The following is a 247,094-nucleotide window of genomic DNA, read 5'->3' on the forward strand; positions in this document are numbered from 1 at the left end:
TTGGCCATGCTAAATTGCCCCTTAGTGGCCAAAAGGTTAGGTTGGGTTACGTGAATAATAATTTATAATAATAATAATAATCTTCATTATTGTCACAAGTAGGCTTACATTAACACTGAAAAGAAGTTATTGTGAAAAGCCCCCAGTCGCCACATTCCGGCGCCTGTTCGGGTACACAGAGGAAGGATTCAGAATGTCCAATTCACCTGACAAGCATGTCTTTCGGGGCTTGTGGGAGGAAACCGGAGCACCCGGAGGAAACCCATGCAGACATGGGGGGAACGTGCAGACTCCGCACAGACAGTGACCAAACCGAACCCGGGACCCTGGCGCTGTGAAGCAGCAGAATAGAGTCGGGGCTTGGACCTAGATAGAGTGCTGTTTCCAAGGGTTGGTGCAGACTCGAAGGGCCGAATGGCCTCCTTCTGCACGGTAAAGATTCTATTCTATATGATAATCATTTTTTCCAAATTATATCATAATTTAAACTTTATAATAATATAATAATTTAAACTTACTCATAATATATTAATTTAAACTTTTCAATTAATTAAAAACGAAATTTTAAAATTATATCATAATTTAATATTTCAAATTATTTCATAATTTAAACTTTCCAATCATTTAATTCGAATTTTCAAGTTAATCATATATTTTAACTTCCTAATTATATGATAATTAAAACTTTTTAATGGTGTAACTCTCTGACACTTTAAGTGGAGAAGCACAGAGTATGAAGGAATCAGGTTACATTGGCCCAGTCAGGCAACCTATCCATTGTCTCCGTCACAAAATAGAAACTTGCATTTATATAGCACCTTCCACAACCACCGGGTGTCTCAAAGTGCTTTGCAGCCAGTGGAATATATTTGAAGTGTGCTTGGGGTGGAAATGTAGGAAATGTGGTCGCCAAATTGTGCACAGCAAGCTCCCACAGCAACTTGATAATGACCAGCTGGTCTGCTTTGGTGAAGCAGAAAGAGGGAATCAATATTGCCCAGGACACATCGTGCCCAGTACCATTCGGCCCATCGAGTCTGCTCTGCCATTCAATAAGGTCATGGCTGAGCTGGTGGGGGTGTCAGCTCCACCGTCCGGTCTGCCTTCCCAAACCCCCAGAACCCTTGGCTCCTTTGACTAAGAAAAATCTGTTTAACTCCACCGCGAATAAATCCAATGATCGAGCCTCCTTTGTTCGCAAGGAGAGAGAGAGAGTTCCACAGACTAATGACCCATTGAGAGAAAAGAAGTGCAGGCTTCTCCGGCCCCGCCAGCAGCGAGCTCCTCCGTCCTGGCAGCCGGCCAATGGGGTTTCCCAAGGTGGCCACCCCCCCCCATGCCGTCAGGAAACCCGTGGGCGTGAGTGCGCTGCCGACGAAAGGGGGGATTACACCTCGGAGAATCCCGCCCAAATTTTCCTCACCTCTGCCTTAAAAGGGAGTCCTCATTCTTAAACTGTGTGCCCTTAAACTAGTCTCCCTTACAAGTTGTAACATCCTCCCAATATCCACCCTATCGAGTCCCCTCAGGACCTTATATGTTTCAGTGAGATCACCTCTTGTTCTTCTGAACTCCAATGGGTAACAGGCCCAACCACAGTTCAACCTTTCCTCAAGAGATAAGCCCTTCATCCCAGGAAGGGGGCGAGTGAACATTCTCTGAACGGCTTCCACTGCAATATTTTGTTTCGCAAAAGGAGAGGATGAGATCCACAGAATCCGAGATCCCGCGCATAGGGTGGGGTAACGATTCGCTCACTCTGAGCCCAGCCCTTCAGAGAGGCTGAAAGCTCGCTCCCGCTCACATACTCTCACCCTCAATGCCCTTGGGCTGAGCGGCTTGCTGGCGGGACTGAGCTGACAGCAGGAAAACTGAATCGCGACGGCCGGAGAAATCCGGCCCGGATTGCCAACTGGGCTTTCCCAACAATCACCCACGGTCGCCATCAGACGAGTCGTTTTATTCCCAACTTTTCTTCTGAATTGAATTCAAATTTCGCCATCAGCCCCGGTGGGACTTGATCCCCCGTCCCCACATTACGCTGGGTTGCTAGCCCTGCAGCAATACCACTACGTCATTGCCTCCCCGTGCTGCCAACTGCAGTAAATTCTTTACACCAGGTAAATTGTGAAACTGTAACGGTTAAAGAGACTTAACAAGACTCGAGGGACAAAATATATCTCCCGTGGAAATGAACTTTCGAGGAGGTGACAGGGTTTCTTTGCACAGGAAAATGATTGAACAGTCAGCCAGACAGGACTGCTTCAGCATCTCCGAGAATTTGGGGCAGCAGGGTCGCATGGTGGTTAGCATAAATGCTTCACAGCTCCAGGGTCCCAGGTTCGATTCCCGGCTGGGTCACTGTCTGTGTGGAGTCTGCACGTCCTCCCCCTGTGTGCGTGGGTTTCCTCCGGGTGCTCCGGTTTCCTCCCACAGTCCAAAGATGTGCGCGTTAGGTGGATTGGCTATGCTAAATTGCCCGTAGTGTCGTACAAAAAGTAAGGTTAAGGGGGGGGGGGTTGTTGGGTTACGGGTATAGGGTGGATACGTGGGTTTGAGTAGGGTGATCATGGCTCGGCACAACATTGAGGGCCGAAGGGCCTGTTCTGTGCTGTACTGTTCTATGTTCTATGTTCTAATTAACGCTTAATCTCCTGGCACTGCTGTGAGCCATACCTAGAAATACAGAATTTGAAAAAAAAATAGTGTGAATTTATTGATTTTATTCGAATAGTTTCATTTATTACATATAAGCATTTGCTCACAAAGGGGGGGGGGGGGGTGTTGCGGGGGGAACCAATCAACTGTCTGACCACGAAAGGTCAAATGGAGTGGGAGGTCATGTGACGACACCTCCAGGAATATGTCCGACTGGAGTTGGTAACCCAAAACTGGATTGTACAGCGATCACTCAAGATGGAGGAACGTCTCGGACTTCAAGCAGCATTAAGGTTAAGGCTAAGCCAGTCGCAGATACAAAGTGCCTCCACATCAAATGGAGTTGCATTGACTCACATGGATTTAGAATCAATCGACGGGTTTAAAAAGAAAACGATAGGTATTTCCAAGGGAAGAGTGTTGTAGTTTCCGGGGAATGGGGAGGGCACTGGGATGAGGAACATGACCCGGCAGTCACTGACCTCAAAATGAGGGACATGCAGTCCCCGTTAACGGGGCAGAATTGGAACGTGGGAGTAAAAGGGATAAAGGGAGCCACGGAGAGCGATGGAGCCTCTTCCTCTCATGTTCTATCATCCTTGTCATTCTCTTTGTTTGGGTCCTTCTCTGGCCTCAACCGTTCCCATTTCCGTAAGCTTCCTCCTGCCCTGCATGCCTCAGAGAATTATGGGTGGGATCATTCCCCGCCTCCCCCCCCCCCCCCCTCCCAGTGAGGGGGCTCACCATCACCGGGGCCGGAAGATCCGGCTGGCAGGAAGGGCTAGAAAATTCTATCTTTGTCTCTCTCAATTCTTTTTTTTTTAAATATACATTTAGAGTACCCAATACTTTTTCCAACTGAGGGGCAGTTTAGCGTGGCCAATCCACCTGACCGGCACATCTTTGGGTTGTGGGGGTGAGACCCACGCAGACACGGGGAGAATGTGCAAACTCTACACGGACAGTGAACCGGGGCCCGGGATTCAAACCCGAGTCCACAGCGCCATAGGCAGCAGTGCTAACCACTGGGCCACCGTGCCACAATGCCCCTCTAAATTCTGACCTCTTGGGCAACCCTGACGTCTTTTTCCCCACCATTGGTGATGGACCCTAGACTCTGCGCATTCCTCCTAAACCTCTCCCCCCTCTCTGCCTTTCACCGAGGTGCTCCTTTTGAAACCTACCTCTTGGTCTAATTTCAGTGCACCTATCCCCACATCCCGTATGATATAGTGTCCAAAAAACATTTGCCAAAGTGCGCGGCACGGTAGCACAGTGTTTAGCACTGTTGCTTCACAGCTCCAGGGTTCCGGGTTCGATTCCCGGCTTGGGCCACTGTCTGTGCGGAGTCTGCACGCTCTCCCCGTGTGTGCGTGGGTTTCCTCCGGGTGCTCCGGTTTCCTCCCACAAGTCCCAAAGCACGTGTTGTGAGGTGAATTGGACATTCTGAATTCTCGTTCCGTGTACCCGAACAGGTGCCGGAGTGTGGCGACTAGGGGCTTTTCACAGTAACTTCATGGCAGTGTTCATGTAAGCCTGCTTGTGACAATAATAAAGATTATTGTTATTATTATTATTATTAATAGGCTTTCGGATGGAAAAGGGCCTATATAAAGGCAGATTGTTATTGGTAGCTGAAGTAAGTAGTTCTGTCAACAACATTTTACTGCAGTTATGTAGCACCTTCAATATAGGAAAGCCTCGCAAAATGCTTCGCAGGTGTGTTATCGCTCAAAATTTAACACTTGACACTGAGCCACTTAAGGATATATTAGTTTTTCTATTTGATCATAAGTATTTATTGCCCATCTCTAATTGCCCCTTGAGAAGGTGGGGGCGAGCTGCCTTCTTGAACCACTGCAGTAATTGTGGTGTAGGTATACCCACTGTGCTGTTAGAGAGAGAGGGTGTTCCAGGAGTTTGACCCAGTGACAGTGAAGGAACGGCCGATATATTTCCAAGTCAGGATGGTCAGTGGCTTGGATGAGAAGTTCCAGGTGGTGGGGTTCCCGTGTGTCTGCTACCCCTTGTCCTTCCCAATGGTAGTGGTCATGAGTTTGAAAGGTGCTGTCGAAGGAGCCTCGGTGAGCTGCTACAGTGCATCGTGCAGATGGTACACGCGGCTGCCACCTTGCGTCGGTGGTGGATGGGGTGCCAATCCAGCAGGGCTGCTTTGCCCTGGATGGTGTTGAGTTGCTTGAGTGTTGTTGGAGCTGCGCTCATCCAGGCAAGTGGAGAGTATTCCATCGCACTCCTGACCTGTGACTTGCAGATGGTGGACAGGCTTTGGGGAGTCAGTAGGTGAGTTATTATTTGCAGAATTCCCCTGACCTGCTCTTGTAGCTGCAGTATTTATATGGCTAGTTCCATGGGAGAATTTCAAAGGGAACGTCCCAGCATCCGCAACATTCCACCTTTTTGTAAGAATTTAATAGTTGGGAACTTGATGCAAAGTTGAATGCACGGTGCAGGACCCGAGTTATATTGTGGCTGCGAGTCCCAATCTGCTGCCTTGCCCAGATTGCCAACGTCTGCCCGGAAATTATTTGAATACCCGGAGAGACTGTCTGCTGTTGGCATGGGGAGAGGTCAGCAGGGGCGAAGGATCCTTTTAAACCTGGCTCCAGTCTGCAGTGGAATTCCAATTCATCCTGTGCCAACCACAGGGAACGACAGGCAGACCACTCAGAACTCACACTGCAATAGAATTTAGAACATAGAACAGTACAGCACATAACAGGCCCTTCGGCCCTCGATGTTGTGCCGAGCAATGATCACCCTACTCAAACCCACTGATCCACCCTATACCCGTAACCCAACAACCCCCCCCACCCCCCCACCCCCCCCCACCCACCCCCCCCCCCCCACCCCCCCCCCCCCCCCTCGAGAGTGTCTGAGAGCCCGGGGGATATAAACGGTTCCGGGATACTATCGGCATGAAGAGCAACGGAGTTCCCACCGCAGACCTTTTTTATTAATTTTTTAAAAATAAATTTAGAGTACCCAATTATTTTTTTTTCCAATTAAGGGGCAATTTAGCGCAGCCAATCCACCTACCTTGCACATCTTTGGGTTGTGGGGAGGGCACTGGGATGAGGAACATGACCCGGCAGTCACTGACCTCAAAATGAGGGACATGCAGTCCCCGTTAACGGGGCAGAATTGGAACGTGGGAGTAAAAGGGATAAAGGGAGCCACGGAGAGCGATGGAGCCTCTTTCCTCTCATGTTCTATCATCCTTGTCATTCTCTTTGTTTGTGTCCTTCTCTGGCCTCAACCGTTCCCATTTCCCTAAGCTTCCTCCTGCCCTGCATGCCTCAGAGAATTATGGGTGGGATCATTCCCCGCCTCCTCCCCCCCCCCCCCCCCCCTCCCGGTGAGGGGGCTCACCATCACCGGGGCCGGAAGATCCAGCTGGCAGGAAGGGCTAGAAAATGCTATCTTTGTCTCTCTCAATTCTTTTTTTTTGGGTTGTGGGGGTGAGACCCACGCAGACACGGGGGAGAATGTGCGAACTCCACAGGGACAGTGACCCAGGGCCGGGATCGAACCCGGGTCCTCAGGGCCGTGAGGCAGCAATGCTAACCACTGCGCCGCCGTGCCGCCTCTCCCCGGAGTCCTGACGGGTATTTCACACTCCACCAGATCTCTCAAAAAAACACACATTGGATGGAATTCTTTGGTGGTTGGGATTGTTTGTTCCCGCTGGCCACGAACAATTCCCCCCCCCCCCAGATCTCCCCCCCCCCCACCCCCCCCCCCCCCCACCCCCCCCCCCCCCCACACCCCCCCCCCCCCCAAGCTCCCCCCCCCCCCGGATTTCCCAGGGGTGTGGGATGGCTGCAACGGGAAATCCCGCTGACAGGGGGGGGGGGGGGGTAGAGAATCCCGTCACCAGCGAATGGAGCACCGCCGAGAAACACGCGACTTGGGATCGGAGAATCCCGCCCCATTATCAGGTGGTAAATCCCGTTGTTGTTTGTGGGATCTTGCTCTGCACCGATCCACGGCCCTGTGTCCTCCTGGCCCAGCTGCGGACCCGTTCCAAAAGAGCTTCGTTGACTGCAAAGCACTTTGGGAAGGCCCAAGGTCGCACAGGGCGCCGCGCAAATGCAAGCATTTACTTCTCAATGCCCCGAATCGGCGTGATTCTGAGCCAGGTGTAGGATCTCGGACCAGGGAGGAGGCCACTCGGCCCCGCCCCCCCCGAGCCAGCTCCGCCATTCAATAAGATGGCGGCTGATCAGATTGTAATCCCCATCCCACATTCCCGCCCGCCCCCAATAACCTTCTCCCCCCCCCCCCCCCCTCCCTTTTGCTCATCACGAATCTACCGAGCTCTGCCTTAAAAATATTCCGAATCTGCTGCCGTCGCCTTTGGATGAGGAAAGATCCAGAAACTCGCTGCCCCCTCTGAGGGACATGACTTTTTCTTCACCTCCGTCCCAAATGGGCGACCCCTTATTTTTAAACAGTGACCCCCCCGCCCCCCCAAGTTCCAGTTTCTCCCACCAGACCCAACACCTTTCTCCACATCCAACCTGTCGAGCCCTCTCAGGGTCTTAAAGGTTTAAGACCGTGGGGCAGCACGGTAGCATGGTGGTTAGCATAAATGCTTCACAGCTCCAGGGTCCCAGGTTCGATTCCCGGCTGGGTCACTGTCTGTGTGGAGTCTGCACGTCCTCCCCGTGTGTGCGTGGGTTTCCTCCGGGTGCTCCGGTTTCCTCCCACAGTCCAAAGATGTGCGGGTTAGGTGGATTGGCCGTGCTAAATTGCCCGTAGTGTCCTAAAAAGTAAGGTTAAGGGGGGGTGGGTTACGGGTATAGGGTGGATACGTGAGTTTGAGTGGGGTGATCATTGCTCGGCACAACATCGAGGGCCGAAGGGCCTGTTCTGTGCTGTACTGTTCTATGTTCTATGTTCTATGTTCTATGTTTCTCTGAAGCCGCCTCGCACTCTCCTAATCTCCAGCCTAATAGAAGCTGCTATTGTTTTATAGAGGGGGGGGGGGGGGGGGGGGGGGGGCTGGCATTGTAATTGTGATGGATGGTGTGTACACAGCAGTTTGGGTGTCGCACAGGGCTCAGCTGGCTGCGTTTGGATTAAAGGAGGGTTTGTATTGTTAGCAAAGCTACAATCTGGCACAAAACCGTGAATGAAAAGTGAAGCACTGACTGTGAGTTGGCGAAGCCAGGCCTGTAGCCGCCAAACAAACACAGCATGAGGGAAGCAGTTAAAACTCAAGCAGCAACAACAACAGTTTGCGTTTGTCTGGCTCTTGGACGCAGTAAAACACCCCAAGGTGCTCCGCCAGAGCATTGCAATGCAAAGCGTGCCGCCATTTCCCATCTGGGGCTTGTTCAAGGGAGTTTGTGGGGCTGGAGGAGATTCCAGAGATTTCCCTGGGCCTGGGTACAAATGGAGCCATTCCCTCTTTAAGGGGAAACTCCTGCCAGGGATTGTTGGTTTGTAGTTAAGGGTAAGTTAAGTTGACTTAGTCCCAGGTGACCACAGCCTTCTTTCCCCTTTGAGGGAGAGAGCTGACCGGTGGTGATTTAACCTGAGGATCCATCATTGCGCCCGCCGTGGGGTCGGGACAAGACCGTTAAATCGCCGTGAGAGGCCTCTCGTGCGATTTGCGACACTCAAACTGTCTCGCGAGATTTAACGCAGTCTCTTGGGAAGTCACAATCTGGATCTGGCCCCTCGCTGTGTTTTTGGGGATTCTGCCGGCACCCAGGACCTAACGTCTGAACCTGGGAGAACCTCGCCAGGGCTATGTTTAGTACCGGTTCCTCAAAGGTTGACCAGCTGTAATGGCACCCCCTGAGGTCATTAGAGATCCCCCCCCCGGGTGGTTGGGGCCAGGGTAGAGTAGCAACATGGCAAACCCTCTGGAACCTGGGCACTTTGGCACTTCCACCTGTGATAGTCACCGCTGTTGTATTGTATATACTGCATACGAGGGTATTACGATAAGGCCCTTGTACTACAGGTGCGGGGGTAGATCCCTGCCTGCTGGCTCCGCCCAGTAGGCGGAGTATAAATGTGTGGGCTCTCCGAGCTGCAGCCATTTCGGCAGAGCTCCACATCTCTGTGTATTAAAGCCTCAATTACTCTCTACTCTCGTCTCGTCGTAATTGATAGTGCATCAATTTATTACGCAGAGATTGTACAGCGATGGATCTCCGCATCAAGCCTGATCGCCTGCAGCTGCACCCTCAAGCAGACAACGCCAAGTCGGCCTTCGCACATTGGCTGGCCTGCTTTGAAGTATACTTCGGATCTGCGCCAAACCCAATCCCGGAGGCACAGAAGCTCCAGATCCTCTACACGCGGCTGAGCTCCGATGTCTTTCCCCTCAACCGGGACTCACCGACCTACGCTGACGCATGGCAATGCTGAAGGAGAACTACACTCAGCAGAACAACAAAATCTACGCCAGGCACCTCCTGTCCACGCGGCATCAAATCCCGGGTGAGTCTGTGGGAGATTTCTGGCGTGCCCTGCACGTCCTGGCGAGGGACTGCGATTGCCAGGCCATTTCGGCCGCTGAACATTCTGACCTGCTACCTAGAGACGCGTTCGTTACGGGCATAGGGCCGGCCTACATCCGCCAGCGCCTCTTAGAGGGGGGCTACCCTCGACCTCGCGGCAACCATGAAACTAGCGATCTTGCTCACAGTCGCCTCATGCTCAATTGCAAGCGTATGCCCCCGCCCGCCCGCCCCCGGCACATCGTGGACCCCGCCAGCGAACACCCCACCATGGACTCTCTACTCTCGTCTCATCGTAATTGATAATGCATCACCACCCTAAGCACCCTGGTACTGCCAAGGGGGCCAGGTTGACGCTGCCCGGGATCAGGCCTACAAGGGCCTTACCAGGTGGAGGGGGATGAGGAGTTGTTCCCAGCTGCCTCCCTGAGGTTGGAGGGAGGAAAGGGGGGATTGGAAACTCCGGGGGGGGGGGGGGGGGGGGGGGAGGAGGGGGTTGCTGAAAAGGAGGGGGGGAGAAAACCGGGGCACCCAGACAAAATGGCGTCCCAACCTGCTGGCCAGCCTCTTCTGCTGGTCAGCTTCAGCGCCCAAAACTGGATCGAGATGTTTTCCGGTTAAATCGGGCCACAAATCTCTGCTGGCCACTTGAACTGTTCTGCTGTTTCCTCAACTTTTTTCTTGTAAAGATTAAATGATTCGCATTTCCTTCTCCACTGCTCCATTCTCTGGAGCCTCGATTTGCTCCAACCCCCCCCCCCCCCCCCCCCCCCCCCCCCCCCTCCATCCTACCTCGTTCCAGCTTGCTGGAGTTACCTGTGTGAGAAGGATTGTGGATCTTTAAAATCCCTACGGAGCAGGAGGAGGCCATTCCACCATCGGGTCGGCACCGACCCTCTGAAAGAGCACCCCATCCATCTAGGCCCACTCCTAACCCCGTGAAACCACCTAACCCGCATATCCCCGGACACGAAGGGGCAATTTATCACGGCCAATCCACCTAACCTACACATCTTTGGTCTGTGGGAGGAAACCGGAGCACCCGGAGTTCTCTACGCAGACACGGGGAGGACGTGCAGACGCCGCACAGACAGTGACCCGATCCCGGAATCGAACCCGCTGGCGCTGCGAGGAAGCCGTGCTAATCATTGTGCTGCCGTGGTGGGATTCGAGCGCCGGTCCTCCAGGACGTTACCCTGGGCCTCTGGATTACTAGTTCAGTGACGATACCGCTTTGCCAATGCCTCCCGCTGAGGCGGACCTGGGACCATGGCTGCCTCTCAGGCTTTTGAAACTCTGAAAAGTTTTTGAACTGTTGCAATCGGACCGTTTCCCCTTAATCGCTTGTCTGTGCGGTTGGCTTTGAATGCCTGCGTCCACCGGTCAAAAGCGAGCTGTTTAATTCTTTCAAATTCAAGACAGATTTGAGTGGGATTTTTTTTGCGAGAATTCCTAGATCTCTGACGGAATGTTTCTGGCACTAATTCACAGCCACTTAGCCGATCACTTCTCGCCTGTTTAAAGCTTGCAGAGCTCTCTGCAGGCAGCGTGGTATAAACCTCCCAGGTTTTTCCTAACCCGCGATTTTGCATTCAGAGAGTCCAAGGGCCGGATTCTCTGTTTTTGGGACTATGTCCCCCATGCCGGGGTCAAGGTTGCGGCCTTTCACGCCAGAAGAACTAGGCGCGAGCAAGGGACCCGGCGTAGATCTGGCAGCTTTTGATGCAGATACAGGCCTCCGCACTGCCCGGATCGGACGCAGTGCATGCGCGTGGCGGTGGTCTCCAGCGGCTCCATGGGCGGACCCGGACAGCGGAGCTGGACCCTACAAATAGACCTCCCGATCGGCCGCTCGTCCAAACATTGCCCGGCCGTGTATAATGAAAATGAAAATCGCTTAATGTCACGAGTAGGCTTCAAATGAAGTTACTGTGAAAAGCCCCTAGTCGCCACATTCCGGCGCCTGTTCAGGGAGGCTGTTACGGGATATTGAACCGTGCTGCTGGTCTGCTTGGTCTGCTTTCAAAGCCAGCGATTTAGCACTGTGCTAAACAGCCCCAGCCCCCCCCCCCCCCCCCCCCCCCGCCCTCCGATTGGCTCGCCCCTAACCAGGGCGGCCGCGGACTGAGTCCGCAGGACCACATTGGCGATGCGGCGTGTTCAGGGTCTGCAGAATCGGGGAACCGGAGCCTGTCCTGATTCCGTGCGTGGAAATGGATTTTCCACCCCGGCGCTGGTTGCGATTTCGGTGTGGTGGTGCTGAGAATCCAACCCCAAATCTCTGCCGGCCACTTGAACTGACCGGCTGGTTCCCCAAAGGAGGTTCCAACATCACCTTCTTCAAATTTGGGTCCTGATAGGGAACACTTTAGAGAAAATGCTTTTAAGAAATCAAAGATTGTCTCCGTGCCAGGGTTTGAATATCTTCCCCACGAGGTAAAGACAATTTCTCCTGAGCTGCTTCGCTCCATCTTCTTTCCCTATCCTTCTGTCCTTGAAACTCCTACTCAGGCTTCTCCAGCTGAAAGGCCCGCTCGCGCTCTCCTTCCGGGGAAGCCTGACTCTCGCCTCCACTCTTGTCGGCGAATGTCGGCGAGGGATTTTAAAGTCATGGGGGACGTGGGCCTCACTGGCACGACCGGCATTTATTGCCCTTCCCTAATTGCCCTTGAAGGGAGCGCATTTACGAGTTGCTGTGGCTCTGGATTCACACGTAGGCCAGGCCGGGTAAGGACGGCAGATTTCTTTCCTCGATGGGGGCATTAGTGAACCAGATGGGATTTTGTAACAATCATTGTTCATCACTAGGTTGTTATTCCAAATTTTTATCGAATTAAAACTTCAGCGTTCGCTACGGTGGGATTCGAAGCCGGGTCCCTGGAACATGACGTTGGGTCTCGGGATTACTAGTCCAGTGAAAGTCGGCCAGTGAAAATATATTTTTGTTGCCCATCACCCGCCGAATGATTCCCCCCCCCTCCCCCCCTCCCCCCCTCCCCCCCTCCCCTCCTCTCCCCCCCCCTCCTCTCCCCCCCCCTCCTCTCCCCCCCCCCTCCTCCTCCCCCCCCCCTCCTCTCCCCCCCCCTCCTCTCTCCCCCCCCCCTCCTCTCTCCCCCCCCTCCTCTCTCCCCCCCCCTCCTCTCCCCCCCTCCTCTCCCCCCCCCCTCCTCCCCCCCCCCCTCCTCCCCCCCCCTCCTCTCCCCCCCCCTCCTCTCTCCCCCCCCTCCTCTCCCCCCCCTCCTCTCCCCCCCCCTCCTCTCCCCCCCTCCTCTCTCCCCCCCCTCCTCTCTCTCCCCCCCCCCTCCTCTCCCCCCCCTCCTCTCCCCCCCCCCCCTCCTCTCCCCCCCCTCCTCTCCCCCCCCCTCCTCTCCCCCCCCCTCCTCTCCCCCCCCCTCCTCTTCCCCCCCCTCCCCTCTCCCCCCCCTCCCTCTCCCCCCTCCTCTTCCCCCCCCTCCTCTTCCCCCCCCTCCTCTCCCCCCCCCTCCTCTCCCCCCCCCCTCCTCTCTCCCCCCCCCTCCTCTCTCCCCCCCCCTCCTCTCCCCCCCCCCTCCTCTCCCCCCCCCTCCCTCTCCCCCCCCCCTCCTCTTCCCCCCCCCTCCTCTCCCCCCCCTCTCCCCCCCCTCCCCCCCTCCCCCCCTCATGAGATCTTCAAAGATGTCACGTTGGCGAGGTTTCCAGCAGGTTGGGCCAGGCCTGAGGCAGTCAAGGAGATGCCAGGTTATTATTGAATTCGCATTTTGCCGTGCCCGGATTTGAAGTCGGCCCGGTTTGTCACTCTGGGCCTCTGGATTACTAGCCCCAGTAACAATACCACTGGCCCAACACCTCTCCGGCACCAGGCGAGAGCAGTCCCATCCAGCTAGAGGAAGGCAGGGAAGGCGGGGAAGGTGGATGGGGTGGTCAACCGCGTCACAAAGAACAATAAAGAAAGCAAGAACTCAAATTTATATAGTGTCCTCCACAGCCTCAGGAAGATGCCAAATGCTTAATAGCAAATGAGGTCCTTCTCAAGTGTAGTCACTTTTTTAGGAAATATGGCGACCAATTTGCGCACAGAAAGCTCCCACAAACAGCACTGACCAGATTATCTGTTTTGGTAATATTGGTTGAGGGACAGGTGTTGGCAGAACACCAGGGATGCCTTTGAATCTTCCCCTTCATCTGAGAGAGCAGACACAGCCTTTTGTTTAATGCTCCTCTGAAAGTCAGTGCCTCCGACGGTGGAGCACTCCCTCAGTGCTGCACTGGGAGTGTCGGCCTAGACTACCGTCCCGCGCCTCTAGATTGGGAGCCCGATCACCGGGACCTCCAACCTGAGGTCAAAGGGCGCTGGCCAAATGAGCGGCAACTGATTTGGGTTAAAAACTATGTCAAAACCTTCAGCTCAGGGGTTCACTGGTAGCTGTAGTACATCCAAAATTAGGAAGCTATCATTGAAACACAGCAGGGTGCATTTTAATCTAAGGCACCAGACAGATCCATTTCGGTCAACAGAGTGCACAATGGGGTGGGGTACGAAAGAGGCCTCTGGCCCAACCCGGGCCTCCTCCCAGCGATCAGCTCAGGTTAAAACAACTCCCTGGTGTATTCAAAGTGTACAAAATGATCTTTCTAACGCAGTCTGGGACCTTGCACATGTCCTTCACACTTGGGGCAGAATTCTGCTGCCACATCACGGCCGGGGTCGAGATGGGGGGAGCCAGGGGGGTTGTCTACAACCAGGGACACAGTCTCAGAATAAGGGGCTGCCATTTTGGGCAGAGATGAAGACGGGTTCCTTCACGCAGAGGGTGGTGAAACTTTGGAACTCTCTTACCTTCCCCCCCCCCCCCCCCCCCCTCCCCCACCCCCCCAGAGGCCTGCGGAGGCTCAGCCATTGAGTTCGCTCAACACTGCGATGGATAGATTTCTACATCTTGGATTTCTACATGAAGGGATACGGAGATAGTGCGGGAAAACAATGCCCAAGTGGATAATCGGCCGTGATCCCGTTGAATGGCCAAGTGGGCTGAATCGGCCTCCTCCTGCTCCTATTCATAGCCAGAGGGTTTTACAGCACAGGTGTGCAGGTTAGGTGGATGGGCCATGCTAAATTGCCCCTTGGTGTCCAGAGATGTGCGGGTTGGGTGGGGTGCGGATAGGGTAGGGGAGTGAGCCTAGGTTGGGTGCTCTATCAGAGGGCCAGGGCAGTCCCGATGGGCCAAACGGCCTCCCTCTAAACTGCAGGGATTTTATGGAATTCCATGCTTCAGTTTCAGAAAGAGGCCCTTTGGCCCATCATGTGAATGGTAGACATCAAGCACCTTTCTATTCTAATCCAATTCCCAGCACTTGGTCCGGTCCGAAGCCTTGTGTAAAGTACCGCTGTACAAGGCACAATGGCGCAGTGGTTAGCACTGCTGCCTCACAGCGCCAGGGACCCGGACTCGATTCTGGCCTTGGGTGACCGTATGGAGTTTGCACTTTCTCCCTGTGTCTGCGTGGGTTTCATCGAACATACAGTGCAGAAGGAGGACATTCAGCCCATCGAGTCTGCACCGACCCACTTAAGCCCTTATCCCCGTAACCCAATAACCCTTCCTAACCTTTTTGGTCACTGAGGGCAATTTATCTTGGCCATTCCACCTAACCTGCACGTCTTTGGACTGTGGGAGGAAACCGGAGCACCCGGAGGAAACCCATGCAGACACAGGGAGAACGTGCAGACTCCGCAGGCAGTGACCCAGCAGGGAATCGAACCTGGGACCCTGGCGCTGTGAAGCCACAGTGCTATCCACTTGTGCTACCATGCTGCCCGCGTGCTCCTCCCACAAAGGTGAGCGGGTTAGGCGGATTGGCCATTCTAAATAATTTTAACTACATACAAAGTTCTGCGTAAAGCAGCATCTCGTTCCCAATACGATCCTTGGTGCGAGGATTAATCTGGCTAGGCCTCGCTTTGGGCCAGTTTTTATATCAGTACTGGCGGATGGCCTCCACCCCCTATCTGGGGAGCTCGCACTCCGAGAGTCCCACGGGGACATCGATAAGGATATCCCCGTGGTCCTGGTGGGGGCTATGATACAGCCTTTGACCCCATTCATTTCCCCAGCACCATTTTCTTACTAATACTAAATCCTTCAGTTCCGCCCTCTCACTAGACCATTGATTCCCTCATATTCCTGGGAGGTTATTTATTCCTCTTTTATGAAGATAGAACCAAAGTATGTGTTCAATTCTCCTGCCGTTCCTGTCTTCCCCATTACGATCTCTCCGCTTCTGACTGTAAAGTGACCTTTGTCTTTGCTAATATTTTTCTCTTCGCACATTTATAGAAACTTTTACGGTCAATAGTGCTCATTCTCTGTTCATTGACAGTGTCCATATTAAACATGCCCTCAGACAGGAATACTGTAGGTCCAACGCAGTTCTTCTAACACAGCACGGCAGCACGGTGGCATGGTGGTTAGCAAAAATGCTTCACAGCTCCAGGGTCCCAGGTTCAGTTCCCGGCTGGGTACTGTCTGTGTGGAGTCTGCACGTCCTCCCCGTGTGTGCGTGGGTTTCCTCCGGGTGCTCCGGTTTCCTCCCACAGTCCAAAGATGTGCGGGTTAGGTGGATTGGCCATGCTAAATTGCCCGTAGTGTCCTTAAAAGTAAGGTTGGGGGGGTTGTTGGGTTACGGGTGTAGGGTGGATATGTGGGGTTGAGTAGGGTGATCATTGCTCGGCACAACATCGAGGGCTGAAGGGCCTGTTCTGTGCTGTACTGTTCTATGCTAACCCTAACAGTGTGCCTGAACTTTAATCTCAAACGTGAACACTCAACCCCAGAGATTTTACGTTCCAATCCTTTACATGACCTCTTCCCACACTGTATCGAGCCAGTTTGCGTTACATTTGCACCCTCAAGGGATTTGTTTCAGATTTAGGAACCTCGCCCATTATAGGTACAGCTTTGTGTGCTGACATAAGCGACTTCTAAATAGTTAAAGACTGGTACAAATCTCACCACAAAACTCATGTGTTAATTTACACAATTGTTTCCAGCTGTCTGGTTTGGCGTGGTGATGTCAGCTGAAAGCTGGACTGTGGTGAAGTTTAAAGGGGTGTTGCGAATTCAGCGGTAATGGCCAAATATGAAGCCGTAATCCTCACTACTGACTCTCCGGGCAGTACGATGCTCCCTCAGTACTGACCCTTCAACAGTGAGGCGCTGCCTTGCTGCAGACCCTCCAACAGCGAGGTGTTGCCTCAGTATTGACTCTCCGATAGTGCTGCACTACCTCTGTTCTGACGCTCTGACAGTACAGCATTCCCTCAGTACTGACACTCTGACAGTGCGGCACTCCCTCAGTACTGACCCTCTGACAGTGTGGCACTCCCTCAGTACTGACCCTCTGACAGTACAGCACTCCCTCAGTACTGACCCTCAGACAGTGCAGCACTCCCTCAGTACTGACCCTCTGACAGTGCGGCACTCCCTCAGTACTGACACTCTGACAGTGCGGCACTCCCTCAGTACTGACCCTCTGACAGTGCAGCTGATCCCTCAGTACTGACCCTCTGACAGTACGGCACTCCCTCAGTACTGACCCTCTGACAGTGCAGCACTCCCTCAGTACTGACCCTCTGACAGTGCAGCACTCCCTCAGTACTGACCCTCTGACAGTGCAGCACTCCCTCAGTACTGACCCTCTGACAGTGCGGCACTTCCTCAGTACTGACCCTCAGACAGTACGGCACTCCCTCAGTACCGACACTCTGACAGTGCGGCACTCCCTCAGTATTGACCCTCTGACAGTGCAGCGATCCCTCAGTACTGACCCTCTGACAGTGCAGCACTCCCTCAGTACTGTCACTCTGACAGTGCGCACTCCCTCAGTACTGACCCTCTGACAGTGCAGCACTCCCTCAGTACTGACCCTCTGACAGTGCGGCACTCCCTCAGTACTGACCCTCTGACAGTGCGGCACACCCTCAGTACTGACACTCAGACAGTGCAGCACTCCGTCAGTACTGACCCTCTGACAGTGCAGCACTCCCTCAGTACTGTCACTCTGACAGTGCGGCAATCCCTCAGTACTGACCCTCTGACAGTGCAGCACTCCCTCAGTACTGACCCTCTAACAGAGCGGCACTCCATCAGCACTGACACTCTGACAGTGCGGCACTCACTCAGTACTGACCCTCTGACAGTGCAGCACTCTCTCAGTACTGATCTCTGACAGTGCGGCACTTCCTCAGTACTGACCCTCAGACAGTACGGCACTCCCTCAGTACCGACACTCTGACAGTGCGGCACTCCCTCAGTACTGACCCTCTGACAGTGCAGCGCTCCCTCAGTACTGACCCTCTGACAGTGCAGCACTCCCTCAGTACTGACCCTCTGACAGTACGGCACTCCCTCAGTACTGACCCTCTGACAGTGCGGCACGCCCTCAGTACTGACCCTCTGACAGTGCGGCACACCCTCAGTACTGACACTCAGACAGTGCAGCACTCCCTCAGTACTGACCCTCTGACAATGCAGCACTCCCTCAGTACTGTCACTCTGACAGTGCGGCACTCCCTCAGTACTGACACTCTGACAGTGCGGCACTCACTCAGTACTGACCCTCTGACAGTGCAACGCTTCCTCAGTACTGACCCTCTGACAGTGCGGCAATCCCTGAGTTCTGACCCTCTGGCTGTGCACAACTGGGAAGGGGGAATAGGATTATTCAAAAGGCCAAACACTCTTTGTATCAATGGCCGGAATCCTTCGATGATCTAGATTCAACCATGGATTGAATTTCCTATTTATCACCATGGTAACAGGAAGAAAGACTGTGACCAGACAGACTTGACGGTGACCAATAGCTGGAGGTGTGGACTGCTCATAGATTAACCTTTCAGCGGAGGTAGAACTGGGCCATCGCCTCGGCAACCACAGACCTGTTTTCCACCTCAACATCTCCTCGATTGAACCAACCAACAGCTTACGTAAATATTTCCATATATAAAACAAAGATCACAGAAAGCCTGAGTACGAAAATTAATCTGGAAGCACTCTATTTTAATGTTGAAAATAATAAGACCAGTTAGGACTCCTCGAAAATAAGAGCTGTAAGTGAGATTTACAGTAAGAGGCAAAGCAACAACCCCAAGGGTGTCTGCACAAAATATTGCACCATCTCACGCATCAAAGTCAAGATTAACAACAAAACGTTTCGACTGCTTTGAAACCTGTTAATATTACACACAAATATTTGGATGCGAACTTGGTCAGCCTGATTATTTTTAAACTTGAAATGGGGACCCATTTTAATCGGGTTTGGTATTCCTGTCAAGGTTCTAGAGAGAAGGATGGCACCAAATAGATTCACGAAACAATATTCAGATTGGGTGAATCAAGGTTTTTCTCAATCTTTGGGACTGATTTTTGCTCCCCTTGTGACTGGCCTATTGCAAGTGCTTCCTCGCAGAGCCAGGATTCGACCTCATCAAAATGTGGCGATGGATTCTTCCGCCTCGCCCGCCGCAAGACCGCCACGGCCAAGAGGCCCGGACGATGGGCACGTCCATTGACCTCGGGCAGGATTCCCCGATCGCCGGGCAGACGTGGCCGGAGAATCCAGCCGCCAGCGTCTCCTGACCCGCACCACGTCCCCTTCCATAACCCCCAGCCTTGGATCAACTCAGATTCACGGTCCCTGCTCAGGTTTTCAAACCCCCTCCCGTACTTTCAGAGAATTTCGTGGCTGCCTACGATGCAGAAGGAGACCATTCGGCCCATCGGGTCTGCACCGACCCTCCAAAAGAGCACTCCGCCCAGGCCCACTCCCACACCCTATCACCATAACGCTGTAACTCCACCTAACCTGCACATCTTTTTTTTTTATAAATTTAGATTACCCAATTATTTTTTCCAATTAAGGGGCAATTTAGCGTGGCCAATCCACCTACTCTGCACATTTTTGGGTTGTGGGGGCGAAACCCACGCAGACACGGGGAGAATGTGCAAACTCCACATGGACAGTGACCCAGAGCCGGGATCGAACCTGGGACCTCAGCGCCGTGAGGCGGTTGTGCTAACCACTAGGCCACCGTGCTGCCCTAACCTGCACATCTTTGGACACTAAGGAGCAATTTAGCACGACCAATCCAACTTTGGACACTTAACATGGTCAGTCGACATAACCTGCGCATCTTAGGACTGTGGGAAGAAATCGGAGCACCCGGAGGAAAGGGGAGAGCGTGCAAACTCCACACAGCCAGCCACCGAAGGCTGGAATTGAACCCAGGCCCCTGGCAACATTGCTAACCACTGTGTCACCGTGCCGCCCCACGTGATAAGATATCTACGTGATAAGAGGGAGTGGCGCAGTGGGTAGGGCCCCTGCCTGAAGTCCCGGTTCAGGACGTGATGGTCATGGCGTTCTTAATGTGGCCAAACGGGTTGATTCTCAGCCTGTGAATCCTTCCAACACGCCTGATGTCAGGTGTGAATGGGAGAGTTTCCTGGCCAGCCGCAATGCAGAAGGCAATGGCAAACCACTGCGGCAAATCGTTGAGCATAATCAGGGCGCGATCTTGACTCTCGGGGAATTATACATGGAGGAGCAGGACATGGAAAGAAGTGTCTCAGGCAGGCCTCGATGTAACGATGAACGACACTTTGAACATTCATAACTTTACTCCCTCTTTCGAATTTACAATGTTGGTGTTGACATTGCAATGTCAATGAATACGTACAAACATTCATAGGTTTGCGTCACTGTCTGTGCAGCCCACCTGTGCAGCTGTACAAAACTCTGGTACGGCCGCATTTGGAGTATTGCGTACAGTTCTGGTCGCCTCATTATAGGAAGGACGTGGAAGCTTTGGAACGGGTGCAGAGGAGATTTACCAGGATGTTGCCTGGTATGGAGGGAAAATCTTATGAGGAAAGGCTGATGGACTTGAGGTTGTTCTCGTTAGAGAGAAGAAGGTTAAGAGGGGACTTAATAGAGGCATACAAAATGATCAGAGGGTTAGATAGGGTGGACAGTGAGAGCCTTCTCCCGCGGATGGAGGTGGCTAGCACGAGGGGACATCGCCTTAAATTGAGGGGTAATAGATATAGGACAGACGTCAGAGGTAGGTTTTTTACGCAAAGAGTGGTGAGGCCGTGGAATGCCCTACCTGCAACAGTAGTGACCTCGCCAACATTGAGGGCATTTAAAAGTTTATTGGATAAGCATATGGATGATAATGGCATAGTGTAGGTTAGATGGCCTTTAGTTTTTGGACTTCCCATGTCGGTGCAACATCGAGGGCCGAAGGGCCTGTACTGCGCTGTATCGTTCTATGTTCTATGTTCTCCCTGACTCAAGACACTCAGTTGCTGTTATTGTCAAACTTTGACTTTGTGTTTCCAAACTTTTCCTCAAAATTTATATTTTATCATTCCGTTTATTGTCATATTACTTATTTATAATTGATTGACTGCAAAATTTTGGGTTATTTTTCTTAAATTCATCTTGGTTCAGTAACCAGTCCCCAACACATCAACAGCAAAATATGCTGGGATCAATGTTGAGACCGGGAAATATAGATTGTGACCTTTCTCTTCCAATGTGAACCCCTTTTTAATAAATATCCCGTGCATGTATTGCCTCAATGCAACCCCCCTCCCTCTCCCACACAAGGTCTTTGTCCTTGAAGTTGCTACTTGTTGTTGCTCGCTTCCCGCTCCCTTTAGTTCTGATGAAGAGCCACAGGACTCGAAATGTTAACTCTTTCTCCTAACAATGCTGCCAGGCCTGCTGCGTTTTCCAGCATCCTCTGTTCCTGTCCCCGATCGATAACATTGTTCTTACGGGAACGCTGATTCCGACTTACGATGGTTCAACTTAAGATGCAGTTTCAGGAGCCAATTGCCAAAAGTCCGAGAATTGCCTGCACCGAAGGAATTGGCCCTCTGGCCATTATCAAGGCCATTACTGATCGAAGGAAAGGGACCAAGTAGAGTGAGAACTTGCACAAACATAATTTGTGGAGAGAAAACAGGATTGTTGTCTTTAGAGCAGAGAAGATTATGGGGAGATTCAATAGAGGTGTTCAAAATCTACAGGGGTTTTATCGGAGGTTACTGATTTAACACAATCTGCAAAAAGAAACAGGCAACACGAGAGAGAGAGAGAAAGAGAGAGAGAGAGAGGAAAAGAGAGAGAGAGAAAATGAGAGAAATAGAGCAAGACAAAATAAATTATGCAGTGAGGAAGAAAGATAAAGCGAGTAAGAGAGGAGGAAAGAGAAAGAGAGAGAGAGAAAGAGAGAGAAAGAGAAAGAGACAGATAGAGAGAAACAGAGACAGAAAGAAAGAGAGAAAGAGAGAGAAAGAGAAAGAGAGAGATAGAGAGAAACAGAGACAGAGAGAGAGAGAGAAAGAGAAAGAGAGAGATAGAGAGAAACAGAGACAGAAAGAGAGAGAGAGAGAAAGAGCAAGAGCAAGAGAGAAAGAGAGTGAGGGAAAGAGAGAGCGAGAGAAAGAAAGAGCAAGAGAGAAAGAGAAAGCAAGAGGGAAAGAGAGAGAGAATAGGAATAAATTATTCAGTGAGAGAGATAAAGAGAGAGTGAGAGGGAGAATGAATTATGCAGCGAGATATGATGATTGGGGATTTTATTCCTGAAAGGATGCTGGAGATTCATTCACAAGGACTAGGATTGGAAACATGTAGAGGGTGGTGCAATGGATTGAAAGAGCTCTTTCAAAGAGATGGCAGAGGAAGGATGGGCTGAACGGCCTTTTGTATCGTTCCATGAATCGCAAAAAGGCAGTCCACTTCTCACTCCAGTCCTGGGCGCACCTGTTGGTCCAACACCCGATCTACCCAATCCCGAAGCAGAAACCTTCGAGGTTGGCACCAAACCAAAACTGGCACCACCCGCCTCACTGGCTTCCATCCAACCCCGCTTGCCCATCGCCCGTACTTGCCCCACACGTCCGACCAACCTCTTCTCATCTCACAAGCAATGCTGACGGAGATGGAATAAGCGGAAGAAAGTGACGTTTGTGTTTGCCAGTTACCTCATCTCATGACCTCATGACAGCCCCAAGTGTTGATCAGCTAAGGAAGTATTCTTGCCATGTGGGCACTGCTAAAATATTGGAACCGCAAGAGCTAATTTGTGCTCAGCAAGATAATAATGACCAGTACATGTGCTTTTAGCCGTGTGTTGAGGGATCAATATTGGCCAGGGCCCTGCTGGCGAACTCCTTCTTTGACCTTCACTGGGGAGCGTAGACAAGCACCGATTTCACATCACGCTGGGCAGGCACTGCTGACAGAGCAGCACTCCCTCCGTACAGCTCTGAGTTGGCAGCGTAGGTTTTGTGCCCATGTCTCAGGGGTGGAATTTGAACCCACAACCTTCGTACCCAGAAGCGGGTGCTCTGCCCTCAGAGCCTTGGCTGAGCTCTTAAGCCGAGACACGGCAGTGATATTTCCGGTTACTTCTGCCGCCAGCAATAAGTGCTCTGGCGGTGAACCCACAGCGCCCGTCCACCCGCAGGATTTCCGCCAACGCATGATGGCTTCATTTGTAATTCCCATGGACAAGAATAGAGCATCCCAATGAACGGTGTGCCGCCGATAAACACACGGCCGGGGGACCGGAGAATCTAGCCCCATGTCCATGTTTAGATGGAACATAACATTTTGGGTTGATGTACCTGGCTTAGTTGCTACATAACCATTATCCGATGGGTTGCTCTTATGTTGCAATGTCAGCAAAACTAAGAAACTGGTCATCAACTTCAGGAAGCAAAGCACTGTACACACCCCAGTCTGCATCAACAGTGCCAGGCAGGAGATGGTTGACAGCTTCAAATTCCTAGGTGTGCACATCACCAACAATCTGTCCTGGTCCACCCACATCGACGCTGGGACCAAGAAAACACAACGGCGCCTATACTTCCTCAGGATATGAAGGAAATTCGGCATGTCCACAGTGACTTTTAACAACGTTTACAGCTGCATCATAGAAAACATCCTATCTGGCTGCGTCGCAGCTTGGTATGGCAACTGCTCGGCCCAAGACAGTAAGAAACTACAGAGAGTCGTGAACACCGCCCAGTCTATCACACAAGGTGTCAGGATGGCCGAGTGGTCTAAGGCGCCAGGCGTAAGCAGTGTCCTTCATTGACATTGAGGACCTCATGATTTCTGGGCTGCATGGTAGCACAGTGGTTAGCACTGTTGCTCACAGCACCAGGGTCCCAGGTTCGATTGCCAGCTTGGGACACTGTCTGTGCGGAGTCTGCACTTTCTCCCAGTGTCTGCGTGGGTTTCCTCCGGGTGCTCCGATTTCCTCCCACAAGTCCCGAAAGACATGCCGTTAGGCGAATTGGACATTCTTACCCAAACTGGCGCTGGAATGTGGCAACTAGGGATTTTCACAGTCACTTCATTGCAGTGTTAATGTAAGCCGACTTGTGACAATAAAGATTATTATTATTATCACACAAACCCTCCTCCCATTCTTTGACTCTGTCTACGCCTCCCGCTGCCTGGGGAAAGTGGGCGGCATAATCAAAGACCCCTCCCACCCGGCTTACCCACTCTTCCAACTTCTTCCATCGGGCAGAAGATACAAAAGTCTGAGAACGCGCACTAACAGATTCAAAAACAGCTCCTTCCCCGCTGTTACCAGACTCCTGAATGACCCCCTTATGGACTGAACTGATCTCTCTACGCATCTTCTCTACACTTGTAGTACCACACTCCCTATGCTTTACCCAAGGCCTGTGTCTATGTATTTACATTGTGTATTTATCGTATGTCTTGCGTTTTTCATGTATGGAGCGATCTGTCTGTACTGTATGCAGAACAATAACTTTGCACTGAACCTCGGTACACGTGACAATAAATCTAAATCTAGAACGAGCAGGGACATACAAAGCGGGCCAGCAACAGACAAGGACTTCCTCTTCAAATATCCAAACTGAATCCACTCCGGCAGGACGTGAATGTTTGGGTGGGGGAAGCCGCTGAAATATTTTCCGACTTTCCACCCAGCCCCAACGGCAAGCGGGCCCGGTGAGCAAGCAGTGTGGGCCAGACATAACAGAGGACTGCTCCACCCAAACTCCCTATCTCAAACCACAAATAGGCCCCTGTCGCTGTGGATAATCCCCTGGTGTGCACCATTTTTTTATCTCTGGGAGAAGCTCAGAGAGTCATTGTGGAACTGGCAGGCACTCTATTAGCTAGGGACAAGCACAAGACACCACGGCACCAGATATGTCAACAACGCGGGGCAGAAAAGGGTGAAATTGTTTGGTCCTTACGCCCCGTCAGACTGCGCAATGGGGCCTACACTTTTATAGCCAGATTGTTTGTGCAGTATTTTCCAGAACAGAACAGAAAAAGCTTCACAAAGATTTTTTGTTTTCGGGGAGATGGTGCTGTGGTGAATGTAATATATGTTAATATATACGTAATTCACACTGTTGTTGTAAGCGCAGTAGCGTTGTCCTACCACTAGGGGGAGTAGCGCTGGGAGCACCTAGGAACCTGTACTGGGCTCCACCCTTGGTTCCGCCCACGACTCCTCCCCCTAGTGCAGCTGTATAAGCACCCGTGTCCAGAGTCAGCCTGAGTTCACTACGAGTTCATCGACAGGTAACAGGCTGGCTCTGAAGTAAGTCGATTAAAGCCTAGATTCACATCGGAAACACGTGTTTGGTGAATTGATGGTTCCATCAGGTGCCGTCGTGGTAATGTCACTGGCCTAATAATCCAGAGGCCCGGGCTGGTGCTTTGGGAGAGATGCGGGTTCAATTCCCGCCAAGGCAGCTGGTGGAATTTAAATTCAGTGAATCAAATCTGCAATTGAAAACTGGCCTCAGGAATGGCGACCACGGCAGCTGTCATTGATTGTTGTAAAACCCATCTGGTTCTCTAGTAGGGCAGGAAATCTGCCGTCCTTACCCGGTCTGGCCTACATGCGAATCCAAACCCGCAGCGAATGTGGTTGACTCTTAACTGCCCCTTGCAAACGGCCAAGCGCGATATTCAGTTCAAGGGGCGCTTAGGGACGGGTAACAAATGTCAGCCCAACCCAATGGCGCCCACATCCCAAGAAAGAATAAATTTTAAAGAATTTAGCCCTTATTAAAATAATGCCGAAAGGTTTCAGAACTTTATTGTGTTCAAGCAAAGGGAAGGGACCAAGTAGAGTGAGAACTTGCACAAACATAATTTGTGGAGAGAAATCAGGATTGTTGTCTTTAGAGCAGAGAAGATTATGGGGAGATTCAATAGAGGTGTTCAAAATCTACAGGGGTTTTATCAGAGGTTACTGATTTAACACAATCTGCAAAAAGAAACAGGCAACATGAGAGAGAGAAAGAAAGAGAGAGAGAGGGAAAGAGACAGAGTGAAAACGAGAGAAATAGAGCAAGACAAAATAAATTATGCAGTGAAGAAGAAAGATAAAGCGAGTAAGAGAGGAGGAAAGAGAAAGGAGGAAATTATCATAGAATTTACAGTGCAGAAGGAGGCCATTCGGCCCATCAAGTCTGCACCAGCTCTTGGAAAGAGCACCCTACCCAAGGTCAACACCTCCACCCTATCCCCATAACCCAGTAACCCCACCCAACACTAAGGGCAATTTTGGACACTAAGGGTAATTTATCATGGCCAATCCACCTAACCTGCACATCTTTGGACTGTGGGAGGAAACCGGAGCACCCGGAGGAAACCCACGCACACACGGGAGGATGTGCAGACTCCGCACAGACAGTGACCCAGCCGGGAATCGAACCTGGGACCCTGGAGCTGTGAAGCAATTGTGCTATCCACAATGCTACCGTGCTGCCCTTATCTGAGGTTCTCCTGCTGGATTGAGGCCAAGTGTCAGAGGTCGTATTGCTATCTTCTTTTTCCTGGAGTGAGAGTGATTGTAGGAATGGGGAGGCTAGCATGACGGAGAAATGGCAATGGCAGGTAAGGGAAGAGGTGGGATGAGAGGAGAAGGAGAAGGGTCAAGGCGGCAGGGTGGCACAGTGGATGGCACCGCTGCCTCACGACGCCAGGGACCCAGGTTCCATTCCGGCCTTGGGTGACTGTCTGTGCGGAGTCTGCACGTTCTCCCGTGTCTGCGTGGGTTTCATAGATCATAGATCATAGAATTTACAGTGCAGAATGAGGCCATTCGGCCCATCGAGTCTGCACCGGCTCCTGGAAAGAGCACCCTACCCAAGGTTAACACCTCCACCCTTTCCCCATAACCAAGTAACCCCACCCAACACTAAGGGCAATTTAGCATGGCCAGTCCACCTAACCTGCACACCTTTGGACTGTGGGAGGAAACCGGAGCATCCGGAGGAAACCCACGCACACACGGGGAGGATGTGCAGACTCCGCACAGACAGTGACCCAAGCCAGAATCGAACCTGGGACCCTGGAGCTGTGAAGCGATTGTGCTAACCACAATGCTACCGTGCTTTCCTCCGGGTTCTTCCCACAGTCCAAAGATTAGTTGGATTGGCCACACTCAATGCGCAGGGTTACAGAGGTAGGGCGGGGGAGTGGGCCTAGGTAGAGTTCTCCTTCAGAGGGACGGTGCAGACTGGATGGGCCGAACGGCCTCCTGCTGCACTGTAGGGATTCTGTGAGCGCTGTACGAAAATGTCAGGGGACTGGAGACTTACTGATCAGCTGCTTCAACGAGCGTGGCCGGCGAAATGGTCCTCCTTCTCTGATGTATGGTTCTCTCGAGCTGTACCTTCCCCAAACTAGGATCAGCCGAGGTCAATCTGCAATGCTCAAGTGTCAGCTTCCCTGAGCACCGGCCCAAACCCAGAACTAAATGATTGAAAGGCCCGGCCAACTGAGGCACTAAGGAAAAGTGATAGTTAACTCATCAAGGGGTATAAACCTGTCCAATTGCCCACCTATTTGGGGGAAATGTGTATATTCTGGACACTGAATCCCTTGTTTCAAAGGCATCATCAATGCTGCACAGTGTGTCAACTCCTTCACAAAACCCCCCCTTTCCTTTCACGGATTTACCTCACTCTGGTAAGGCTGAAGCATTGGAACGATTTGCGGACTCTCTTCAGGTGGAGCAGAGGGCTTCGGCTCAGAAACACAGTGAGGTCAGTCAGCGACCAGAGACTGGCAGGTCTCGCTGTAAGAGAGCAGTTGGATGGGACGTTCAGAAGGAAGAAGGTGGCCACCCCTACCAGATAATTGAGACAAGGTCAGGAGAGACAGTTGGCTGAGGTGGCAGGAAGGACAATGGATGGGATTTACCAGAACTGATCCCGAGGTGAACGATTGTAGCTAAACGTTAATCATAGATCATAGAATTTACAGTGCTGAAGGAGGCCATTCGGCCCATCGAGTCTGCACCAGCTCTTGGAAAGAGCACCCTACCCAAGTTCAACACCTCCACCCTATCCCAATAACCCAGTAACCCCACCCAACACTAAGGGCAATTTAGCATGGCCAATCCACCTAACCTGCACATCTTTGGACTGTGGGAGGAAACCAGAGCACCCGGAGGAAACCCACACACACACAGGGAGGATGTGCAGACTCCGCACAGACTGTGACCCAGTTGGGAATCGAACCTGGGACCCTGGAGCTGTGAAGCCATTGTGCTATCCACAATGCTACCGTGTTAAGTTGGGGTTTCTCTCCTTGGAGTGGTAGGAGGCTGAGGGGGAGATTTGGGAAGAGGTGTACAAGATTATGACCAATTTAGAAATGGTACCAGCCTCCCCGAACAGGCGCCAGAATGTGGCGACTAGGGGCCACGCTAAATTGGCCCCTTAATTGGAAGGGTGACTAGGGGCCACGCTAAAACCAGGGGTTTTCACAGTAACTTCATTTGAAGCCTACTTGTGACAATAAGCGATTTTCATTTCATTTCATTTCATTTCATTTCAAAGGGCGGGACTGACTGCCCCCCCTCCCCCATCCCACCTTCCCCTGCCCTGCCCCCACCCTGCGTGGCCTGAGGTAGGCCACCATTAGTCCCCGGTAATTGTATTTTGCTTTGCTTCATTAAGTTTCCTTTTGACGTTTCATTTGAGTTCCAGTGGCCACTAGGGGGCATCACCCCTGTCACTTTCGCTTAACTTATTGATTATTGTTTTGTTGAAAAAAGTACAGACAGGGGACAGCTGGGGTGAGTGAGAGGAGAGCCATGAGACTGAATATCAACTCTCTCAGTAAAGAAAAGCTCCGGCCTCGGGTGACTGTCTGTGTGGAGTCTGCACGTTCTCCCTGCGTGGGTTTCCTCCGGATGCTCCGGTTTCCTCCCACAGTCCAGAGATGGGCCGGTTAGGTGGATTGGCCATGATCAGTTGTCCCTTGGTGTCCAAAAGGTTAGGTGGGGGTTATTGGATTGCGAGGATGGGGTAGAGTCATGGGCCTTGGCGGGTGCTCTTTCAGATGGTCGGTGCAGACCCGATGGGCTGAATGGCCTCCTCCTGCTGGGCAGCGATTCTCCAAATCTATAAGCTGAGACTTTCATTTTATATGGTGAGTATCATGAGCACCGAGTGTTTTCCCACGAAGAGATACTTTTGAAGTGTAGTGACTGCTGTGATGTGGCGAACACGGCAGCTAAATTGTACACAGCAGGATCCCACACACAACAACATGATAATTTTAAAATAAATTTAGAGTACCCAATTCATTTTTTCCAATTAAGGGGCAATTTAGCGTGGCCAATCCACCTAGCCTGCACATCTTTGGGTTGTGGGGGCGAAACCCACGCAGACACGGGGAGAATGTGCAAACTCCACACGGACAGTGACCCAGAGCCGGGATCGAACCCGGGACCTTGGCACCGTGAGACAACAGGGCTAACCCACTGCCCCACCGCGTTGCCCCTCAACAATGTGATAATGTCCAGACAATCTGCCTTTGGCAAACTGATTGAGGGACGGACGTCGACGACGGCGCCAGGAGTAAATCCACTGCCCTGCTCAGAAAATGGGCTCTTTGGCATCCAGCTCACTGTTTCATCCGAAAGACGGCACCGATGACAATGCAGCACTCCCCCCCCATACTGCACTGGGCTGCCAGCCTGGAATATTGTGCTCATGTCTCAGACTGGGAATTGTACCTGGAGCCTGATGGCACCGAGGCGCGAGTGCGACGAACTGGAGCACAGCTGACACGCGTCAATATACATCGAGATGCATATTGATCAGAAATGAACCAATTGGGAAGGCTGGAAGGGTAACTGCATTGCGCCCAAGCTTTCTTGATGCAAAGATTGCGATTTGCCAGTCTGTCCCTTATTCAGGTTTTCTAAGCGAGCGTGGGGTGGAATTTTCTGATTTGTTCGCAGAGTGGAGCAGTGTGTGGGGTGGGGTGGGGGGAGGGTGGGGGGGGTGGGGGGGGTGGGTGGGGGGAGGGGGGGTGGGGGAGGGGGGGTGGGGGGGGGGTGGGGGGGGGGGGGGAACGACATTGAAGCTGCTGGGCCCAAGGGCAACTGGCTCTGCCACAATGTTAGAGGCTGTTAGGTAGCACAAGTGGATAGCACTGTGGCTTCACAGCGCCAGGGTCCCAGGGTCCGATTCCCCACTGGGTCACTGTCTGTGCGGAGTCTGCACGTTCCCGTGTCTGCGCGGGTTTCCTCCGGGTGCTCCGGTTTCCTCCCACAGTCCAAAGACGTGCAGGTTAGGTGGATTGGCCATGCTAAATTGCCCTTAGTGACCCCAAAAAAAGATTAGGAGGGGCTATTGGGTTACGGGGAGAGGGTGGAAGTGAGGGCTTAAGTGGGTTGGTGCAGACTCGATGGGCTGAAAGGCCTCCTTCTGCACTGTATTTTCGATGTTCTGTGTCAGCCACAATCGAATGATGCAGCAGACCCGATGGGCCGAGTGGCCTAATTCTGCTCCTATATCTTCTGGTCTGATGGGATGTCGTTCCCTCTGGCCTGGGAGGGGCATCTAGAGTCGGAGAGTCTGGATACGGGGCAGGACATTTCATGCCGCGAGGGGGAGAAACCTCCACTCGCAGAGTGGTGAACCTCTGGAATTCTCCACCACAGCAGGCGAGGGAGGCCAGATCGCTGGAAGGAAACAGATAGACTCTCAAGGTGTCAAGAGATACGGGGAGAAAAGCGGGAGTGTGGTGCCGGGAGAGAGGATCATCCCCAATCAGGATGAATGGCGGAGCAGGCTCGAAGGGCCGAATTGCCTACTCCAGCGCCTTTTTCTGTGTTTCTAAGATTCTCGCCGGCTAAGGAAGGTGGGACCTCATTGTAACACATGGCCCATACATTTGAGCCCCTCACACCGCAATCCTGGTGGAGTGTTAGCTTAGATTGTGCCTCCCGCTGATTCAGAAGTGAGAGAGCTCGCGCTTTATTTACTTTTTCATACATTTATTGAAAGAGAAATTGGAGCAGAAAAGTAGGGAAGGTGCAGAGGAGATTCACCAGGATGTCGCCTGGGGTTGTTTTCCGAAGAGCAGAGAAGGCCCGAGGCCCTACTCTACAGGGCCTGAGTGGGACCACGGCCGGGATACGGTGTGCAGTTTTGGTCTCCTTGTATGAACATAGGACGTAACGGCTTTGGCAGCAGTTCCGAGAAGGTTCACCCAGCTCGTCCCTGAGCTGAAGTGGTTTCCCTGTGACGGAAAGTTGACAGATTGGGCCTAAACCCCATCGGAGTTTCGAAGGATAGAGGGCGATCTTATCGACAGAGCTAATCTCCTGAGGGGACTTGACAGGGTGGGTACTGGGAGAATGTTTCCACTTGTGGGAAGAGATTAAAACTAGGAGGCACACTCGCAGGGGCGGGATTCTGTGACCCTGAGGCGAAGTGTTGAGGCCGTCGGAAACGCCGTCGGGAAACGCGACGGCATCAACGCGGCCTCAGGATCAGCAATTTTGGTCCCGACAGGGGGCCAGCGCGGCACTGGAGCGGTTCACGCCGCTCCAGCTGCTGATCCCGGCGTGAACTGGGCGCCGCGGGATCCTCCAGCGTCAACGCGCCCATGCACAGTGACTTTCTTCAAGGCGCCGGCCCCGACGCAACATGACGCAGGACTGCAGGGGCCAGGGCGGGAGAAAGGAGGCCCCCAGCCAGAGAGGCCTGGCCCGCCGATTGGCGGGCCCCGATCGCGCGCCTGGCCACATTGGAGGCCCACCTCGGGGTTGGACTCACCCCCCCCCCCTCTCCGCCCCCCACAGGCCGCCCCCCGACCCTTCCACCCGCCGGCTGAGAACAGGTGTGGACGGCGCCGGCGGGACTCGGCGTTTTTACGATGGCCGCTCGGCCCACCCCGAGTCGAGAATCGGCGGGCCGCCCGCGTAGAGCGGCCCCCGACCGACGTGGCGTCAACCATGCCAGCGCCAATGGCGCGGATTCTCCGCAGAATCGCTTGCCGGCGTCGGGGCGGCGTGGCGCGATTTGCGCCAGTCGCAGGGATACTCCGGCCCGGCGTCGGGCACCGCACAGAAAGAGGCCCTTCAGCCCATCGTGTCTGTGTTGGCCATCAAGCACCTATCCATTCTAATCCCATGTTCTAGTGCTTGGACGTAACCTTGTACGCGAGGGCGTTTCAGCTGCTTATCAAAGGCTTCTTAAATGTTGTCAGGCAGCGAGTTCCAGATTCCCACCACCCTCTGGGTGAAAATGTTTTGCCTCAAATCCCCTCTAAATTTCCTGCCCCTCACCTTAAATCCATGCCCCCGGCTATTCACCCCTCCGCTGACGGAAACATTTCCTTCCTATCCACTCGATCTACTGCCCTCATAATTTTGTCCACCTCGATCAGCTCGCCCCCCCCCGGCCTTCTCTGCTCCTAGGAAAACAACCCCGGCCTAACCAGCCCCTCTCCAGAGCTGAAAGGCTCCGGCCCAGGGCAGCATCCTGGTGAATCTCCTCTGCGCCCTCTCCAGCGCAATCACGTCCTTCCTATTTGTCCAGCCATGATATAACTGTAAGAAGTCTTACAACACCAGGTTAAAGTCCAACAGGTTTGTTTCAAACACAAGCTTTCGGAGCACGGCTCCTTCTTCAGGTGAAGGAGCCGTGCTCCGAAAGCTCGTGTTTGAAACAAACCTGTTGGACTTTAACCTGGTGTTGTAAGACTTCTTACTGTGCTCACCCAGTCCAACGCCGGCATCTCCACATCATGATATAACTGAACAGTGGAATTGGGTTCAATGCTCTGGATTCTGACAGTCCAACAGGACCCGGCCTGCAAAATAATGACCTCTCAGTAACACCCCCCCCCTCGCCACCCCACACCAGCCCTCACCGAAGACCCCCCCACCCCCCGGCCAGCGGCATGGATCCTAGCCCCCCCCCCCGTGTCTACCCTGAACACAGTCCGTAGCCGCCACACGGGGTCGACTAAAGAAAATAGATTAAGTGTTCCGAGCCGTAGGGAGCTCTGCCCCATCGGGACGCGGAGCATCGGGGGAGGGGCTTCCGATGCCCCGCCAACTCCTTTCCAATTAGCCCTTGCTAATTAAAAATCCGTCCATCTCAGCCTTGAACACACTTAACGCCCCGGCCTCTACAGCCCTCTGCGGTGAAGAATTCCACAGATTCACTCCCCTCTGAGAGAGGAAATTCCTCCTCATCTCCGTCTGAGATTGTGTGAGTTATTGGGAACTTCCAGCCGAGCTACCCTCCATCTAACATGACGGAGGACTCGGGAAAGAAATATCTACGACCGTTTATTTTGCTTTCCCAAGAGCTGGAAATAAGTTTGGGAAGTACAGTGTTTTCAACATTGAATTATTGACATTTCTGGAATAAGGTTAAAAATCAAGGAACATAAAACATAGAACAGTACAGCACAGAACAGGCCCTTCGGCCCTCGATGTTGTGCCGAGCCATGATCACCCTACTCAAACCCACGTATCCACCCTATACCCGTAACACAACAAAGCCCCCCCCCCCAACCTTACTTTTTAGGACATTACGGGCAATTTAGCATGGCCAATCCACCTAACCCGCACATCTTTGGACTGTGGGAGGAAACCGGAGCACCCGGAGGAAATACACGCACACACGGGGAGGACGTGCAGACTCCGCACAGACAGTGACCCAGCAGGGAATCGAACCTGGGACCCTGGTCCTGTGAAGCCGCAGTGCTAACCACTTGTGCTCCCGTGCTGCCCGCATTCATTCCTACAATTTCAACAATGAAGGCTCGCCCAGTCACTTGTTGACCATTTTGAGTCACCCAATCACAACGATCCCATCCTCCGCTCCTTCCTCTTTTGAACTCCGATAATTGTTCTGCCTTGACCATTCTTCCAGGTTTCTCAACGACTAACATGAACTCGGGTAGCACGGTAGCACAGTGGGTAGCACTGTTGCTTCACAGCGCCAGGGACCCAGGTTCGATTCCCGGCTTGGGTCACTGTCTGCGCGGAGTCTGCCCGTTCCCCCCTGTGTCTGCGTGGGTTTCCTCGGGTGCTCCGGTTTCCTCCCACAGTCCTGAAAGACGTGCTTGTTAGGTGAATTGGACATTCTGGATTCTCCCTCTGTGAACCCGAGCAGGCGCCGGAATGTGTCGACTGGGGGCTTTTCACAGTAACTTCATTGCAGTGCTAATGTAAGCCTACTTGCAGGGCAGCACGGTGGCCTAGTGGTTAGCACAGCTGCCTCACGGCGCTGAGGTCCCAGGTTCGATCCCGGCTCTGGGTCACTGTCCGTGTGGAGTTTGCACATTCTCCCCGTGTCTGCGTGGGTTTCACCCCCACAACCCAAAAATGTGCAGAGTAGGTGGATTGGCCACGCTAAATTGCCCCTTAATTGGAAAAAATAATTGGATAATCTAAAAAAAAATTTAAAATGTAAGCCTACATGTGACAGTAAAAATATTATTATTATTTATTCTTATTAACAATTATTATTAAAAATTATTATTATAAATTAATATTATTTTAAAATAATATTATTAGAAATTCTTATTATTAGAAATGATTATTATTTAAAACCTCTTCCTTCAGGTACGATGATTGAAGAGAGTGTTGACGGCCATTGACTTCAGTTCAATTGGTCCACAATTATGCTCGGAGTCGTTTGCCGTTGTCTTCTGTAGTGCACCTGACTAGAAAGTACCCCCACCTTTACCGCCTGCCACCAGGCATATCGGAGGGATTCACAGGTTGGCACTTCAACCTGCATGGCCCACGTTACGTCCCGTGATCATCGAGTCCTGAATTGGGGACTGTGACCCGGAGCCTGTGGCCCAGAAGTCGGGACGCTACCCACTGTCCCACAAGAACCCCCCCCCCCCCCCCCCCCCCACTTCTGCTAACGGACACGCAATTCTGCCCTGAATTAAAAATCACAGCATCAAATATTCTCAGGATTACTATATCCAGAACTCATTCAGCCCAACGTCTCTGCTGGTGCTTACGCTGAGCACTTGATGGGCCAAATGGCCTCTGAGTGGCTCTGAACATCCTGTTCCCACCTCTCTTTTCTATCCCTATCAATAAGTCCATCAGCCGGACAGGCGCCGGAATGTGGCGACTAGGGGCTTTTCACAGTAACTTCATTGAAGCCTACTCGTGACAATAAGCAATTTTCATTTTCATTTTCATTTCATTGTGTCATTTGCCTCAACTCTCCACGTGATGGTGAGTCCCACATTCTGACCACTCACAGTTTATTTTTCTTCCAAATCACCCGTTGGGTTTATTGGAGACCACCTAATGTTTATAACTTCTGCGAGTGAAAGTATTCTCTCCATGTCGATCCCATCAAACCATTATGATTATCTTGACGATGCCTAGCTGGTCACAACTATTAGCCGCCTATTTTAATCACAGGAGTCCCGAATAGATCCAAACGTAAAGGTTTATTCCATGAAAGACATGCAAGGCCACAAGGCACAAGGCAGCAACAGTAATAGGAGATTCAATGGTTATGGGAACAGATAGGAGATTCTGTGGTCGCGAGCGAGACTCCCGGAAGGTATGTTGCCTCCCGGGTGCCAGGGCCAGGGATGTCTCGGATCGTGTCTTCAGGATCCTGAAGGGGGAGGGTGAGCAGCCAGAAGCCGTGGTGCACATTGGTACCACCGGCGTAGGTAGGAAAAGGGGTGTGGAGGTAATAAACAAGTTTAAGGAGTTAGGCTGGAAGTTAAAGGCCAGGACAGACAGTTCTCATCTCTGGTTTGTTGCCGGTGCCACGTGATAGCGAGGTTAGGAATAGGGAGAGAGTGCAGTTGAACACGTGGCTGCAGGAATGGTGTCGGAGGGAGGGCTTCAGGTATTTGGATAATTGGAGCGCATTCTGGGGAAGGTGGGACCTGTACAAGCAGGACGGGTTGCATCCGAACCAGAGGGGCACCAGTATCCTGGGAGGGAGGTTTTCTTCGGGAGGGTTTAAACTAATTTGGCAGGGGAATGGGAACCGGATCTGTAGTCCAGCAACTAAGGTAGCCGATATTCAGGACGCCAAAGCATGTCGTGACGCAGTGGGGAAGGTAACACTGACAAAGGAGAGTACTTGCAGGCATGGAGATGGGTTGAAGTGTGTATACTTCAACGAAAGAAGCATCAGAAATAAGGTGGGTGAACTTAAGGCATGGATCGGTACTTGGGACTACAATGTGGTGGCCATCACGGAAACTTGGATAGAAGAGGGGCAGATATGGTTGTTGGAGGTCCCTGGTTATAGATGTTTCAACAAGATTAGGGAGGATGGTAAAAGAGGTGGGAGGGGTTGCATTATTAATTAGAGATAGTATAACAGCTGCAGAAAGGCAGTTTGAGGAGGATCTGCTTACTGAGGTAGTATGGGTTGAAGTCAGAAATAGGAAAGGAGCAGTCACCTTGTTGGGAGTTTTCTATAGGCCCCCCAATAGCAGCAGTGATGTGGAGGAACAGATTGGGAAACAGATTTTGGAAAGGTGCAGAAGTCACAGGATAGTAGTCATGGGTGACTTCAACTTCCCAAACATTGAGTGGAAACTCTTTAGATCAAATAGTTTGGATGGGGTGGTGTTTGTGCAGTGTGTCCAGGAAGCTTTTCTAACACAATATGTAGATTGTCCGACCAGAGGGGAGGCCATTTTGGATTTGGTACTTGGTAATGAACCAGGGCAAGTGATAGATTTGTTAGTGGGGGAGCATTTTGGAGGTAGTGACCACAATTCTGTGACTTTCACTTTAGTAATGGAGAGGGATAGGTGCGTGCAACAGGGCAAGGTTTATAATTGGGGGAAGGGTAAATACAATGCTGTCAGACAAGAATTGAATTGCATAAATTGGGAACATAGGCTGTCAGGGAAGGACACAAGTGAAATGTAGAACTTGTTCAAGGAACAGGTACTACGTGTCTTTGCTATGTATGTCCCTGTCAGGCAGGGAAGAGATGGTCAAGTGAGGGAACCATGGTTGACAAGAGAGATTGAATGTCTTGTTAAGAGGAAGAAGGAGACTTATGTAAGGCTGAGGAAACAAGGTTCAGACAGGGCGCTGGAGGGATACAAGATAGCCAGGAGGGAAATGAAGAAAGGGATTAGGAGAGCTAAGAGAGGGCATGAAAAATCTTTGGCGAGTAGGATCAAGGAAAACCCCAAGGCCTTTTACACATATGTGAGAAATATGAGAATGACTAGAGCGAGGGTAGGTCCGATCAAGGACAGTAGTGGGAGATTGTGTATTGAGTCTGAAGAGATAGGAGAGGTCTTGAACGAGGACTTTTCTTCAGTATTTACAAATGAGAGGGGCCATATTGTTGGAGAGGACAGTGTGAAACAGACTGGTAAGCTCGAAAGATACTTGTTAGGAAGGAAGATGTATTGGGCATTTTGAAAAACTTGAGGATAGACAAGTCCCCCGGGCCTGACGGGATATATCCAAGGATTCTATGGGAAGCAAGAAATGAAATTGCAGAGCCATTGGCAATGATCTTTTTGTCCTCACTGTCAAAAGGGGTGGTACCAGGGGATTGGAGAGTGGTGAATGTCGTGCCCCTGTTCAAAAAAGGGAATAGGGATAACCCTGGGAATTACAGGACAGTTAGTCTTACTTCGGTGCTAGGCAAAGTAATGGAAAGGGTACTGAGGGATAGGATTTCTGAGCATCTGGAAAAACACTGCTTGATTAGGGATAGTCAGCATGGATTTGTGAGGGGTAGGTCTTGCCTTACAAGTCTTATTGACTTCTTTGAGGAGGTGACCAAGCATGTGGATGAAGGTAAAGCAGTGGATGTAGTGTACATGGATTTTAGTAAGGCATTTGATAAGGTTCCCCATGGTAGGCTTATGCAGAAAGTAAGGAGGCATGGGATAGTGGAAAATTTGGCCAGTTGGATAACGAACTGGCTAACCAATAGAAGTCAGAGAGTGGTGGTGGATGGCAAATATTCAGCCTGGAGCCCAGTTACCAGTGGTGTACCGCAGGGATCAGTTCTGGGTCCTCTGCTGTTTGTGATTTTCATTAATGACTTGTTTGAGGGAGTTGAAGGGTGGGTCAGTAAATTTGCAGATGATATGAAGATTGGTGGAGTTGTGGATAGTGAGGAGGGCTGTTGTCGGCTGCAAAGAGATATAGATAGGATGCAGAGCTGGGCTGAGAAGAGGCAGATGGAGTTTAACCCTGACAAGTGTGAGGTTGTCCATTTTGGAAGGACAAATATGAATGCGGAATACAGGGTTAACGGTAGGGTTCTTGGTAATGTGGAGGAGCAGAGAGATCTTGTGGTCTATGTTCATAGATCTTTGAAAGTTGCCACTCAAGTAGATAGAGCTGTAAAGAAGGCCTATGGTGTGCTAGCGTTCATTAGCAGAGGGATTGAATTTAAGAGCCGTGAGGTGATGATGCAGCTGTACAAAACCTTGGTACGGCCACATTTGGAGTACTGTGTGCAGTTCTGGTCACCTCATTTTAGGAAGGATGTGGAAGCTTTGGAAAAGGTGCAAAGGAGATTTACCAGGATGTTGCCTGGAATGGAGAGTAGGTCTCACGAGGAAAGGTTGAGGGTGCTAGGCCTTTTCTCATTAGAACGGAGAAGGATGAGGGGTGACTTAATAAAGGTTTATAAGATGATCAGGAGAATAGATAGAGTAGACAGTCAGAGACTTTTTACCCGGGTGGAACAAACCATTACAAGGGGACATAAATTTAAGGTGAATGGTGGAAGATATAGAGGGGATGTCAGAGGTAGGTTCTTTACCAAGAGAGTAGTGGGGGCATGGAATACCCTGCCTGTGGAAGTAGTTGAGTCTGAAACATTAGGGACCTTCAAGCGGCTAATGGATAGGTACATGGATTATGGTAGGATAATGGAGTGTAGATTAATTTGTTCTTAAGGGCAGCACGGTAGCATAATCGAGGACAAAAGTTCGGCACAACATCGTGGGCCGAAGGGCCTGTTCTGTGCTGTATTGTTCTATGTTCTATGTTAACCAACTTAAACAAATCCCAGAATCTGGAAGGTGAGCAAACGTTTTGTCACAGTCGGTGGGGCAATCGATAACCCCTGGCTGCATTTGCGCTGAAAATTCCTCCTGGTAATCTATATATGGGGAGCATGGTAGCACAGTGGTTAGCAGAGTTGCTTCACATCTCCAGGGTCCCAGGTTCGATTCCCAGCTGGGTCACTGTCTGTGCGGAGTCTGCACGTCCTCCCCGTGTGTGCGTGGGTTTCGTCCGGGTGCTCCGGTTTCCTCCCACAGTCCAAAGATGTGCAGGTTGGGCGGATTGGCCGTGATAAATTGCCCTTAGTGTCCAAAATTGCCCTTAGTGTTGGGTGGGGTTACTGGGTTATGGGGATAGGGTGGAGGTGTTGACCTTGGGTAGGGTGCTCTTTCCAAGAGCCAGTGCAGACTCGATGGGCCGAATGGCCTCCTTCTGCACTGTAAATTCTATGATTAAGACACACAGCGTCTGGTCACATCTGTGAAAGGTTAACATTACAATTAGACCACATTTGTCCTAAACATCTGCATTGTTAGACTAATTTGCATTACAAGTGTGATGAGATCTCCAAAGGGCCCTCGGCATCCCGTAAGGTTGCTGTTTCAATAAAAAGTATGTTATCCTGTTGACAACCAGGAGCATCCAACAGTCCCAGAGTTTGCTTTATTTCCTTATTATCTCGTTACCAGAATGACAGACAGGATGCAATAACCTTTATATTTAAATCAACATATTTTCCTTGCAGAGTCCTGCTTTAGAAAGTTGAAAGAGGGAATGTGAATGGCCCAATGTAAATCTGTAACTCAATCCGCATCTAAAGAGGCAAACATGTAACACATTAGCGCTGTTTCCTGCACTATCCTGGTGTCTGTTTATGTGCAGGCCACCAGATTCCATGCCTCAGCGTTGGGCGGGGGGTGGAGTGTTACCGCCACCTGCTGGAAAATGGGTTCACCCTCTGGCGCCTTCGGGAAAGTAGACACTTTGCTGAAACTGGGAGAAAACTGGAAGGCGATAAGACCAACGCAAGGATCAGTGTAATTAACACAGCACCCAGTCACCCACTGTAATTAACACAGGACCCAGTCACCCACTGTAATTAACACAGGACCCAGTCTCCCAATGTAATTAACACAGGACCCAGTCTCCCAATGCAATTAACACAGGACCCAGTCTCCCAATGTAATTAACACAGTACCCAATCACCCACTGTAATTAACACAGGACCGAGCCTCCCAATGTAATTAACACAGCACCCAGTCACCCACTGTAATTAACACAGTACCCAATCACCCAATGTAATTAACACAGCACCCAGTCACCCACTGTAATTAACACAGGACCCAGTCACCCACTGTAATTAACACAGCACCCAGTCACCCACTGTAATTAACACAGCACCCAGTCACCCACTGTAATTAACACAGCACCCAGTCTCCCAATGTAATTAACACAGCACCCAATCACCCACTGTAATTAACAGAGGACCCAGTCTCCCAATGCAATTAACACAGCACCCAATCACCCACTGTAATTAACACAGCACCCAATCACCCACTGTAATTAACACAGGACCCAGTCACCCACTGTAATTAACACAGTACCCAATCACCCACTGTAATGAACACAGCACCCAGTCACCCACTGTAATTAACACAGGACCCAGTCACCCAATGTAATTAACACAGGACCCAGTCACCCACTGTAATTAACACAGGACCCAGTCTCCCAATGTAATTAACACAGCACCCAATCACCCACTGTAATTAACACAGGACCCAGTCTCCAAATGCAATTAACACAGCACCCAATCACCCACTGTAATTAACACAGGACCCAGTCTCCCAATGCAATTAACACAGCACCCAATCACCCACTGTAATTAACACAGCACCCAATCACCCACTGTAATTAACACAGGACCCAGTCACCCACTGTAATTAACACAGTACCCAATCACCCACTGTAATTAACACAGCACCCAGTCACCCACTGTAATTAACACAGCACCCAATCACCCACTGTAATTAACACAGCACCCAGTCACCCACTGTAATTAACACAGCTCCCAATCACCCACTGTAATTAACACAGCACCCAGTCACGCAATGTAATTAAGGCAGCACCCAATCACCCACTGTAATTAACACAGCACCCAGTCACCCAATGTAATTAACACAGTACCCAATCACCCAATGTAATTAACACAGTACCCAATCACCCAATGTAATTAACACAGCACCCAATCACCCACTGTAATTCACACAGCACCCAATCACCCAATGTAATTAACACAGCACCCAGTCACCCACTGTAATTAACACAGTACCCAATCACCCACTGTAATTAACACAGCATCCAATCACCCAATGTAATTAACACAGCACCCAGTCACCCAATGTAATTAACACAGTACCCAATCACCCACTGTAATTAACACAGCACCCAATCACCCAATGTAATTAACACAGCACCCAATCACCCAATGTAATTAACACAGCACCCAATCACCCACTGTAATTAACACAGCACCCAATCAACCAATGTAATTAACACAGTACCCAATCACCCACTGTAATTAACACAGCACCCAATCACCCAATGTAATTAACACAGCACCCAGTCACCCAATATAATTAACACAGCACCCAGTCACCCACTGTAATTAACACAGTACCCAATCACCCACTGTAATTAACACAGCACCCAATCACCCAATGTAATTAACACAGCACCCAGTCACCCAATGTAATTAACACAGTACCCAATCACCCACTGTAATTAACACAGCACCCAATCACCCAATGTAATTAACACAGCACCCAATCACCCAATGTAATTAACACAGCACCCAATCACCCAATGGAATTAACACAGTACCCAATCACCCCTGTAATTAACACAGCACCCAATCACCCAATGTAATTAACACAGCACCCAATCACCCACTGTAATTAACACAGCACCCTGTCACCCAATGTAATTAACACAGCACCCAGTCACCCAATGTAATTAACACAGCACCCAGTCACCCAATGTAATTAACACAGTACCCAGTCACCCACTGTAATTAACACAGCACCCAATCACCCACTGTAATTAACACAGCACCCAGTCACCCAATGTAATTAACACAGCACCCAGTCACCCAATGTAATTAACGCAGCACCCAATCACCCACTGTAATTAACACAGCACCCAATCACCCACTGTAATTAACACAGCACCCAATCACCCACTGTAACTAACACAGCACCCAATCACCCAATGTAATTAACACAGCACCCAATCACCCAATGTAATTAACACAGCACCCAGTCACCCAATGTAATTAACACAGCACCCAGTCACCCAATGTAATTAACACAGCACCCAGTCACCCAATGTAATTAACACAGTACCCAGTCACCCACTGTAATTAACACAGCACCCAGTCACCCAATGTAATTAACACAGCACCCAGTCACCCAATGTAATTAACGCAGCACCCAATCACCCACTGTAATTAACACAGCACCCAATCACCCACTGTAATTAACACAGCACCCAGTCACCCACTGTAATTAACACAGCACCCAATCACCCACTGTAATTAACACAGGACCCAGTCACCCACTGTAATTAACACAGCACCCAGTCTCCCACTGTAATTAACACAGCACCCAATCACCCACTGTAATTAACACAGTACCCAGTCACCCACTGTAATTAACACAGCACCCAATCACCCACTGTAATTAACACAGGACCCAGTCACCCACTGTAATTAACACAGGACCCAGTCACCCAATGTAATTAACACAGCACCCAGTCACGCAATGTAATTAACACAGCACCCAATCACCCAATGGAATTAACACAGGACCCAGTCACCCACTGTAATTAACACAGTACCCAGTCTCCCAATGTAATTAACACAGCACCCAGTCACCCACTGTAATTAACACAGCACCCAGTCTCCCAATGTAATTAACACAGCACCCAGTCACCCACTGTAATTAACACAGCACCCAGTCTCCCAATGTAATTAACGCAAATAATGATCACAGGCTGAATTTTTCGAGCCTGTAGTCAATGGAAAGATGGAGGGAATAACACCCAGGTAGTTATGATCATTAGGGACACATTGCAGCGCTCAACGGTGAAAGCGGGCCCCATTTTACTCTCCCCTAGCCAGGATGAATGCAACTCCAACACTCAAGAAGCTCGAGACCATCCAGGACAAAGTTGCCCTGCCAGATTGGCACCTCATCCACCACCTTCAACATTCACTCCCCCCCATCACCGACGCACAGTGGCAGCCGTTTCTACCATCTACAAGGTGCACGGCAGGAACTCACCGAGGCTCCTTCGGCAGCACCTCCCACACCCACGACCGCTACCACCTAGAAGGACAAGGGCAGCAGATACCTGGGAACCCCACCACCTGGAGGTTGCACTCCAAGCTTCCCCTATCTCCTCTGATTCCTGCACGTCTTCACATAAGCCAAACCTGCATTTCGTTTACCTGTCCTCTGTGAGATTGACGCTCCCCAGCTTCAACGGTATAACTCCCATTCCCAACAAATGAACGCTTCCTCTTCCCCTTTGTGGATCGATCCCTCCCAACATTATCAGGTGAGGCTTCAGTCACCTATTCATCCTATCCTGTGATTCCCTCCCTAATGCCCTTCCCCTCTATAATGCTCTCATTAAGCCCTCGGTCGTCTTTCAGAATAGTTCTTTGTTTGGATGTTTTTGTAACAATTATTTTTTTTATTCATTCATGGGATGTGGGCCCCGCTGAGAAGGTCAGCATTTATTGGCCATCCCTAATTGCCCTTGAACTGAATAGCTTGCTGGGCCATTTGAGCGTCAACCTCATTGTTGCTGGGTCCGGAGTCGCATGTAGGCCAGACCGGGTAAGGACAGCAGATTTCCTTCACTAAAGGTCATTAGTGAACCAGGGGTGGGATTCTTCGGAAGCTGGCGGGGCGGGCAACTCCGGCGCGAAGGCGTGGCGCGAACCACTTCGGGCCGCCCCAAAGGTGCGGAATCCTCCGCACCTTCAGAGGCTAGGCCAGCGCTGGAGTGGTTTGCGCCGGCCGGCGCGGAAGGGGCTTGGCGCCATGCCAACCGGCGCTGAAGGGCCTCCGCCAGCTGGCGCGGGTTGGCGCATGCGCGGGGGGGGGGTTTCATCTCCGCACCAGCCATCGCGGATCGATACATCAGCCCGCGCGGAGGAATAGAGTGCCCCCACAGCACAGGCCCGCCCGCGGATCGGTGGGCTCCGATCGCGGGCCAGGCCACCACGGGGGCACCCCCCCGGGGCCAGATCCCCCCCCCCCGTGCTTCCCCCTGAGTATCCCGGAGGCCGCCGGCGGAGCCAGGTCCCGCTGGCAAATACCTGTCGTAACATTCGCTGGCGGGACCCGCCGAAAACGGACGGCCACTCGGCCCATCGCGGGCTGGAGAATCGTTCGGGGGGGTGGGGGGGGTCCACCGACCGGTACGGCGCGATTCCCGCCCCCGCCAAATCCCCGGCTCCGGAGCATTCGGCAGGATTAACGCCGCTTCCCGGTGATTTTCTGACCCGGCGGAGAATCCCGCCCCAAATGTTTTTTTACGACAATGGCCAATGGCTTCATGGTCATCACGATTAGAACCTGAGGTCTCGGGATTATTAGTCTGGCGACTATACCATAATGCCCCTGCCTCCCCTTGACCCTCATCCCCACTGATTACCCATCTACACAAAGCACAAATAAATAAACACTTGTATCGTGCCTCCAATGAACATCAAAACTTCTTCATTGGTTGTCAAGCCCTTTGGGACGTCTGAAGTGTTGTAATGTCGGAACCAAGGCAGCAGTTTCACACAGCAAGATCCCATAAGCACCAACGTGCTAATGACCAGAAAATCGGTTATTTGTGATGTTGATTTGAGGGATGAATATTGGCCAGGACCCTGGGGCACCTCACCTGCTCCTCTTCGAGATAGTTTCTTCAGATCTTCCACATCCACCCCAGCAGAGAGCTGACAGGAAAGCACGGTAGCATTGTGGATAGCACAATCGCTTCACAGCTCCAGGGTCCCAGGTTCGATTCCCGGCTTGGGTCACTGTCTGTGCGGAGTCTGCACGTCCTCCCCGTGTGTGCGTGGGTTTCCTCCGGGTGCTCCGGTTTCCTCCCACAGTCCAAAGATGTGCAGGTTAGGTGGATTGGCCAATATATATTGCCCTTAGTGTCCCTTAGTGTTGGGTGGGGTTACTGGGTTATGGGGATAGGGTGGGGGTGTTAACCTTGGGTAGGGTGCTCTTTCCAGGAGCCGGTGCAGACTCGATGGGCCGAATGGCCTCCTTCTGCACTGTAAATTCTATGATCTATGATCTTTGACCTACGTTTCACTGTCCAAATGACATTGGCGCAGTCCCTCAGTGCATACCTTGAGTGTCAGCCTTCATGTTGTTGCTCAAGCCCCACACTTGAACCCGACACCTTGTAGCTCTGAACTGCAGCTGGCGGGTGTCGAATATAAGTTGTTGCCGAGCCCTCAGCTTCTGGTGAAACTGCTTCCCTTCATTCCACCTCTGGCAGCCATCCCTTCTGTTATCAATGCCACCCTCCCCACTGGCCCTCCCACCCCCTGCAAGCTCCGAAACTTCCTCTCTAGCTGCATCTCCCCTGACCTAAGATGCTCCTTCAAACCCAACACCCCGACCAAGTTTGCATTCGTATCTCCTAATACCTCATTCTATGGCTTGGAGTCCAACTCCAACAGATAGGACGGCCGCCAATGGCGGTTAGGCCTCTGCAGAGGATCATGGGACATTTTTTGGTAACAACAGTGCCGGATAAATGGAAGATGGGGTTATTAAGGGGGGCCATCAACCCTCCATTGCAGCGTGAGGAGTCAATTTTGCATTACACGCCGAGTTCAGTTTGGACTCCGGGTTGGTTTGTGGTTTGTGACTGTGGGCCCTGGGGAAGAATGAGTTGTCAGAATCGACAAAGGAAAAGTGGCCAGGTCACTATGAAAGTTGCCTTGTAACACGTAGAGGAAAGGTTACACATATCACCGGCCAACACAACAGACAGTACACAAAAAGTCCTCCTCCCGTACCAGTGTTATGGTTATTCCTTGTCAGTGTAGGTACCCAGTGGAAATGATTCTAGCGTCTCTGCGGTTCTTCTGATTGTGGGGTGGGGGGGGGGGGGGGGGGGGGGGGGTGGGGGGGGGGGGGGGGGGGGTGGGGGGGGGGGGTGAAGGGGGGAAAAAAATGGATGTTGCAACTTCTCATCCGGACTTGGACTGACTTTCTCAAGATGTGTCCATGCTTCCTGTTGTGGTGTCCGGTCACGATGTCACTTCCTTCCCCTCTTGCTTCACTGGAGCTCCTTCGCAGAGTGGAGGCTCTGACTTTTGAATTCAGCGGTGAGGGGGGTTGGGGGGTGGGTGGGTGGGGGGGGGGGGGTGGGTGGGGGGGTGGGGGGGAGGGGGGGTGGGGGGGAGGGGGGGTGGGGGGGGTGGGGGGGTGGGGGGTGTGGGGGGGGTGGGGGGGTGGATTGATGAGGAGACAAAGACTGATGATTCAGGTGAGGAGGTATTGTCACACGACTATTAATGCTCCGGGGACGCCGGTTCGAATCCCGCCGTGGTAGTTAGAAATCTGGGATTTAAAAAACTCTTAACGATGACCCATTGTGGTAAAAGCCTACCGGGATCACTAATGTCCCCCCTTTAGGGAAGGAAATCTGCCGTCCTTACCCAGTTTGGCCTACATGTGACTCCAGACCGGAGTCGCACCAAGGCCGGAATTGAACCCGGGGCCCTGGCACCGTGCCGACCACTGAGACACCCAACGTACGGAAACCCGCAGGAAGAGGCCCATTTCAAATCACTTGCATTTGCACAAAACGCCAGTGCGTCAAATCCCACTGCCATCGAACGGCCGGAGAATTCTGGCCCGACATTACTGCCACAAGGTCATGCTGCAGCTGTACATAACTCTGGTGCGGCCGCTCCTGGAGTACTGCGTGCAGTTCTGGTCACCACATTATAGGAAGGATGTGGAAGCTTTGGAAAGGGTTCAGAGGAGATTTACTAGGATGTTGCCTGGTATGGAGGGAAGGTCGTACGAGGAAAGGCTCAGGGAATTGAGGTTGTTTTCGTTAGAGAGGAGAAGGCTGAGAGGTGACTTAATAGAGACATATAAGATAGTCAGAGGGTTAGATAGGGTGAACAGTGAGAGTCTTTTTCCTCGGATGGTGATGACCAACACGAGGGGACATAGCTTTAAATTGAGGGGTGGTAGATATAGGACAGATGTCAGAGGCAGTTTCTTTACTGCGTGGGCAGCAGGGTAGCATGGTGGTTAGCATAAATGCTTCACAGCTCCAGGGTCCCAGGTTCGATTCCCGGCTGGGTCACTGTCTGTGTGGAGTCTGCACGTCCTCCCCCTGTGTGCGTGGGTTTCCTCCGGGTGCTCCGGTTTCCTCCCACAGTCCAAAGATGTGCAGGTTAGGTGGATTGGCCATGCTAAAATTGCCCGTAGTGTCCTAATAAAAAGTAAGGTTGGGGGGGGGGGTGTTGTTGGGTTACGGGTATAGGGTGGATACGTGGGTTTGAGTAGGGTGATCATGGCTCGGCACAACATTGAGGGCCGAAGGGCCTGTTCTGTGCTGTACTGTTCTATGTTCTATGTTTACTCAGAGTAGTAGGGGTGTGGAACGCCCTGCCTGCAACAGTAGTAGACTCGCCAAATTTAAGGGCATTTAAGTGGTCACTGGATAGACATATGGATGAAAATGGAATACTGTAGGTCAGATAGGCTTCAGATGGTTTCACAGGTCGGCGCAACATCGAGGGCCGAAGGGCCCGTACTGCGCTGTAATGTTCTATGTTCTCTGGGGTCTTGCTGTGCCTAATTGGTTGCCCACGTCTCCAGCTCTTCAGCGGGGACCTCACTCCCTTACATTGGCCGTGTAGCATTTTGAGATGCCTTGGGGTAGTGAAAGGTGCCACAGAAACGCTCCAGGCAAATTCTTTATAAATCACTCCGGTTATCAATCCACAGGTAGATGTGAGGTCGAAATTACCGGCACCAATATTGGTGGACCAGCACTTAATAGGCTCGACGACATTCACCTGCCGGAAATTGACCCGCCGATTTGAAATGGCACAGGAGGATTCTGGGAGCTCCCCCGTGGGCTCACCGACTGCCCTCAGGGTAAAGCCCGAGGTCCGGTCATCTTCGTCTGCTTCATCAAGGACCTTCCTCCAATGCAGAAATCAGAGGAGGGGATGATCTCTGAAGGGTACGCAGTGTTCAGCACCATTCATGACTCCACATACACTGAAGGAGCCTGGGTCCATATCCAACAGGATCTGGACAATACCCAGGCATAGGTTGACCAAGTGGCAAGTGACTTAGATTTAGATTTATTGTCACGTGTACCGAGGTACAGTGAAAAGTACTGTTCTGCGCACAGATCAGACAGATCGTTCCATACAAGAAAAAAAATAGGATACATGATAAATACACAATGGGCAGCACGGTTGCACAAGTGGATAGCACTGTGGCTTAACAGCGCCAGGGTCCCAGTTTCGATTGCCCGCTGGGTTACTGTCTGTGTGGAGTCTGCACGTTCTCCCTGTCTCTGCGTGGGTTTCCTCCGGGTGCTCCGGTTTCCTCCCGCAGTCCAAAGACATGCAGGGTAGGTGGATTGGCCATGCTAAATTGCCCTTAGTGACCAAAAAGGTTAGGAGGGGTTATTGGGTTACGGGGATAGGGTGGAAGTGAGGGCTTAGGTGGTTCTGTGCAGACACGATGGGCCGAATGGCCTCCTTCTGCACTGTATGTTCTATTTTCTAAATACATCGACATAGGAGTGTAGAGCTACAACAGTAGAGAAGATGTGTAGAGAGATCAGTTCAGTCTATAAGAGGGTCTTTCAGGAGTCTGGTAACAGCGGGGAAGAAGCTGTTTTTGAACGTGTTAGTGCGCGTTCTCAGACTTTTGCATCTCCTGCCCGATGGAAGAGGTTGGAAGAGAGAATAACCCGGGTGATTATGCTGCCTGCTTTCCCAAGGTGTAGGAGGTGTAGACAGAGTCAATGGATGGGAGGCGGTTTCACGTGATGGATTGGGTTCTCTGAAGTTTCTCGCGGTCCTGGACCGAGCAGTTGCCATACCAGGCTGTGATGCAGCCAGATAGGATGCTTTTTGTGGTGCATCTGTAAAAGTTGGTAAGAGTTAATGTGGACATGCCGAATTTCCTTCGTTTTCTGAGGAAGTATAGGCGCTGTTGTGCTTTCTTGGTCGTACCGTCGATGTGGGCGGACCAGGACAGATTGTTGGTGATGTTTACACCTCGGAATTTGAAGCTGTCAACCATCTCCACCTCGGCCCCGTTGATGCAGACTGGGGTGTGTACGACACTTTGCTTCCTGAAGTCAATGACCAGCTCCTTCGTTTTGCTGACGTTGAGTGAGGGATTGTTGTCGCTGCACCGCTCCACTATCACCCCGAACTGAGATATTCATCGTCGGCCAAAATGTAACTGTGTTACTCACGGCAGCCACTAGATGGTGGTCTTCTACAACGCGTGTAAAGTTGCCCAGCCTGTGTTTTATATTTAATAAACTCCTCCTGTGGGCAAATGACTTCGTTATAGCTGTTTTGTTTCAACAAAGCCTTGTGCATAATAATAATGATCTTTATTGTCACAAGTAGGTTTACATTAACACGGCAATGAAGTTACTGTGAAAAGCCCCTAGTCGCCACATTCCGGCGCCTGTTCGGGGACACTGAGGGAGAATTCAGAGTGTCCAATTCACCCGACAGCACGTTTTTTGGGACTTGTAGGTGGAAACCGGAGCACCCGGAGGAAACCCACACAGACACTGGGGGGACATGCAGACTCCGCACAGACCCAAGCCGGGAATCGAACCTTGAATCGAACCGTGGTGCTGTGAAGCAACAGTGCTAACCACTGTGCCAACATGATTCTTGCCCCCCCCCCTCCTCAGCAGTGGCTCAGATGATCACACTTGGCTTGGGGTCCGCAGGTTGAGGGTAGGACCAGTACAGCCATAAGGGGCAGGCCATTTCGGACTGAGGTGAGGAGGAATTTCTAGCAGTGGTTAGCACCGTTGCCATTCTGGCCTCGGGCGACTGTCCGTGCGGAGTCTGCCCGTGTCTGCGCGGGTTTCCTCCGGGTGCTCCGGTTTCCTCCCACAGTCCAAAGGCGTGCAGGTGAGGTGGATTGGCCGTGCTAAATTGTCCCTTGGTGCCCAGGGATGGGCAGGTTTGTTGAGGTTACTGGGTTGGGTGCTCCTTCAGAGGGTCGGGGCGGACCCGATGGGCCGAATGGCCTGTCGGAATTCTATGGATTCACTTTAGGGTAAAGAATTCCGAAGGTACATCACCCTCCCAGGGCTGTGAGGATCAGTCCTTGAGCAAGTCCAAGGCAGATGGGATAGTTTCTGAGATAGTGAGGACACCCAAGGGATTTGTGGATAGTGTGGGGAAAATGGCATCGAGGCACGAGGCCTCCTCCTGCTCCTATGTCCCTTGACTGCACTTCGAAAGTGTGTCATTGACCATCAGGCTCTCCAGGATGTCCCAAGGTGGCGAAAGGCGCTAGATCAATGCAAACCTCCCCCCCCCCCCAAATAAGCAAAACAATGCCGTTCAGATGTGAGCTAAGTGTCATAGGTCACCCGAGGTCAAGAGACCAAAAGGTCACTCGTTGAGAATGATAAAAGCTACCCTGTTTTGTGGATTAAAGATGTGGCGGAAAGCATCACGACTGAAAACGGGTGACGGAGGAGGCACCGATTGGAAAATGCTTTCAGTTCAGGACTGGGGAGCCAGTGTTCTGTTCCTGTTACTAAGCTACGAAGCCTCGGGTTCGACTGTGAAGTCCACTTTGCACTGTTATGCAAATGTGACACGGATGGCTGTGTTAAGAAGCTGAGGCGAACTCTCGAGGCTCAAAGTGCTTCTAATTGAGTCGAGATGGCTTTCAGCAAATTCATCAGGGACCCAATTCAACATGGCCGTGCTGCCCCCGTCCTCCGCAACCATTGTTCCGAACTCATTATCTGCTCTCTGTTCCCCCACTTCTCCTCCATTACTTCCCTCAGATGGACGGTTGAAGAGCTGAGCAAAACTGGTTGGACCGTGCTGAGGCTGCCCTGCACACGTCGCTGTGATGCTGACAGCTACAAAGGTCCATTGAGCTCGAGGGGAGAACTGGAATTGTGCGAGGTTTCCTGAACCCCTGCTGGGCTGAATCCCACTTTGTCGCGGAATGCCGACGGTGCAGAAGGAGGCCATTCGGCCCATCGGGTCTGCACTCCAAAAGAACACCCTACCTGGGCCCACTCCCCCCACCCTATCCCCTTAACCTCACCTAACCTGCACATCCACAGACAATAAGGGGCAAATTTAGCGCGGCCAATCCACCCTAACCTGCACATCTCTGGACTGTGGGAGGAAACCGGAGCACCCGGAGGAAACCCACGCCGACACGGGGAGAACGTGCAGACTCCGCACAGACAGTGACCCAAGCCGGGAATCGAACCTGGGACCCTGGCGCCGTGAGGAAATGGTGCTAACCGCCATAATGCCCGACTCTCAAAGGAATCGCCGCACTATGGAACTCTACGCCTTTAGGCAAGCTGTTTGGTCAATGGAATGTATCGCTGCACAACACTCTGGCCATCACCCACCAGCAGGTACTGTGCACCTGTCTGTAAACAGCCATCACACACACACACTTTGTGGACACTTTGTAAGACCGTAAGAAATAGGAACAGGAGGAGGCCGTTCGGCCCTTCGAGTCTGTCCTGCCATTGAATAAGATCGCGGCTGATCCAACACTCACCAATCCACTTTCCTGCCTTCTCTCCGTAACCCTTGATTCACCCACTGATTAAAAACCTACCGATCTCGGCCTTGAAAGTGTTCGAGGTCTCGGCTTCCAAAGCTCCCTGGGGTAAAAAATTCCAAAGATTCACCTCTCTGTGAGAGGAGGAATTCTTCATCAAATCCGCCATAAATGAGCTCCCCCTTATTCTGCGGCCGAGTCCTCGGGTGCCTGGTCCCCAAGCTCTGGAAGAACCCCCGGGAGAGTTGATCGTCGAAGGCGCCATGTAAGTTGTTGTTGTGGGACAATGCCGGCCTTTCCTTCATCTGCCGCCGAGTTCAAACCCTGGCTCTCCATCCCTGACAGCACCGTGGGTGTACCTGCATTAGATAGGCCGCAGAAGCTGGCCTCTCACCATCCCCCGCTCAGGGGAAATTAGGGATGGGCAGCACGGTAGCATTGTGGTTAGCACAATCGCTTCACAGCTCCAGGATCCCAGGTTCGATTCCGGCCTTGGGTCACTGTCTGTGCGGAGCCTGCACATCCTCCCCGTGTGTGTGCGTGGGTTTCCTCCGGGTGCTCCGGTTTCCTCCCACAGTCCAAAGATGTGCAGGTTAGGTGGGATTGGCCATGATCAATTAGGTGGAGTTACGGGGATAGGGTGGAGGCGTGGGCTTAAGTAAGGTGCTCTTTTCAAGGGCTGGTGCAGACTCGATGGGCCGAATGGCCTCCTTCTACGCTGTAAGTTCTATGGTCAGGGGCCAGTGTGGGTCAGGGAGCACGGAGTTGGGGGGCGGGATAGGTGAGCAGGGCTTGCTTCAAATCAGGACACGGGAATCAGGGTTTTGGTTAAGTTTTACTTCCTGAAGGATGGAAGGTGGGAATCCTGCCAGAGCACTGGAATATTTGAGTCTTGTGGTTATAAAAGCGGATAGCGTCCTCTGACATCTCACACTGGAATGTCAGCACACGACGCAAAAGACTTTCAACCACAAAGCCACACACAGCCCCGTACTCATCACAAGATATTGTATTCCCGGAAAAAGACAAAGTATTGGGCCAGAGCAGCTGATTCTTCAAGGGGAGAGGATTAAACAAAAAAGAAAAGGGTTTGATAGACGTCACCAAAAGAAACAATAGCAAAGGGGCCCTGGTAACGGCGCCGTGGCCGTTCCCTCCCACGAGGTATACCACGAGTCCGGTGGTGGCGGCTACCCTGAAGATTTGGGGGCAGTGGAGGCGACATAGGGGAGAAGTGGGGGGCTCGATGGAGGCTCCATTAAGGGGGAACCACAGGTTCGTCCCGGGGAACATGGATGGGGGATTTCGGGGATGGTATAGAGCAGGCATTAGACAGCTGAGGGACCTGTTTATCGACGGAAGGTTTGCGAGCCTGGGGAGTTGGAGAAATTTGGGCTCCCGCCGGGAAACATGTTTAGATATCTGCAGGTAAAGGCATTTGCTAGACGGCAGGTGGAGGGATTCCCTGCGCTCCCCGCGAGGGGGGTGAGCGACAGGGTGCTTTCGGGGGTCTGGGTCGGAGAGGGGAAGATATCCGATATCTACAAGCTTATGCAGGAGGTGGAAGAGGCGTCAGTAGAGGAGCTGAAAACGAAGTGGGAGGGGGAACTGGGGGAACAGATCGAAGACGGGACATGGGCTGATGCCCTGGAGAGGGTAAATTCTTCCTCCTCGTGTGCGCGGCTTAGCCTCATCCAATTCAAGGTGCTGCATAGGGCCCACATGACTGGGACGAGGATGAGTAGGTTCTTTGGGGGTGAAGACAGGTGTGTCAGGTGCTCGGGGAGTCCAGCGAACCATGCCCATATGTTCTGGGCATGCCCGGCATTGGAGGAGTTCTGGAAGGGGGTGGCGAGGACGGTGTGAAGGGTGGTGGGATCCAGGGTCAAGCCAGGCTGGGGACTCGCGATATTTGGGGTTGGGGTAGAGCCGGGAGTGCAGGAGGCGAAAGAGGCCGGTGTGCTGGCCTTTGCGTCCCTAGTAGCCCGGCGAAGGATCTTGCTACAGTGGAAGGACGCGAGGCCCCCAAGCGTGGAGACCTGGATCAATGACATGGCGGGTTTCATTAAGCTTGAGAAGGTCAAATTCGCCCTGAGAGGATCGGTACAAGGGTTCTTTAAACGGTGGCAACCTTTCCTCGACTTTCTGGCTCAACGATAGGGTACTGGGACAGTAGCAGCAGCAACCCGGGGGGGTGGGGGTGGGGGTGGAGGGGGGGGGGGGGGAACGTTGATTATGTTTCCTTATTTTATTTAAATTTGATTTATTTAATTTTAATTTATGGTTAGGTTCTCTTGTTGGGGGGGGTGGGGGTGTGTGATACATGTGATGTTACGGTATGGGGGGAATTGTGGGTGTTATGGGGCTGTTAGTTGCATATTACTGCTTGTTGCTATACTTGTTGTTATATTTTTATATTTTCTGTAAAAAGTTCCAATAAAAATTATTTTAAAAAAAAAAGAAACAATAGCAACTCTGCTTCTCTTGGCCTTTGCCTTTAGCCTGGCTCAGTTGACCTTTGCCGGGCACAGTTAACCTTTGCCCTTTGCCTGGCACTGTTGACCTTTGCCTGCCACAGTTGACCTTTGTCGTCATGACTCAGCCAATCCCACGAGAGCTCCAACCCAATCCCAAGGTCAGTCGCCCACAACCAACCCGTGAAGGGAATTTAACGGCAGCGCAAGCCTTCAGCTGAGGACGCATGTTGATGTTGGCGCCCGCGTGCTTGGCGTGGAGCCCAGGTGCCCTCCCTCCGATTGTTAATTAAAACGGCAGCCAACGGAAAGTTCCACGGCTGCCGTTGTGCCTCCTCACCTCAACGTTGGAACAGCGGAGCCGCCACGTTGACGAGGTGCGCCGTCAGCGCTGCCGCCAGTCGGGCAGCGGGCAGAGGCAGGGTCCACGTGGTGCCAGCTTGCTGCACCGCCGCGGGCCGGCACGTCAGGAAGTTGCAGGTTGGGTTTCAACGCCTCTCCTCAAAACGGACGAGAGCCGCGAGACAGAAGCCACAGGATGGGTGAGGTGAAGCAATTCAGAGGGTGAGTCAGCCCAGGCTGCTCTCACTTGTTTTCCTAGCAACGCAGTTGGGCCACGTTCTTGCCTGTGAGTCAGTGGGCCGTGGTTTGAAGCCCTGCCTCTGAACTTCACACACATGGCCCAGACTGAATCGTCACCCCGGGGAGTCCAGGCACCGGCCTGTCCTTTCGCTGAGGGTTCAGGTTGGACACGAAGGAGGGCAGCAGGGTGGCGCAGTGGTTAGCGCTGCTGCCTCACGAAGCCGAGGTCCCAGGTTCGATCCCGGCTCTGGGTCACTGTCCGTGTGGAGTTTGCACATTCTCCCCGTGTCTGCGTGGGTTTCGCCCCCACAACCCAAAGATGTGCAGAGTAGGTGGATTGGCCACGCTAAATTGCCCCTTAATTGGAAAAAATGGATTGGGTACCCTAAATGGGATTCAGGGATGGGATTCTCCGGTACCCCCAGCCGCGTGTTTCTCGGTTCCGCGGCGTTCGCCAGCGGCGGGATCCTCTCTTCCCAACATTTGCCAATGGGATTTCCCCCGGAAAACTTGTGGGCGGGGATACGCTGCCGGTGGGTACAGAGAATCCTAATGGCCGGAGAATTCTGGCCCAATGTGTGCAGAAGGGCAGGGGTGTTCTCTTGGTGTTCTGGCCAATATTCGTCCCATAACCAAGACAACAAAGCCAGGTTGCCTGGGCATTACCCCGATGCAGCTTGTTGGGAGCTTGCTGTGCACAAACTGGAAGAATTGACCACACTCCAGAAGCGATTCGCTCGCAGCGAAGCATTTTGGGACATTCTGAGGAACCGTAGAATGGTTACAACACAGGAGGGAGCCGTTTGGCCCATCATCTGCCTGCCAGCCCTCCACAAAAGCAAGTCATTATACATGAAATAAATGGCACCAAACACACCAACCATGCCCACGACAGACTTGGCAGCAGGTGCTATATAAATGTAGGCTTCTTCCTTTCCATCATAGTTCATTAGCTGACTGGCAGGATCTCCAACTCCAGCGGCTAGTTGAGCATGGAAGGGCTCGAAGATCTCAATGCAAAGTCTTCCTGGCCAATTAGAAAGTTGCAAGGGAAGAAGTGGGAGGTCACGAAGGAACTCTTCCGCCGTGGCCATCAGGGATCAGACTGCACTGCGCCAGCTGGCTATCCATCCTCGAAGGAGCAGCCTCAGTCATCTCGAGCTCAGTTAATACAGCAGCATTGAATTTCCAACCAGCTCTCTCCTGCTCTGTCACCCTAGCCTCCTTTGCGATCGATAACCTTCTCAGATCGCCCTGTCCTTCCGACTTCCTTTGTCCTCAGCTCTGGAATTCCCTCCCTAGACCGTTTTGTCCTATTGCCTTTTCTGTGATGTGCTGTAACTATGGCAATCAGTGAGGTTGCCCTCCTTTCTTTGATATCTGCATTCTAATGCTCAGAGTCACCAGGTATCAAATGATACCACCACAAGGTTCAACCGGCTATCGATCAAAGAGCCAAACACCAGTTAGTTTGTTCAAGTTCAAGGGTACTTTATTTACACACACAATTAATCATGCAACATAAACACTACTAGTTAACTACACCTATCGACTATGACAGCCTGTACTTAACTTCGGGCACCTGGCTTAGGTCAGAGGAACAGTGGTCGTTGTTCGATTCTGGATCTATCGAGTCTGAAGGAGTAACTGCTGCTCAACTAGGCTCATCCGTCTGGTAGCGGCCGTTGAACTTGGACTTGCTTCTGGTGTTGCTGCACTTGGAGATGGCCGTGACCAGGGCGCCAGGTCCAAAAGAGGACGAACATGTGGCGAACTCTATACTCGGGGGCTTTCGCTCTTTCGGGCGGTCCTTCAGTTTGGACCCCACTGATTGGGTGATCCCTGATCACTATGTTCAATTCGAACCAATAAATGGGCGGGTGCCTGGAAGGCCGGGCGTGTCCCAAGCGGTCACTGACCCCGTTGTTTACGCTTCCCCAAAACAGGTAGTGGCACCGAAATGTCTGGGGCTGTACCGGTCACTCGAGTACCAGCCCTTTGTCTGGCAGAGGTGGGCCATCAAATGCTAATCGGTCGGGGTTTCGATACCATCTGGATTCCTCACTCACAAATATACATTTCAGGCTCTGAGCCTGCCTGAATCCCGCCTTGTCCATTTTACCCATCATGCTTTGCGAGCTTCTCTGTTCCTGGTTGTAAGTGGCCATCTCAGTTGGCTACTGTCCATCTCCAGCTTAGTTGCAGATTAGAACTCACCGCTTGAAGCAACAGGATGATGCTCGGCTGTCCCAACCTCTCCTTCTTTGCGATCAGCATCGACTCTTGTCCGGCTACTCGCCCGAGAAGCGCCTTTGGACATTTTTTATGCATTAAAAGGCGCTATATAAATGCACATTATGGTTGTTTATTCACTGCGCGAAACAATTTCCTGACCAGATCTTCCTCAAACCTTTTTTTCAAATTCATTTACGGGGATGTGGGCGTCGCTGACTCGGCCAGCATTTGTTGACCATCCCTAATTACCCCTTTGGAAGATGATGTAGGCCGCCTCCTTGAACCCGCTGAGATGTAGGTACAGCTGCAGCGCTGTCAGGGAGGGAGTTTCAGGATTTTCACGCAGCGACAGTGAAGGAACGGCCGATGTATTTTCAAGTCAGGGTGGTGAGTGACGTGGGCAGAAAATGCTGGGCACTCTCAGCAGGTCTGACAGCATCTGCGGAGAGAGAAGGGAGCTAACGTTTCGACTTCGGACAAGTCTTTGTCAAATCTAGAGAGAACTGGAAATAGGGTCAGACTAATTCTGTTGTGTGGGGGGGGGGGGGGGGGGGGGGGGGGGGCATGTGGAGCAGTGGGGCTCCATAGAGGGACAGCGATAGGTGCGGATTGACAAAGACGTCGTGGACAGAAAGACAAAGGGAATGTAAATGGTGGTGATAATGACTAAAGAAATTCTCTCTCCACGTATACTGCCCGACCTGGTGAAATTGTTCAGCATTTTCTGTTTGTGTGTTGGCGTGTGACTTTGAGGAGAACAGGTAGTGGAGTGCCCATACATCTGCTGCCCTTGTGTTTTTAGCGCTTGTGAGATTGGAAGGTGTTTCCGAAGGTGCCTTGCTAACTTGCTGCTGTGCATCTTATAGATGGCTTCACCTCAGTGATGGTGGAAGCCAATATATAAGGCAGTGGCGTTCAGAGGAAGCCAATGTTTAAGACGGTGGAGTTCAGTGATGGAGGAAGCCAATATATAAGGCAGTGGCGTTCAGAGGAAGCCAATGTTTAAGACGGTGGAGTTCAGTGATGGAGGAAGCCAACATTTAAGGTGGTGGAGTTCAGAGGAAGCCAACATTTAAGGTGGTGGAGTTCAAAGGAAGCCAACGTTTAAGGTGGTGGAGTTCAGAGGAAGCCAACATTTAAGGTGGTGGAGTTCAGAGGAAGCCAACATTTAAGGTGGTGGAGTTCAGTATTGGAGGAAGCCAATATTTAAGGCGGAGTCCCAGCACTGAACCCTGTGGTACCCCACTAGTCACTGCCTGCCACTCTGTAAAGGACCCGTTTATTCCCACTCTCTGATGTGCAATCTTCAGTTGACACCTCCATGCCTGACTTCATGATGGAAGGGAGGTCATTGATGAAGCAGCTGAAGATGGTTGGGCCTAGGAACCCCTGCAGTGATGCCCCAGGACTGAGATGATCGACCTCCAACCACCACAACCATCTTCTTTATGCCAGGTGTGACTCCAACCAGCAGAGAGTTTTTCCTCTGATTCCCACTGACTCCAGTTTAGCCAGGGTTCCTTGATGCCACACTCAGTCAAATGCTACCTTGATGTCAAGGGCAGTGACTCTCACCTCACCCCTGGCATTCAGCTCTTTTGTCCATGTTTGAACCAAGGCTTTAATGATGTCAGGAGCTGAGTGACCCTGGCGGAAGCCAAATTGGGCGCAATTCTCTGCCCCCCACGCCGGGTGGGAGAATAGCGGGAGGGCCTCCCGACATTTTTCACGCCCTCCCGCTATTCTGCCCCCCCCCCCCCCCACCGCACACACGACCCACGCCACGAATTCTCCGAGGCCGATGGGCCGAGCGGCCGGGCCTTCACGCCCGTTTCAATACGGCAGCAAACACACCTGCTCGCTGCCGTCGTGAAACGGGCGCCAGATGCCCGTTTGGGGCATCTAGAGGCCCGATTGGCACGGGAGCACCACGACTGTGCTCGGGAGTGGACAGGCCCGCGATCGGTGCCCACCGATCGTCGGGCCAGCGTCCAAAACAGACGCACTCTTTCCCCTCCACCGCCCAGCAAGATCAAGCCGCCACGTCTTGCCGGGCGGCTGAGGAGAAAGACGGCAACTGCGCATGCGCGGGTTGGCATTGTCCAATCTGCGCATGCGCGGCTGGTGTCATCGGCCGCGTCAGCCGCCGTGACACTTGACGTGCAGCCTTGACGACCGCCGCCGTGACGCACGTGGCCCGCTCCTAGGGCAATGGTTCAAGATGGGTGACGCATGTCCCGAAGCGCGGTACATTGGCGAGACCATGCAGACGCTGCGACAACGGATGAACAGATATCGCGCGACAATCGCCAGGCAGGAATGTTCCCTTCCAGTCGGGGAACACTTCAGCAGTCAAGGGCATTCAGCCTCTGATCTCCGGGTAAGCGTTCTCCAAGGCGGCCTTCAGGACGTGCAGCAACGCAGAATCGCCGAGCAGAAACACGTCGGCAAGTTCCGCATACATGAGTACGGCCTCAACCGGGACCTGGGATTCATGTCGCATTACATTCACCCCCCCACCATCTGGCCTGGACTTGCAAAATCCTACCAACTGTCCTGGCTTGAGACAATTCACACCTCTTTAACCTGGGATTACCCCTCCCTCTGGATCTGTAAAGATTTAATTACCTGCAAGTGCTCACATTCAAAGTATCGTCTTGCATCTTTGACTTTGTCTATATATATGTTTCTGGAGCCCACATCTTCATTCACCTGAGGAAGGAGCAGTCCTCCGAAAGCTAGTGTTTCCAAACAAACCTGTTGGACTTTAACCTGGTGTTGTCAGACCTCTTACTGGAGTTTGTTTGTATCTAGATGGAAGAGCGGTTCCTGACAGCATTAGTTCCTGTAAATGGAACTGTGCGATAATCTCGGGTCAAACTGGCACTATGAGCTTTGCCTTCATCTAGCTGGGGAACTGCGCCAGGCCATCTGGGGGCGTATCATATTGATCATAAAATGGGGTGAAGGCCCTTCAGCTTCTTTCAATGCCAATCTTCTAAAATGTTGACCCTTGACCTCCCTCACCATTACAGCATCCAGATGCCCCCCCTGAATTAATTCTGTACCAGGGTCGGGCTGATCCATTCGGCAAACCCACTCCAGCCGCTGTCCACACTTGACCAAATTTTCCTCCACCCGTCTTGAGCCATTGCCCCCTTGCACCTCCCCCCCCGCCCCCCCCCCCCGGTTTTGTATCACGTTGGCCTGGCTTTCTCCACCCCACCTGGGAAGAACTTGCATTAATACGGCGCCTGCAACAACTCCAAGATGCCCCAAAGTGCCGCAGAGCCAATGCGGTGCCACGATCGGACCGTGGCAAAGACCGGACCCAATTTACGCGCAGCAAGCTCCGGCACACTGCAGTGCGACAGAACCCGGTTTCAGTGAAGCGGATTGATTGGCCAGTACACCAGGAAGATCGCCCTTGCCGATTTTCCAATTGCCCCGCCCAAGAACCTAGAACTCGGGGGGGGGGGGGGGGTCACTGTTTAAAAATAAGGGGTCACGCGTTTTAAAACGGGGAGATGAGGCAAAATATTTTCTCTCAGAGGGGGGTGAGTCGCTGAAAGTCTCTTCCTGAACAGGCGTTGGAAGCAGAGTCTTTGATTATCTTTAAGGCAGAGGTGGATAGATTATTTGTAAACAAGGGGGGGGGGGTAGGTTATCGGGGGGGGGGGGGAGGGTACGTAGGCAGGATGCAGAGTAGAGATCAGCCATGACCTCATTAAATGGCTGAGCAGACTCGAGGGGCTGAATGGCTTCCCCCCCCCACTCCGTGTTTGCATGTTAGCCTCTGAGCGAGAGGCCTGACGGGGCCTGGGGTCAATTTTCCATCTGAAAGGCAGCCGTCCCTCGGCGCTGCTCTCGGAGGCCTCCATTTCCTGTCCCAAGTGTCTGGGGCAGAATTTAAACCCTCGAGCTTGGGGCCAAAGAGGCGTGAGTCCGACTACCAGATCCCTGGAGGTCAGTTGAAAAACAGAGGAAGAGTGGAAGGGGGACAGAGTCCCGAGAGCATCGGGTGAGGGCGAGGGCTTGCTTTGGCGAAGAGAGAGAGAAGCGAGTGAAGGGGTGGGTCAGTAAGGAAGTGAGATTTAATGAGGATCAGAGGCAGGGTCGTATCCAAATGTCTGAGGGATTGTGCAGGTGAGCACTGACTCGATTGAGAGAATCAACCCTTTCAATCAAATCGATTCAAATGCTGGAAATGCATCCACTGCGGCGAAGTGCCGACGACGGCGTGGCTCCCGTGTCGCGTTGTTTCACGACCGGCAAATCGGGGCGAATGATTCCGGTACCACTGAGAGGCCAGCACCGGCGCCACGGGAAACGCCTGCTGATCGTGCCGGAAACGGCTGGAGAATGGCCGGGTCCCGGGCTGCGCATGCGCGCGGCTGACGACCTGCGCTGGTCGCGACCCCAACCCGCCAACCCACAGCCCCACCCCCTGGCCACCCCCACCGGTCCCCCCCCATCCCTCGCAGGAGCACCCCCCCCCCTCCAGCCAGCGACATGGATCCCAGGCGGGTGTGGCGGCGGTGGACACAGTCCGCAGCGTTCACGCCGGGTTCCTGACGGCCGAGACCTCACGTGACCCGCGGCGTCGGCAGCTCGGCCCGTCGGGGGGCAGAGCATCGCGGGTGGGCCGGCCGATGACACGTCAACGCCATTGAAACGGCCGGCGCTGCGCGTCACGTTGGCAGCAGTTTGGAGGAAGCGGCACATGAGACTGAAATGAAAATCGCTGATTGTCACGAGTAGGCTTCAATGAAGTTACCGTGAAAAGCCCCTAGTCGCCACATTCCGGCGCCTGTTCGGGGAGGCTGGTACGGGAATCGAACCGTGCTGCTGGCCTGCCTTGGTCTGCTTTCAAAGCCAGCGATTTAGCCCAGTGTGCTAAACACGGTGGATCAACGTAAACCCGGCGGATCAACGTAAACCCGGCATCGACCCCAATTTCGGCGCGAAAACCCATTCTCCCCCCCCCCCCCCCCCCCCCCCCCCCCCCCCGATCGCCGAAGACGATTTCGGCGTCGGGCGACGGAGAATCCAGCCCCTGGTTCCTGCTCCAGGAATTCGCCCTCTAAACCGCTCTCTCTGTCTCCTCATTCAAGCCACTTCTGAAAACACCTCTCTCTAACCAGGTTTATGGTGGTCTGACCAAAACATCTCTTCATGTGGCTCGGTGCCAATTGGGTTGCCAACGGTGACAAAATGTATTCCTGGAGGTTCCATCACACATGACTTACCCCCCACATTCCAGCCATCCGTCGGCCAACACGTCCGTCCTTGTGACGTACTCCAATTGGAAAACAGAAAGACTCATTACCCAATTGGATGGTGCACGACTGTCGGTCAAACAGCCTCCCAACCATGGCGCCTGATTAGAGACATTGTTATACTTGGTAAAGAGCCATTTAAAAGAAAAAGACGGAAAACAAAATACTTGTTTCGCGCCCCGATGAATTTTCTCCAGGGTCGCACACACAGCTGTGTCCTGGAGACTGATCTTCAATTCCTGGAAACTCCAGGCCAATCCTGGAGGGTTGGCAACCCCAGTTTGCATCGTAGAATTTGCAGTGCGGAAGGAGGCCATTCGGCCCATCGAGTCTGCGCCGGCTCTTGGAAAGAGCACCCTACCCAAGGTCCACACCTCCACCCTATCCCCACAACCCAGCAACCCCACCCAACACTAAGGGCAATTTTGGACACTAAGGGCAATTTATCATGGCCAATCCACCTAACCTGCACATCTTTGGACTGTGGGAGGAAACCGGAGCACCCAGAGGAAACCCACGCACACACGGGGAGGATGTGCAGACTCCGCACAGACAGTGACCCAGCCGGAAACCAAACCTGGGACCCTGGATCTGTGAAGCAATTGTGCTATCCACAATGCTACCGTGCTGCCCTCGTGTTGTTCGGTAAGGCCTCTCTGACGCACCATTTGGACGTCTAAAACTACATCAGAGGCGCTACATAAATGCAGGTTGCTGTTGTTGTACAGTCATAGCATTTTACAGCACCGAAAGAGGCTCTTCGGCCCATCCTGTCCCTGCCGGCCACCAAGCACTTATCTACTCTAATCCCATTTTCCAGCACTTGGTGGGAAACCTTGCATGCTGCGCCGGTTCTAGTGGTCACCTTAATAGTTGTGAGAGGCAGTGGCCCGAGGCCGAAAATGGAAGCTGGGTCCACGGCGCTGTGAGGCAGCAGTGCTAACCGCTGTGCCGCCCCATTCCTTCGCGGGCTCCCACTTCTCATCGGCGTGGGTCGGGATTCCTGGAGCACTTGACATTGCTCTGAGCGGGTTTTGGGGCAATGAAGGAACTTTAAGCTGGGCCAATGAGAACAGGAGGGGTCGAAGGTGGCGTGCATTCTGCAAAGAGGGCAAGCTGTTTGACTATCGCTTGTGTTTGAAGGTGACTCCAGATTTACATACGCACACGCAAACAGCCGGGTGGAGGAAATTCTAACCACCTAGCCACAAGTCAAAGTGCTACAGAAATGCTCTGCAAAGCAATTAAAGCTGTGGGCGTTGATTTTAAATGATTTGCTTCTTTCGTGACCTCCTCCTCGCGCCGTGCTGCACTTCAGGTTTCTGACCTCGATTCCCAAGGATTTCAGCAGGGGGACCAACACATCGGGAAGGTCCCGCTGCACCTTCTCCTGAAGGCCCCAGCCGGATTCAGTCCACCAATGACAGCCTTGGGGCGAGGGGTGGGGGGGTTCAGCCTAAACCTCCCCCCTCCTCCCCCCCTCCCCTCCCCCTCCAGATCAATGAACCACGTCCCGCCACTCCCAGTGTACCTCCAGGAAACTTCCTCACTCTCGTTCTGGAAGAAGGGATTCTGGAACCTCTATTGCCTCCTTCCTTACGTTTGCCCTCCCACCCTCTCTCTCTCCCGATTTGGTGCCAAAGGGCGCGATTTAGTGGACTGACTTTAACGTCCGGTGCCGCCGTCCACCTTTGCTGTTTTTCTGGCCCCCGGCGGAGAATCACAGAATCATAGAATTTACAGTTCAGAAGGAGGCCATTCAGCCCATCGAGTCTGCACCGGCTCTTGGAAAGAGCACCCTACCCAAGGTCAACACCTCTACCCTATCCCCATAACCCAGTAACCCCACCCAACACTAAGGGCAATTTTGGACACTACGGGCAATTTAGCATGGCCAATCGTCCTAACCTGCACATCTTTGTGACTGTGGGAGAAAACCGGAGCACCCGGAGGAAACCCACGCACACACGGGGAGAACGTGCAGACTCCGCACAGACAGTGACCCAGCCGGGAATCGAACCTGGGACCCTGGAGCTGTGAAGCAATTGTGCTATCCACAATGCTACCGTGCTGCCCCTCTCCGCCGAGGCAGCACTTAGAGGTATTTGCTGCTGGCGACCTCACAGATGGGGGGTGTCAGGCAGCCCCGAGCTTTCCCACGGCCCCCCTCCTCCCCCCCCACCCCTTCAGCCCTGCCCCGCTCGCACTTTTCTGATTTCCCCCCACCTGCCCCAACCTTGGGGAGGCTCCCAGGAACGCACCCCCCCCCCCCCCCTCCACCCCCTCATTCACCTCCCCTCACTTGTCCAAAGTGCACCCGGGCCCGATCCCTGGCAGTGCCAACCTGCCGCCTGGGCCGGGAACCCTGGCACTGTGCCTGGCACCCTGGTAGTGCCCCCGGCATGAGTGCGGTGGGGTGAGGTGAGGGCCAGGCTTGGGGCTTTCTGCCAGTCTGCAATGGGATGGACAGAGTGTGAGTTTGGAACTCTGATATATATATATATAGATACATATGCACACACACATATATACACATACCTATATGTATACACACATATACACACATGCATATTTAGACATTTACACACATATATAGACACACATATACACATACAATCATACATACACACATATATATACACAAACATACATATATATATACACATATATACACTTGCATATATATACACACACGTACATATGGGCAGCACGGTAGCACAGTGGTTAGCACTGTTGCCTCACAGCACCAGGGACCCGGGTTCGATTCGCGGCTTGGGTCACTGTCTGTGCGGAGTCTGCACATTCTCCCCGTGTCTGCGTGGGTTTCTTCCGGGCGCTCCGGTTTCCTCCCACAAGTCCCGAAAGACGTGCTTGTTAGGCAAAATGGACATTCTGAATTCTCCCTCTGTGTACCCGAACAGGCGCCGGAATGTGGCGACTAGGGGCTTTTCACAGTAACTTCATTGCAGTGTTAATGTAAGCCTACTTGTGACAATAATAAAGATTTTATACATATATACACACACATATACATATATACCTGCACACATATTTAATATAAATAAAATAGACGTACACACACACATATATACATACATATATATATGTAGACCCACAGATGTATATATACACATGTACACATATATATACACATTCACACATATATACACTCATATATACACAATACATATGGACACATATGAGCACACACACACAGACATATACACATCATGAAAGACAAACACGACAAACAGGGAGTTGTTGACCTGAGCAATTTCCAGATTTTGAGCTTTATCACACAGTCCAGTTCCTCGGCTAGTAGAGTGAACCAGACCAGATAACAAAAACACATCAGAAAACACTCCCTGTGAGCTGCCGGACAGAACAAAGATTCAGTGAGTCTCTGAGCCCTAGGGTAAGAGTGTTAGTTTATAACCAGCACCGTTACATTTCAATGTAGCAGAACTCTTCTGTTTCTGTCTCTCTCTTTCTTTCAGTCTCTCTCGCTCTCTTGCCTTTTCTTATTCTAGCTTTCTATTTTGTCCTTCCCCAATCTTTCTTGCTTTGTTCTCTCGCTTACTTTCTCTTCTTCGCTGTCTTTTTTTCTCTCTCTCTTTCCCTCTCTCTTTCTCTCTGCCTTTCTTGCTCTTTCTCTTATTTCTCTTTCACCCTCTCTTCTTCCCCTCTCTCTCCTTCCCTCTGCTTTACCCACTCTTTCTCTCTCCTCATTTCTCTCTCCCTCCCTCTTTCTGTCTGTGTTTCTTTCTCACCCTCTTCTTCCCTTCTCACTTTCTCTCCGTTTCACTAACTGTACAGAATATATTTCTCTCTCTTACTCTGCCTCTCCTCTCTCTCATTCTATCTCTCCCTTTCGCTCTTTCAATCTTTGTATTTCTCTCTTTCTCTCCCCTTTCTCTTTCTTTCTCTTGCTCTTCCCTCTCTCTCTCTCTCTTTCTATCTCTCTCTCCTATCTCTCTCTCTCTCTTTCTCTTTCTACCTCACTCTATCTCCCTTTATCTTTCTATCTCTCTTTCTCTCACATCTCTCATTCTCTCCCTCTTCCCTCTATTTTCCTATCTCTCTTTCTCTCCTTCTTTAGCTCCCTATCTCTCATTCTCTCTCTTGCTATCTCCTTCTTTCCCTCCCTCTCCCCTCTCTCTATCTATCTCTCTTTCTGTCCCTATCTCTCCCTCTCTCTTTCAATCTCTCCCTCTCTATTTCTCTCCCTATCTATCTCTATCTCTCCCTCCTCCTTCTCTCTTTCTATCTCATTCTATCTCTCTCTATCCCTATTTCTCTCTTTCTATCTCTCTATTTGTCTTTCTATCTCTTTCTATCTCTCTCTTTCTCTCTTTCTATCTCTCTATTTCTCTTTCTATCCCTCTCTTTCTCTCTTTCTATCTCTCTATTTCTCTTTCTATCTCTTTCTATCTCTCTCTTTCTCTCTTTCTATCTCTCTTTCTCTCCCGATCACCCCCTCTTCCCTCTCTCTTTCTATCCTGATCACTCCCTCTTCCCTATCTCTATTTCTCCCTATCTCTCACACTTCCCTCTCCCTTTCTACCTCCCTTTCTAACAGTCTTTCTCTATCTATCTCTCTTTCTATCCCTCCCCTCTCTCTCTCTCCCTCTTTCTCTCCCTATCTCTCCCTCGTCCCTTTCTCTATCTCTGCCTATATCTCCCTCTTCCCTCTCTCTTTCTATTTGTCTTTCTCTCCCTTCCCTCTCTTCGCACAGGTCTAAATCGCTGGCATTTAAAGCAGACTAAGTCAGGCCAGCAGCAAGGTTCCATTCCCGTACCAGCCTCCCTGAACAGGCGCCGGAATGTGGCGACGAGGGGCTTTTCACAGTAACTTCATTTGAAGCTGATTTGTGACAATTTTCATTTCATTTCTCTCTCCCTATCTCTCCCTCTTTCCTCTCCATCTCCCTAGCTCTCTCCCTCTTCCCTCTCTCTTTCTATCTCTTTCTCTCACTCTCTCTCTCTCACCCTTCCCTCTTTCTATCTCTCCCCCTCTCTCTCTATCTCTCCCTATCTCTCTCTCTCTTCCCACTCAATCTCTTTCTCGCTCTCTTTCTATCTCTTTATCTCTCCCTCTATCTCTCTCTTTCTATCCATAATCCCTCTCTCTATCTATCTCTCTTTCTATCTTGCTATCTCTTCCTCTCTCTATGTTTTCCTCTATCTATCTCTCCATATCTCTCTCTTTCTATCGTCTTTCTATCTGTCCCTATCTCTCCCTCTTCCATCCCTCTCTATCTCTCTTTCTCTCTCTCCCTCTTACCCTCTCTTTCTATATCTATCTATCTTCCCCCTCTCTCCCTCTTCCCGTCCTTTCTATCTCTCTCTCCCTCTCTCTCTCCCTGTTTCCTCTCTTTCTATCTCTCTCCCTACCTGTGCCCTGCCTGTGCCCTACCTGTGCCCTGCCTGTGCCCTACCTGTGCCCTGCCTGTGCCCTACCTGTGCCCTGCCTGTGCCCTACCTGTGCCCTGCCTGTGCCCTGCAGCCCTGCCTGTGCCCTGCAGCCCTGCCTGTGCCCTGCAGCCCTGCCTGTGCCCTGCCTGTGCCCTGCAGCCCTGCCTGTGCCCTGCCTGTGCCCCGCCTGTGCCCTGCCTGTGCCCTGCTGCCCTGCCTGTGCCCTGCCTGTGCCCCGCCTGTGCCCCGCCTGTGCCCTGCCTGTGCCCTGCAGCCCTGCCTGTGCCCTGCCTGTGCCCTGCAGCCCTGCCTGTGCCCTGCCTGTGCCCCGCCTGTGCCCTGCCTGTGCCCTGCTGCCCTGCCTGTGCCCTGCCTGTGCCCCGCCTGTGCCCTGCCTGTGCCCCGCCTGTGCCCTGCCTGTGCCCTGCAGCCCTGCCTGTGCCCCGCCTGTGCCCTGCCTGTGCCCCGCCTGTGCCCTGCCTGTGCCCTGCAGCTCTGCCTGTGCCCTGCCTGTGCCCTGCAGTCCTGCCTGTGCCCTGCCTGTGCCCTGCAGCCCTGCCTGTGCCCAGCCTGTGCCCCGCCTGTGCCCTGCCTGTGCCCCGCCTGTGCCCTGCTTGTGCCCTGCAGCCCTGCCTGTGCCCTGCCTGTGCCCTGCAGCCCTGCCTGTGCCCTGCCTGTGCCCTGCTGTGCCCTACCTGTGCCCTGCCTGTGCCCTGCCTGTGCCCTACCTGTGCCCTACCTGTGCCCTGCCTGTGCCCTGCAGCCCTGCCTGTGCCCAGCCTGTGCCCTACCTGTGCCCTGCCTGTGCCCTGACTGTGCCCTGCCTGTGCCCTGCCTGTGCCCTGCAGCCCTGCCTGTGCCCTGCCTGTGCCCTGCCTGTGCCCTGCAGCCCAGCCTGTGCCCTGCCTGTGCCCTGCCTGTGCCCAGCCTGTGCCCTGCAGCCCTGCCTGTGCCCTGCAGCCCTGCCTGTGCCCTACCTGTGCCCAGCCTGTGCCCTGCAGCCCTGCCTGTGCCCTGCAGCCTAGCCTGTGCCCTGCCTGTGCCCAGCCTGTGCCCTGCAGCCCTGCCTGTGCCCTGCAGCCCTCCCTGTGCCCTGCCTGTGCCCTGCAGCCCTGCCTGTGCCCTGCCTGTGCCCTGCCTGTGCCCTGCCTGTGCCCTGTAGCCCTGCCTGTGCCCTGCAGCCCTGCCTGTGCCCTGCAGCCCTGCCTGTGCCCTGCAGCCCTGCCTGTGCCCTGCCTGTGCCCTGCAGCCCAGCCTGTGCCCTGCCTGTGCCCTGCCTGTGCCCTGCCTGTGCCCTGCAGCCCTGCCTGTGCCCTGCAGCCCTGCCTGTGCCCTGCAGCCTAGCCTGTGCCCTGCAGCCCTGCCTGTGCCCTGCAGCCTAGCCTGTGCCCTGCAGCCCAGCCTGTGCCCTGCCTGTGCCCTGCAGCCCTGCCTGTGCCCTGCAGCCCTGCCTGTGCCCTGCAGCCCTGCCTGTGCCCTGCCTGTGCCCAGCCTGTGCCCTGCAGCCCTGCCTGTGCCCCGCCTGTGCCCTGCCTGTGCCCTGCCTGTGCCCTGCAGCCCTGCCTGTGCCCTGCCTGTGCCCTGCCTGTGCCCTGCAGCCCTGCCTGTGCCCTGCAGCCCTGCCTGTGCCCAGCCTGTGCCCTGCCTGTGCCCTGCAGCCCTGCCTGTGCCCAGCCTGTGCCCTGCAGCCCTGCCTGTGCCCCGCCTGTGCCCTGCCTGTGCCCTGCAGCCCTGCCTGTGCCCTGCCTGTGCCCTGCAGCTCTGCCTGTGCCCTGCCTGTGCCCTGCAGCCCAGCCTGTGCCCTGCCTGTGCCCTGCCTGTGCCCTGCAGCCCTGCCTGTGCCCTGCCTGTGCCCTGCAGTCCTGCCTGTGCCCTGCCTGTGCCCTGCAGCCCTGCCTGTGCCCTGCCTGTGCCCTGCAGCCCTGCCTGTGCCCCGCCTGTGCCCTGCCTGTGCCCTGCCTGTGCCCTGCAGCCCTGCCTGTGCCCTGCAGCCCTGCCTGTGCCCAGCCTGTGCCCCGCCTGTGCCCTGCCTGTGCCCCGCCTGTGCCCTGCAGCCCTGCCTGTGCCCTGCAGCCCTGCCTGTGCCCTGCCTGTGCCCTGCCTGTGCCCTGCTGTGCCCTACCTGTGCCCTGCCTGTGCCCTGCCTGTGCCCTACCTGTGCCCTGCCTGTGCCCTACCTGTGCCCTGCCTGTGCCCTGCAGCCCTGCCTGTGCCCTGCCTGTGCCCTGCAGCCCTGCCTGTGCCCTGCAGCCCTGCCTGTGCCCTGCCTGTGCCCTGCTGTGCCCTACCTGTGCCCTGCCTGTGCCCTGCCTGTGCCCTACCTGTGCCCTACCTGTGCCCTGCCTGTGCCCTGCAGCCCTGCCTGTGCCCAGCCTGTGCCCTGCCTGTGCCCTACCTGTGCCCTGCCTGTGCCCTGCCTGTGCCCTGCCTGTGCCCTACCTGTGCCCTGCAGCCCTGCCTGTGCCCTGCCTGTGCCCTGCCTGTGCCCTGCAGCCCTGCCTGTGCCCTGCCTGTGCCCTGCAGCCCAGCCTGTGCCCTGCCTGTACCCAGCCTGTGCCCTGCCTGTGCCCTGCAGCCCAGCCTGTGCCCTGCCTGTGCCCTGCAGCCCAGCCTGTGCCCTGCCTGTGCCCAGCCTGTGCCCTGCAGCCCTGCCTGTGCCCTGCCTGTGCCCTGCAGCCCAGCCTGTGCCCTGCCTGTGCCCTGCCTGTGCCCTGCCTGTGCCCTGCCTGTGCCCTGCAGCCCAGCCTGTGCCCTGCCTGAGGAGGAGTGTCCCGGGACGGGAGCAGTCTGTGTGAACAGTGCTCCGGCCACTGCCGCTAAGCCAGTTCCTGCTTTGCACACACAGCACTGCGTCAGAGACAAGTGAGAGAAGTGAAGTGACAGCTCGGTGTCTTGTCAAAGGAGCTGGAATCTGGGGGAAATTAAACAGCAATACATGAAAGAGGAGGAAACCCGGGAAGCCGAGGCAACTTTCAACTCTTTCCTGCCTGCTTTCAGGAATAAAGAAGCAAAGATGAATCGAAGAGACAGCAAGAGGTGAGCGAGCGAGAGAGAGAGCGATGCATTTTCTTTCAACTCCGGTTCCTGACTTCCACATGTTGTTGTTGTTGGAGGTGTAAATTCAGCCTCTCGGGATTTCTGGCTGCCAAGGCCATTCAGTTGGAGCAATCATTCTGCAGCTTTCTGTGTATGTCTGTCTGTCCCTGTGTGTCTGTGTGTGTCTGGCTGTCTCTGTGTTTGTCTCTGTCTGTGTGTGTCTCTCTGTCTCTGTGTTTGTCTCTGTCTGTGTGTCTCTGTCTCTGTGTGTCTCTGTCTCTGTGTGTCTGTGTGTGTCTCTGTCTGTGTGTGTCTGGCTGTCTCTGTGTGTGTCTGTCTGTCTCTGTGTGTGTCTGTCCCTGTGTGTCTGTGTGTGTCTCTGTGTGTGTCTGTCCCTGTGTGCCTGTGTGTGTCTGTCCCTGTGTGTCTGTGTGTATCTCTGTGTGTGTCTGTCCCTGTGTGCCTGTGTGTGTCTCTGTGTGTGTCTGTGTCTGTGTGTGTCTCTGTGTGTGTCTGTCCCTGTGTGCCTGTGTGTGTCTCTGTGTGTGTCTGTCTCTGTGTCTGTGTGTGTCTCTGTCTGTGTGTGTCTGGCTGTCTCTCAGTGTGTCTGTCTGTCCCTGTGTGTCTGTGTGTGTCTCTGTGTGTGTCTGTCCCTGTGTGCCTGTGTGTGTCTGTCCCTGTGTGCCTGTGTGTGTCTCTGTGTGTGTCTGTCCCTGTGTGTCTGTGTGTGTCTCTGTGTGTGTCTGTCTCTGTGTGTGTCTGTGTTTGTCTCTGTCTGTGTGTGTCTGGCTGTCTCTGTGTGTGCCTGTGTGTGTCTCTGTGTGTGTCTGTGTCTGTCTCTGTGTGTGTCTGTGTCTGTCTCTGTGTGTGACTGGCTGTCTGTGTCTCTGTCTGTGTGTCTGTGTTGCTGTGTGTGTGCCGCTGCCTGTGTGTGTTACTGTGTGTGTGTGTCTGGCTATCTGTCTGTGTGTGTTACTGTGTGTGTGTGTGTGTGTGTGTGTGTGTGTGGCTATCTGTCTGTGTGTGTTACTGTGTGTGTGTGTGTGTCTGGCTATCTGTCTGTGTGTGTCTGGCTGTCTCTGAGTGGTGTCTGTGTGTGTCTCTGTGTGTCTGGCTGTTCCTGTGTCTGTGTGTCTGTGTCGCTGCCTGTGTGTCTGTGTCGCTGCGTGTGTGTCACTGTCTGTGTGTGTGTGCGTCGCTGTCTGTGTGTGTGTTAGTGTCTGCGTGTGTGTGTCTGTGTCGCTGCGTGTGTGTCACTGTCTGTGTGTGTTACTGTCTGTGTGTGTGTGCGTCGCTGTCTGTGTGTGTGTTAGTGTCTGCGTGTGTGTGTTTGTGTCTTTGCCTGTGTGTGTGTGTATGTGTCTCTGCCTGTCCCTGACACTGTGTGTATCTGTCTGCCGGTCTGTCTCTGCCTGTGTGCATGGCTGTCTGTGTGTGTCAATTTGTGGGTGTCTGTGTGTATGTGTCTGGCTGCCTGTGCGTGACACTGCGTGCATCACTGTCCGTGGGTGTCCCGGTGTGTGTCTCTCTCTGTCTGGTGTCTGTGTGTGTGTGTGTGTTTCTGTGTCTGTGTGTGTCTAGCTGTCAGTGCATGTGTCGTCTGTATGTATGTGTCTCTGAATGTGTGAATCGGTGTGTGAGGGCAGGTGGGATCTCAGCACAGAGAGAGCATCACAAAGGTTGAATCTAATTGTTGGAGGTGAATCTAAGATGAACTTCAAAAGGAGGTGTTCAGGCTGGTGGTGGGGGTGAGGGGGAGAAGACTGTATTGAGTTTGTTGGGTGAAATAGCTACCGATATTGGACGTGACAGCAGATGAGTTCCTGTGTGTGCACAGGCCACTAAGTGTGCTACACCTTGACAGCTGATTGAAACCTTGTACCCCAACCCTTCCCCCTTCTCACACCCACCGTCCCCATCCAATGCTACATATACTTTTTAATCCTTTCAAGGGGCCTGAGCATTATCCAATATTTATTCCATTCCACTCCTGACTTGTGCCTTGTAGATGGTGGACAGGCTTTGGGGAGGTCAGGAGGTGAGTTACTCACCCGCAGAACTCTCTGATTGTTTCTTGTAGCCGCAGTGTTTATACGACAGGACACGATTCGCTTTCGGTCAATGGTAACCCCAGCTAGGAAGGTGATACTGGGGGATTCGGCGATGGTAATGTGGAAGGAGAACTGAGTGTCAAGATATCTTCCGCTTACATTTGGCGGAGGCGCCTACACCTTGCTTAACCTCGGAAAATTCCACCCTGAATCTCTCCACCTCGCTCTCTCCTCCTTCGAGGTGCTCCTTTAAAACCCACCCCAGATCCCCGGAGTCAAACTCTGGCTGGTATTTGCCGGGGGCAGTGAATCATTTGGGATGTTTCGCTCACTTAAAGTTTCTGGCGATCGTTGTTTCTGACCACGGCGAGAAGGTGATGGAACAGCCAGGGCATTGCTCAAAAAACATTTAATTGGGCAACCTTACCAAACTCTTGTGCAAATATTGCAGGCTCACTCGAGACTACCCAAGGTGCTTTACAGACGGGATGGCGTAGGTGGGGTGGGAGATTGGTGGGGGAGGTGGCGGTTAGGGTCGGGGGGGGGGGGGGTAGCAGTTCAGGGGTTGACAGGTCGAGGGTTATGGGTGAAGGCCACGACTGGAGAGGGAAAGGCAGGTTGCAATGGCTGAGACATCCCCAGGAGCGCTTGAGGAAGGGATTAACATAGTGTTGGGCAATATTCAAGAGCTAACACACACACACACACACACCACCCTGAAATACATCGGCTGTTCCTCCTTCACTGCCGTTAAGTCAAAATACTGGAACTCCCTGCCTACCAGCACTGTGGGTGTACCTACACCATATAGATTGCAGCGGCGCAAAATGGCGGCTCAGCACCACCTTCTCAAGGCCAATTAGTGATGGGCAATAAAGATTGGCTTAGCCAGCGATGCCCATTTCCTGTAAATGAATAAGAAAAAGATGTGGAAGAGGCCAGACATAGAGCGTGGCAGAGGGCAACTATTAGTGGTGTCATTTATTTACACATCGGGCTGGAATCCCGGGCCCCCCAGCCGCGGGGTTTCTAGGTGTTCATTGCAGTGTTTATAGATTCATAGTATTTACAGTGCAGAAGGAGGCCATTCGGCCCATCGAGTCTGCACCGGCTCTTGGAAGGAGCACCCTACCCAAGCCCACACCTCCACCCTATCCCATAACGCAGTAACCCCACCTAACCTTTTTGCACACTAAGGGCAATTTAGCATGGCCAATCCACCCAACCCGCACATCTTTGGACTGTGGGAGGAAACCGGAGCACCCGGAGGAAACCCACGCACACACGGGGAGAACGTGCAGACTCCGCACAGACAGTGACCCAAACCGGGAATCGAACCTGGGATCCTGGAGCTGGGAAGCAATAGTGTTAATCACTCTGCTACCGTGCCATGATCTCTTGGTTTTCGCTCTACGTTGCTGCCTGCTCCCCTACAAGACTTGACTCCTCTCCAATTTTCAAGAGTACGGCTTGAATATTTGTGCTGCCGTGTTAATGTAGGCCGACTTGTGACAATCATAAAGATTATTATAAGTGGATATAGTGAGTGTTAGAGCTTATTAAATGGCGGAGCAGGCTCGAAGGGTTGATTGACCTCCTCCTGTTCCTACATCATATGGTCTTATTAACCCTAACCGAAAGTTAGTTTTATTCACCCGACTCCCTTCTCTAACCCAAAAATGATGTCCAACTGGTGAAGGTGAATATACAGGAAACGTATGTCTGAGCTAGAGCAGTTAACAGTCCCTCACAGCTCATTTCCCCAAGTTGGAGCGACATTGCAGAAAGTAAGGAGTTGCATTTATGTAGCACCTTTCATGAGCAAAGCGCTTTACAGCCACTGAAGTACTTTTGGAAATGCGGGCACTGTAAAGGCCCATATGCACACAGCAAACAGCAATGTGATGGCGAACCACCAGCCATCTGTATTTGTGATGCCTGATTGGGGGCGAAATATTGGTCGGTCGAACACCTCACCCAAGAAATGGAACCTCTGGCAATGCCGCATCCACTCAGTACTGCACTGGAGTGTCAGCCAGTCCCGGTGTGTCAAGGAGCTGGTCTCAGAATCAGCATTAAGCAAACCAGGACCTGATAAGAATCATTTGCAATGTTATTAGGTTATCGCGAACAATGGATAACCCAGCATTGAACTCCAGATTGAGTTGATAATTGCCTTGTATACTGTACGTGCCATACAAAGATGATGGTGCAGTGCAGTGATACGCAACCTACTCTCATGAGTGGGCCGCTCTTTCACCCCAGAGGGCCGCAAGATTGAAATCGGGGCTTGTGCACTAACCATGACCCCATGAATAAAACTATATTTAATACACGCCGAATATTTAATAGAACTATCAACTTCCAATGGTTTAAAACTGTGAAGCAGTGTCCTTTTTGGACACTAAGGGCAATTTATCCTGGCCAAGCCACCTAACCTGCACATCTTTGGACTGTGGGAGGAAACCGGAGCACCCGGAGGAAACCCACGCACACACGGGGGAGAATGTGCAGACTCCGCACAGACAGTGACCCAAGCCGGGAATCGAACGTGGGACGCTGGAGCTGTGAAGCAGCTGAGCTAACCACTGTGCTGCCCCTGAAGCAGGTGGGCCTGTTGACAACGATAAAAACGATAGAAATATCGACACTGACATTCAGGAGCTTTCTAAATGGCCTCGTCTAGAGGGACGGGTCAGCCACATCATACAGATGAACAAGGGTTAAATTTGTTTCATAGCCGGGAGGCGAGTGAGGTGACAAAAATCCCAGGCAAAAACGTTTTAAATGTTCAGCCGCACCTCCAAATTATCGGATCCAGCGATATGAATCTCAAAGCCTGAGGCAGGAATCATAGAATCATAGAATTTACAGAACAGAAGGAGGTCATTCGGCCCATCATGTCTGCTCTGACCCTTGGAAAGAGCACCCGACTTTAGCTTAAGCCCATGCCTCCACCCTATCCTCGTAACCCAGTAAACCCACCTAACCTTTTTGCACACTAAGGGCAATTTAGCACGGCCAATCCACCTAACCTGCACATCTTTGGACTGTGAGAGGAAACCGGAGCACCCGGAGGAAACCCACGCAGACACGGGGGAGAACGTGCAGACGCCGCACAGTGACCCAGCCGGGAATTGAACCTGGGATCCTGGAGCTGGGAAGCAATAGTGTTAATCACTCTGCTACCGTGCCATGATCTCTTGGTTTTCGCTCTACGTTGCTGCCTGCTCCCCTACAAGACTTGACTCCTCTCCAATTTTCAAGAGTACGGCTTGAATATTTTCAATGACTCAGCCCCCACAACTCTGCAGAGTTAGTTTCAGAGTTAGAGGTTTCAGAGTTGCAATTTCACTCAAGTACAAACCAGGAAGAGAAAAGGGTCTGGCAGAGTTGTCGCCGCAGAAGCAACATGAGATAAAAGATCGAGGTGCAATGATCCATCAGCCCGCCAATTAAACGCCACTGAAACTGGGTCAGAATAGAGAGGGGAGCAGCAAAGATGAAGAGTTAAAGATGCTCTTTCAGTTAGTAATCCAGGAGTGGCCTGATATGACAGACAAAACACAGCCAGCAACCCAGCACAGCAACCCGGCAGTGACTGGTCTATCAGAGATAATAATAATCGCTTATTGTCACAAGGAGGCTTCAAATGAAGTTACTGTGAAAAGCCCCCAGTCGCCACATTCCGGCGCCTGTTCGGGGAGGCCGGAACGGGAATTGAACCCGCGCTGCTGCCTTGTTCTGCATTACAAGCCAGCTGTTTAGCCCACTGTGCTAAACCAGCCCCAGCGAGATGGCATCTCGCTGGAAGATGGTGTTCTGCTCCTCAGATCCAGAATAGTCTTCCCCAAAACGATGCGGAAAGAACGTCTCCAGATGATGCGTGAAGGCCACGTGGGAATGGAGCTAGAACGAGATCAGTCACGGAGTCACGGCATAGAACGAGGCCCTTCGGCCCAGAGCTGTGTACTGGATAGGCAACGACAAAGGTGTCGAAAGAATGGTGTCTACATGCATTGCGTGCCAGAAGTAGAGGAATACACAGCAGGAGGAGAAGGTGGAAGTTCCTGAAGTATCATCCAGACTGTGGGAGTCGGTTCATTCTCGCGCAATTCCTTTGAAATGGAAGGTGAAGGATTCGAGAGCTATGACAATCGTTTTGGTCGTACGAGTCCTGTTTGCTGAGCAAGATCCAGGGAATTGAAGGAAGTTGTTTCATCAACGCATTACCCTCTGTTTCTATCTTTATTTACAAACCACAAGCAGCGAGTGCGTTTCTTGTATTGACCAAATGACCACAGAACCAGTATAAAATGAAAATCGCTTATTGTCACGAGTAGACTTCAATGAAGTTACTGTGAAAAGCCCCTAGTCGCCACATTCCGGCGCCTGTTGGGGGAGGCTGGTACGGGAATTGAACCGTGCTGCTGGCCTGCTTTAAAAGCCAGCGATTTAGCCCAGTGTGCTAAACCAGCTCCTTATGTTAGTTCAAAAGACAATTTATAATTAAACACAAATCGTATCTCTATGTGCAATGATACACGCGGCTACGCATTAAACTACACCTATCAACCGAGATGACCTTTACTTAACTTCTGGGTGACCGGCTCTGTGCGGGTAGATAAGGCCTTTATCTGAGTCCCCACGGGGGTCGGCTGGAAATCGTCAGGTTCGTCTCGGCTGCGGCTCGTCTCAGGGAGCGATCGTAGGTCTTGAACTTGGCTGGTCGTTATACTGCAGTTGGAGTGGGCACAGGCCGATCCCAAAAGAGACCGATCCCTAGGGCCTCTTCTCCTTCTTCTCTTTTGCACCCTTTTGGGCGGGGTTAGCTCTGGATCCAATGGATCGATCGGATCTCGATCACCCTGATCGATCCTGGGCAATTAGGGGCGGGTACATCGATGGCTGGGCGGGTCCCAGTCACCATTGTTCCAAGTACGTGGGCCTTTCCAAACTAGGGGAAGTGTCGCCGGCGAGTCTGCTGCTGTTGCTATTCCTTGATTTGATTCTATTGTCCTGGGGAAATCGGTGACCGACCTCTAACAGGTGCACGATTCAGTTCGGTCTGGTTTTCCTTTGCACAATACGCAGGGACTGTGTGCACTGTCTGTGTCCCAACTTGACCACAATTCCCATTATCCTTTGCGGGCGGCCATTTTAGATGGCCACACCCCAAGGAGACAGATTTCTAGGCAGGCACGGGCCAGACGGCCAAGAGAATCTCACAAGATGCCGAGAGACAAACCTTGCCTTGTTGTCACTCTAATCTTCACCCCCTCAAGCCGGACCTGGACCCACCTGCAAGAGCGGCTGCAGATGATTCTGCCAAGCAAGGCGCACTCTCCCAGTGACCAGGAGAAAGGAACTAAGACAACAACTTGCTGATACACAGGTAGAAGGAGGCCAACACTTCAACAAACATGCTCCATACATCCCTGCCTGCGTTGCGGAGAAGACAATCTGGCCTCAGGAGTAACACGTACGACATCGCAAGTGCATCAATGAGAGAGCTGAATGTCAAATCTATAAGATAGAGGGAGGCATATCCCACCACCAATATACCATGAGTAATGTCTTGAGAAAAGAACACAAGTCGTAAGAGATTGAAAAGATGTTCACTTTTATATATGTGTGGTTCATAGGGGCTGGTTTAGCACACTGGGCTAAATAGCTGACTTGTAATGCAGAACAAGGCAGCAGAGCGGGTTCAATTCCCGTACCGGCCTCCCTGAACAGGTGCTGGAATGTGGCGACTAGGGGCTTTTCACAGTAACTTCATTGAAGCCTGCTTGTGACAATAAGTGATAATTATTATTATATTTGTGTGTCTATATAATATAGGTATGTGTAAGTGTGTGCATATTTTATATATATAGGTACATGTATATGTGCCTGTAATAATAATAATAATAATCTTTATTGTCACAAGTAGGCTTACATTAACACGGCAATGAAGTTGCTGTGAAAATCCCCTAGTCACCACATTCCGGCGCCTGTTCGGGTACACAGAGGGAGAATTCAGAATGTCCAATTCACCTAACAGGCACGTCTTTCGGGACTTATGGGAGGAAACCGGAGCACCCGGAGGAATCCCACATACCCACAGATTTGTGTGTGTATGTGTGTATGTGTGTGTGTGTTGTGTATATATACAAATTACACCGGTGTGTGCACCAGCTTCGCTCAGTTGGCTAAACGACTGGTTCGTGAAGGCAACAGTTCAATTCCCCGTACCGGCTGAGGTTATCCATGAAGGCCCCGCCTTCTCACCCTTGCCGCTCGCCTGAGGTGTGGTGACCCTCAGGTTAAATCACCACCAGTCAGCACTCTCCTCTCAAAGGAGAAAGCAGCCAATGGTCATCTGGGACGATGGCAACTTTACTTTTAAAAATATATATGGTGGGTGTGTCCAGAACACGGGGTCACAGTCTGAGGATTCAGGGTAAACCATTTCAGACAGACATAAGGAGACATTTCTTCACCTAAAGAGTGGCGGGCCTGTGGAATTCATTAGCACAGGAATTAGTTGATGCTAAAACATTGAATATATTTAAGAGGCGGCCAGATGTGGCACTTGGGGAGAATGGGATCAAAGGCTATGGTGAGAAAGCAGGATTAGGCTATTGAGTTGTGTGATCAGCCATGATCGTGACAAATGGCGGAGCAGGATCGAAGGGCCAAAAGACCTCCTCCTGCTCCTATCTTCTGTCATGTGAGAGTACATTTAAGAAATGGGTGTTTAAGAAATGTACCTTTAAGAAATGGGTGTTTATCAGTGATGTCAGAGTGTGGGTGGAGCTGGGCTGTCTGTCAACTTTTTACTTTCGTTTTAGGCTGTTTGCTGCAGGGTGTGTTTTAGTTTCGTTTTCAGAGCTGGGTAGCTGCAGTCACAACCAGAAGGTGTATGAATCTATCTCTGTAATCTAAAGACTATAAACCGATCCTTTGGTGATTCCAAACTAATAACTGCTCTCTAGTGACTTAAACCTGATGTGCTTCTGTTGAAAGGTTTTGTTTTAAGTCTTATGGATGTTAAAAGGAAAGTAAGAATTACTTAGTGTTGTATCCTTTGGGGGTTGTATTTGAATTAATGGTTGCTAAGATATTCACTGTATGTTTTAAAAAGGTTAATTTGAGTTCATAGAAGAAACATTGTTTTGCTTTAAAAAATCAATTTCTGCTGTACCACACCTGTAGAGTGGGCCATGTGCTCCCCATACCACAATCTATTAAAAGTTGTGGGTCAGGTGAACTCCATGATGCACTTTGGGGTTCTCTAAACCTTGGCCCATAACATTTCTACGTATCTATGTACGCATGTGCATGTGTGTTTGTAATATATTTGTGTCTGTGTAAATGAAATATACATATGTGTGTGTATATATATATGTTAGTGTATGTATATTATAGATATAAATAGGTATGTGTGTGTGTAAATATGTATATGTCAATGACTGGAACATGTACATTGATGTAGAGCCATTATATACTGTTTTCAGGACAAAGCAATGTTATATCATTATAATATTCCTCGAGAGCGAGGAACTAATTGCCCTGTGAGTCCGCGGTACCTCATGCACCTCTGCAACTGGGAGCTGAGTAACAATGCCTCAGACCACTAACCCTCCAGCCACCTGGAGACATTCAAGAACTGCGCTCACCATTTTGAGTCCAAAAGTGTGATGATTTCAAACTTCTGGGAACAAGAAGAAGGAGCAGCAGGGTAGCATGGTGGTTAGCATAAATGCTTCACAGCTCCAGGGTCCCAGGTTCGATTCACGGCTGGGTCACTGTCTGTGCGGAGTCTGCACATCCTCCCCGTGTGTGCGTGGGTTTCCTCCGGGTGCTCCGGTTTCCTCCCACAGTCCAAAGATGTGCGGGTTAGGTGGATTGGCCATGCTAAATTGCCCGTAGTGTCCTAATTAAAGTAAGGTTAAGGGGGGGGTTGTTGGGTTATGGGTATAGGGTGGATACGTGGGTTTGAGTAGGGTGATCATGGCTCGGCACAACATTGAGGGCCGAAGGGCCTGTTCTGTACTGTTCTATGTTCTATGAACAGGTTCTGTGCCTGGAAACCCGGCTCGTGGATTCTTAGAAGTGTCCGATCCCGCTGGGAAGATGTGGTGGGGAAACAGGAGAAACAAGTGGAGCAGTAACCATTATTTTCTGTTTGTCTGGCCTTCGTGCATACGGCGGAGACACTTCATCGTTGCTGCGTCGCAGGATATGATTTTAAATGTCCCCGTAATCTGCTCCGGCCCGATATAGCGCTTTGAGAACATGTGGCTTGCGCCAGTTTTGGCAAGGATTGCGTGCCGACTTTTCTCTTGCCCCGCCATTAGCCAGCGACCCGGGCAGGGAATTCTGACGTTCCATCCACAAACATCCCCTACACCTCTCTCATTCTAAAACCTTGGTCACCAGTCCCGAATATCCGGGCGACCTGCCGTCAAACATTTGCGTCTTGTTGTCGCTCCTGCGAAGCGGCTGGAGAGATTCTGCTCAGTCAAAGGTGCTATGTGAATGCAGGTTGGTGCTGGGACCCAGATCTGGTTTCTGGAGCATCCGCGGATGTTGTGAAGTTCGATTGCACTGAGATCGGCCGAACATTTGAAAGCACTGCATGAATCACACTCTCACTTCTGTGTTCAGCGTTGGAGATCCAGTGTAGTGATACGCCTGTTAAGTCACTAAAATTATCTCTGCGGGTCATAGAGTCATAAAGTCTTACAGCACAGAAAGAGGCCCTTCGGCCCATCGTGTCTGCGCCGGCCATCAAACACCGATCTATTCTAACCCCATTTTGCGGCACTTGGTCCGTAGCCTTGGACGCTGTGACCTTCCGACCGCTCATCGAAATACGTCTTAAATATTGTGAGGGTTCCCGCCTCCACCATCCTTTCAGACAGCGAGTCCCAGATTCCCACCGCCCTCTGGGTGAAAGGTTGTTCCCTATCAACCTCCTGCCCCTTACTTTAAATCTGTGCCCCCTAGTTATTGATTCCTCCACCCTATCTATGTATCTGATCATTTTGTCCACCTCAATCAGATCCCCCTTCAGCCGTCTCTGCTCCAAGGAAAACAACCCCGGCCTAACCTGAAATGCTCCAGCCCATCCTGGTGAATCGTAGCACAAGTGATTAGCACTGTGGCTTCACAGCGCCAGGGTCCCAGGTTCGATTCCCCTGCTGGGTCACTGTCTGTGCGGAGTCTGCACGTTCTCCCCGTGTGTACGTGGGTTTCCTCCGGGTGCTCCGGCTTCCTCCCACGGTCCAAAGACGTGCAGGTTAGGTGGATTGGCCGTGATAAATTGCCCTTAGAGTCCAAAAAAAGGTTAGATGGGGTTATTGGGTGACGGGCATAGGGTGGAAGTGAGGGCTTAAGTGGGTCGGTGCAGACTCGATGGGCCGAATGGCCTCCTTCTGCACTGTGTGATCTATGTTCAATCTCCTCTGCACCCTCTCCAGTGCAATCACATCCTTCCTATAGTGTGGAGACCAGAACTGCACACAGTACTCCAGCTGTGGCCTCCCCAGTGTTTTACACAGCCCCAGCATCACCACCCTGCTCTTATATTCTATGCCCTGACTAATAAAGGCAAAAATCCCATAAGCCTTCTTAGCCACCTTATCTACCTGGCCTGCTGTCTTTGGGGACCTCTGGATATGCGCCCCTCAGGTCCTCTGTACTTCCTAGTTGCCCTGCCGTCCATTGTGTATTCCCTTGTCTTGTTAGTCCTCCCAAAATGCATCACCTCACACCTTTCAGGGTTAAATTCCATCTGCCACTGCTCTGCCCATCTAACCAGCCCGCCTATATCATCCCGTCATCTAAGGCTTTCCCCCTCGCTGTTTACCACGCCACCCATTAGAACATAGAACAGTACAGCACAGAACAGGCCCTTCGGCCCTCGATGTTGTGCCGAGCAATGATCACCCTACTCAACCCCACGTATCCACCCTATACCCATAACCCAACAACCCCCCCCTTAACCTTAATTTTTAGGACAATACGGGCAATTTAGCACGGCCAATCCACCTAACCCGCACATCTTTGGACTGTGGGAGGAAACCGGAGCACCCGGAGGAAACCCACGCACACACGGGAGGACGTGCAGACTCCGCACAGACAGTGACCCAGCCGGGAATCGAACCTGGGACCCTGGAGCTGTGAAGCATTTGCTAACCACCATGCTACCGTGCTACCCTGTCGTGTTGTTTAGCATAGTTCTCCAGGGGGGCGTTTTACGACTGGTAACAGGCCTTCCGGGAACTCCCTTGTCAATCCCTCTCATCAGATATCGATGAACATGAATCAGTACGAAGGAAAGAACTCATGTGTACAGAGCACCTTGAAGTCGATGAAGTACTTTCGTCATGTAGTTGCTGTGGGATTACAGGCAACGGTGACCCACAAGCAGCAATGTGATAGCGATCAGAGATTCTGTTTCAGTGAAGTTGGATGAGGAATAAATACCGGTCAGGTCTCTGAGGACGACTCCTCTTTGAATAGTGCCACGGGTGTTAACAGAATCCAAACTGGTTTGTAAAGTTAAAGTCAAGCCACTCAGCTGCTCTTGACAGAGAGAATTGACTGACTCGTTGAGTCTCAGAGCTGTGCCCCAGTGTCGCAGCTTGCCTGCCCCTCTGCCACGACTTTATTCGGAGACGGGTGACCCTGGAAAAGGGGCATGCGGTGTCAATGGGCCTTCCGTGCCTGTTGGGCACCGCCGGGATTGGATTGCCTTATCGACGCCCCTTTCCACATTATGGTTTGGTGTTGATAAGTTTTGGTTGTTCTTTGCCATTTTTTGGGCCATGTCCCTACCAGGAGAGCGGCCCCTTTTAATTTGCCCCCCAGTTAATTTCTGTTACTCTATTCAATTTATTGGACCCTAAAATAATAATAATCGTTTATTGTCACAAGTCGGCTTCAATGAAGTTACTGTGAAAAGCCCCTAGTCGCCACATTCCGGCGCCTGTTCGGGGAGGCTGGTACGGGAATTGAACCTGCGCTGCTGGCATTATTCTGCATTACAAGCAAGCTGTTTAGCCCACTGTGCTAAACCAGCCCAGTGTCCCAGCTATCCTCTATTTATGCACTCAGAGTACTTAGTTCAGCAATGCCCTTCACCTGTACAACTTAACAAAGTAATTGAGACACTATTAATCTTTTTCCTCTCCCTGGGGTGACAGGTGGGGTTTCCATTTAACATCTCAACCAAAATTCGGCACCTCTGACAGTGCAGCACTCCCTCAGTACTGCACTGGAATGTTGACCGTGGTTTTATCCTCAAGTCTCTGGTTAGGATTTGAGTCCATGACCTCCTAGCCCCGGAGGCCAGTGTGTTACCCACTGATCCTGAGGCCGAGACTTTTGAAGTTTCCTTGAATGCAGAAATTGGGGTGAGGACGAATATTGGTTGGCCCAGTGAGTTGCACTTCTGGGTCGGATGTTCTCACACCTAGCCAGAACCGAAGGGAGGAATGGCCTCTGCTGCCTGCAAGGATCCAACATGAACGGGGAGATTGGACAGTCATAGTCCTGCCCCTCCCTCGTGGGAGTCTGGGCCACGGCACAAAATGGTGCCTAATTGGACAATAATTCCCACCGGAATGTGGCGACTAGGGGCTTTTTCACAGTAACTTCACTGAAGCCTTCTCGTGACAATAAGTGATTATTATTATTACTTGCCAATCTACCATAGAGGGATCACAAGATGGCTAATTGGGAAAAGGCCACATGAGGCAGACAGACAGTAAGGGAGGCTGCTTTGCCAGGATTGGGGCTGAGGTACGGGGGTGGAGGAGGTCCATTACCCCTCTCTGCCATGGTATCCCAGACCTGCAGCCGCTTCTGCCGGTGCAGGGTTCCTGAAGTGCCAACGACTCCATCTTGTGACTACCAGGATGGCGACAGAAGGAGAACTGGGTGCGCCGTGGTCCACTCTCGACCAGCCAGTCCTTTACCCCCATGATTTAACTCTCCAATGCAGTGGGGACAGAGGGAAGGTAGAAGGTAACATGAAAAGGTGACCACCAATACCACATATTTGTGGCACAGTCGCAAATGGCTCTTTGCTTCAGGAGAAGGCGCCATGAGGGTTCTGAGGCGGCCTAGTAGCCATTCAGTTGTCCAAGCCATACATTTCGTTACCTTCCCAGGACGCACCTCGGGTTGGACAATAGTGGTAAAAAATGATGTAAGGTTATTTTTATTAGCAGCTGTTGTTCCCCTCCCCCGCCCCAATGACCGTGACCCTGGTATAGGTTAAAGGTCAGCATTACGAGAAGCATCCACTCAAATCATTTCCTCCCTGCGCCTTCTCAGATGAACCAGCTCACCCCTGCCCACTCCTCCTTCGATGCTGTTCTGTGTGACTGGCAGCACTCTCTCTCCACCTTTGCCCCTCCAGGTGGTTTGACACCGCCTCCCCCCCCCTCCCATCCCCTAAGTGTGGGTCACCGGGCCCGGCTCCAGTCTGCCCTCAACATTGGGAATCTGGATTCCAAGGCGGGAATCCGGAAGGCCATGGCTGGTGCAGGAGTTGCTGAGTTTGATGACGTTCCCCCCCCCCCCCCCCCACCCCCCCACCCACCCCACCGCTGGGCGAGGAACAGGTAAAAGGATTGAATGCTCACAATAAGATGAATGCCCCTCTCCCGAGGGTACATTGGACCATCATATAAGATGCACCCCCAACGCCAACAGGAGAGTAAATATCCCGTCTCATACACATGTAAACATGGCAACTAGGGAAATGAAAAGATGTCGGAATAGCGCAGTTGGGAGGGGGGCACACTTCTAAGATTGGGGTGGAAGTATATTACTGTGACATAGCAGACTTCTAAGGCATGGCGACTGGAACACGTGAATAATAAAGTATTGGGCAAATTGCACAAGGCTTTGCTGAGATCACTGCTGGAGTACCGTATGGAATTCTGGTCTCCATATCTAAGGGAGGATATACTTGCCCTGGAGACGGTGCAGTGAAGGTTCGCCGGATTGGTTCCCGGGATGGGTGGGTTGTCCCACGTTGAGATACTGAGCAAACCGGGCCTATACTCTGCAGTTTATGACAGAGGCTAGCTCGGTGAGGCGTTCAATATTCTGAAGGGAGCTTTGACAAGGTTGGACACCGCAAGGTTGTTACCCCCCTGGCTGGGAAATCTAAAACATGGAGCCCGCCCTCAGCACAAGGGGATACCCGATTGGGACTGAGATGAGGAGAAATATCCTCAATCAAAGGGTGGAGACTCTTTGGAATTCTCTACCCTGGAGGGATTGTGGGCGCTGCGTCGCTGGATATGTTCAAGATTGAGATCAATGGAACTTTCATCTGTGTGGGAATCAAGGGGTATGGGGAGTGGGCAGGAAAGTGGAGTTGAGGCAGAGACCAGCTATGATCATGCTGAATGGTGGTTCAGGTTCAAGGGGTCGTGTGGTCTATTCCTCCTCCTATTTCCTACGTTCCTTACGGCTACCGAACAGTGCCCAAAACTGGCCCTTTGCCAGGACTGACATGTCCCACCGTTAACGGCCAAAGCATTTGGCGGGAAATGCGTATTTTGTGAAGGAAGCCATTGGAGAAGCGACATTGTGGCTCACACCCCTGTGCCTTCTGGGTAGGATGACATCACTGCAAGAGGCCTGTCAATTAGGCTTGCGAGGTTCACCACAGAAATATTTGCTAATACGTAAAAGGAGACTTTTGTTTTCGATTATTACTTAGCCCCTGAGCTGCTGCAGACTTGGCAAAGGCCGACATTTGAGTCACAGTTTCCTAAATGCCAGCGTAATCAGGACCCGCAGCTGAATGTTGTCCTGCCGGTATTCTTTGCCCATGAACCATGTCGGAAAGGACACGGCTCGCGATGACTCGGTGGGGGAACCCACTGTCTGCTGAGGAGCTGGGCAAATCAAAAGGAGGGGAAAAAGGATTTGCATTTATATCGCGCTTTTCTTTTCAAGATGACTGTACACCTCAAACTCAATGATATCCTTTGAATATAGGACACAGGGCAGCCAATAACCACACAGCAAAGTCCCATGAAGGTTATGCTGAACTTATACAAGACACTAGTTAGCCCTCAGCTCAAATATTGTGCACAGTTCTGGGCGACACATTATAGGAAGTATGTGAACGCATAGGAGGGAGTGCAGAAGAGGCAGATTCGATAGAGGATTTTAAGAGGGCAGTAAATGATTATTTGAATAGAAACAACGCGCAAGTGGGCGGGGGAGAAGGCACGATGCTCATTTGGAGAGCTGGTGGAGATACCATGGGCCGTATGTCCTCCTTCTGCGCTCGTGACAATTCCGTCATGATCACTGTTTGTCCTGCCAATGCAAGATGGCCGTGCAAGATGGCCGTGCAAGATGGCCGTGCAAGATGGCCGTGCAAGATGGCCGTGCAAGATGGCCGTGCAAGATGGCCGTGCAAGATGGCCGCCAATACCAGTCAGCACCCGCGCATGCCTTCATTTTCAGGGGAGTTCTACAATGGGTGGGCGCTTGAGGTGTGGCCATTTCCCTGTCTCCGTCTCTCCTGATTCCTCTCTCTCTCATCTCCCCAAACACATCTTTCGCTATTTCGCCTAATGATAAATTTCTAAACAAGGACACCACCGTGATGCGTCATTGGGGTTTGGGTGTGAGGATGGCCGGACGGAGTGGACCCCATTTGCCATTGCTCTTTCTTCCCTGTCAGTGAGGTTTGAGGTGAACTATGGATGCAGAGGTTTGTTAAACGGCTGAAATTGATGCCGCCGGCTTTGTAATATTCGCAATGCCACGGGCAGTGACGATCGTGCTCCCTGCTGCACATTGCCCCGTGTAAAGGTGGTGGACACGCACACATGGCATGGGCCGCAAGCGCTGTCTATGACAACATAGCAAAATAGGAGCAGGAGCAGGCCATTCGGCCCTTCGAGCCTGCTCTGTCATTCAACATTGTTGTGCCACTGTGGGCTAGTGCACAGACAATTCCAGCCCCACAGACCCCGGAGCCCCAAACAAGCGAATTAATCAATAATTCATACAAAATGTGCAGAATCTTTGGCCTCTTGATTGCGCAATAAGTTATAGCTACCAAGGTTGTAAGTTGAACAAAATAACTTTATTTATTTAAAGCAGAAACAAAGTTGGAATATGCAGTAACAATCACAGAATAATGGCCAGCTAAGCTACTATACCCCCTTTTACCATCGCACCCTCTACCCAATCACACACAAGATAGACACACACAGAGGGGAGGGAAAAGGGTGAAAATAATAAGGGGATTAATATAAAATAAAAGAAGAGTCCGCTAGCTTCTGATGTTAAAATCGTTGTCCTCCCAGGATGCTTCAGGACCAAAGCCACCGGCTGGATTGCTGATGAGGATCTTCTGGCAGTAACATTCAGTCGGAACTCCCAGGCTGTAGGAATCCCTCTGGGGAGTCACTTTAACTTTTATTAACCTGGGCTTTCACTCAAAGAACCCCCTTCAGGTCTCTTTAATTCTGACGTGTTTCCAACTCCACTAGAATGACCAACAGCCTTACTGGGACAAGAACAGCTGCCCAAAAGAAGCTAGTGGCTGGACTGAATTTACCTGCAGTTAAATCTGGCTGAGAAGAGAGGAAGGTCTTTACTTTGGACCCTCAGAAAGAATCCATTTCGATGAGAGAGATTGAAGCTGTGACCCGCCAGCTTCTGACCAAAACAAAAGTAAAAGCAAACACAGTCACACAGAGGAAGGAACGTTCCAGGGCAAACCCTGACCAATCGGCAGGGACCATCGATAAGGCCCGGCAATTCGAAACATTTCATTGGCCGATAGCCAATTCCATCGAGATGTGTCATCACTGATCTCCCTTGAATCTGCTGATCTGAAATATGAACAGCTCTTTGCAACCTGCCTTGCCTGAGGCCATCAGTCGATCCTCAGTTTACCAGCGACTTGAATTAAAGGTGAAGTTCATCTTAAAGGCACAGGTCCCATTAATTGTCCAGATACAAAAATTTAAATGCCACAACAGAAATTAAAAGGGGAAAAACAAGGAGCAGACAGGGATTAACAGGAGGTCAAGAATTCCATGGATCCCCCAGCCCCTGAGTTGAGAAATTTCTCCTCATCTCAGTCCTAAATGGCCGACCCCGCATTCTGAGACCTAGACCCCCCCCCCCCTCAGCCAGAAGAAGCATCATCCCAGCATTGGGTGTGTCCAACCCTGTCAGAATCTGCATTTGAGTTCGATCCCCTCCCATTCTTCTCGACTCCGGTGAACTCAGGCCCAGTCGACCCAAACTAACCTTGTAGGCACAAAGCCCTGCCAGCCCAGGAATCAGTCTTTTTGTTTTAGTGATGTTGGGTGAGGGGGTGGAGATGGGGGGGGGGGGGGGGGGGGGGTGGTAGTGGTGGTGATGGCACCAGGGAGCTCTCCAGTACTATTCACCAGAGGAGGCCTCAACTGGAATGGGGCCCTCCCCAGCAATGAAGCCCTCCCGCGAATGTCAGCCGAGATGGTGTGCTCAAGCACGGGGAGGGAGCGGGACTCAAACCCACCACCCGGCGACCCAAAGGGTCGTCAGCTGACGGGGTTTGAATAGAGTTCCAGCGCTCAGACATGGAGGCCAACCAGTTGAGCGAGATGTCCAGAGGGCAGGGCATTGGGGGCTACTGGGGCAAGAGAGCAGAACCTCGGCCTGTTCATGCACACGGCCTGATCTGACCTCCCCGCCCCCCGCCACTGCTGTGTGAAAATATCTGTAATAAAACTTAACACCGAGGAGAATGGTTCAGCTTTTTTTTTCTCGGTCTTATCCGTGTGGTGAGCAAGTGATTTCTGTGATAACAGGGCTCAACAGTTTCAGTATGAATTTAAATGTCAGTCTTGCCACGGTTACTAAGATAGAAAGAAAGACTTGCATTCAGCTAGCACCTGTCACGGCCTTCAGGCTTCCTGACGATCTCTGCAGCCAGTGCAGTCAGTTTTGATGTGCAGTCACTGCCGTGGGTGGAGGGAAGCGTGGCAGTCGGTTTGTGCACAGGAAGATCCCACAAATAGCAATGAGACAAGGGGGGGGCGGGCGACCTGTTCCGATACGGGTGGCTGAGGGGTAAGGTCTGGCCCCAGATCCCTCTGCTGTTCTCCAACCACGCCATGAGATCTCTTCCTCGCGCCTGATGGGGGCTCAACGCCTTATGTGAGAGGCATCTGTTGCACGGGATTGCGGAATTGCTACGGAGCAGGAGGAGGCCGTTCGGCCCGGCGTGTCAGCGTCGGCTCTCCGAATGAGCCACTCGCCGAGCGCCATTCTCCCAGCTTTACCCCGTGACCCTTCCTTCTCAGGTAACAGGCTAATGGCCTCTCCAACACCTCGGTTGAAGCTGCCTCCACCACGCTCCCAGGCGGCCCATTCCGGACCCCGAGCACTCGCTGGGTGAAACGCTGGGGCAGCAGGGTAGCATGGGGCAGCAGGGTAGCATGGTGGTTAGCATAAATGCTTCACAGCTCCAGGGTCCCAGGTTCGATTCCCGGCTGGGTCACTGTCTGTGTGGAGTCTGCACGTCCTCCCCCTGTGTGCGTGGGTTTCCTCCGGGTGCTCCGGTTTCCTCCCACAGTCCAAAGATGTGTGGGTTAGGTGGATTGGCCATGCTAAATTGCCCGTAGTGTCCTAATGAAAGTAAGGTTAAGGGGGGGTTGTTGGGTTACGGGTATAGGGTGGATACGTGGGTTTGAGTAGGGTGATCATGGCTCGGCACAACATTGAGGGCCGAAGGGCCTGTTCTGTGCTGTACTGTTCTATGTTCTATGTTTCCTCTCACATCGCATTTGCTTCCTTTGCAAATCACTGTAAACCTGTGCCCCCCCCCCCCCCCCCCCCCCCCCTCGTTCTCCATCCTTTTCCGAGCAGGAACAGCTTCTCCCCGTCGACTCTATCCAGCCCCGTCGGGATTTTGAACATCTCGATCAAATCTCCTCTCGGCCTTCTTCTGTCCAAGGAGAACAGTCCCAACCTCTCCAATCTCTCCTCATCACTGAAGTTTCTCATCCCTGGAACCGTTCTTGTAAACCTCTTCTGCTCTCTCTCCAATGTGTTCACATCCTTCCTATAGTGTGGCGCCCAGAACGGTGCACAATATTCCAGCTGAGTGTCTTGTATAACCTCAGCATAACTTCCTCACTCTTGTACTCCCTGCTCCTATTAATAAAGCCCTAGATACTCTCTGCTTTATTAACTGCTCCCTCCACCTGTCCTGCTACCTTCAATGATCTGCGCACAAATGTACCCAGGTCCCTCTGCTCCTGCGGCCTGTTCAGAGTTGTTCCCCTTATCATGTATTGTCCATCTGTGTTCAGAACACCCTCCTTCAAGGTGTGTCATCGAGAAGGCCACCTCATGCAGCCCTGAGGGAGTCCAGCATATCTCAGATGTCCCACCTTTTGAACGACATGTTAAACTCAAGAACTAATCTGCCGATTTCAGAGATTGCGGGCATTGTCGATTTTCCTGTCCTCCAATGTGATCAGATCGTTGTGGATAGTTCCCAGGCCCATGCTGGTGTAAAGAACAGTGGGTAGCTGTGCTCCAGTTAGCACTCTGGTGTGCAGACGCACGACATGAGTGTTAATGGGTCATTCAACTTCGGAAGCATCGCAGATGCGCATACACACGCACGCATATTTTTCCTGAGGGCTCAGGGATTCACAGGAGTGGGTCAGGGATTCACAGGAGTGGGTCAGGGATTCTGGAGTGGATCAGGGATCCGGGATGGGGTCAGGAATTCGCAGGAGTGGATCAGGGATTCTGGAGTGGATCTGGGATCCGGGATGGGGTCAGGGATTCGCAGGAGTGGATCAGGGATCCGGAATGGGGTCAGGAATTCACAGGAGTGGATCAGGGATTCTGGAGTGGATCAGGGATCCGGGATGGGGTCAGGGATTCGCAGGAGTGGATCAGGGATTCTGGAGTGGATCAGGGATCTGGGATTGGGTAAGGGATTCGCAGGAGTGGATCAGGGATTCTGGAGTGGATCAGGGATCCGGGATGGGGTCAGGAATTCGCAGGAGTGGATCAGGGATTCTGGAGTGGATCAGGGATCCGGGGTGGGGCCAGGAATTCGCAGGAGTGGATCTGGGATTCTGGAGTGGATCAGGGATCCGGGATTGGGTCAGGGATTCGCAGGAGTGGATCAGCGATTCTGGAGTGGATCAGGGATCCGGGATTGGGTCAGGGATTCGCAGGAGTGGATCAGGGATTCTGGAGTGGATCAAGGATCCGGGATGGGGCCAGGAATTCACAGGAGTGGATCAGGGATTCTGGAGTGGATCAGGGTTCTGGAGTGGATCAAGGATTCTGGAGGGGGTCAGGACTCAGGAGTGTGTCAGAGATTTGGGAGTAAGTCAAGGACGAGTGTGTCAGGGATCTGGGAGTGGGTCAGGGATTCGGGAGCGGGCCAGGGATCCGGGAGTGGGTCAGGAACTCGGGCGTGGTCGAGCGCTCTCCTCGATAGACAAAGAAAGTTGAGGGGCTCCCGTAGGTGTTTCGACTGTAGCCAAATCGCTCCCTTGTTGGAAAGCGGCCTGCGTTTCGTTTAAACGGCACCTTTATTGGTGTGTGGAGAGTGTGTGAAGAAGTGTGGGAGGCAGCGAGCCAGGGAAATAACGATCGCCCACAGCAACGATCGATAATGAGGTGTCAAGGAAGGAGAGACAGCAAAGTTCAGAGAAAACACAAACATCAGCTCAGCCAAAGGCTCACCTCAGAACCTTAATCACAAGACAAGTGCAGCGGTTATACTTGACAATAAACAAATGAGCTCCTCCCACTCGTTTGGGCTCCACCCGCAGATCACTGACTGCAGAATTGGCAGAGAGCCAGAAACCAAGGGTGTTGTAATCTGATTGAACTTGTTTGCCATGTTAGTGCAGACTGCGGCTGCAACCCCAGAGTCAGCCCGCCTGCAACAGTCACACTTATATGTGAAGCAGCAGTCACTAACACCCAACCTACCGTAAAACACCGCGAGGCGCCTCACTCAGAGGGGAGGTGGCGGAGTAGTGGCATCGTCGCTGGACCCGTGATCCACAGTAATCCGGAGACCCAGGATAATAATCTGGGGACCTGAGTTCGAATCCCACCATCGCAGGAATTTAAACTCCTTAAAATATCTGGAATCATGGTAGCGCAGTGGTTAGCACTGCTGCCTCGCGGCACCGAAGTCCCGGGTTCGATCCCGGGTCCCTGTCCGTGTGGTTTGCACGTTCTCCCCGTGTCTGCGTGGGTCTCGCCCCTAAAGATGTGCAGGGCAGGTGGATTGGCTGCTCTAAATTGCCCCTTAACTGGAAAAAAATGAATTGGGCACCCTAAATTTATTTTTTAAAATATCTGGAATTAAAAAGTCTAATGATGGCCATGAAACCATTGTCGATTGTCGTAAAAACCCATCTGGTTCACTAATGTCCTTGAGGGAAGGAAATCTGCCGTCATTACCCAGTGTGGCCTTTTCTCCTTTGACTCTGTCCTTTCTCTGGCTCTGTTCCAATTAGGGCAATCAGTGAGGTTGCCCTCCTTTCTATGTTATCTATGTTCAAATGCTCAGAGTTGCCAGGTATCAATGATACCACCACAAGATTCAACCGGCTATCTCTCAAAGAGCCAAACACCAGTTAGTTAGTTCAAGGTCAAGGGTACTTTATTTACACACACAATTAATCATGCAACATAAACACTACTAGTTAACTACACCTATCGACTAAGACAACCTGTACTTAACTTCGGGCACCCGGCTTAGGTCAGAGGAACAGTGGCCGCTGTTCGATTCTGGATCTATCGAGCCCGAAGGAGTAACTGCTGCTCATCTGGGCTCATCCGTCTGGTAGCGAGCGCTGAACTTGGACTTGCTTCTGGTGGTGCTGCGATTGGAGATGGTCGTGGCCGGGGTACCAGGACCAAAAGAGAACGAACTTTAGGGCAGCACGGTAGCATTGTGGATAGCACAATGGCTTCACAGCTCCAGGGTCCGAGGTTCGATTCCCGGCTTGGGTCACTGTCTGTGCGGAGTCTGCACATCCTCCCCCGTGTGTGCGTGGGTTTACTCCGGGTGCTCCGGTTTCCTCCCACATTCCAAAGATGTGCAGGTTAGGTGGACTGGCCATGATAAACTGCCCTTGGTGTTGGGCGGGGGGGGGGGGGGGGGGGGGGTTACTGGGTTATTGGGATAGGGTGGAGGTGTTGACCGTGGGTAGGGTGCTCTTTCCAAGAGCCGGTGCAGACTCGATGGGCCGAATGGCCTCCTTCTGCTCTGTAAATTCTATGATTAACTCGTCTTCTTATACTTGGGGGTTTTCGCGCTCTTTTTGGGCGGTCCTTCGATTTGGGCCTTACTAATTGGCTGATCCCTGATCACTCTGTTCCATTTCATTAGCCAATAAATGGGCGGGGATCTGGATGACTGGGCGTATCCCCAGCGGTCACTGACCCCGTCGTTTGCGTTTCCTTGAACAGGGAGTGGCGCCGAAATGTCTGGGACTGTACCGTTTGCACGAGTACCAGTCCTTTGTTTTGGTGAAGATGCTGATCAGCCCCATTAAAATGCTAATTGGACGGAGTTTCGATACCGTCTGGACTTCTTGCTGACAAATATGCATTTCAGGCTCTGAGCCTGCCTGATTCTTGTCTTGTCCGTTTTACCCACCAGGCTTTGCGAGTTGCTCTGTCCCTAGTTGGAAGTGGCCATCCCAGATGGCTACACTGGTCTGGTTGACATGTGACTCCAGACCCCCAGCAATGTAGTCGATTCTTAACTTCCCCCTCAAGGGCAATTAGGGATGGGCAATAAATGCCGGCACAGCCTGCGACACCCAAGTCCCAGGAGTGAATAAAAAATAAATTGATTAAATTTCACACCGAGAGGATAATCGGAGAGGTGACCGAAATCGGGGAGGCCGAGAGGGGGGGGGGGCAGAGGTGTGGGAAACTCTGGTGGAGGTGGGGATGGTTTGTGGGCGGGTAGGGAGGTGGGGGGAGGGGGGGGGGAGGGGGGGGGAATTCCCGAGCTTCGGGACCAGGCCGCATCGGAAGAAGCATGTCTGCCAAAGGGCCAAGTGAATATATTTGACCTTACCCAGACGGTGCTAGAATCGGAGGGGCGCAGGGGTCTTAACGGGGGTGGGGTGTGCGGGGGGGGGGGGGGGGGGGGGGGGGGGGTGGCTGGGCAGGCAAGCAGTGGAATAGTCCTCGCTCGGTGGTAACAAAGGCCGGGGTGAGAGTCTGACCAGCAGCTGAGCTGAGGTAGGTTTTCAGTGTTGTGGTACTAGGCAGCCTTGACCATTGTGGATATCTGGTCCAGAGGTCACCTTGGGGTCGAGCACGACACCAAGGCCGCAAATGGTCTGGATCAACTCCAGCCGCTTGCCAAAGAGGGAGGAGCTTGGAAAAGGAATTTGTAACGAGGAGTAAAGGCAATGGTCAGAATTTTCCAGCCTCGCACCCCCCCGCCCTGTCACCTCCCCCAACGCCCTCCCCCCCCTTCGCCATGGCGGGTTTTCCTGTGGTGGGAAGCGGCTCGCCAGGGACCGAGGATCCCGCCGAAGAATACAGCTGGCACGTCCCGCCCTCCGGGAACCCGCGGTGGGGGACAACTTCGGTGAGACTGGGCCCACGATTCCCGATGTTTCCCGACGGTGTGCCGTTCGCTGCCGGCGGGAATTTCTCTTCCCGCCGAATCCAGCCCAGCTGGGGAAGCGCTGCCTGCGGGAACAGAGAATCCCAATGGCCGGAGAATTCCGGCTGGAAAATCCCGCCCAATGGTCTCGGCGTTCCCGGTGTTCAATTCATCCAGTACCCAATTTCGGATAACCAACCTGATGGACTGGAGACATTGGAGGGGTCGGGAGAGGTCGTGGTAAGGTTGAGCTCAAGGTCACATCAACGTTCGTGTGAAGTGACGGCTGGAATTTTCCACACTACCCCCCCCCCCCCCCCCCCCCCCCTTCGCGGCGTAGCTTGTGACCCGCCATTGGCCGCAGCCGGGTCTTCCAGCCGTCAACTGGATCTCCCGTTGTTCGCACCCTCCACCACCGGGGGGCCCGCGGCAGGGGGGCCCCCGTTGGACGGGACTGGAAGACTGGGATCTGCCAGGGTGCCCAGGGATGGCATTTTGCCCATGCCGGGCATCTGGCCGGGGGGGGGCTGCCCTGCCCTTATGGGGTGGGGTGCGGGGGGCCCGGGATTTCCCTAATTTGTATGTTGGAGTGTTGGAGGGGGTCTGGAGTCTGTGGGGAGGGGTCCGGGAGATCAGGGCGCCGAACTGAGCTCGTTAGTGCTGAAAGCGAGTCCAATTTCACCCTCGGCCGGGCCTTCATCGCCAAGGCCCGAGACAGAAGCAGAGCTCCGTTTAATAGCGGGGTCGTTCTCGGCGCTGCAAGCGTCGGGTTACCCCCCCCCCCACTAAACACACATAAATGGGACTCCTGTTTATCCATTAAATTTCGCCCATTTACCCAAGAGGGAACAAAGTCCCATAGCGAGCGCGTTTAGCCGCGTGTTTCCCAGTTCTCGCAGTGCCGAGAGACACATGGCTATAGTGCGGCCCCTGCGTCAGATAAGGGGCTTGAGTGGAGAACGTGTGGCCGGGTCGAACGTAGCTGAGGGCCCACCCTTTTCATGTCTCTACAAGATGCACTGCCGTAACTCACCAAGGCTCCTTCGATAGCACCTTCCAATGCCACAACCGCCCAGGCGGACGAGGGCAGCTGACACATGGGGAGCACCGCCACCTGGAGGTTCCCCTCCAAGTCACTCACCACCCTGACTTGGAAATACACCGGCCGTCCCTTCACTGTCGCCCGGTCAAAATCCTGTCCCTAACAGCACAGTGGGTGTACCTGCAACACATCGACTGCAGCGGCTCAAGAAGGCGGCTCACCACCACCTTCTCGAGGGGCAATGAGGGAGGGGCTAATAAATGCTGGGCCTGAGCAAGCGATGCCCCGGCAAAGAATTCTTAACAACGAAACGAGGGAAGCGAGGACTCGGAGCTCCGGGTGAGGGTCAGTGTCCGTTCTCGCAGAGGGAGCCCGAATCTTTGCGGCGTCACCTGAAAACTCGGAAAGAATTCCCTCCTCCCAGTGTGGGCGGAGTGAGTAAAAAGAGGAGGCGAGGACCTCCGTGAAAGGCGGCTTCACTCCGCCCCGAGGGAAGCATGCCATCCGTCGGGAAGAACCTTCTGGAATTTGCGTGAACGCGATTGGCCTCACCTGGGCGGAAAGAAAAAAAGCGAACCTGTTCAAACGCCTGAGGTTGCTAGCGCCCTCTCGCTGAAACCCAGGAGAGGCTGAATATGCCTGAGGATCCCTTGCAGTCAGTCTGCAAGTTTTGACAGGCCTGCCTTCAGCTGTCTAGGCTGCAAGCTTTGCGATCGCCTCCCTGCACCTCTCTGCTATCCCACTGCTCTTTTCCTCCTTCACGATGACCCTTTGAACCGCGTTCTTTCACCAAATTCTTGGTAGCCTGCGCGAACGTCTCCTTATGTGGAACGGTGCCAGTTGGCTGCCCCATGAAAGGCGATATATAAATGCAAGCTGATGTTGTTGTGGTTCTATAAGTTGTACTGGAGAGAGAGAGAGAGAGCGGTGATCCTGTCGATCCGTCAATGAAAAAGCTGACAGCTTCTCTCAGCCTTCCCGTGTTCAGATTACCTCCTGCCCCCTTTAATGGGTTTGGGTTACAGCGGTGATTAAAGAGCGCCCTCGGGGCCCGCTGGGTTTATTGCCCCGCCTGGTGGCTCCTCCTGGGGTCTGCCAGCAAGGAAAAAACAATTAGCAGGCTCCGAGCGAGGAGTGGGCTCGGGGGAACTGCCCGCTGACATCACAGCTACGCAAGACCTGCCCGACTGAGCTGGCGGGCTGTCACGCAGGCAGCTCTGGAGCAGGTGCGAGGCCGGCGCAGGAGGAGAAGGCGCCCATTCAGTGAGTCCCACCTTCATCCGCTGCGCGCCTGGGTGACACCAAGCCGGAGGGTTTGGCGGGGACGCTGCAGGGAGCGTTTCAAGAGGGGTTTAATTTAGAGCGAAGCTGAGAGATTACAGAACCGCAGCCCCAGTGACTGGCTGGTTTGTTTTGGAAATCCAGTTGTGTAATTAGATCCTGTCGGGTCAGTTTGTTTGAATGATTGTAATTCCACCTCCTCTCTGAATGGAGGGAGGGGCTCGTTGCCGGTGCTGAGTTTCGTTCACCCAGCGCCTGGTCCCGCCTCCATTCTGTCTGACGGGACGGGGGGAGGGGAGGGGGGGGAGGAGGGGAGGCCCGGCGGAGGGGGGGGGGTGGGGTGGTCTCACCAGGTTGTTTAACTGGGGCATGACAATGGAACCAGACCCGAACCTGCGCCTGGACAAAACTCTACCATATGAGAACTTCGGGAGTGTTCGACATGGCGCAGTTGGTGGTATTCCCACGTGAAACAGGAGGGGCTGGATTCTCCGTCACAGGGACTATGTCCCCACGCCGTCGTAAAAGCTGTGGCCTTTCACGCCAGAAAAACTGGCGTCAAAAGACCACGTATTCACAGCCCTGCGGGGGGCTAGTATGGACCCATCCTGTTTCTACCAGCTTTAGTTGCAGATACGGGGCCCCCGCCACTCCGGGTCAGAGGTCGCGCACGCGCGCAGCGGCGGCCTCCGTTAGCCGCGCTGTGCTCCATGGCGGTCTCAGACTGCGGAGCCGAGCCTCCTAAATAGTGGTCTGCCCCGTCGGGACTTCGGCCGGTCAGGGGCGGAGAATGGCGGAGCGGGGCCTCCAGCAATGGGCGCAGGTAGGGGGTACGAGGCGCGGTGTACTTCCTGCGTACGCCGCTTTTCGGGGCCCGGAGAAGCGGGGAACCGGCACCAGGTCCCGATTCCATGCGCGGAAGTGGATTCTCCGCCCCGGCGCCGGACGCGAATCCAGCCCAAGGTTCTGGGTTCAAATCCCACACCCAGGGCTTGAGCACGGAAATAATAATAATAATAATCGTTATTATTGTCACAAGTAGGCTGACATTAACACTGCAATGAAGTTACTGTGAAAAGCCCCTAGCCGCCACATTCTGTCGCCTGTTCGGGTAGACGGAGGGAGAATTCAGAATGTCCTATCCACCCAACAAGCACGTCTTTCGGGACTTGTGGGAGGAAACCGGAGCGCCCGGAGGAAACCCACGCAGACACGGGGAGAACGTGCAGACTCCGCACAGACAGTGGCCCAAGCTGGGAATCGAACCTGAGACCGTGTAGCTGTGAAGCAACAGTGCTAACCACTGTGTTAAGGCTGGCGTTCCGGCGTCGTATCTAGGGAGTGCCGCACCGACAGAGGTTCCGTCTTTCAGATAATATGCTAAAGTCGAGCCAGCCTGCTCGGGTGATTGTAAAAAAAAAAACGCGTGCTGCTGTCTTGTGGAGCGGCAACGAAAAAAACTGGGAAATAAAAACCCTGGTCCAAACTGTCCGAACCCCAGGGAAAACTGGGAAATAAGAGTACTGGTCCAGACTGTTTTCTTTTTCCGATTGGGAGAACAGGGGAGTTATCCTGGCCAATATTAGAACAGTACAGCACAGAACAGGCCCTTCGGCCCTCAATGTTGTGCCGAGCAATGATCACCCTACTCAAGCCCACGTATCCACCCTATACCAGTAACCCAACAACCCCCATTAACATTATTTTTTTAGGACACTAAGGGCAATTTAGCCTGGCCAATCCACCTAACCCGCACATCTTTGGACTGTGGGAGGAAACCGGAGCACCCGGAGGAAACCCACGCACACACGGGGAGGACGAGCAGACTCCGCACAGACAGTGACCCAGCCGGGAACCGAACCTGGGACCCTGGAGGACGGAACTTTTACTCATCGGTGCACGTGGTTGGTGTACAATTTCACCAGGGAGATATACGATAGTCAGAGAACGTTGTGTCTTCAGTGGGTGACACAAAACTTGAGAATTACTGAATGAAGAGGCATGTCGAAGATTTTCGACAGACCCATCAGTTCTCTTGATTTACCTAAGCCCTTCATGCGTGTAAACATCAAAACTCCTCTTGCCCTTCTCTTCCCGAAGGAGGAGAACCCCAAGGTCTCCAGATGGTCCAGATAATTATAATCTCCCATCCCTTGAAGCGTTCTTGCAAATCTCTACTGTCCAAAGTCCCCACATCCTTCCTCAAGCGATTGTGGATCCATCAGTGCCGTGCGTGGTCTCTGTGCCTCTTGATCGCAAAGACTTTGGTCGACGAGGATCAATGGCCAAATTCCTCATGCGTGGCCCCATGGAATCGTTCCTCAGACGGGCAGAAAAGTGGCAGATGGAATTTAACCCTGAAAAGTCTGAGCTGTTGGACTTTGGAAGGAGCAATGCGACAGGGAAGTATTCAATGAATGGCCTGACACCGGGAGGTTCTGAGGAACAAAGAGACCTTGGTGTGTTTGTCCACAGATCTCTGAAGGCAGAGGGACAGGTTAATATGGCGGTGGAAAAGGCATATGGGACACTTGCCTTTATCAATCGAGGCATAGATTACAAAAGCAAGGGGGTCATGTTGGAGTTGTATAGGACTTTAGTGAGGCCGCAGCTGGAATACCGTGTGCAATTCTGGTCGCCACATTATAGGGAGGGTGTGATTGAACAGGAGGGGGTGGAGAGGCGATTCACCAGGATGTTGGCTGGGATGGTACATTGAGGTTATGAAGAGAAGTTGGGTTTTTGCTGGAGCAAGCAGATAAGATTGGGGGAGTGACCTGAGGTGCACAAGATTATGAGAGGCATGGACAGGGTGGATAGGGAGCAAGTTGTTCCCCTTAGTTTTTTTTCCCTTTATTAATTTAGAGACCCAATTATTTATTTTCCAATTAAGGGGCAATTTCGCGTGGCAAATCCACCTAACCAGCACATCTTTGGATTGTGGGGGTGAAACCCACGCAGACATGGGGAGAATGTGCAAACTCCATGCGGACTGTGACCCAGGGCCGGGGTTCGAACCCAGGTCCTCAGCGCCGTAGGCAGTAGTGCTAACCACTCTGCCACTTGTTTGATCCCCTTAGTTGAAGGGTCAGTTACGAGGAGACACGTTCAATGTCAGGGGCAGGAGTTTTAGGGGGGGAGCGGGGTTTGAGGAAAAACCTTTTTACTCAGAGGGTGGTGACGGTCTGGAATGCGCTGCCTGGGAGGGTGGTAGAGGCGGGTTGCCTCACATCCTTTAAAAGGTACCTGGATGGGCACTTGGCATGTCTTAACATTCAAGGCTATGGGTCAAGTTCTGGCAAATGGGATGAGGTGGGCAGGTCATGTCATGTGTTTTTCATGCATCGGTGCAGATTCGATGGGCCGAAGGGCCTCTTCTGTGCTGTACTATTCTGTGATTATGTGAATCCAGTTGGGACAAAAACAGGATGATTAAAAGTAACGATATTATACACCAGAGTGGTCCATTTGCTTACGGCCATGTATCAATTGCTCATGTGGATCGAAAGCATTAAAGAAAATTGGAGGCTTTGAGATTCAAATGTCAGTCCCAAATGTTGTCAACACAGTCCAGAGAGAGAGAGAGCGTTAAACCATGAAACCATAAGGGGCAGGAGCGGAAGAAGGCCATTCGGCCCGTCAAGTCTATTCCGCCATTCAACGAGATCGTGACCGAACTGATGTCATAATCCTCAACTCCACTGTCCCGACTTATCCCCATAACCCTCGATTCCCTTGCCGATTGAAAACCTGGACAGGGTAGCTCTGGAAGGGTGAGCAAAGAAGAGAAGCTGAGAATGAAAAGCTGGGAATGAGGGAAAATTGGGCAAAGTTGTATGGCTTGAGCTGGGGACAATGGGAGTGAACGGGAAGGCGTTTGACTACTCGGAACTTTGGACTTGTACCCACAGCTGAATAAGGGTTAACTTTACACCCTTTTACTCAAAGTGGCCTGTGCTACACCACGTGTAATTTTCCACCCAGCCCTTTTACTGGTGTTCTTGGAAATCGGAGTGTAACTTGGTGATATTCTCAAACCGTTACCACAGCTCTCACTATCTTTTTCAATGCACCCAGGGTCAACGTAGCTCAAAAGGGGGCCTCGAATTGACAGGCTTGTGTATTTTTCGGCATTTGATAAGTTTGCTTTTACACGTCTGAGGGAAAGAAAGTACTTTTTACTGTTCTGCGTTGAACATCAGGCCGCAACGGCACAGCCTATCCTGCAGGCAGGGGAAGGAGGGTGTCAGTGTGTCGATACTTGAGGCAGCAGAGCTCGCACACAGGTGAAGTTGTCGTACGAGCCATTCGGAGTGGACAAAGGGTTGCTTCAAGAAATACTGAGCTTGGATTCTCTAGGCTGTTTCTTAATATCGCAACTGCATCGCGCATTTTGGTCAGCTTGCCAGCAGCAGCGGCATCAGGTGAATGCACTTTCGACGTGCTGAGGCAGGTCATGAACTATCGCCGTTCGACTGTAGGGTGGCGCGGTGCTTAGCACTGCTGCCTCACAGCGCAAAGGGACCCCGGTTCCGATTCCGGCCTTGGGTGACTGTCTATCATAGATCATAGAATTTACAGTGCAGAAGGAGGCCATTCGGCCCATCGAGTCTGCACCAGCTCCTGGAAAGAGCACCCTACCCAAGGTTAACACCTCCACCCTATCCCTATAACCCAGTAACCCCACCCAACACTAAGGGCAATTTTGGACACTAAGGGCAATTTATCATGTCCAATCTACCTAACTTGCACATCTTTGGACTGTGGGAGGAAACCGGAGCACCCGGAGGAAACCCACGCACACACGGGGAGGATGTGCAGACTCCGCCCAGACAGTGACCCAAGCCGGAATCGAACTTGGGATCCTGGAGCTGTGAAGCGATTGTGCTATCCACAATGCTACCGTGCTGCCTAAAGTGCAGTGTCTGCGGGGAGTTTGCATGTTCTCTTCATGGGTTTCCTCCGGGTGTTCCGGTTTCCTCCCACAGTCCAAAGATATTCAAGTCGGGTGGATTGGCCGTGCTAAATTGCCCGTAGTGTCCAAGGATGGGCAGGCTAGGTTACGGGCGATAGGGCTGGGAGGGTGGGGGAGTGGGCCTAGTTAGGGTGCTCTTTCAGAGGCTCCCTTCTTACTGAAGGACTCTATGAACCTATGAAGAGCATTTGAATGGTCTCTCCATGTTTAACGTCAACTGTGACTTTACATGAAAGCTAGATTCTTAATCAACAATTAACGCATTCGTGCAGAAAAAGGTGAGAAAAACATTTGCTAAATGAAAGAGAAAGCTCATGTGATGTCTCACTTTTTTTTTGGTGCCCTATTTCGTTTTCACGTATCTTAATTTTTTTGTTGAAGGCTCGACAGGCTTTAAAAACTGGACGTGGCCCAGGCCTCTCTGTATCTCTGAGACGACCTGGGTGTAGGGCTCTGTTGCCAAATGCTCTGCCTAGTTTGAAACTTAACCAGATATGATGGAAACTGAACCAGTGCTCAGGCGCCTAGGTAGCAGAAGGGTTGAAACAATGAGCCTCCAAGATTAGCGGGTGGAAAAAATAGTCAGCCTCCCTCAAACCTGACCCAAAAGCTCTAACTATTAGTCTTGGTTGGCTATGGGATTGACGATCAGGCCCTAATGGGGCTGAAAGATTCCCTCGGTACATACCTGTGTGTGTCCTCTGGGCATCTCTGTTAGATGTGCCCGTGAGGTTCCCAGTAGTTCAGTGCGTAGCATTATGACCTACCGGGTCACACGGTTCTGGGTTCAAGACTCACTCCAGCCCAATAATAGAGCCCAGTACTCCGATGCAGCATGGAGGTCTTGCAGCGCAGTGGGTTAGCGAACGTGCCTCTGAGCTGGAAGCTCCAGGTTCGCGTCCCACCCCAGGACTTGGCGGCCAAGGAGGGTGCGTTCGTAGCGCGGCCAAAGAGACAGAGGGCGGGATCCTCTGAACGCCGAATCCTTTGTCCTTTCTGGCGGCGTTACCCGGGCGGACTCGCAACGAACGGAGAATCACGGCTTGAGTGTAAACCTGGAAAATCCTTCCGAACACACCAATGGCTGGCGGAAAGAGTGGGAGAGACTCCTGGTCAGACACGCCTTGATGTGGGAATGGGCGCCCCCTCAAGCTACAAGTCCCTGGCGACAGACTAGCGATCTGTTCCCGGAATTGCTAGCGATGGAAACGAACGAAAGTCTGACAAGGTGAGGGAACAGAAAGAAGAACTGCAGTGCAGCACTGAGGGAGTGCCGTCCAGCGGGAGGCACCGTCTGTGAGACGTTAAACTAAGGCCCCGTCTGCTTCCTCAGGTGAATGTCCTATCGTTACGAAGAGCAGAGACTATTTCCTCGGGTGGATGTAGCTGTTACAAGGGGGCATAACTATAAGGTTCAGGGTGGGAGATATAGGAGGGATGTCCGAGGTAGGTTCTTTACTCAGAGAGTGGTTAGGGTGTGGAATGGACTGCCTGCTGTGATAGTGGGAGTCAGACACTTTTAGGAACTTTCAAGCGGTTATTGGATAGGCACATGGAGCACACTAGAATGACGGAGTGGGATAGCTTGATCTTGGTTTCGGACAAAGCTCGGCACAACATTGAGGGCCGAAGGGCCTGTTCTGTGCTGTACTGCTCTTTAACCTCTTTAGCAGGGAAGTTGTCCCCAGCGTCCTGATCAATATTTATACCTCAGCGCACACCAGAACAGCAGATTATCTGGTCTCTACCACGTGGCTGTTTGCGGGATCTTGCTATGTACAGATTGGCTGCTACGTTTCCGACATCACAACAGTGACTTCACTTCCAAAGTGCTTCATTGGCTGTAAAGCACTTAGACACATCCGGTGGTCACAAATGGTGCCGTATCAATGGAAATCTTTCAAATTGATGGGAGCATGGATTTTAACCGCGTCTCCCGTGCGTTTCTATTATCTCTGCAACTATAGTTGTCCGGAGGTATGTTTTCACCCCCATTAGTCCGTTTGTTTGGAAATAATATCTCTCAAAACTAATGGATTCCAACATAATACAAATAGGGTGTGACCCAAGGAATAACTGATTGGCCTTGGGCGGAGATACACACCCGGATCCAGATCCTGAAAGTTTGTAAACAACCCGCATTAACAGTGGGAGATAGGGCGGGGTCACTTTTCATTTTAGAATGTCAAGGAATGTTGCAGACTGCCTCAGCTGCCATGATGGAGTTTGTCACAGCTGTCAAGGGGTGAGCAGAGTTTTCAGAGCAGATTGTTGGACGCGGGTTGGCCTGAAACCTCCACAGCGCGATGGAAGCACTCCATAAACTGATTATTTTTTTTTTAGCGACCATCGGCCGGGTAGGGAGGAGCCTCAAGGAGGCGCTGCCTAATTGTAATATAGGGCGGGATTGGTCGGTCTGCCAGTCGCGTGTTTCCTGGAGGCGATGGGCTGCTCGCTGGCGGCGGGATTATCTGCTCCCGCCACTTTCAACGGCAATTCCTATTGGAACCCCCCCATGCCACTGGGAAACCCACCAGGCTGCCCTGTCAGTGGAGCCAGAGAATATTTTGGATGATGAGAATCAGAGGTACCGCCATTAAAAAAAAACCAACTAATTGACAAAGTTCCCGCTGATGTTATCGAATGCCATCGAACCCCAAATCATGAGAAGAGGGTTATTCAAAATAAACATTTTGTGCTAACGTTGCCCTTGAACATCTCCATACGTCCCATTCCGGTCGGAAAAACCTTCAAAGCGGGGAAACTGTGAGTGGAATCTGTCGTTAAAAAGGGAACAATGGATTTAGCCCTGCTGGGTAATAGGCATTCTTTTAAAAAAAACATTTAAAAAAAAATTAATTTAGATTAGCCAATTATTTTTTCTAATTAAGGGGCAATTTAGCGTGGCCAATCCACCTACTCTGCACATCTTTGGGTTGTGGGGGTGAAACCCACGCAGACACGGGGAGAATGTGCAAACTCCACACAGACCAGGGCCAGGATCGAACCTGGGACCTCAGCGCCATGAGGCGGTTGTGCTAACCACTAGGCCACAATGCTGCCCCGGTAATAGGCATTCGTAAGAAGTGGAGTACAGGTATACAATACTCAGCCTTTAACACGAGGGCTGTAATCCTCCCAAAATATTTCAAAGGGTGGCCTCCAGCGGGACACGAGGTGCGATACAGGTTACAATCCACATTCACTTGGTAATGATTTTGGAGGCTGGGTGGAACTGTGCCCAGAGTGAGGTGTTTGGGCCGGCCTGGAGACGTGGCAGGTCCGACTCCATAGAAATCGGGGGCGCCCGTTTTTAAAGGCCCCCCCCCGATCTCAGGAGGTGAACTCAGATCCCACCTTCTTGCTGGCAATGACACCCTCCTTCCCAATACTATCCTCCCACCCTCAATCGCCCGTGAAGACTCTCCCACAAGTCACCGTCATCGGACTCCTTCAGGCACCCCCTCCTTCAGATCCCACCCTTTTCAGGACTTGTCCCCTTCAGGACCCACCCCTTGGCTGTGCCACCCCCCCCCCCCCCCCCCCCCCCCCCGGAACCCTAGCAGCCTGGTAATGCCAACCTGCCGACTTGTTAGGTGCCCGCCGCTAATCCCGCTCCGGGCCTCTCCCGGCGTTCGCACATGGTCAAAATTCCGCCAAAGCAGGGGCTGTGGAGGCAGCTTCCCGAAGAGTTGAGTTTGAAGGAATCTGCCTTCAAGATAAAGAGAGAGCGAGAGAGGCGGAGGGACAGCGAAGGTTCTGGGAGGGATTTCCAGAGATTAGGGCATGTTTCCCAGCGGTGATTCACAGAGCGTAAAAAATGTGCAAGAGGCCAGGATTGGGGCAGCGCGGTAGCATTGCGGATAGCACAATCACTTCACAGCTCCAGGGTCACAGGTTCGATTCCGGCTTGGGTCACTGTCTGTGCGGAGTCTGCACATCCTCCCTGTGTGTGCGTGGGTTTCCTCCGGGTGCTCCGGTTTCCTCCCACAGTCCAAAGATGTGCAGGTTAGGTGGATTGGCCATGATAAATTGCCCTTAGTGTCCAAAATTGCCCTTAGTGTTGGGTGGGGTTACTGGGTTACGGGGATAGGGTGGAGGTGTTGACCTTGGGTAGGGTGCTCTTTCCAAGAGCCGGTGCAGACTCGATGGGCCGAATGGCCTCCTTCTGCACTGTAAATTCTATATGTGAAACGCTGAACCATAGAAAGGTGACGGTGCAGAATGAAGAATGTGTCCCACCATGACTCCACCTTTTAATCCCATTTTCCAGTCCCTGGCCTTGCAGATTACAGCACTTCAACTGCAGATCCAGATACCTTTTCAACGAGTTGAGCCTTTCAGCCTTTATTTTGATTTGAGTTATTTATTGTCACATGTACCGAAGTACAGTGAAATGTATTTTTCTGCAGCCAAGGAAACGTACACAGCACGTACACAGTAGACAAAAATAAATAGTAGATAGCTACGGTGAATGACAAAAAGTGCACAGTACATCGACAAATAAGTAATTGGTTAGAGTGCGGAACAAGGGCAAAATAATAAACCAAAGACGACATAAACAAGAGCAGTATTGGGCATCGTGACGAGTGTCTTATCGGGAACAGATCAGTCCGAGGGGGAGCCGTTGAGGAGACTAGTAGCTGTGGGGAAGAAGCTGTTCCTATGTCTGGATGTGCGGGTCTTCAGACTTCTGTACCTTCTGCCTGATGGAAGGATCTGGAAGAGGGCAAAGCCTGGGTGGGCGGGGTCTCTGATAATGCTGTCTGCCTTTCTGAGGCAGCGGGAGGTGTAGACAGAGTCAATGTGGAGGATGGCGAGCTTGTGTGATACGTTGGGCTGAGTTCACAACACTCTGCAGTTTCTTGTGATCGTGGGCCGAGCAGTTGCCATACCAGGCTGTGATGCAGCCAATATAGGATGCTCTCTATCGCGCATCTATAAAAGTTTGTGAGAATTGATGCAGAGATGCCGAATTTCTTTAGCTTCCGTAGGAAGTAGAGACGTTGATGGGCTTTCTTGACTGTTGCATCAACGTGAGTGGACCAGGACAGACTGTTGGTGATGGTGACCCCCAGGAACTTAAAGCTATCGACCATCTCCACTTTGATGCAGACGGGCTGGGGGGGGTTTCGTGTCGTGCTACACTTCCTGAAGTCGATGATCAGTTCCTTGCTTTTGCTGGCATTAAGAGAGAGGTTGTTTTCGGTACACTATGCAGCCACGTGATCTATCTCCCTTCTGTCGTCTGACTCGTCGTTGTTTGAGATACGGCCCACCACAGTCGTATCATCCGCAAACGTATGGATAGAATTGAATCTTGCCACACAGCCGTATGTGTACAGGGAGCACAGTAGAGGATTGAGCACAAAAGCTTGCAGGTCCCAGTGTTGAGGACTGTTGTGGAGGAGGAGCTATGGCCTATCCGGACAGATAGGTTAGGCAGCAACTTCCAGACGCCTACTGCTTTCTGAGTGAAAAAGATTTTCCTCATGTCCCCTCTAATCCCTTAAATCTGTGCCCTCTGGTCATTAACCCCTCAGCTCGGGGAATCGAGTCTTTCCTGTCTACTCTCCCCAGGCCCCTCATAATTCTGACCCTCAATTTGGTCGCCCCTCGGCCTCCTCGGTTCTGAGGAAACCAACCCCAGCCTGTCCAGTCTCTCCTCTGAGCTGCAATTTTCCAGCCCTGGCGACATTCCTCCGCACTCCCTAGAGAACTTCCTGTCATGTGGCGACGAGAACTGCGGACGCTAAACTCCAGCTGTGGGCCCAACCAGCGTTCCACACAGTTCCAGCAATGCATCTCTGCTTTTGTGTTCTCTCCGTTAAAGGGAAGCGGCCCGTACACTTTCTTGACCACTCTTTGGAGGGATTGACTGATTCCCGGAACGAGGAAAGGTCGGGCAGGCTGGGCCTCTATCCATTGGAATTTCGGAGAATGAGAGGCAATCTTATTGAGACCATCCTGCGGGGACTTGGGAGAGCAGGCACTGGGAGAATGTTTCCCCTTGTGGGAGGGACAGACCATTTGAAAATAAGGGGCCTCGCATTTCAGACGGAGGTTTTATTTCCGACCCAGAGGGTCACGAGTGTGGAGAGCTCCAGAGAGTGATGGGAGCTGGGTCGCTGACTATTTTAATAATAGTAGGAATAACCTTTTATTGTCGCAAGTATGAAGTGACTGTGAAAAGCCACATTCCGGCGCCTGTTCGGGTAAGCTGGAGCGGGAATTGAACCCGCGCTGCTGGCCTTGCTCTGCATCACAAACCAGCTATCTAGCCCCCTGAGCTAAACCAGCCCTATAGTGTAGACCTGACAAGGGAGTCAATGGGTCGAGGGGACAGCAAGAAAGTGGAGCTTTGTTTTAGTCATTCATGGGCATCGCTGGCTGGGCTAGCATTTATTGACCATCCCTGACGGTGTTGACCACATTGCTATGGATCTGATGTCACAGGTAGGCCAAACCAGGTAAGGACAACAGATTTCCTTCGCTGGTGAGCCAGATGAAATCTTACAGTCTTACAATCTAATGGTCATCATTAGACTTTTATTGAATTTAAATGTCACTATCTGCCGTGGTGGGGTCTCTGGATAACTAGCCCAGCGACAATCCCACTACACCGCAGCCTTCCCACTGGGCTGAGGCCTCAATCAGCAGGCTCAAGGGGCCGAATACTTATATGCGAATCGTAGAATCCCAACAGTGCAGAAGCGGGCCCATCGAGTCCGCACCAACCCTCCGAAAGAGCTCCCCGCCTCAGCCCACTTCCCCCGCCCTATCCCCGTAAACCCACCTCACCTTTGGACCCCTAAGGGCCAATTGTAGCACGGCCAATCCACCTAACCTGCAGATCTTTGGACTGTGGGGAGAAACCGGAGCACCCGGAGGAAACCCACGCAGACACGGGGGAGAACGTGCAAACTCCGCGCAGGCAGACAGTCGTCTGAGGTCGCTGACGCTGTGAGGCAGCGGTGCCGGGTTCCAGGGTCTGCAACAGCGACAGCAACGCCGGTCATGACCCGCCCCCCCCCCCCCCCCCCCCCACCCCAGAGAAGCAGGTGGAACAAAAAGCCCGGTGCAAATGGGGGGAGGCTGTGGCCCCCCCGGGCGAGATTCACGTTTCATTCACGCCGGTTGACCCTGAGAGCCGTCACCCTTTACAATGCGCCGCGCTGTTTCTCCCCTCACCCTCGCACGTCAACTGCTGGCTCTTTTGAAAATCGCATTATTCCGCTGGCTATTATCTTTGCGTGTGCTGAGTGCACAGTGCCTCCGAATGCCTTGGTAACTTGGCGTTACCTCACACCTGCAACCCTTCTGCTAATAATTCATTGACTTGTCACTTCAGTCACACAAAGAGCTGGTTAAAATAGCGTGATTTAAAAATAGGCTTCAGCTGTTGTGGCACAGATATCATTTTGCAGTGTTACACAGGGTGGGGGGACGGGGGGGGGGGGGGGGGGGGGGGGTTACCTGGGCGACTTCCTCCGACACACTGGAGCAAGCAGGGCATTTAGCCAACTGCTCTGTTTGACTAGGAGGAAGTCAGTCGTACCTACAAATAGCAATGTTATCCAGAAGCCACACCCCCCCCCCCCCCCCACTTAATAGACTCTCTCTCGGCGACCCGTTGAAGCGAAGGAAGATTCTCCAATTCATCCATTTTTAGAAAATATTTACTTTGTACAATGACGCACAGGAGGCTGACGGTAAACGCAAGATCGATTTAGTTACAAGTGTTTACAGTGGTCCGCACAACGCAGCAATCCTAGCTGGGAGGGATTATCGCACCAGGCCGGAGTTGGGCCTACTTGTAAACCTTTGCTCATAACGAGGCCCAGGTGGTTGGTCTCCGCCCCCCCCCCCCCCCTCCCTCCCCCACAACTTGGGGAGCTTGTACTCCACGACTTCCAAGGGGGTGATCGTCGATGCTTTCGCCGTGGTCCTCGCGGGGGGTTACGACACTTGGCCGATGATTTCGTGAGGATGGCCGGCCTGCTGGTTTCCCGGGGGCACCATCCTGCACCCCTCACCCCCGAGCCAGACTGGGTCGGGGTTGGAATAGCTGCTCGCCCACTGGCCATGGGTGAGTCAACCGAGACAATTTAGGTGCCAATTAAGGCTCCGCGCTGCCGCACATAGCGGGCGAAACACGACCAGTGTGGCCTTCTCACTACCGGGGAGGGGCGGTTGCTAAGGGCCTTGACTCCACTGACATGGCCGCTAGGCTATAGCTGCTGTCAATAGCGACCCAGTGGAGTGGTTGCCCCTCCTCGATCAAGGCCAGGCATCTGGGGCCAATTTTATTTAATTTTCAATCTTCTCTTTGGAGGGCATTTCCCTTTTTCTTTATTCTTTCATAGGATGTGGGCGTCGCAGGTCCAGGCCCAGCATTTGTTGCCCATCCCTCATTGCCCTTGACCTGAGTGTCTCGCTCAGCCATTCCAGAGGGGGCAATTAAGAGTCGACCCGGTTGTTGTGGGGTCTGGAGTCACATGTAGGCCAGACCGGGTAAGGACGGCAGATTTCCTTCCCTAAAGGGCATGAGTGGGGACCGCATGGGTTTTTACGACAACCGATAATAGTTCACGGTTGCCATTTACTGAGACTAGCTTTACATTCCAGGTTTTATTCACTGAATTTAAATTCCCCGAGCTGCCGTGGCTGGATCCGACCCCACCACCCACTTCTCTCCCAACCCCCCCCCCTCTCTCCCCCCCCCACCCCCTCTCTCCCCCCCCCACCCCCTCTCTCCCCCCCCACCCCCTCTCTCCCCCCCCACCCCCTCTCTCTCCCCCCCCACCCCCCACCCCCCCCCCCCCTCCTCCCCCCAACCATCATCGGGGATTTCAACCCAACCTTGGCTTCACCAAAGCACAAGGTCTTCAACTGCATCACTTTCCAACCCTCAGTAGCTGCATCGGCCGTTCGCTTCTTTCTCTCAGTTTGAGGTGGCCCGCCCTCTGACCTGGTAGGCCGCAGGGGCCTGCGGGTACCGTCCAACGATCAGGCCAGCAGAGAAATAGGCGTAAACACTCGGCTCACGTCAAACTGTATCTCGCAAGATCGTCGAGGCAAGGGGGGGGGGGGGGGGGGGGAGTTGCAAAACCGCGACTTACGGGGAAGAGCTCTGTGGTTTGAAGGGGAGCGGGCCTTTCATTGTTTCGACATCACGCCGGGCCCAGTGACGGGAAGGATTGCCCAATCCTTCGTTTCTCGTATGCGGAGAATGTGGAAGGAAATCGCTGACAGAACCAAACCAAACAAGCCCAATCAGTTTGCACAAAGGCACCAAAATAGTTGAAAGGTTCAGGGGAGAGCCTGGTGGCGCGGAACCTATCTTTAATTAAACATTTGGAACCCCTCAGCCTGCCCTGACGGAATTATAGGCTTGCTCCGTCAAAGTTACTTCTGTGAACGTTTGTAATCAATCCAGAGGCTGCGGGACGACATCTAGGCCGACGCTGTCAATGCCCAGTACTGAGGGAGTGCTTCACTCTCAGGGACATAGAAAAGTTCTCATTTGTCCTTCAGGCAAATGGTGTTTAAGGTGCCTCAGTATTATTTCAAGGAAGACCAGAGGCCCTGCTCAGGTATTTTACCTCAACTAACATCAATAAAATAGGTTATCTGACCATTTTCACTTGGTTGTTACTGAGAGCCGGTGGTGGGCAAATTGCCTTTTCTCTTTAGTCTGAGGGACGATGGTGGTTTTGGTCGGATCATCGTTCAGTGCGTGTCCCGCAAACCCTCCGGTGGGTTACTCCGCCGACCTCAAAGGTACCCCCGGGAGGCAAAGGGTCTCAAACGTATGAACACCAGGTTCAGGAAAACTGTCTCACTCTGCTGCCGCGCAGTGGCTACACGCGTGGGTATTTTCCACAAACAGGATGCTTCCGTCAGTTCAGTAAGATGTCCTGCCCCCCCCCCCCCCAATGAATTGAGCAACGCCGTATATGAATTTCAGTGCTGGTGCGAGTCTCAGTACGGAGGCCGTACATCCCAGCGACTGGCTGATTGAAGCAAACAGCGCGTCAGTTATCCTGAATCAGCCGACTGCACCCAACCAGCCCACGCTTTGCAAAACACCAAACAAAATGTTTGCTGCCACGTGCGAATCCGTGACCGGGCAGCACTTGAGGAACAATCCCGAGTGCGCCAATAGCTACACTGACAGAGGGAGACGGTGATGTCGTATTCGTATCACTGGAATAGTAATTCTGAGGGACGCAGGTTCAAATCCCACCGCGGCAGCGGATGGAATTTGAATTCAATTAATAAAATCTGGAATTGAAAGCGAGTCTCAGTGATGGTGACCGTGACAACTATCATCGATTGTTGTGAAGAAAAAACGCCGATGGTTCACTAACGTCCCTTTTGGGAAGGAAATCCGCCGTCCTTACCCGGTCTGGAATATGTGTGACTCCAGACCCACAGCAATGTGCTTGATTCTTAACTGTCCTCTGAAAGCCAGATGTCCAGAAGATGGCGCCAGAGGGAGGCGACTCTCTGCGAGCTCTCCCCAACAGATCCACATTTTACTTAACTTAAACTCTTTAAAAATTTAATTCTAAGACTAACATTCTTACTAACCTCTACCTTGTGTTGCCCTATTATGTATTTTCTTTTCTTCCCAGGTACTTAATGATCTGTTGAGCTGCTCGCAGAAAAATACTTTTCACTGTACCTCGGTACACGTGACAATAAACAAATCCAATCCAATCCAATCCAATCCAAGCCACTATCAAAGGCAATTAGAGATGGGAATCAAACACTGGCCTTGTCATTGACACCTATGTTCCTTGAAAGAATAAAGATGATAAAACAATTGGTTTAAGATAACCAGTCACTCGTATCATGGCTCATTCATACTTGCTCAAAGTGACATACTGTCTTTGCATTCACTCTCTGAAAATGAAATGAAATGAAAATCGCTTCTTGTCACGAGTAGGCTTCAATGAAGTTACTGTGAAAAGCCCCTAGTCGCCACATTCCGGCGCCTGTCCGGGGCGGCTGATACGGGAATCGAACCGTGCTGCTGGCCTGCCTTGGTCTGCTTTAAAAGTCAGCGATTTAGCTGAGTGAGCTAAACCAGCCCCTGTGAGCTAAACCAGCCCCTACCTAGTGAGCTAAACCAGCCCTTCTGCAAACAAAAGGTATATGGTCAAGCCTTGAACATTTTTTTTTAGTTACGTGGGAACTCGGGGAGCGTCTAGTTCCTCATTGCTTCTCCATGGCAGTGCCTCGGCCAATCAGAGTCAACCTGCCAGCCAATCAGCACCCTTTTCTCCCGTAGTCTAAATTGCTGCGATGGTTTGAAATTTGGCATTCTTGCCTTTGCCCTGATGAGTGTGAGGTGAAAAACGTCAACGCCGTGTCTCTCTCTCTATCCAGCAACTGTGTTTTCAACAGTTTTGAGAGATGTGGGTGTCTCGAGCAAGGCCATGTTACCCATCCCTAATTGCCCTTGAGAAGGCGGTGGTGAGCTACCTTGATGTCACATTCGATCCTGTGATGTATTTCCAACCTCATATTCGTGCTGTCAAAAACACTGTCAGTTCCACCTCTGCAACATTGCCCGACTTCGCCCCATTTCAGCGGAAAAACCTTACTCATGCCTTCGCTAACTTCAGACACGATTATTCCACAGTACTCCTGGCCACTCGACCACATTTTACCCATCACAGCACGGTGGCACAGTGATTAGCACCGCTGCCTCGCAGGGGCAGAGACCCGGGTTCAGTTCCGGCCTTGGGTGACTGTGCGGAGTCTGCACGCTCTCCCCGTGTCTGCGTGGGTTTCCTCCGGGTGCTCCAGTTACCTCCCACCGTCCAAAGATGTGCAGGTTAGGTGGATTGGCCGCGGTAAATTGCCCCTTAATGTCCAAAGATATGCAGGTTAGGTGGATTGGCAGGTTAGGTGGATTGGCCGAGGTAAATTGCCCCTTAGTGTCCAAAGATGTGCAGGTTAGGTGGATTGGCAGGTTAGGTGGATTGGCCATGATAAATTACCCCTTAGTGTCCAAAGATGTGCAGGTTAGGTGGGGTTACAGGGATAGGCTCGGGGTGTGGGCCGAGGGCCGAGGTAGGGTACTCTTTCCAAGGGTCGGTGCAGACGCAGTGGACCGAATGGCCTCCTTCTGCACTGTAGAGATTCTATGGGATAAACTGGAGGTTATTTAAAACTCTCCGGAGGCCTATCTTTAAGTTGCATTAATTCCCATTCCCCTGTCACCCCTCCGTGCCTGCTGACCAAGACGTACACCACGACTCTGGTGGCTTGATGTATGGGAAAAGATTGGTCAGGCTGGGCTTGTATCCACCAGAGTTTAGAAGAGTAAGAGGCAACGTGATGGAATCCTTCAAGATTCTGAGGGCTCGCAGCAGGGTGGATGTGGGAGAATCCGGAACTCGGGGGTAACTGTGTAAAAATAAGGGGGTCGCCCATTTAAGACGAAAGATTCGGAGAATTTTTTTGGTCTCGGGGTGGTTGAGTCTCTGGAACTCTTCCCCAAACGTCAGTGGTAGCAGAATCTTGGATTATTTTTAAGGCCGAAATAGATAGATTCTTGATTAACGAGGGGGTGAAAGGTTATCGGGGGTCAACATAAATGTGGGGTTGAGGTTACAATCAGATCAGCCATGGGAAGCAGACTGGAGGGGCCGAGTGGCCTCCTCCCGACCCTAGTTTGTATGTTTGCAGTCCATATTGACGCGCAGTGGCTTCTGGTCAAGCAACATTTTGATATTAAAATTCACACCCAGCTTTTCAAATCCCTTCATCTAACCCCGATCCCTCCCTATCTCCGTCATCTCCTCCAGCCCTCCAACCCACTGAGATATCTGCTCTTCTAATTCTGAGGCTTGTGAGCATCCCCATTGGAACCTCTCCGCCATTGGTGGCCTTGCCTTCAGTTGCCTGAGCCCCAAGTTATAGAATTCCGTCCCTACCCCTCTCTCTGCCTCACTACCTTGCTATCCACCTATAAGTCCCTCCTTGTAACCTACCTCCCTACCTCTCTGACTATCCCTATGGGACTCGGGGTCATCCTTTGGCAGATATCGTGGGTTTGGAAGGTGCTGTCAAAAGGAGGTTTGGTAAATTGCTGCAGTGCACCTTGTAGTTGGATCCACAGTGCAGCCTCTGGGCCGCAGCGGTGAAGGAAATGGGTAGACGCTGCGCCCGTCAAGCGGGGCTGCTTTGTCCTGGATGGTGCCCAGCTCCTTGAATGTTGGTGGAGCTACGCTCATCCAGACAGGCGGAGAGACGTCGATGGCGGACAGTCTTTGGGGAGTCAGGAGGTGAGTTACTCCCCGTCGAAATCCCAGCCTCTGGCCTGCTCTTGTAGCTGTGGTCATTTAACCTGTTGTCGGACGCGGGTGTCCCTGGCCTGGCCACCATTTATTCCAATTCCACTTCTCTTCTCAGACCTGCTAAGGCAGACGTTCGGCCGTTTCTATTCTTAGTTATTCCCGGAGCAGGTCGCTAGTCTGTCGCCAGGGACCTATAGCTCGCGGGGCACCACTCCACATCAACTAGCAGTCTCTCCCGGTCTTACCACCGGCCATTGGCGTGATCGGAAGGATTTTGCAGGTTGGCACACTCAACCCCGTAGGCTGGGTTACGAACGCACCTCCCTTGGCCGTCAAGTCCTGGGGTGGGACTCGAACCGGGAGTTCCTGGCTCAGAGGCCAGGACACTGCGCCACGAGACCTCCTACGACGTTTTTTTGCCCACCCCCTAATTGCCCTTGAAGTGAGTGCCTTGCTCGACCATTACAGAGGGGGCAGCTTAGAGTCAACCTCATTGCTGAGTGGGGTCTGGAGTCACATGTAGGCCAGACCGGGTAAGGACGGCAGATTCCCTTCCCTAAAGGGGACATTATGAACCAAATGGGTTGTTACAACAATCGGCGATAGTTTCATGGTCACCATGACTGAGACTGAATTCCTGGCTTTTAAATAATTAATTTAATTTAAATTCCACCAGCTGCTGTGGTTGGATTTGAATCCATGCCCGCTAAAGATTTGCCTGAATATTTGCATGACTTGTCTAGTGACATTGCTACTGTGCCCTGTGTTGATATGGATGGTCCAGTTCAGTTTCTTACGGGGTGGCACAGTGGTTAGCACCGCCACCTCACAGCGCCAGGGACCCAGGCTCAGTTCCGGCCTTGCGTGCCTGTGCAGAGTTTGCACGTTCTCCTCGTGTCTGCGTGGGTTTCCTCCGGTTTCCTCCCACAGACTTACCTGGAGAAGGCTTGGGGCACAGCAGTTCAAGGGCGATTAGGGGGTGGGCAACAAATGTCGTCGGAGGTCTTGTGGCGCAGTGGGTTAGTGTCCTGGCCTCTGAGCTGCAGGTTCGAGTCCCACCCCAGGACTTGACAGCCAAGTGAGGTGCGTTCGTAACACGGTCAAAGGGGTTGAGTGTATCATCTACAAGTGGATGTTGCATGGTTTCCCGACGACCTCGATGAACTCTCCCCGTTCCCACCCCCGCCACTTAGCCCCACGTGTGTGAATTCCGCCCGAGTTGTCACCTGTTCTCGGTCGGAGTTTGTGGCTTCAAGTCCTACTCCAGAGAGACGTGAGCTTCTAATCCAGGCTGACAACCCCCCAGCGTAGTCTGCTGTGCTGTCGGAGGTTGGTAAATTGAGGCCCTGTTTGCCCGTACAGGGAAGCGTTAAAGTTGAGAAGGGAACCACTTAAGAGAAGAGCGGGAGAGTTCCCCCTCTTCCCCCACAACCTCGGCTAACATTCATCCCACAATCAACATCACAAAAAACAAGTTCCGGTCATCACAGCGTTGCTGGTTTTGGGATCTTGCTGTGTGTAAATTGGATGCTACGTTTCCGATATCACAACAGTGACTCCAGAAAAGTGCCCCCTTATCTGCGACGTATTTTGGGGCGTGCCGGGGCGGAGGAGGGGGCGGGGGGGGGTGTCACGTAAGGCGCTATATAAATGCAAATTTTTCAGTTCGAAATCAAAACATTTTGTCCTCTTCAAAAAGGATACTTTTTTTTAAAGTTGGCGAATGACTGTGCAGAGGTCAAGGCCAGCAGTGCAGACAGTACCGAGGTTGCCATTGGCGACGGAGAGAAAAATAAAACGAGATAAATAAAGAAGTTGTGAGGCCAAGATTGGGTTTGACGTTGGGGGAAAGCAAAGAGGCTTTGAGGTCTCGGGCAGTAGGGAAGGTTTCTATCTTTGATTCATTCATAGAACATGTTCATCGTTGGCAAGATCAGCAATAAGTGCCCACCTCTCATTGCCCCTTGAGAAGGTGGTGGTGGGCCCACCTCTTGAGCCGCTGCTGCCCCCGTGATGTAGGTACACCCACTGTGCTGTCAGGGAGTTCCAGCATTTTTCCCAACTCCCTGTTTCCTGCTGATAGCCAGTCCTCTATCGATGGGAGAGGGTAGGATCAGAGGGCGTGGCCGCAGAATAAGGGCATTTAAGACAGATTTGAGGAAGAATTTCTTCGCTGAATATCTTTCGGAAAATCTGAATGCACCACATCTCCTGGTTTTCCAGAACTTTCATCCAATGCCCACCATCTGTGTGTGATACTCAAGGCCATTTGAAGACTTTATAGGCAATGTCAATGGATGACAATCCAGAGCGGGAAAACGCAGTGATTTATTTTTGGGCCCTGAAATGTTGAGGTCCATCATAACCCACACCGACACCATCCAGTCAGGTACACTTGAAGGAACGCCCCCACTAACCTCAGTGTGAAACTGGGCAAAGATTTCCCTGGAGTTCCGCCCGACAATGGAAGGGTGTTACCAATGACTTTTACACCCAGGCGTGAGGTATATTAAAATATTGGGCAGGATTCGCCGGTTCCCCCATCCACGTGTTCGCTGTTGACGGGTTGCTATCTTCCAGTCGCTCGCCAATAGTATTTCCCATTGTAGCCGCCCAACGCCGCCAGGAACCCCAAGGGCATGGGGTGAATCGCAACGATCGAAGAATTCCGGCCTCTCTGCCATTTTAACTCGCTCTCGAGCCCACGTGTCCATCCTTGGGCTGTTGAAGTGCTCCAGAGAAAGGCCAACTCAAACTGGAGGGGCAGCAACTAATGTTTCGGTTAGGCCCATTACATCCCTCTGGACTCAACGCTGAGTTAACAACTTTAGACTGTAACATTTATCCTCTGTCTTAACCTTTTTTTTAATACCCCAAGCATTTTTTGCCTTAGTGCAGACCCACACCCCGCCAAACGAAACGTAGGCCGAAATCCCGCGGAGAGCGCAGCCCTGCCCTGTAGGTTTCCAGGTGGAGTGCGGTGGCTTTAACCGGGGAAACCCATGGACAAACGGCGGGAGCAGAGAATCCCGCCGCCAGCGAACGCCGCGCTGCTTCCTGCCGATGGAAGGTCGGAGGATCCGGCCCGCCAAATCTGCTCTCTCTCCCTACGGAACCTGCCAGACCGGCTGAGCTTTTCCCCGTATTTTCTGTTCTCGTTTGAGGTGCACTAGTGACTGTGGCTGGGCAGTGTCCGAGAGTCTTAGACCCAGAAGGCGCCACCTATTTGAAAATGCGGAACCTGAGGTTTCAATGTTTCAGGCGATCCACCCAATGGGTATGCCAGCAATTACTAGATTGAGACTGGGATCTAGGCACAATGAAGGGGATATTCTGTGACAATCCATCTATCATAATTACTTAAATAAAAACAGGAGATGTTAAAATAATGCAGCAGATTAGTCGGCATCTGAAAACAGTTTCACAAAGTTGTGATGAAAGGTTATTTCGGAAACATTACCTCGCATTGTCTGCCAGATGTTGAGCATTTGCAGCATTCTTTCGGTCTGCAATAATGTCTTTGTTCAGCCGAGAACGTCCAAGAATGGGGCTGGCCGATTTTGACAGAAAAACCAACGTCTCGACGGGAGTATTTTCGCCACATGCTCGCGTGGTCATGCGTTGCATCATTTCTACGGGATGAGGTTCGCCAGCGGGCGGTGGCCTTGCCTCTGGGCGCCCGGAGTGCGGCGTGGGGGTTCCAGGCCCGACTTTGGAGACGGTGGCGTCGTGGTACCGTCACTGGACTCATAACGCAGAGGCCTCAGGCTGATACCGGTCCACGTCCTACCGCGGCACAGAATTTTGAAATTCAATTAATAAAATCTGGAAAACAGAACCCGTCTCGGTGATGGCGACCATGACAACGATCATCGATTGTTGTAAAAACCCATCTGGTTCACTAATGTCCCTTCAGGGAAGGAAATCTGCCGTCCTTACCCGGTCTGGCCTACATGTGGCTTCAGACCCCACAGCCATGGGTTTACTCTTAGCTGCCCCTCTGAACCACGAATGGGCAACAAATATGGTGACACCTGTGGCACCCACATCCTAAGAATGAATTAAAAAAATGTTTTTTTTCATTTGCTCATGGGACTTGGGAATCGCAGGCTGAGCCAGCATTTATTGCCCATCCCTAATTGACCTTGAGGGCCAGTTAAGAGTCAACCACATTGCCGGGGAATTGAGGCGAAAGAGCGAAAGGGGACATGAAGATTTTGAAACGCCGCGAGTGATTAGGATCTGGAATGCCCCGCGTGAGAGCATGGTGGAGGCAGAACGCATCATTAACCGTCCGCCATCGCTATGCTGCCTGCGGGATCTTGCTGTGCGCCCATTGGGCGTGGCCAGCTGGGCTTCATAGAACATAGAACAGTACAGCACAGAACAGGCCCTTTGGCCCTCGATGTTGTGCCGAGCAATGATCACCCTACTCAAACCCACGTATCCACCCTATACCCGTAACCCAACAACCCCCCCTTAACCTTACTTTTTAGGACACTACGGGCAATTTAGCCTGGCCAATCCACCTAACCCGCACATCTTTGGACTGTGGGAGGAAACCGGAGCACCCGGAGGAAACCCACGCACACACGGGGAGGACGTGCAGACTCCGCACAGACAGTGACCCAGCCGGGAACCGAACCTGGGACCCTGGAGCTGTGAAGCATTTATGCTAACCACCATGCTACCGTGCTGCCCCAGAGGTACCTGTCTGGGCGGAGGCTGCGGGAGACGCTTCTCAAACGCAAGTCTTTCCTTTCTCCGGTCTCCTGGGGAGGGGGACTCCTCCCAAATCTCACACCTGCTGTGGACATCCCTCCCATTGTCGTGTGTGACGTCTCCGTCAGTTGGGAAGTGATCCGGAATGGAAGTCAGGAAGCGGGAGCTGTTTACAAAGCGGGCTTTAAAAGGTCCCCAAGGTAGTCGGTCCCCTGATGTCCACTTTTGACTGAAAACAAAAAGTTAGCGTCGCCCTCGCGCCGGCTGGGTGTCCCGGTCCATCGGCCGAAGTGCATCTGGCACCTGAAGGCGGAGCGTTCTATTCCTCCGACCTGGGGAGCCGGCAGTTTAACTGAGGCTCTGGCGTGTCCAACCGATACAGAAATCCGGCAGAAGACTGTCACCCAGTCTCCGGGGACGGGCATTTTCAAAGTCGGGGTGGCGACCCGCGGGCGGGTGTCGGGAGGGTCGCGGAGCCGTCTGTCGCCGCGCTCCCGGCCGCGGGAATTACCGCGCAACAGCCACAGCAGCCGGCTTTCAACAATGACGGCCGCAACCGCATAAAATTGGGGCTGGTTTAGCACACTGGGCTAAATCGCTGGCTTTTAAAGCAGGCCAGCAGCACGGTTCGATTCCCGTAACAGCCTCCCCGGACAGGCGCCGGAATGTGGCGACTAGGGGCTTTTCACAGTAACTTCATTGAAGCCGACTCGTAGCAATATTCATTTTTCAAAAAAAGCAGGCGCTCGGCGCATGAGTCTACGCTCATCGAATTTGCGCCTGCACACCAATGAGCAGGCACGCACGCACGGTGTGCCCAGTAATTTTTTATATGGTCCCGGCCGTCATATTTACCAGAACACTGTGCAGTAACTTGAATCTTATTTAAAATGTTAGTGATTAGAATATCATTCCCTCTATAATGAAACAAATGATTTCTGAAAAAAGAATTGTGAAAAGCCGACCGCTGCGGCTCTTGCCTGTGGATCTGCGCAATCAGGGATGCAGGAGAAGATTTGTTTTTAAATTCAAAGTAATTTTCCTGCCTGAAGGGAGGCAGAGAGCAGGTAATGCACCCCCCCCCCCCCCCCCCCCCCCCGCCGAAATGCTGATGTCACGTGCTGTGGGCGCGATTGCGATTCCTCCATTTTGTCAGCAGCAAACAAGTAAATGAAGACCAAGCAGGCTCACCTCTCGCATTAAAGGTAAGGCGGGTCACGAATGTCGGCCGGCGTGGGTCACAAAGCTCAGCCCGCGTGAGTCGCCAAAGGCGGCCGCCATGGGTCCCGAAGGTCGGCCGGCGTAGGTCCCGAAGGTCGGCTGGTTGGTAAAAATGGGTCACCGCGAAAGAAAGTTTGAAAAACACTGTCCGAGCAGGTATGAAGGGTTCTCCGGCCCCCTCCTCCCCCCCCCCGTCGGGCCGGAGAATCGGCGGGGGCTGCGCGAATCGCGCCCCGACGCCATTCTCGCCGCAAACGGCCGTAGCGGCGATCCTGCGCCGACGCCGCGATTCTCCGTCCCGGACCGTCCGAAAAAATTCAAGGCCTGCCGGCGGCGTTCTAACATGCTCTGGGCCGGCGGGACCTCGGGGTTGAAGAGTCCGGGGGCGGCCTGCAGGGAGGGAAGGGGGTGGGGGGGGGGGGGGTCCAACCCCGGGGAGGCCCTCCACATGGCCTGGCCCGCGATCGGGGCCCACCAATCGGCGGGCTGGCCTCTCTGGCTGCGGAACTCTTTTCCTCCGCGCCGGCTCCTGGATCCCTGGGCGCGGGGGCAGGCGCGGGGATGACGGCCAGTGCGCATGGGTGTATCCCGCGCCTCTGGGCCGACGCCGGGACTGGCAGCTGGAACGGCGTGAACCGAGCTGGCCCCACCAGGACCCGAGAATCTGATCTCGGAATGGGCGCCGGCGCCGGAGTAAAGTACTTCCCGTTTTGCCGCCGGCATTCTGCCATCGGACCAGAGAATCGTGGCCCTTGTGTCCAACTCTGGTCGGTCAAGGAAGGAACGGCCTAATTGTAGCTCCCAGCTTCTGATCAATGAAGAAAGGCAAAAAAGTTAAAGTGGTTTGGTCGATATGAGGGCGGAAATGGAGGTACATTCCCAGCGCGAGGAGAAACGGAATACATACATTGATCTGAGCTATAAAAAGGTTGGATGTAAAACAATAGATTGGGTGATTAAATTTGCATGTGTTGCAGCTGTAAGTTGAATTGAAAGCTCTCGGCTGATTAGAAACAGACCCATCTGCAAAGGATTTTCACAGGAGCCAATGGGACGGCATGCTCCCTCAATGTGAGTGTCTGGGCTGCAATTCAGTGTGTGTAGCACTTCCTCAATTCTTACAAACTTGCTCAGCCCCAGGCTGTGTCGAGGGAACAGCGAGCGAGAGAGAGAGAGAGAGAGAGCAAGTGCAAGAGAGAGTGAGGGATCATGATTATCTTGTCATTATGTCTCCAGTCACCTGTGCCTTTTGATAGCTGCCACTGAGAGTCCCCCACGTTGGCTGCTAGCGTCTCTGCGCTGCATTGCTGACACTCGATGGGACACAGATCAAGATTTCCTTCCTAATCCCTGTCAAAGCTTATCTGACACAGTGTGACGAGAGTCGCCAGGGATCAGCATGGCCGATATTTACAGACCACAGCAGCCCACCCTGCTACGTTGCAACTTACAGGATCTCAATCGCCAGTAAGTATGAAACTCTCGGGGCAATTGGATTGACTGTGTTATGGGGTAATATTGCAATTGGCTTCTGTGCTGCATGTTGTACCATTTAAGATTGATTGTTATAAACAGAGGGCGGGGGGACGACGACTCACTGTAATATACATAGGGTGGATTATGCACTGTAATATATACAGGCTGGTATATTCACTGTAATATACACAGGCTGAGATATTCACTGTAATATACACAGGCCGGGATATTCACTAATATACACAGGGTGGGATAGTCACTGTAATATACACAGGCTGAGATATTCGCTGTAATATACACAGGCTGGGATATTCACTAATATACACAGGGTGGTATATTCACTATAATATACAAAGGCTGGGATATTCACTAATATACACAGGCTGAGATATTCACTGTAATATACACAGGCTGGGATATTCACTGTAATATACACAGGCTGGGATATTCACTGTAATATACACAGGGTGGGATAGTCACTGTAATATACACAGGCTGAGATATTCACTGTAATATACAAAGGCTGGGATATTCACTGTAATATACACAGGCTGAGATATTCGCTGTAATATACACAGGCTGGGATATTCACCGTAATATACACAGGGTGGGATAGTCACTGTAATATACACAGGGTGGGATAGTCACTGTAATATACACAGGCTGAGATATTCACTGTAATATACAGGCGGGGATATTCACTGTAATATACAGGCGGGGATATTCACCGTAATATACACAGGCTGGGATATTCACTAATATACACAGGGTGGGATAGTCACCGTAATATACACAGGGTGGAATATTCACTGTAATATACAAAGGCTGGGATATTCACTGTAATATACACAGGCTGGGATATTCACTGTAATATACAGGCGGGGATATTCACCGTAATATACACAGGCTGGGATATTCACTAATATACACAGGGTGGGATATTCACCGTAATATACACAGGGTGGGATAGTCACTGTAATATACACAGGCTGGGATATTCACTAATATACACAGGTGGGATATTCACCGTAATATACACAGGCTGGGATATTCACTAATATACACAGGGTGGGATATTCACCGTAATATACACAGGCTGGGATATTCACTAATATACACAGGGTGGGATATTCACCATAATATACACAGGGTGGGATAGTCACTGTAATATACACAGGGTGGGATAGTCACTGTAATATACACAGGCTGAGATATTCACTGTAATATACACAGGCTGAGATATTCACTGTAATATACAGGCGGGGATATTCGCTGTAATATACACAGGCTGAGATATTGACTGTAATATACACAGGCTGAGATATTCACTGCAATATACAGGTGGGGATATTCACTGTAATATACACAGGCTGGGATATTCACTAATATACACAGGGTGGGATATTCACCGTAATATACACAGGGTGGGATAGTCACTGTAATATACACAGGGTGGGCTATTCACTGTGGTATACACAGGGTGGGATATTCACCGTAATATACAAAGGGTGGGATATCCACTGTAATATACACAGGGTGGCATATCCACTGTAATATACACAGGCTGGGATAGTCACTGTAATATACACAGGGTGGGATATTCACTGTAATATATACAGGGGGGTATTCACTGTAATATACAGGGTGGGATAATCACTGTAATATATACAGGGTGGGATAGGCACTGTAATACATATAGGCTGGGATATTCACTGTAATATACAGGGTGGGATATTCACTGTAATATACACAGGGTGGGATAGTCAGTGTAATATACACAGGCTGGGATAGTCAGTGTAATATACACAGGCTTGGATATTCACTGTAATATACACAGGGTGAGATATTCACTGTAATATACACAGGCTTGGATATTCACTGTAATGTACACAGGTTGAGATATTCACTGTAATATACACAGGGTGGAATATTCACTGTAATATACATAGGCTTGGATATTCACTGTAATATACACAGGCTTGGATATTCATTGTAATATACACAGGCTGGGATATTCACTGTAATATACACAGGCTGGGATATTCACTGTAATATATACAGGCTGGATATTCACTGTAATATACACAGGCTAGGATATTCACTGTAATATACACAGACTGGGATATTCACTGTAATATACAGGCGTGGATATTCACTGTAATATACAAAGGCTTGGATATTCACTGTAATATACACAGGCTTGGATATTCATTGTAATATACACAGGCTTGGATATTCACTGTAATATACACAGGCTGGGACATTCACCGTAATATACAGGCGCGGATATTCACTGTAATATACACATAGAACATAGAACAGTACAGCACAGAACAGGCCCTTCGGCCCTCGATGTTGTGCCGAGCAATGATCACCCTACTCAAACCCACGTATCCACCCTATACCCGTAACCCAACAACCCCCCCCCCCTTACTTTTTTAGGACACTACGGGCAATTTAGCATGGGCAATCCACCTAACCCGCACATCTTTGGACTGTGGGAGGAAACCGGAGCACCCGGAGGAAACCCACGCACACACGGGGAGGATGTGCAGACTCCGCACAGACAGTGACCCAGCCGGGACATGAACCTGGGACCCTGGAGCTGTGAAGCATTTATGCTAACCACCATGCTACCGTGCTGCCCCAGCCCCATACAGGCTAGGATATTCACTGTAATATACAGAGGCTGGGATATTCACTGTAATATACACAGGCTGGGATATTCACTGTAATATACACAGGCTTGGATATTCATTGTAGTATACACAAGGTGGGATATTCACTGTAATATACACAGACTAGGATATTCACTGTAATATACACAGGGTGGGATATTAACTAACATACGCAAGCTGGGATATTCACTGTAATATACACAGGCTGAGATATTCACTGTAATATACAGGCGGAGATAGTCACTGTAATATACACAGGCGGGGATATTCACTGTAATATACACAGGCTGGGATATTCACTGTAATATACACAAGGTGGGATATTCACTGTAATATACACAGGATGGGATAGTCACTGTAATATACACAGGGTGGGATATTCACTGTAATATACACAGGCTGGGATATTCACTGTAATATACACAGGCTGGGATATTCACTGTAATATACACAGGCTGGGATATTCACTGTAATATACACAGGCTGGGATATTCACCATAATATACACAGGGTGAGATATTCAATTTAATAGGATATTCACTATGATATACATAGAGTGCTATATTCACTGTAATATTTACAGGGTAAAAACAATTAACTGGGGGAGGGTCAGAGTAAATGAGGTGATAATGCACCAGGCCCAGATTATTTTATGGAGCGTGGATGTTGCTGGCAAGATCAGCAATGGTTGTCCAAGCCTTTGCTGAGGTACATCTTTGCTGATATTGGTTAGCTTGTCTTACCCTGTCCAAGCCATCTGTGCCCGCATTAGAGCTCGGACGGTGAACCCCAGTGAGAATAGGCTGCCAGCCGGGTAGGCAACAAAACCAGCCCCCAACCCTGACCCCGACCGGCGCTCGCAGACACGGGCGTTTAGCTTAGGCCCAGGACCCCTGGGAGGACTTTCCGTCACCTAAAGCCGGACCACTAGTGTTCAGCCACTCACCGAGAATATAAATATTAATTCACGACTGGATGTGGGATTTCCTGTAAAAACAGGAGGTACCCGCTACTGTAACAATTGAGCCAGCCAGAAAACACAGAATTCTGGGAGTTAATCCGTATAAATGTCCGCCTGATATTCATTTCTGACAATGAGGATGTATTAAGAAACTTGCAATGGTTACATCTCATTCATTCGAGGGAAGTGGGCATCGCTGGCTGGGCCAGCAGTTATTGTCCATCCCGAATTGCCCACTGCATCATCCGTCAATGTCACAGAGTCACAGAAACGTTATAGCCCAGGAGCCTCTTCGGCCCATCATATGTGAACCAGCTTTCCACATGAGCAATTTACCCGGTGCCATTCTCCCACCTTCCACTGCCCCACTACCCCAACTCACCCCTGTGCCCCCATCGCCCTCCACATTTTGAAGGACACCAGCTCTCAGAATCAGCACTGAGGCTTCGAAGAGCCAGGTCACAAATCCGGGCAAGATCGCTTGTCGTGTCTGCTGTGGGAATTAATACATTTAGAGTACCCAATTTTTTGTTCCCCCCCCCCATTTAAGGAGCAATTTAGCGCGGCCAATCCACCTACCCTGCACGACGTTTTTGGTTGGGGGGGGGGGGGGGTTGAGACCCACGCAGACACAGGGGAGAATGTGCAAACTCCGCACGGACATTGACCCAGGGCCGGGATTCGAACCCGGGTCCTCGGCGCCGTGGCAGCAGTGCTAACCACTGCGCTGTCGTGTCCCCCCCCCCCCCCCTGCTGTAAGAGATTCGAGGTGGCTATCTCGTCCTGAGCTCCGGGTACAAAGAGCTCCGACTTTCAGCTCGCGTATCTACCGGCCGCCTTAGCAACACCACAATCTGACAGCCAGCTGGGAAATTCTCAGCTGGTCACCGGGACCCCTGAATGAGTCTCCAACCCGACGGTCCACCTTTGCTTACCAGAGAGAGGCAGGCCGTCCAATGTCGAGGGTGCAGTGCTGGAGCAAACTGGCCTTGGAGAGTCGGGCGTTGACGTCATGCCTGCCGTCAGCTCAAATCCTGTCTCTTTCAAGTCTATAATGTAATAGCAGGGTTACACAGTGACAGGCCGAAATATACTGCAACATGGTGAGTAGCAAATGGGGAGGTGAAAATAGAAGGGAAGCAAAAGTCCAGATAGACATACGGATTAGGAACAAGTGTAGGTCACTCTGTCCCTCCATCCTGTTCCTCCATTCGATAGGCTCATGGCTGACTCGATTGTGGCCTCAGCTAATAATAATAATAATCACTCATTGTCACAAGTCCGCTTCAATGAAGTTACTGTGAAAAGCCCCTAGTCGCCACATTCCGGCACCTGTTCGGGGAGGCCGGTATGGGAATTGAACCCACGCTGCTGGCCTTGTTCTGCATTACAAGCCAGCTGTTTAGCCCACTGACCCCCCCCCCCATAACCTTTGATGGAGAGAGTATTAATGGGGTATCGGAAAGCAGGGAGGGGCCTCCATAAAGGAACTTTGCATTTAAACAGCACCTGTCCTTAAACCCGCCCCCCCCCCAGCCCCAAAGTGGCTTCCAGCCAATCACGTACTTTCGAAGTGTAGCCCCTATTGTAATGGAGGAAAGGTGTCAGCCAAGCAAGGCCCAGCAGGTTCCCAGAAATAGTAACGGCGGCACGACGGTTAGCACTGCTGCCTCACAGCGCCAGGGACCCGGGTTCGATTCCGGCCTCGGGCGACTGTCAGTGTGGAGTCTGCACGTTCTCCCCTGAGTGCCCGCGGGTTTCCTCCGGGTGCTCCGGTTTCCTCCCGCAGTCCAAAGATGGGATTAGGTGGGGTTACGGGGGTAGGGTGCGGGGAGTGGGCCGAGCTCGGGTGCAACCCTCAGAGGGTCGGGCGCAGACTCGCTGGGCCGAATGGTCTCCTTCTGCGCGGTGGGGATTCGCTGCGCTGGTGGCCACATCACCTGTTCTAGCGGCGTCAAGGTAGCCTCACAAGGTCTTTCAACTCCACTTGAGGTACCGCTCGGGGGCTAAGTTTCGTCCGTCAGACCGCGCCAAGCCTGAGGTCTGCGGCTTGAGGTCAAAGTTTGTCCATCCTGCAGGCCCCTGCGGAGCGCTGTGGGATGTTTCCCCGTACTCGGGGCGACTCGGAGTAATGTAAGGTGTCGCTGCCTCATCCCAATTGCCAAATCCCCGGGGGTGGCGTGGGGGGGGGGGGGGGGGGGGGGGGAAACAAGTGGAAAACACTATTTGCCAGCAGCACTCTGGCTGCGAATCACACCTCGCGTTCCTCCCTCTGGTGCACAAGTTTGTTTGATTAGGCCTGTGTGGGGGATGCTGTGATGTAATGTGCACAGTGCAAGATGCTGGGCCGCTTTGATGTTGAGGCTCCGGCGAGGAGGGGGGGGCGCTGGTGGACAGCAGCTGTGGGCCTGGAGGTGGCTGCCACATGTCCAAATTAACAGTCCGGGCTGTATATTGAGCAGCGTGCACTGCGCCAGCTGGGGAATCCGATCCAGCTATCCGCCAGCCACAGAGCGATGGATCCTAAAGGCTACCTGCAACCGAAGCAGCAATGCTAGGCTGCGACAGAAAGAATAATAACTCGCTGTGTTATCTTCATACGCTTTGTTTTTTTGCTCAGTAACTCTTTATTGAAGGACCAGTACCTCGGTAGCCAAAAAGGAGACTGGCAGAATTCAGCATTCCTGGATTCAGTGGCAGATTTTGCAAGGCCGTTGCAATCTGCATAATCACCAATGACACTGGGTGTAAAATACATTAAATGCAGGACTGCTTTCGGTGTACCTGCCTGTATTACGAGCTAGCCTTCGGTGTACTTGTCTGTATTACGAGCTAACCTTCGGTGTACTTGTCTGCATTACGAGCTAGCCTTCGGTGTACTTGTCTGCATTACGAGCTAGCCTTCAGTGTACTTGTCTGCATTACGAGCTAGCCTTCGGTGTACTTGTCTGCATTACGAGCTAGCCTTCGGTGTACTTGTCTGCATTACGAGCTAGCCTTCGGTGTACTTGTCTGCATTACGAGCTAGCCTTCAGTGTACTTGCCTGTATTACGAGTTAGCCTTCGGTGTACTTGCCTGTATTACAAGTTAGCCTTCGGTGTACTTGCCTGTATTACGAGCTAGCCTTCGGTGTACTTGCCTGTATTACGAGCTAGCCTTCGGTGTACTTGCCTGTATTATGGGCTAGAATTCGGTGTACTTGCCTGTATTACGAGCTAGCCTTCGGTGTACTTGTCAGTATTACGAGCTAGAATTCGGTGTACTTGCCTGTATTACGAGCTAGCCTTCGGTGTACTTGCCTGTATTACGAGCTAGCCTTCGGTGTACTTGCCTGTATTACGAGCTAGCCTTCGGTGTACTTGCCTGTATTATGGGCTTGGCTTCAGTGTACAGGGGCTGGTTTAGCACACTGGGCTAAATCGCTGGCTTTGAAAGCAGACCAAGGCAGGCCAGCAGCACGGTTCGATTCCCGTACCAGCCTCCCCGAACAGGCGCCGGAATGTGGCGACTAGGGGCTTTTCACAGTAACTTCGTTTGAAGCCTACTCGTGACAATAAGCGACTTTCATTTCATGCCTGTATTACAAGGTAACCTTGAGTGTACTTGTCTGTATTACGAGGTACCTTTCAGTGGGCTTGCCTGTATTACAGGGTTTGCCTTCAGTGTATTTTTTTTAAATTTAAAGTATCCAATTTTATTTCCTCCCAATTAAGGGGCAATTTAGCGTGGCCGATTCACTTACCCTGCACATCATTGTGGGTTGTGGGGGTGAAACCCAAGCAGACACGGCAAGAATGTGCAAACTCCACACGGACAGTGACCCGGGGCCAGGCTGGAACCCGGGTCCTCAGTGGCGTGAGGCAGCAGTGCAAACCACTGTGCCCCCCCCCCCCCCGCCTTCAGCGTACCTGCCGTCAGTGTTGTTGCCTGTGACCCAGCTTCCGTGGCTCATTGAGGTAGGGAATGCCAAAGGCCAACGACCCTCTGCCGGGGTGGGGAGAGTTGACATTCCTCCTCTCCTTCCTCAACGGGAGATCCCTTAATACGAAACTGTGACCCCCGACTTCTAGATTCTCCTCAAGAATTGGAACAGAAGTTCAGCATCCATCCTGTCAAACCCCCTCAGAGCGTTTGATGTTCTGGGGTACAGGCCAATACGTAACACTTATCGGCTCCAGTAACGTGCGGGGCAAGACTTTTTCCAAAGCAAAGAGCTGTGGGAACAGTTTTGCCATGGAGAAGGTGCTATACCTTCTCCATGGCAGCACGGTAGCATGGTGGTTAGCATAAATGCTTCACAGCTCCAGGGTCCCAGGTTCGATTCCCGGCTGGGTCACTGTCTGTGCGGAGTCTGCACGTCCTCCCCGTGTGTGCGTGGGTTTTCTCCGGGTGCTCCGGTTTCCTCCCACAGTCCAAAGATGTGCGGGTTAGGTGGATTGGCCATGCTAAATTGCCCGTAGTGTCCTTAAAAGTAAAAGGTTAAGGGTGGGGGGGGTTGTTGGGTTACGGGTATAGGGTGGATACGTGGGGTTTGAGTAGGGTGATCATTGCTCGGCACAACATCGAGGGCCGAAGGGCCTGTTCTGTGCTGTACTGTTCTATAAGATAGTTTACAGGGATCAACAATAATAACAATCGCTTATTGTCACAAATAGGCTTCAATGAAGTTACTGTGAAAAGCCCCTAGTCGCCACATTCAGAGGCCTGCCCGTAAAGGCCGGTACGGGATATAGGATGGATGATGGAGCAGATGGGCCGAATGGCCTCTGCCTGCTCCTATTTTCTATCTGGCCATATCTGAAGCGGAAAGAATGCATCATTCCGAACATTCCGCGTAAAATAGACGCCGTGATTTTTTTTTTTTAGCAGTGTTCCAGGGTTACACCCATCAACCCATTGGGGTAACCAGGAGTTGGAGGTGGCTAAGAGTCACTGGGAAGTAAGGGGGCCGCAGGGGTTACCTTCCTCCTCGCTCACCCAGGGCATGTGGATTTGTGGGGGGGGGGGGGGGGGGGGGGGGGGGGGGGGGGTTTGAGAAAATCATTTCAAAAGCAAGGCAAAATCGGGAGGGCGGGGCAAGAGGGGCAGGGGGTCTCCACTGGGACACTCACCGGACAAGTTGAAGATCGGACCTCTACCCCTCCCCACTCCCAAATCTACTCTCTCGCTTCTTCATAATTGAGTCCAGTTCCTGGAAGTTAAAGAATCAGTTGGAAGAAAACCTTGGAAATGTTATAAAAATGTTGCCTTAAGATGGGTCCAGGGTCGACAAAGGGCTTTTCGAGAAATCTTTCGCTGCCAGGCAGTTCCTTGAAGGCCAACAAAATGTTTCCGACCTCAAAACTAGAACAGTTTACTTGGCAATTCCTGAGATGGTTTGAAATTCTGGTACTTGTCCTGATCAAGGCAAGATGAAAAGATTCAACGTTTTGTCTCTCTGGCAATGCTCCAGCTTTGTGCTACCAATGAACTGTTTTCAAACATTCTTAAAAACAATTACACATTCTGCAGACATTTTAGCGAAGTAACACTACCTGGCTGTACCGTTTCCGGGTGAAAGGTCATCACACAGCACAATCCCCACGCGATTAGGGCTGGAGAGTGAAGATCATTCATGGTCTGAATGGATCACAGAATAATCTCAATGGCCATATAGCCTCCTCCTTCCAGTGTTTTAAATTCTTCCCTAATGTTCCCACACTCGTATTTCCAGGGAGGTGCCATTGCGACATGATCCCGACTGGGCTGACTTTTCTCATGTCTCCAGCTCAAAGGTCCTGAGGTTAACCCCGAGGCTCCCAATGACATCAGCAAAACGCGCCAATGGTCAGGGAGGAAGCCTGAGGCCTTCCTGCTCAGCACAGAGTGGAAAACGGGATCCAACTTTCACAGTTCAGTAAAGGAGACTCATCAGTGAGATTGCTATTGCTCTGCAGGAGGATACACCTGGCTGGGCAGGTCAGTGGATAGTTCACACCCACCTGTAACATTGCTCCCTAATGTATCTGGAGCAACAGAAATCGGATGATACTTCAAAGAACAGTAAAAGAATAAGAATTAGTGTGGCAGGGTGTGGGAGATAACGAGACAGCTTGTTCATGGAACTAATTGTCTCTCTGCTGATGTCAGTCTTTCTCCTCCCTTCTCTGCCCTCTCAATCTCCTCTCACCCCCCCTTCCCCTCCTCCCCCTTCCCATCCACGTCCCTCTCCTCCCCTCTCCTCCCCTCTCTCCTCCCCTCCTCTCTCCTCCCCTCCTCTCTCCTCCCCTCTCCTCTTCCTCCCCTCCCCTCCCCTTTTCTCCCCTCCCCTCCCCTTTTCTCCCCTCCCCTCCCCTCTTCTCTCCTCCCCTCCCCTCTTCTCTCCTCCCCTCCCCTCCTCTCTCCTCCCCTCCCCTCCCTTCCTCTCCCCTCCCCTCCTCTTTCCGCCCCTCCTCTCTCCTCCCCTCCTCTCCTCTTCCTCCCCTCCCCTCTCCTCCCCTCCCTTCTCCTCCCCTCCTCACTTCCATTCTCCCCCTTCCCCACCCCTCCCCTCTCTCCCCTCCCTTCCCTCTGCTCCCTCCCCTCCCCTCTGCCCCTCCCTTCTCTCCTCCTTCCCTTCCCCTCCTCTTCCCTCTCCCTCCCCTCTCCTTCCCTCTCCTTCCCTCTCCCTCCCCTCTCCCTCCCCTCTCCCTCCCCTCTCCCTCACCTCTCCTCCCTCCTCATTCCCCTTTCTCTGCATATTCTCCTCTTTTATTCAGCTTGACACGGCCAGACTGCCTGAGGGACGTGTCCATTGTAAGACAGGGGCTTCCCTGCAGGGAGAGTAAACATGTAGTCAAGGGTAATGAAAAACTAGAAGAAACTTAATCGGTATTATTTTTTAAATGGGAAGCCCCGGTGAAGGCCTGGGGCCTACAGTGCAGGCCTGAGGCCTACAGTGCAGGCCACAGGCAGCGTTGGAAAGGTGCGGGAAGAGGTCGGAGTTGAATGGTACCAAGCTTGGATTTTCTTAAACCTGTAATTTTCCCAAGGCGGATGCGGAAAGGGGGCGGGGTGAGGCAAAAAGACACAGAGTTCCTGAGGAAGGCCAACAAATAACAACAACTTAGATTTCTCAAGTGACTTTGATGTAGAAAACCATTGTCATGAGCCACAGAGATTAGGCCAGATGGCCAGGTGCTTGGGAAAGAGGCCGGTTTTGTGAAGCACTTTCACCGAGGAGAGAGCAGCTGACTGGTGTCGGGGTGGAATTCCAGAGCTTCGGGTCCAGGCAGCTTTTGTTTTTAATTCATTCACGTAATGTGGGCGTCACTGGCTAGGCCAGAGCTTATTGCCCGACCCTAGCTGCCCCTTGGGGAAGGTGGTGGTGAGCTGCCTTCTTGAACTGCTGCAGACCCTGAGGTGTAGGTGCACCCACTGTGCTGTGAGGGAAGGAGCTCCAGGTTGTGGACAGTGAAGGGACGGTCGACATATTTCCAAGTCAAGATGGTGAGCAACTTGGAGGGGAACCTCCAGGTGGTGGCGTTCCCGTGTATCTGCTGCTCTTGTCCTTCGAGAAGGTCGTGGTTGTGAGCTTGGTAGGTGCTGTTGAAGGAACCTTGGTGAGTTGCTGCAATGCGTCTGTAGATGGTACACACGACTGTCACGATCGTGGAGGTGGCGAATATTTGCAGGGGATACAAAGATAGGGAGAGGAAGGGGGGGGTGGAGTGAGGGGGGTGTTGGAGGGAAAGGCCTAGGAGGCATTCGAACACGAGGATGAGAATGTGAAAATCGACGGCACTGCCTGGATCATGAGTCGATGAAGGCCGAAGGGGGTGACAGGCGGGCAGGACTTGCCGTGACCCCGGATGTGGGCAGAGGTGTTTCCAATGAGTCTGAGTCTCGATTTCAACCCAGACGGGGTTTGCAATGAGGAAGCGAAGGTTGCTGGCCGGCGCGGTTAGAGAGACAAGAAAGGGTAAATTCACAAAGAGAGGCGAGAACGGGGAACGAGATGTGAACAGAGCGAGACAGTGCACACCGGATCGGAGTTAGATGGCCTGGCACGGACGAAATAGGCTCTGAATCCAGCGGGGGGGCGAGGTGCAGAAGTATCAGCTGGAACTGAAAGTTCCTGTTTGCACTGAGGAAGAATATGGGAGGTTCTGAAGCTCTGCTGGCCTTACTGAAGCAGGCGGACCATACTTTTTTTACAATGAAGCAGGACATTTAAAGCAGGTAGAAGTTAACCCAAGGTGGTCGGGGGAGGGGGGAGGGGGGTGGTGGGGGGTGGGTTTACTCAGACGGATCAGATGTTTGCGAGCTTTCTGCTTCACACAGTGTCAATGGCAACGGCGTCACTTTCAGATTCACTTCTTATTTCAGCTCGTTTTCTACATGAATGGACGAGCTTGTTGCTTCCTGCTCGGGGAATCAACTGGGAGTGGAGTTGGGGGGGGGGGGGCGAGGGGGAAAGGCAGCGATGATGATGATGAGGCTTTGCTGACGGGCTGGGATTCAGTGTAGCTCTGGGTTTCAGCTACCTGCCGCCGAGCGTGTGCTGTGGTTGGTGTTTCTGTGTGTGTGTGTGTGTGTCAGTGATGTTTGACCGCTGGCGCTCTGTTGATTGCACTCTCTCTCCAACCTCGGCGTTCCGGGCGAGAGGCGATGAAGGTGAGCGTCTGCCGGATGGAGGTAACGAGCATTATCTTTCTCTGCTTTCGAGCTTTTTCCATATCTGCGGGGATCAGGCGGCACAAGCGCCCCTTCTCCACACCTGGCCGACAGCAGCTCGCTGGTTATTAAATCGTTGCCTTCAACAGATTGCTTACTTGGGTCATTCACAGAGAATTGTAATTCTGTACAGTGAGAATGAATGGAAGGTGAATTCATAGCGCTGTAGAGACCCTTGATGGTACAGGAGAAGGCACATTTGGCGCATCGTGACTATGTTGGATCAATGAAAGGACTATCCGATTAATCCCAAGCCCTCCGCTCTTTGTTAGATCATTGACACCGAACCGTGTTATTTCCAACAAGGTGGGGGGGGTTAATGCTACCTCAAGACTGTAGATTATAATTGGTGATTGTTTACAAGAACGAATGAGAAACGTCAGCGCTGAGGAGAGGTTGGGGAGGTCGGGACTGTTCTCCTGAGAGAGAGGAAGGCCGAGAGGAGATTTGATCGAGTTGATCAAAACCAGGAGGGGGCTGGACAGAGTAGACGGGGAGAAGCTGCTGCTGCTCGGGAAAGGATGGCGAACGGGGAGGGGAGGGGGGCACAGATTTAAAGTGATTCGCAAAAGAAGCAAATGCGATGTGTGAGAAAAAACGTTTTCACCCAGCGAGTGGTTGGGGTCTGGGATGTGCGGCCTGGAAGTGTCGGGGAGGCAGCTTCAATCCAGTGGGGATTAGATGATTGGTTGAACGGAAACAATGTGCAGGGGGTGCAGGGGGAAAGGCAGGGGAACGGCACTGAGTCACGATGCCCGTTTGGAGGGCCGGGACTGATACGATGGGCCGAATGGCCTCCTTCTGCGCCCGTGACAATTCTGTGACATTACTGTCCCGATACCCAACCTGGTCCACGGCAGCTGCGGTCCCATTTTCTGAACAGGGTAGAGATCATTTCAGAATAGGTTTGCCTCTGCACTAAAACCTTTATGTACGCATTAAAGGGCCAACCACCCCACTCCCAGTGGGCCACCGCTTATTGCCATCTCCAATCTCTGGTTACCCCTCTCTGCCTGTGAGCCCTGTAAGCCCCTTGGTTTAGCCCTCGGGTAGCGCGAGGTCGTGAGACTGTCCAGTGAACTCGGAGGTGCTTTTCCGCAAAGCGTATTTGGCGGAGCGGCGACGTCGCTGGAACCGGTAGGCCCCAGGCTAATGCTCTGGGGGCAAGGCGGTTCAAATCTCACCCCGGTTGCAGCTGGTGGAATTTTTAATTCGATGAATTGAAACCTGAGCTTCGAAAGCGAACCTCGGTAAGGGTGACCGTGCATCGGTCGTTGTTAAAAACACGGCTGGCTCACTAATGTGGGAGGGAAATCTGCTGGTCTTACCCGGTCTGGCCTACATGTGACTCCAGACCCACAGCAAATGTGTCTGTCTCTTAATTGCCCCCTCTGAAATGGCCGAGCGAGACGCTCAGTTCAAGGGTAGTTAGGGATGGGCAACAAATATTGGCCTCGCCGGTGACACCTACATTCCGGGGAATAATTGTTTTAAATCGTTAACGTCTCTGGAAAGTGAGGGATATTTTCCACAGAAGACTTTCTTTGGCACCTGAAGAGGAACATATTTTGATCCACCGCTTCCGCCGCCATTAATGGGAATTCCGATTGAAGCCGCCCCACGCTGCTTGGAAACCCGTGGGAGAGGGTGCGCTGATGGCGGGAACAGAGAATCCCGCCGGCGCGCTCGGTCGGAGAATTCCGGCCTGGACCTTGTGCTCTGGATCTCTAAGACCCATGAGGCAGGCTTATGATTGCCTGTTGTGAGAGCGGAGGGTGCAGTTGAGTCCCGTCGTCTTTTCCTGGGTTTATTCACGAGCAGGGAATAATTGTTTTCTGGTTATGCTAGATTCGCTGGAACTAGCATTGGCCGACTGCCTTTCAGTGCTGTCAAATTAATCTCTACAGTGCAGAAGGAGGCCATTCGGCCCTTCAAGTCTGCACCGGCCCTCTGTAAGAGAACCCTACCGTGGCCCCATACCCCGCAATCCCACCTAACCTTTTTGAACACTAAGGGGCAATTTATCACGGCCAATCCACCCAACCTGCACCTCTGTGGGAGGAAACCGGAGCACCCGGAGGAAACCCACGCAGACACAGGGGAGAACGTGCAGACTCCGCGCAGGCAGTGACCCGAGGCCGGAATCGAACCCGGGTCCCTGGCGCTGTGAGGTAGCAGTGCTGACCACTGTGCCACCATGCCCCCCCCCCCCCCTTGCACCCCAAGGCATTGCACAGAGGCAATGATGAAGGTGATATTAGGGGGGGATGGGGGGGCATCAAAACATTGGCGCCGACTTTTTTCGGCTCCGACCTTGGCGCCAAAAAGTCAGGGGATGTTTAGCACACTGGGCTAAATCGCTGGCTTTTAAAGCAGACCGAGGCAGGCCAGCAGCACGGTTCAATTCCCGTACCAGCCTCCCCGAACAGGCGCCGGAATGTGGCGACGAGGGGCTTTTCACAGTAACTTCATTGAAGCCCTACCCGTGACAATAAGCGACTTTCATTGTTCATTTAAAGAGGGTGGTGAGGGGAGGGGGAGCGTTGTCGAGTTTCAGGGAGGGAATTCCGGGACTGAAGGCCCCCGGGGGGGAAAGGGGAAGCACGGACATCAATCGGTGAAATGGCGATTTAAAATGGCGAGATGCCGGAGCAGGAGGGGCATGGATTTCTTGGGAGGGAGCGGGGCTTGAGGTGATGAAAGGGACAGGGAGGGGACGATGCCATTGGAGGGATTTGAACACGGGGGCGGGTGAGAGGAATAGTGCCTTCAAGCCGACTGCAAAGAGAGGAGGGAAGTGAAAATTTCACTTCCGCTGACTGAACCCACTTGCTGGCCAGCCAGGTGCTGTTAACCCCTTCAGGCACATGCTGGAAGAGTTTGCCTGTCTGACTAGACACGCCACAGCAGCAGGTGTCAGGGCCGTTCCAGCACCGTTGATCGTCACGGCGTGAGCACCTTTACCTCGACACCTAACTTCCACCAGCGCCAGCTGAATGGAGTCTCGCAGCTCAGGTGGAGAATCTTCAGAACATCATGCCCGTACTTGTTCTCCAGTCACAGCATCCAATTAATTCCAAAGACCACCCCTCCCCCACCACTCCTTTGGAGTTTATATCCAATTTTCTTTTCAAGGTTGCTCAATAATTAAGCCGAGGCCTAACCAGTGACTTAAGAAAGACGGACAGGCCTTCCTTCTTTTTGTCCTCTGGGTCGCTATTTCTATACCGAAGTCCGCTTCAACAGCGTAAGCAGCTACCTTCAAAGATCTGTGGATGTATCTAAATCTAGGCCGGAATTCTCCGGCTGTTTTTGATCCACTTTTCCCGCCGGCTGCGCTCCCCGTCCCGGACGAGCGCGGCTGGGGAACCGGAGATTCCCGGCCCTTAGGCCTGACGGGAGCTGATGGAATCCAGAGGCCCGGGCTAAGGCTCTCTGGATTTGGGTTCGATCTCTCCACGCAGAGTTTCGATGAATAAATCTTGAATTCAAAGTTCGTCTGACTGTGGAACTATCGTTGATTTGTCGACAACAAAACCCATCTGGTTCACTGATGGCCCTTTTGGGAAGGAAATCTGCCGTTCTTACCCGGTCTGGCCTACATGTGACTCTTAAGTGCCCCTCTGAAATGTCCGAGCAAGCCACTGGGTCAGGGGTTTCTTGTTAGTATGGTGGTGGGGGGCCGGTTTAGCTCAGTTGGCTGGACACCTGGTTTGTTGATGGAGAGCAAGGCCAGCAGCACTGGTTCAATTCCCCGAACCGGCTGAGGTGAAGGCCCCGCTTTCTCGAACTTGCCCCTCGCCTGAGGTGTGGTGACCCTCGGGTTAAACCACCACCGGCCAGCTCCCCCCCCCCCCCCTCCTCAAAAGCGGTCTACGGTCATCTGGGACCATGGCTACGTGACTTTTACTTTTAGCGGTTAGTAGCCCCGCCCGTTATGCAGGAGTCCGGGGTTCAATTCCCCGACAGGAAACTGCGTAGTAGTTATCCAAAAAATCTCCACGGGCTGTCAGCGATGGGCAAGAGATGCTGGCTCAGTGACGTCAACAATCCGTGAAAGAACAAATAACTTTTTTAAATGGAGCCACTGGTTTCGCTGTTGCCCGGAAGGATGTTGTTGCTATGGAGGGAGTGCAGCCAGGCTGATTCCTGGGACGGTGGGACTGTCATATGAGGAGAGAATAAACCGGTTCGGATTATATCCATTGGAGTTTGGAAGAGTGAGAGGGGATATCATAGAAACTGAGAAACTCTAACAGGATTAGGCAGGGTGGATTCAGAAAGAATGTTCCCGATGGTGGGGGGGGGGAGTCCAGAACTAGGGGCAGATTGAGGATGAGGGGTAAACCCTTTAGGACTGAGGTGAGGAGAAATTACTTCACCCAGAGAGTGGCGAATCTGTGGAATTCACTGCCACAGAAAGTAGTTGAGGCCAAAGCGTGGTGTAATTTCAAGAAGGAATTCGATACAGCTCTTAGGGCTAAAGGGATCAAGGGATAGGGGGGGAGGCGGGATCAGGATATCGAATGTGATGATCAGCCATGATCATAATGAATTGCAGAGCAGGCTCGAAGGGCCGAATGGCCTCCTCCTGCTTCTATTTTCTATCTTTCTATGATTGTACCATTTGGTTTATAAAGCTACTAATTTTTCATCCCAAAATGTGCCCGTTCATCTTTCCCCGCCATCTATCTGCTCATCTCTGCCTCTGCCCACCTATCTGTCTCAATTAATTTTGACTCCGGCTGGTTATCCCTACAAGTCCCCCTTCGTGGGCACAAAAATCGTGGTCGAGGGAGTGCTGCACTGCCCGGGGTGCTATCTTTCAGATGGGATCCTGAATTGAGGGCTCTTATTGAGGAAATGTAGAAGATCCCATGGCACTATTTTGAAGAAGAGCGAGAGAGTTTATTGTCCCCGGTGTCTTAACCAATATTGATCCCTCGATTGTCATTACTAAAACAGAATTTTTGGGGCTTTTTGCTGTGTGTGGGAGCTTGCTGTGTACGAATTGGCTCGCTTGTCTCCTACATTATAACAGTGACTAACGATGCGATTTAATAGGGAAAACCAGAGTCCCGTTTTGGGTGCATTTAGCGGGGTGCTTCCTGGCACTTGCCGTGCCAGAACGCCCCCCTATTAAACGGGACTCTACTTCTTTATTCGGGCCTCCTTGAGGAAGGCCCTACTGAGGCAACGATTCTCTTCATTTCCAGCGCGGAGGAGCTTCGCTGGCCGGTGCAGGAAGAGATCGGGGCGCCGTTTTTAAATGGCTCCCCCGATCTCTCGGCCCCCCCCAACGCGACCCCCCATGGACACCCCCAACGTACCGATTAGGGGGTCCTCGAGCCCCCCCCCCCCCTCACCCTACCTCAGAAGAGCAGGGCACCCCCGCGCCCGATTCCCGGCACGGGCAAGGTAACACTACCAGCCCGACACGCCGGCAGTGCCAAGGTGCTCGGCTGGCATTAGCAGTGCCAGGGTACCACCCTGCCCAGAGGCCGACCACCCAGGGACCTCTGATCGCCTGGGAGACCCCCCCCCCCCCCCCCCCCCCCCCCCCCCCCCCCACCAAGTGCCGTTCCGCCTGGTCCACATTTGATCTCGTGAGGCGTAGCGAGCCGGGTAAACCGCGTGGGATTTACTGCCGCGCCGCATCCCGAGTCGTGCGCGGCCGTTAGAGCGCGCCCTACATTTCATCCTCTGTGAAGTGCTTCGAGTGGTCCTATGGTGAGGAAAGGTTGGCGTGCATGTCCGTCTGCGTCTGTCTTGCCCACTGACGATGGGTTAACTGGCGTGCAGTTTCTGGGTTTATTCAGCTCCATTTTCCGGGGCGGGTTGCAACACTGGCAATGATCCAGTGCTTTGATAGAACTCCCGTATCTAAAGAGGATTAAAACATTGTCGTCCGAGCCACCCAACCCGGCCTCTCCTGTTCTCCCATTGACCCGGAGCTGGTTGAATTACATTCGCCGCCAGACACCTCAATTTGCAATTTGTTTCCATTCCCGTCTTATCTCCGTCTGTGGCTTCACCCCCTCCCGATCTCTGTAACCTGCTCCAGCCCCAGGCCATTCCTTCATCTCCCAGTTCTTTATTCTCCCATGCTCGCTGATGACTGCACCACGTTCAGCACCCACCGTGAACTCTCAGACACTGGGTCCAAGTCCTCATGCAGACAGACCGGGACAACGTCCAGGCTTTGGGCTGACAAGTGGGAAGCAATGTTTGCGCCACACAAGTGCCAGGCAATGACCATCTCCAACAAGGGAGAGAAAATCTAAACATCGCCCCTTGACAGTCAATGGCATTACCATCGCTGAATCCCCAACTATCAACATCCTGGGGGGTTGCCTTGATCAGAAACTGATCTGTACCAGCCACATGTGGCTACCTGAGCAGGCCAAAGGCTAAGAATCCTGCAGAGGACAACTCACCTCCTGACCCCCCCAAAGCCTGTCCACCATCTACAAGGCACAAGTCAGGAATGTGATGGAATACACTCCACTTGCCTGGATGAGCGCAGCTCCGTCAACACTCAAGAAGCTCAACACCATCCAGGACAAAGCAGCCCCCGCTTGATTGCTCCCCCTTCCACAAACATAGCCATGTGTACCGTCTACAAGATGCACCGCAGGAACTCGTCAAGGCTCCTTAGGCAGCACATTCCAAACCCACGACCGGGGCAACACGGTAGCATGGTGGTTAGCATAAATGCTTCACAGCTCCAGGGTCCCAGGTTCAATTCCCGGCTGGGTCACTGTCTGTGCGGAGTCTGCACGTCCTCCCCGTGTGTGCGTGGGTTTCCTCCGGGTGCTCCGGTTTCCTCCCACAGTCCAAAGATGTGCGGGTTAGGTGGATTGGCCATGCTAAATTGCCCGTAGTGTCCTAAAAAGTAAGGTTAAGGGGTTGTTGGGTTACGGGTATAGGGTGGATACGTGGGTTTGAGTAGGGTGATCATGGCTCGGCACAACATCGAGGGCCGAAGGGCCTGTTCTGTGCTGTACTGTTCTAATTCTAATTCTAATACCGTCTTGAGGAACCACCTGGAGGTTCCCCTCCAAGTCGCTCACCACTCTGACTTGGAAATATAATCGCCGTTCCCTTACTGTCACTGAGCCACAATCGCGGGACTCCCTCCCTAACAGCACAGTGGGTGTACCTACATCTGAAGGGCAACTAGGGATGGGCAATAAATGCTGGGCCTAGCCAGCGACGCCCACATCCCGTAAATTAACTTAAAAACAAATTGCCCAGGCATTGATGAACACCACACCGATCGGGCATGCAAGTGTCCTACAGTCTTGCCTTGACCGATGAATTAGCCTAAATGTGTGGAGCTAGGGGAGGCATGATGTGTGCGTGAAATTCCGCCCTCCTTGTTTTCATGCTGTGCCCCATCCTCAAAGGAAATCACCTTCGCTGGACTGACAATGAGGTGGCACAAGCGGAGCTACACTTTGACCGGGATTCTCTGCTGCGAGTCAGCCCCGGGACCGCTGCTTGCGAGGACGGAGTAGTCGGCGCTCGGCCAAATCTCCCGCCGCGGGAAACGGAGAATCCCGCTGCCCCGAACAGACGGAGAATTTCGGAATTGAGATGACTTAACTGTAACTGGAGGGGGTGGAAAATGTGTAATTTTGTAATGGTTCCCAGCACAGAAGGAGGCCGTTCAGCCTATCACATTGGTGCTGGGCCTCTCCAACTCAGCCAGCCCTACCCCCCCCCCCCACCCCTCCCCGCTGCTATTCCGCCTGTCATCCAGAAATGATTGGACCTCCCGGGTAATTATCCGATTCCCTTTCGAAAACCGCCTTGCCAAATGGGACAGAAGATAACGGGGAGGGATGGGATTCTCCACATGTGCGTTCTGAATTGGCTGGTGGCAGAATAGACGTGAGAGGTACGTAGGCACAGGGTGGGCAGCTACCTGAGCAGGATTATCAACGCTGCCTCGCTGACGCTATTAATCGGCGACTTGTATTCGGCCTTTATTTTGAGGTCTAAACTCCGTCTAATAGTGCATCAACAAGTGGAGGGAGGAGGACCACGGGGGGGGGGGGGGGGGGGGTTGGGGGTTATGTAATGTCCACAGAATAGAACATGCAGCAAAAACAGGAAATTGGCGTGCTTGCGGTTGAAAGGGTTTTGACAAAAAAAGAGGATCCGTCCTAGCCTCAAATGATGACGTTTCGAACGCTGTGTCTTTTTTTCATTCACATCTGAGCTCGACGAGTTTTAACTTTGGCTTCTGCCAACTCTCGAAGGGGTTTGTTCTGCCGTCACATCAGTGGCTGGAGGGGATTTACAATATTTACCCTGGCGACGTCACAGGTTAGCAAGGATAGAAACTAATCTAGGATGGGTGGCACAGTGGTTCGCACTGCTGCCTCTCGGTGCCAGGGTATCAGGTTCGATTCCGGGCCTTGGGTCACTGTCTGTGCGGAGTCCGCACGTCCTCCCCGTGTGTGCGTGGGTTTCCTCCGGGTGCTCCGGATTCCTCCCACAGTCCAAAGACGGGCAGGTTAGGTGGATTGGCCGTGCTAAAATTGCCCCTTAGTGGCCAGGGGTGTGCAGGTTAGGTGACGGGGTTACGGCAGAGTGATCGGGGGGGGGGAATGTCCCCATATGACGCTCGCTCACCTGTTTGGACTGCTGCATCCTATTGTAACTCGGGCCAGCATATCTTTCCATAGAATCCCTACAGTGCAAAAAAAGGGGCCATTCAGCCCCTCAAGTCAGCACCAACCCTCTGAAGGGGCGCCCCACCCAGGCCCACTCCCCCGCCCTATTCCTGTAACCCCACCTAACCTACACCTCTTTGGACACCAAGGAGCAATTTTAGCACGGCCAATCCACCTAACCTGTACATCATTGGATTGTGAGAGAATCGTAGAATCATAGAAGTTACAGTGTAGAAGGAGGCCATTCGCCCATCGAGTCTGCACCGACCCATGGAAAGAGCACCCGAGATAAGCCCACGTCTCCACCCTATCCCCGTAACCCCACTTACCGTGGGGCAGCAGGGTAGCATTGTGGATAGCACAATTGCTTCACAGCTCCAGGGTCCCAGGTTCGGTTCCCGGCTTGGGTCACTGTCTGTGCGGAGTCTGCACATCCTCCCCGTGTGTGTGTGGGTTTCCTCCGGGTGCTCCGGTTTCCTCCCACAGTCCAAAGACGGGCAGGTTAGGTGGATTGGCCGTGCTAAAATTGCCCCTTAGTGGCCAGGGGTGTGCAGGTTAGGTGACGGGGTTACGGCAGGGCGATCGGGGGGGGGTAGTGACATGGGCTCTTTTGGCGGGTCGGTGCAGACTCGAAGGGCCAAATGGCCTCCTCCTGCACTGCGGGAATTCTAGGTGAAAATCTTTGTTCTGACAATGTCAGCAGCCCATGTCTCGGGGGGGGGGGGGGGGGGTTTAGCTCAGTGGGCCAGACAGCTGGTTTGTGATGCAGAACAAGGCCGGCAGCGGGGGTTCAATTCCCGTGCCAGCTGAGAATTCTGAATTCTCCCTCTGTGTACCCGAACAGGTGGCGGAATGTGGCGACTAGGGGCTTTTCACAGTAACTTCATACTTGTGACAATAAAAGTTATTATTATTATCTCACTCACCTCTCGTTCCCCTGAGGGGGTTAGGGGTAGGATTTGGGTCAGAGGGGTGGGGTTTCCCGGTAACTAACGTTCTTACCACAGAGTGGCTTGTTACCCTTTGCGAGTTGCCTGTGTGGGGCTGATTATGATATGATTATCTGAAGCACGTTGGGCGCTGGGAGCAGCAGGTGATTAGCGTGAGGAAATTAGCACCGTTAAAGAAAAACTCCCCTGCTCTTCTTCGAAATCACGCCCTCAGATCGTTTGCAAGTGGACCAATTTTTAATTTGGCAACCTTAACCGCGAGATGGCACCTCTGACGGTGCAACACTCCCTCAGTGCTGCACTAGAATGCCAAGTGTAGATTTTTGTGTTCGAGGGCTGATGCGGGATTTGAACCCACAACCTTGCGACGGGGAGAGGAGAGGTTTAACAGCTGCCGCCGACGCCGTGCCATTCGCTGACGATGAGATTCTCTATTCCCCGCCGCTTGTCACTGGGATTTCCCATTGACGCCTCCCCCATTCCGTTGGGAAACCCACGGGCGCTGCCGGCGGGAACAGGGGATGCCAACGGCTGGAGAATTTCAGCCCAGCTGGGTACCCGATGGAAAATCTGACATTGCTCGTTGACTTCGCGGAGAACCGTGAATCGGCAATCCACTGGCTCGATACCTGAGCTTGGAAGGTTATTCACAGCTCCAGGGTCCCAGGTTCGATTCCGGCTTGGGTCACTGTCTGTGCGGAGTCTGCACATCCTCCCCGTGTGTGTGTGGGTTTCCTCCGGATGCTCCGGTTTCCTCCCACAGTCCAAAGATATGCAGGTTAGGTCGATTGGCCATGCTAAATTGCCCTTCGTGTCCAGAATTGCCTTTAGTGTTGGGTGGGGTTATGGGGATAAGGTGGAGGCGTTGACCTTGGGTAGGGTTCTCTTTCCAAGAGCCGGTGCAGACTCGATGGGCCGAATGGCCTCCGTCTGCACTGTAAATTCTATGATTTCTTTTGGATACAAAGGGGCAATTTAGCACGGCCAATCCACCTAACCTGCACATCTTTGGACTGTGGGAGGAAACCGGTGCACCCGGAAGAAACCCACACACACACGGGGGATAACATGCAGACTCCGCACAGACAGTGACCCAGCGGGGAATCGAACCTGGGACCCTGGAGCTGTGAAGCAACAGTGCTAACCACTGTGCTACTGTGCCGCCTATGTGGAGGTGTGGGGTTACGTAGGATGCTCTTTCTAAGGGTCGGTGCAGACTCGATGGACCTACGATTCTCCCACAATCCAATGATGTACGGGTTAGGTGGATTGGCCGTGCTAAAATTGCTCCTTGGTGTCCAAAGAGGTGTCGGTTAGGTTCGTTACAGGGATAGTCTGCACATTTTCCCCATATCTGCGTGGGTTTCCTCCCGGGTGCTCCGGTTTACTCCCACAGTCCAAAGATGTGCAGGTTAGGTGGATTGACCGTGCTAAGTCGCCGTAATGTTCAAAAAGGTTTGATGGGATTACCGGGTTACGGGAGGAGTGTGCCTGGGTGGGGCGCCCGGAGGAAACCCACGCGGGCATGGGGGGAGGACACGCAAACTCAGACAGTCACCCGAGGCTGGATTTGAACCCGGGTACCCTGCCGCTGTGAGGCAGCGGTGCTAACCACAGAGCTGCCCATTGAGCCCTACTTGGCGCCGATGTGTTCTTAGCCTGGATGAAAAGGTCAGTGAACCCCAGTGGGTTCGACAATGCCGTCGACGTGCTCCCATCTGTCACCTCTGCGGATCAATGGCAGCTCCTTGGTGTCATTCCAGCATCGGCAATTTCCATCGGATCCAGGCCAAATGGTTTCCTAATCGTGAATAGTAACTAATGTTCAGGCGGAGATGTGATTGAGAGAGAGCGGGGCATTCAGGAAGCTGAGCATTCGGCCGACCTGGGAACCTGGCTACATTTTTTAAAGAAGTCTTTGTGATTTAGATTTCTGTAATTTATCTCACGCTGGCGCTTAGGGAATCCCCACCTCGAGGAGTTTTCACAGCAGGTGGGCGGCGCTAGTCTGGGCCGGCGTTTGTTGAGTTGTGGAGCCACGGCTCTGAGTCAGCCAGTTGTGGGTTCAAATCTCACTCAAGGAACTTGGCCGTGGGAAAAAAAAGTAAGGTTGGGCTGTCAGTACAGTACTGGGGGGTGGGGGGGTGGTGGTGGTGGGGGGTGGGGGGGGTGGTGGTGGGGGGGGTGGGGGGGTGGTGGTGGGGGGGTGGGGGGTGGGTGAGGGGGGGTGGGGGGGGTGGGGGGGGGTGGGGGGGTGGGGGGTGGTGGGTGGGGGGGTGGGGGGGGTGGTGGGGGGGTGGGTGGGGGGGTGGGTGGGGGGGTAGGAGGGGTGGTGCGGCACCGTCTGAGGTTCTGTCCTTCATTAGTGGGCAGCACGGTAGCACAGTGGTTAGCACAGTTGCTTCACGCCTCCAGGGTCCCAGGTTCGATTCCCGGCTTGGGTCACTGTCTGTGCGGAGTCTGCACGTCCTCCCCGTGTGTGTGCGTGGGTTTCCTCCGGGTGCTCCGGTTTCCTCCCACAGTCCAAAGATGTGCGGGTTAGGTGGATTGACCACGCTAAATTGCCGTAATGTTCAAAAAGGTTTGATGGGATTACCGGGTTACGGGGATAGGGTGGAGATGTGGGGTGATTTTTCCATGGGCCGGTGCAGACTCGATGGGCCGAATGGCCTCTTTCTGCACTGTAAATTCTATGTCTATGAGAAAATTGGAGCTGGATGGGGTGGGTTATTTGGCCCTTTCTGTGTCTACTCCACCATTCAACAAAACCGTGGCTGATTTTCTCATTCAACTTCTTCCTGAATGATTCCTGTTTCCCTTAAAACGCTAACGGAAACCTGACCTCTTACCTTGAATATATTCAGCCTGCGCTGCTCCCTGGGGTAAAACTCTACAACCCTCTGAGCGAAGCCATTTCTCCTCGCCTCAGTCCTAAATGGTCAACCTCTCATTTGGAGACTGTTTCACATCCCGAATACCGGGCGGGGTTTTGGTCCCCTTATTGAAAGAAGGATGCAAATGCGTTGGGGGAGATTCAGAGGAAGTTCACCGGATTGATGCCTGGAATGAGCGGGATCTCTTTTGAGGAAAGGTTGGATGGACCGGGCTTCTTTCCATGAAAGTTTTGAAGAGCGAGGGTGGGGAGTGGGGGGGGGGAGGCTTGATTGACGTCTATAAGATCCTGCACCGTCTAGACCAGGTGGACGTGAAAAGGATGTTCCCTCATTGCCACTGTTTCAAAATTAGGGGTCGCCCTTTGCAGGACATGCGTGAGGAGAATTCTTTTCCCTCAGAGGCTGGAGCGACTTTGGAACTCTCAGAAGGCGGTGGAGGGCGGGGCCGTTGAATATTTTTGAGGCGTGGGCAGGTCGACTGTTGTGAGGCAAGGGGGGTCAAAGGTTATTAGGGGGTAGATGGGAAATGTGGAACACAACACAAAGAGGCTACCACAGGTGGTTTACAGTTTTTTTTTTTGACGCAGCCCCGGAGCCAGGGACCCAGGTTCGATTCCCACCTCAGGTGACTGGGTGGGGTTCGCATGTTCTCCCCCGTTCCTCCGGGTGCTCCGATTTCCCGCCGCAGTCCAAAGATGTGCGAGTCAGGTGGATTGGCCGCGCTAAAATTGCCCCTCGGTGTCCGCAGATTAGATGGGGTTACGGGGATCGGGGAGGCGCGGATTGGGCCTAGGTGGAGTGCTCTTTCGGTGGGTGGGTGCAGACCCGATGGGCCGAATGGCCTCCTTCTGCACTGTAGGGATTTGATGATCTTATCGATTGGCGGCGCAGGCTCGAGGGGCCGAATGGCCTACTTACTCTTGGAATTCCTATGATCACCTGTTTCCGTTTCCCCTATTTCAGAGAGGGGAATACTTCCTCAGCATCTATTCTATGCTTCAGGATTTGCTTTCAGTTAGGTCACCCATCCTTCCAAAATCCAGGGAATACTCGGTCCCTGCTCAGAGGACAAGCCCTCAGCCCAGAAACCTAGTGAGCTGGTCAGGCAGTTAAACCTAGGCCCTGTCGTCTTCTTTAATCGACCATTGGTTTATCTATCGTTAACCCGAAGCTCCGTCTCGTGGTGGCGTAAACAGTCCCACGGTGCTCGGCAAAGAAGAGCAAAGGTCGGCGTTGCCCCCATGCTTATCGCTGAACCGTTAAAGATTTTAAATTTAGAGTGCCCAATTCATTTTTTCCAATTAAGGGGCAATTTAGCGCGGCCAATCCACCTAACCTGCACATCTTTGGGTTGTGGGGGGGCGAAACCCACGCAGACACGGGGAGAATGTGCAAACTCCACACGGACAGTGACCCAGAGCCGGGATCGAACCTGGGACCTCGGCGCCGTGAGGCAGCAGGGCTAACCCACTGCGCCACCGTGCTGCCTGAACCGTTAAAAGTGACAATTCGCCGGATCGTTGTCACCCTGTCGTTTCTGGGATCTTGCTGAGCGCAAATTTGGCCGCCGTGTTCTCTCGGTTAAAACACTGCAAAGGAGTATTTAATTGACTCGACAGCACTTTGATGAGGTCGCGAAAGGTACTTTTTTTGAATGTCAGCTCTTTATTATTTTGCTTTGGAAAAAAAAAACCAGAGAAATACCTCTTTCTGTTAAAGTGGCAAATTGTTCGGGGTCTGTAACCTCCAGCGACACAAGCGGTTGAACTATTTGGATACTATGCTGGTATATCTGTCAGCGAAAGGGTTTCTCATAATGAAGGGAGTTGACTTATTTTTATCTCCTCGCGCTTACTGACGCACTTAGTAAGGCCTCCCGTCCGAGACACAGATAAAGTCTCTCTCTCTCCCAAAATCCTCATATCGAGCCCGGCTCTTTATTGCCTTTTCTCTGTTCCAGGAAATCTCGACATGAATACCAGAACTCACTGGGCAGCAAGGTTATCCAGCGGCAGAGCCGACGCAGAATGACCTGCCCCAGTCCGGCCGAGATCAGTAAAGCCAAAGCCATCATGTCCATTCCCCAGCTCACCAACGCTCTCAACCTTGACGAACTCCTCCTCAAATGTGTCCAATCCTTCGGTAAGTGGCCCCTTTCCAGAGACTGATCGTGGATAGGCCAGCCTCCTGGAGGCGGCGCGTATGTGTGTCGACATGTGCGTGTGCAGGTGTGAGCATGCGTGCGTATGCATATGTTTGTCTGTAGGTGTGAGGGTGTGAATGTGTGTATGTTTGTTTGGCCATGTGTGAGTGCTTGTGTGTGTGTTTGTGTGTGTGAGTGAATGTGTGTGTGTACATGTGTGAGTGTGTGTGCGTATGCGTGTGTGAGTGTTTGTGCATCTGAGTGTGTATATTTGCGTGAGAGTGTATGTGCGGCTGAGTGTGTAGGTGTGTGAGAGTGTGTGTGCATCTGAGTGTGTGTGCTTGAGAGTGTGTGTGCGTGAGAGTTTGTATATGTATGCGAGTGTGTATGAGTGCTTGTATGTATGTGTATGTTTGTGTGTGTGTGAATGTGCGTGCATGTGCGTGAGTGTGTGTGAGTGCTTAGATGCCTGTGTTTGTGCGTTTGGGTGTTTGTGTGTGAGTGTGCACGGCTAGGTGTGTGTGAATCTGAGTGTATGTGAGTGTGAATGTGCACATGAGTGTGTGTGCCTGAGAGTGTGTGTGAGTATGTGAGAATGTGTAGAGTGTGTGTGAGAGTGTGTGTGGGAATGTGTGTGTGAGAGAAAGAGTGTGAGTGTGTGAGAGTGTGAGTGTGTGTCAGTGTGTGAGAGTGTGAGTGTGAGTGAGTGTCAGTGTGAGTGAGTGTCAGTGTGTGAGTGTGTGTGAGAAAGTGTGTGTGAGAGTGTGTGTGGGAATGTGTGAGAGTGTGTGCGAGAGTGTGAGTGAGTGTCAGTGTGTGTGAGTGTGTGCGAGAGTGTGAGTCAGTGTCAGTGTGTGTGAGAGTGTGTCTGAGAGTATGTGAGAATTTGCGAGAATGTGAGTGAGTGTCAGTGTGTGTGAGTGTGTACGAGAGTGTGTGTGTGTGTGAGAGTGTGTGTGAGAGTGTGTGTGAGAGTGTGTGCGAGAGTGTGTGTGAGTGTGTGAGAGTGCAGATTGTGAAATGCTTTGCTGCATCATCGCACACATTTAGGGCGAAATTATGCAAACAAACCTGTGGCTATCTGGGGAGGAGAGTGAACAGGGAGCAATTGTTGCTGACCTATATTTGCGGCTACAGAAGCGTACAAAGCTGTGATGTTTGGCTAGATTCTAACAGATTGTGAACTGAGTGAGAGGGGGTGGCTTGAAGCTGGCCCACTTTGTGCGGGCGCAATTAGCAAATTAACATTTTTGAAAAGTGGGAATTGAGGCCATGGTGACGTGTGGAACGTGAAAAGGCTTCAGTCCGAGTGTCAGCCTGCATCGCTAGCGTCGCTCCCTGTTCCCTAACGGATTGGGACTTAGTCAAGGTGAAAGTGCCCAGATAGGTACCCGTCTGCCACTCCCCGCTTTCTTGCCAAAGCCTCCTGCCGGGGCGCCCCCGAAAGCCTGCCAATATACGAAATACAAGCTGGTTTGTCATGAGATTGCGACTCATCTCAGGATTCTCCGAACCTCAATTATATTTTGCCTATTTTATTTGTTTCTGTCTTGCAATTGGGTTGGCCGCGATGCCATCGATGGTTTGGTGAGGATCTGTGCGTGAGGGTTCAAATTAAAGTCTTTGGTTCGAGGCTTTTAGTTTCCAAACAATATGGTTTTAGAAAAAGAAACTGGCACCAACGTTCTCTTTATCACATTGTGGTAGTATGACTAGAGGTACTACGGTACCTGGGAGCGTGAGCTGCTATTGGTGGGGAAGGCCCGCTGCCCATTGGCCCAAGTGTTGCTTTCCCATTGGTCGAGATGAAGGTAGCTCCGCCCACGAGGCGGAATATAAGAACCCGTGTTTCCCAGCAGCCGTCGTTCTTTCTGTACTCCTGCTGCTGGGCACACTCCTTGCAGATTAAAGCCTTCGATTCGGACTACTCCTACGTTTCTGTGCTTATTGATCGCGCATCACACATCTCGGGGACACTGGGACATGATGAGATCTCCTCACTGTTGCCTTGACAAAATTTTACGCACAGCAAGATTCCACAAACGGACTCGATCGTTACGTGTTGCTGTTGATGGGGGGGGGCGGGGGGGGTAGTTGACCGAGGGTGCCCTAAACTCCTGAAAGCACCCGGAGTTAGCCTCACGCTTTTCGAGCTGCCCTCAAAATATGGGACACGGCTCGGCGGTCAGTGATTGAAAGAATGCCTCAAAAAAAAGTTGCCCACTAGGGTCGAGCGTACTCCGTGGGGGCGAGCTACCCCTAGAGATCTCCAGGCATCTGGCCGTGATGCCAGTCAGTACGGTTTTGGGCAGCACGGTAGCATGGTGGTTAGCATAAATGCTTCACAGCTCCAGGGTCCCAGGTTCGATTCCCGGCTGGGTCACTGTCTGTGCGGAGTCTGCACGTCCGCCCCGTGTGTGCGTGGGTTTCCTCCGGGTGCTCCGGTTTCCTCCCACAGTCCAAAGATGTGCGGGTTAGGTGGATTGGCCAAGCTAAATTGCCCGTAGTGTCCTAAAATGTAAGGTTAAGGGGGGGTTGTTGGGTTACGGGTATAGGGTGGATACGTGGGTTTGAGTAGGGTGATCATTGCTCGGCACAACATCGAGGGCCGAAGGGCCTGTTCTGTGCTGTACTGTTCTATGTTCTTGTACCTTATCTCTGTCACCTCCACCAGGCCTGAACCCGCAGAGAATTCTGCCTCTCTCCAATTCTGGCTTTCGAGGAACATTATAGGCTCTCCAGCAGAGCAAGGGTTAACATGGGACATAGATACATCGAAGATAGGAGGAGGAGGAGGCCTTTTGGCCCTTCGAGCCTTCTCCGCCATTCATCGCGATCATGGCTGATCATCCAACTCAATAGCCTAATCCTGCTTTATCCACATAGCCTTTGATCCCATTCGCCTCCAAGTGCTACATCCAGCCGCCTCTTGAATATATTCAATGTTTTAGCATCAACTACTTCCTGCCCATTGTCTGGTGTAGAGAGTCACATGATGGTGGATTAAGTGCAATAGCTTTTTAATAAAATATTCATTCATTTAGGAAGGGGTTATTGGGTTGTGGGGACAGGGTGGAAGTGAGGGCTTAAGTGGGTCGGTGCAGACTCGATGGGCCGAGTGGCCTCCTTCTGCACTGTAGGTTCTATGTTCTGTTCGTGGGCTGGCAAGACCAGCATTTGTTGCCCATCCCTAATTGCCCTTGAACTGAGCGTCTCGCTTGACCCCATTGCTGTGGGGTCTGGAGTCACGTGTAGGCCAGACCGGGTAAGGACGGCAGATTTCCTTCCCTAAAGGGACATTAGTGAACCAGATGGTTTTTTTTTTACAGCAATCGACAATGGCTTAATGGCCATTGTTAAACTTTTTCATTCCAGATTTTTCAAAGTTGAATTCCAAAGTCAATGGTGGGATTCGAACCCGGGCCTCCAGACCATTACCCTGGTTTACTAGTCCAGTGACAACATCATTTCACCATCACCTTCCCGGCATCGATGGTAGCAGGGGTTGGTTAGCACAGTTGACTGGGTGGCTGGTTCGTGATGGGGGTGCGAACGCCAACAGCGCGGGGTTCAGCCCCTGGGCCAGCTGAGGTTATCCATCAACCTTGCCCCCCTCGCCTGAGATGTGGTGACCCTCGGGTTAAATCACCACCGGCCAGCTCCCTCTCTCAAAAGGAGATCAATTGCCCCTTAGTCTCCAAAGATGTGCAGGTTATTTGGGGCTGCGGGGATAAGGCGGGGGAACGAGTGATCTGTCGGAGGCTCAGGGCAGACTCGATGGGCCGAATGATCTCCTTCTGCAGTCTAGAGATTGTACGGTTTTTATCACTGCTTTAAAAATATTCGGTGACTCTGCACAAGGCGAAAGAAAAGTCCTTTCAACGTCCACCCTGTCAGAATCTAAAATGTTTCAATCAGATCGGAATTGTTCATTTGGCCTAACATGGCCACTGGATCACTTCTTATTCTTCTGAACTCCCCTGGATACAGTGCCTAACCTATCGAACATTTCCTTGTAACAGAACCCCTTCATCGCAGGAAGCAGTCAAGTGAACCTTAACTGAACTGCTTCCAAAGCAGCTGTGTCCTCTCCTAAAAAAGGAGACCAAAACTATACCCGATATTCCAACACTCTGTGCAACTAACAGAACATTCCTATTTTTGAATTCCATTTGTCTTCCGAATCACTTGTACTTGCCTGCTAACCTTATGTGATTCGCACTGCAATCACACTGGGCAGCACAGTAGCATTGTGGATATAGCACAATTGCTTCACAGCTCCAGGGTCCCAGGTTCGATTCCCGGCTTGGGTCACTGTCTGTGCGGAGTCTGCACATCCTCCCCGTGTGTGCGTGGGTTTCCTCCGGGTGCTCCGGTTTCCTCCCGCAGTCCAAAGATGTGCAGGTTAGGTGGATTGGCCATGATAAATTGCCCTTAGTGTCCAAAATTGCCCTTAGTGTTGGGTGGGGTCACTGGGTTATGGGGATAGGGTGGAGGTGTTGACCTTGGGTGGGATGCTCTTTCCAAGAGCCGGTGCAGACTCGATGGGCCGAATGGCCTCCTTCTGCACTGTAAATTCTATAATAATCTATGAAGACACCCAGATCCCTCTGTACCTCAGAGGTCTGCTACCACTCTCGAATTAAGTTTCCAGTCTACCTGCCAAAATGGACAAGCGTCCCACATTGTACCCGCGTACCCCCCCCCCCCCCCCCCCCCCCCCGTGGGGTATGGGTCCCCCGCTGTGACCAGCAGTTTCCTAGCTGAGAGTTGAACTGCGCCTATGCAGCCATGACCTTCCAACACATTCTCCGCCACACGAGGCCTCTGCCGAACGTTGCCCACGTCCTCCCAAGCTTTGTCCCTTGTTCCGCACACGGTGGTCGCTGTTAATGTGGTCCCTGTGACCCAACAGGGCACAGATGAGCTGGCGTGGACTGGCATCGCTGGCCGAGCTGGCATAGGACTGTCAGGAGTAATATTTCAACCTCCGAATAATCATGACCGGCGCCATTCTTCCTTTGGCACTTGAATCAAAGCCCCATTCAAACAGCAGCTGCGAAACCTCCTCGTGAAGCCCAATATGCCGGCTCATTGACCCGGCAAGACCCAGGCTTGGGAAAGTGTGAGAGAATAGCACAATGGGTTTAATTACGAGCTGTGGTGTGACTGGCTTCAACTGGAACAGAGCAGCAGCCGATTCACAGTGGCCGGCGGGGAAATGAGGAATGGCATTTTATCAAACTGCTTCTGATGGTGCCCGCAGGGGCGAGGGAGAGGGCAAGCTTAACTGGCGTACCCTCGCCCTCCCAGTGGGTAGCGCTCTGAGTCAGAAAGTTGTGGGTACTCTCCGAGATTTGTGCGCAACACATGCCGACACAGCCGGTGCAGTGCCGTGGGATTGCTGCACTCCCAAAAGTGCCGTCCTGTATGCATTTACATTGAGGTGAGGCCCTGTGCAGGGGCTGTTTAGCACAGGGCTAAATCGCTGGCTTTGATTCCCCGGTTCGATTCCCCGAACAGGTGCTGGAATGTGGCGACTAGTGGCTTTTCACAGTGACCTCATTTGAAGCCTACTCAGCTCATGAATTTGACTTAAAGTGCCTGATTGGCTTAAAAGTACTTGGCTATTTTGAGGTCATGGGCCATACAAATGAAAGTCCTTCTTTCTTTACAGAAGTTACACGATTACTGATTTGACGAAAGATAATCCGGGTGGGAGGGGTCTTTGATTACGCTGCCCTATTTCCCAAGGCGGCGGGAGGTGTGGGCAAGCAGCACGGTTCGATTCCCCGAACAGGCGCCGGAATGTGGCGACTCGGGGCTTTTCACAGTAACCTCATTTGAAGCCGACCCGTGACAATAAGCGATTTTCTTTTCTCTTTTTTCTTTTTTTTTTAATCTCCCCTCTCAAGTCGGGGTGAACGGTCCCTGTTTTTGAAGAGGGGCGATATTTATCTCCAGCCGTCACGAGGACAGGGTCATCATCGCGTTGCCGCCGGTGGGAGCTCGTGGCTGGCGGGTTTTCCGCATCACAACCGTGACCAGGCTTCGCAGAATGGTCACGGTGCAGACGGAGGCCATTCGGCCCTTTGTGGCACCGGCTGCCCGAATGAGCATCTCGGCAGGCGCCGTGCCCTCAGACTTCTATCCGACACCCCTACACACTCTGTCTTTTCAAACTCTCATCTCATCCCCTCTCGAAAGCCTCGGCTGAATCTCCCTCCACCACACTCCCAGGCCGTGCACTCCAGAACCCCCTCTGCCCGCCGTGGTTAAAAAGGTTTCCCCTCACATCGCCCTTGCTTCGTTCATCAATTTAGGTCTTCCGAGGATAGGTTGAGGGTGCTCGGCCTTTTCTCATTAGAACGGAGAAGGATGAGGGGGCGACTTGATAGAGGTTTATAAGATGATCGGGGGAATAGATAGAGTAGACAGTCAGAGACTTTTCCCCCGGGTGGAACAAACCATTACAAGGGGACATAAATTTAAGGTGAATGGTGGAAGATGCAGGGGGGATGTCAGAGGTAGGTTCTTTACCCAGAGAGTAGTGGGGGCATGGAATACACTGCCTGTGGAAGCAGTTGAGTCGGAAACATTAGGGACCTTTAAACGACTATCGGATAGGTACATGGATTGCGGTAGAATAATGGGGTGTAGATTAATTTGTTCCTAATCTAGGACAAAGGTTCGGCACAACATCGTGGGCCAAAGGGCCTGTTCTGTGCTGTATTTTTCAATGTTCTGTAATTAAATGCCCTCTGCCAATGGATAGATCAGCTCATGAATTTGAATTAAAATGCCTGATTGGCTTAAAAGTACTTGGCTATTTTGAGGTCATGAGCGGCACCATACAAATGAAAGTCCTTTTTTCTTTGCAGAAGTTACACGATTACTGATTTGACGAAAGATAATCCGGGTGGGAGGGGTCTTTGATTACGCTGCCCTATTTCCCGAGGCGGCGGGAGGTGTTCGCAGAGTCAATGGATGGGAGGCGGGTTGGTGTGATGGACTGGGCTGTGGTTTTTACAGGATGGACTCTGTCGTTTCTTACAGTCTTGGGCCGAGCAGTTGCCCTACCAGGCTGTGATGCAGCCAGATGGGATGCTTTCTACGGTGCACCTGTAAAAATGTGGACATGCCAAATTTCCTTAGTTTCCTGAGGAAGTACAGGCGCTGTTGTGCTTTCTTGGTTGTAGTGTCAATGTGGGTGGACCAGGACAGATTGTTGGTGATGTGCACCCCTAGGAATTTGAACCTGTTAACTATCTCCACCTCGGCACCACTGATGCGGATAGGGGTGTGGACGATACTTTGCTTCCTGAAGTCAATGACCATCTCTTTAACTTTGCTGACGTTGAGGGACATTACACCACGCCACTAGGTACTCTATCTCCTGTACTCTGAGTCATCGTAGTTCGAGATCCGACCCACTACGGTCATGTCATCAGCAAACTCGTCGAGCAAACATGCGTCATCAGCAAACTTAAAGTTTGGTGGTAAACTTGACTGAAAGTGAGTTTGCGAAAGCCCAAGTCACATTCTTAGGCAACATTGTTGGACATGGTCGGATGGCCCCATGGAATGTGAAAGCGGAAGCTGTTGGGGAGTTCCCAATACCATCAATGAGAAGAGACGTTCTGAGATTTCTGGGCATGTGTGGTTTCTGCGGAAGATTTGTGCCAAATTTCACCAGTGTGGTTTCTCCACCCACTGAACTTCTACAAAAAGTATAGGAAATTTCTTTGGACGTCAGAATGTCGGGAGGCATTTCACAATCTGAAAACTGCGTTAATAACTGCACCAGTTTTGTCAACAGCGAGTTAAGGCAAGCAATTTAAGGTGGCCATTGATGCGAGTGATGTTTGCCGCTGGGTGCTGTACTGTTGCAAGAAGATGATGAAGATATAGAAAGGCTTGTTGGTTATATTTCCAGAAAACTAATTTCTATCAGAAGATGTATTCAACCATCAAAAAGGAGACATTGAATTTGATATTATTGCAACATTTTGACATTTATGTTGATAACAATTCATCAGAGACAATTGTTTATACAGACCATAATCCATTGAAGCGTCTAGAGAAGTTTAAGATCGAAATGCAAGACTGTTTAGATGGAGTTTATTGCTACAAACATTTAACTTGAAAAGTTATACATGTAACAGGAAGACAGAACGTGATCGCAGAGGTATTATCATGACTCTGAGCTGGAGGAGCATGGAACATTCAAAGTTAGGAAAGAAGGATTAAAATGGGCAATGTTTAAATATTTAAATCTCCATGCATAAATATGATGAGATATGTATCATTTAGTGTCATAGTAGGATTTAGAAACATAAAAATAGGAGCAGGTAGAGGCCATTCGCCCCTTCGAGCCTGCTCCGCCATTCATCATGATTATGGCTGATCATTCAACTGATATCTTGATCCCACCTCTTCCCCCCCCCCCCCCCCCCCCCAATATCCTTTGATCCCCTTCTCCCCAAGTGCTATATCTAACTGCTTCTTGAAAACATACAGGGCTGGATTCTCCGATTTGGAGACTGTGTCCTGATGGCGGCATGGGAACGGTGACGTTTTACGACCGAAAAATCGGCGCAAAACGCCCACTGAACCTCGGTCTGTTGGGGGGGGCTAGCAGGCACACGGCGTAGAGCACCCAGCTCTAGCTCCTGATATGGCCGGAGACTTGTCGGGTCCATGGCCACGCATGCGCACGGTGGCGGCCAGCAGTGCCCCTCTCCCCAGGGCCGGGCTCGCCATTCCCGGACCACCCCCTCCCATCAGCGCCCCCATCACCCCCGCCCACAGATTGGCTCCCCCCCGCGTCTTGTGGAGGCGCTGGACTGAGTCCGCAGCTGCCCACGCCGAATTCCCGAAAACAAATAGCGTGAGTGATCCGTGCCGTCGGGAACTCGGCCAGTCAGGGGCGGAGCATCAGAGAGAGGACCTGAGGTGACGTCCTGGGTTTCCTCCGGGTGCTCCGGTTCCCTCCCATAGTCCAAAGATGTAGGTGGACAGGCCATGCTAAATTGCCCCTTAATGTCCACAAAAGTTGGGTGGAGTCAGTGGGTTACTGCGTTAGGGTGGAGGTGTGGGCTTGGGTAGGGTGCTCTTTCCAAGGGCCGGTACAGACTCGATGGGTCGAATGGCCTCCTTCTGCACTCTAAATTCTATGATTCTGTAGTAGCAAATTCCACCGGCCGACTGCTCTCTGGTGAAGCGGTTTCTCCTCATCTCTGTCCTAAATGGTTTACACCATATCATCAGACTGTGACCCCTGGTTCTGGACACTCCCACCATCAGGAACATCCAGGGCGGGATTCTCTAATAATGGGGCTATGTCCCCACACCAGCGTGAAAACTGGCACCAACCACTCTGGCATCAACGGTTTTTTCCAATTAAGGGGCAATTTTAGCGTGGAATAGAACCCTCACCCACGTTGCTGGGGGCAAAGTCCTGTTTCTGTTCACTTCCTCTGCCCTCTCCCACTCTCTTATTCGTCATGGTGTTGTCCATGCACCCATCCTTCACATGGGATCCTCGATTTGACTGTCCCACATTTCCTGGAATACAGCAACAGGCCTCAGCGAGTCTTTACTTGAACTTAGGTCACATTGAGCCTCAAGGTTGATTCTCTTCTCAATGGAGAGGTCTCTATCCACGGTGAGAGACAGTCAAAGGAAGGAACTTTGACCCCTCCACAAACCAAAGGTTAAAGGTCAAAGGTAGGGGGCAACCACTGGATTCGGTATAGAGCAGGCACCAAGGCAGCCGCGTCTTCATTGCCACAGTTGGCCTCGTGATGAGCTGATGGTTTGCTCCGTGGCGATTAACTCTGTGTCCAACATCGGCTGGTATAGCTCAGGAGTCCCACCCGGGCATGGCCATCTCTGCCCCACCTACTGCCGAGGAATACAGTCGGCTGAGAAGGTGTCCTCCATTTTCTCTGGGTCCTCCTCGTGGCTGAGCTTCCCTCAACTCTTTTGACGTCACGACCATTGGCAACGGTTTCCCCGTTTTCTGTGCCAGTATCCGCCACCTTCCACTGGCGGTATTGGATGCCCAACAGGCTGAGACCCTGTGACCACTTCACCCTACAGAAGGCCTTTGGGTAAATGGCCGCAATCTATCCAATTAATGCGGGCCGAGCCTTCGGAGACGCCGTTGGCTCAGTAATTAGCACAGAACACAAGAGTTGCCGACCTTGGCCACGAGGTACCAAGGATGCATCTGAGACAGCGACCTACTCACTGCCTTAACCCCTCCAAAGACATTTTTTACGCACAGTGCCAACCTCACTTTCAATGCCTGCTGTTCAGTGCCCAGATGGTTAACGCGGTAGCCCTTGACATGAGTCCCGATTATACTCAAACAAAGTATTGGCGTTTTTGTAACAAGAGCAGATGAACCAAGGTTAAGTCAGCCTGGGTTGCTTTCCAAGAATCCTCCTCAGCACTTACAGACAACTCTGGAATGTGTGTTCCCTGACAGATCGACACATTCTGATAAACACATGGAGCTGCATGAGCCAAACTTCTTCCACCTTGGATTCTGTTAAATACGTCAAATTCAATCGAAAGAATCTACCCCCTCTTTAATTCGTAAAATCACAGAACATTGGATAGAGGAGGCCATTTAGCCCATCTGGCCTATTCCAGTTCTTTCCAAAGAGCTCCACTCCTCCCAAAAAGGTTTCCCCATAGACCTGCAAGTGTCTCCACTTTAAGTATTTATCCAATGCCCCTTTGAAAGTTAACAGTAGACGGACGTCCCCTACCCTATCAGACAGAGCTCAATTGGGAGAGGACTAGAATGTAGTGTTAAATGTGGCAACACGGTAGCACAGTGTTTAGCACTGTTGCTTCACAGTGCCAGGGTCCCAGGTTCGATTCCTGGCTTGGGTCACTGTCTGTGTGAAGTTTGCACGTTCTCCCCCGTGCCTGCGTGGGTTTCCTCCGGGTGCTCCGGTTTCCTCCCACAAGTCCCGAAAGACATGCTTGTTGGGTGAATCGGACATTCTGAATTCTCCCTCCGTGTACCTGAACAGGCGCCGGAGTGTGGTGACTAGGGGCTTTTCATACTAACTTCATTGCAGTGTTAATATAAGCCTACTGGTGACAATAATAACAATAAAGATTATTATTAATTAATAAGTTCTAAAGGTCCCTGGTTCAATGCTGGGTTTCGGCAGGAGTAGGTGAGTTGCTCTTGTCGGGAGCCAGGACAGACTGGAGGGACTAAATGGCCTCATGCGGATAGGATAGGACCCCCAATTTATAAGAAGAAACTAGGAAAGAAACCCCAACAATTCTCCAATGTGTAAACTGTGAGGGAAGGATATTTCACCCCCAGGAATGATTCTATTGACAAATAGGGATTCTTTGTGTTAAAACAAACTTTATTATTAACACAAGATTATCCCATTAACATCCTCGGAAGAAAAACAGCTTTCCACTTAACAGTTAAACTGTTCTAAAAAAAAAGAAAGGTCTTTGAGTTTACTTCCCCCATCTACTTCTAAAATTTAATTAAGTAAAATCCACACACGCACACAGGTCAAATGCCATTTCGTAATAAAGTTAACACTCAGTGGCTTACAGATTTATTCACAAAGTCCTTGGCAGAGAAACTTTCAGAAGTCAGTCTGAGGAACACAACTCCTTTCCTCAGAACCCTGAGCCAACCCTCTTAAAAAATTTAATGAAAACAACAAACACCGGGCAGGGCTGAAAACGAAATTCAAAACTAACCCTGCCCCTCCCATGGGTGACATCACAGCCTGCCTAGCTGTTAACCTCTTAATCACAGCTTTAGCAGACGTATGAGGCGGAATTCTCCCCCCCCCCCCACGCCGGGTGGGAGAATCGCCGGGGTGCTGAGCAAATCCCGCCACGCCGCCCCGGCACCCGCACGCAATTCTCCCAACCCCCCCCCAAACCGGCGTGGCGAGATTCACGGCTGGCCGCTGGGAGAATCGCCGCTCACCGTTTGTAACGGGTGAGCGGCGATTCTCCGGCCCGAATGGGCCGAGCGGCCTGCCCAACGCAACAGGTTCCCGCCGGCGCCGTCCACACCTGGTCGCTGCCGGTGGGCACAGCGCGGGAAAGCTGGTGGGGGTGTGGGAGGGGGAGGGGAGTTCTTGCACGGGGGGGGGGGGGGCCTCAAAAGGGGTCTGGCCCGCGATCGTTGCCCACCGATCGGCGGGCCGGCCTCTCTGAAGGAGGACCTCCTTTCCTCCGCCGCCCCGCCAGATCCATTCGACATCTTCTTGCCGGGCGGCCGTAGGGAGGACGGCAACCGCGCATGCGCGGGTGATGTCATTGCGCCGCTCCTAGCCCCCCGGGGGTGGGAGAACAGGGGGCTGGGAGTGGCCTCCAATGCCGCAGTTTTCACTCCGGCGTCGGGACTTAATCTCCCGATGGGAGAATTGTGCTCCTGGGGCGGGATTCTCCTGCAATCGGCGGGGCGGCCCATACCTGTGCCAAGAGCGGCGCGAACCATTCCGGCGTCGGGCCGCCCAGAAGCTCCTGAATCCTCTGCACTTCCGGGGGCTAGGTCGGCGCCGGAGGGGCCGCTCTCCGCTGCGTGTTTTTCGGTGGTGTCATTTGTTCAATGCCGACCGCTGGCGGATTGTCCGGACCCGCCAGTGTCTATGCCAGCCGGAAGGCCCAGAAATTTCAGCCCAATGTCTCCACTTATAGGTGGGATGGGGGTACAGGGAATTGTCCAGAACCAAGGGGGTCATCTTTTGCCATCAGAATGCAGATTGGAAAGCATCTGCGGAGAAACTGAGGTGAACAGAGGCTGGTTTAGCACACTGGGCTAAATCGCTGGCTTTGAAAGCAGGCCAGCAGCACGGTTCAATTCCCGTAACAGCCTCCCCGAACAGGTGCCGGAATGTGGCGACTAGGGGCTTTTCACAGTAACTTCATTGAAGCCTACTTGTGACAATCAGCGATTTTGATTTTCAATCAGCTGAATTGTCACTTGTGGGTCACATTCGTGCCATCAGGAGAAAATGCCGAGCGGGGCTCCACACACGCAGCAGTGGCCCCACCACTGGACTAGCAATCCAGAGGCCCCAGGCTCGGGGGGGGAATCGCGGGTTCAAATCCCACCACTGCAGCTGGTGGAATTTAAATTCAATTAATAAAATCTGGAATTGAAAACTAGTCTCAGTGATGGCGACCGTGACAACTATCATCGATTGTGGTAAGAACCCACCTGGTTGACTTTAGGTGGGTCGGGCAGCATGGTCGGCGCAGGTTTGGAGGGCCGAAGGGCCTGTTCCTGTGCTGTACTTTTCTTTGTTCTTTGATTCATGGTGACTGTGTAACCATTGTCAATTGTCGTTAAAACCCATCTGGTTCACTAATGAACCTTTAGGGAAGGAAGTCCGCCGTCCTTCTTAGTCTGGCCTACATGGGACTCCAAACCCCACAGCAACCCAGTTGACTCTTAACTGCCCCCTCTGGAATGACCGAGTAAGACACTCAGTTCAAGGGCAATTAGGGATGGGCAACAAATGCTGGCCCCAGCCCGGTGACATCTGTATCCCGGGAAAAATACAGAAGATAAACCGGAGCGTGCTACCACAAGAGGAGATGAGCCCAGCGATGTGTGGAAAGGCGAGAAAGGACTAAAAAGACACAGAAACTGTTGGATGGACTTTGCAGGTCTGGCAACATCTGTGGAGAAAGAAACGCAGTTAATGTTTCGAGTTCATGGGCAGCACGGTGGCGCAGTGGTTGGCATTGCTGCCTCACGGCGCCGAGGTCCCAGGTTCGATCCCGGCTCTGGGTCACTGTCCGTGTGGAGTTTGCACATTCTCCCCGTGGGTTTCACCCCCCCCCCCCCCCCCCACCTCCCCCCCCCCCCCCCCCCAACCCCACAACCTAAAGATGTGCAGGATCGGTGAATTGGTCACGTTAAATTGCCCCTTAATTGAAAAAAATGAATTGGGTAATCTAAATTCATTTTTTAAATAAGTTTCGAGTCCATGTGGCTCTTCTTCAGAACCGAAGAGGGGTAGAAAAGCAATGATTTATATAGTTGGAGGGGGGGGAGGTGTGGTAGAAAATAAGGGATAGGTCAGAGCCAGGGAGAGATTGACAAAAATGTCACGGGCACAAGACAAAAGGAGTATTAACGGTGGCATTCAGGGCTGTTTAGCACAGGGCTGGGCTGTTTAGCACAGGGCTAAATCGCTGGCTTTGAAAGCAGACCAAGGCAGGCCAGCAGCGCGGTTCGATTCCCGTACCAGCCTCCCCGAACAGGCGCCGGAATGTGGCGACTAGGGGCTTTTCACAGTAACTTCATTTGAAGCCCACTCGTGACAATAAGCGATTTTCATTTCATTTCAATGTTCAAAGAAGGTGCTGATAGTGACTCGAAGGTAAAATAGCAGGATGTGTTAATAGGAGAACAAAGCTTGGTGCTCGGTGGAAGAAAAGGTGAAGAACGGGTGACAGATGGCCCCGCGGGGGGGGGGGGGGGGGGGGGGGGGGGGGGGGGGGGGGGGGGGGCATTTGCACTGGGACAACCCACGGAATCAATGGACAAAAAGGGGGTCAATATGGTGGGGATAGTTTACAGTCTGGAAAGACATGGTGACAGGATGAGGCGAAGTGGGAGTGGGAGGAGGTTTGTGTTGGGCCGAATGGCCTGTTTCTGCACTGCAGGCTTTGTGCAATTCTGCGGAACGTGTTTCCCCATTTGACCTGCTCTTCCTTTTTTTTTCCTCCCCAGATACAGATGGAAGCCTCCGCTGTAGCAGCGAAACAGTGAACGTAACACTCATGATGCATAGTTGGATCATCCCATCGGCAGAATTTGCCCGCAAGCTGCTGGTACTATATCCTTTCAGCTGAAGGCCCTCACCCCTCACGGTCGAGCGGCCACATAGGGAGTCCAGAACACTGGTGCAGGGCCTTAAAATTAGAGTTTGGCCAGATGGGGGTGAGGCTGGTGGAGATCGGAAGCTCAAAAGGCCTTTGAGTCTGAGAGGACCGATCGAAAACTTCAAAAGGTGGGGGAAATGAGGTTAAAATGGGGAGTTGGGCCTCGATCTAACTGAAAGGTGGAGCAGGCTCGAGGGGCTGAATGGCCTCCTCCCTTTTCTGTGTTCCCTCGACTTGCGATTCCACCTGCCTGTTCCACAGAATAGAATCCGTAGGATGCTTACGGTGCAGAACGAGGCCATTCGGCCCGTCGAGTCTGCGCCGACCCTCTGAACGAGCGCCCTACCTCGGCTCAATCATCTCCATGAAACCACCTAACCAGCGCCTCTTTGATCACTGAGGGGCAGTTTTTTTTTAAGCGTGGCCAAGCCACCTCACCTGGACATCTTTGGATTGTGGGAGGAAACCGGAGGAAACCCGCGTAGACACGGGGGGAGAACGTGCAGACTCCGCACTGACAGTGACCCGGGTCATTGCCCCTGTGAGGCAGCAGTGCTAACCACTGTCCCACCGTGCCTATTAAAGCACGAAAAAGATCGTCTCCTCAGCTAGCCGGAACAAATTGACCATTTTCCCTTCCGTAAAAGTCGTGAGAGCAACTCTGCAGCGAGATTCTAGACAGCTGGCGTGCACAGAGAACTTTGATGTTCCACCTCAGCAGGAAACAGAAGCGCTTATCTGCCAGACACGAGAGCTCGAGGTAATTTTGCGATACACCAGTTCTCCGAACAGGGCCTTTCAAAGGACAAGTTCTCAAAATGGGGAAGTCTCAGCCACGAGGATTTCCCCTTGCTCTTTCCCCGTCCACGGTGTGAGTACTATGCCGCGCGTTCATTCCTGTAGAGCGGGCAGTGCCAGCAGGCGCCAATCCCTCTCGCAAATTGTGGTGAAGAGAGGGGGCGTCGGAAGGCAAGAAAGTAGTCAGGAGGAGGGGGTGGGTGGGGGGGGGGGGGGGGGGGGGGGGGGGAGTGGACAGAGGGCAAACGGGCCCGGTGGCAAACCAAAGATTGCCATTTCGGGGGGGGGGGGCAGCTCTAATTTGGATGGGGAGGGTGGCACGGCTGCAAAATAGCTGACGTGGGCCAATGGTTAGGATTGGTCAGGCCCCGAAGACTGGCTAGACCCGCTTCACGTCGCCAACTCTGATTGGATACGTCCCTGGAGGTATCACCACATGACCCGTCAACACGCCCCTGCCATTGGCCACCCAATGTGCCCATCCACCTTCCCACAGCCAATTGGAGAGCAAGAAGCTCCCTCAATACCCAGTCTCGGCCGTCAATCAATCAGCTTTTTAAAATCTCCATTCGGGCAGCTAATTAAGCCAATTACGGACCAAATTAGGTCCTGTTTTAAGGTCACGCGGGCATATTGTCACTGGAGTGGCCAACCCCCCCACCCCTACCATACAACAGGGGCTCTATGACCGAATGACACTGCAGTCCCCAAACTGCCTCGGGGGTGGCCGCCCCTCCCACGGGGGGGGGGGGGGGGGGGGGGGCACAGTGGTACAGTGATTAGCATTATTGCCTCACAGCGCCAGGGTCCCAGGTTCAATTCCAACCTCAGGTGACTGTCTGTGCGGAGTTTGCACGTTCTCCCCGTGTCTGCTTGGGTTTCCTCCGGGTGCTCCGGTTTCTTCCCACATTCCAAAGATGTGCAGGTTAGGTGGATTGGCCGTGCTAAATTGCCCCTTAGTGTCTAAAGAGGCAACAGTGCTAACCATCATGCCGATGCTGGAGCCTATGAGGTGACGGTGGGGCAGGCGAGCCGTCCGGAAGCTTTGCCGGGACCAGACGATCTGGCTGGTGGCCAATGACTCGCCGCATCCGATCCGGAAGTACCTGCCGTGGGGATGGGACATTCCAGAAAATCCTAACCTTAGTCTCGGGAATGGAAAATTCCTCCCATGGAGAAGCTGGATAAGCACACGAGGGGGTAAAGAATGGAAGGATGTGATGATGGGGTTAGATGAAGTTAGGCAGAAGTGGTTGGTGGTATGGAGCATAAATACAGGATAGACCAATTGGGCCGAAGGGCCTGCTTCTGTGGTGTAAAGTTCGACATAACAAGCGGTGTGGCTCCTGAGGCAGGGACAAGCACATCACTCAAAGGGGATTGAAAAAGCATTTGGAAATGAAGAATGCACGAGAGTGCAGTGAAAGGAACAGGGATTGGAGATATCTACGGCGATGGAAGAGCTAGCAGCAGAGACGCAATGGGCCGAAGAGCCTCCCGCAATGATCCTTAACTTCCTGCCACTTACAGAGATGCTTCCGAGGAAAAGCGCAACCAGCTCCGTGTGAAGATCTGTCACTTTGTGAGGTAAAGAATGTGAACCAAATAGCGTGCGTAAATGAACACCCCCTCCCCCCGACCCTGCCATAGCAGCTTTGGGGCTAGAGAGCAATGGTGGGTTATCCATTTGAGGCTTCTTTACCTCACACCTACCATGAGGGTGCTGCCTACCTCGGGGAACTCCCTCACCCGGTGTGAGACTGCTGCTGCTGTGGTTGGGTGGGTACGTCCACTCCCCAGGGTGTGGTACTTAACTCTGTCGGCCAAGGGCCTCCCATGTTGGTTCCTAGGTCAGTGCAGTCCCACCTGAGCTTGGCCATATTTGCAATGGATGCCGCCATGTGGTGAGTATCAGCCATGGCTCAGTCGGCAGGTGCTCTGGCGCCCTCCCACTCCAGGACGTAGTCCAGGCTGCCGCTCCAATGCAGTACTGAGGGAGTGCGGCGAAGTTGGCCGCACCGTCTCTTGGATAAGGCGTCAAACCGAGAAGCACCCCCTCCCCCCCCCCCCCCCCCCCCCCCCACCCCATCTACCAGCTCAAAGATCCTGGGAGGCTATTTTTTGGAGGAAGGGCAAGGGATTTCTCCCCAGTGTCTTGGCCAACATTCATCCCTCACCAACATCACCGAAACAGGAAAACTGGCCATTTTTAACTTGCTGTTTGTGGGATTTTGCTGTGCACACATTGAGTGCCGGGTTTCCTGCATCATAACGGTCACCGCACTTCAAACAGTATTCCACTGGACGTAAAACACTTTGAGACATTTGGTGATCATGCCCAATTCCGGATCACTAACCAGGGTCGCATGCATAGCGGGCGGGTGTGTGTACACTGGGTTGATCACTGTCCTGGCGCCTTGCCTCGTTGAATGATGTGCCAAAGTCCATTAGCATAATGATGAGTGGCGCCCTGGAGGGGCTGCTTGGGGGAGGGGGGGGGGAGCATTTTTGATCATTGAGACAGGAGGCGAGGGGAGGTGTGGGGGGAGGGGGAGAAAAGAGTGGCTCCACCTCCTCAGGACCCTCCCACTGAGCTGCCCACCAGTCAACCCTGCAAGGCCAGGAACAGATAATCTGCTCATTATCATTTTGCTGCGCGTGGAGTCTTGCTGTGCACAATTTGGCTGCTACATTTCCGACATGGCAAGAGTGTCTACGTTTCAAAAGGTATTCCTTTGGGAAGTCCTGGGGTTGTGGAAGTTGCTAGATAAATGCAAGTTTTCTTTGCTCATTAATTGCCAAACTTAGCCCAGGTCACGGGCAATGAGGGGAGGGGCTGAATACTGTGCTCGTCTCGAAGTAGCTGTGTTCTCCTCCAGGTACTGGATAACGAACTACCCCGTCGCCTTCACGGTGGACAGCAAGTTAGAGGATGTGATGTCACAGTTCTGGGAACTGGTGCGAAACGAAGGAGAGGAGGCTCACTGTCAGCTCATCGACACGTCAAACATGTGAGAATAACATCTCATTCTGACCCCCGAAACACCACTCCACTGCTTCACCTTGAGGCTCGAAGGGCAATGCTCACTCTCGCCTTAGGGACAGATGTAGTCAATAGGTCGTGGGTTGGGGTCTACACTATCTCCATCAAACACTCCCAGGACAGGGACAGCACAGGGTTAGATACAGAGTAAAGCTCCCTCTACACTGTCCCCATCAAACACTCCCAGGACAGGTACAGCACGGGGTTAGATACAGAGTAAAGCTCCCTCTACACTGTCCCCATTAAACATTCCTAGGACAGGAACAGCACGGGGATCGATACAGAGTAAAGCTCCCTCTACACTATCTCCATCAAACACTCCCAGGACAGGGACAGCACAGGGTTAGGTACAGAGTAAAGCTCCCTCTACACTGTCCCCATCAAACACTCCCAGGACAGGTACATCACGGGGTTAGATACAGAGTAAAGCTCCCTCTACAGTGTCCCCATCAAACACTCCCAGGACAGGTACAGCACGGGGTTAGATACAGAGTAAAGCTCCCTCAACACTGTCCCCATCAAACACTCCCAGGACAGGTACAGCACGGGGTTAGATACAGAGCAAAGCTCCATCTACACTGTCCCCATTAAACATTCCCAGGACAGGAACTGCACAGGGATCGATACAGAGTAAAACTCCCTCTACACTGTCCCCATCAAACACTCCCAGGACAGGTACAGCACGGGGTTAGATACAGAGTAAAACTCCCTCTACACTGTCCCCATCAAACACTCCCAGGACAGGTACAGCACGGGGTTAGATACAGAGTAAAGCTCCCTCTACACTGTCCCCATCAAACACTCCCAGGACAGGTACAGCACGGGGTTAGATACAGAGTAAAGCTGCCTCTGCACTGTCCCCATCAAACATTCCCAGGACAGGTACAGCACGGGGTTAGATACAGAGTAAAGCTTCCTCTACACTGTCCCCATCAAACACTCCCAGGACAGGAACAGCACAGGGATCGATACAGAGTAAAACTCCCTCTACACTGTCCCCATCAAACACTCCCAGGACAGGTACAGCACGGGGTAAGATACAGAGTAAAGCTCCCTCTACACTGTCCCCATCAAACACTCCCAGGACAGGTACAGCACGGGGTTAGATACAGAGTAAAGCTCCCTCTACACTGTCCCCATCAAACACTCCCAGGACAGGAACAGCACAGGGTTAGATACAGAGTAAAACTCCCTCTACACTGTCCCCATCAAACACTCCCAGGACAGGTACAGCACAGGGTTAGATACAGAGTAAACCTCCCTCTACACTGTCCCCATCAAACACTCCCAGGACAGGTACAGCACGGGGTTAGATACAGAGTAAAGCTCCCTCTGTAGTAAAGTAATGCAGCCACGATCATGAAATGAATGCTACCTATCCATTTCCTTCCCCGCTATCACTTTGATGCTCTGAATAGGATTGGCGGTTAGTGCTAGTTGCTGAATTACAAAAGGATATTCAGAGTTTGAGCCAGAGCCTCGTGCTTGCATATTGATCCCAAAATAGAAAGCTTTTTTACCATCTTAATAAAATGTATTTATGCCTTCTTTCAACTTTTTGAGATATTTTCCACTCTCCTTTGGGCAAGGAAGATGAAGGGGAGAGTTACTGGAGAGGTCCATGTGTAAATAAGGAGAATATTATTTGATACACGAGCCAGAGGAGGTAGAACATGAGATAACCAACGAAAGGGGTTGAGCCAGGGTGAGGACAAGAAGGCAAGAGTGCCGGAAATATTCAGCAGATTCGGCAGTGTTCATGGAATCCATCGATTTCCTACAGTGCAGAAGGAGGCCATTCGGCCCATCGTTTCTGCACCGGCCCTCCGAAAGAACATCCCACCCAGGCCCACTCTCCCGCCCTGTCCCCGTCACCCAAACGCATCTTTGGGACACTAAGGGGCAATTTAGTACGGCCAATCCACCTAACCTGCCCACTTTTGGACTGTGGGAGGAAACCAGAGCACCCGGAGGAAACCCGCGCAAACTCCACGCAGACTGTCACCCAAACTGGGACTCGAACCCGGGACCCTGGCGCTGTGAGGCAGCCGTGCTGCCCACTCTGCAACTGAGTCGCCCTGTTCCCTCCGCCATCTGTGAAGTGAAAAACAGAGCTAACATATCAGGTCCGTGAACTTTCCTCAGAACCTCTGCTTGATGACTTGCTGACTGTTTTCAGCATTTACTGTGGTCATTTTCAGATCCAATAGGAATTTGGGAAAGGAACGGGGTAGATTCCTTCATTGGACCGTGTATAAAAACCTGCAAGTCATGTTGTATAGAACCTTGGTAAGGCCGCCCTTGGAATATTGCGCACAGTTCTGGTCGCCACACTACCACAAGGATGCGGATGCTTTGGAAAGGGTGCAGAGGAGGTTTACCAGGATGTTGCCTGGTCTGGAGGGTGTTAGCTATGTCGAGAGGCTAAATAGACTCGGACTGTTTTCATTAGAAAGACGGAGGTTGAGGGGTGACCTGATAGAGGTCTACAAGATTACGAGGGGCATGGATAGAGTGGATGGGCAGGCACTCTTTCCCAGGGTGGAGAAGTCAGTCACCAGGGGGCATAGGTTTAAGGTCCATGGGGCAAAGTTTAGAGGAGATGTGCGGGGAAGGTTTTTTACGCAGAGGGTGGTGAGTGCCTGAAACGTGTTGCCAGGGGCGATTGTGGAAGCAGATCCATTAACGGCGTTCAAAAGGCATCTTGACAAACACCTGGATCGGATAGGTATACTGAACAAGGAAGTGCTGAGGGTTTTGGCTAAGGTTGGTATCATGATCGGTACGGCTTGGAGGGCCGAAGGGCCTGGTCCTGTGCTGTATTGTTCTTTGAGAGTAAAACTGCAGGGCGATGCGGGACGAGCTGGGGAATGGGCCTTTTCAAAGAGCTGTCACAGAGCAGGATGTGCTGAATGGCCTCCTTCTGTGCTGTATCACTCTATGGCATTAGGAGTGCTGTGTGAGAACCAGTGGTGGTTGACAAGTCCGTTTGGCCTCAGTCACGCCCCCTGCTGCCTCATCTTGGACTCAGTTTCATGCGGCCCCTTTCCCTCGGTGAAATGTGGTGTAAACGGCCTTCCCTCGTACGATTTTGCAGACACATGCAGGAGTGGACACGGAAGTACACGCAACACGGCACCCCCAACAACAACAAGAAACGGAAAGTCTCGCTTCTTTTCGATCACCTGGAACCTGGGGAGCTGGCCGAACACCTCAGTTACCTGGAGTTCAAGTCCTTCTGTCGATTATCGGTGAGCAGTTCCCCCCCACCCCCCGCCCCCGGCCACGGACGATAAAGGCCAATGCTCGGTGTTGGGAGGGGCTAAATATTTGCTGCTGATTAGTGACTCTCTGGGCCCGTTCCGTCTGGGAAGTTTTGACGGCAAATCCCTTCCTCATAGTAGCTCTGTAAACATTGTGGAATCTATCAGAGCCTGCCATTGTTTGCCTCGTCAAAAGTGGCATCGCATTGCCCAGTCCCGTGTGGTAATACCGGGTGCCTTCAGCGGCCAACATGCTGGCTTCTAAATCAGAAGACGGCGGGCGCAAGGCCTCAAAATCTAGGCCGAAACCCCCGGTGCAGCACTGTGGGGGTGCCGCACTGTAAGAGACACCATTGCCCAGGAGGCCCTTAAACCCTGTCATCTCAGGTGGATGTAAAGGGTCCCATGGCTGCTATTGGGCAAAGATCACGGGGAGCGTTCCTTGCCGTCCTGGCCAATATTTATCCTACAGCCAACATCACTAAAAAAGGAGATTATCTGGGCTTTATCTCACTGTTGTTAATGGGGTTTTTACTTGGCGCAAATCGGTTGCTGCTTTTCCCATAATGCAACGGCGGCTACATTCCCAAAAGTGCCTGCCTGGTTGCGAAAGCGTTTTGGGCTTCCCTGTGGCTCAGATCGGCGCTGTGTAAAATATAAATTTTTCCCCTGTCTTCCAGTACCTCGACTACAGGAGTTACATGGTCAGCGGGTGCGTGAGGGAGAACCCGTCTCTGGAGCGATCCGTGTCGCTGGTTAATGGAATCTCCCAGTGGGTTCAGCTGATGATCCTCAACAGGCACACCCCAGCTCAGAGGGCGGAGGTCTTCACCAAGTTCATACACGTTGCTCAGGTAGGAAGCCCGGAGGAGGAGGAGGAGGCCTCCCCGAGGAAATCAGGCCTGCCTCGCTTTGGAGGCGGGTTGGGTTGCTAGGCAGCCTGGCTAAGGCTGGATTAATGCTCCCCCGTGATCTCGTCAAAGATAATTTGTTTAAATCTCTGCGGTATGGCTGGCCGATTCCAACCAGTTTAAAAAGTCACGGCCACCAGGATCACAGCTCATCTCCTCACCTAACTCTGTCAGACCCTGGAAAACTCCATGCCCTGAACAGTCTTGCAATTATTAGCATGTAAACCCCCCCCCCCCCGCCCAACACGGCACTGACTGATTTTCTGGATGGCTTTCAATCACCTGAGGGGGTCGGGAAAGGAATTTTCCAGAATCTTTGCTTTCCCTTATTGGTTCTGAGTTAGTGGGAAGGCCAAGGGGCTGGTTTAGCTCACAAGGCTAAATCGCTGGCTTTTAAAGCAGACCAAGCAGGCCAGCAGCACGGTTCGATTCCCGTACCAGCCTCCCCGGACAGGCGCCGGAATGTGGCGACTAGGGGCTTTTCACAGTAACTTCATTGACGTCTACTCGTGACAATAAGCGATTTTCATTTCATAGTGCGTGCCTCTGAAAGAAATAGGCCATTCGCAGCCCATCTGGCCAGTCCATCTGGTTAGGCCCCTCCCACAAACCTCCTGCCCTCCCCCCCCCCCCCCACCACCACCACCACCACTCTTTCCCAAGCCCCCCAACTTGACCTATCACCCCCAGCCTTTCCTTCTATTTCTTCCTCGTTACCTGGCTTCCCTTGAAAAACATTGATAAAATCCACCTCAAACTTCTCCTCACAGTAGAATGCGCGGCATTCTTAGCTGCTCTCAGAATCCCCCCGTTTGGTGACTACTTGGTGACTAACTTACATCAATGGCCTCTGGTTCTGGTCCCTCGCGCTGCTGGAAACATGTTTTCCAAAGCTGCTCCATCAAATCCTGACAGAATCCTAAAGGCTTCACAAGTCACCTTTAAGTCTCTACTTTGCCTGAAGAAAAAAAGGCCCAGGGTGTTCATTCCTTCCTGACATGCATGATCTCTTAAGAACAAAGAACAATTCAGCACAGGAAGAGGCCCTTTTGTCCTCCAAGCCTGCGCCGACCATGGTACCTGCCTAAAATAAAACCGTCTGTGATGTGTTAGGCGGGTTGGTTTGACTGCAACTGGATGCAGGGAAGCTAGAAACAAACGTCGAACACCGGAGATGATCCAACGCGGTTTTATTTAAACTATGAACGGCTGTACATGTTCAGCTGTGGGTTGACACTCTACTAATCCTACTGACGACCTCTTACTGGTTCGACCAGACCTACTAGCTACCACATGGCAATAATGTCCACTGACTTGTGCACTCTGGCTGTCTCAGTGTCTGGGTCCCGAAAAGAGCGGGAGTCTTAATGCCCTGTGAGCTTTATAGTGGTGGTGTCTTGTCTGGTGATTGGTTGTTCAATGTTGTGTGTTCATTGGTCATCCTATGTGTCAATCACTGCCTGTCTGCCTCTTATGTACATGAGTGGATATTATGACAGTCTGTACTTACGGAGTCCGTATCCTTCCATTCCCACCTTATTCAGTGTTTTGTCTAGATGTTTTATAGCCTCACGGTAGCATGGTGGTTAGCATCAATGCTTCACAGCTCCAGGGTCCCAGGTTCGATTCCCGGCTGGGTCACTGTCTGTGTGGAGTCTGCACGTCCTCCCCGTGTGTGCGTGGGTTTCCTCCGGGTGCTCCGGTTTCCTCCCACAGTCCAAAGATGTGCGGGTTAGGTGGATTGGCCATGCTAAATTGCCCGTAGTGTAAGGTTAATGGGGGGATTGTTGGGTTACGGGTATACGGGTTACGTGGGTTTAAGTAGGGTGATCATTGCTCGACACAACATCGAGGGCCGAAGGGCCTGTTCTGTGCTGTACTGTTCTATGTTCTATGTCCCTTAAATGTCACTATCATACCTGCACCCACCACCTCCCCAGGCACCTTCCATATATTTACCACCCTCTGTGTAAAAAATGTGCCCCGCCCGTCTGTTCTAAACTTCTCCCCACGCACTTTAAACCTATGTCCCCTAGTACTTGACTCTCCCACCCTCAGAAAGAGCATCTGACGATCCACTCTATACATGCCCCTCATAATTCTGTAGACCTCTATCAGGTCGCCTCTCAACCTTCCGTAGTTCCAGTGAGAACAGACTGAGTTTATTCAACCTCTCCTCATAGCTAACACCCTCCATACCAGGCAACATCCTAGTAAAATGCTTCTGTACCCTCTCCAAAGCCTCCACATCCTTCTGGTAGTCTGCTGACCAGAATTGGACACAATATTCCAAATGAGGCCTAACTAAGGTCCTGTACAGCTGCAACATGGTTTTCCAATTTTTATATTTAATGCCCCGACCAATGAAAGCCAACATGCCGTATGCTTTCTTGACCACCTTATCCATATGCATTGCCACTTTCAGTGATCGGCGGACATGCACACCCAGATCTCTCTGCCTATCAATACTCGCAAGAGTTGTACCAATTACTGTGTAATTCCTACATGCATTGGACCTTCCAAAGTGCATTATCTCACACTTGTCCAGATTAAACTCCATCTGCCATTTCTCCGCCCAAGACTCCAAACAGTTTATCTCTGGTTGGAGTCTTAGTTCGGGTATCATCGTGTTGTTCCTTTGCCATCGATTCCAGTACCTCTACGTCCTTTTTTGCAACACAGGGAGCAGAAAGGTGCACAATTCTCCAAGTGGCCGTCGAAACAAGTTGAAGACCGCAACTCCACTTTTCAATTCTCTCTATCTGCAAACAAACTCCAGTACCGGGCGACGGGGTGGCACAGCGGTTAGCCCTGCTGCCTCACAGCGCCAGGGACTCGGGTTCAATTCCGGCCTGGGGCGACTGTCTGTGTGGAAATTGCACTTTCTCCTGGTGGGCTTGGGCTGTGGGAGGAAACCGGAGCACCCGGAGGAAACCCTCGCAGGCACAGGGGAGAAAGTGGAAACTCCACACCTACAGTCACCCGAGACTAGAATTGAATCCGGGTCCACAGTGCTGTGAGACAGCAGTGCTAACCACTGTGCCACCCTGCCGCCTTGCTTAAAGGGCATTAGTGAACCAATGGGGTATTTACAACGATCAATAATGGTCCGTAGTCCAGATTTTATTCACTGAATTTAAATTCCACCAGTTGCCGTGGTGGGATTCGAACCGGCGTCCCCCTCAGAGAATTCACCTGGGCCTCTGGATTGCGAGGCCGCTCATTTACACTCCTGTCCCCCTCTATCGTAGCTCAATGCACAAAAGTCCAACGTGAGCCCACTTTTCAGACGGAGTGTTTGACCTTTCTTATCGCTTCTGCCCCCTCACAGAAACTTCGGCTGCTCCAGAACTTCAACACCCTGATGGCGGTAATTGGCGGTCTTTGTCACAGCGCCATTTCCCGGCTGAAGGAAACCAGCTCCTTTCTCTCCCAGGATGTCACCAAGGTGCGTCTCTTTAGAACCCCTTCTCCCGACTGCGGCCTCTTGGGCCATTGAGAACATCCGGGCTGCTTTCCCCAGCGGCCTCCTGGGATCAGGGGGCAACGCGGGATTTGGAAAATAAAGACGGAAGATTCCGGAAATACGCGGCAGCTCAGGCCGGAATCTGCGGAGAGGGAAATTGAGTTGGACGTCAACCTGGAACGGTGGCGCGCTTTCTCTCGCCACAGATGGTGCCTGACCCTGCTGAGTCGTGCCAACATTTTCTGATTTTATTTCGGGTTTTCAGCAGCTGCGGTATTCAGATTTTGTTTTGTTTCCCGGCACTTGGGGGAACTCCGAACCTGTGTCAACTCGGCCTGTCAGCAATGGGGGTCTGTTGGTCAATAGAGAGAGGGCAGGGGATGGGGGCTGGACTTTCCCTCTGAAGTTGGGAACCCAGTGTCTGGGTGGGGGAGGGCGGAGGGGGGAGGGGGGGGCGGGGGGAGGGCCTCTGGATTCTGGCCTTGCATCGCACAGAGGTGGATTCCCCCACACAGTATTTCAGCGTCGGGCCAGTTAATGGCTATCCAATCCAGGACGGTGGGTGGACCCCTGAGCTGGGACAACCAATAGTCAGCAGCCCCACTGTCGGAGTTGGGAGCGCCCAATGTGTGCAGGAGAGGGCGCCCATACATGCATGTATAAATAACATACATGGGGCAGCACAGTGGCACAGTGGTTAGCACTGCTGCCTCCCAGCCCCGAGGACCCGGGTTTGATCCCAGCCCTGGATCACTGTCCGTGTGGAGTTTGTACATTCTCCCAGCGTCTGCCTGGGCCTCACCCAAAAAGATGTGCAGGGTACGTGAATTGGTCACGCTTAATTGGCTAGCTGGAAGAAGACAAAGGGTGGTGCTTGATGGGAAATGTTCAGACTGGAGTCCAGTTACTAGTGGTGTGCCACAAGGATCTGTTTTGGGGCCACTGCTGTTTGTCATTTTTATAAGTGACCTGGAGGAGGGCGTAGAAGGATGGGTGAGTAAATTTGCAGATGACACTAAAGTCGGTGGAGTTGTGGACAGTGCAGAAGGATGTTACAAGTTACAGAGGGACATAGAGAAGCTGCAGAGCTGGGCTGGCAGGTGGCAAATGGAGTTTAATGCAGAAAAGTGTGAGGTGATTCATTTTGGAAGGAATAACAGGAAGGCACTGGGCTAATGATAAGATTCTTGGTAGTGTGGACGAGCAGAGAGATCTCGGTTTCCATGTACATAGATCCCTGAAAGTTGCCCCCCCAGGTTGAGAGGGTTGTTAAGAAGGCGTACGGTGTGTTAGCTTTTATTGGTAGAGGGATTGAGTTTCGGAGCCATGAGGTCATGTTGCCGTTGTACAAAACTCTGGTGCGGCCGGCATTTGAAGTATTGCGTGCAGTTCCTGGTCGCCGCATTATAGGAAGGATGTGGAAGCATTGGAAAGGGTACAGAGGAGATTTACAAGGATGTTGCCTGGTATGGAGGGAAGATCTTATGAGGAAAGGCTGAGTGACTTAAGGCTGTTTTCGTTAGAGAGAAGAAGGTTAAGAGGTGACTTAATTGAGGCATACAAGATGATCAGAGGATTAGATAGAGTGGACAGTGAGAGCCTTTTTCCTCGGATGGTGATGTCCAGCACTGAGGGGGACATAGCTTTTAAATTGAGAGGAGATAGATATAGGACAGATGTCAGAGGTAGGTTCTTTACTCAGAGAGTAGTAAGGGCGTGGAATGCCCTGCCTGCAACAGTAGTGGACTCGCCAACACTAAGGGCATTCAAATGGTCATTGGATAGGCATATGGACGATAAGGGAATAGTGTAGATGGGCTTTAGAGGGGTTTCACAGGTCGGCGCAACATCGAGGGCCGAAGGGCCTGTACTGCGCTGTAATGTTCTATGTTCTATATATAATCCTTCCCAACACGCCAATGGCTGGTGGTAAGATCGGGAAAGACTCCTGGTCAGCCAGGCTGGATGTGGAGTGGCGCCCTTCAAGCTAAGAGCCCCTGGTGACAGACTAGCGACCTGTTCCGGGAATTAGTAGCAATGGAAACGGACAACGGTTTCCTGAGGGCACCATTAGGGAAGAGAACAGTCGCAAGACACCAGGAGATCACGAGATCCCTTGGCTGTTTACCACGCTGAATGCCTCCACCTTCAAGGAAGAAAGAGAGCAGATTGGAATAATGTTTCGTTACTAACCTGCTCCTTTCTTTCCAACACAGACGTTGAACGAAATGACGGATCTCCTCTCCTCCTGTAGTAACTATAGCAACTATCGCCGTGTCTTCAGCGAATGCACAGGGTTCAAGATCCCCATCCTGGGGGTCCACCTGAAGGACCTCGTCTCCTTGAACGAGGCTCTGCCGGACTACATCGAAGACAAGAAGATAAACCTGAACAAGCTTCAGCAACTTTACAGCCGCATCTCAGAGCTGATCCAAATCCAGGCCAGCACGCCGCCATTCGAGGCAAACAAGGACCTTGTACATCTCTTAACAGTAAGTCCACCATTTTAGCCTTCCATCCCTGGATGGGTAAGCTGATGAATAAAGGCCAATCTCAACTGGCCCAATGAAGACTCAACGTCTTAATCTTTCTGTAAATTCGACCAACCCTCGTTGACCTAGATTTTGGTCATCTGTCCTCAGATCTCCTTATGTGACTCAACATCAATAAATTGCCAAATTGCTTGGTACTTTAAAAGGCGCTATATAAATGCAAGTTGTTGTTGCACCTGTAGAGGTATTCTTCCTTTTTGCCTGAATTTGCGAGTCTCTTAACCAGGGGATATCCAAAATGTACACAGTTGGGTTGGCAATAGCTTTAAATGACACATTATGTATCAGTCAGAAGGAGCATGTTCACGCATTGCGCCTTTTCCAACCAAACAGAAGCTTGGGCGGGGACAACCATTCCCCAGTTCATTCCTCAGGACGATGCCTTGACCAATCAGAGGCGACCTGGCTGGTTTGAATTTGAACCAATAGCTTGGCAGTTACCCGTTCCCTGCTGCATTCTCCCTGGCGACGGCTCTACCAATCAGGATCCACTTGCCAACCAATCAGTACTCTCCATCCATGGGGCAGCTCGGTAGCGCAAGTGGATAGCACTGTGGCTTCACAGCAGTCCACAGTCCGAAGACGTGCAGGTTAGGTGGATTGACCATGATAAATTGCCCCTTCGTGACCAAAAGAGGGGTTATTGGGTTACGGGGATAGGGTGGAAGTGAGGGCTTAAATGGGTCGGTGTAGATTCAATGGGCCGAATGACCTCCTTCTGCACTGTGTGTTCTATGCAGTATAAAGTGTTTTTCCCTTTGCCTGGTCAAGGGGATAGGTCTCGAGGAGCATCTTACAGGAGCGAAGTGAGGTGGCGACGTGTCACGAGAGAATTCCAGAGCTTGGGGGGCTCTGGCGGCTGAATGGCTGCGTGATTAAAATTGGGGATGTAGGAGAGGACAGAATGGGAGGAGCACAGAGATCTCGGAGGGTTGTGGGGCTGGAGGAGACGAATGAGGTAGAGGGAGGCAAGGCCACGGAGGGATTTGAAAAGAAGGAAGATCATTTTTAGATCAAGGTGTCGCTTGACCGGGAACCGATGTGGGTCAGCAGGGTGGGGTCGGAGAATGGGATTTGGTGCATGGGAAGACACAGAGCGAAGAATTCCGGACGCACCTCAGGTTTACGGAGGGTATCAGACCAGACAGGCGTGTTTGGACGAAGTTGAGTGTGGAGGTAACGCAGGCAGCACGGTAGCATAGTGGTTAGCACAATCGCTTCACAGCTCCAGGGTCCCAGGTTCGATTCCTGGCTGGGTCACTGTCTGTGTGGAGTCTGCACGTCCTCCCCGTGTGTGCGTGGGTTTCCTCCGGGTGCTCCGGTTTCCTCCCACAGTCCAAAGATGTGCAGGTTAGGTGGATTGGCCATGCTAAAATTGTCCTTAGTCCAAAATTGCCTTTAGTGTTGGGTTGGGTTATGGGGATAGGGTGGGGGTGTGGGCTTGGGTAGGGTGCTCTTTCCAAGAGCCGGTGCAGACTCGATGGGCCGAATGGCCTCCTTCTGCACTGTAAATTCTATGAATGATCAATACAATGTACTCTCTACCAGCCACAAACTGGTGTGGCTCCCTCTTGAAGGTAGAGTCCTCAGCCCTGGCAGGAGAAGGGCAGGTGGCGCCGTGGGGTTAGCGTCCCAGAGGCTCCAGGTTCGAATCCCACTCCAGGACTTGGCGACCAGTGAAGGTACATTTGTGGTGTGGCCACATGAGCTTGATGATCAGTCCGGAAACCCTTCTGATGTTCCGATGGGCGGGTAGCAGGAGCTGGGTTTCCTGGTCAGCGAGCACCATGTGGTAAAACCCTCCCCTAACAAAATGATCCATGAACAAGTATGGGCAGAATGGCAACCATTCTCAAGAGGACCTCACGGTAGCATGGTGGTTAGCATCAATGCTTCACAGCTCCAGTGGTCCCAGGTTCGATTCCCGGCTGGGTCACTGTCTGTGTGGAGTCTGCACGTCCTCCCCGTGTGTGCGTGGGTTTCCTCCGGGTGCTCCGGTTTCCTCCCACAGTCCAGAGATGTGCGGGTTAGGTGGATTGGCCATGCTAAATTGCCCGTAGTGTAAGGTTAATGGGGGGATCGCTGGGTTACGGGTATACGGGTTACGTGGGTTTAAGTAGGGTGATCATTGCTCGGCACAACATCGAGGGCCGAAGGGCCTGTTCTGTGCTGTACTGTTCTATGTTCTATGACAGTACCGAATGCACCGACCAGCAACATATTCCAGCCTCAATACTCTTTGGTTATTGTAGATTCCCCCCCCCCCCCCCCCCCCCCCCCCCCCCCCCACAACGGTCAGTCTATATCTACTCTTGACGATCCTCACCTGCATCTTCCCCAACCTCTTCAAAAGCCTTGTTCTAAATGCCTTGTCCATATTTGCACAACTGCCCAGTCGTTGCGGTAACGGTCCTGTCCGTTTCTTTTAGTTATCGCTTGACCTGTACTACACGGAGGATGAAATCTACGAGCTGTCCTACGCCAAAGAGCCAAGGACTCACCGGACAGTGGTAAGAGAACACAACGCAAAAGCACGAGCACAAATCCGCCACGGGGGCACAAATGTCGCCGGAAGATCCACCGGCTGAAAATAACAACCACTTGCAGAAATACAGCGGAAAGATACGGGAACGCATAAGGTGTGTCGGAGCAGAAGGAGGCCATCGAGACTGCTCTGCCATTCAATGAGGTCATGGCTGATCTGATTACCCCCTCAACTCCACTTTCACACCTAGCCCCCATAACTTTTGACTCCTGCACTTATTAAAAATCCGTCTCAGCCTTGAACATACTTAACGACCAGAGCCTCCACTGCTCACTGCGGTCAAGAATCCCATAGATTCACTCCCCTCTGAGAGAAGAGATTCCTCCTCATCTCGGTCTGAAATGGGATAATCACTCTGAGATTCTGTCCTCTGGTCCCAGACTCTCCCACAAGGGGAAACAACCTCTCAGCATCGACCCTGTCAAACCCCCCGAGAATCCGATATGTCTCAATAAGGTCGCCTCTCATTCGTCTAAACTCCAATGAGCACAGGCCCAACGTACTCAATCTCTCCTTATAAGAAAGTCCCTCCATACCCGGGATCAACGTTGTGAACCTTCTCTGGACTGCCTCCAATGCTGGTACATGTGGCATGGTGGCACAGTGGTTAGCACTGCTGCCTCACAGCGCCAGGGACCCGGGTTCAATTCTGGCCTTGGGTGACTGTGTGGAGTCCGCATACGTTCTCGCCCCGTGTCTGTGTAGGTTTCCTCCGGGTACTCCGGTTTGCTCCCACAGTCTAACGATGTGCAGGTAGGTGGATTGGCCATGCTAAAATTGTCACATGTAGGCTGGATCAAGGAAGGACAGCAGATTGCCTTTGCCCCTGGGTCGTCTGAATTACTAGCCTACCGACAATACACTATGCCACCATTTCCCCTCATTTCTATTTGTGGGACCATTTGGATGCCATGTTTTCCAAAATTACTACATTTCAAAGGTAATTATGTGTGCAGGGAAACACTTTGGGGGCATCCTGGAGACATGCAAGGGGCTGCAGCAATGTTCCTTCTCCTTTCGTCATGGCAACTGGGATTGTGCACAAAATGGCTGCTCCAAGGCTGTCACTCCCCAGCACACACACATACGCACATACCGCACGCACACACACACACACCACACCACACCAACACACACACACCAGCACACACACACACATACCACACGCACCGCACCAACACACACACATACCGCCGCACACACACACACACACACACAAACACACACCACACCAACACACACACACCAGCACACACACACACATACCACACGCACCGCACCAACACACACACATACCGCACGCACGCACACACACCACACCACACCAACACACACACACCAGCACACACACACACACACCACACCAACACACACACACACATACCACACGCACCGCACCAACACACACACATACCGCCGCACACACACACACACACACACCACACCAACACACACACACCAGCACACACACACACATACCACACGCACCGCACCAACACACACACATACCGCCGCACACACACACACACAAACACACACCACAAACACATACACACATACCGCACACACACACACACCACACGCACACCACACCAACACACGCACATGCACTAACATCACACGCACACGCACCAACACACACACACCATACCAACACACACACACCATACCAACACACACACACCATACCAACACACACACACCATACCAACACACACACACCATACCAACACACACACACAAACGCACCCAGCACACAAACACCATGCACACACCACACACACATACAGATGCACACACCTGTACTGACACACACATACACACATACACACCCCACACACACATACAGATGCACACAGACCTGCACTGACACACACATACACACACACACACCCCACATACAGATGCACACACACCATGTACACACACGCACAGACGCACACACACCACACACACACAGACGCACACACACCACACACACACACCCCACACACACATACAGATGCACACACACGCATACACACACCATGCACACACACGCACAGACGCACACACACTCACACACAGACCACACCACAGGCACACACACACGGACAGAACTGCGAGACATCAGTAAGTGTGACGATTCAGGATGTAAGGTAATTCATTGGATCTCATTGTCATTTATAAACCATGGTATATGTTAATATACTTTTTTCAGAAGCTGCCTTTTGACTTGAGGTGTTGACCCTCCCCCACGTCAGCTCTTTTTGCAGCCATGATCTTTGCGAGTCTGCCCATTGTCACAGGAAATTGAGGGAGATTGTTTTTCTGAAATGTGTGTTTGGTCGCACCCTTTGCTGACTGATTTCAGTCAGGCGGGAGACCCTGTAAACGAATGTTTAACCCGTTTCTATTTGTTTTCAGTCCGTGCCTCCCTGCAAGCCGCCTGTCGTTGTTGATTGGGCGTCGGGCATCACTCCGAAGCTCGATGCCGTGACGGTCAGCAAGCATGTCCAGCAGATGGTGGATGTAAGTACATGGGAATCACAGTCCTGGCTTTAACAGTGTGCTGCTGTGTAATGCATAACATTCAGATTGACAAGGGTCAAGTTGCATTTGCGCCACACAAGTGCCAGGCAATGACCATCTCCTGCAAGAGAGGATTGCCCCATGGCATTCAATGGCATTACCTTCACTGAATCCCCCACAATCAACACCCTGAGGGTTACCATTGATCAGAAACTGAACTGGACCCAGCCACATTAATACTGTGGCTACCAGGGCAGGTCAAAGGCTAGGAGTCCTACAGTGAGTAACTCACCTCCTGACTCCCCGAAGCCTGTCCACTACCTTACAAGGCACAAGTCAGGAGTAATGGAATACTCTTCACTTGCCTGGATGAATGTAGCTGCAACAACACTCAAGAAGCTCACCATCCAAAGCAGCCCCTTTGACTATCTTAACCACCATCTTAACCATTAACTACAAAACCCCTGAGTAAAACACGGCAAGTGGAGTTACCGAAACAACATATCATCGAGGGGCAATTAGGGAAGTCGCCAAAAGCTTGGTCAATGAGATGGCTCTTAAGGAGCATCTTAAGGAAGGAGGGCGAGACGGAGAGAGCGAGGGAGCAGAATTCCAGAGCTTAATCCCGGGGCAGATGAAGGTATGGCTGGAGTGATTAACAATCTGGAAGCACGGGACGCCGTAATGGGAGAAGCATAGAGATCCCGGAGCGTTGTAGAGGTTATAAGTGTAGGAAGGAGAAAAGCCATGGAGGGATTTTCAAACCACGCATGAGGGGCGGGATTCTCCCCCCCCCCCCCGCCCCCCCGCACCGGGTGGGAGAATCACCGGGGCACTGCGCGTGTCGTGTCACGCTGCCCCGACACCCGCACGCGATTCTCCCCCCCCCCGCCCCCCCCGAAACCTGCGCTGCGAGACTCGCACCGGGTCACTCGGAGAATTGCCGCAAACGGCGAGCGGCGATTCTCCGGCCCGGATGGGCCGAGCGGCCGCTCCGATACGGCAGGGTCCCACCGGCACCGGCCACCCCTGGTCGCTGCTAGCGGGAACTGTGTGGGAATACTAGGTGGGGGGGAGGGGGGGGGGGGGGAAGGGGGGGCGGCGGCCTGTGGCTGGGCTCCTTCACCGGGGGGGGGGGGGGGGGGGGGAGTTCCGATGGGGTCTGGCCTGCAATCGGGGCTCACCAACCAATCAGCGGGCCGGCCTCTCCCCCCTCCCCCGGGCCTACCTCCTTCCGCGGCCGGTCCCAGAACACCGGCGCCATGTTGGTGAGGGGCCGGCGCCCGTAAGAAGTTACCCGCGCAAGCGCAGGATGGCGCGGCCCAACTGCGCATGCGCAGCATTGAGCGGGTTGGCGCGGCGCCGTAAGGAGGCTAGATCGGCGTGAACCGCTCCAGCGCCGTGCTGGGCCCCTGTGGGGGGCAGAATAGATCGTGCCCGGGCCCTGTTTGCGCCGTCATGAAACGCGACGGCATTCACGACGGCGCGGCCACTTAGTCCCGGGAGCGGAAAATCCCGTCCGAGGATTTTAAGAACCAGGCATGCTGGTAAATTAATTAGCACCAGTGCATTGGAGGGGGCAGATCTCGCAGATCTTTGCTAAGAATTGTGGTATCACCAAGATGAAGCTTGCCAATCATCTCAGCCAAAGCCCGTGATGTGCATCATCTGTAGAGGACGCAGCAAGAAATTAAAAGAACTCTGGCTTTTCTCACTTAATTACAAGTGAAATCATTGACTCCTATAAACAGGCATGGTGGCATTGTGGTTAGCGCAGCTGCCTCACGGCGCCAGGGAACCGGGTTCAATTCCGGCGCTGTCTATGTGGAGTCTGCACGTTCTCCCCACGTGGGTTTCCTCCGGGCGCTCCGGTTTCATCCCACAGTGCAATTGTCAAATTGCCCCTTATTGTCCAGGGATGTGCGGGTAAGGTTACGGGGTAGGTATGGCATGGGCAGGGCAGTGGACCTGGGTCGAGTGCTCTTTCAGAGGGTCAACACAGTTGGCCTTCTTCTACACCACAGGGATTCTGTGATTCTATGGAATATGGATAACCCAGGTGAAATGAAGCTTGTGGCATTTATGACGCGATCTTTGAGGACATTTGAGGGGGAGGAATGTTTGGATTTCTGCACTTTTAAAAATTCATTCATGGGATGAGGGTGACGCTGGGCTGGACCCAGCATTTGTTCCCCATCCCTAATTGCCCTCGAACTGAGTGGCTCACTAGAGCCATTTCAATTAAGTGTCAACCACATTGCTGCGGGGTCTGGAGTCACGTGTAGGCCAGACCGGGTAAGGACGGCAGATTTCCTTCCCTGAAGGACATTAGTAAACCAGACAGGTTTTTAACCGCGATGGGTTTCAGACTCCTGTTTAGATTTTAATTTTTGTTTTATCGGATTTAAATTTCACAAGCGGGGTTCGAACCCGGGTCCCCCGTTGTATTACCCTGAGCCGCTGAACTTCTAGCCCAGTGACAATACCACTCCGCCTCACACGCTACAATATTGTCCAAGAGCCCTGGTGGAATGTTAACGTCTAGTGCCACCGCCTATCACATCGGAGATGTTTTCGGCTCGCTCGATGATCAGCATTGTTCGAAAGTTTCATTTTCCCTTTTCCCTTCGCAGTCCGTGTTTAAAAATTACGATAACGACCAAGATGGCTACATTTCCCAAGTTGAGTTTGAGAAGATCGCCCTCAGCTTCCCCTTTTCGTTCTTCATCCTGGACAAGGATCGGTGAGTGTGAACTTTTCCATTTCCATTTCCTTCCGGCCGTGGATCGGGCGAACGGCGTCAACTCTCTGACCTGCTGCTCTGCCTTGTGGCATCTGCCTGATGATATTTGAACGGGATCTTGGAGTGGTATTGACGGCAAAGTTATCGGTCCCACAGCCGCTTTCGGAGTTCCCACATGCGCAGAATAACGCGGAGGTCCAAAGGTCGCCGCCAGTGACTCTATGCATCTCCAGGTAGTGCGGCGTTGAAATCCCCGTGAGTTCAATCGCTGAGCAATCAGCCAATTGACAAAAAACTTCGCTGCTAAAAAACCCTTGTCAAAGTTACACCTTCTTGGATGAGGTGTACCTGAGTTTTTATCAGCCTATTGCATTTACAATTACCATTAAACTCCCTCCCTGGGCTAATTCTACTTTTGTGAAATGTCACATTTCTCCAATCAGACTAAGATGTTTTCGATTAAAAAGGTCGTTGAAAATATTTCAGCTCCCACCTTAATACAATCAGAATCATTGTGTCATTCTCTGAAAATTTTAATTAAAATTGAAGTATAATCTGTATTTTTAACTTCCTGGCTTGCTGTCTGTGAGAATGCTTCAGTGTCATTGGCTGCTTGCCTTGCTTGCCTAAATCACTGCTGCTGGGAACTCAGAGATCCCCTTGATCTGCCGAATTAAGCTGCCGTTGGGAAAAGGGACATCTCTGCCACAGATGTTTTAGACCTGTGCAGAGGCAGCTTTACTCTGTATCTAACCCCGTGCTGTACCTGTCCTGGGAGTGTTTGATGGGGACAGTGTAGAGGGAGCTTTACTCTGTATCTAGCCCCGTGCAGTACCTGTCCTGGGAGTGTTTGATGGGGACAGTGTAGAGGGAGCTTTACTCTGTGTCTAACACTGTGCTGTACCTGTCCTGGGAGTGTTTGATGGGGACAGTGTACAGGGAGCTTTACTCTGTATCTAGCCCCGTGCAGTACCTGTCCTGGGAGTGTTTGATGGGGACAGTGTAGAGGGAGCTTTACTCTGTATCTAACCCTGTGCTGTACCTGTCCTGGGAGTGTTTGATGGGGACAGTGTAGAGGGAGCTTTACTCTGTATCTAACCCCGTGCTGTACCTGTCCTGGGAGTGTTTGATGGGGACAGTGTAGAGGGAGCTTTACTCTGTATCTAACCCCGTGCTGTACCTGTTCTGGGAGTGTTTGATGCGGACAGTATAGAGGGAGCTTTACTCTGTATCTAACCCCGTGCTGTACCTGCCCTGGGAGTGTTTGATGCGGACAGTATAGAGGGAGCTTTACTCTGTATCTAACTCCATGCTGTACCTGTCCTGGGAGTGTTTGACAGGACAGTGCAGAGGGAGCTTTACACACAATTTACAGTGCAGAAGGAGGCCATTCGGCCCATCGAGTCTGCACCGGCTCTTGGAAAGAGCACCCTACCCAAGGTCAACACCTCCATGCTATCCCCATAACCCAGTAACCCCACCCAACACTGACGGCAATTTCGGACACTAAGGGCAATTTATCATGGCCAATCCACCTAACCTGCACATCTTTGGACTTTATTCTGTATCTAACCCTGTGCTCTACCTGCCCTGTGTGTGTTTGACAGGACAGTGCAGAGGGAGCTTTACTCTGTTTCTAACCCCGTGCTGTACCTGTCCTGGGAGTGTTTGATGGGGACAGTGGAGAGGGAGCTTTACTCTGTATCTAACCCCGTGCTGTACCTGTCCTGGGAGTGTTTGATGGGGACAGTGTAGAGGGAGCTTTACTCTATATCTAACCCCATGCTGTACCTATTTTGGGAGTGTTTGATGGGGACAGTGTAGATGGAGCTTTACTCTGTGTTTAACCTCATGCTGTACCTGTCCTGGGAGTGTTTGACAGGACATTGCAGAGGGAGCTTTACTCTGCATCTAACCCCGTGCTGCACCTGTCCTGGGAGTGTTTGACAGGACAGTGCAGAGGGAGCTTTACTCTGTATCTAACCCCGTGCTGTACCTATTTTGGGAGTGTTTGATGGGGACAGTGTAGATGGAGCTTTACTCTGTGTCTAATACTGTGTTGTACCTGTCCTGGGAGTGTTTGATGGGGACAGTGTAGAAGTTGATTTACTCTGTATCTAACCCTGTACTGTACCTATCTTTGATGTGTTTGATGGGGACAGAGTAGAGCGAGATGTACTGTTTCTAACCCCATGCTGTACCTATCTTGGGAATGTTTGATGGGGACACTGTAGAAGGAGATTTACTCTGTATATAACCCCATGCTGTGCCTGTCCTGGGAGTGATTGATGGGGACAGTGGAGAAGTTGATTTACTCTGTATCTAACCCCGTGCTGTACCTGTCCTGGTAGTGTTTAATGGGGACAGTGTAGAGGGAGCTTTACTCTGCGTCTAACTCCGTGCTGTACCTGTCCTGGGAGTGATGGATGGGGGCAGTGTAGAAGTTGATTTGCTCTGTACCTTTTTTTGATGTGTTTGATGGGGACAGTGCAGAAGGAGATTTACTCTATTCCCAACCACACTCTACTTGGCCCGACTTGTCCAGGCTGGTGTTTGTGCTGCACAGGTGTCTCCTAGCACTATACTTCACCTCACCCTATCAACATATCCTTCTACTCCCTATTCCCTCATGTTCCGATCTATTTTTCCTTTAAATGCATCTGTGCTATTCACCTGAACCAATCCATCTGTTAGTGGGTTCCACATCCTAACAAGTCTATGAGTCAATGAGGCACGCTGCCTCTATATTGAAGGAAGCTGTATGTTCAGCGAAACATAAGGATGATCTTGTATGCTGAATTTTGTGAGGCCTTTGTGATAGTCGCGGTCCAAGTTTTGGCCCCAACACATTTGCATGTCACCGAGCTCAAAATCTTCCCCGATCCTCCTCGACAAGGCTCCGCTTCAGAACGTAGTCCTTCATGTTCATTGTCTGGAATGAGGAAGTCATTCTTTGGCGTTCTTCCGAGCGCTAAAAGCTGCTGAAGTTTGTTTGGATGAAGGTCACGGTGAGACCTGGAGTTAAAGTGGTTCCGGCAGGGAAACAAGAACGTTGAGCATTTTTATAGCACCTCGGGTCATCCGATAGTGTTTCATTTTAACAACCTATGAAGTATCTTTGAAGCGTTGCACCATAAGATGTAGAAGCAGAAGTAGGCCATTCTTGCACAGCAGGATCCCACAAAAGTCAAGGTGATAATAACCAGTTAATCCATATTTTTTTTGGGGGGGGGGGAGCGGGATCGATGTTGCTTGAGGGATGGTTCTTGGACAGGGCGGTACTCAGGGTATTGGTGAGTAAGAGTCATCGGATAGGATGATAGTCGACCGATGAACTTTGGTTGCTTTCTCACAGCGAAGGCCTGATCAGCAGAGAAGAGATCACCGCCTACTTCATGAGAGGCATTTCCATCTGCTCCAAGCTACGACTGGGCTTCCTCCACAACTTTCAGGAGACCACCTACAAGAAGCCTACCTTCTGTGACAGCTGTGCTGGATTCGTAAGTCTCTGCTTCGGTTAGGCTACATTTATGCACCAACCCCACCCCCTCCGTCCCTCCCCCACTCTCCCCACCCAACCCACCCCGATCTTTCACGACAATAGGATCCCCCAAAGTACTTTGGAAGCATAGCGGGCGCCATGGCGGCATGGTGGTTAGCACTGTTGCGTCGCATCGCTGGGGGGACCCAGATTCGATTCTGGCCTTGGGTGTCTGTGCGGAGTCTGCACGTTCTCTCCCCGTGTCTGCGTGGGTTTCCTCCGGGTGCTTCAGTTTCCTCCCACAGTCCAAAGACGTGCAGGTTAGGTGGATTGGCCGTGATCAATACACGGCGTCATGGGGATAGGGCAGGGCAGTGGGCTTAGGGGGGGTGCTCTTTCGGAGGCCCAGTGCAGACTCGATGGACTGAATGGCCTCCTTTTTTTTTTTTAAATTTAGATTACCCAATTATTTTTTCCAATTAAGGGGCAATTTAGCGTGGCCAATCCACCTACTCTGCACATTTTTGGGTTGTGGGGGCGAAACCCACGCAGACACGGGGAGAATGTGCAAACTCCACACAGACAGTGACCCAGAGCCGGGATTGAACCTGGGACCTCAGCGCCGTGAGGCGGTTATGCTAACCACTTGGCCACTGAATGGCCTCCTTCTGCATTGTAGAGAATCTATGAAAATGAAAATCGCTGATTGTCACGAGTAGGCTTCAATGAAGTTACTGTGAAAAGCCCCTAGTTGCCACATTCCGGCGCCTGTCCGGGGAGGCTGGTACGGGTATGATTCAATACAGCCCCTCCACCCCAGAGAGCATTTGAAGTCATGTTGGCCAGATCGTGCAAGGCCAGCAGATTTCCCTCGCTAAAGAGGTGTCAGTGAATTACAGCAAATCTGCAACGGCTTCATCGTCATCATTCGGCTTCCCTAATTCCAGATTTTTATCGAATTCAAATTTCACCATCTGCCGGGCGGGGGATTTGAACCGCGGGTCCCCCGAGTCGCTGGATGACTGGTCCAGTGACAATCCCAATCTCCGCGTAGTCACTGACCCGACACAGAGAAACGCAGCAGCGAAGATGAGCACAGCAAGATCCCACAAATGGCAAAGTTGAACAGTGGAATGGTGTAACAAGGTTTTGGCCCAGCAGGCCGTGGGACGGGAGGCACACGCTTGTAATGTTTCAGTCCGTAAATAAATATAAGAGTGAGGAAAGATTGGTTCCTGTTGTATCACCAACTGGCTCTCTGGATTAGAACAGGGTGGACGAGTTAACTGTGGCACGCCCTCACCCAATAGCCCTACACACTCGTAGCAGTAAATAGCAATGCCTGACCCAAAGGCACTGAGGCTAATTACCGCAGGGATTGAAGGGTAAAGGGAACTGCAGGACACTGGTGCCTGGGGGAAGGGGGTTAAAGAAGATGGAAAATAAAGCAACTTTAATTGAGGCAAGAAAGAGAAAGGCATTGCTGGTCATCTGGAGGTGAAGGCAAGCATCCCATTCTGATACCACACATATCGCCTGGTATCCCACACCATTATACTGTGTTGGAATTTATCCATTTAGGATTGACTGTTTATTTTCTAGAAAAGGCCCACTAAATATTTGCAGCAAAATTAGTGTCATTATTCATTAATGACCTTCGTACCATGCCATCCTTCCGACGCCAACTCTCTCATCCCACACCCATCCTATTCTTTTTATCCCTGGTTTAGCTCAGTGGGCTGGAAAGCTGGTTTGCGATGCAGAACAAGGCCAGCAGCGCGGGTTCGATTCCCGTACCGGCTGAGAATTCTGAATTCTCCCTCAGTGTACCCGAACAGGCGCCGGAATGTGGTGACGAGGGGCTTTTCACAGTAACTTCATTGCAATGTTAATGTAAGCCTACTTGTGACAATAAAAATATTATTAATTTTTTTTATGAACATAATACTTGTCCCAACTCTTCTTCCGGTGAAATCCCCATCACCCAGTCCATCCCACCCTGATTATAACCCTGCTAATAAATGATGGGGGAATAATACAGCAGCATATCGTTTACCTTCAACAAGTGTATTCTACATCCAGCTCAGTAGAGATATGAATTCCTTCTGGTTCCCCCACCCAAACTGTTCCAGCTGTGCCCATTTATACTCTTTTGGAGGTTGAGCCAATATACTAAGATAATGAGCTGAACCGTGTAATTGCTAATGCAGGGCAGCACGGTGGCCTAGTGGTTAGCACAACCGCCTCACGGCGCCGAGGTCCCAGGTTCGATCCCGGCTCTGGGTCACTGTCCGTGTGGAGTTTGCACATTCTCCCCGTGTCTGCGTGGGTTTCACCCCCACAACCCAAAAATGTGCAGAGAAGGTGGATTGGCCACGCTAAATTGCCCCTTAATTGGAAAAAATAATTGGATAATCTAAATTTTTTTTTTTTTTTTAAAGTAATTGCTAATGCATGCCCTTGCTGATACATTGACACCCCCCCCCCCCCCCCCCAATATTTTCCCAACCCAATCTCATACCACCCCACATCTCTGCAATTCTTTCCCCTATGGCCTGTTTCCCATGGTATTCCCCACTCCCCATGCCATTCCCAACTCAAATTGTTGCCTCCGGCTCTCTCACGTGTCCCACCCACCCAATGCCATCATCCCCTCCCATTAACTTCTCCCTCCCCTGAGGTTCCTCCCCCGTACCATCATCCCCCCTACACATCTCCCTCCCATGCAGCCCCTCCATAAGACGATAAGACATAGGAGCAGAATTAGGCCACTCGGCCCATCGAGTCTGCTCCGCCATTCAATCATGGCTGATATTTTCTCATCCCCATTCTCCTGCCTTCGCCCCATAACCCCTGATCCCCTTATTAATCAAGAACCTATCTAGCTCTGTCTTAAAGACACTCAGTGATTTGGCCTCCACGGCCTTCTGCGGCAAAGAGTTCGACAGATTCACCACCCTCTGGCTGAAGAAATTCCTCCTCATTTCTGTTTTAAAGGATCGTCCCTTTAGTCTGAGATGGTTCTAGATTTTCCTACAAGTGGAAACATCCTCTCCACGTCCACTCTATCCAGGCCTCGCAGTATCCTGTAAGATTCAATAAGATCCCCCCTCATCCTTGTAAACTGCGAGTACAGACCCAGAGTCCTCAACCATTCCTCATACGACAAGTTCTTCATTCCAAGGGTAATTCTTGTGAACCTCCTCTGGACCCTTTCCAAGGCCAGTACGTCCTTGCTTAGATACGGGGCCCAGAACTTCTCACAATACTCCAAATGGGGTCTGACCAGAGCCTTATACAGCCTCAGAAGCACATCCATGGTCTTGTATTCTGGCCCTCTCGACATGAATGCTAACATTGCATTTGCCTTCCTAACTACCGACTGAATCTGCACGTTAACCTTAAGAGAATCGTGAACAAGGACTCCCAAGTCCCTTTGTGCTTCTGATTTCCTAAGCATTTCCCTATTTAGAAAATAGTCTATGCCTCCATTCCTCCTTCCAAAGTGCATAACCTCACACTTTTCCACATTGTATTCCATCTGCCCACTCTCCTAGCCTGTCCAAGTCCTTCTGCAGCCCCCCCCTGCTTCCTCAATACTACCTGTCCCTCTGCATATCTTTGTATCATCTGCAAATGTAGCAACAGTGCCTTTGGTTCTACATGCTGCACTCTCCCATTCCATCCCTTCCCCCCCAATATTGCCCCCTCCTCCACATGGCATCCCCCCCCCCCCCATAGCTGCCCCCCCAGATCTCATCCACCACATCAATTCACCAGCCTATCAGGACAATGTAGACATTAATGTAGATGATAGGTATAATTGACAATAGCGCAGTTTCCCTCGCAACAATCCCAGCTTGGTGTGATTGTCAATATACTCAAGGTGATATTTCAGAAGAGGGTTTTCATGTCGTAACTATCTTCAGTCCAAACTTAACTCCTCTTCTTTTGCCTTCACAGCTGTGGGGTGTAATAAAGCAAGGATACAGGTGTCATGGTAAGAAACGTCTTTACGTTGTTACCTTTCTGTCCCAATCAGTCCAGCTAACCCTTGTGAAAAGTGTTGGGTCTACGTTGCTCGTTAAAGTTCTGATTCAGGGAGTTGCACCGATGAACCTGGTGCACGGGAGAGGAAGATCCCAGGCGGGATTGTTCGCTACTTCCGGCCGCGTGTTTCCCGGCGCAAGCGCCGAGATTCTGTACTCCCGCCGCTTGTCAATGGGATTCCCTGTTGAAGCCACCCCGCACCGCCGGCGACCCCACGGGTGCACTGCCGACGGGGAAAGAGGATCCCAACGACCGGAGAATTCCGGACCGCGGATCAAACCGCTTCTCGGCCTTTCGGCTGCAATGAAATGAAAAGGCCAGCGTAGGATCAGGTCCGCCATCAGGTTCTTGTGCCCTTGGATCTAGAACGTCTCCCTTGTGAGGACCATGGGTTGAATTCAATTGGAATTTGAGTTGGTTTCTGGAATAAGCAAGGAGATGGGTTAAGGGCTTGCCCCGTCCACTCTACACATTGGCTTTGTAACTCTGAGAAAGGAATTACGGGCGCAATTCTCCGCACTCACGACGGTGCGGAGAATAGCGGGGTTCGTAAAATTTTACGGCCACGCTAGTCTGACGCCCTCCCGCTATTCTCCCCCCCCCCCCCCCACGCCCGACTCCCGATACGAATCGCTGCCGCCGTTTTTTTACGGCCAGCAGCGATTCTCAGCTGTCCGATGGGCCGAGTTCCAAGCCCTTTACGGCTGTTTTTACGAACGGCAAACACACCTGGTCTGGCCGTTCGTAAAAACGGCCGTAAAGTCCCGATTTTTAAAACCATGGCACCGATTGGCACGGCAGTACCACGGCCGTGCCAAGGGTGCCATGGGCCCGCGATCGGTGCCCACCGATCGCGGGCAGCGGGTCCGATACCCGCGCACACTTTGTCCTTCCGCCGCCCCGCTGTATCACTTCGCGGGGCGGCTGAGGGGCATCCCGGCCCGCGCATGCGCGGGTTTCGCGCAAATGCGCGATGACGTCATCCGCGCATGCGCGGGTTGGAGTCTTCCAATCCGTGCATGCGCGGCTGACGTCATGTGACGCATCAGCCGGCGCAAACTCTGGCAAGCGGGCTTAACGAAATTCGTTAAGCCCGCGATGCCGGAGTTTATGGCGGCGGCATGCTAGCCCCGACCGGGGACCAGAATCGGTTCCCGGTCGGGGAGGGGGAGGCTGGCGTCAAACCCGCCCGGATTTGAACGCCAGCCTTACGATTTCTCCCTCTCTGGGAGAATCGCGCCCTACATTTTTGAAAAGATCACAGATGAGACCCCACAGGTGGCCCAATTTGCATATTAAAAGGGGCCTGTATCAGGCATTGCTTTAGACACCAACATAGAGAGCTAACACGACAGAGCGTTGACTTTCATGAGGACAGCGAGGCATTCTCTGTTAAGGAAAGGGTTAAGAAACATTCCAATTAGATGTCTCATTGATCCAATTATTGGCACTGATATGTAAAGAGGCTACAGGTGGTCTTTGAGGCAGGTGATGTGATGATAGAGTTTGGTGCTGAGTATGTTCAAAGAAAAATGAAGGTGTTTGGGGAAAAGGAGCAGAACCCGCGACTCTCTACTCAACAGCAGCCAGAGACTAACATTCTGGGGCATTTGGAGACTCTCTCTGCCCCATCGATGGCTGAGTCTGGGAAGTTCGAATCTCCCTCCCACCTGGGATGTGAGAGTGGACTTGGCCAGAGTCAGACGGCTAGACAGTGGCTTCTTCCGAACCCATCACCCTCTCCTCCTCTTCCTCTCTCCTTCATGCCCTTATCGAACTTCAATCAAGCTACACGATTTACCCCAACCACTCCCCGTGGGAGTGAGTTCCACATTTGAACCACCCTCTCAGTGCAGACCTTTCTCCTGAATTACTAATTGGATCCATGAGTGACGAGCTTTCATTGATGACCCCTGACATCTGGTTTCCTTCACCCCCAAGTGGAGCCAGCTTCTCCATGTCTACCACGTGGGCAAGGCCCCAGCAGCTTGCGCACCTTCATGCTCTGCAGACGTCAAAGGAAACTTCTGTAACCCTGGTAACGAAGCTTGGGCGTCAGCTACCGAACGAGGTAGACCGATGTTCAGGCATGTGGAGATGATTACTGGTACAGCCCAGTACCGGAGGACAATTAGTCATTCTCCCTGTCAAAACTTTTGATCATCTTTTCAAAAAAAGTCGTTATCACGTCACCTATCATCTCTCTGTTCTATGGGAGAGAGTCTCGGCCTGTTCAATCTTTCCCGATGGGTATGACCGCTCCTTTCTCCTGTCATTCGTGGGAATTTTCTTTCTGCTCCAGTGGTCATCCCTCTGTCGTTATAACGTGGAGCCCAGGCCTGTTCACGGTTCTCCAAATGTGGATTAACTAGGACATCACTGTAGGAGTACCTCAGGGTAGTACCCGAGGCCCCAGTCATCTTCAGCTGCCTCATCAATGACCTCCCTTCCATCATAAAGTCAGAAGTGAGGATGCTCACTGATCATTGAACATTAAAACACAAGAAATGAGATCAGTAGACCATTTGGCCCATCGAGCCTGCTCTGCCAGTCAAGGCGACCATGGCTGACCTTGGGTTTCAACTCCATTTTCTCAACCCTCTTCCTATATCCCGTAATTCCCTTTGAGACAAAAAATCTGTCAATCCCGGATTTAAATATATTCAGTGATGGAATATCCACATCTCTCTGGGGTAGAGAATTTCAAACATTCACAACCAACTTCTCCTTTTATCTCAGTCTTAAATGATTGCCCCCCCTTATCCAGAGACTGTGCCCACTTTGTTTCAGATTCCCCAGCCAGGGGAAACAATCTCCCATTGCCCACACGATTAAATCCCTTCGGAATCTTGTAGGTCTCAATGCGATCGCCTCTCGTTCTTCTGCTTGCCAGAGAACATAGGCCCATGTTACTCAGCCTCTGATCATAGGACAACCCCCTCATCCCAGGGACCAATCGAGTGAACCTTCTCTGTACCTTCTCCAACTCGAGTTCCTGAAACACGGAGACCAACCTGTACTCCGTATTCCAGATGTATTCTCAAGAAAACCCAATACAATGTTCAGCACTGTTCGCGGTGACTCAGATACTGAAGCAGTCCATGTCCATATGCAACAAGACCTGGACAATATCAAGACTTGGGCTGAAAAGTGGCAATTTTACATTCACACGACACAAATGTCAAGCAATGACCATCTCCAACAAGAGAAAATCTGACTTGACATCCAATGAGTTGACTTCCCCCTTCCCCCTCTCCCCACCTATCAAACTGCTGGAGGTTACCATTGGCCAGACATTGAACTTGCCCAGTTATATAAATACTTGGGCTACAGGAGTCTAGGAATTCTGCAGCGAATAACTCACCTCCTGACTCCCCAAAGCCTGTCCACCATCTACAAGGCACAAGTCAGGAGTGTGATTCACCCCACCACCTTGAGGTTCCCCTCCAAATCACTCACCAAGCTGACTTGGAAATGTTTTGGTCGTTCTTTCGCTGCCGGGTCAAAATCTTGGTGCTCCCTCCCCAACAGCTGTGGGTGTACCCACACCCCAGGGACTGCAGAAGTTCAAGAAGGCGGCTCACCACCCAGGGCCGGCTCAAGGCACCGGCAACTCGGGCAGTCGCCCGGGGCGCCATGTGCTAGGGGGCGCCAGAGACCCGGGTCCCGCGCATGCGCAGTTGGGCCGGTGCCAACCAGCGCATGCGCGGTGGCCGCCCTCCCCCAGGGCTGGCCGCCCTCCCCCAGGGCGGCCCCCCCCCCTTCTCGGTACGCCCCCCCCCCCCCCCGGTCCACCCCCCGCTCTGTCCGCTCCCCCCGCCCCTCCCCCCTCGGTCCGCCCCCCCCCCCCCTCACCCCCCCCCCCCCCCCCCGGGTCCGCCCCCCCCTTGGCCCCGCCCCCCCTCCTTGGCCCCCCCCTCACCCCCCCCCCCCACCTCGGCCCCGCCCCCCTCCCAAGGGCGCCGAAGTTCAGCTTGCCCAGGGCGCCAGCAACCCTAGGGCCGGCGCTGTCACCACCACCTTCTCAAGGGCAACTCAGGATGTGCATTAAGTACTGGCTGAGGCAGTAACATCCACTTCCAATAAAGAATGATAAAAGGTGTCACCAGAGGCGCTCTGAGCACGCCCCCGCTGGAGAAATCTGCGCGTGTAAATTTGCTTAATGCACTTTGATTGCTTACAACTGTTCTCAATCCCTAACACAGCAGGACCTTGGCAGACCATTGTTCAAACAGGACTTGATTATCGGTGCGTGCTCTCAAAACACGAGTGTGAAAATCACTTTAGCAGACACAAGATGAGATATATCAAGGTTGGCAAAGCACGAAGGAGATTCACATCAGTGAAGTTGTTTGTGCTTCACTTCTGACTTCGTAGGAGAGACCAATCAGGGTGCCCGCTCTGACTGGTACATTGCTAACTGCCCAATGTATTCCAGCTTTCACACAATCAGGCTTTCTTACAATACATAGAGTGGCCATTCAGCCCATCAGCTTACCAATTCTTTGGAAGAGCTGCCCAAATTGTCCCACTCCCATTCTCTTTTCTCCGTAGCCGTGACAATTAGTCCCGTTCCCTTTTGAGAGTTGCCGTTGGATTTACCGCCGCCATCCTTGTTAACCGCGAGGCGCCCCCACTCAGAACAACTCGCTGGGGATTAAAACAATTCTCCTCACCTCTTCCTGCATCTCAACGAACCCCAGAAGGAGGCCATTCCACCCATCGAGTCTGCACCCGACTCTCTGAAAGAGCACCCGACCTAAGCCCACTCCCCCGCCCAGTCCCCATAATCCTACCTAACCTATGGACACTCGGGGGTGATTCAGCCTGGCCTATCCACCCAACCTGCACATCTTTGGACTGTGGGAGGAAACTGGAGAGAATGTGCAAACTCCACACAGACAGTCACCCGAGGTCGGGCACGATCCTTTAAATCAGAGATGAGGAGGAACTTCTTCAGCCAGAAGGTGGTGAATCTGTGGACCTCTTTGCCGCAGAAGGCTGTGGAGGCCAAATCACTGAGTGTCTTTAAGACAGAGATAGATAGGTTCTTGATGAATAAGGGGATCAGGGGTTATGGGGAGGAGGCAGGAGAATGGGGATGAGAAAATATCAGCCATGATTGAATGGCGGAGCAGACTTGATGAGCCAAGTAGCCTAATTCTGCTCCTATGTCTTATGGTCTTACAGAATCGAACCTTGGTCCCTGGCGCTATGAGGCAGCACGGTAGCATGGTGGTTAGCATAAATGCTTCACAGCTCCAGGGTCCCAGGTTCGATTCCCGGCTGGGTCACTGTCTGTGCGGAGTCTGCACGTCCTCCCCGTGTGTGCGTGGGTTTCCTCCGGGTGCTCCGGTTTCCTCCCACAGTCCAAAGATGTGCGGGTTAGGTGGATTGGCCGTGCTAAACTGCCCGTAGTGTCCTAATAGTAAGGTTAAGGGGGGGAGTTGTTGGGTTACGGGTATAGGGTGGATACGTGGGTTTGAGTAGGGTGATCATTGCTCGGCACAACATTGAGGGCCGAAGGGCCTGTTCTGTGCTGTACTGTTCTATGTTCTAGGTGCTAACCACTGTGCCGCTGTGCCGCCCGTACAGTTAGTCTATAAGATTCCTGTGAACAGCCCTATTAAATTTCCCCTTAATCTTCTCTTGCTCCAAAAGTAGCAATCCCAACTTCTCGAACTCTCCAGTTCGGACAGAGGATGTAGGAACAAAGGGTCCTCCCGCGATCATTTGAGTAAATCTGCCATCATCTAAAGTTCCCTACTCTAGAACATAGAACAGTACAGCACAGAACAGGCCCTTCGGCCCTCGATGTTGTGCCGAGCCATGATCACCCTACTCAAACCCACGTATCCACCCTATACCCGTAACCCAACAACCCCCCCCCTTAACCTTACATTTTTAGGACACTACGGGCAATTTAGCATGGCCAATCCACCTAACCCGCACATCTTTGAACTGTGGGAGGAAACCGGAGCACCCGGAGGAAACCCACGCACACACGGGGAGGACGTGCAGACTCCGCACAGACAGTGACCCAGCCGGGAAACGAACCTGGGACCCTGGAGTTGTGAAGCATTTATGCTAACCACCATGCTACCGTGCTGTATTCCTATTTCAGAATTACTGCCTATGGATGGAGAGACGCTTTCTCTGCCATCATTCAGGTTCTGTGTGACCTGATGGAAATCCACGAGATACACCCTCTGTGTGATATTCAAAGTCTGACCAAATCAATAAGTTCCTGCGGACATGATCTTAAAACTGCTCCCCATTTAGCACTGGTCAGTTATCCTATTTGAAGAATCAGGAGGGCGGTGAGCTTGGGTAATTTGCACGTCTAAATTTGCTTCGTTATTTAAATGATTCTTTCTTGGGTTTGGGTATTGATGGCAAGGTTGACAATTATTGTACACCAGTGGCTGTCATGAGAAGTCTTGAACAACCAGTAGTGCCTTTGATACAGCTATTTTTATTTTTTTAATTGTTTGAAATCATGCCATCCCTAATTGCCCTTGAAACTGAATGGCTCACTGGGCCATCTTGGAAGCCAGTTTAGAGTTAGCCTCATTGCTGTGGGGTCTGGAGTCTCGTGTAGGCCAGACCGGGTAAGGGCGGCAGATTTCCTTCCCTAAAGGATATTAGTGAAGCAGCTGGGTGTTTTCCAGAATCTGAACCAGACTGGACATATAAATATTGCAGCTACAAGAGTAGGTCAGAGGCTGGGAATCCTACGGCGAGTAACTCACCTCTTGACCTCCCCAAAGCCTGTCCATCATCGACAAGGCACAAGTCAGGAGTGAGATGGAATACTCTCCTCTTGCCTGGATGAGTGCAGCTCCGACAACACTCAAGGAGCTCAACACCACCCAGGGCAAAGCAGCCCTGCTGGATTGGCACCCCATCCATCCCCAACATTCATTCCCTCCACCATCGGCACACAGTGGCAGCCGTGTGCGCCATCTACAAGACGCACTGCAGCAACTCACCAAGGCTCCTTAGACAGCATCTTTCAAACCCATGATCTCTACCATCTAGAAGGACAAGGGCAGCAGATTCCTGGGAATCCCACCAAATGGAGGTTCCCCTCCAAGTGACTCACCATTCTGAATTGGACAAATATCGGCCGTTCCTTCACTGCCACTGGGGCAACATCCTGGAACTCCCTCCCTAGCAGCACTGCAGATGTACGTACCACACGGCCTGCAGCGGCTCAAGAAGGCAATTCACCACCATCTTCTGAAGGGCAATTAAAGATGGGCAATAAATGTTGGGCCCAGCCAGTGACGCCCAAACCCCGTAAATTAATTTTTAAAAACAACAATCATTATTGAGACAAGCTTTCAATTCTGGATTTTATTAATTGAATTTAAATTCCACCACCTACTGTGATGGGATTCAAACCTGTGCCCTCAGACTGTTGGTCTGGATTACTAGCCCAGTGACAATACCACGACACCACCTTCTTGCCTTGTGCGCTTTAATAGGCCATTCAGAGTCAACCATATTGGTGAGTGACTAGGCCTCACACAGACCAGATTGGGTAAGGAAGACACATTTCACTCCCTAACAGGGGTGAGTGAGCCCATTCTCTTGTTATTAGTGATGATTTGTTAGCTTACTTTTACGACATCTTAATTGCTCGTTCTGCAATCAAAGCTTTTAACCATTGCTGCACCAGATACATATAAACAATATATTATATATAGCTGGCCTGTGTGTCTGAAAAGGAAATGTACTTATTCCCTAATGCTAACATGCTTCACCGTCCCGATCGGGACGCGTACTGTGGTTATTCGTGTGCCTGACAACTCTCACTGACCTGTGCTTTCCCCCTTGCTGCAGACTGTGGGATTAACTGTCATAAACATTGCCGAGATATGGTGGTGCTAGAATGCAAGAAGCGTAACAAGAGTCCCCAGTGCGATAGCACGCTACCCATGGCTCTCTCACGGTTGACACCAGTTTCCCAGAAGAGTCAGAGCACTGGTAAGTCCCTCACCGCGGACCGGTAATGTGCGTTAATCAAGGCTTGCTAGCCTGCCTCTGTTTGACGACTGGTTTTCAATGTGGCCTGTGTGTGTGTGTGTGTGTGTGTGTGCGTGTGTGTAAGTGTTGGAAAGTACTGCCAAAGGAGCCTTAGTGAGTTCCTGCAGTGCATCTTGTAGATGGTACACACGGCTGCCACTGTGCGTAGGTGGTGGAGGGCAGTGAATGTTTTTGGAAGGAGTGCCACTCAAATGGGGATGATTTGTCCTGGATGGAGTCAAGCGTATTGAGCGTTGTCGGAGCTGCACTTATCCAGGCAAGTGGAGAGTATTCCACCACACTCCTGACTTTTGCCTTGTAGCTGGTGGATGGGCTTTGGGGAGTCAGGAGGTGATTTAGTTCCCTTAGGATTCCCAACCTCTGACATTCTCTTGTAGCCACAGTAGTTATATGGCTATTCCAGTTCATCCCGATAAGGGAGTCAGCCAATTTCCTTGGCATTTTCTCAGTCAATTTCCCAGCCAATTTCTCAGTCAATTTCTCAGTCAATTTCCCGTCAATTCCTCAGAAAATTTCCCAGTCAATTTCTCAGCTAATTTCCCAGCTAACCTCCCAGCCAATTTCCCAGTCAGTTTCCCAGTCAGTTTCCCAGTCGATTTCCCAGCCGATTTCCCAGCCGATTTCTCAGCCAATTTCCCAATCAATTTCTAAGCCAATTTCCGGTAAATTTCTCAGCCAATTTCCCAGTCAATTTCTCAGGCAATTTCCCAATCAATTTCCCAGCCGATTTCCCAGTCAATTTCCCAGCCGATTTCCGGTCAATTTCTCAGCCAATTTCCCAGCCAATTTCCCTGTCAATTTCTCAGTCAATTTCTCGGTCAATTTCTCGGTCAATTTCTCAGCCAATTTCCCAGCCAACTTCCCAGTCAGTTTCCCAGTCAATTTCCCAGTCAATTTCTCAGCCAACTTCCCAGTCAGTTTCCCAGTCAATTTCCCAGCCAATTTCCCAGTCAATTTCTCAACCAATTTCCCAGTCAATCTGTGAGTCCATTTCTAATCTATGTGGCAGCATCCAGGTGCATCAGTAGCTTCAGAAGTATGACAATTGGCCCTATTGCCTTTTAAAGGGAGCTTGAAGCCTTTATATACATACTGGGCGCAGGGCATCGAAAAGGGTCAAGCTAAAGAAAATTATCCGGGGGAAAAATGAGTGCTGGATTTGGTTCTGAATCTTTCTGATTCCAAAATGCTAAAATAAAAAAAGAGAAACTAAATGGAGGGGATATATATCGCCCTGAGATTGGGGCAACCTCTTACAATTAGTATAAATGATATGGGTGAAGGGACCAAAGGTATGGTTGCTAAAATTGCCGACATCACAAAGATGGGGAGGATTGTAAGTTGGGAAGAGGACGTAGGGAGGCTAAAAAACGATAAAGAGAGGTTAAGTGAATGGGCAAAGATCTGGCAAATGGAGTATAATGTGGACAATTGTGAAATTGTCCATTTTGACAGGAAGAATGAAAGAGAAGCACATTATCTAAATGGTGAGAGAGTGTAGAGGTCTGAGGTACAGAGGGATCTGGGTGTCCTAGTGCATGAATCACAAAAAGCGTATACAAGTCCAGGAAGTACTTAAGAAAGGAAATAGAATGTTATTGTTTACTGTGAGGGGAATTGATTGCAAAAGCAGGGAGGTTATGCTTCAGTTTTACAAGGCAGTGGTGAGACCACATCTAGAGTATTGTGGTCAGTATAGGTTTCCTTATTTAAGGAAAGATGTAAATGCGTTGGAAACAGTTCAGAGAAGGCTTACTGGACTAATATCGGGAATGGGTGGGTTGTATTTTGAGGAAAGGTTGGACAGGTTCGGTTTGCTGGAGTTTAGAAGAGCAAGATGCGACTTGATTGAAACCTTTTAAGAACCTGAGGGGTCTCAACAGAGTGGATGTGGAGAGGATGTTTTCTTTAGTGGGAGAATCTAGAGCTAAGGGTCTCAGTTTAAAAATAAGGGTCGAAATTCTCCCATCGGGAGACTAAGTCCCGATGCCGGAATGTTTCACTCCGGCGTCGGAGGCCGCTTGACGCCCCCTGTTCTCCCACCCCCGGGGGGCTAGGAAATGAAAATGAAAATTGCTTATTGTCACAAGTAGGCTTCAAATGAAGTTACTGTGAAAAGCCCATAGTCGCCACATTCCGGCGCCTGTTCGGGGAGGCTGGTACGGGAATCGAAACGTGCTGCTGGCTTGCCTTGGTCTGCTTTCAAAGCCAGCGATTAGCCCTGTGAGCTAAACAGCCCCGTCATTTACGCGCGCCGGACTTTGGCGCCGCATAAATGACGTCACCCGCGCATGCACAGGTTGGCCAGCGCCAACCCGTGCATGCGCTGTTGCCGTCCTCCCCGCGGCCGCCACGCAAGAAGATGGCGGATGGATCTTGTGGGACGGCGGAAGAAAGGAGGTCCTCCTTCAGAGAGGTCGGCCCGCCGATCGGTGGGCAACGATCGCGGGCCAGACCCCTTTTGAGGCCCCCCCCCCACCCCCCGGTTGCTGGATCCCCCCCCTCCCCCCCCCCCCCCCCCCCCCCACAGGCCGCTCCCAGCGTTCCCGCGCTGTTCCCGCCGGCAGCGACCAGGTGTGGACGGCGCCAGCGGGAACCCGTCGTGTTGGGCAGGCCGCTCGGCCCATCTGGATCGCCGTTCGCCCGTTACAAACGGCGAGCGGCGATTCTCCGAGAGGCCAGCCGTGAATCTCGCCGCGCCGGTTTGGGGGGGTTGGGAGAATCGCGTGCGGGTGCCGGGCCGGCGTGGCGGGATTCGCTCGGCACCCCGGCGATTCTCCCACCCGCCGTGGGGGTGGGGGGGGGGGGGAAAGAAGTCCGCCCAAGGGGTCCTGGGAATGAATGGCTTGTCATATGAGGAGCAGTTGAGGACTCTGGGGTCTGTACTCGGTGGAGTTTAGAAGGATGAGGGCAGATACAAAGAACAAAGCAAAGTACAGCACAGGAACAGGCCCTTCGGCCCTCCAAGCCCGTGCCGACCATGCTGCCCTGTTTAAACTAAAATCTTCTTCACTTCCTGGATCTGTATCCCTCTATTCCCATCCTATTCATGTATTTGTCAAGATGCCCCTTAAACGTCACTATCGTCCCTGCTTCCACCACCTCCTCCAGCAGCGAGTTCCAGGTACCCACTACCCTCTGTGTAAAAATACCTGCCTCGTACATCTCCTCTAAACCTTGCCCCTCGCACCTTAAACCTATGCCCGCTAGTAATTGACCCCTCTATTTTGGGAAAAAGCCTCTGACTATCCACCCTGTCTGTGCCCCTCATAATTTTGTGGACCTCTATCAGGTCGCCCCTCAACCTCCGTCGTTCCAGTGAGAACAAGCCGAGTTTATTCAACCTCTCCTCATAGCTAATGCCCTCCATACCAGGCAACATCCTGGTAAATCTCTTCTGCACCCTCTCTAAAGCCTCCACATCCTTCTGGTAGTGTGGTGACCAGAATTGAACACTATACTCCAAGTGTGGCCCAACTAAGGTTCTATACAGCTGCAACATGATTTGTCAATTTTTATACTCAATGCCCCGGCCAATGAAGGCAAGCATGCCGTAAGCCTTCTTGACTACCTTCTCCGCCTGTGTTGCCCCTTTCAGTGACCTGTGGACCTGTACACCTCGATCTCTCTGACTGTCAATATTCTTGAGGGTTCTATCTTCACTACCTTCTACATTCACTGCAAATTCCCTACCTGCATTAGACCTTCCAAAATGCCTCACATTTGTCCAGATTAAACTCCATCTGCCATCTCTCCGCCCAAGTCGCCAAACGATCTAAATCCTGCTGTATCCTCTGACGGTCCTCATCGCTATCCGCAATTCCACCAACCTTTGTGTCGTCTGCAAACTTACTAATCAGACCAGTTACATTTTCCTCCAAATCATTTATATATACTACAAACAGCAAAGGTCCCAACACTGATCCCTGCGGAACACCACTAGTCACAGCCCTCCAATCAGAAAAGCACCCTTCCATTGCTACTCTCTGCCTTCTATGACCTTGCCAGTTCTATATCCACCTTGCCAGCTCACCTCTGATCCCGTGTGACTTCACCTTTTGTACCAGTCTGCCATGAGGGACCTTGTCAAAGGCCTTACTGAAGTCCATGTAGACAACATCCACTGCCCTACCTGCATCAGTCATTTTTGTGACCTCCTCGAAAAACTCTATCAAGTTAGTGAGAAATGACCTCCCCTTCACAAAACCGTGCTGCCTCTCGCTAATACGTCCATTTGCTTCCAAATGGGAGTCGATCCTGTCTCCAGAGAATTCTTGTTGAAACTGACAAAATACTGAGAGGCCTAGATAGAATGGATGTGAAGCTGTTTCCACGAGTAGGAAAAACTAGAACCTGAGGGCAGAACCTCAGACTGAAGGGACGATCCTTTAAAACAGAGATGAGGAGGAATTTCTTCAGCCAGAGGGTGGTGAATCTGTGGAACTCTTTGCCGCAGAAGGCTGTGGAGGCCAAATCACTGAGTGTCTAACACAGAGATAGATAGGTTCTTGATTAATAAGGGGATCAGGGGTTATGGGGAGAAGGCAGGAGAATGGGGATGAGAAAAATATCAGCCATGATTGGCTGGCGGAGCAGACTCAATGGGCCGAATGGCCTAATTCTGCTTGGGCGGCCATTTAAGATGTTGAGATTTTTTTTCTCTCAGAGCGGGGTGGGTCTCTGGAACTCCCTTCCTCAAAAGGTGGAAGCAGAATCTTTGCAAACTTTTAAGACAGAGGTGCTTAAGGATGGCGGGGGGTGAAAGGTTATCGGGGAATCGGTAGGAATGTGGAGTCAAGGCCGCAATCTGATCAGCCGCGACGATCTTATCGAATGGCAGACCAGGCTCGAGGGGCCGAGTGGCCTCCTACTGCCCCTCATTCGTACGCTCATACGAGTAGAGTTCTCCGATCTCCGCCGCTCGCAATGAAGCTGCAGAGCGAAGAGGTACGCGTTGCGTTTGATGACAAAGCCAGTGACATGAGGAAGGGCGAGAGACAGAAGAAGAATAAGAAAGGTCTGTGATCGGGTAGAGAGAAGGGGAAATTAAATGGCAAAACCTTTCCTGGCGAAAAGCCAAAGGGAGGGGAGCAGAAACAAAAGATGTGCCTGGAGGAGGTGTGAATGGCAGGAACTTGAGAAGCTGCCACCTTGAAACAAAATGGGGACCAAGGTTGCAATCGAACCTCTTCGACCTCGATGTTGAGTGCAGGGGTTTTGCAGACAGCCAAGGGGAAAGATATCCCAGGAGCTAGCATTGTGTTTGGTGCCAGCACTTTTTATTGCAGACTTCCAGCATCTGCAGTATATAACTTTGGCATTTTTACATGACCTTTCATGACCCCAGACGATGAGGAAGTGTGTCACATGCAGCTACTGAAGTAGTCACTTTTGTACTATAATTAATTTGCATTGAGCAAAGTCCTTCAGGAGCAATGAGATAAGTGAGCTTATGCATTGTCTAAGATCATCAGGTATAGGAGCAGAATTGGGCCATTTGGCCCATCGAGTCTGCTCTGCCTTTCGATCATGGCTGAATCTCATCCTGGCCTTAACTCTATGGTCCTTTCCCGTTCTCCGGAACCCTTCAACCCATTACCAATTAAAAATCTGTCCAACTCCTCCTTTAATTTACTCACTGTCCCAGCATGCACCGCACTCTGGGGTAGCGAATTCCACAGATTCACAACCCTTTGGGAGAAGTGGTTTCTCTTCAACTCCGTTTTGAATCTGCTACCTCTTACCCTGAGACTATGACCTCTCCTTCTAGAATGCCCCACGAGAGGAAGCATCCGCTCCAAGTCTACTTTATCCACACCTTTTATCATCTTGTCTACCTCAAATTTGATCTCCCCTCATTCTTCTAAGGGACGAGAGAGAGGTAACAAGATTTAGGGATGGAATTTCAAAGCCATGGGCCAAAAACCTGTTAGGGTATCACGGTAGCATAGTGGTTAGCACTGTTGCTTCATAGCTCCAGGGTCCCAGGTTCGATTCTCGGCTTGGGTCACTGTGCGGAGTCTGCAGGCGGGCGCTCCGGTTTCCTCCCATAAGTCCCGAAAGACATGTTTGTGAGGCAAATTGGACATTCTGAATACTTGTGACAATAAAGTTTATTATTTATTATAAACCCATTGCGATGTTCCAATCCCCTGCCAGCAGCCTCAGAACCCTACCCATCACATCAAAAGTAGTTGAGTGGTTTCGCTTCCTCTTTTTCACAGCAGAAAGCACTTAGCTCCTTTTGCTGTGGCGAGGAGCTGTCAATCATAGCAGGAGTGTTTAGAAACATTGTGGTTAGCATTAAAGCAGGGTACTTGAGATGCATTCAAGCATGAAGGGAAAGCTAGATATACAATCCAAAAGCACCTGTCTCTGGAGTAATAAAACTGTCAATCATTGGTTAATGCAATGTATTGCTGCGTGAAATTGAATGAACGATTTTAATTTCAAAGGCTGTCAAGGGGTTTGAAGCCTTTCAAGTGTACTTGGCTTGTGGAGGAAACCTCTGACACTTGTAACAGCGATTGCTTTAAACACTTTTGGCTGAGGCAGTAGATGTTCGGGAAGGGTGAGTGAAAATGCAGTGATCTTTCACTGCACTGCCTGGATTGCTCCAGCTTTCAGGCAGGAGTGACTGATGGGGGGGTCTTTGACGGTGGGGGAGGGGGGAGTTAATGGAGGGGGCTTGATGGGGATCAGATGGGGGTAGCTGGGGTTTCGGTGAGTGGGGGTCGTGTCACCCTCATGCGTGCGTGCTGTGGGGGAGTAAGCCGTTATTGGGGGGGGGAGGTTACCACCGACTTGTCAGCGGGGGCTGGATTTATGTTGTGGGGGGGGGCAGGGGGCAGGGAGTCCCATTGCCGGACGCCGGTATCGTGCCACCTGATCAAAATGGCGGCCTGCTGCCAAGATTCCGATGGAATCCGGCGAGCTCTCCCCATGCATAAATAAACATGGAATCGGGAGAGACGCACATACTAGGCCCCGCTGCTAGTGCCAGCTAGAGACCAGTAGCGATTCTCCGCTGGTGGGAGCACTTAGGATCCACAGCGGAGAATCCTGACCATGATCGCTACCATCTAGAACGACAAGGGCAGCAGATACCTGAGAACCCCACCACCTGGAGGTTCCCCTGCAAGCCACTCACCACCCTGACTTGGAAATATAGTGGCTGTTCCTTCACCGTCGCTGGGCCAAAATCCTGGAACTCCCTCCCTAACAGCACGGTGGGTGCACCTACACCACCTAGACTGCAGCGGCTCAGGAAGGTAAATCACCCACCACCTTCTGGGTCTAACCAGCGACACCCGTACCCGATGACCAAATTTGAAAAACAAAATTCTGGAGCTTGGGGGCCTGGGCTGCTGAAGGAACGGTCGCCAATGCTGGAGCAATTGGAAACGCACCAGGGGCCAGAATGGGAGGAGAGGAGACACCCCCAGAGGGTTGTGGGGCTGGAGCAGTGCGGGACAATGGTACGAGGAACCCAAGGACCCAGGCTAACGCTCTGGGGGCCTGGGTTCCAATCCCACCACAGCAGATGGCGAAATTTGAATTCAATTGTAATCTGGAACGAAAAGGCTAATGGTGACCAAGAAAAAGTGTCGATTGTCGTTAAAATCCATCTGGTTCACTAATGTCCTTCAGGGAAGGAAATCTGCCGTCCTTACCCGGTCTGGCCGACATGTGACTCCTGGTGACTGTGAAATGGCCGAGCCAGCCGCCCACTTCGAGGGCAATTAGGGATGGGCAACAAATGCTGGTTCCGGCCCGCATCCCACAAAGGAATTTTAACATAATCCTGGAGTCCAGCAGATAAAGTCCAGTGACTTATCATAGAATTTACAGTGCAGAAGGAGGCCATTCGGCCCATCGTGTCTGCACCGGCTCTTGGAAAGAGCACCCTACCCAAGGTCAACACCTCCACCCTATCCCCATAACCCAGTAACCCCACCCAACACTAAGGGCAATTTTGGACACTTAAGGGCAATTTAGCATGGCCAATTCATCTAATCTGCACATCTTTGGACTGTGGGAGGAAACCGGAGCACCCGGAGGAAACCCACGCACACACGGGGAGGATGTGCAGACTCCGCACAGACAGTGACCCAAGCCGGAATCGATCCTGGGACCCTGGAGCTGTGAAGCCATTGTGCTATCCACAATGCTACCGTGCTGCCCTTGGCACCTTGGCAACAGTAGAGTTAAGTCCAAACCCTCCCCTCACTTATCAATGCAAATCAGACCAGCACCGCACACCCTGACTTGCAAACACTGAGACCTCGAGGCTCTGCTTTCTGCTCTCGAGCAGATTAAGGCTGCAAACTGCAGACCGGAATTATTTCTGTCTCACAATGTCTACCCCTTGAGTTTTTAGCTGTCGCGGCCTGAAAAGGCGGTGGGAGCAGGATCAGAAGTCATTTTACCCTTCAAACGGGAATGGGACAGCAATAATGATTCTTCGGGGCTTTGTGAAAAGAGCAGAGGGGAGCGGGACGAATCGGATAGGTCGTTCGAAGACCCAGCACAGACTCGATGGGCCGAATGGCCCCTGCTGTTTGTTTCTGTGATTCAGTGGGAGTTTTTATTGCGCTGTGCTGTCACCAGGAACACCAGGAATAGGGGCAGGAGTGGGCCGTTCAACCTGCTCCGCCATTCAACACGGCGATGGCTGCTCTTGCGCTTCAATTCCATTTTCCTGCCCACTCCCTGTATCCCATGATTCTCCGGGAGTCCAAAACTCCGCCTACCCCAGCCTTAAATATACTCAACAACCGAGCACCCACATCCCTCTTGAGCAACCACAGAACCATCAAAATGATACAGCACAGAGGACGGCCATTCGGCCCAACGTCTCCATGTCGGCTCAAAGACACCCAGGTGTCCTTTCCAATCCCACCTTCCAGCTCATGGCCCATTGCCCTGCAGCTCACAGCGCTTACAGTGTAGAGCCAGGTCCCTTTTTCTAAAGAGTTCGGGGTCTCTGCCTCTACCACCAACTCGGGCAGCGAATTCCAGATCCCCGCCACGTAAAAAAAGTATCAATTTCCAAAGATTCACAACCCTCATGAGTGAAGGCTCTTCTCCTCAGAACAGTCCTAAAATGATCAGCCCCCTTATCCTGAGATTGTGATCCTCCCCCTTAGATTCCCCGACCAGGAGAAACAATATCTCGTCTCCCACCCTAACAAACCTCCTTCAGAATCTTATGTTTGACGAAGATCGCCCGCCCTTCTAAACTCCAGAGAATATGGCCGCGGTTCAGCAGATTTGATAAAGCCCGCTGATCGGTGTGTTTAGTGGGGTGTTTCTCAGCACCAAGAAATACCCCGCTATTCGACAGCCCTTTGCCGTTTTATTGTTGGCCTCGATGATGAATCCCTGTCGAGGCCACGCTTAAGTCCCAGCGATAGCGAGATCCAGATTGCGATGTCTGGTGAGATTCTGCTGAATCTCACAAGACATTTTGAGTGTCGCGAATCTCGAGAGAGAGAGAGAGAGAGAGAGAGAGAGAGAGAGGGAGGCCTCTTGCGAGATTCAACGGCTTTGACCCAACACCAAGTCGGGCACGAAGAGGCGGCTGAATCGCACCCTCGAGGTCCAATTTACCCAGTCTCTCATCACTGGATAACTCGTCCCAGGGACCAATCCAGTGAACCTTTGCTGTTGATGATGCATCCTTCCTTAAACATGGAGACCAAAACTGAGCATGGTGTTCCAGATATGGTCTCACCAAAGCCCCATGCGAGAGGTCTTGTGGAGCAGAAGCTCTGGGTTCGAATCCCAGCCCAGGACCTGATGGCCAAGGGCGGCGCAATGGCCTTACTGCTGCCTCACAGCTCCAGGGTCCCAGGTTCGATTCCGACCTCGGGTCACTGTCTATGCGGAGTCTGCACGTTCTCCCCCGTGTCGGCGTGGGTTCCCTCCGGGTGCTCCGGTTTCCTCCCACAGTCCAAAGATGTGCAGGTTAGGTGGAATGGCAACGTTAAATTTCCTCTCGCTGTCCAAAGGTTGGGTGGGGTTACGGGGATAGGGCGGGGGAAATGGGCCGAGGCAGGATGCTCTTTTTGATGGGTCGGTGCAGCCTCGATGGGCCGAATGGCCTCCTTCTGTACTGTGGGTGATTCTATGAAGGTGCATTCATAATGCGCCCAAACAGGTTGAGTGCGTCAATCTGCAAAATCCTTCCGAACATGCCAATCACTGGCTGTAAGAGCGGGAGAGACACCTGGTCAGTCACACTCAACGTGGAGTGGCTCTCCCTCAAGCTATGAGCCTCAGGTGACAGACTAGCGACCTGTCCCGGGAATCATTAGCTATGGAAACGGATGTGAGACTCCCTTAGCACATCACTAGGTGCGCAAAGAGAATTGTAATTGGAAAGCCCCATGTGACCAGAGCAAGGCCCCTTCATTTTTGCGCTCCAACCCCCTTGCAATAGAATTAATCTTACTTTGTAAGGCTGTTTGTTACATTGCTGCAGTTTGCAATGATCTGCAATAAGATTGGATCTTATCAGGCCTGAGACTGGGATGAATAGCACCATCTACTCTCTTCCTAACCCTTCCGGCGTGGTAGTGTCGATTTTGCACGATTAAATTTCAGCGCAGATAAACAACAGTCAACAAATTCTGGTTGGGGTGCTGTTCGAGCGGCTCGGCTTTGTCATAAAAGAATCCTAGGATTCCAACAGTGCAGAATGAGGCCATTCGGCCCATCGGGTCTGCACCGATCCTCTGAAAGAGCTCCCTACCTAGGTCCTCTTCCCCCCCCCCCCCCCCCCCCCCCCGCCCTATCCCCGTAACCCCACCTTACCCGCACATCTTTGGACATTAAGGGGTGATTTATCACGGCCAATCCACCCAACCTGCACGTCTTTGGGCTGTGGGAGGAAACCGGAGCACCCAGAGGGAACCCACGCAGACGGCGGGGAGAACGTGCAGACTCCGCACAGACAGTCACCCCGAGGCCGGAATCGAACCCGGGTCCCTGGGGCTGTGCGGCCGCAGTGCTAACCACTACGCCGCCGTGCCGCTGGCCGGTGTCAAGTTTCTTGAGTATAATTGGAGTTGCACTCAGTGCTGATGACTTTTTGAAATACATATTCTTTCATGAGATGTGGGCGTCGTCGGCTGGGCCCAGCATTCGTTGCCCGTCCCTAATTGCCCCTCGAGAAGATGGAGGTGAAGCTTCCTTTTGAACCGCTGCAGTCCACTTCGAACAACCAATTTGAGATAATCAGCAGAGCTGGGAATGTGGCTTATTTATGCCCGCTCCAACTGAGAGGCATACGTGCGCAGGGACCCCCCCCCCCCCCCTCAAGAAGGCAGCAGCCATCGCCGGTGCGGCACTCCCTCAGTACCGCACTTGGGTCGAAGCCGGGAGTACTGGGCCCAAATCTCCCCTGTGGAGATCAGACCCACGAGGCAAGGCGGCGACAGCTGATGCCCAGAAAGTGAGCACTGAAGTGGAGATACATTGCTGGACATCCATGAGTAACAGATTCAACATTCTCCTTGTTCATTATTAGGTCATGGCCCATTTCTGCACCGCACATTTTATTATTCTGCCCGACCTCATGTGAATGAGTTTCTGCAACCATTCTGCGAATGAGTCATTTAACCGCTGTTATCTACCAGTCATCAGGGTGAGTTGTGACACAGAAAGAGCAAGCAGCAGAACTATCGAATGCATCTCCAAGGCACTAATTGGTGGCTATCGGGGGACGATATGCAGGCCCTGACGCCATGGGGAAATGCAACCCTTTCACGTCCCCAATCCTGTCGGTTACTGGCACAGCCTAGAGGTAACATGTCCTCAGGCGGCTCTCCAGAGCCAATGAAGTCGCAGGGCGGACACACACATGCCTGTCCATCATCCATAGAATGGCTACTGGACAGAAGGAGGCCATTCGGCCCATCGGGTCTGCACCGACCCTCTGAAAGAGCTCCCTACCCGGGCAAACTCCGCCACCCTATCTCTGTAACCCCCACCTAGCCTGCGCATCTATGGACTGTGGGAGGGAACTCGGAGCACCCGGAGGAAACCCACGCAGACACGGGGAGGACGTGCAGACTCCACGCGGACAGTCGCCCGAGGCCAGAATCGAACCTGGGTCTCTGGCGCTGTGAGGCAGCAGTGCAAACCACCCTTTATATAACAGTTGGTTTATGAACATCTGTCATTCAATTTGATCATGCAATCTCAGAATCACTATTTATTCGTTCATGGGATGTGGGCGCCGCTGGGCAGGGCTAACATTTGTTGCCCATCCTTAATTGCCCTTGAACTGAGTGCCTCACCCGGGTCCTATTCCGAGGGGCAGTTAAGAGTCAACCACATCGCGGTGGAGTCTGGAGTCACGTGTAGGCCGGACCGGGTAAGGAAGGCCGATTTCCTTCCCTGAAGGAGACGTTAGTGAACCAGATGGGTTTCTATGACAGTCGATTATGGTTGTCACAGACGTTACTGAGACTAGCTTTCAATTCCAGCCTTTATTGATTGATTGTGAGGTAATGCATTGTGGAAGGTCTAATGCAGGTAGGGAATAGACAGTGAATAGTAGAACCCTCAAGAGTATTGAAAGTCAGAGAGATCTAGGTATACAGGTCCACAGGTCACTGAAAGGGGCAACACAGGTGGAGAAGGTAGTCAAGAAGGCATAAGGCATGCTTGCCTTCATTGGCCGGGGCATTGAGTACAAGAACTGGCAAGTCATGTTGCAGCTGTATAGAACCTTAGTTAGGCCACACTTGGAGTATAGTGTTCAATTCTGGTCGCCACACTACCAGAAGGATGTGGAGGCTTTAGAGAGGGTGCAGAAGTGATTTACCAGGATGTTGCCTGGTATGGAGGGCATTAGCTATGAGGAGCGGTTGAATAAACTCTATTTGTTCTCACTGGAACGACGAAGGTTGAGGGGCGACCTGATAGAGGTCTAAAACATTATGAGGAGCATAGACAGTGGATAGTCAGAGGCTTTTCCCCAGGGTAGAGGGGTCAATTACTGGGGGGGCATAGGTTTAAGGTGCGAGGGGCAAGGTTTAGAGGAGATGTACGAGGCAAGTTTTTTTACACAGAGGGAAGTGGGTGCCTGGAACTCGCTGCTGGAGGAGGTGGTGGAAGCAGGGACGATAGTGACATTTAAGGGGCATCTTGATAAATACATGAATAGGATGGGAATAGAGGGATATGGACCCAGGAAGTGTGGAAGATTGTAGTTTAGTCGGGCAGCATGGTCGGCACAGGCTTGGAGGGCCGAAGGGCCTGTTCCTGTGCTGTACTTTTCTTTGTTCTTTGAATTTAAATTCCATCGGAGATTTAGCCTAGACCCTTGGATCACTAATCCAGTGACATTACCACTACATCACCATCGCACATTATACCCACCTTCACCCCCAATCCCTTCACCCCCAAACCCAACAAATATCTCCTCAAAGAAGAGTCTTATTGGACTCAAAACGTTAACTCCAGATGATGCTGGACATTTTATGTTCCTGTTTCAAACATATATCGGTTCCCCTCTATCAAGCTGATCAGATATCAAACCCTTCGATAGTGTTGAACAAAGACAAGTGCTGTCGAATCTTTTTATGTTGCACTCACCAGGACTGATTCCCAAGAATGCCAATCGTAATGGGAGCAACAATTGCTACTGCGGGAGAAGAGAGTGCTGATTGGTCGGCAAGTGGACTCTGATGGGTAGAGTCATTGCCCTGGAGGATGCAGCAGGGAACGGTTAACTGCCAAGCTTTAGTTCAAATTCAAACCAGGCTCTGATTGGTCATTGGGGAATGAACCAGGGTAGCTCCGGACTGAATCCAAGGGGTGGTTTTGGGGTTTAGGAGGCAGGTGTGAGGCCCACACAGCTTGAAGGCCGAGCCAATAGGTGGAGCGATGGAAGTGGGCATGCGGAGGCTGAGGGAGGTGGGGGGGAGGTGGAGGCTGAGGGAGGTGGGGGGAGGCGGAGGCTGAGGGAGGTGGGAAGGAGGTGGAGGCTGAGGGAGGTGGGGGAGGCGGAGGGAGGTGGGGGGGAGGCAGAGGCTGAGGGAGGTGGGTAGGCGGAGGCTGAGAGAGGTGGGGGGGAGGCAGAGGCTGAGGGAGGTGGGGGGGAGGCGGAGGCTGAGGGAGGTGGGGGGGAGGCGGAGGCTGAGGGAGGCAGAGGCTGAGGGAGGTGGGGGAGGCGGAGGCTGAGGGAGGTGGGGGGGAGGAGGAGGCTGAGGGAGGTGGGGGGAGGAGGAGGCTGAGGGAGGTGGGGAGGAGGCGGAGGCTGAGGGAGGTGGGGGGAGGCGGAGGCTGAGGGAGGTGGGGGAGGCGGAGGCTGAGGGAGGTGGGGGGAGGCAGAGGCTGAGCGAGATGGGGGGAGGCGGAGGCTGAGGGAGGTGGGGGGAGGCGGACGCTGAGGGAGGTGGGGGGAGGCAGAGGCTGAGGGAGGTGGGGGGAGGCAGAGGCTGAGGGAGGTGGGGGAGAGGAGGAGGCTGAGGGAGGTGGTGGCTGAGGGAGGTGGGAGGGAGGCGGAGGCTGAGGGAGGTGGGGGGGAGGCAGAGGCTGAGGGAGGTGGGGGGGTGGCGGAGGCTGAGGGAGGTGGGGAGGCAGAGGCTGAGGGAGGTGGGGGGAGGCGGAGGCTGAGGGAGGTGGGGGGAGGCGGAGGCTGAGGGAGGTGGGAGGGATGCAGAGGCTGAAGGAGGTGGGGGGGAGGCGGAGGCTGAGGGAGGTGGGGGGAGGCAGAGGCTGAGGGAGGTGGGGGGAGGAGGAGGCTGAGGGAGGTGGGGGGAGGAGGCTGAGGGAGGTGGGAGGGAGGCGGAGGCTGAGGGAGGTGGGGGAGGCGGAGGCTGAGGGAGGCAGAGGCTGAGGGAGATGGGGGGAGGCGGAGGCTGAGGGAGGTGGGGGAGGCAGAGGCTGAGGGAGGTGGGGGGAGGAGGCTGAGGGAGGTGGGAGGGAGGCGGAGGCTGAGGGAGGTGGGGGGGAGGCGGAGGCTGAGGGAGGTGGGGGGAGGCGGAGGCTGAGGGAGGTGGGGGGAGGCGGAGGCTGAGGGAGGTGGGGGGGGAGGCGGAGACTGAGGGAGGTGGGGGGAGCGGAGGCTGAGGGAGGTGGGGGGGAGGCGGAGGCTGAGGGAGGTGGGGGGAGGCAGAGGCTGAGGGAGGTGAAGGGGTGGCGGAGGCTGAGGGAGGTGGAGGCTGAGGGAGGTGGGGGGGGGAGGCGGAGGCTGAGGGAGGTGGGGGGGAGGTGGAGGCTGAGGGAGGTGGGGGGAGGGAGGCAGAGGCTGAGGGAGGTGGGGGGAGGCAGAGGCTGAGGGAGGTGGGAGGGCGTGGCCTCGGCCTTGATGTGACTTGACACACAGTCAGGCGATAATGAGACCTCAGTGCAACACTCCCATTGTCAGTACCTGTAACTGATCTAGAGCAATGATGGGGCTTTTTGTAGAGTTTACAGCTTTGGGTTTGATGTGGTTTATTGTACTCTGCTCTCTTTTGTATTTTTAACTTTAACACCAGGCAACGGAGCTTTCATCTCTCTCTCTCTCTCTAATGATTATCTGAGCCCTGTTGGTTACAGATGGTTCCATCAGTCAGGTATTTCCTGTTGCTCCTGCACTGTTAATCTTGCCAACTCCCTCAATTTGCCGTCGCCTTCCGACCAGCGTGTATTTTTCTCTGTCTCCAGCCAAGATCTGCGATTTGCTGGGGTTGGGCGCCTTGTGACGGGCCCACTCTCGGCTGACGAACCCCAAAGCCCCAGTTCGTCCCTTGCCCTCGTGGTTTGCTTTCAGAGTGTGTTGACCTTTGTACCGCCGTTCGCACCTACTCTGGTCCGACACTTCGATCCTTTACGTCTGCCATTCCCATTCTCTTTGCCTTTTTGTTCCCTTGTCATTTAATTTCCCCCTTCCACACTCCCCCCCCCCCCCCCCCCCCCCCCCCCCCCAATAGTTGGGAGGGTTCCCGTCTCCGCCGCCCTTTCAGGCAGCCAGTTCCAGATTCCCGCTGGGTGTAAAGGATTTTCCTCAAATCCCCTCTGAACCTCCTGCCCCCTTACCTTAAATCTATGCCCCAAGGTTATTGACTCCTCTACTAAGGGGGAAAATTTCCTCTGATCTACCCAATCTATGTCCCTCATAGTTTTGTCCACCTCAAACAGGTCCCCCCCCCCCCAAACCCGACCTCCCCCCCCCCCCCCCCCCCCAAACCCGGCCTTCTCTGCTCCAAGGAAAACAACCCCGGCCTAACCAGCCTCTCTTCATAGCTGAAAGGCTCCAGCCCCGGGCAAGCATCCTGGTGAATCTCCTCCGCACCCTCTCCAGTACAATCACATCCTTCCTGTGGTGTTGCGAGCAGAACCGCACACAGTGCTCCAGCTGTGACCAAACCAGCTCCATCATGACCTCCCTGCTCTTGTATTGTGTGGCCTCGGCTAATGAAGGCAAGGCCAAAGATGGGCAGGTTGGGTGGATCGGTCTTGATCAATGCGGGAGGTTATGGGGACAGGAGTGGACCAAGGTCAGGCGTTCCTTCGGAGAGTCGGTGCAGACTCGATGGGCTGAATGGCCTCCTTCTGCACTGCAGGGATTCTATGAACCCGTAACGTCGCCTTATCTACCTGTCCTCCTGCCTTCAGGGATCTATGGAGCTGCACCCCCAAGGCCCCTCTGGTCCTCTCAGCCTCCTAGCATTCATTGTGTATTCCTTTGCCTTCTTACTCCTCCCATAATGCATCTCACACCTTTCAGGATTAAATTCCATTTGCCGTGATGCTCCCCATCCTGTGGCATGTATCGTTTGCCCAATATTGGCGCCCTTCCTCGATTGCGGACATCCCAAAGATTTGGACAGCGCAGATAAGTGGGGGGGTTCACTTTTTATTTTTACCTCCATGTTGTGTCCCCATCGTCTCGGCTGCTCTCTGCCCAAAGCCCATTCAGCAACACACAATCCTGTGAAATCCTGTCCAAGGCACTGGCCGTGATGAATTGCCCCTTAGTGTCCAGGAATGTGCAGGTTAGGTTATGGAGTTACGGGGATTGTGGGGGGGAGGGGGGGGTGGCCATGTGCAGAGCGCTCTTTCGAAGGGTCGGCGCATGCTCGATGGGCCAAAAGGCCTCCTCCTTCTGCAGCTGAGGGAGTCAATGGAACACAGTTGGTGGACTCCTTTGCCCTCTAGTGGCCAACCATGGCAGTGCGTCACCGATGGCCCCGCTCTGCACACCTAGAGCTCGAGAGCCAACACTTTATTGGCAGTGGGCCGAACGGATGCCTGTTCGGTTATCACGGGAAAAAGTTAAATAAATGACAGAATTTAAGTTAAAAAATCAAACAATATTAATAAGAAGGCAAATGGAATGGAAAACAAGTAGTGAAGCAAATTCGTAGAATTTACAGTGCAGAAGGAGGCCATTCGGCCCATCGAGTCTGCACCGGCTCTTGGAAAGAGCACCCGACCCAAGCCCACTCCACCCAACACTACGGGTAATTTTGGACACTAAGGGGCAGTTTATCACGGCCGATCCACCTAACCTGCACGTCTTTGGACGGTGGGAGGAAACCGGAGCACCCGGAGGAAACCCACGCAGACGCGGCGGAGAACGTGCAGACTCCGCACAGACAGCGACCCAAGCCGGGAATCGAACCCGGGACCCTGGAGCTGTGAAGCAACTGTGCTAACCACTGTGCTGCCCGATTGAAGGAAGGCAGCCTCTTCTTCTGGTTCGGCACATTTCAGCATTTGGGATTCAACACTCAGTTCAACAAATTTAGATCGTGACGTCTCTCCCCTCCATTTTGACCCCTTCCTTTTTTGCACCCCTCCCCCCCCTCTCTCTCTCTCTCTCTCACACCACCACCGGGCCTCACCCCCCCCCTCCCCCACTTGGGCCATCTGTCACTTGTTCTTCAGTTGTGCGATCACTAAGCTCTTCCGTTCATTCCGCTACCTTCCCTCCTCATAGTGCAGCGGTGCAGACTCGATGGGCCGAATGGCCTCCTTCTGCACTGTAAATTCTATGAATTTGCTTCACTTCTTGTTTTCCGTTCCATTTGCCTTCTTATTAATATTGTTTGATTCTTATGTTCTTATGGCCGGAAAGTGGAGCTGAGTCCACAAAAGATCAGCCATGATCTAATTGAATGGCGGAGCAGGCTCGAGGGGCCAGATGGCCGACTCCTGCTCCTAGTTCTTATGTTCTTATAGCGGCCACCATCAGCCCCTTCTCCAGCTCTCTGCGCCGCCCTTAAGGCTCCTTCTGTCTCATGACCTTCACATCTTTGTTGCAAACCCTCCCAGCTCCCACCAATCACTGACCCTCTAATCTGTTCCAGGTGCTCCACCCCCACTCCCCCCTCCCCCCCCCCCCCCCCCCCCCACCCCCCCACAGTTTAAACGGTATGCAATCCATCGCATGTCTCCCCCTGGCTGTGAAGAAAGGAAATCGAAGCGTGAACTCTCGTCCTCTCGCGCCTCAGATACTGTGAGAAGTCTTCCAACACCAGGTTAAAGTCCAACAGGTTTGTTTCAAACACTAGCTTTCGGAGCGCTGCCCCTTCCTCAGGTGAATGAGGAAGACCCCCCCCCCCTCATTCACCTGAGGAAGGAGCAGTGCTCCGAAAGCTAGTGTTTGAAACAAACATGTTGGGCCTTAACCTGGTGCTGTAAGACTTCTTACTGTGCTCAGCCCAGTCCAACGCCGGCCTCTCCACATCATGGCCTCAGAAACCGACAGACCTGCTCAGTTTGGCGTAAATGTTTACAAACTGTTAAAAGCCCCTTAAGGACCCTTCGATGGAGGCATTAATCCAAGCTTTGTCTTCACCCGTAAAATCCCTACAGTGCAGAAGGAGGCCATTCGGTCCATCGAGTGTGCACCGACCCTCGGAAAGAACACTCGACCAAGACCCACTCTTGGTGCGTGGCTGCCCCACAAACCCACCTGACCCGCACATCTTTAGACTGTGTGGGAGGAAACCGGAGCACCCGGAGGAAACCCACGCAGACACGGGGCGAACGTGCAGACTCCGCGCAGGCAGTCACCCGAGGCTGGAATCGAACCCGTGTCCCTGGCGCAGTGAGGCAGCCGTGCTAACCACTGCGCCGCCGTGAACTCCCACTCCTCGAATGACACGTGGAGGATGAATCCTTCACGGGAAGCATTTTGAAATGTCTGACGGGACAAGTTAGAAATTACTTCTGATTTCACAACGCATTTCAGGATTGGATGACTTATTATTTACAATTGCTCAATGATTTTGATATCATCTCCCCCCCCCCCCCCCAGGTAACGAAGACGACATATTCATGTACCCCCAGAGTGACAGCTCCGAGCACAGCGACGATGGTAAGGACCAAACAATCGTGGTGATGGGTCACTTGAACCAGAAGATTTCGGTGCGGGTCAAGCCTGCCGTGGCGACCAAGGGCACGCAGACCGAGGCAGCCACTCCGAACACGGGCGACGGGGCCCCCGCGGAGGCAAAACCCGAGGCGCAAAGTTCCAAATGCCGCCAGCCGCACCCCAACAGCTGGCAGAGGTGCTGCGAGGAGGGGACGGGCAGCCCGCATGGCGAACACCGGGTGGAGGGACTGCAACACGTCCAACAGGTGAGACACCAGCGGCGCATGGGCTGCGTCCCGCTGGAGCCCCATCACCACTCCGCGGAGACCTGGCACGGACAGCGGGCATGGGTGACTCCCCCAACCTTAGCCACGGTTCCCTGACTTGGGGGGGGGGGGGTCAATTGGACCCGAGGCGTCTTACTATTGAGGGGGGAACGACCCGAGTGAGTGACCTTGAACCGTTTCCCCTGCGTTCCTTTGTGATCTCCATCCCCGAAAGGCAAGTTTCCACATTCTAATCCCGCCTCCCAGGCCTTCTCAGTGCCTGGGGGGGGGTCCGGAGTATCCGGCCCGCTGTCTTTCGGATGCGACACGGGAGCCGGGGCATCCTGGGGGGTGGGGGGGGGGGGGGGGGGAGGGATGTCAAAGATGCCACGTCACTATTCCGCAGGCAGGAACGGGAGTTTTCTCCGGTCCCCCGGCAGCTATTCATCCCTCAATCCAGGTCACCGGGGGGGGTGGGGGAACAGATTCCCAGGTCATTCGTCACATTGCTGATTATGGGATCTTGCTGTGCGCCGACTGGCTGCCCCCCCCCACACACGCGTTACAACAGTCACCGCACTCCGCAAGCATTTAATCGGCCGGAAAGAGCTTTGGGTGCCCACTTGCTGTGAATGTGAATTAGGGGCAGCACGGTAGCATGGTGGTTAGCATAAATACTTCACAGCTCCAGGGTCCCAGGTTCGATTCCCGGCTGGGTCACTGTCTGTGCGGAGTCTGCACGTCCTCCCCGTGTGTGCGTGGGTTTCCTCCGGGTGCTCCGGTTTCCTCCCACAGTCCAAAGATGTGCGGGTTAGGTGGATTGGCCATGCTAAATTGCCCGTAGTGTCCTAAAAAGTAAGGTTAGGGGGAGGGGGGCGGGGGGGGGGGGGGGGGGGGTTGGGTTACGGGTATAGGGTGGATACGTGGGTTTGAGTAGGGTGATCATGGCTCGGCACAACATTGAGGGCCGAAGGGCCTGTTCTGTGCTGTACTGTTCTATGTTCTATGTCTTTATTTATTCTTCGGGGGGGGGAGGTGGGGGGGGGTGGCGCTGGGCCGGGCACAGCATTGTTCGCCCATCCCTAATTGCCCCTGGAGCTGAACGTCGCGCTCGGCCATTTCAGGGGGCGGTTAAGAATCAACCATGACTGTGGGTCACGTGTGGGCCAGACCGGGTCAGGACAGAGGATTTCCTTCCCGAAAGGGACATTAAGGAACCAGATGGGTTTTTAATAAGTCGCTGATCGTTGTCACTGTAAATTAGGGGGGGGTGGGGCAACGGTGTAGCAGGAACGTCACTGGCGTATGATCTGGAGGACACGGGTTCAAATCCCACCTCGGGAGCTGGTGGAATTCTAATTCTGTTCATTAAAACCTGGAGTGGTCCCCATGAAACTATCAATCGTCGTAAAACTGTCAAACAGCTCCCTTATCTGAGGAATGATAGACTGCCATTGGCGTCAGTCCAGGGAAGGTTCACGAGGTTGATCCCGGATCGGAGGAATTTTCCAACGAAGAGAGGTTGAGTGGGTTGGGCCTGTGCTCATTGTAGCCCCACGTAGACGAATGAGAGGCGACCTTATTGAGACATATCGGACTCTCAGGGGGTTTGACAGGGTCGATGCTGAGAGGTTGTTTCCCCCCTTGTGGGAGAGTCTAGGACCAGAGGGCAGAATCTCAGAGTGAGAGAGGTCGCCCCATTTCAGACAGAGATGAGGAGGAATTTCTTCTCTCAGAGGGGAGTGAATCTGTGGAATTCTTTACCGCAGAGGCTGGGGCGTTAAGTATGTTCGAGGCTGAGGTGGACAGATTTTTATTCAAGGAGAGAATCAAGGGGTAATGAGGATAAGGCGGGAGTTGAGGATTATCGATATCAGATCGGACATGACCTCATTGAATGGAGCAGACCTGAGGGGCTGAATGGCCAACATCTGCTCCTTCGTCTATCTGTTGTGGTGGGATTTGAATCCATATCTGTTACTAATCCAGTGACATTACCGCTAAACCAACATCACCCCATCCACCTCCAAGGCCCTTATAATTTCTAACAAAAGGCCCCCCTGTCGGGTTAAGCCTCACGTGATCTACCGCCAGTTTATTGGGCGTCTACATTCATGCCCTTTCTTTTTTCTTTCCTTCCCTCCCCCTCTCCTGGCCACCGCAGCAAAAGAGCCACCTTGCGGCAGAGAACGATAAGCTCCACAAGTTGAAGGCGAGTCTGGAAGAGGAGAACGCCCGGCTGCAGGACCGGGTCAGCGCCATGCAGGAGGAGCTGGAAGCCCTGAGAAGCAGGCCGGAGCCCCTCGGCCAACCCACGGTCACCCTCATCTTGGAACAGATGGACAACCTCCACGTGGAGCGAGACTCCAAAATCTGAACCGGCGGCGGCGGCCGCCCGCGAGAGCGAGGAACTCGAAAGAGAGCTGCGGAGGGAGCCCGTATTTAAGTTATGAAACTCGAGCACAATCGTCAGATTTCCCTTTTCTTTTCTTCCCTTCGTCGCACAAGAAGGCCGCTCCGCCTCGGAGGACGGGCTGAAGGGCCTGAGACGATAAGTCCTCCCGCCTCTTTCTCCGACGTTCACGGGAGAACCAGGTGGTTTCGAAGTTACACTAGGCCCGGCGGTGGCAGCAAGCACTTCCAGGTCGCGCCTCCGTTGGAACGCGGTGTTTCCTGTCAAACACCCCCCCACCCCCACAGACCTTTACTTCAGGAGAGTGCCTTCCATTTTTGAAGACTTGAGATTTTTGATTTCTTCCCCCGTTGTGTTTTGCGGACTTGTGGGGTCTGAGCACAAGTAACTCAGGTCGAACTGGAATCCCGTCGAGACTCATTCCTGGCTAAGTCGGGGGGAAAACACAGTGAGAAGTGTCAGAAAAATCATGGGTGACAGAGTCATCACATTAACTCTGCCTAGGTCTTGTGGTGAGTGCCAGGGTCTTAGCTGGGCGCCATGTAATTCAGCCAAAATTGAACAAAAGTCCTTAACACTGGGTCGGTTGCTCCAATTCCAATCGTTCTGCTGCTCGTCTACTAGTGGGTGTTGCCCAGAGAGGCTGGACCCTAAACCCTGCCCACGGCCCACTCTTTAACTTTTACTTCGTATGAAACTGTCCTCCATGCCCGAAGGTCACCGATTCCTTCTGGGATCTGAGCCAAGATGGCCGTCCTTCATGGGCCCGGGGGCTATCTCAGCCACACCTGGTTGTGCCCCCCCCCCCCCCCCCCCCCGCCACCCGCGTGCAGGGCGGCGATTTGGGGGTGCGGGCCGTCAGCCCTTCTGCCTGATCGAGGCCAGCTCCAGTCGATCCCGTCGCGCGATGCCCCGACGGAGGGGGTTGACCTCCCGACCTCAACCAGGTCAAGTGGAAGCAAATTGAAGACCGAATTAAGGCGGCCCTGGTCACCTGGTTACCAGCTAGCCCGCCTCAATCAGAAAGGTCAGAGGGCGACCAGACGGGTGGCGGTCCCCGTGTTCGACTCTGGCCCCGTCAGAGAGGTAACTCTCTGCCTCCGAGGCCCAGAAGTCCAACCCCACACTCTCTCCACAAACCCACACAAAAGAAAACAAGTCCCAAGTTTGGATTCGCTGGTGCATTGGCACCGGTCTCCGTGAAGGAGCTCAAATTCTGCCGTGCTACCGTTGGTTTGAAAGGCTGGACAGAAGCAAAGATAATGCGGGCAAGCACTTTGGAAAGACGCCATCGCTTACTCTGTGCCTTTACTCTCCGCACTTAACAGGTGTTTTAGTCAACTCAGGCCGCACGGGTAGCTCCTGAATCATGAGGTTTTGGTTTTAAGGTTTTTTTGGGGGGGATATGGGATGCAGGGATCGGCGGAAGGAGCAGCTTGAAATTGGTCACCTAGAACAAAGAACATTACAGCGCAGTGCAGGCCCTTCGGCCCTCGATGTTGGACCGACCTGCTCTCAGGTCTGCCACCTTCAGGGGTCAGCTGGCCGGAATAACGTTGGGGGTGTCTCTGGGCCTTGCCCCATTGCGCTCGCCACCCTCGTGAGAAAGAGTCTATCGCCCGGGGGGGGGGGGGGGGGTGAAGAGAGGTTAGGCCCCTCGGATGGATATTTTCAGCCCTTTGAGAGATCTTGGTCAAATCCACCCAAAGCCCGAGACCAGCAAAACCGACTTGATGGTTGGCCGAAATGCTGGAAATACGCAGCAGGTTGAGTAGCAACCTCAGAGAGAGAGAGAAACAGTTAACGTTTCGAGTCCAATATGTCTTCTTCAGGACTAAAGAGAGGGAGACGGAAACGTCTGTTTGAGAGGGGATAGGGAGGCAAGGTAAGGGCCTGGGGAGAGAGATTTGACAATGATGTCATGGGCAAAGGGAGTGTTAAAGACTAAAGGAGGTGCTGATGGTGGCATGGATTGAGATTTCCATCATTCGCAGTGTTCCGCTTTGATATTATTGATCGTTGACCTCTTTGCTACCGGTGCCAACTCGCTGCCACCTTGGCCACATTCAGTGCCAGGTCCATAGTAAATCACCAAGACATTCACTGTGACCAGGTACCACGTAGGCACCATTCTCACTTGCTGGAGACATTGGACCCTCCTCCTCTTTGCAAACAAGAGGGGAAATCCACTCCCAAGGGCGTTTCCTTCTGTTCGCTCTCCTCCCAGCCTGTTGGGACCCACTCCGTCCATGTTGACTCCTCTGTCATTCTGCCAGCAGCACTCTCGTGCCAACACCTCGCCCACATCCCAGGGTGCCATGAATGGGAAATCACAAAATTCCAAATCATAGAATCCCTACAGTGCAGACGGAGGTCAATCGGCCCTTTGAGTGTGCACCGACCCTCTGAAAGAGCACCCTACCTAGGCCCAATCCCCCTCCTTGTACCCGTTACCCCACTTAAGCTGCACATCCCTGTACACTAAGGGGCAATTTTAGCACGGCCAATCCACCTCGCCTGCACAAGTTTGGACTGTGGGAGGAAACCGGAGCACCCGGAGGAAACCCACGCAGACACGGGGAGGAAAGCAAACTCCACACAGTCACCCGAGGCCGGAATTGAACCCTGGTCGCTGGCGCGGTGAGGCATCAGTGTTGATCACTGGGCCACCGAGCTGCTCTTAGGCTGGGGACAGGTAGAGTTTTTGGATAGGAGGCGGCCCAGATCTACTCAGGGTTCCGAAGCACCTCTCCGTCCCGAGGTGTTCGTTAAAACTTTAGGTCGTGGTTCGGAAGATTCAGAACAGATGTCGGACTGTTTAAGCTGAGGAAGGATTTACAGAGCATCTTGAAGAGAAAGAGGGAGGTTCAGAGTTTGTAGACCCGCGTGTAGCTGAAGATCCGGCCGCCAAAGGTCCAACATTAGGGGGCAGGGAGAATTCGACCACGCCGTTCGCTGCCGGCGGGATTCTCCACTCCCCCCGCCCCACCCCGGTCAATGGGATTTCCCATTGAAGCCGCCCCATACCAGAGCCCAGCCACAGCGAACGGTTGTAGAAACCCACCCGCCTCTGTCCGTCAGCGCGATTGGCCGATGGCGCGCACACACACCCTACCACACCGGCGTTGTGCACTGCAGACTTGCTGTTGTCCGCGCATTAGCAGGAATCCCGCCCGTTGCCCGCCGCTCCTAATTTAAGCTCCTGTGGAGCGCCTAGGGGTATGCTGGATGCTATGTAAATGCAAGGTGTTGTTGGCTTGCAAGGACAGTGAGTGTGAATTACTCTTTCCTGTGAATTGCTCTCCTGCCGCAACATTCCCCTTGACGGTACAGAAATCGAAAGGCTACGATTTGGGTTATGGCAACATTTGATTTTGGGTCAAAATGCTCCTTTGCTCCAGGGTGAAAGGAATCAGCATTATATATATTTAGACTGTTGTCAATGTAAATATGTACAGAATGTATTTAAAAATTGTAATGACTGCCCCAACGTCACAGACACTGTTGACATGTCAAATCCCAATAAATTCTAAACTATGGAATGCCTCTTGGGTGTCTGGCCTCTGGGAGCTGCTCAAGAAAGAAGCTCGACAGCTGTTCAGCGGCTTAATTGGTACTCAACAGCCCAGAAATGCTCAGATATGAGAGCACAAAAGCAGAGGTATGTGGTGTGCATACACGTGTGAGAGAGGGTGCAGTGTGTGCCTGTACATGTGTGTGAGTGGGTGTGCACGTGTACGTGAGAGAGAGAGTGCGCATGAGTGAGTGTGTACATGTGTGAGAGAGGATGGGTGTGTGTGTACATGTGTGACAGAGGGTGTGTGAGAGTGAGTGTGTGCATAAATGTGTTAGAGAGAGGGCAGCACGGTGGCGCAGTGGGTTAGCCCTGCTGCTTCATGGCGTTGAGGTCCCAGGTTCGATCCCGGCTCTGGGTCACTGTCCGTGTGGAGTTTGCACATTCTCCCCGTGTTTGCGTGGGTTTCGTCCCCACAACCCAAAGATGTGCAGGGTAGGTGGATTGGCCACGCCAAATTGCCCTTTAATTGGAAAAAATGAATTGGGTACTCTAAATTTGTTATTTTTTAAAAATGTGTTAAGAGAGGGCGCATGTGAGCGTGTGCATACATGTGTGTGAGAGAGGGCATGTGTGTACATGTATGTGTGAGTGAGTGTGTGTACGTGTGAGAGAGGGTGCACGTGAGTGTGTGCGTATGTGAGAGAGAGGGTGGGTGTGTACGTGTGAGAGGGTATGTGTGATTGAACGCACGTGTGAGAAATGATGTGCATACGTGTGAGAGTGGGTGTGCTTATATGTGTACATGTGAGAGAGGGTGTGAGAGTATATGTGTGAGAGGGTGTGCATGTGTGTGTATATGTGCGAGTGTGTGTACATGTGTGAGAGAGAGCATATGTGACTGTGCATAAAAGTCCGAGGGGACGAGAGTGAGTGTGCATACATGTGTGACGGGGTGTGAGTGAGCGCGTGTTGCAGGTGTGCAAGCAAGAGTGTGTGTGACTATGTACATGTGTGTGTGACTGCACGTGTGTGTGTGTCTGCGCACATGTGCAAAAACGTGATTGTGTACATGCATGCGAGGGTGTGTGCGAGTGAGTTTGTACATGTGTGAAGGTTTGTGTGAGCACGTGAAAAAATGTGAGGTTGTGTGTGCAAAAGTCTGTGAGAGGGTGTGCTGGTTTAGCTCACTGGGCTAAATCGCTGGCTTTTAAAGCAGGCCAGCAGCACGGTTCGATTCCCGTACCAGCCTCCCCGGACAGGCGCCTGAATGTGGCGACTAGGGGCTTTTCACAGTAACTTCATTGAAGCCTACTCGTGACAATAAGCGATTTTCATTTCACATGTGTGAGAGGGTGTGCATGAATGACACAGATTTCCCGTCACAACGGTCTGCAACAACCTCCACCCTCTCAGAGGCACCCACCTCGTTTGGGCACTTTAGTGACGAGGCTCCTGGGGCACCATTTGGTGCGCACAACACGCATGCTCTGGTACAGCAGGTGGAGGTAGGAACACCTAGAGAGGATATTGGTGAAAATATGAGAGAGGGTGTGTGTGAGTGCGTATGTACGTATGGGAGAGAGGGTGTGTATGAGTACATATGCAAAAGAGGGTGTGTTTGAGTATATGTACGAGAGAGGGTGTGTGTATGCGAGTGTGTGTGCGAGAGGGTGTGTGTTAGTTTGTGCAGACATGGGAGAGGCAGGGGACTGGATTCTCTGCCGGCGGGATGCTACCTTTTGCCAGCAGCCCGGGGGGTTCCCGACGGCGTGGGGCTGCCCCACAAATGGGAAACCCCATTGACCAGCCGACGTAACAGAGCATCCCGCTGTGTCCTGAAACAGAAATGTGGCGCGGCGGGGCAGAGAATCCAGCCCAGGGTGTGTGTACATATGTGAGGGGGGGGGGGGGGGGGTATACGTGTGAGAGAGGGTGTGTACATGTGTGAGAAAGTGTGTGTGTGTGTGTGTGTGTGTGTACACATGTTGGGAGAGGGTGTGTTTGAGTATATATGCAAGAGAGGATGTGTGTGACAGTGTGTGCACATGTCCGAGAGAAAACCTGTGTGTGTACATGTGTGAGAGAGGGTGTGTGTGTACATGTGTGAGGGTGTATGTGTGTGTGTGTACATGTGTGAGGGTGTGTGTGTGTACATGTGTGAGAGGGGTGTGTGTGTACATGTGTGAGAGAGGGTGTGGGTACATGTGTGAGAGAGGGTGTGTGTAAACTTGTGGGAGAGGGTATGCATGTGTGTACATGTGTGAGAGAGGGTGCGTGTGTGTGTACATGTGTGAGAAAAGGTATGTGTGTGTGTACATGTGTGAGAGAGTGTGTGCGTATATGTGTGAGAGAGTGTGTGCGTATATGTGAGAGAGGGTGTGTACTTGTGTGAGAGAAGGTTCGTGTGTGTGTACATGTGTGAGAAAAGGTTCGTGTGTACATGTGTGAGAGGGTGTGCGCGTGCGCATAAATGTGAGACCGTGTGTACAAGTGTGAGTGTGTGTGCATATTTGTGAATGTGCACGTGTGTTCTGTGTGCACGGCAATGCGTGCGTCCGTGAGAGTATGTGAGTGCACTTGTGAGAGTGTGTGTGTGGTTGTGAGCATGTATGAGGGCCTGTGTACATCTGAATGAGGGTGTGAATACATTTACAAGTCCATGCATTCTGCTGTGTGTACATGGGTGTGCAATGTGAATGAAAGTTCAGTTTTTAGGGATTTCAGTTCTATCAGTTTATAGCTTTAAAACCAAAAAATAGTGTTCATGGGATGTGGGCATCGCTGGCTGGGCCATCATTGCTTGCCCATTCCTGAGGGCATTAAACAGTCTACCCCATTGCTGTGGGTCTGGAGTCACATGTAGGCCAGACCGGGTAAGGACGGCAGATTTCCTTCCCTAAAGAACATTAGTGAACCAGATGGGTTTTTACAACAATCGACAATGCTTTCAGATTTTTATTGAATTCACATTTCACCATCTGCCAGGGTGGGATTTGAACTCAGGATCCCAGGGCTTTATCCTGGGCCTTCGATTACGAGTCCAACGAAAATACTAGGTCGCCACCTCCTCCCCAGGAGGTGCTATTGAGGTCGTATCGGTTTATAGATATTCCTGTGTTATTGGTTTGTCGATATTGAACTTCCCCGGACAGCTGGGTTTCCGTTCCTGGGGAAGCGGATCCTAACGAGTTGGCACGCAGGAACAGTGTGGAGGCAGCCAGAGTGGGTGCCGAGAGCCAGGGTGGGCTGTTTAACAAGCCCCCGTCTCCAGGACTTCATCCCAGTTACAATAAAAACAGTATGACTCTCCAGCCCTCACTCTTCCCGTGCATTAAACATACCCCATCCATGCCAATGCAAGCTCCCACCTCCCCCCCCCGGTCCTTTGCTAACAGAGTGCCAAATCATGCCAACCCATGCCCCTCCACACACCAACCTTTTCCCTTGTACTCGCCCCGTCAACTCACCTAGTGTACACCAGAGGTAGACCTCAGGAGCCATGCTGAAATGAAATAAAATAGATCTATACATCCATTACAGACTTCACCATATTAAAGAAATATGGTGAAGATCTTTTGCTCAAATTCATAAATCCCACAAGTCATATTTCAGAAACATCGACGGTGAAAATTTGCTTCCAAATGAAGGACTTTCAGATTTGGGTCTCCGGCACCATTTTGGCGAAAGTTCTTCCTCGGTCCTTCTGCCGTGGCAAATATTCGGCCGCACATCAGTAAATGTGTAAACGGAAGCTTCGATTCATTTGAGAAAATAGACCCACCTTGGGGAATCGACTCCTCTGAGTGGGGAAGGGGGGGGGGGGACACATTTTCCAGAAAGGAATTTTCAAAGCAAGGTCCCACATCCCCCCCCCCCCCCCCCCCCCCCCCCCCAGCAAGGATTCAGTTCTATTCAGCAAGGTATGTGGGAGGAACAGGGACATGGGGAGGAAGTCCCTCATGGAAGAGACACACAGGCCCAGTGGGAACGCAAAACACAATTACAATCAATGCAGAGCGCCGAATCAGGCCATTCAGCCCATCAGGTCTATACCGGTGGTAATGGTCCAGAGGCCCGCAGTAGCCCCGTCAGAAAATCCATTCATTCATTTTTCTCTCGTGTGCCTAATTTAATCTTCACTGAATCTAAGGCTTTGCCACTGCTTTTAGTAACGAGGCGAATGCCACATACCCTGAAGGATTTAGGATCTGGGGCTGGATTCTCTGTCGGCTGGATCCCCGGTTTCGACGGCAGCGCACACTCACATCCGCCGATTTCCCGACGGCGTGGGGCTGCCCACAACGGGAAACTCCTCCCCTACCCCACCCCGGCCTGATATTTATGACCCCTAGTTTTTAAACTTCTGCATAAGAGGAAACATGAAGGGTAAATCTTCCCATCTCGCACATCGCAGACGGATACGTTGATGGACCATTGAGAAGGTCCATTGGAGCAGGCCATTCAAGGGAGTGATGAGGGGGTGGGTGGGTGGGGTTGCATTGAGCATGTTTGAAGCTAGTAATGCAGTTGGTAGGATATGGCATTTGAAGATACGTTCACTGACCTTGACCACTCATTTTTTAAGGTAAAGATAGATAGTTTTTTGAAGAATAAAGGGATTAAGGGTTATGGTGTTCGGGCCGGAAAGTGGAGCTGAGTCCACAAAAGATCAGCCATGATCTCATTGAATGGCGGAGCAGGCTCGAGGGGCCAGATGGCCTACTCCTGCTCCTAGTTCTTATGTTCTTATGTTCATTCAGCCCGTCGAGCCCTCGCCGCCATTCAGTGAGATCTTGACGGAGCAGACTCGAAGGGCCGAATGGTCTCCTCCTGCTGCGAGCTTCTAGGACCGATCGACAACTGCACCAAGCGTTCTGCTGCTCTATCCCCACGTCCCTTAATGTTTTTAAGATATAGGAGTCCACACATTTTCTCAATGCTGCTACCTCCCACTTCTGATGCAATTGCTTCTCCATCAGCAGCATTTCGTGTCAAGCTCTCACTGTGAAAGCCGGATATTGTTCACTCGGGCACTTGAACCAGGGCCTCATCTCGCTGAAGGGTTAGTTTAACCTGCCTTTCATAAAGCGAGGAGGGTTTACTGGTCACCCATTTCACAGCCAGATCACAGTGGGGTGTTTGATATCATAACCGCTGGTCGTACCATTCTTTTGACTGAAGGTTAGAATCATAGAATCCCTACAGTGCAGAAGGGGGCCATTCGGCCCATCGAGTCTGCACCAACCCTTCGAAAGAGCACCCCCAACCTCGGCCCAATTCCCCGGCCATCCCCGCACAACCTTTGACCACGAAGGGGCAATTTAGCATGGCCAATCCACCTGACCTCCACATCTTTGGACTGCGGGGGGAAACCGGAGCACCCGGAGGAAACCCAGGCAGACACAGGGGAGAACGTGCAGAATCCACACCAAGGTCGAATTGAATCTTGGCGCTGCGAGGCTGTAGTGCTAATCTTGGCGCGGTGTGCGGCACAGTGGTTAGCACTGCCACCTCATGGCATCAGGGACCCGGGTTCAATTCTGGCCTCGGGTGACTGTGTGGAGTTTGCACGTTCTCCCCGTGTCTGCGTGGGTTTCCTCCGGTTTACTCCCACACTCCAAAGATGTGCAGGTTAGGTGGATTGCCCATGGTGCCCAGGGATGTGTAGGTTAGGTTAAGGGGTTATTGGGCTAGGGCGGCAAAGTGGGCTTGGGTTGAGTGCTATTTCAGAGGGTTGGTGCAGACTCGATGGGCCAAATGGCCTCCTTCTGCACTGTTGGGACTCTATGATCCATGAACCACTGTGCGCGTAGGACAGGAAAGGGACATCCAGCCCAGCAAGCCTGTCCCACCATTCAATGAGATCATGGCTGATCTGTGACCGAACTCTATAACCCTTAATATCTTTGCTCAACAAATATCTATCGACCTCAGATTTAATATTATACAACTGCTTTAGCTTCGACTACTGTCTGAGGGAGAGAGTTCCAAAGTTCTATCACCCTTCGTGGCAACTAAAGGTAAACTCCAGGAAATAGCGAGGACATGGTGGTCGGGATTCTCCAATCCCGCGGCAGAGTGTCCACGCCGCGGTAAACACCGTCGCGTTTTATGACGGCGTGAACGGGCCACTCCCCAGGACTAATTCTGGCCCCTCCAGGGGGGCAGCACGGCGCTGGAGCGGTTCGCGTCGCTCCAGCTGCCGATCCCGGCGCGAACTGCTCGCCGCGGGATCAGCACTTGCGCAGTTGCGCCGGCGCCAATGAGGACATGCGAGGCGGCCTCCTTCAACGCGCCGGCCCCGACGCAATATGGCGCAGGACTACAGGGGTCGCCGCGTAGGAAAGGAGGCCCCCAGCCACAGTGGGCCAGGCCGCATCGGAGGCCCCCCCCCCCCGGGGTCGGACACCCCTCCACAGGCCGCCGCCCGACCCTTCAACGCCGAGGCCCCGCCGGCTCAGAGCAGATTAGAACGCCGCCGGCGGGACTTTGCTCTCAGCCCATCCGGCCCAGAGAATGGGTGGGCCGGCTGCGGAGAGCGGCCCGCGACCAGCGCCGCACCAACCTCACCGCCGCCAATGGCGCCGATCCTCCGCTCTGCGGAGAATCGCGTGCCGGAGTCGGGGCGGCGTGGCCCATTCGCAGGGATTCTCCGGCCCGGCCCAGGGCTGGACGAATCACGCCCGGTGAATATTTGGTGAATATTTGGCACAAAACACAAACCTAGACAAGCGGAATGAGATTTGGTTTTAATTGTTTCCCCAAAATATAAATTACCCAGCATTCCGACCCGAATGCCAGCCACCACGCGGAGATTCAAACAAACAAGGATACATCAATTAAACATTTTGCAGAAACTTTTCAAACATTCCCCTCCGCAGAGAGTCGTCAGTAAAGGAACCTGCGCAACGCAAACTGCGACGCGGGTTAACGCTACGACTGGCGCAGGTACAGCCCCTTGGTACCTGAACAGTCGCCCAGCGGGGAAGCGAGTTCCCTGGGCATGAACGCACACAATCCCTTTCCTTCCCCCATCATCACCCCCCCACCCCACCTCACCATCCCTCATTTCCCAATAAGCCCATTGGCCAAAAGGTCAGAGGTTGACGTGATTGTCCGCTGTGTCTGAAACCGCAGCCCCTTGCTGTCGCACCCCCTCCACCCTGGCCGGTCTGCACCCAACGCTGCAGCGTGTTGAACTGCTCCACAGAAACGTTCACGGTGGTCATTCCCCACGCTGCCTCCCTCGTCGCTCCAGCGATTGATCTTGCTTCCCACAGCAGAGTACTCCGACTGTTTGCTGCCATTCCAACATTTCCACGCCCCTGCCCGACCGTCTGGGGGGGGGGATGGGAGTCGTGGAGTGGGAGAGTTCCCAGTTCAGCTTCACTTGTGCTTTCCCCCTTTACCCCCTTTACCCCTCCATTGCTGTCTGCGCCCACCCCCGCCACCACCACCACTGCCGCTGCGCCGGTCGCCCCACGAGGGCATCGGGGCCTCGATCTCTCCGGGTCTCCCTCCCCGGTCGGGCACAGGCCCCATCAGGACCTGCGAAACGTAACAAAAAGAAAAAAGAAAGGAGGTGACATTTTTCCCAGGACATGCTAAAATGCCACAATCTTAAACCCGGAGGCTCAGGTGGGGGAGTGTTCTAAGCGAGACCCGATTACCAAACCGTATTGCCACCTATTGGCATCCGCCCCCCCCCCCCCCCCCCCCCCCCCCCCCCCCCCCCCCCGCTGCGCCCCCCCACCCTCGCTCCACTCCCTCGCCCAGTACGCTGTTAATAGTCACCCTCACTCCGTTGCAGTAGAACTCCACCCAGATCCCTGCTAGCTCAGCCTCCCCCCCCCCCCCCTCTCCCCCGCCCAGTTTCATCACCGTACTGTCTCTCACCCAGTTCTCTGCTGGTGAATAGCTCCCTTCATCAGCTCTCTGTCGTTTATTATCTTCCTCCCCAGTTCACCTTCACCTTCCCCTGTTCTCTGCTGGTATTCGCCTTCCTCCCCCAGTTCTCTGCTGGTATTCGCCTTCCTCCCCCAGTTCTCTGCTGGTATTCACCTTCCCCTGTTCTCTGCTGGTATTCACCTTCCCCTCCCCAGTTCTCTGCTGGTATTCACCTTCCCCTCCCCAGTTCTCTGCTGGTATTCACCTTCCCCTCCCCCATTCTCTGCTGGTATTCACCTTCCCCTAATTCTCTGCTGGTATTCACCTTCCCCTCCCCAGTTCTCTGCTGGTATTCACCTTCCCCTCCCCAGTTCCTTGCTGGTATTCACCTTCCCCTAATTCTCTGCTGGTATTCACCTTCCCCCTCCCCCATTCTCTGCTGGTATTCGCCTTCCTCCCCCAGTTCTCTGCTGGTATTCGCCTTCCTCCCCCAGTTCTCTGCTGGTATTCACCTTCCCCTGTTCTCTGCTGGTATTCGCCTTCCTCCCCCAGTTCTCTGCTGGTATTCACCATCCCCAGTTCTCTGCTGGTATTTACCTTCCCCCTCCCCAGTTCCTGCTGGTATTCACCTTCCCCTCCCGTTCTCTGCTGGTATTCACCCCTTCCCTTCCCGCTCTCTGCTGGCATTCGCCTTCCCCTGTTCTCTGCTGTTATTTACCTTCCTCCCCCAGTTCTCTGTTGGTATGCACCTTCCCCAGTTCTCTGCTGATATTCACCTTCCCCTCCCCAGTTCTCTGCTGGTATTCACCTTCCCCTCCCCAGTTCTCTGCTGGTATTCACCTTCCCCTCCCCAGTTCTCTGCTGGTATTCACCTTCCCCTAATTCTCTGCTGGTATTCACCTTCCCCTCCCCAGTTCTCTGCTGGTATTCACCTTCCCCTCCCCAGTTCCTTGCTGGTATTCACCTTCCCCTAATTCTCTGCTGGTATTCACCTTCCCCTCCCCCCATTCTCTGCTGGTATTCACCTTCCCCTCCCCAGTTCTCTGCTGGTATTCACCTTCCCCTCCCCAGTTCCTTGCTGGTATTCACCTTCCCCTCCCCAGTTCCTTGCTGGTATTCACCTTCCCATCCCCAGTTCTCTGCTGGTATTCACCTCTCCCTCCCCAGTTCCCTGCTGGTATTCACCTTTCCCTCCCCAGCTCCTTGCTGGTATTCACCTTTCCCTCCCACGTTCCTTGCTGGTATTAACCTCGCGCCCCCCCCCCCCACCTTTACCTTGTTGACTGGGCACGCAGTTTTCTCCCGGCTGCTCGCGCTGGTGGTTTTGGTGATTACGGACAGGTCCTCCCGAGCCGACAGCAGGTGGGCGAGGGTGACACCACTACTGGCGCAAAGGACCTGTCGCAGGGGCTGGTACAGCTGTCCCATCACGGTCCCGTGTTTCTGAAACATAGTGGGAAAGAGAAAAACCTTTACGTTGGCCGTGAAGGACCGACTGCGGCAGCGGGATGGTGGCGAATGGCGAAGCTGAGTTTGTAAAGAGCGCCGCGGCAACGACAGCCTGCCCCGCTCGGCCCGTAACAGGACACACGGTTGCGCGCACTGACCTGGGGGGGGGGGGGGGGGGGGGGGCAGAATTGTTCAGCGTTTCTCAATCATTTTTTTTTTTAAATTTAGATTACCCAATTATTTTTTTCAATTAAGGGGCAACTTAGCGTGGCCAATCCACCTACTCTGCACATCTTTGGGTTGTGGGGGCGAAACCCACGCAGACACGGGGAGAATGTGCAAACTCCACACGGACAGTGACCCAGAGCCGGGATCGAACCTGGGACCTCAGCGCCGTGAGGCGGTTGTGCTAACCACTAGGCCACCGTGCTGCCCTAGCGTTTCTCAATCATGACTCATGTTGGACGATGCCCTGAATCCGAACCCTACCTCCAGAGATGAACAGCTTCGTACCATCGATGCAAACAAACCCTTCAAATCGTCTGAAAAGCCTCGATCAGACCACCCCAAGGGGACGCCGGCCGTGTCTGTGCAACCTCGCCTCACAAATTTCATCTCATTTCAGGAGTCCGGCCTTCCCAAGGGGCGACCCCCAACTTCAGGTCAGTCCCACTGGTTTTTTTTAAGAATTAGAACAGTACAGCACAGAACAGGCCCTTCGGCCCTCGATGTTGTGCCGAGCAATGATCACCCTACTCAAACACACGTATACCTATCCCAGTAACCCAACAACCCCCATTAACCTTATTTTTTAGGACACAAAGGGCAATTTAGCCTGGCCAATCCACCTGACCCGCACATCTTTGGACTGTGGGAGGAAACCGGAGCACCCGGAGGAAACCCACGCACACACGGGGAGGATGTGCAGACTCCGCACAGACAGTGACCCAGCCGGGAATCGAACCTGGGACCCTGGAGCTGTGAAGCATTTATGCTAACCACCATGCTACCCTGCTGCCCTGGTTTGCCAGCTCAGCCGTCCAAAATGGTTTGCAAAAGGCAAGAGGGGATTCTACTCCAGCATAAACATTCCCGCACCCAATTACATCAGCTCAGCAAACGTGTTCCTTGTAAGCCCATAAGACATAGGAGCAGAATTAGGCCACTCGGCCCATCAAGTCTGCTCCCCCATTCAATCATGGCTGATATTTTCTCATCCCCATTCTCCTGCCTCCTCCCCATAACCCCTGATCCCCTTATTAATCAAGAACCTATCTATCTCTGTCTTAAAGACACTCAGTGATTTGGCCTCCACAGCCTTCTGCGGCAAAGAGTTCCACAGATTCACCCCCCTCTGGCTGAAGAAATTCCTCCTCATCTCGGTTTTAAAGGATCGTCCCTTCAGTCCCACGGGTTCCAGTTTCTCCTCCAAGTGGAAACATCCTCTCCACGTCCACTCTATCCGGGCCTCGCAGTGTCCTTGAAGTTCCAATAAGACCCCCCCCTCATCCTTCTAAACTCCAACGAGTACAGACCCAGAGTCCTCAACCGTTCCTCATACGACAAGCTCTTCATTCCAGGGATCATTCTTGTGAACCTCCTCTGGACCCTTTCCAAGGCCAGCACATCCTTCCTTAGATAGGGGGCCCCAAAACTGCTCACAATACTCCAAATGGGGTCTGACCAAAGCCTGATACAGCCTCAGAAGTACATCCCTGCTCTTGTATTCTAGTCCCAGTGTACAGTTTTGTTAAGATGCCCCACGTTTCCAATGTGCGGATGCGCCCAGGAGTTTCCAAACCTTTGCTCCCTCGGACCAGTGGAAGGACTGCACCGTCACGTCCAAACGGCTGATTAACATCTGCCTGCGGCACCCGTACTCAACGCACATCGCTCGGTGGATCTCCTTCAGATGCTCCTGAGGTGCAGAGAACAGTGGGTTAGAGAGAGTGCGTTTCATACCTGCCACGGGGATGTGGGCGCCGCCGGACCGGGCCCAGCTTTTATTGCCCATCCCTAATTGCCCCTTGAGCTCAGCGGCTCGCTCGGGCCGTTTCACAGGGGCCGACCCCATCGCTGTGGGGGTCTGGAGTTACAAGTAGGCCAGGCCGGCCGATTTCCTTCCCCTGAAGGGTCATTCGTGAACCAGACGGGTTTCTCACAGCAACCGGTGACGGTTGTCATGGCAACCGTCACTGAGAATCCTGCCCCGGCCTTCCATCTTTAGGCCTCTGGATTATTAGTCCAATGATTCTACCAATGACCCCCCCCCCCCCCCCTCCCACACCACCCCCTGTAAGGAGGGTGTAAGGTGAAGGGGTACGGCCAGCTCTGCACGCTTACGGGAGAAAATAGTTTGCTTCAAAAACGGAACAGCGTTGCTCCACAATCTCTCACTCTGCGATTGTAACCCGGTTACAGGACCCTGGGCGCACGCACCCAGTAAATATCGGCCTGCAGGCAGCAAGGCCCACATCACCAGGGGACGTGTACAAGGCCTTCAGATAGGCAGAGAGTTGCAGGGCCACCTGTTGTCAAGGTATCATTGGGCAGCCTTGGCTGGTGATGTACCCTTGGTACGTTGCCATATCACACCACAGAGGGCATGGGCTTCCCTCAAAATTCTCACCCCCTCCTTCCATAAAATTGGGCGAGTCCAATCTCTCACGATTAGTTGGGGCAATCAATCCTGGCCCTGATAGGCCACCAGATGAGTGGGGTTTGGAGTTTAGGGCAGCACGGTAACACAAGTGGATAGCACTGAGGCTTCACAGCGCCTGGGTCCCAGGTTCGATTCCCCGCTGGGTCACTGTCTGTGTGGAGTCCGCACGTTCTCCCAGTGTCTGCGTGGGTTTCCTCCGGGTGCTCCGGTTTCCTCCCACAGTCCAAAGACGTGCAGGTTAGGTGGATTGGCCATGGTAAATTGCCCTTAGTGACCAAAAAGGGTAGGAGGGGTTATTGTGTTACGGGGAATAGGGTGGAAGTGAGGGCTTAAGTGGGTTGGTGCAGACTCGATGGGCCGAATGGCCTCCTTCTGCACTGTATGTTCTATGTCTATGAGTGGGGTGGGAGTGGGTGATTTCCTCTTCACCTCAGCGCCCTAACCCCTGGCCCAAATCCTCAGTGGCAGAGACGCTGGGAAATGAATGCCATAGAATCTCTGTGGTGGAGAAGGTGGCCATTCGGCCCATCGAGTCTCAGACAACCCACCGAAAGAGCATCCTACCTAGGCCCACGCCCACCGTATCCCTGTACCCCCACCCAACATGCACATCATTGGACACAAAGGGCAATTTATCACAGCCAATCCACCTAACCTGCACATCTTTGGGCTGTGGGAGGAAACCGGAGCACCCGGAGCAAACCCAGGCAGACACGGGAGGGGTGGGGGGAGAAGAACGTGTAGACTCCACACAGACAGTCACCCGAGGTCGGAATCGAACCTGAGTCTCTGGCGCTGCAAGGCGGCAGTGCTAATCGCTGTGTCACCGTGCCGCCCGAGTTTTAACCGGGACCAGTGCACAATACAAGAGAAGATCTGAGCTAGAAGTGGCTATCAGACTGGTAGCTATCGTCGCCTTGTCCGTAAAGAGGCGCAGACATTGTGGACGTCAATGTATCTCTACCCATTGATCAGGCTCCAGAGTTCGGCTCAGCAAGGGTTTCCCCACTCCATCCTGGCCCAGTCCGGAACGAACATCTCTGATCTGAAAAACAAACGCGAGTTTCACCGGTCAGTGAAGGAGCTTCGAAATTTCATAGAATTTACAGTGCAGAAGGAGGCCATTGGGCCCATCGAGTCTGCACCGGCTCTTGGAAAGAGCACCCTACCCAAGGTCAACACCTCCACCCTATCCCCATAACCCAGTAACCCCACCCAACACTAAGGGCAATTTTGGTCACTAAGGGCAATTTAGCACGGCCAATCCACCTGACCTGCACATCTTTGGACTGTGGGAGGAAACCGGAGCACCCGGAGGAAACCCACGCAGACATGGGGAGGATGTGCAGACTCCGCACAGACAGTGACCCAAGCCGGAATCGAACCTGGCACCCTGGAGCTGTGAAGCAATTATGCTATCCACAATGCTACCGTGCTGCCCTATGGCTGAAATACGAGACTCTCACTGCCAAAGAGCTGACCCGTGTAAAGTGCGCGCTTACAGGCGTGTCCATTACAGGGCCTGTGTCTACATGTGCACATCTGCAATTCCTCGTACACGCGTGTGCAGATTCATTTTTTAAAAAGTACACAAGGAACTTGTTTAGGTTCTTAGAAGGACATGACCTATTGAAGCAAAATAGATTGCGGAGTTAACGTCTGGGTGAGGAGCTCCCAAGACACTTTAAAACCACATTACCAACACTTTGGTAATGAATCTGATACACACACAGCACTGGGAGAAAATTGTTTTCTCTCTTTAATTGTCCAATGTGAGCTCGGTGGGCTGGGCCCAGCATTTGTTGCCCATCCCTAATTGCCCTTGAACGGAATGTCTCGCTCGGTCATTTCAGGGAGGGGGGGGGGGGGCAGATGAGAATCATGGAATCCCTACAGTGCAGAAGGAGGCCGTTCGGCCCATCAAATCTGCACCGGCCCTGGGACAGAGCACCCTACTTTATCCCACGCCTCCACCCCCATCCCCGTAACCCCACCTAACCTTTTGGACACTAAAGGAGCAATTTAGAGCGGCCAATCCACCTCACCCGCACACCTTTGGGCGGTGGGAGGAAGCCGGAGCACCCGGAGGAATCCCACGCAGACACGGGGGGGGGGGGGGGGTAGAAAGTGCAAACTCCGCACAGACAGTCACCCCAGGCCGGAATCGAACACGGGTCGCCCGGCGCGGTGAGGCAGCAGTGCTAACCACCGTGCCCCACTTGCTGTGGGTCTGGCGCCACTTGTAGGCCGGACCGGGTAAGGACGGGCAGGTTTCCTTTGCTGAAAGGACATTATAGTCAACCAGGTGGGATAGCTGTGATAGTTGTCACAGTCTCCATTGCTGGGGCTAGCTTCAAGATGCATTGTCAATTGAATTCACATTCCAGCAGGGTGGGATTTGAATCCATGCCCCCCCCCCCCCCCCCCCCCCCCCCCACCCGACCATTAATCTGGTCCGTTTGATCACTGACCGAGTGATATCATCACAGTTTCTCCCGTTGCCACGAGCACACAAAGAAACGGGGTCCCGAAACCTTAAAACAGATCAGCAATTTCACGGACGTGAATCATTGGCTTTTTTTTTTCTGTCTGTTCCGATTAATTTAATTGCAAAAAGGTTCGACCATTCCTTCCGACGTTCTCCGGCCTCCTTACTTTGGTTTCCAGGTCTCGGAACAACTGCGACACCGGGACATCTGGGGTGGGTTCAGCCATTCCCAGCGCTTGGCACAGAGCCTGCAGTTCCCGGAAGATCACCTCGCCGCTGCCGCCAGCGTCTCGCGGTACGTGGCGCTGCGCCGGCGAGAGTTGCCTGGCGTGCAGGACCCTGGCTGCCTGCAGTTCGGAGCCCAGGAACGCTGAAACCCAAGTCAAGGGAAGAGCCGTCAGCCGGCGCACACACACACACACACACACACACACACGCGCACAGGGCAATACCAGCTGCCAACGCAACCGCTTCGTTACTCATCACCGATGGCGATGGAAGGGGGGCGAGGAGTGGGGAAACTGGCCGAGGGGCTGACAAACAGAGGCTGGGGAGTTTCCAGCCCTTCCCGTTGGCGGGATTTTCCAGTGCTGCCGATGGTGACAACCCCCCCCCCCCCCCCCCCGCCCTCCCTCCCGTGGCAAAGCTGGCGAACAACGGCAACGGCCATCGTCTCCGGCAGGACAGGAAAGCCATCAGTAGCCTATGGCGAGCTGCCTCTGCGACTAGACAACCCAGGCCGGGGGCCGGGGGCTGGCGGTGGGGGAATCCTGACCCGAGAACATTGTTAAGTTAAATTTAAAAAATGCTGGAAAACCCCAGCAGGTCAGGCAGCATCTGTGGAGAGGGAAACGGACTTGACGTTGGGAGCCCGAATCACTCTTCTTCCGAGCTCTATTTCAGACTGAAATAAAGGAGGAATTTCATCACTCAGAGAGCGGACGTTCAAGTTCCAACATAATAACATCGCTTACTGCCACAAGTAGGCTTCAATGAAGTGACTGTGAAAAGCCCCTAGTCGCCACATTCCGGTGCCTGTTTGGGGAGGCCGGTACGGGAATTGAACCCACGCCAAGACAGCGATCGGTGAGATTCCTGGTGACTCATGGCCATCAAGGGATAGGGGGACCGCGCAAGGGGAGTGGCAACGAAGTAGACAGTCCAACCGTGATCCAATTGAATGGCGGAGCAGGCTCGAGGGGCCGAATGGCCTACTCCAGCTCTTCGGGAGAGGGACTATGGTTATGCGGGGAGACTCCGGAGAAGCTGGGACTGTTCTCATCGGAGCAGGGAAGGTTAAGGGGAGGGTTCAATAGGTCATTTAATAAATATGACAACAGCGCTCTGGAGAAAGAGCTGGTTGAAGTGGCGTCCGACAGATACCTTGTCAATGACACCGGCGAGGAACAGGCTGAGCACAGACCATCAAGAGGGGGAGTGGAAAAGGAAATAAGGGGGGGCAAGGAGAGAGCATGAGACGATCCTGGCAAATAACAAGGTCTGTAACCATAAGAGTGGCGATCTTATTGTGACGTAGAAGATGCTGAGGGGGCTCCGCAGCATGGACGCTGAAAAGGATGTTCTCCCTTTGGGGGAGACTAGAACTTGTGAGGGGGGGGGGGGGGGGGCACATGAATTGTTTTGCTCTCAAGAGGACGGAGACTCTGTGGGACTCGCTTCCTCAGAGTGATTGAATATTTTTACGCTGGAGGTAGATTGCAAATTAGTCATGAATCAAAAGGTGGGGTGGGGGGGGGGGGGGGGGGGGGGAGAAGATAGGCAGGATGTGTCATTGAGGCTGCCATCAGATCGGCCACGATCTTACTGAATGGTAGAACGGGCTCGAGCGACATAATGGCCTCCGCCTGCTCCGAATCGTACGCTTGTGCATCAATACGAAAGGGATTCCATCGGCCTGGCAATAGTAGAAGGGAGATGACAAAAATAAGATCGATCAATGGAGGCAGATGGCATAGCGGAGGTAAAATAGAGTTGCCGTAGTTCCAGGCCATCACAGACTGCTTTCCCCTTTGAGGAGGGGGGGGGGGGGGGTGAAGAATTGACTGGTGGTGATTTAACCTGAGGGTCACCACACCTCAGGCGAGGGGCAAGGTTGAGAAGACGGGGGCCTTCATGAATAACCTCAGCCGGTACGGGGGAATTGGCCTCGCTCTGCATCACGAACCAGCCGCCCAGCCTACTGGACCGTTACCTCGAAACAGTAGCAGGTTCTGTTAGATAGATAGATAGAGAAATACAGCACAGAACAGGCCCTTCGGCCCACGATGTTGCGCCGAACTTTTGTCCTAGGTTAATCATAGAATTTTGGACAATTTGTCATGGCCAATCCACCCAACCTGCACATCTTTGGACTGTGGGAGGAAACCGGAGTACCCGGAGGAAACCCACGCAGTCACGGGGAGGATGTGCAGACTCCACACAGACAGTGACCCAAGTCGAAATCGAACTTGGGACCCTGGAGCTGTGAAGCAATTGTGCTATCCACAATGCTACCGTGCTGCCCTTAAGAAGTTAACCTACACTCCCTTATTCTACCCTAATCCAAGTACCTATCCAATAGCCGTTTGAAGGTCCATAAATTTTCCGACTCAACTACTACCACAGGCAGTGCATTCCATGTTCTGTTCTGTCGCAATGTCACAATAACAAGCAAGACTTAAATCACGGTGGAGAACGTTCTGGGGCAAACCTTCAGCATCAAGATGCCTTACAGACAAACTCTCGTTTATGGTCATCAGAACCATTCAAGTTTAAATTCTCTAATATTTGTAGAAATGTGTGTGTGTTATATTCCGGTGCGATAATGTTATTAAAACCCCTGGTTTAAAATGCAGGCGGTGCATCTACTAAAGCGGTGATTAAGAAGTCATAAAAGGGGAGGTCATTATTGGTTTTGACCACTTACATGTTTACAGATAAAGGGCGAATGGAATATTGTTGTGATTGCTGGAGATTCCCAGGAGTGTGGATAATTTATGAGGGATTGTATTTAGTCCTAGCTACGCCAGTCATTAAAACTTAGTGGGATACAAATGATGTAATTAATGGGAGGAGCCAGGTCGGTCTGTATCCAAACAGAAATTAGGGGCTGGTCAGGTGTCCTAACTATTCAAATATTCACGTAGGCCAGAGTCCTAAATCAACGTGCCCTCTCCAGTCACCATTTGCATGCATTCATCCAGTATCCTCCCCACCCGCTCTCCCCTCAGTTATCGCACACAAATACACTCTCAGTAACCTATTAGACACGAGCACACTGGTTGCAGTCCTGCAGAGTCTAGTTTTTCTCAGCGAGTGTTACCGTGTACTTACACAGCAGCTGGAGGCAGCTCCCTTCGTCATTCAGCCTGGACGTTACGTCCCCTGTGGTGAGAGATGGATAGGGACAGTGCAACTCACTGACCAACCCACTGACTTCCAACTGGAAGGTTTCCGAATCTTCGGGGCCTACGAAACGGAGGCAAAACCAGTTAGCGAGGCTGGAATGGAGGGGCAAGAGGCCATTCGGCCCATACAACCAGTACTCTCCCCACATGCCGAATACCAACTGGTCCCATCTGCGTGAGCTTCAAAGTGAGAATTAGGGGTCAATTTTATCCGATGCCCCAATGAGACCTGTCGAAAGGTCCAACCAGTCACATCGAGGCCCAGGCCTCTCCCCAATAACAATCGGTGCCTCTTCCTCACCAATGCTTTATCTAGTTCCTTCCTTTAATAAAGGGAAATGTTCCTCCATGACTCCCAGGAACCAGCCCCCCCCCCCCCCCCCCAGTGGGATTCACTCATCACTTCCGAAGTCCAATCATTGTCCTCATGTATGGCAAACTGGGCAGCTTTTCTTGTGCACAGCACGATCCCATCAACCGGCGGACGGGCCTACAGACCCGCAGTGAAGTGGTTGACCCTTAACCGAACCCTCTGAACGGGCCAAGCGAGGCACATAGCTCCAAGGGCTAATTAGGGTTGGGTCCCAGTCACCGACGCCCACATTCCACGGAAGAATAAAGACTTACAAAATAAAAAGATGAGAATTGAAAGAACCCACTGGGAATTTTTATGGAAAACTGACAACGTTTTACTTGACACAAGAACTTGGAGCTGGAGGAGGCTGAAAAGTGGCGGATGGAGTTTAACCCTGATAAGTGCGAGGTGATTCATTTTGGTTGGACAAATTTGAATGCGGATTGCAGGGTAAACAGCAGGGTTCTGAAGAATGTGGAGGAGCAGAGAGATCTCGGAGTTCATGTCCATAGATCTCTGAAAGTTGCCACCCAAGTGGATAGAGCCGTGAAGAAGGCTTATAGCGTTTATTAACAGGGGGCTTGAGTTTAAGAGCCGTGAGGTTATGCTGCAACTGTACAAGACCTTGGTTAGACCACATTTGGAGTATTGTGTGCAGTTCTGGTCACCTCATTATAGGAAGGATGTGGAAGCATTGGAAAGGGTGCAAAGGAGATTTACCAGGATGCTGCCTGGATTGGAGGGTAGGTCTTACGAGGAAAGGTTGAGGGAGCGAGGGCTTTTCTCATTGGAGTGAAGGAGGATGAGAGGTGACGTAATTGAGGTGTATAAGA

At 52.4% G+C, this 247,094-nt stretch overlaps 2 protein-coding genes across 6 annotated transcripts; one reads left to right on the forward strand and one right to left on the reverse strand.

Moving 5' to 3' along the window:
• Positions 1-70,124: 70,124 nt before the first annotated feature.
• On the forward strand, positions 70,125-225,310 carry LOC119957890 (RAS guanyl-releasing protein 1-like). 5 transcript variants are annotated; one of them, XM_038786071.1, is made up of 17 exons: positions 70,125-70,428; positions 149,992-150,173; positions 164,927-165,032; positions 167,401-167,463; positions 168,756-168,887; positions 172,017-172,170; positions 172,863-173,036; positions 176,425-176,541; positions 178,776-179,051; positions 181,541-181,621; positions 184,063-184,167; positions 186,801-186,910; positions 190,266-190,410; positions 194,355-194,391; positions 202,290-202,433; positions 221,761-222,083; positions 224,248-225,310. In XM_038786071.1, the coding sequence occupies exons 1-17, from the start codon at positions 70,328-70,330 to the stop codon at positions 224,458-224,460; spliced, it is 2,463 nt and encodes an 820-aa protein (XP_038641999.1). In that variant the 5' UTR covers positions 70,125-70,327; the 3' UTR covers positions 224,461-225,310. The 5 variants fall into 5 exon arrangements, with proteins under 5 accessions (XP_038641999.1, XP_038642000.1, XP_038642003.1 ...); XM_038786072.1 differs by lacking the exon at positions 70,125-70,428 and adding an exon at positions 122,903-123,160; XM_038786075.1 differs by lacking the exon at positions 70,125-70,428 and adding an exon at positions 134,820-135,008.
• A 9,437-nt stretch (positions 225,311-234,747) lies between these two features.
• LOC119957839 (protein FAM98B-like) lies at positions 234,748-245,961 on the reverse strand. Its single transcript, XM_038785983.1, has 6 exons — positions 245,833-245,961; positions 242,667-242,869; positions 240,976-241,056; positions 239,151-239,267; positions 237,176-237,343; positions 234,748-235,561 (listed from the first exon to the last, which is right to left on the reverse strand). The coding sequence occupies exons 2-6, from the start codon at positions 242,724-242,726 to the stop codon at positions 235,400-235,402; spliced, it is 588 nt and encodes a 195-aa protein (XP_038641911.1). The 5' UTR covers positions 242,727-242,869; positions 245,833-245,961; the 3' UTR covers positions 234,748-235,399.
• Between the last annotated feature and the right edge of the window lie 1,133 nt (positions 245,962-247,094).

Source organism: Scyliorhinus canicula, chromosome 27, assembly GCF_902713615.1.
Source record: "Scyliorhinus canicula chromosome 27, sScyCan1.1, whole genome shotgun sequence".
NCBI lineage: Eukaryota > Metazoa > Chordata > Chondrichthyes > Carcharhiniformes > Scyliorhinidae > Scyliorhinus > Scyliorhinus canicula.

Coding starts and splice junctions, on each gene's coding strand:
- LOC119957839 (XM_038785983.1), bottom strand. CDS start 242,726: ATGGCTGAACCCACCCCAGATGTCCCGGTGTCGCAGTTGTTCCGAGAC. Junction 241,057..242,666: donor TCCGAGACCTGGAAACCAAA/GTAAGGAGGCCG, acceptor TTTGTTTTTCAG/ATCAGAGATGTTCGTTCCGG. Junction 237,344..239,150: donor ACTGGTCCGAGGGAGCAAAG/GTTTGGAAACTC, acceptor ACTATGTTTCAG/AAACACGGGACCGTGATGGG.
- LOC119957890 (XM_038786071.1), top strand. CDS start 70,328: ATGAAAGAGGAGGAAACCCGGGAAGCCGAGGCAACTTTCAACTCTTTC. Junction 184,168..186,800: donor ATGTCCAGCAGATGGTGGAT/GTAAGTACATGG, acceptor TTCCCTTCGCAG/TCCGTGTTTAAAAATTACGA. Junction 190,411..194,354: donor GTGACAGCTGTGCTGGATTC/GTAAGTCTCTGC, acceptor TTGCCTTCACAG/CTGTGGGGTGTAATAAAGCA.